Here is a 206,774-nt window from a genome sequence, read left to right on the forward strand (position 1 = left end):
CAGTGGTTTGTGGACTGCTATAGAGTTTTGCTGGGGCTTAATGAGCAAACTGTCTGCTACAACAGCATCTGTAACTGAACCATGCTTTGTTTTATGTTCTCTTGTATATATATTGTTTTCCTTGCTTTCTGTGCTTTGCTAGATGTACAGTATTGCTGTTCCGTTTCAATGCAACTTATGTGTCTACCATCACTGTTATTTCAACTACCCAGGGACTGCAGTTGAAAATTAGTCAGGCTGGCTAAACTGGCACATTTACAGAGATGTTATCACTAGGCGTTGTCCCTGTAACTTTAAACTGTATAAATAAAAATAAAAACAACCCTCTCTCATTGCTGTGGACTGCTCTTGCTACAAGCCAATGCTGAACTACCAACTTGGTTATTGTCCTGGTGGTTTTCTTGCAATGTGTCACATATTAACCTCTGAGGAAGTCTAACAAGTGTTGTAAGGTTGTAATTAGCAACAAATTCCCCTGTAATAAAGTGAAAGTATGGGAGAAAAAAAAAACGCATTGTCCTCTGAGCTCTGTGTTTTGTCTGACCATTATCAATAAGGCATTACTTTTGTCAAATTACAGCCTATGTTGTCTAACTAAGCCACTCTAGGATCATGGCATTCAGTGAGTCTAATGTATTAGTTGGTAGAAAGGGTAAAATAGCATCTAATTCATATAAATCATCATTGCATTTAATTTATTATGGTGTGATCTTTTAAAATAGTACATGATAGTGTATTTGGATCTCCTATTTGGTTTGTAATGTGAGTGTAGTTCAGTATAACGGTGTCTATGTGTGGTACATTTTAGGTCTAATAAGGCAACATGTGTGTTTTTTAATTACAGCATGATTTAGGTGTCTTACAGTTTATAATGAGGGTATAACTGTTTACTCTTATGTATAGTTTTTGTCTAATTTGACATATAATTTGGCTTGTTACATCTTATAAGTTAGGATGTAACTTTAAAAAAAAAAAAAAACTAATAGAGAACATTTTATTTCTAGTTTTTGCCTTCTTTGACAAAACGTAGGCCTCACTACGCCTTCTCAGTGTAACTCTGAAATAAAATTCAAATTCATAAATGTGTAAATGTGACGTGACATGTTGTCCTCGCGGGGTAATGACTCACACGGTGCTGCAGTGACGCAGAGTTTATGAGTTGTAACCTGCGCTGCTCTCAGTTGACTCTGCTGCTGCTCATCACCATCACGCATTTTTACCCCTGACGGCTCCTACGAGCTGCTGCTCACACTGTGGATCCTACAAACTTTACTGACACTTCTTCGGACCTGTGGAGGAAAGCTTCAGAGCCCGTTGCTGCTTTCTATTTGATCTTATTTTTTATTGGTTGGATCTGGATTGAAATTCCTGGACAGGTAAGGCTCCTCTTTCAAACCGTAATTCTGTGTTATTATGATTGTTTTTGTGCATGAAGTCACTGTTTGTGTCCCCACAGACAGCACCATGAATGTGATGACTGGTGTCATGGTGTGCCTCGGTGTGTTTGGGGCGGTAGGGCTGCTCTCCCTCCCCTGGCTCGGCAGCCTGTTGGCAGGGCTGGTGGTCTGCGTGGTCTGGGGGGGATCCTGGAAGTTCATACATGTCGCTTTACGCACCATCAAAAGAGACCTGATGTGAGTAGTTTGTGTGCACGTGCGTCATGTTTGACACGAACTCATCATCCATGCTGTCTTCTCCATTCCTGTTTTTTATTTTTTTTTATTTTACTTGATTCCACCCTTTTCTATGGAAGCCGAGATCGGCCTGCTTGCAATACATTTTTAAATACTGTTATCTCGAGATCACCTGTGTTCAATTTATCATTAGAAAACTTAATATAATGACTTATTATAATTATCAATTACAATGTCAAAGATACAGAAATATTTATATTTATTTTTTATAGAGATGGTTCAATTAACATATTTCCAATAGAGAGTATGAAACTGATATGTTACAGCTTTTGCTTATTTTTCAATCTTACATTCACAGTGTGGTTAAGTGTACAGCTTCCAGTGGTCAGTATCATTAAACCTCAACACACAACAGATATGGAAAAACAATACAGTTAAGGCCATCCACTTTGCTGTGAGACTTGCAAGCCTGTCCCACTGTGCTCCCACTTCATCTCCACATACAGTAGCCTACAGACACATGTTGACTAACCCTCAGCTTGGATTTTTACCAACAAATTTATGGTGTAGTTATTTCAGCAGGTTGTCATGAGTACTCAGATAAATGTTTCACGCCCACGCCCGCTGAAGACAGGGAAGATTTATTTCCAAGCAGCTGAAAGTTACTAAAGATTGATGATGCAAGCCGTCATGGAAATGGCTACGTTTTGCTGTGGGAAACATACTTCGGTAAAGGGGCGGTGGGGGTATTTAAGATTTTCTGTATCCCATTTTGAGTAACATATCTGAGTTTCCCTTGTCTTATGTCCATTGCCATTTTCAGTTTCATCTCTACAATTTAAGCTTTCAGTTTGAGCATTTCAATTTAAGCTTTTGCGTTCTAAATGTAACTTTTTTTTTAACATACTCACTTTACATTTTCAATGTATCATTTTACATTTTAAATTTGCTTTTTAAATTTTCTTTTTCTAAGTGTAATTAAATAATCGTATAAGAAGAAATGAACTATTGTTTTCTTGTGATAATGGGTTTATCATCTCATTATGTTTTCTCCAGATAACAAGATAATTCATTCTTGGCTCTCGTACTTTTTCTGCTCCTCTCTGTCTAAAAGGTGTCTGGTTGTTATCCTGCGAGTGAGGGTTTCCATGTACCGTAATCTGCGAAATAGAAGCACCATCCCTGCCCTGTTTGCCCAGATGGTGACAAAGCACCCAGACAAACCTGCTTTGATCTATGAGGCTACAGGAGAGGTGAGGACTCACTGGAGATTACAAATAAATCACTAGTAGTGTTGTCAAAACTCACCGCCTTTCCATTTTCATTTGATTCCAGGTTTGGAGTTTCGGGGAGCTGCAGGAGCGATGCCATGCTGTGGCTCACTGGGCGCTGGCACAGGGGTGGGCTGAGGGAGACGTGGTGGCCTTGTACATGGAGAGCGAGCCTTTAGTGGTGGCTCTGTGGCTGGGTCTGGCTACGATCGGCGTAGAGGCTGCGCTCATCAACTACAACCTCCGACAGCAATCCCTGCTGCACTGTGTCAGTGTGTCTGGTGCACGGGCAATGGTGTTCGGGACAGAGATGAGAGAAGGTAGGAGCACATTGCAGAATATAGAGATATTGTGGATAGATAATTAAAGGGTAACTCCAACAATTTTACACATTGAAGTACTTTATACTACTTTTTTCACATATGCAGCACAGTCCGCAAGACCTGCAAACACACTTTTATGTGTAAAATTGGTGGAGTTACCCTTTAAATCAGGCTGCAAGTTTAAAGCTCTGCTATTGCAAAAATGCGTTTGCTTCTTCTGCATTTCTAACACTTTTGAGTTTGTCCCAGCGTTGTCAGAGGTGAGCAGCTCTCTGCAGCCCGACATGGTTTTGTTCAGCAGTGGAGAGCGGGACGATGACGAGAAGCTCGACGGCCTCCGAGTTCAGAACCTGGACGTCCTGCTGGACCGTTCACCCAAACACCCACCAGACTACACAACCAGGAAGGAATTCAATGGTGAGGCCCTGTAGACTGTTTGTGGATGGGGGTTTTGGGTATGACTCTGTTGTCATATCATGCGCTTATGTTACATATCACAAAGTTTGGATTGCAACACCGTCTTTTCCTCAGCAAGTCTTTGCCTGCCAGAGCGAACAGCTCGCTGCCTTGATTCACTCTCTTTGGTCTACTTATAAAATTTTATCCACTTGATAGTGCATGCACATGACCACACACACCACTGTCGAACAAATCATCAACTCATTGTGAAAGATACAAAGATTTGTTTTTATTTGATATTATACATTTGAGTTTCACTGTAAACTTCTAAACTGAGTTATTAGCGGATATATTTGTGCGTTAACTGTTCTCTTACTGATTTGCTTCCCTGTATTATTTTATTTTTATCTTTGTTATCACATGGCATACCTAAGTTATTACCCTTCAAGTCTTTGCTTGCACAGCCTGTCAGACATCCAGAGGGTTTGGGGGCAGAGACAGAAACCTGTAAAGGAATGGTGGAGGTGTCGGGGTGCATATCACACGTGAAACATTGGCAGATAAACAAAAGACAAAGCCTGACGGTGAAAAAGAATACCGTACATTCCCTTCAAAAATTCTGCTCCTAATTCCCATCTTCTCCTGTCTCACCATGCAGACAGACTTTTCTACATCTACACTTCTGGAACAACAGGAATGCCAAAGGCAGCTGTAGTTGTGCACAGCCGGTGAGAACAATGTCTTGTTCAGTCAATAGAGGGAACATAATATCTTGACAGAAACTATTTTTGCAACCCTGTATCTAATTTTTCATTGTCAGATGATCGCTGTGAGTGCTACAAATGTTGTAAATTAATTAACGATTTTATCAACCTATGGAGGATTTTGTGCTGAGATCTGGTGTTGATGGGTCTTTCTTGTCAGGTATTATCGCATCGCCTCTTTTGGTTTCCACTCCTTTGGGCTGTGTAATGATGACATCCTCTACAACTGCCTTCCCCTGTATCACTCAGCAGGTAGGCCTCACTCCATTTGCACGTCTTTTCCCCCCCTTTCTTTAACAAGACATATAGTTGTATATTCAGTGACAGATTTACGTCACTACATCAGAGGTCGACCAGTTAATCAGTTTGACCAATCAACTGGCATGATAGAAAGTTGTACAACCTATCAGTATTGGTACTGATACAGTTATCAGCTGCTATTGATGCCGACTGTTACCAATAGTGGCTAACGCAACCCCCTTCATTGTTTCAAGGGAGCAAATGTTAAGAAAGCGGAGGAGGAGCCTTTCTGGAGAGGATGCAGACAATAATAATAGGTCAACAAATAAAATACCTCTCATCTAAATGTTTGATGTTTAGTTTGATGTCCTGTTCCAGACTGATATATGTAATAAGCTATATATATTTTTTAACTTTGACTTAAATGTATACTTCCAATTTATCAATTTTTGGCTGTTTGCTGCTCCAAACTATTGTTTTTATATTGGCCTTTAAAACAACACCATCGGTTGACTGCCACACTACACATATCATGTCAACACTGTCTTAAAAACACATTTCTTTGTATACCAAATTGTTCATATAATGATCATAATAACATTACAGCAACAGTTTTAAACAGAACATGTAATGCTGTTGCTGTTATTACTGAAAATATCATCACACTCATCCCATTAACACATCCTCATTGCTGTAGTGATGTAGTTGTATAGTAGTTGTCTGCATGTACATACTGAAGATATGAATGTTTGCAGGTACCGTCATGGGTGTAGGCCAGTGTTTGCTCTTTGGTTTGACCGTTGTCATCAGGAGGAAGTTCTCAGCTACTCGATTTTGGGATGACTGTGTCAAACACAAGTGCACCGTGAGTACACACTGCCACCAAACAGTGACGAGTGTCCGGCTGCAGACAGTTGTCCCACTGCTTCTTTTCAACCAATACTGAAAAACACTTCTGTCTGTGTGTCCAGGTGATTCTATACATAGGTGAGGTCTGTCGTTACCTGTTGGCCCAGCCGGTCCGCTCGTCTGAAGCACATCACCAGGTGCGTGTTGCTTTGGGTAACGGCCTCCGTTCCTCAGTGTGGGAAGAGTTTGTCCGGAGATTCAGAATACGACGAGTCGGGGAATTTTATGGCGCCACCGAGTGCAACTGCAGCCTGATCAACATAGATGGAAAGGTGCGTGTTGCTTTTAATGACTTCAAGGTAGAGTGAAGCATTTTCCAAAGTGTATCCTGCCTCATGTACTTGTCTTTCATGTCCAGGTGGGGGCGTGTGGCTTCAACAGTCGCATCCTGCCCAGCTTTTACCCCATCAGACTGGTCAGGATGCAGGAGGAGAACGGAGAGCTGCTCAGGGATTCAAAGGGACTTTGTATACCCTGTCAGCCTGGTGAGAACACACACTCACACACAAAGTCACTACAGGATATTCACTAACAAAGATGGTGGTCTTTCTTATTGAATATTCAGTTGTAAGCATAAAAGTAGTTTTATTTGGAGTGGCTCAAGGATTGGGGATAGGCAGGATGAAGGTCATGTTCAGTTGGATGATTGGTGGTCGAGCAGAGGGATGAACAGAGTTGCGGTGTCGCTGGAGCATCTAGCAACAAGGAGGTCGAGACTACGGGTGAGGATAAATCTTCTGAAGGGAATGAGAAGAAGTGTTAGTCCCTGATCCGAATTGGAGGCTCAGTTTGTTCTAGGTATGGGCAAAAATGAAACCCATTCTGATTCTGATTATCAAAAAAATGCTGAATATCGGATTTGATAATCGGTCGACCTCTGGGATACATACATGTAAATATGTAAAGCCATTTTATTAACAAGGTACAAGGTATTATATTCATCATTATACAACACAGGGTTGCATGATAAATGAAAGTTTGTAAAATCCTTCATGCACTGTTAGTCAACTTTGTGTGTGAGCACCAAGCATCGATGTTATAAACACAGAGTCCCACAGTGTTGTGTTATAAGCACAAAATGCTCTGATTTCACGTTGTTTTGCCAGTCTGAGTCCCATTTCTTTCCATTTCCTTTTCCTGTGACTGGACATTAACCAGGAGCAGCCTTAAACTAAGCTGGATTAGCATGGCTCTTATTCAAACTCTCTTCTACCCTGGGGCGGTCCAGCTGGTCAGATTGGATGGTGGAAAGACACTGTGGGCCGTGATGATCTCAATGTCCGCTGCTTTTAATCCAAAATACCTGCTTTCTTCTCCAATGACGATGACAGTATTTCTGCTATAGGCAGTATGTGTTTCATTTCACATTTAATATCAGGTGCTCTAAGACTTTAACTAAAATATTATTTGTATGGGGGACTTTCATCTTTACCAAAGTAAAATTTTAATACTTTACTTTTACTCAAGTATGACTTTTGGGTACTGGGGAAAGGACCTGGGATGAATGGGGTTCAAATCAGCTGTGAGGCTGAAGTGTTCACTGCTGAGTCACCAGAGGGGAGAGAGTGGATTAACAGGGGTTTGTGGGGGAGAGTTGTGAGAACAAGTTGAGAGAAAGGGGTGAGACTCACCTTTATAGGTCTGTGAAGGAGAGTGGTGTGGTCTTTTCCCTTAACTTCAGGTATAATCAAATGTTGTAAATGAATCGAAATAATTTATATTCTCTTCTCTCATCTCTCTCTCTCTGCAGGTGAGCCAGGTATGTTAGTGGGTCGCATAAATCACACCGATCCTCTCAGGAGATTCGACGGCTACGTCGATCAGGATTCCACCAACAAGAAAATAGTTCACAATGTCTTTAAGATGGGAGACTCTGCTTATGTCTCAGGTATGTTTCACTCAGTCACAGTCACAATAATGAGGTTTGACTGTCTGGGTTCATACATGTTTCCTCCCGCAGTCTGAAGACAAACAGTATAAGACAGCTGGACTGGGGACTTTAAATTGCAATTAAATGATTCACTGTCTGTGGTGACGTGCTGGGAACCTGTTCATAGTGTTTCACACCTTACATTCAGTGCATTCTGGGATAGGTTCCAGCTCCCTATGAGTGATAAAAAAAAACCCCAAAAAAACCCATTAATGATGATTAATAGAGATGAGTTTATTTTTCCCTTGAAGTGAACTGCCTAACTCACAGAGACACTTCAGAAACACAGAAGACAGTAGTACCCACAGACATACTGAGGACATTGCACAGGAGATGTTATGTTTCCTAAGTCCACAATTGCGACATTTACACAAAGATTCTTTAACTGTTATGAATCACCATCATATCATATCAAAGTCAAAAATGTACTGGTGACTCATCATTACTACTTCTAATCTATGATCCCCTCCAGGGATGATGATGATGATGATTTTTATTATTATTTCCCTCTCTGTCTGTCCCTGTCTGTCTCTCAGGTGACGTGTTGGTGATGGATGAATATGGCTACATTTATTTCAGGGACCGCAGCGGCGACACGTTTCGATGGCGAGGGGAGAACGTTTCCACCACAGAGGTGGAGGGAGTCCTCAGCGGCCTGCTGGGACACACCGATGTAGCTGTCTATGGAGTATCAGTACCAGGTAGAAATCAGACGAGACGGGATGGGAAAAAAAAGATTAAGGGCTTAATGAGGGTGTTACATCATAGTATAGTCTGTTCATTACCTCACCTGTCTGTGTGTGTGCAGGTGTGGAGGGAAAGGCCGGTATGGCAGCAGTCGCTCATGCAGGAGGCCAGTTTGACCTCGATGCGGTCTTGACTGCTGTACAGAAAGCCCTGCCTTCCTACGCGCAGCCCGTCTTCCTCCGGCTCATGCCATCTGTCGACACTACAGGTGAGACACTGATGCAAGGACGTGCAAACCCATACACATGAAAAAAGTCACACATGAACTTCATTTTCCACTTTTGTCCTCAGGCACCTTCAAAATCCAGAAGACACGACTGCAGAGGGAAGGATACAAGCCACAAGACTCGAGTGAAAAGATTTATTTTCTGAACAGTCGAGCCGGGCGTTACGAGGCTGTTACTGATGAACTATCTAGTGCCATCATGGAGGGGAGAGCATGTCTATGAGACAGGAGGAGGCTGAGAAGATACAGACTGTTGTAGAGGGTAGTGTGTGTGTTTCGAAGGGGAAAGAAAGATAAAAGAAAACAGACTTCGTAACAACTACATCTCTCTGAATACTGATGTGGACATTTTTTATATTGCTGTTTTTTGCAATAATAAACTTTTTGTATTTTTTTAAATCAAATGTACCTTACATTTTTTCAGTGTTATTCCATATCCAACAAAAATCTTTTAAAGGAGACTGTCCACCTTGTGAAAAGCTCTGTTTTAGCTTCTGTCTCTTTAAGGCCCCACTTCCTGAATACGCAGTCTACTCTGATTGGTTAGCTCACACATGCCTGAGCCAGCATCACTAATAACAACAGAGCAGCTGTGCTAAATAAATTCTTACATGCCAAACTAGCCAGGAGGGATAAATTATGCGAATGTCTGACATGGTGACATAGTGTGATGTCACGAAGTCACAGAATTAAAGGCCGGACTACTGACGAGTGTTTTCTGTGGGAGAGAGGAGCTTCTGTTGGTGTGGATGCACAAGAGCCTTTAAAACACACTGAAAAAAAAAAAGGAAATCAAAAAAGCATAATATGTCTACTTTAATCAAAGAAAGGCCCATGGCAGTTGCTGACATTTAAACAGTAGACCACAATAATAATCTTCACTTTAAAAAAACAAAAACAGGACAAATGGAGCTGAAACTATGCCAAACACGAGCTCTTAGCCTCTGTTGTTGGGCTATAGTACAATTTCAGAGGATGTATCTGTACCTTTTAAATATCTTTTTAAAAACACACAGCAAATATATATTTTCATCTTACTCCTTAGAAACAAAATGCAGTAAATTCAAATCTAAAATATATCAACAAAACAAAGAGTACATCTATTTTGGCAACTGTACTTAGACAGCAATGTTTTGAGCTAAATGCTAACCTCAGTATGCTAACATGCTCACAATGACAATTTTAGCATGTTGATGTTTACAATATTAACTATGTTCACCTATTTGGTTTAGTGTGTGAGAATGCTGACATTTGCTAATTGGCATTAAACATGAAGCGTTGGACAAATTTAAAGCAACATTATATAGAAATTGACATGTTGTGCGATTTGGCGCCCCCCACAGTTTCTGAGTGTAACGCCACTGTCGTAAATGCAAATCCCAGGTCTGTAACAGTTTGTGAGATGTAATGTAAGTGCTAACTACAAACAAAACTGATTACATCGTAACAATGTTATGTGTTGAAAACTTGTATGTTGAAGTAAACATGTATGTAACGCTGTGACCCTAACCTCTCACTGAAGTTAGATAGTGCAGAAACAAGTGATAGAGACACCATTCACCCTGTTACAAGACACTGTACCTTCGAAATGACTTTATAGCTGTTATTTTAAGGTCAAAAAGTTACATAATGCTGCTTTAAATATCGACCTGATGATGCTAAATGTAAAGTCAAGGGATCACCAAAATAATTACAGTTCTTCCTGAAAACATGAATATCTCAAATAACATGGCAAATTATCCAATAGGCTAGTTGAGACATTTCATTCTAAACCCAACACACCTCAGGACTAGAGGAAAAGTCATCAGGATTCATCCTCTGGGGACCATGAACGTCTGTGAAAATCTTCATGACAATTTATCCAATAGTTGTTGAGATATTTCAGTGGCTAGCCTGCCACTAGCATGACTTAAAACTAAAAACAGGTTGTATAAATGTAAAAGATGGCCTTTTAAGTTATTATGACTTTAAGGTTCGTGTTATTTAGGCCTATCACAAGTATAACAAACCAGATGATTAAAATCATTCATTTGGATTGTTTGTGATTGATTGCCAGATTGATTATTGCTGTTGTTTAGAGTAATGACGCACAATATATATTGGCCATATAAATTATCAAGCAATGGATATTAAATCATCCATCTTTGCTCACTACACTTTAGCCTTTCTTACCCTCAGGTGCGAATAAACTACAGGTTATGAACTTCTTTTAAATAATCATACTGACTGAAAAAAAACCATATGGTGCATCCCTAGTTTAGAGCTCTGTTCAGTGAGACATGGTAGTTGGTGTTGAACTTGCTGCTCTGTTTTTTGGCAGCAGGTCTGTTGTCTTTTGTCTTTTGACTTCCAGTGGGTTTTGTTTTAATGAGCTGATCCTTCATGGCTCGTCTCTGATGTTTGGTTGCCTTGTCCTCTCTCACAGAACAAATTGTTGAGTTTTTGTTTTCAGTCAGATGTCTGCGCTCGGACATCTTGCTGTTGCTGTTAGTCGATGCAGTGTTAATGTCTCCCTCAGTGCAAGATTCACTTTTTATCGTCTGATCCTCTTCAGTGATATCAGTGTCTCCCACAGAGATGCAATCTGACCCCACACTGACATTCACTTTCTGTGCCGACACAGAAAGGCCCCCACAGAACGCTAGACTCTCAAAGTATGGGTACATTTTCTCAGTAAAGTTATGTCTAAAAGTAAAAAGATGTGTTTCAGTATCAATGTCGATGAATTCCAGCGTCCCTACATCCCAGTCCAGCCTCACACGGACTCTGCTAAGTCGGTGTGAGTTGTCGAGATCTATGGCTTTAGCGGGAGTGGTCAGAGCTCGGTACTCGCCATCTTGCAGGCTGATACACCAGAGTCCTGCCTCTGGACAGGCCTCAAACAATGTCCCTCTGGACACTGACTGAGCAGCCACACCAACTGTCCAGTTATTGGTGTCACCAACCTGTTGAAATCAATAGGGACAAAGATTAGACAATTTATATGCTTCCATTTGATGCTGGATAAATGAGGCTGTCCATCAGATAAGCAGTTTTGATGCAGTATTCTGGCCCCTTAATGGAGCAATTGACCATAGTCACCCAGCGGCCATTTTCCTCTGACATTGCGCTCAGGACGGGAAGCTCCCCATTGTGAGCACAACATCAGAGGATACTGGCCGCCGTGTGAATAGGGTCAATAGAGCTAGATCGATGTGTTGTCCGATATTAGCTTGCAGATACATTAGCATCCAAGTGTACGTAGGCCAATAAGTAACAAGAAGTTGCAGTATAGAAATGACAAACTAGGTTTGAGGTCATCGTCATCGTCATCGTCATCGTCATCGTCATCACCATTAATTAGTTTGTCCAGCAGATGGAGATAGTTAGTTAATCTTATTTGTTATGTCTCATAGGCTATATTCAACACACCAGATATTAACTAAGTGTTTTCTGCCCCTAGGGGTCTCTCTAAGTAGACATAAGTTACGTGGGATCATGGGAGTTGTTGTCTTCATTGTCAAAGAAGAGATTAAGTATTAAAGTTTTACTTCCTTCCTTCTCTGTGTTTTCAACATTTTAATAAAGAAATTTGACACATTTTATCTTTAAACTGCAATTAATTCGAAGCCAATATTACCCAATAATTATAGCTCGTTGTTATGCTAGTATGTGAATACCTCAATATCCCAACAGTGCACTCCTGAGTCAAAGCCCTCCCTCGCCAGGATGCAGGAATAAGGGAAACGTTCAGGGTTTGCTGGAAGTGCAACGTCCTGTGAGGCTCCACGGTTGATATGGACAGTGTTTAACTCAGAGGATACTCTCAGAGACTGGCCAGCTGTCCTGGGATCCAGGGTCACTGGAGCTGGAAGATACAAAAAGTAGGTCAGAGGGACTGAAAGAGGGAGCAGGGAGGAAGAGAACAGGAAGTGTAGGAGACTGACTGTACGGGGCGATGTGTTTCATCTTCTCCCACACGGCATACTGGAGGTTACCCAGGTGTTTGGCTACATCTATTAGAGGACTGCAAACCGTCTGTGGCTCCCTGCTATCTGTCCACGTACTGCAGCAGACAAATATAAACATGCAGACAGTTAGACAGTTGTATTTGCACATATATGTGTTTATATGTGAATAATATCCAGACATACCTGTTCATCGTGTCCTGGTAGCGCTGTAAATAAAGAATTTCTATGGTTAGTGTTTTAAACACAGACACCTATTCCCATTCATTGACTCATTGATGTTACCTCTAAGTATTTAACTCCATCTCCTCCTGCATCGAGCTCCTCTTCAGTCAGCTGGATCTTCTCTTCCAGAGACTTTATCACCTGATTCATTCTGTCTATCCTCTCCTCTGCCCCTCTCTTCTTCTCCTCCTGTTTCACCCTGAGAGCAAGAAGCCTGGCCGCTTCCTCCTCCCTCAAAAACTGGTGAAGACTCTCAAATTCCCTTCTCATGTGCTCCTCTGTGAGTCTGGCCTCAGTCTGGGAAGAGAAGAGGAAAGAGTGGGCAAAGCAGTTGGAGTGAACCAGTCGAACATTTAGGAATGCACCTGAACTTTTCAGACAGATTTTTCGTTTTGCAGTCGCAACCTGAACCTGGTTATGTCTGGATGCATGTTCACAGGTCTGTGTGACTTTCTCAAACTGAACCATCTTCTTCTTCAGCACATTTAGTGAAGGTCTGAGCTCCTCCTAGTGGCCAAAAGGAGAATTACATCAAATCAACGCTCCCTTTGTATCTGTTGGAACCATCACAGGTGAGCCAAAAGCCAGTTATTAGTTGATTTGCAGATCATCATTCATCATGATAAAGTCATTTTGTTATGGTCAGTCAAGTTTTCTGTACACTTGGAGGTCGGAGGGTGGTAGTTTCAACAAGGAAATTTCAACCTGTGTGTATGTGGGTGTGCGTGTGTGTCTCATCCTATGAGAACTAAACATGCATTTGTGACATGATGATAGCAGCAGTAATTAGTTTAGTTTTCAGCTCGGTGCCTCTTAAAAAGTCGCTCTAAATTCCGCCTGCATAAACTAATCTTGGATTAACACAAGGCGGCATCTGTTTGGGCAGGAAAATGAATATTTACAGGGCATGAAAAAATGCCTGACTGCCTCCTTGTTTAAATCTCTGCCTGCTGTGGTTGCAGGATGCATGTTAATGAAAAAGTACGCAACAGTCTTGAGATGCCCCCTCTAGCAAAAAAATAGGGTTCAAATCTTGGAAGAGCCTGTGTTGTTGAGCGCTCTGCTATTACTTCATGTCTGTGTGCTCCGTGTGTGTCTTGTGGCAGCGGGACAGCTCTGAATGGAAAACCAGCATTCAAGCACTTTTGTTGGCAATCATCTGCCCTGCTGAAGTGTCCTTGAGGGAAACTGTGAATTCCTGCCAGCTGCTCTGTCTGTGTCCAATCCTTCAGCATGATGCTGGATTGATTTCAGTGGAGGAATAAATAAGCCTGTTTCTGCGCTTTTACTTTAGTGGTCCTCTCAAAGCCATAGCAAGATGAATGTTCGGGGCTCACAAGGTGATTCATGTGATATGAAAGAATACATAAATCTACACAGAAATACGTTATTTTGTCCTGACTTCTCTCTAATGATTAATTTTATTGTAAAATACAAGATATTTTTAGTTGTTGAGCCAACATAAAGGCGCATGTAAGGATTTAAGTTGAAAAAACGTAATAAATGATCTAAAATAATCAACAGAATGTGAAAAAATAACAGTTTTGATGTTATATATTGTCGATATATTGTGTTGCACAGACACTTACTGAAGTTAGCATGATAACCAGCTAGCCCTGCCCGGTCTTGGTAAACACCAACAGTCCCCTGGTGCTCTGAGCTCCCAGTCTGGACCCCTCGCTGCAGGCTTAACCAGCTAAATAGCTACTGGCAGTTACAATTAGTGGCAGTTGGCTCTTACTCTGGTTATATCCTGCCCGCAATTGTGTTCAATAATTGAATTCAACAGGTGGCCAACTCTCACATATCGCACTTTAGACATATTTAAATGAGACCAATTGATAAGAAAATTGTTTTTGTTTTACTCCAACTGGACAAACAAACATGTAATAGGAGGTCTTATGACTACAAATAATCAAAAGAGAAATGGTAAAAAAAACATTCAGAATGTGATTTGTAGATGGAAAACAATTGCATTGATTCAATATCACAATAATACTTTCTCAAGGGCTCAATTAACTATGTTAAAGGTGCAATATGTAAGAATTGGCTACCTGTTGAATTCATACTGCCAACAAACAGGGGCAGCATATCACCAGAGTAACTGCTAACTGCAGCTAACTATATTCTTTCCATGACTGTAGTTACTTTTAGCTAGTTAGCTCAGTTAGCAGTGCAGCTAGCTAAACTGCCAGGGTAGTGTTGGTCTACCCAGTTAGCATTATACTTTAGTAGATATCTCTGCAACACAATAAATTAATGTCTTCATCCAAATTCAACACTGCTATGTCCTAACATTCTGTTGATCATTTTAGTTATTTTCTTTGAATGTTTAAAACTACAATACTTACATATTGCTCTTTAAATTGTAGAAGTTTTCAATACAGTCCAGATGTTTTGGAGTCGGAGTTGCGGCGCTTGATTCCTACCTTGCAGTCAGTTGCAGCCTCAGTCAGGAGGTACACTCTGTGTCCTCCATGGCTCACAGCTGCACATTGTTTACATAAAGGCTCCAGGTCATCCAAACAGAACAGAGACAGACTCTCTCCATGTTCCTCACACCGCTCCGGAGATTCGACTGACCAGGGAGGCAAGGCGAGGCCTTCTGCCTCTGCTCCAGTGAGGCTCACAGGGAGAAAGGACTGGCAGCTCATGGTGGGGGTCGGAGCCTCCAGATTTGAAGCCAGTGTGGTCAGAGTGAAGCAGCCAGTCTGTATGAAACAGATGAAGAGAGGGAACACGGGAGAACAGAAGAACAGGGGAGGAGCAGTGTGTTCATGTGTGTTGGTATCAGTGCTGTATGTGCAGTTGCCATACAGCCGTCTGGATGTATCTGTGGACAGATCTGCTTACTCGCTCCTTCTCAAACTTGAAACTCGGCCAACATGCCTTCACCAGATGAAGCCGTACATCACTCTGTAGTGTCAGTTTGACTTTCATGACCCTGTGATTTGCGGTAGATTCTCAGATCCCAAGGCTAAAGTCGTGCCATTGCTTGTTATTTTTGTGCTTCACCTCTTTCCTCCCCCTAGAGCTGAAACACTTCTTTGAATCAGAGGCTTATTTTTCTATTTTTCAGGAGGAAATAAGGATTAATTTGGGTCCTGATGACATTTTGTAGTTTAGATGTTTGAAGCATATGTAATGTGCCAAGTTCACGATTTCACTTTTCACATCAAGTTTTAAATGACGGTATGCTTTAATAGCAAGGCTGAGAATGTCTGCAAGTGGGTCAGTTTGGAGACACACAGTAGTACTCCATGTACCGTATGTCAGGCCTGAGTTATGTTAAATGTATCGAGTTTCGTCGGCCTTTAACATTTTGAGCTGCTTAGATCCAGAGCCCATACAGGGCAGATCACCTTTGACAGATGAATCACATTTCATTGAATCGCAGCTCTAAGTGAAATGAATGACATTTAATCTGTTTAGTCTCAATTTGCAACAGGTCAGGTGATACATGGTTAATATGTGACCTAACAGACTAACAAAAGCTGTTAACTTCCTTACAAAGGAAGCACGTCTGGTATTATGCAACCAAAACAGGAAGAGGCATTGTTTGACCAGGTCACTATCCCCAGGTAACAGTGTAACAACTGGAATAACTATGGAAACTCTGCACTGCAAAAGGATCGCAACCCTGCTGATGGAGGACGCAAAGAAGATGAAGAGGGAGAGTGATAGAAACCGAGGTGAAACAAGAGCGAACAGACGGGCATTCACTTGATGGACAGTGCACCGATGTTGTGTCAAAGTCCGTTCCCTCGCTGATATGTGTTTCCCCTTACTACCACCAGGACTTGAGATGCTTCTAAACTGGTATTCTTTCTACTAGACCAGTAAGTAACAAAACTTGCCTAAAACAATCTGGTGTTTGCCATTTCACACCACTGAGATCCAGGTTTCTTGGTCATATTGGGAGTCTTGCAGTTGTTATTTGTTTGGACAGTAGCCATATTGCTAGCTTTTCTTTCTTTCTTTCTTTCTTTGACAAAAAATATAAATAAACATTCTTTATTTTATTTAAACAATGTTTTATATTATTTATATGCCAGATGTTTTGGTTTGGTAGTTTTCATATTACTCTTGTCCATAAAAAGAGACTTGTAATGACTCAATGTCAGACTAATTCATGTAGATAGTTACTTTAAATGATGCTCATAATTTAAGAAGCGTGTGGTTACTTGCACAAAAGCAACTCAGTCTTGTTGTTAATGATTAAAGAAGCTCAGAAATATTCGTTCCATTGATTGTTTATTTTGTTTGTTTTTGTTGTTTTTTTTAAAATGAAATGTATGAAAGGGTTTTAATCAAAGATAATCATAACTAGATGTATACTGATAATGAAACCTGTGTGCATGGCCAAGTGGCTTCAAAGCTTCCTTCACTCATGCAGGTTGTCATAAGTAGGCTTCTCTATGTCTGCACTGTTTATACAGGTGTTTATAAACATGCATGATTGTGTGCATGTGCATGTGCAAACTTCCATTATCAGACACGATATCTGCCGCTGAGCAGCAGGTACTCACACACTGCCTGAGACAAGATGAAACACATCACAGTATTACAGACTTGTTTCATGAGAAGAGCTTTTGTTCCCTTCTTTCCCTGCTCCAGTTATCCTGACAGTGTGTCTCTCCCCTGACGTGAAGACTTTTAAAGACTTTGATGGGGATGACAATGGTGGTGTTTGGAGAAGTTTAAGGCTTCACTGCATCGCTCTTAGAAGCGGTTCACCAGTGGCAGCGCACAATTTTCCCTCTCGACTGTGCAGCTCTGTCATCAGTTTGCTCAATTACAACAGCTGATTCTGGCTTGTGCCACTTGACATTTAAGTCACATCCTTCCCAGAACATTGATTTTGTGGCCTGAGTTCAGAGTAGAGAAATGGTGAAGTGCTAGAACTAAACATCCTTCCATTTGTCTTTTTTATATTTTGAAAATCAGCAGATACAAAGCATCTTGATTGTACTTGATTGCCACGTTTGTCTTGAGTATTGACTGCCAGCATAAATCTGTGCCACGGTGAAGTGACGTGAGAAACAGGTGGAGAAAGAGTGATAAAAACTGATGACAGGGAAACAACAGAGAATTGGAGGGAAGCTCACCTGTCACCTTAACTCCAAAGAACACAGGTACTTCTCAGGAAAGCCTGCAGAGATGGTGTTTGAGATTCAGTCATGTGAAGCAGGGTGCTCTGTTTATCTTTTCGTGATTATCTGAATATCTGAAAGCTCATCTAAAGTTACATAAGCCTCCCATGTTCAAGAAAATGCTGGTTTGGGAAATGTCTGTTAGTTTCTTGTAACTTGATTATTATATTAATGTCTTATTTGATACATTAAAGGTACAATATGTAAGAAATTTGGTTGAAAACATAAACTAAAAATTAACTAAAACCAGCAACATAATGTGAAGATATAAGAGTCTTGACATTATATCAAAGACATCTATGTGCTGTGTTACAGAGATATCTACTGAAGTTAGCATGCTAACCTGCTAGCCCTGGCTCATTCTTTTTCATAATACCACTTGTAGCTCGCAGTCTGGATCACTCCTTCACCAGCAGCGATGACAGCTTATCCATCATCCTGCTCTCTCCCACCACAGGATGTTCACCTGTGTGCAGGGTTGTCTGTGCCTGCGGAAATCCACCACTAGCTCTTTGGTCTTCCCAGTGTTGAGCTGGAGGTGTTCCGCTGGCACCAGTCCACAAAGTCCTTAATAAGTTCTCTGTAGGCTCTGTCGTCCCCGTCCCTGATGAGGCCGATGATAGCAGAGTTGTCAGAGAACTTTTGTAGATGGCGGTGGGGTGATTGGTGGGAGAAGTCTGCAGTGTACAGGGTGAACAGGAAAGGGGCCAGGACTGTTCCCTGTGGGGCCCCCGTACTGCAGACAACTGTGTCCGACACACAGTCCCGAATCCTCACATACTGTGGCCGGTTGGTGAGGTGATCGAGGATCCATGACGTGAGGTGTTGGTCCACCCCAGTGAGCTCCAGCTTGTCCCCCAAAAGTGCAGGCTGTATGGTGATGAAAGCACTGGAGAAATCAAAGAACATGATCCTCACAGTGCTTCCAGGCTTCCAGGTGAGACAGTGATCTGTCCAGGAGGAAGATGATGACGTCGTCCACTCCAGTGCCAGGCTGGTAGGCAAACTGGAGTGGGTCCATAAAAGGACCCACCAGAGGGTGGAGATGGACAAGGACCAGCTGCTCCAGGGTCTTCATCAGGTGTGAAGTGTGAGCAACTGGTCTGTAGCTGTTGAAGTCCTTTGGGTGAGGGGTCTTTGGTACTGAAGAGGTACTCCACAATCCTGCACAGCTGGTCTGCACAGGACTTGAGGAGCCTGGAGCTGACCCTGTCGATGTCGTCCCCATGAGAAATGCACAGTTTTTCCCACACAGTTGAGTCAAAACAGTCCCTCAGAGCCTCTTCAGACTCCTCAGTCCAGCCTTACCTGGTTTCCACTGGTTGCCTGTTAACAAGGGGCATGTAAACAGGCAGGAGATGCACCAGGTTGTGGTCAGATCTTCCCAGGGGAGGTAGGGAGGATGAATTGTATGCCCCCTTGCTGTTGGCATAAAATAAGTCCAGTGTTTTATTATCTCTGGTGTGGCAGGTGACATATTGTGTGAATGTGGGCAGGGTGGAGGACAGAGAGGCATGATTGAAGTCCCCAGAGATGAGGAAGAGGGCCTGTGGGTGCTGTGTCTGCAGTGAGCTTGTGACTGAGTGGAGAACGTCACAAGCTGCATCAGCGTTAGCAGAGGGGGGGATATACACTGCGAATACTATCACCTGTGTAAACTCCCTCGGGAGGTAGTATGGCCTCATGCTAACTGCTAAAAGTTCAATGTCCTTACTGCAGACTTGTTCTTTAACAGTGATGTGCCCAGAGTTACACCATCTGTCATTAACAAACACAGCCCTCCTCCTTTCCTCTTACCGCTCTCTGCCGTCCTGTCTGCCACCCACAAGTGACTGCACACACACACACATTTTAATTCATACAATATCTGTTATTTAGGCATTTCAACATCAACCCAAGTGACAAATTAAAGGAAAAAGCCACTTTCATCTTTTGATGGTCGGTGAATTGGAAGGTGCGCCATGTGGAAGCATCATTTCTGCACTTCAGTTCTTTCCTTTAATGTTTCAGATACTGCTGCTAGTTTGCTGAAGGCTCTCCTTCTGTGAACGGACATAGCAAATCGCTGACATCAAGGAGCAGTTTGCTCCTCTCTATCAACGTCACCTCAGCACAAATCTACTGACCCACATCAGGAACACATGGAGACCACCGAACCCCAACCTCTAATTCAGCATCCTGTAAGAAGATAAAACAATATTGGATATTTGATGATGAAGCCAAATGCAATAACTACGTATAAAATCAATGTGAATGTAACCAGTACAGTCAGAACCAGACAGATGCCAGTTTGAAAAGGTGTAAAGGTCGAGAGAGAGCCAGTATTGCAAATTAATATCTATCTTTGCACATTTTTATAGATTAAAGGATAAATTCACCAAAAAAAGTCACTCATTCCCATGCCGATGGAAAGTCAGCTAAACTTTTGTAGTCCACGAAACATTTCTGGAGCTTCACAGAAAAACAGCGTTGCATCATTCTCCTAAGCAACTGAAGTAGATGGGGTCTTGTTTTAAAATGTTAAAAACTACTGAAAAAAAAAACAATAAATCAAAACTGAAATAAAACATAAAATGGCTCCACACAGCTCATCTGGTGTAATCCAAGTCTTTAGAGATCCCACATTTATTTGAAAAGACAATATTTACACCCTCCACGCTTTTAGCTTTGCAACTTAGCACCAACAACTTGGGACCTCAGGGGTTCAGGAGATTTAGATTACACCGAATGAGCTGTATGGAGCCATTTTCTGCTTTATTTCAGTTGTTGTTTCACTTTTTAATACAAGTCCCCATCTACTTCAGTTGTTTAAGAGAATGCTACAACTCTGTTTTGCTGTGAATCTCCAGAAATGTTTTGTGGACTACGAAACCTTTTTTTGGGTGAACTTCTCCTTTAAACTATGCATTGTGTGTATTGACGGTGCTACAAGTGAACAGCAGCTTTATTTAACAAACCTTCTCCCTACCCAGTGCTCCAGGATGTTGCTGCGCATGCTGTGATGGAGGTTACCTTGCCTCAATACGTGGATGGGATCTGGACACATCGCCACCCACAGGTCACCGACAGTTTTACAGTGGAGAGTCGTGAGTCCAAACAGGTACAAACAGAAATCCAGCAGCCATCTGTTCCCTGACCTACATCTGGTTTCCCACTGCAGCCTGATCGGCACATTGTGTGCCCGTGTGTGTTTGTGTGTGTGTGTGTGTGTGTGTGTGTGTGGATGTGATTGCTGTAAATGCTGCAGGTATTAATAGGTGGTTGGGGGTATAAGACCGAGTCGATGCATTGCAGCTTTCATATCTGCACATACACATTGTTGCAAACACATTTTAATGCGTGTGCTTGTCTGTGCATGCACACTTCAGGTAGATCAAGTGGTAAACTGGCATGTTGGGATTGCCCTACAGCATTTCCTGTCTTCATACAGCACCCTTACAGTGCCCCAGTGTGTCTGGCCACTGGATCACACCAGGAACAGACTGTGGTTCAGCACACTGTAAGCTGCAACACAACATCAGAGCTCTGGTATACTTCTTTTATCTCTGTTATCACTCGAGCCAGACAACATTTCTGCATGCTTCAATGCCTCTTGAAGTTATTCTTTCCTCCATCCATTCTCTTGAATATGTATTGTCTGCCATCACTCTGGTGTGAAGATTCACCAGAATCCAGGGCCTTCTGTCAAACAAAAGCTCATCCAGTGGGTGATCCAATCAAACTCTTCTTCTTCTTCTTCTTCACACCATCACAGGTGTGTGTTTGTGTCTGTGAAGTCAGAAGAAGTAAAATTAGACTGTTTTCTTCATCTTGATCGGTTTCTTCTCACCCTAGACTCTGAACACATGTGTGAGCAGATGTTTTAGTTTCTTCTGCACAACATCACCCAAGGCTCGACTTCACTCTGCAGGAAGCGGCCAAACCCACCTGTGATAGATTTGCTTCTACTGTAGCTGGCAATACTTTGTGGAGATGTGTATTGCCATCATAGACCTTGGGTCAAAAAGCACATCAGTGAAAGATAGCAAATCAGAGGAGCACTGAGCAGTTATATGATTTAAAATCATTTTCCCTATTTTCTACTTTTACATTTCAACAATTAAATGTTCTTAACCAGTTGTTGCCAACCTGGATATTAAGAGCCATCAGTGAGCTTAAATTAAGATCTGAGGGGTCTCAAGATGATTAATGAAACAAACCAACAAATAAACAAACAAACAAAAAAAAGACAAAAAAAAGGTTACAAAAGATTATGCCTTATTTTTGCTCTTATCTTTATACTTACAGCAAGGCCCCTTAAATACTACAAATAAATTGTGTGAAAAGGTAAAATCACTCTTTGGTTGAACTGCTGTCAATTCACATTCTGTTAAAGCCATAATATGTGATTATATATCTCAGATAGCGTTGCTTTATTTTAAATGGTCACACGACAGAAATGTGCGAATCACCGTTCTGGATTTAAATGTGATAACTGAAGATTTTGTTTGTCTGGTGCAGAGTAACAGCAGGAGGGGGGATCTTTGATAAAAATGCCCCTCAGGCGACAGGAGAGGTGTTTCTGTCGCTCCTTTAGACTACTTTATTATTTGACTGGCAGCTATACAATAGTATAATTATGTGATGGAATGTGAAGTGCGTACCAGGCCCGAGGCAGCAAATACCTTAATGGAAGCTCATGTCAGAGTTATAGGAGTGCATGTGGATACCTTATTAACCATCTTCTATTAAACCTGTATGGGATATATCATCTGTTTAGCAATTTAACACTTGTCCAAAGCTACACTCTAATGTATATACTTTAATCAGGACATCACATTGAGTTGAGATTTTTTTTCTTGCAATTGAGACCTGAGTAAAAAATAAAATGGAACAAAATAAAAATGATCATGATAATGACAGAAATATAATAATGAGAAATAACTGGAAATGATTTAAAAATTCATAAAGATTTACAACAGCAATACAAAATGCATTCTAAAATATCTTCGTGCGAGTATGATGGAATAAAATATGTCTAAAAATACATTCATATATACAACAGCCTGCAGAACAATGTATATAAGGTGTTCTTTAATCTCAGATGCTGTCACCTCTGAGTGCTCTCGGACCAGATGTTGCCAGGATGTGGCAGTGCCTGGACAGGCAACAGGACTTTAGCTAAGAGGGGCGCACGTGGCTCCAGGAGAGTCCACGGTGGAACCTGGAGACCTTTGATGGTCAAAAGTCAGAATCTACAAATTAAGTTAACAAATTTCTTTGTGTGTCCAACACATTGAGGTGTAGGATCTAGTGGCATCTAGCGGTGGGATTGCACATTGCAAGCAACTGAATACCCCTCACCTTCAAAACATGTGGCAGCTAAAAATGCAGAAAATGTGAAAGGCCCTATAGAGCCAGTGTTTGTTTGTCCCTTCTGAACTACTGTAGAAACATGGTGATGCAACATGGTGGACTCCATGGAAGAGGACCCTGTCACCACCCGATCTGCGCTGTCATATCCGGCTGTCCAAGAAGGTGGATGCTCTGCTCAGAACCAGTAATGACAGGCGGGTCTGTCATTACCAGATCTGAGCGATATCAAAAGCAAGCCCAGTCACCTGGAGTTAATGTTTCTCCATATCACAGGTACAGGTTTGCAGAAACCTACTTAAACCCTTACTTAACATTTATTCTGGCACTAATTTTAAGGTAATGAAAACACAATGTTGTTAGTCCTGGGTGATTATACACAAGCAAAAATATAATACAAATGTAATCCCCTGAATCCTACACTCATACCCTTTAAGGTAGATAATAGAATTTTCTAAAATGTACCGTACTGTCTCTCATGTCCCTTGACTCTTCTTTCTCCTACATGTGGTTGTGGTGTGCTGCAATGTTCTGGAGATTGGCCTCTCAATATCCATCCTTCTCTTTTGACTCTGCAGCTCACAGCAATGCTGTGTGGGGTCAAAGACAGAGTGGTGAAGGTATGTAACAGGGTGGGCTTAGAAAAACCCTGTTAACTGTTGGCACTTCGATCTCAGTTAAGAAGTTGAGCAGTAACCCATTAGTGCTGTAACAGTGGGCCTTTTCTAATCCTAACATGTGTCTGCTACATTTTCAAGAGTGTAGTGTCCTATAAATCTGTTGCCTGCTGTGTATGTTTTTGTGTTTTCTTTCCTGCTGTGATGAGGTCTTCCTTTCCACAGCAGTCCATGCTTCTCCCTGTCAGTCACAGACACTCCTGCAGCTCCAGCTCCACTTTCTCTGAGCCAGTGTACCACAATATGATAACTCCTGCTGACTGGGGTTGCCAGCAGAACTTCTGCCAAACCTGCAAAGACTCTACCTCAGGATCTGAAACACTCACACCAGGCACATTGTCTTACCAGGATGACACTTTGGCCAACTCAGAAAACTCTGAAAACCACACATCCCCACTGCTTGATGCAGGAGAATATGTCTATCTCACTGAGTCATGAAGGAGTGAACCAGAGTTTAGCTGAGTGCAGGTCATAACCTCCAAGATCAAGTCATTTTCAAGAGAACAAACTGAGAGCTATATAGTGATATAGGCAGGCATTTAGAGGTGCATTATAGTTTTGGGGTAGACATTTTAATCAGAAGAGAAAGAATTTCCATTGACTGATTTGTACGCTTTAACAAAGAGAGAGAAGGCAGACATTTTCTAGATGGTATGGGGAAAATATGTATTTTTGGTTTCTGGAATGAACTGTCCCTATAAAAGGGACATTAAATTCCCTCAGCTTTTAACAGTATGTCCCACGCCTTATCAAATCACGGCAACAGGGAGGAGGACCAAACAATGTTGGTCACACTCGGTCAATGTCGTCTCTCATTCAATGTTATCAGGGGAGTCGGGAACATCTCCAAGGCTCCATATTATCTTTAACTCCAGGCTCCAGAGTCTCCCAGCATAAAGCACAGCAAGCATGAAGGACTCTGAAGAGGCCTCTCATGTTGATGCATAAACCAAACATTCCTTTATGTGTCCAATACATTTTAAACAGAGTGTGAGAAATAGCAGTTTCGACATTGTGATGTCTATGTGTTGTGTTGCAGAGATATCTACTGAAGTCAGTCCCTGAGCTCCCAGTCCCAACTGCTAGCTGCATGGCTAACTGAGCCGACTAGCAAAGGGCAGCTACAGTCAGCAGCAGTTAGTGGTTACTCTGGTGTTTTGAGTATGAATTTGACAGGTGGCCATCTCTTACATTTTGCAATGAAAAATATCTATTTATCTGTTTATTAGTTTTTGCTGTTTTCTTGCAAAACACTGCATGCTTGTAGCTCCTCGGGCCTCTTAACCTTGCATATGAAACAATGTGAGAGTAGTATTATTTGACTGAAACGCCCTCAGTGACTCTCGTGCGGTTGATAAGTGATCCTCCAGGCCCGCAGTTTATTGAACTTGGACACGCCCATCGCTTCAGTGCTTCCTACAGCTGGATCTGCTCTTAAAGGGGAGGACAGCGCAACAACAGGAGGGCGCCTAATAGTCTATGTGGTGTGGCGAGATATGAAGTTTAATTTATCAAATAGAATTAATCATGAACCCAAACCTGATGGGATATGATTTTACACATGTTCACTATGTACACAAGGCACACAAATGTGGGCCGATGGCTGCCTTTCGAGAACATTCCCTTTAACCCGGACCTCCCCTTTAATGAAGCCAGCTCCCGCAGGCTCCTGCGCCATGTATCCACTGTCGGCAAAACACAACAGCGGGACCCTCAGCCCTCTACATCCTCCGTGCCCTTCTCTGTCCGCCGCGTCACCACCGAGTTTCTCTCCCCTGCCATGCCCCGGGTCACCTCGCTGCTGCCTGCCCTGCTGTTCGTTCTCCTGCCGGACCCGAGCCGGGGATATTTCCCCGAGGAGCGCTGGAGCCCCGAGTCTCCGCTCCTCGCTCCTCGGGTCGTCATCGCGCTGGTCTGCCGCAACTCGGCGCACTCTCTGCCGCTGTTCCTCGGAACCATCGAGCGCCTCGACTACCCGAAGGACCGGATAGCGCTGTGGTGAGTAAAACTTAGAGGAGTGAAACTTTTAGAGTAGTTTAACTACGACAAGTACGACAAAGTGTGATTCAACGTCAGTGTGAGCCCATTGACGGTCACCAGAGACACGTCGAGCCAGTGTAGACATATGAGAGATGAACTGTTGGCTAGGTGGGGCTGCTGTGTTATTGTTAAGATGTGGGTAAAGGCACAAGGGTTTTATCTCCACACCTAACAACTCAAATCAGCGGGGAAGTGAGTGTAAATGGCTCCACACGCACCGGGGTGCTGTATGGTTTTGACCCCGGCGGCGGGGCGCGTAGGGCGGGTTGCAGCAGCAGAGTCGTGGCCATTAAAAGTTCCATTCAGTCACAGATCTTCTCTCTCATCGCCCCTCCGGTTTCCCCTCTACCCCTCCTCCCTCCCTTCCTTTTTCTTTCCCCTCCCTCTTCTCATCCACATCTCGACTGGAAACAAACCCAGTCTTGTACAAAATGTCTTAAACCACGCACACCAAACTGTGTCCCTGAAGCTGTTTAATAACCACTGCAGGCTTCCTTCTTTGACCTCAGGCTACCTTCCTTTTCTGTCACAACCCCCACTTTGCCTTGCACATTATTATGGTCTCCAGCACTGCTCACTTCCTCTTCTCAGTTTGATCCACTGCCAGCAAATCTGGTTTTAAAGATTAAGTTTAATCTTTCATCAGCATTCACAGCTGACAGGTCAGATTACAGTCTTTTCAAACCCAGTGATAAATAAAGGCAGTTGCCTCAATCAGAGTGGTGTTATATGTGACTGTGTGAGTTTGGATTCAGATTAAACATCATTCACCCCTATGAGTTGGGTGTTTGATCCAAGAAAGGGTGCTGTGCCTGATGAGAGAGTGAATGTTGAATTGAACTTTTTCAGTAGAAGGAGCCAGAGCGAGGGATTCAAATGTCCGTGTGTCTCTTTATTAAACCAGCCTTGATGTTGCTGAGTTTTCCCCTTGTGTCCGAGCCAGAACTTCAGCCAGAAGCTTCTCTGTGCCTGAGTCTAACTGTGCCCATGTGGCAGCCAGAGCTCAGTTTTCTGCATGGTTGCTTTGATCTACAGCGTATCTCTTCTCTCAGCGGAACAACGGATATAAAAAGTTTTGAAATGCATCATGAAAGACATAAACTGAGCTGCTAGCCGGTCACCTGTCGCTACCTGCAGTTGGAAGCCTGACAGGTTAAGATGGAGTACTTGGCAAGCAGCAGCATGGACACGCGCATGCAGACTGCCTTATGTGTGTGTGTGTGTGTGTGTCTTCTGCAAGATGAATATGATAAGTCATCCATTTTCAGCCTCTTTCTCAACGCTCTTATCCTTTAGGCATGGTTCTATTGCTGGCATGCAAGCAATCTCAAATATTTACCCTCCATAAACCCTTTCATATCGCTACCTCTGCTCATTCAAAACTCCACAGCAGTCAGAGAGAGAGGAGGGAAGGAGAAGATGGATCGGTGGGTCGGTCACATGTAGGTGCTGGGACAGCACTGTGGTGTTAAAACGCCACAGACGGATGGCAAACTAACACCTGCAGCACGCCGACTGTCACTCAGTTCACTACAGGGCTGGGAGAAAATCCATTTCTCTCATATTTACACATTCTCTCTCCCCCCCTCTCTCTCACCCCTCGCTGACACACTGAGATTTGTTATGATAACACAGACAGCAGACAAATGCCACTCCTCCCCTTCTTAGCCCCTATTGTCTGTCTTTGTTCTTCTTTGTCCACTATGACATTAGTGATGTGCAGCTCAGCTTGATAAAGATCCTCAAGGATGAAAAGACAAAAGTAGAGATGGATATTAATATATCAATACTCAATATCATCTGATGTTGAGATTTAGTATTCATCTTCCAGGTTGCTTAAAGCTGCAGTAATCAGTTTTTTATAGAAGCAGAAATGGTTGAAATGACTGTGTGTATTGTTTTGATTTCAGCTTATTCTGTTGCCCTCAAATATATAAAAAACAACGTTAAACTGCAGCTTTAAGGCGGTGATACAGTTAAGTGATATTTGACTGTTCATCATGTTCACATTCCACATTATTTTGAAAGTTTTGTCAAGCATTGATAAAGATCCCTGCAGTATATCTTCATGCAATGATAATATATCAACTAATTGTTTTGAATTGTGCTGCATACAATATTTTCATTATTGACTAATCTCAATCATGTTTTTGATTCAGTGAATGATTGTTTCATCTACAAAATATCAGAGGGAAGTGAATCATGTCCATTACAGTTTTTTAGAGCCCAAGATGACATTTTAAAATTTTTTTGCTGTAGCAATGCTCCAAACTGGATTTACCCTTAAAATAAAACAGAAAAACAGCAAATTCTCACATTTGAGAAGCTGTAAGATTAAAATGTTTTGTGTATTTGCTTGATAAACTACTTAAAATATTGATTTCTTCTTACTTCTGCTAAGGAGGTTGCGTTTTTGCCCTTGTCTATTTGTTGGTTGGTTGGTTTGTCAGCAGGATTACACAAAAACTGCTGAACAGATTTCCACAAAACTTGGATGGAGGATGTGTCTCGGCCCAGAATAGATCCCATTAACCTTTGGTGCAGATCCGGATAAAGGGTCGGATCCAGGAAATTTTTCCCTCTTTCTTTAACATTGCTAGATAGGGCGATATTCAACAATTCCGCTAACTTCCCAGGGAATAATGCAGAGATGTTGATGCAAAACATCTGCAAATAATAATCATCCAAATAAAAGTCTGGATCCAGCAAATAAAATGTGTTTTAATTAAAATTGAATAAGGCGTGATTGAATTAAATAATTAATTCAAGTAAACTCTTGTTTAGTTGCTACTCTGAGGAAAACAGAAAGCAATTTGGGTGCCATTTCAACTGTGGCACAGCCAATAGTACCACATGGAAAATCTTGGGTTGTATCTTTATCCGCTTTAATTTTGTTTTTCTTTATAAACCGTTTCTCTGTTAAATTTTCAGAAAAATATACTGTATACAGACTTATTCAGAAGCCCAATACCTAAACTTGGGTTAATGTTCAGTCCTGACATAATACCAGTGGAAGCATTAATTATGAAGAGACATGAGCTCAATGAAATAAATGAATGGGGCGGGCCAGGACCAGAAAATAATGGGGTTCCTCCTGCTATTGTAAGTGACAGAGTAATAACAGCTGGTAAATATTAATAAATAAGACGTTAACATTATGAAGGCATGTAGCCTATAATCTACCTTTGAGCCAAAGTCACACTGTATCATTGAGAAGAATATCTTACATGAGCTCTTTCCATCTCTCTGTCATGACCTCTCTGTCTGTCTTTCCTTCTCTGTCTCTCTCTGTCTCTCTCTCTGCTGTCCTTCATCCTCCCACAGGGTGGCGACAGATCACAACATAGATAACACTACAGCTATCCTGAGAGATTGGCTTATCAAGGTGCAGAATGACTATCACTATGTGGAGTGGAGACCCGATGATGAAAGCAGGTAATTTGTATATGTGTGTGTGAGTTAGTGTGTGTGTGATATAAGCAGATTACCTAATGGGTCTGTCTGTGCATGTGTCAGTGCTTTTGCAGACGAGGTGGGGCCTAAGCACTGGAATAATCTCCGTTATGAACATGTAATGAAGCTCCGCCAGGCAGCGCTGGACACCGCCCGTGAGATCTGGGCCGACTACCTCCTGGTAGGTTATCATCCACTCAACAGCTTCATGAGCCTTTTCTTATTATGTACTCGCAGCGATGTCTCTGACTCTGGGTCAGATGTGTGGGGCGATGTGTGGTAAGGAAGCTGATTCATCCATCATCTTCACCGGTTTAGACCTGTTGAGGGTAACAGGGTGAAAATAAAAAAATGTGGATGAGAAAGCAAAGCTCAATTATTTATATAAAAAAGAAAAAACTACATTAAACTGCATATTTATCAAGTGTTTTTGTATTTGAGAGCTGTGACACACTCCCAGAGATGATCTTTGTGTTATTATTGATTGCCATTTTGTTGCAGCAGTTTTAAAGTAGTACAAAACAATGCAGAAAGATCTTTGCTGCTTTAAGAAAGTAATAGAGAAGGTGGAGGCAATGAACTCCACGATGTTCATGAGGTGGAGCTCAAATATTTGTTTATTGTTAGGTTAACCCATGATCAGACCATTTTTGTACCAGTGAATGAAGCCCAAGTACTGTTGCTATGGTTACCTGCATTTTAATATAACATGTTCACTGATTCAGAGATCATTAAAATGTTTTCCTTAAGCTTTAAAGCCCCGGAAAAAGCCAGTGAGAAGACCTTGAGGTGGGATTTTACTCTTTCTTAGATCAACTTTGATGTGTAGCTAAAGTGTTGATTCAAACGGTGTTGAGGTGTCTTGATTTTTTTGAACACCTGCCGGCCAGTCAGAAGTGATTCTTTTTTCCCATGGCCTTTATCAGCAAAGAGGATATTTATGTCTGATGCTGACATAGACTTTTAAGAGTTTTTTACAATCATAACTAGCTTAAATGAAATGTTTCATAAATATTCCTTAATTTTGGTTATTACAGAATATTTTTGTCACACACACACACACACTAACACACACACACACACACACACACACACACACACACACACACACACACAACACAGACTTAGGAACTGAGTAGCCTTTATCAGAGGAAAATAAGGTCCCAGAACACTGAAGCTAGAAAGGTGGCAGGGTCCGCCAAATATAAACAAAGTAAAACAGTATTTGTCCTTCAAGGTCAATTTGTTTATTCAGTCATGAAAACAAAGAGAGTTTGTTTATTTGGTTTGTTAGGGCTTAAAATTCAGCCGATGAAGATCTTTCTCTTCTGACTAAAATTTCTTCCCCAAAATTAACATTTTTCAAGAAAAGTCAAAATTCTCTGATGCCAGCTTTTAAATGTATATTTCCTGATTTCTTTACTCCTCTATGACAGTAAATGAAATGTATTTGGGTTGTGGGTAAGACAAAACAATTGAGGACATCAATTTGGCCGTTGAGAGACACTGACAACATTTTACACCATTTTCTGACATTTTACAGACCAAAGAAATAAACGATGAAATGAGAAAATAATCAACAGATTAATCAACAATGAAAAAAATTGTTAGTTGCAGCCCGACAAGGATGAAATGTTTTGGCTTCAAAGAATCCCTGTTTTCTGGACATGGAACAATGTTTGTTGTAAACACGCCAGCCTCCTGCAGTCTGTTGGATGGGACATGAAACAGTTCAGGAAGGAGCTGCTTATGCTCACAGTGCTCTGTGATCGCACCACGTTGCTGTGGCCCAATCAATCATTTAGTGGCAGCGGGTGACATTTTGTGTGTGCTTGCATGTGCACGTTTTGTGCGTGATTGTTGTCAATATCGTGCCCTTCTATTCCGTCTGCAGGTGGCTGACTGTGACAACCTGCTCACCAATCCGGATGTGTTGAAGAAGCTGATGAGCGAGAACAAGACCATTGTGGCGCCCATGCTGGAGTCCAGAGCTGCCTACTCCAACTTCTGGTGTGGCATGACTTCACAGGTAGTACTGCATAAATCAGATTAAATATTTAAAATAGTTACCACACCCAGTCAGAAGCACCTGTGAGGCTATTATACAAATATTATGCAGGGGTATGAAATGATGAGCTGCATGTTAGTACAGCTCTAGAAATATAAACCACATGACCACCAGCAGTTTCACTCCAATACATAAACTAAACCTACAGACTGTGAAGGTTATTTATCATGAGTAGCTACTTCATAATGTCTAAGGTTTTTTTTTTTTTTTTTTACATCTTTGACAAATAATGCAGTCCAGATAATCGTTTGCTGTTGACTCTGTGGGTTACTGACGGTGAGTAAAATGTCACTTTTCATGCAGTCCTGCTGAATCATAGCGAACATCTTCCCCCATCGTCATAACACAGAAATACAGAATACAGAATTTTGTACACTTTTTTTTTTTTTTTACACACAATTTTTTTCTAACGCACAAGGAATTGAAATTTGTGCAATTAGCTCACTTAAGAAACACTTTAAATGAGTGAATGTGAAGGTGTAGGAGAGAGTGTTTCCCTCAGATTACTCTGCTAACGTGTAAATGATTTGTCTCGCAGGTAACTGAATGTAATGACACAATATTTAGCTTTAATGAAGGTTTGTGATATGAGTGGAATGTGTGGCTGGTGCGCAGACAACCCACACAGCTCATTATGTTTTATTTGCTCAATCTTCTCAGTCGGGCTCTGCGATATGACTTATACTTTAATCATATATTTGTTTTACACAGTATTTATCTTGATATTTTGAAATCACAATACTTTTGAGAAAATACCTCAATATCAATATTGCTGTTGACTTTGTTCTCTCACAAAATATTAGTACGAAGAGATCTTTAGAAAATAATCATCAGTAATGTGGATATAATGACTAAAGCCCTATTTGCACGGGACTACTTTTACCAGGGGACCTCATGGGATTTATAAATTACCACCCCATGTTTGTGTTTCATGTGGCAGCGTCACAGTGACAGAATGTTTGAGCGGCAGGGGCGGACAAAAAAAATGCACCGGCTGTATGCGGTGGACAAAGTATAGTGTGTGTGTATGTATATGTATGTATGTATGTATGTATGTATATATATATATAGTGAAATGGAAGGGTACCCAAGAGGGCACTTTATCATGTTTTATCTACCATTGGGGCGTCCAAGAAGCGCAGCGTTTTTTCGAACATAGGGGCACAAGGGGGTCCACCAGTGATGTGGCATTTGCATAGAATAAGTGAAGTCTGTATTTTACTGACATTTTCTCCCGGTATGATAGCTCTGTGTAACATCAACTAACAGAAGTGAACTGTCTGTTCTTCAGCAGCCACATCACTTATATAGCTTTTCCCACTTACTGCATGCGTTTGAAGCATAAATACACATTTTGCAGCTCATTTAGATAAAGTAAAATACGCCTTATGGCTGTACTTGAATGTGACAACCTTTCATTGCTCCTAACCTTCTCTGTTATCACTTTTAAATGTCAGTACCGCCGATCTCACAGCTCAGCTGTTGACTGCTGTTAAACATATGAGACGCGATCAAATTTAATATTTTAGTACTTGTTCAGTTGTCTGACAACAGAAACATGCATATTCACACTAGACTAATATTATCACATGACCTCACAGTCACATGACTGTGTTTGGCAGAATATGGTCAGTGATATGCTTAATTATTAGAGGTAACCAGGTAATAGTCCCATGTGAATAGGGCTGTAGTGGGTAAAGGCTAGTATTAGAACAAGTAAAACATACTTCTCAGTCTGTTATTCCTGCTTTATCAGATACTTCTGCTGTCTGTGCTGCTGATAAGAAATATTCTAACTTAAGGCCTCTTTAAATTGATGTGTCACCTCATTATTTTTTATCATTCAGCAGCAGTGTGAAAATGAAGGAGGTTTACTTGATATGCAGACTCTCATTTTCTTAAACTTGCACATCTGATGTATCATGCGGCATTATGTATTTGCATGTCTTGGATACAGTTCTGTCTGATCTATTTCTGTCTAGACAGGATGCCTCTAAGTACTCATCGTTGCTTCTTTTCAAATTCGAGTAGACATATGGACATTGTCTATCCTCAAGCGCAAAATCAACCAACTCAAACCAAGAGTCTGTCTCTCTGATTCCTTCAAAGAACCTCTTCCTCTATGACAGTGAATGGGCCTGTAGCCAAAAGGCGATAAGCATGTCAGTTAATGTCTTTTCTCTTAGTCAATATTTCTCAGTCTCAGACACTTAATATTTTTTTCACAATCAGGTTTTCATATTTCTTAGTAAATTTGTAATAAAATATAGAGTTTCAGAAATGTTCATTTGAGTGTTTAAAAATGGACACATGGACGTACCTCACAGACTGGGCAGCCAATTATCTCAATCAACTCAGATATCTCAGATCAAGCTTCCCCTGACATTTTGAGTCTTCCTCCAAGCTTTTTTTTCATTAGGAAACAAATTGGACTCGATAAAATCGTGTGTAACGGTACAGTGTGTGTGTGTGTGTGTGTGTGTACACGCGCTCACTCCCTGCAGGGTTACTACAAGCGTACACCAGCTTACATGCCTATCCGTAAGCGGGAGCGTCATGGCTGTTTCGCTGTACCGATGGTCCACTCTACCTACCTAGTGGACCTACAGAAGGAGGCCTCCCGTCAGCTGGCTTTCTATCCACCACACCCGGAGTACAGCTGGGCCCTGGATGACGTCATCGTCTTTGCCTACTCAGCTCGCATGGCAGGTGAGACAAATACAGCAAGACTTGTTATGTGACAGCTGGTTAAATGTCTTTCTAAGCATGTTTTGTTCACATTCGTAAACATGTTTTTCCTGTCTTTTATCTTCTCAGATGTTCAGATGTACCTGTGCAACAAAGAAACTTACGGGTATTTCCCCGTCCCAATGCCCTCTCACGCCAACTTGCAGGATGAGGCGGAGAGCTTCTTGCATACTCAGCTCGAGGTCATGGGTGAGTCAACGACCAAATGATTTCTTAGTGTTCTACTGTTAATGCAAAAGGCAGTGAGTTTGCTCATGATGAAGCATTCAAACAGACACTAGGCTGTGATTAGACCTGATTATGTCTTTATGATGGATTATTGCTGGTTTCAAATGGACTTTATCTTTCACTTGCAATGACATGTTGTGCTGATCTGCAGATTTTGCATTTGATGGATTTCTCCAGCCTACGTTTATCTAACTGGGTGTTTTTTTTCTGCTGTACCCATTATGAAAAGGTTTTCTTAGAGTTAACATATTGTGTGCCTCTGCCTTAAAACCAATCAGTTCTAATACTTGCCTTTTCCCACTTAGTCATTATATCCACATTATTGATCGACTATTTATCAAAAATCTCATTGTGTTAATATTTTGTGAAAGTACAGATAGTCGTCCCTACAGGATTGCCATAATTTCCATTTTTAAATTCCAATTTTTGAAGTGCTTTTGTGAAGTATCAGGATATTTATTGAGTATTGCAATATAGCCTAAAAATATTGTGATGATATTTAAATCTACTGTACTATAAAATAGTAATCACTATACATGTACTCATCTTGCTAAACTCTAGAGTGTAAAATCAAAGCAAAAGTTAAATTATCTTTCATTTTGGGAGCTCCGTGGAAATCTCCTGAGGACCCCTGGGCCACAGTTTGGGAACCCCTGTTTCAACACATTACTCATTCTCTTTGTAACCGTCTCCCCCTGTTTTTTTTTTTTTCTTTGAAAGTGAGAAATCCTCCATTGGAGCCCTCCAGCTTCCTGTCTCTTCCTCCCAAGCAGCCTAACAAGATGGGCTTTGATGAGGTACACACACTCAACCACAAGCACACACACGCAAAAAACACACACAATAACGCACGCATGTGTGTGAGGTTGTGCATTTGTGTGCTCCCAGGTGTTTATGATCAATCTGGTGCGGAGAGCTGACCGTCGTGAGCGAATGCTAAGAGCTTTGTACGAGCAGGAGCTCAGCTGTAAGGTTGTTGCCGCTGTGGATGGCAAGTACGTTTCTCATCTCCTTCCTCCCCCACTGCCTGTGTCTTCCTGATTTGTGCCTCTGCAACATGCCGTTTAGATTGATGTAGGGAGGTTGAGCTGAGATAAACAACCAGGTGTAGAGTAGCGGCTGCATGCTGCCATTTAAGGAGTACCATAGTTTTAGCTCCTCTGTGAGGAAAATGTAGCTCTAATCTTTATCTCATTAGATTGCGTCATGTTTTACACATTTGTTTCTAATATTACCTGATTTTAAAAGACTGTCATAACACCTGCACGGCTTTTGTTACATTTGTATTGTACATTTTCATTCAAGGCACACATCATCCATGTGATTTATTGTTTCCAGGTCTAATCTCTTTGTTTATCCCTTCCCTTTGTCTCAGAGCTCTGAACAAGACCGATATAGAGTCTATGGAGATTAAGATGCTGCCGGGATACAAGGACCCTTATCATGGTCGACCTCTCACTAAGGGTGAACTGGGTTGTTTCCTCTCTCATTACAACATCTGGAAGGAGGTGAGACGCTTGGACAGGCCTCAGGCCTCTGGGTCTGTCTGTACCTGGTACTAGGCCTGTCACGATAATTACGATATTGACTTAACGTAAATATCTTATCGACTTACTGATGTACAGTATGTACTGCATATGACCTTGATCATTTTTGCTGACCTCAGCACTGACTGTGTTTACATGAGAATGTAAACAACATTTTCGCTGACATAATGCCAGATGCACATTTAATTATTGTTTTGTTTGTGTGGTTTTATTTTATTTGTTGTATTTATTAAGGAGATCTAATTTGTTTTTCACATTTCAATAGACCTGGAATGATTAGTATATTCCAATAAATGTCTGATAACTAAGAATTAAGTTTATTGCTCGTAGAAAAGTTGTACCTGCATTATTAAGCTCTTTTATTATCATCACATCGGTGGCATAAAATAATCTCTAAAGGACAGGAATATCATTTAGCGTTGTTATTTCTGGGATGATATATCTTCCAACAGCTTGTTTTCTCTTCATAGTTTAGCTGCACTATTATTTTCCAGGAAAAAGCGTCCCTCATGAGCACAACACCATAAGTAGAAGGATTTAAATCAGCTCCATTCAACCACCTCAATGAAGTTAATGCAACAATAGCACCATGAAAGGACTGGAAAGTGATTTTTCACAAAGGTTACATACAGTATATGCCTTTTTAATCTAAGAGCATGTGTGTGGATGTTTCTGTACTTTTTTAAAATTTGAAACAAAGGACTATTATCAGTAAAGGATTTAAGAAACCTTTCCATCATAGTAATGCTTATACCAGCTCACCATCACCTCAGCAACACTGTAATGCACTAAATTTATCTGAATGTGTTTCTGTGTGGAGATTGTAGATCGTGGTCTGAAGACCTCCCTGGTCATTGAGGACGACCTCCGCTTCGAGGTGTTCTTCAAACGACGCCTGCAGACTCTGCTGCAGGAGGTGACGATACAGAAGCTGGACTGGGATCTAATGTGAGTGATGCTTCAGAGACTGAACAAAAACATGATGCAGTAAACAGAGAGGATTATTATCCCCTTACAGTCAAATCCGTCCATCTGTCACACGGGATATGTCAGACAACACTAATCAGATTCAGGAAGCACTTGTGGGAATAATGCAACACTGAGCTGCTCTGGCATTTTCAGAATCAGAGATTGATTGGTTTCATTCAAAAGCAAACTGTTCTCTCAGACGGTAAAATTTTTCATTTTCAGTACCTCCAAACTTGATTGGGCATGAAAGTCTCCAATCATCAGTACAAAAATGAGCGTCTGCAGTAGAAAATCTCTCTTTTTTCCAAAGTCGTGTGTGTGTGTGTGTGGCTCTGTGTGTGACACAGACCTGCAGCTCCTTATTAGAGCAGAGGAGAGAGACAGAGTCGTGTAACCTAGTCGCTATGTTTTTGTAGAGTCACAACCTCACACCCTGAGTGCTGTTACTGGCTGTGGCAAACCCTGCATGTATTACCTTTAAATAGACTCAGTTCAGGGTTTTGACTAAGTTTGGATGAATTCAGCAACGGTGGAAAGTGTTTTGTTTGCGACTGAAGTGTTTTGAATTAGTTACAACTCTGATTTTCCTCTTTGTCCGGCATCTTTTCTTTAGCAACAGTGGTAGAGGCTCATGGATATTTTATTATTTCGAGCAATCCACTATAGCAAACTGAATAAAAAATAAGTCCAAACTGAAGGCTATGATCTTAACATTTCTTTCAATTCATTTGTGGTGCCGCTGGAAGCTTGGTAATGTAGCAACCTTGGCTATATTGTAACATACTAAACAACTGACAGGAAGCTACACTTCCTCTCCTTTGCGGGAACTCAGATGCTGCCACAACGCTAATAAAATAACGTCCACCAATTTACACTCTCTGGGTCTAGGTCTGTTCTATTTTTTTAATTCTATAAATGCTGGTGTAACTAGGCTCCAATTTAAGTACTTGGGATATTTATTATCGCGTTTATCTTGAATACAGTTACATCGGGCGGAAGCGAATGCAGGTGGACCACCCTGAGACGTCTGTACCGAACATCCACAATCTGGTTGAGGCAGACTACTCCTACTGGACACTAGGCTACATGTTGTCATTACAAGGAGCCCGGAAGCTCCTCAGGGCCGACCCGATGAGCAAACTGCTTCCTGTCGATGAGTTCCTCCCTGTCATGTACAACAAACATCCAGTGTGAGTATAACCCATCCGTCCCTTCATCCCTTTTTCTGCTCCTCTTATCTGTCTCTCTCATTAATCTAATCACGTCCCCGCTGCTCTCACTCATCAGTTCAGAGTACATGGACCACTTTGAGAGACGGGACCTGCGTGCGTTCTCTGCCGAGCCGCTTCTGGTGTATCCGACCCATTACACAGGAGACGCGGGCTACATCAGCGACACGGAAACCTCAGTGGTGTGGGACAACGAGACGGTCAAAACCGACTGGGACCGCGCCAAGTCAAGGAAAACACAGGAGCAGGGGGAGTTGAGCTTTGAGGCCCAGAACTCTGACGTGCTGCAGTCTGAACTGGAGGACTGGAGCACACGGGACGAGCTGTGATGAAGAGGAGAGGACGTGAGGAAGAGGGACGGGAGAGAACTCCTGCGTACAGAGAAAAGGATGAGGGAGATAGAACAAAGCTGTGAGAGAGAGGGGGGATGGATAAGATGGAGGGAATGTGAAATAGAAGAGGGAGGAAAGGCAGAGCAGATGAGGGACGGAAGCTTTTCCTCAAACATTTCTCTCTCCGATATTTGATCTTTCTCTTAAGAGAGGAGGTTAGATGCCGAGTTAACTCTTGAAGAGTCAGCTAGCAGCTTTTGTTTTATTTATTGCATCCAACGCACATCCCTTGACCACAGCCTGGTCCAAAAATAGTTTTTTTTTTTTTTTAAATAAAATTTTGCCCCCACCACATTATACATAATTCCTACTTTGTGTAATGAATTGGAAGACGATTCAGCATTTGGCCCAAATCTAAAATGACTTCTTGTTACGTTTCAACAACTACGTTACCAAAACTTCACCTGATTACACGTTAAAGCTGCAGTATGTTTTGTGTTTTAAACGGAAACCTCTAAGATATAAACAAAGATTATGTTAAGATTATGTTTTTTTCTATACTCTCAGTGGTTCCCAGCCTGTTTGGCTGGTGACCCCTTAAAAAGAAGCAACATCTAGTTGTAACTAGAGCTGCAACAATTAGTTAATTAACCAATGAGTCGACGGAGCGATTGATCGTTTTAGTCTTTTAAGCAAAAATGTCAAAACATTTGCTGGTTCCAGCTTCTTAAATGTGAAGATTTACTGAAGAGTCTTTGAGTTCTGGGAAAATCTAAAAAGAGCATTTTTTTTACCTTATTTTTTTGTATTTCTTTTTTACATTTTATTGACTGAATGATTAATTGTGAAAATAATCGGCAGATAAATGGATAATGAAAGTAATAGTTACATTGTAATTGTTAATTGTAACCCTTAATCGGGAGTCGCATGTGTCTACTGGTCTACCAAAGAGCGAGTTTCTAAACAAAAGCAAATACTATGTGTAGAAGAAATCATCATCAGCCAGGTTGGGAACCACTGCTCTCTTCTTCTCCTGTGTGTTATTCAGGTAAAGTTGTTACTTAATAACATGGCATATTTTTTTCAATCATGACTACCAGTGTTTTCTTTTATTTTCTGTCAAACCTTGTAACAGTTTGACATCTTTAATGTTTCGGTTTAGCGTGTCAGTGTCTTCCCCTCACTACATATTGCAGTTTTAACCCAAACTCGCAGCTTTTGTTGCATTTTGTTTGTTGACAATCATAAAGAAGAAATGACTAGATTTTTAGTAACGTTTCATGTTTTGTCTCCTTTGTGTTTAAAATGTTTCTTTTTTTTTAACCAAAGAATGAATAAAGACTTTTGTAATGAAAGGCTGGTTGTGTTGTACTGAATTTCGCTCGGACTACGAGGGGATAAACCCCAGCATCAGTCCCTCAAAATACATGGTAGTGCTGACAAATTGTTGGTTCATTTCTAGTCAGAGCTACAGTGGCTACAACATCAAAATACACTCTGCACTGACTTTTTTTTTGGCACACAGCAGTTTTATTTCAGCACAGACATGACTGTACCACAACCCAGTTAAGACCTGTCTTTTAATTAGTGCCTGCTGGTGTTTGCTTGCCCTGCCAGTGTATAATGGTCAGTTTGGGCTGCAGCAGGCTGCCATTACTCCTCCTTCCTCACTGTGTTTACACAGGCGATCCCTCATTTACTGTTAGTCCGTGAAGCAGGGTCATGCCTCACTGGTTGTTATACAGTTACACGATACAGACGACAGATTTCATTGAGTTAGAAACAATATTGCAGTCGAAATTATACTCAAGACTTGCAATGAGTTCATTAAAAACACGTCTGGTGGGTATTTATTCTTCGTACCAGATGAACTATTTGTACAACAGTTGCTTTTATTTGTCTCCACTGTTGCACAGAACGAGAGTTAAGTTTGTGTTCTTACCTTAAGAATAACTTCATTATTACCTTTCTGAGATTTAGAATTTCTTTTCCAAAACTTCACAGTGCACCTTTAAAAACCACTCTCACTCTTTGAGCTGTTCAGGCACATCAGTGCTTCAAGATAATTGCTAACATCAGCATGCTAACATGCTTACAACTGTAAGCAGTTAAGCTGGTGACATTTGCCATTAAGAGTGTTAGCATGCTAACATTAGCACTACCACACAGTGCAGCTGAGGCCAATGGGAATGCCAATAGTTTTGCAGGGATAAGAGGAGATAGAAATGTGCATCTTGTGCCAGTGATAGCTCAAAATGAAGTAACATAAGAATAAAGAAGAAAAATAGGTACATTTTTACACCTGTGCCGGACAGAACAACAATAAAAAATGTATACCAACTACTATATGATAAGGAGAAGTAAAAATAGAGAAGAGTAACATTGCATGTGACACCAGAAGTTTAATATTGTGTCTGATATTGAAATAGTAGAATTGCAAATGATATTGAAAAGTGAGAAGTAATATTGCACATGATATTTGGTCATGTTGGACAAATTGAAATCTCAACCTGATGCTAGCACAAGACAATAAAAAAGTTAACACACCACCAAAGTTATTACATTTCATCCTGAGGAGACGCTGAAAGACGTTTCAGTCTTGTACAGACAGACAGTACATGCGACTGGCATTAAGTTGTGTGTGTTTGCTCACATGTCCACAGTATGTTTATCATGCCACTGTGTGTGTGTGTGCGCGCGTGCTCACGTGCATTGGCAGACGTCTGTGTGACTCAGACTAATCCCATTAGACCTCTCTCTGCTCACCTCTATATTTACCTCACCCCTCTCTGAGATTAAGCCAGGTATTTTCTGCAAGTGCCTCTGCAGATCAATAGCCACTTTTCTACAGTAGCACCTGCTGGGGTTTTACTAGAACCAGGCTGGACTCAAACTATCGACTGCCTCAGTTCATTTCCTCGATGCTCCGCGCGCAAATCACCTCGATAACAGGATGCAGAAGAATCATTAAAAAGCTCTGAGGGGTAAATGAGTGACTTCAGTAATTAGCATGGCCGCAACTTAGTGTAGCACCGTTTGGCTGTGGAGGAGAGGCTGAGGCATGTTGGGAGGAGACCGACATAAAACATGTCTGTCGCTTATTGTTTGTGTCCTGTCTGTCTTACTTTCAACCGTTTAACCTGCATGTCAGTCCTCTCCTTGCAATCCAATTTGCCCTGTTCCTTCATCCTTCCTTTCCTTCCTCCCTTCTTCTCCTTAAGTAATAAGATTGCTACTGTTGAGCTGGAGTTTAAGGACCACACACACACACACACACACACACACAGGAGCAACCTCTGACTCTGAATTACAGCTCTGACACACCTCCAGCTATCTGTAATCTCCCTCGGCAGAACACAGAGTGCAGGGTGAAGAAATTACAGAGAGAGGGGTGAAGAGGCAGTGAAAGGTGTCACTAAAATAACAAACTTCAAAGGATTTAAAGGTAGAAAGAAAGCAAATCAAAGAAAGAATACAATGGCTTGAAAGCGAGGAGAAACTGGATATATTTCTTTTCTTGCAGGAGTCCAGGAGTTTCAAGGTGAGGTAAATTACTTGTGGTATATGCAGCTGCCACAGTACGTACAAAGATTGATGGCCTATTAAATTTGCTACTAACAAAACAAGGCAGTTTGGCTCGTATATATCAGTTGCGATCGATCAGCTTCAAAAAGGGAACTGGATGATTGTGAAATACCTTTTCCAAATGTAGGATTTAAGCTCTGACCTTTCTGAGTCTTCCAGTAAATCCTCTTTTTTTTTCTTCAGGTAAGGTGCAACGCTGCTCAATTTCAAACATATTTCTTCTACATCAGCCTTGGAAGTTTCAGACCAGAGTTGTAGTCTCAAATGGATCTGGCACAGCTCAGAGCCAGAGAGCCAAATCTAATTTGTGAGGTTATCGCTGTCAATTCACAGCCTGCAGCGACTGCTGCGACAGTGAAATACAGGCTGGCTGAGACAGATAAAGAACATTTCTGAGCTGTTAGGGCTGAACTTTATTTCTATATCTGAAATTTATTTCTTATGTGGTGTTTTGTTCTGAGCCATAAGTCTGCTCTTGAAAAACACCGTCCCATAAATGGCTGATTCGTCCTGGTCAGCTGATCCTGGCTCGGCTGCTGTGTTGTATTTAGATAATGGTGACTTTTGTCCTCAAAACTGTCGTAGCTTATAGACTGGATGTCCTTTAGTGGGCTGCAAAAATGAAATGAACAGTCAGTCAACGAGCAGGATCACTTTCAGATGCAAGAAGCAATTCTGGTGAAAGATAGTTGATTGTTGAGTCTCTTTACCAGGTCACTGGTAGGTCAGGCTGGCCAAAACTTCAATATTTGGCAATATGTGGCGACTATCTTACCAATTGTAGCTTTAAAGGGAACATCCACCCAAACTGTTGTTACCTTTTTTAATATAGAGGTGGTTACATTTCTCACTTGGCTCAGTGTTCCTCCTCTTGCTTCAGATGACTCAACCAATCAAACAGTTTCCTTATTTCACCAAAGTATTCTTTGTGTGCTTAGTGTTTTTGTTATCATAGAATGATCCTTTAAATCTACAGAGGCCGCAGGTCCTCTTCCACAGTCCGCCATGTTGCACAACTATGTTTCTACAGTAGCCCAGAATGGACAAAACCACTGTCTCTAGAGAGGAACTTTCACATTTCCTATGTTTTTAACAGCCACTGTACGGGAGGTTGAGATGAAGGCTGTTACGATGGTTGATATCTGCAACCTCACCAGCAGATGCCGTCAAATCCTTCACACTGGACCTTTAAAAACAAACCATCAGACAGTTCAAACATATCAAATGCTAACAACAGTCTGTATTGAGTGTTCCAGTGCCCAGATCTCAGTTTGTAAAACCAGTTAACTGGAAGGGCACCCTGAAGGACACTTCATCTTCATCATCTTCATCATGTTTTATCTACCACATGGGGCATCCAAGGGGGCAGTTTCACTGAGTTTTTTCAATCATGCATTCACCCCCCCAGTGCCTCCCTAAGTCCACCAGTGTATTGTATATAAATCACTAGATTGCTTTAAGCGTCTCAACTCACACCAAGTTTATGAAAGCTACATCTGTTACTTTTGAAGAGATTCCAGTTCTGCACAAGAAATGATGCGTTTCATGTAAACAGAAGTGCTTTGTTCAGGATAAACACGGAGGAAAAATAAGCAGGCTTTTATTCTGAGTGATGGACTCCTACGTGAGAATCTGCCAAAGTCAGAACCGTTTTTGTTTCTGCAACATTTGAACAGAAATCATGACAGTTGTGGTGTTATGTTTACTTGTGCTGCCACTGTGGATCTGATTCAACCACTCCCACACAGTCCTGATGAGGCAGAGCTCTTGTGTGCTAAAGCTCTTGATAAGTAACGGCTGCAGATGTCTTTTCAGTGTTGATTCTTGCCTTTTTAATTCGAGAAGAAACACCAAAGATTTGAGGCCAAGTCTGACTTACTTACTAATGTAATGCAGCCTCAATGTTTTCTCTTCCTCCTACTGTGCAGTCGTTATCCCTCTTCCCAAATACAGGCATAGATCAAAGCTGTATGCAGCAACTTCACACTCGTTCTCCTTGAGATGTTGAAAGTCATTGTGGGAAAAACAGGAAATCACTAGTTACCCTTCGGCTAAACACCGGAGGCTGCACCAATAATTTCAGATGATCACTTAATGGTATCCAACAGTGTGAGAGAGCTTTTCCTTTAGGGTAGAGCCTGAATGGATGCAGGCAATGAACTGCACTATGATTGGATAATGATCCAACATGTATATCTGTATTTCACAATCTCTGCCCGACAGAGGACCTTTCCCATCCCTCTCCCATCATGGTGGACCTGTTCCTGAACCGAGTTCTGGTGGAGAACAACTGGGACCAGGATGAACTCAACACGGAGCGCGAGATCACCGGGATCCTCGAAAACCGCATCGTGTTGCTGTTCTTTGCGTCTGCTAAGTGTGACAAGTGCCAGGAGTTTTTGCCTCCTCTCAATGACTTTTTTAAGAGACTGAAAGATCCAGCGTACATCGAGTACCCCAAACTGCTCGCCCTCATCTACATCAGGTCTGTGGTTTTCCTTTTATCTCTTCGACGCACACATGTGGTCGCATAAACTCACATTGGCACCGTCTTATCGTTCATGAGATTTCCATTTCCACCTCCTCTCTCCAGCTTGGACCAATCAGAGGAGCAGCAGGAGAGATTCCTCAGAGAGATGCACAAAAAGGTTCTGTTTTTGGCCTTTGAGGACCCATACAGGAAGTAGGTGGATGAAGAAAAGAAAGTCTTTGTATTTTGTGACTATATTTGTATGTTAAACCTTTTTGAATGTATGTTTCTAAAGCCGTATGAGAAAAAAAACACAGAAAGGTCAAGTTCCAACATTTCATTCCAACTGATTATACATGAATGGTTTGTGTGTGTGTTTTTCTGCTTTTCAGAGAGTTGCAGGCCATGTTTAAGGTGAAGGACGTCCCCACAGTAGTGGTCCTGCGTCCCGACGGCTCAATCATCTCTCCGAACGCTGTGCAGGACATCTGTCGTTTCGGTGCCGACTGTTTCCGAGACTGGCAGGAAGCAGCAGAGCTCATTGAGAGGACCTTCATGCTCAACGAGGAGTTCGACAACCTAAATATGCGGACCGCCACCGACCCTGTGAGGAGACTCAAGTACAAGACAGAGGACGACAAGAGGAAAAAGAGATGGTGGAAGCCATGGGGGAAGGGCAAAGATAGAGATGAAGAGGAGGAAGACAAAGATGGGTCGTGGGATACAAAGAGAAAGGAGGGAGATAAAGGAACATGGAGGAGAATTATATAAACCTTCTGTGTTCATTGTCTTAGATCACATATTCAAGCCCAACACCTAATTCTTGGCTGCTGCACTGCAGCCTCTTTACAGGCTCCGTAAAAAACACTCATCTTGTCTGGATGCAATTTTATGTGCAGTAGAATTGTAAAGAATCCACATCGGAAAGAGCTCAATTGTTCCAGCCAGTGGTAGCCAAGTTTCTTGGTATGTAGAAGCATACCTGTGCCTCCCTGCAGAGGTCACACAAAACATTTAAAAGGATACTAAATATATGTGCATTAACAATGGATTAAATGAGGAAGTGTAGAGAGAAAAGGTTTTCGCTTTGTGAATCAGGCGGCTGTTCTCAAGCTGCCCAGCAACAAATGGCAAACAGACTAGATTAGCGACTACAGTGTAAAGAGAGTCATATATCTGTGTGTCCCCTGTGCGTCTACATTACATACAAAGCCAGCACCTATTCAAGCCGGGCGGCGCAAGTAATGTGGTGGGGATGACGCAAATACGTGGAATTTGCGTCATTCGTGTATAAAGGCCAGTTGGAAATATTCAACCTTTAGCAAAAAAGGGCTTTGCTGAATGTTGAGCGGGGAGAGCCGGGTGGGACGGGGAGGGGCAGCTGATGCTCAGGTGCTCACATCCAGCCAGCTCTGGAGGAGAGTCAGGTGCAGAGCCAGATCTTCTGGAGGAATTAACACCCGGAGTCACATCGGATTCTGCTCTGATTCAGAGCCGCTCACCGACAGGAAGAGAGCTCAGAGATGACTTTTTTAACTAAACACAAATAAACACAAATGATCCCACGACCAAACTTACGCAAGCAGTGCCAGGTGAAAATTCAAATTGCATGTGGTGTGAACACACCGTTATCCTGAACCGAGCTAAAGAATCACATATGTTTCTCTGGAGAACCCAGAAACCAAACCAGAGCTTAAGAGAGTTAATCTGTGTCTGCTGTGTGTGTAAAAAATAGAAACGTGTAACCAAATCTTTCCTGGCATATTATGGCTGTGTTGTGTTTTTCTTTTTAAGCTATCTATGCCCCCAAGTGGCAAAAAAATACTGCAGACTTTAAGCTAAACTTAGGCGCTGGCGCCTGCTGGTGTCTTAAACTTCAAGCTCTCTATATTTAATGGATTTTAGCATTATTTTTCAATTTCCTGTCATGTCTCTTGAGATCCTTTATATTTTGTTGATAAATAGTTAAACATAAGTTGTATTGATCTCCAAAAAGGAATAAAATCTCTCTCCTGCCAACATGAATTGTGTCTGTACGTCTCTGATGAGGTTTCGTGGGCCACATTGTGCTGTTCCCAGCAGACAGAATCCGACTATCACTAACCAGATATTCCCTGTGGTTCTGCTCCTCCATTAGTTACTGAATAATAAAGGTCTCACTGTGGCTCACTTCATTAAGGCCTTTTTATTTTTTTTAAACACGTCTCTCAGTCTGCTCCTCTATGTTCTTCTGTGCTTTTTCTCGCTCAGTCACTGCCTTCACACAATCACCGAGCACTTCAGGTCCCTTGTCCCTCTGTCACCTTGTCTTTCAATCCCTCCCTCTCAGACAGAGGAAGGGAGGTGGAGCGCCGAGGCACAAAGGGAGAAGGAGCGAGTGGCATTCACTCATCAAGGTGAAGGAGACTCAGTCAATGAGTGAACGTGATATGAACTGACAGGCTGGGAGCAGGTTCAAGTACGACCCAGGAAGAGTTGAGGAGAAAAAAAATATTTTGAAGGCTGTTTTCTTTTTGGATTTGTGGTCTCAAGGGGAGATAATATTTGTGTGAGGTAAGCAACTGTGAGGATTATCCGATTTAACAGCAAGCAAGACGGGCTCATATGATTAATGAGAGCTCTGTGAGACTGACTGAGTGGAATACACAGTCTAATTTACAGGGCAGGGTCATCAAATAACACAGTATGCAGTTATAGACATTTGCAAATGTTGTCATGTGTGTTGTGGTTGCCAGTCTGTGCTCTCCTAATGCATGTGAAAACCCTCATAAGTTATCTATACGAAAGTGTCTTCCTATACGCCTCAGCCCTGCACCAACTTCATCATGGTGGACCTGTTCATTGACCGGGTCCTGGTGAAGAACAACAAGGACCAGGATGAGCTGGACACAGAACGTGAGATCGTCATGCGCCTGCAGAACCGCATCCTGATGCTCTTCTTTGCGTCTGCTGCGTGTGAGAGCTGCCAGCAGTTTGCTCCCACGCTCACCGACTTCTTCAAACGGTTGACAGATGAATCCTACGTGGATCGCTCTGCTCAGCTGGTTCTCCTGTACATTAGGTACAACACACACACACACACACACACACACACACACACACACACACACACACACACACACACACACACACACACACACTCTTTACATCTCTTTCTCAGTCACTGCCTCGTCACCACATAAGAGTAGGAACACACACACACAAACAAACATTTGGAGAGATATTCTGGAGTTTATCTGCCCATCCCATATCTCCCAGCAGCACGATCTACCTTTTTCTTTCATCTGTCAGTTTGGACCAGTCGGAGGAGCAGCAAGAAAGCTTCCTCAAAGAGCTGCCCAAGAGGTGCCTGTTCCTGGCCTATGAGGACCCCTACAGGAGGTGTGTGGCACTCTCCAGTCACTTGTGTGCACAACCTGCTGGTGGATGATTGCAATGTAAATACACCTAGCTGAGTAAATACATTAGTGTGTGTGTGTGTCCACAGGGAGCTGGAGGCCATGTTTAATGTGGAGGAGCTGCCCACGGTGGTGGTGCTGCGGCCCGACTGCTCCATCCTCATAGAGAATGCAGTGGAGGAGATCCTCGACCTGGGTCCGGGCTGCTACCGCAACTGGCAGGAAGCAGCCGAGCTCATCGACAGGAGCTTCATGATCAGCGATGACTATGAGCAGAAGTCCATGCGCAGCTTCACCGACCCTGTGAGGAGACTGAAGTACAAGGTGGAGGATGAGAGGAAGATGAAGAAGAAGAAGAAGAAGCACAGAGGCTGGGGAGGAGGTGGAGATGATGATGCAGAGGTGGAGAAAGAAGGAGGAGGGGCACCGTTTTGATGGAGACCGAGGCTCAATCCCTTTTCGAGTTCCCCCCTTGCCCCTCAGAACAGTTACAAGGGGTAGTGGTTGAAATCTCCCCACATGACGACCCTCTTATGTCATCAGTTGTCATCGATGGCGATTATGTTAAGAGACGTGACCGGACATTTTTAATATGCCGTCGTCAGTTGTGGTGATTTCTCTTGTGTTACTGTAGCAATCCTGGTGTTATCACAATGCTGTTATCTGACGGAGATAGAAAAGCATGGACGCTCGTTCACAACTTATCAATCAAGTCATCAAATAAAAGAACACGGCTTCATTACCTGGCTTCTAGGGCTGTTCTGTAGGCTAACGTTAGCAACATTGAAGGCCCAATCCCACTCAAGTCATGTCAAAGAACACATTACCGGCCGCTAGCATTAGCGTTGCTTTATGGCCTAACATTAGCAACCCGTGCTCCTACTCGTCTACACTGATATAAGAGGAGTAGTATCAAGTGCAGCGTCTTCACTGCTGGGCTGAAATACGTGAAAATGTGGGCCTGTCACGCACAAATCAGTAACAGCAATGTCACGTTTGCGAGCTAGCTAGTCAGTCACCAGGACATCAGCAAACTAGTGGCAATTGTTTCATGCTTGAAGAAAGAAAAGTGCCATAATACACTGAACGGACAGTTGTCATAACCCCCATTTTGACTGTCATGCATAAATCAGCAATAACAATGTATCGTTAGCGAGCTAGCTTGCTACTGACCGAGACATCAGCAAAGCAGTCGGGGTAGGAGTGCACACGAGCACTCCTCTGGATTGATCTTTGGAATCAAGTTGCCACGATTAGTCATGAAAGACACAAAGTTTTGTAGTCGTATTTAGCCAAACAAACCTTTTTCACAGCTGAATGTCAGGAAATAATCTCTCACCATATTCAAGAGCCAGGAAGGCCCACCCCATGTGACTCGCTTTGCTTTTCTCTCTCAGCGCTGTGGTCTTCCTGTAGCTCCAGGATAAGTGAGTGTGGATATGCCAACAACCAATAAAAAGTTATGTAAAACACTATCTAAAGGAACTCTGAATACTGCTAACCAATGCTTAGGATTGGCTGTCTTTTAATGTCTCTGAGTGCTGCCAAGTACACAGTCAAGCCAAGCTCAGCTCAGAGCCAAGTCTTGCCATTATGGCTTGTTTTATGACACCCGGGAGATTATTCAAACTGCTCCTCCATTTCTTCAGCGACACGGCTCCGTAATGCAATACACTTTTTTCCCTCTTCTCTTACACGATCATTTGTGCCATCCAATCAAAACATGGCGTGCATAATCCGAAATCAATGAATTATTCAGCACCATTGAAATAATAATATTGGGGACTGTTGTGCTTTGAGTGTTTATGAAGTCTATAACTCCACGTTAAAGACTACACAAGAAGCAATCAGAGGCATTCAAAGGGAGTTGAGTCAAATTATGGAGAAAATGGCTTCTTTAAATGATCAGTGATTTCATCGGGGTCGTCTTCTTTCACACTGTTTTGCCTCTGCACATGTAAACCGCATCCGATCAGTCCGGATCTTCATTTGATCTCTCGGCAGACGAGGAGGCTTTCTTCCCTCCTTCTATCCTCTGAGTGACCTGAGCTTTAACTACGCCATATCCTGCCATTACCTCCTAAAATGAAGATATGAAAAGCAGCTGCTAGAGTGGCCCTTTCCTTTTAGGCATTATAGGGAGTAAAGGCAGGAACAGGGATGGTCAAAAGTGCATGATGATGAAACCGGAGTGTCATCAGGTGTCATGGAGGTGCTACTGTGTGAGAGGGAGGTCTGATGTGCCAGGCAGCGGTTTCCTCTCAGAGCTGCTCTGAACAAAGCTCCTCCAAAAGGTTGATGGAAGTCCTGCAAAATGCCTGTGCATGCTGGATGTGCAGGCAAACACAATAGCTCCCCTCTCTCCTGTCACTGGAGGAATGCATGTGCTAAAACCTCAACCCGAGCTGGTCAGACCTGCATAAAGGCACGGAGGCCTACATAAACATGAGCCGCGGTTTATTCCATATTGCTTCCCTTTTGCCTACACAGCAGCTTATTGTTGCTCACTCAGACAAACCTTCATAATATAGTCGAAGCCCCCACACTCCCTCTCTCTCTCTCCCTCTCTCTCTCTGCACACGCGCACGCACAATTGCGCGCACACGCACACACGCGTTGCGCGCTCTCGAGTGCAGAGCGCGCAACAAGCGGACCAGAGAGAGAGAGAGAGAGAGAGAGCCAGAAGAAGAGGAGAGAAGGACGGATGCAAGGCGAGGCCAGGAGCGGAAAACCTTATCTCTCCTGGTTGTCCAGCTCTTCTCCTTTTGTTTTTTTATTATCATTATTATTATAATTAGCACTACTGCATCATTTTATAAAACGATTCCTGCCTCTTTTTTTTTTGTTTTTAAATATATATATATATATATAGAAAATCGCCTGATACATCCCCATGTCCGTCCTGATGTGCTGCTGCGCCTCATCACGATTCTTCAAGGATATGCAAAGCGGCTGCTCTCACGTCGACGCTATTCTCCGTTAAATGCAAGGATGTAACATGACCAACAATGACAAACGACGACCGGGCTTGATGAGCTGTAGAAATCGACGGACGGACACGGAGCAGCGCGGGTCTGTGCGTTAATTTGCGCCTAATTATTGTTTCCGCCGCGTCTTTTCCTCCATCCATCCATCCATCCACCCGTCCCTCCATCCATCCGCTGGAGCTACAAAGGCCTATAAGCCCGCACCATCTCCGGGCATGAAACCCGTGGGAATTATGATACCAACGTGACGCACAGTCACACAGCGCAGCGGGGAAGACATCGAGCCTCGACAGGACGGAGGGAGGGTGTGAGGTCCAGCAGAGCAGAGCCCCGCACAGTACACTGCTCATAAAAGGGGGGAAGAAGAGGAGGAGGAGGAGGAGGAGGAGGACGCCCAGTTGTTGTTGGACACATCGCGCTAATGACTGCCATATAGCCCAGCAGCAGGTATCGCCCACCACATTTTTTCCCCCCATTGAATATTTTATTTGTTTCATGCATCGGGCGGAGCGGAGCGGGAGAAAGGAAGGAGAGTGCAGTGGGTGCGCGAGGGCGCGGAGAGACGGGATGCGGGAGACGCAGTGAGCGAGGAGGACGAGGAGGAGGGAAAGCGGAGGATTGACGGTAAGATATGGATATAGGCTATGAGGATGCACCCCGCCCCTCCTCTTCTCTTTCTCTCTCCCTCTTTCACTCTGCCTCTCTCAGAGGTGCCCTGCTCCTCTGCTGCTGCCGCCGCTGCTGCTGCTGCTGCTGCTGTCAGGGGCCATTTGATCAGTGAGAGACAGGGATCTGATGTGGCCTCATACTCCTGGATGCCATTAAAAGCTGGGTCAGTAGTAGTGTAGGAGCGTGAGTGCATGTGAAATATTCATGGGCACGTGATTAGCCTCCTGTGGGCCCTCAGAGGAGCGCTGGGAGAAAGTGGCGTAATGACTCAGGGTGTCCCACGCTGGCCTCCCCAGAGGGGTCTGTCTGAATTATGTTCACTGTCACACGCCGTCAATGCAGGGTCTGGTGTGCTGCAGTGAAAAGTGGTGTAAACACACACACACGCACGCACGCACGCACGCACACACACACAGAGGTACAAATGCAGGTTTTGGCTCTAGTGTTTGCTGGTTGGTTTGCTTTGCTGATTCACCACAGATGGGAACATGAGGCGAAAAGAGACTGCGAGGAAGAGAGTGAGAGTCCATTATCAATATTTCAGAGAGAGGATGAGAGGACTGGGTCAGTGGAGGAGGCCAGGCAGGCAGGAGTGACCGTGAGGAGGAGAAACAGGGAGAGAGATGCAGAGGAGAAAGCAGATGAATGAGGGAGAGGAGAGAGAGGGATGAAGAAACAGGAATCCTGCTCTTCTGCTAGGATGGATTTCTACATCTGTAACCTTGTGTGTGTGTGTGTGTGTGTGTGTCAAGGTATTGTTTGTGGCGTGTAATGTCATGTGTGTGTCATACTAATAGCACGCCGTAGATTTTGTGTGGGAGGGATGAAAAGAGTGACTTGAACTGATTTATTTGTAGAAATGTGAGTGAGCGCACATTTTAATAAGGTGACTCACCTAGCTGTGTGTGTGTGTGTGTGTGTGTGTTTGTGTGTGTGGGCCTGCTCCGTGCATGTTAGATTGAAGGAGCAAACAAAGGTACAGAGGTTTGTTTCCATGTAGGGATCATTTACATTTACCACTGAGGAGAAAAAAAAGCAAATTCATTTGATTAAGCCACACACACACACACACACACACACACACACACACACACACACACTCACAGAGTTTGGATGGATTTTCTACCATTTGACTTGTAAAACGCACCATATTTGTGTCTCTGCTGTGCCGACCACCTCACACAGGTTCCTATCATGTCTCTTTGCATCAGTCGGACGCACTGAGTCAGTCGCTCTGCTTGTGCTGTGAGCGTTCATGCAGGCCTGTTCAGAGCTGGGGGGACATCAACTGGGAATTTAACAACACTGTAAGGCTGGAGCTAATTGATTATTTTCATTCTCGGTGACAAAAAATGATTAGCTGATAAGTCGCCAATGACATGAAGAAAAAATAAAGTGGAAAAATGTTTCGCAGAGCTCAAAGTGACATCAAGCTGCTTGTTAAGTATCGAAATCCTTGATATTATATGAAGAGGTCATGAGACAAAACAGATGAAAAACATTCTTTAAATGAATAAACCGACATCAGTTAGACTGATGGTTCCTCAGGTGCACAAAAAATGATTTAGAAAATAAAAAAGAGATATCTGTTTCTGCAAATGAATGTCACCAATGTGACTAGAAATCACAGAAATGCTGCAAATTCTCACATTTGAAAAGCTGTTGCCAATAAATGTTGGCTCTAGAAATGATTTCACTGAGTAATCAGTTATTAAATAAGCTGCAAATGAATGTTCTGGTAATCAACTAATTGCTGTGATATTTCTTTATACTTTATTGCTGTGTTGTCCTGGGATTGATGGCAGGGTTAGTTGTCGAGTTCGGGTATATCTAATGTGTTTGAGTCACATGCCGACAACCTTACCTCCCTTATAAATGCTGTGATGATTCAACTCAATATGCCAAGTTAGCGAGATAATGTCCCTGTGTACAAACTGGAACTTGCAGCTTTTCGGCCCCTGCTGAAGGCTGCTGGAAGCAGAACAACAGGAAGCTGTGGTTATCTGTATCTGGCTGAGCTCTGCTCTTTGCTATTTTCAATGTAAACATCTAAAGCTGAAACTGTCCACTAAGACCTGGAAACTCTTTTTTATGTGTTGTTTTCTAAATTCTACGAATCGTGATGTGAGACGGAAACAGGAGATATGAATTAGGCTGATGTTCGAACTGGTGAACCAAATACAGACGTGGAGACGAGAGAAACTTCCAGACTGAGGATATAAAAGCAAGGACGAGACATTCTGATCAGAAACCTCGTCGGTGTCCTTTTTCTTTCTTGTAACTTGCTAATCCGATTTTCTATCTTACTTTTTACAATCTTAAATCTGAGCATATCTTTGTTCAAGCTTGAATAAAAACTGCTTTGTATTTTATATACTCCATACTTGCCAAACTGATATCTAATTCTTGTAAGGGACTTGACGCTGCCCTTTTAACGTCCAGGCGAGTATCCTCGACAGACAGAGAATCTCCTTCAGAACGAACCCTTAAAAGCGTTGTTCTGACAGCAATGTCAATCCCACACCAACTATACTGCACACACTCCATTGTTAAGCAGGCTCGTTAGATATACTAACATAAAATAAAAATACCCGTCTCCCTTACAGGGTCATTGCTGGCATGAGTGTCGATTTTGGGAGGCCTCCGTTCTCCAGCTGTCTCCTGTGGTGTCTTTTCATATCAGGAAAACTTTCCTGAGTACATGGTTTGTTCAAGGTCCGTCGGAAATACAAAAAATCTGACAATAGTTTCTTTTTTGATTTACAGCTTCTGGCTGTAATAAATAGTGTCCTTTTGGTAATTTGTTTAAAGAAAGCATGGGGTTGTCAGGGTTAAATATAGATCATTATTTGGTCACAAAGTATATTGTCCAGTAGGTGTTGGGCGATATAGATAACTTTTTACTATCACAGGATATTATACTGATACTGTGGTGTAGCAAATGTTCTGAAAACCAATTTTATAAAACTGCTTGGATGAAATAACCAAGAGATCAGTGTGCAAAACACACATTATTGTACAGGTGCTGAATCCAAAAAGCTGCGCTGTTATTTCCGTAGAACCTCCCTTTCAATTTCTTTGTTCTTCATGACATTTAGAAAAAGTACAGCGTGTGGAGCCCAGATGGGCTCTTCAACATGTACAGAGTAAAACACTCAGACAGACCAGAAATGTCTACCTTTGGCAAATCCAGACAAATATATAAATCCTGCATTGACATTAAGCAATGGTGGTTTAAAACTACGAGAGATATTCATGGGATGGCTTCCATTTTATACAAGTTATGGCAAGATCTCTGTCTGTCATCTCATCATGTAAGTCGTCGTACTGTCACACCTATTGTTGCCCAGCTCCTGCCTCTTCTGCCTTCCTGCGAACAAATGCTGCTGGATGCACTCGGCTCTGCTCTGTCACTCCTCTGGCAATGATTTCAGACGAAGAACAAGCAGTTTTTGTAGCCGTGACGTTTTGTCACACCTCAGGATCAAAGTCGCGTTCTGCGTGCAGGAGTTCAGACTCGATGACGTGTGAAACAGGCTCAGATTGTAGTAACAGCTTCTGCTGACATACAAATGATATTTAGCACAAACAGGCAGGACGAACAGACAGCTGACTACACGTCATCTCAATGTCTGAATGCCTAATGCACAAGGTTGTTCTTGCTCTAAATACATAACCTCAGTAAAATCATAAAGGTTTCTCATGTTATTCTTCCACAAAATACATTAAAGTCATGAAAACATGGCCAGTGTGTAAAATATGCAGACGTTCAAAATGCTGTAAGAGCAGGGAAAGCTTGCATACACACTCCTTTTGTGCTAATTTCTAAAACTCTCCATGACAACACACATTCAGACACTATCACACTGCTCATACATTAATACAACTGTGGATGTGTCATGTGTTTAACATTAGCAATCCATTATAAAAAATTAACCATCCCCTGAGACATTCTGTTCCCGGTCACTTCACATATTGGAATTTACATTTTCCACGAGCTGCCACATCTTTTTGACCTTTCCTTTATTGTGAAAACTTTGAGCTGACAGCTAAATACAGGAACGGTGCACTACAGTGAAAAGATTCCTTTTTTTTCAAATCTCTCTCACAGTATGCTAATACGAACACGCCCATGTGTACATTAAAAGAGTTATTAGCAGCTGTAATTGTTCCAGCTGTGTAGAGATGGGCCATATGGACAAAATCCTAAGTAAAAGTAAATGTAATTTTATACTGCGAAATTGATACGGTATTTGAAGTGACATCGGCAAGTGACATTCAAAAGGATATCTTACGGATAAGGTTAATAGTCATATTTATCCAAAAATGACATAGACATCCAATAAAATAGTTCTGCTCTCACAGTGTTGTCAACAATAGCCTGGTAAACTCAGAGATACAACCCAATGCCTGTCCACGACCAGATCCGTCCTTAATGAGATGGGAAACAAAATCTACAGTCCTCAAACTGTGCATAAAAACATTAAAGTGAGTCCTCAGCAGTCAACACAAAGTGGTCATTTTGTACTAAAAAGGACAAACTTTTGGAGGACAGTGACTTGATTGGTCTAATTCAGACTGCGAGGAAGTGGGTTTTCTAGTGGCTGGTCCTAGTTAATGAGCCTCTGTAGCAGCAGACCAGTTAAACACAAGGACTAAAGAGACATTCAGCCATTCATTATATTCCTCAAGGATTTGCACTCCTCTGTCTCCTCTTGGTGACCATTGCAGATGAATTTAAAGCTTCAAGGCAACTGAAAATTAGAGTCTGATCGTTACTGCACTTCTGGTTGTTTGTATAATATATATATATATATATATATATATATATATATATATATATATATATATATATATATATATATATATATATATATATATTATACAATATGATTGTGGATTGTGCTTCACTACTGCTAGCTACAAAAGCTAGATAGTTCATCCAAAGCTAAAAATTCAATGAACTTAAATGAATCAATACATTTTTACTGGTAAACCATCCATCCATTTTCTGATGCCTTTTTACGCCCAGGCAATATTATTTTAATTATTAGTATTTTAATTCATTATATTATTAAAAATTGTTAAAATGAATGTTAAGTCCTGCTGTGAAGTACTGAAAAAAGATGTATTCACCAATCAGCCACGACATTAAAAGGAGTAAGAAATAACACTGATCATCTTGTTACAATACATTGTTCTTCTGGGAGTACTTCCTCAGTCCTGGCCACTCGACACACACCACCCACCCAAACACCATTGCAGGAAGATAACAGTGGCCTCTCAGCAGCACAATGTGCCCTGCCACACTGCAAAAACTACTCAGGAACGGCCTGAGGAACATGACAAAGAGCTCAAGGCGTCGACCTGGGCTGGATCCCGATCCGTGGAGGCCCCATCTTGCAACTCACAGGACTCAAATGATCTGCTGCCAGTGTCCTAGTGCCAGACACGACGGGACACCCCGAGAGCTCCTGTGTCCATGCCTCGAAGGGTCAGAGCCAAGTCTGATGCTCAGTGGGGCCTCCGTGAATCAGACTTGTTCCGGCACATGCTGTGGATGCTCTTACAGTGGAGTCACGCTAAGATGGGTTTGCTTAATGGTCAGTATGGCAGAGGAGGCACAAATACAGCAACAAATAACTCCGTCATTATACAAATCAGAGTGTAAGACAGACGTGAACCTATCCCTCTTGTTTTTCCCTGTGTGCATGTGCATCTTTGGATTGACAGTGACAGATTTGATCTACTTTGCTTCATAATGTGCAGTGATCAGGTAAAAACAAAACAAAACAAAACAGTGATAAATGACCACACACGCTCCAGAAATTCTGGAGATTTTCCCATGCCGAGAAAGTGCTTATAGGGCACTAAGGCATGGTGTGCTTTTAACTCGGAGAGCGTGTGCTGAGAGCAGGATTACGATCTTGATAAATATGTGAGGAAACCTATCAATGTTTAATCAACCTTCCTGCAGTCTTTAGAAGAGGCTCAACTCTTTTGGTGGATGGAAATCAAATTACTTCTCACGCAAAGCCTTCACAGAAACCATCTCTGTCTGCCACACATACTGCGTTTACAATAATACAGAAATCAAGGGAGGGTTTTTGGCAACATTATCCATGTTTAAATCTGCTCGTATTAGAGGTTTTTACATATATTATTTATATATATATATATTTATACAGTTTGATCTTATAGCAGAGGGATATCTGTGAAACTGATGGATAACATCATAGATGACAATGAAAATGACTTGATCTGGATATATCTGCAAGCAATTTCCTTCATTCAGTATAACCCCTAATGCTCTCAGGAGCCTCCATCATGCAGTGCAGGTCCTAATGCTCTGAACTTGGCCCTGAGCATCGCCTCTGTTTCCTGCCTGCAACAAGCGAATGATTGACAGAGGGCGACACCTCCGTTCCCCAGAGTCTCGCATCGACCAGACAAACATACAGGCTCTAAAACCCTGTAAGTGGCTTTGACTGCGGCATGTAGGCCTCGGCCCTCTGGGAGCCATAGAGGTCAATGGTCTGAAACGGGCTCGCAGTCACAGAGGACACTGTAGTGTGTTTTAAAATCCTTTCTTAAGCCTAAAATACTATTGACAGCGACAAGAAAATTCTCAACACTGTTGTTATTAAAAAACTATTCCAGCCAATAAAGCTTTTGCGCTGGCTGTGCTGTCAGAAGTCTAATCTCTACATCTCTCCCTCATCTCTTGATTGCTCTCTCTCTCTTTCCATCACTCTCTCACACACACACAAACACACACAATCACTCCTCCATTAGGAACATAACACTACAAGGCTGTTTTGTCACTTTGTGCTTCACAGTGATCTAGCCTCAGGCACTGATAGCTCTCTGACCAAAAGAGGGGGAGGTTACTCTCTTTCTCTCTCTGTTGATTTTATGGCCTCCACCTCCAACAGCATGAATCTTTGTACCTGGCTTGATTCAACATCAGTTTGAATGATTTCCAACAGGCTGACTTTAATGGCTTTCAGGTATCATTTGCTTCCAGCAGCAGTGAGTCAGTCAATTTTCAGTTGTATTTATTGCTCAAAATTTTGAGGAGCCAAAACCGCACAGGAGTTGTTTGGCAGACTAAATGTTTATTCTGTGTCAGAAAATAGTGAAGACGCCTATTACAATTTACCACAGCCTGAGGTGAAATTGCTTGTTTTGTCTGACAAAACAGTTTAAACCTCAGAAGATATTGAATTCACACGGAAAGCAACGCATTCTCACATTTGAGAAGCTGGAACCAGCAAATATTTGTCAATTTTGCTTCATAACCCTCTAAAGCCCTCTGGTGTCTGTCATTACTAGCTCGTGTTGTGAAGCCAGACATGGATGAGACCCAAATAACTTCAATTTAAAGGTGCACTATGTAGTTTTGGGAAAGAAAGAGAAAGATCTGCATTGACTGATTTTTTATGCCTAAATAAACTAAATAAACAAACTCTCTTTGTTTCATGACTGAATAAACAAACTGACCTTAAAGGACAAGACAGTCTCATACTGTTTTACTTTGTTTATATGTGGCGGACCCTGCCACCTTTCTAGCTCCAAACAGTGTTACTTAGCTGTACACAGCTTGTTTATCCAGTTATGGAAAAAAAAAATTGTGAGTTTGTATTATTACCTCATTTATATTGTAAATATTGAAATTCTGAGTTTGAATTTCTTCTCCAAAACTACATAGTGCCCCTTTAAGTTTCTGGTGGTGATCTAGTCTTGTGTTTGAATATCACACTGAGTGAACATATATAATGCTCGAGCAAGAATAATTTGATTTTAACAACCTTAAAACTACTTAATGGGTCTCATAGGGTAAAATGCTGTTAAATACATACAGATAAATGCAGTTTATACTGTATGTGCGCATGTTTGTGTCTATGTATGTGCACGCGTGTAATTTATTTCACTCCAGGCCCACTACTCACACACTCTCACTTAAAGACTGCTGCTCCTCCAAGTAGGCCGGCCGGTGGCCTGGGGCTGGATTTTGGTTGCAGGCAGGGCGCATGGTGCCGCGAACAGGGGGAGTGGGTGTGTGGCTTTGTCAGGGCCCATCAGTGTCCTTGCTCTACTTACTCTGCATCAACACTTAAGGGTGCATGCATGGGTGTGTGTGTGTGTGTGTGTGTCTGAGAGAGAGAGCATGGGGGTTGCAAGCAAAAGAACATGCTGCCATAAGGGTTTTGGATGAGATGAGACGTATTGTGTGTGTGTGCGCTCATCACTGTGTGTTGTGAAAAATGTATATGGATAAATAAATGTAATGCTATAGGTTAAGGGTTAACTGTCTGTGTGTAATCAATGTGTACCCACACAAAGGAAATATGTGCTTAGAATATGAATGTACTCAGCAGTTAACAATACAGCAAAGGTCATTTTTTCTGAAGCAGCTGTTGAGAAAAACAAGTCTGGTGGTTTTGTAAGAATGTTCAATAACATGAAGATATTATGAACTGTTGTGAACTGAGTGTTGTGCGGAAAAAACTTCACTTATGGTAACTAATACCCCAGGGGACGGGACAGCCGGTAAAGATCACATCCCGGGAGCCTGTGTAGGTGGCTAAAGCTCTAAAACAGCCTCCATCTGGACAAAACTTTATCTAGAAATGCAGAAAACAAGATCATGAAGTTGCTGGGAACTGTCAAATAACAGGAAATGATAGTGACTTGGGAGAAGGTCCGTTGAAGACGATGGAAAAAATGTGAGGGTGTGGAGATAATCAGTAACACACATGGACAGTTTACAGTATGAACATTGTTAAAATTGTCCACAGGAAGTAAGGTTTTTTTTACTTTCATGAGTGCAATAAACCCTTAATTCCTGTAGCCTCTGAGTTCTTAGAGAGAACGGAGTTATCCTAACAGTACAGTTGATAGAAAGGGAAAAAGCCTCCACAGTGTACATGATGAAAAATACTCATTCTGTTGAGCCTTTTATGTCCTGTGTCTCGTGTGTGTGTGTACATGTGTGTGTCACGGTGGTCCTGGGGCTTTTGTTACAGTCTTGTTGGTTCAGTGGACTTAAAGAAGGCAGAGGTCTCTCTTCTCTTTCTAATGTGTGCGCATGTGTGTGTGTGTGTGGGTCCTGCACGGGCACAAGACTTTGAATGCATGTTGGACATTTGTTGAAGAGTGACCTAAATCTGTCTGCCATCATTACCTAACAAGAAGACGGAGAGAAAAAGGAAGTCGCAAATAAACACACGCTAGCACACATATGTATGTGTACACCAGATCCACGTGCACACACTGCAGCAGCAGCAGATTGCTAAGCAGGGGGAAAAAAATAAATAAATGTGATGCCGTGCATGATGCAGTTGAGCCTCCATCCTCCCTTCTGTCCGGGGCCAAGAGTTCAGTCTATATTAAGGAGTCATATTACTGTTGTTCTCTTGTGGCTCGCCCGCCTGCGTCCCGTATGTTCCCTCGTAAAATCTCCACAGTGCAGCGTCGCCCTCTGATCACCTGCGCCTCCAGTCGGCTGTTTACCTCGTTACCCCTGCTGGGGAAGAGATCTTCTCCACGACATCATTTATTCAGGATTACTGAAAAGTGGCCTAAGCTCCCTGCCTGACTCTGTTTGTGTGTGTGTGTTTGTGTTAATATATATGTGGGTGTGTGTGTGTGTGTGAGGATCGAAAGATTAAGACTCTTTTATGGGTCAGTAGCCACTGTTGCTCCTAGCTAATTACGGACTTAAAACACGTACTCACACGCACACGCACAGATACACACTCGCCGTATCTCCTTGCTCACTCTCTCTCTCTCTCTCTCTCTCTCTCTCTCTCTCTCTCTCTCGCTCTCTCAGGCTGCACTGGGCTATCACCATGGTAACAGCAGATTGAGGGACTTTTCGCTGCAACGATTGCTCAATTGTTATCTCTTTTTCTCTCTCTTTCTTCTCGGCCTGTCTCTCTATTATTCTGTCCTTCTCCCACCCTGCTGCGTTTTCTCACTCGTTCATTGTCAGTGTGTGTCGCCGACCATCCAACACACACACAGATCTGCACACAAGGAGAGGCCGCAGCTCTTCACTCTCAATCTCACACTTCCCCTCCTTCCTCCCACAGGCTCTCCTAACGTGGCTGCTGGTGTGACGTCCTAACTCTTCCTGCCCAGCATGGCTGTGTCACTGTGGTTCCTGGGGGTGTGTGCGCTCACTCTGGCTCACGTCGCCCCCTCCGGCCAAGGTAAGAGCCCAGGCGCCAAGGTGGTGTCATAACGGGTGTTGATCCTGACACAGCAATCAGCAGTTTGGATCACAAATAAGGGAAGCAAAAGAATGAGCAATGTCATCAAACAAAAGCTTAGCAAAACATGTGGAGGGTGCAGCTCTCGGCCAAAGGGAGTGTTTCAGGAGAAGCGCCTGTAGCATCTAGTTAATAAACAATCAGTCATTCAGCACCACGGACAGTTACAGTACACCGGTAGCATACTGATCACACTGACGTGTTTGGTTTTAATGTGGCTTTAATCCGGACACAACAAAAGCACCTTTTCACGTGTTCAGGATGCTCAAGCTGATGTGAACAACCGGATTAAGGTAATGGTAATGTGATTTTCTCCAATAACCCTGCTTTACACGGATTAATATGGCAGTCAGGAGAGATGTGACAGCCTTCGAAGGACAGAAAATAAAATCTTACACTTGTCAGGTTGTGTTTACCAAACGTCACATAGCCAGCAGCATAAGCCTTATCCTCCCCACTGACTTGAGACACAAGATACTGCAATGTACCTACGCATCAGATCACATGTAGGTGTCACAGTGGAGGTGCTATGTGATTTATGTCAACAGTCGCACTCTGTTTTCATCTGGGAACCCTTCCAGCGTCAGCTTTCACACATGTCTGCATTAGAATTAAATTAAAATGAAATTAAATCACACCTGAGGTGTTAACAGTGCAAGAATATGTGATAGCTATATGCTAACATTAAATGCTGATATGGGCTTGATTAGATAGAGATAATCACAGCATGGTGTTTGCATCACATTTATTGTGAGTGCAGCATCTTTGTAACATACCTGCCCATGATTGCGCAGGCTGATTGTATCCTTGTTACATGTATTCAAAGGGGAACACATCGTTTTTACATATAAAGGTTGGTGTAACTGCCCTTGGGAGTACTATGATGCCATCAGGTTTCTCTCATTTTAAGGATTTTAGACCACAAATTCATGACATGCACATAGAAGGGACCATTATTATAAAAACAAAAGTCATACTGGAATAAAACTAAAGTTATCGTTTTGAAATATTACTTTGAGGAAAAGTCACACCCACCTATTGTACTTTATTTGAATTTACATCTGTTACATCTCAAGGGTGGCCCCTCGAGATGTAGCATCTCATTTCAAGGGGGTCCTTTCGACACAAATATAAACAGAAATAGTATAACATGACAAACACTGCAAATACACAAACACAGACAATTTGCTCACCCTCTCTCACCCACTCCCCAGCCCTTAACCCTTGTAGTACAAGAAACAATGAAATGCAATTTAAAAATGTAAGTACAGAAATAAAAATAAAATAAATAAATACAATGACCCAGGTAATCTCCAGTGATGTCACTCAGTGGCTAAGATGCATTGTGGGTAATGTAGCTGACCATTTGTTTTTAAACTGTCCATAATGAGTCCAACAGAGTTATAGGAGTGCAATGCTTGACTAGTGGACTGCTTTTTTAGACCCTGCTGTCTACATGTAACTTCCTCTGGAGCAACAAAAGGCTTTATACTACTTTTGAACCTAAATGAACCTAATTACATTCCATCACTGCAAGAGAAAAAAGTCAGGATATTTCAGCCTCTCTGCTGCTTTTGACCACTTTTTAGCCGTGCTAGCAGTGTGGCTTGATGGATGGCATGTTGCCTTTAATCACTTTGCTCCACAGTGAAGTGACTCAGCAACTAACAGATGGATTGCCATGAAATTTTTATGCAGGCTTTCATGGTCCCCAGAGGACAAATATTAAAGACCCCCTCCATTGAAAATGTTTAGTTTTTAACCTTGTTAACCTGTCCATGTTTTTTTTATATTATACAAGACATATCATGAGCAAAATATCCAGTCAACGCCATGGCTGAGCATTTCTGCTTTAGAAATGCAGTCAGACAGCCAGGGTTTCATATGTCACAAACCTAAGGAACCAATCCCGTGGTCCGTCTCATTAACACGCCGTTGCTGGGAAACAAGCTGTATTCAGAAGAAGTCACTGCTGATTATTTTCACGATTAATTGTTAAGTCTATAAAATGTCAAAAAATAGTGACAAATGTTCATCACAATTTCTCACAGCCCAAAGTGACCTCTTTTAACTGCTTCTTTTGGTTGTCGAATAGTCCAAATCACAAAGACTCTTCATTTACTGTCATTAATGACAAAGAAAAGCAACAAATCCTCACATTTAAGAGGCTGGAAAACAGCAAATGTTTTTGCTTGAAAAATGACTTAAACGATTAATTGATTATCAAAATACTTAATAGGTGATTAATTTTCTTTAGATCGACTGATTGTTACAGCTCTAGGCCTTAGATTCTACCTCTCCTGAGTCCTCCGACATTATGGAAGTGCAGTATTAAATAGTTAGATTACCCCTTTGGCTTATCATACAGGCTGCTACAAATCACATTATCCACTCTTCCTACGAAGAGATAAAAGCAACTTTGACAGAACATAACGATTTCTGTCAACTGGATTCTCCAGCTCATTGCAGTCTGAAGACATATTAAATGCTAATTGTCCTTAAATTGCTCTTTTCTCTCCAACCCTCGACCTCATCTTACTTCCCCCCCATCTCCTCCAACTCCATGAGCAGCTATGTCCCGGGCCGCCATGCCGTTTGGTCTCCTGCGCAGGGAGCTGGCGTGCGAGGGTTACCCCATAGAGCTACGCTGCCCAGGTAGTGACGTGGTTATGGTGGAGACCGCCAACTATGGACGCACCGATGACAAGATCTGTGACGCAGACCCCTTCCAAATGGAGAACACACAGTGTTACCTCCCCGATGCACTAAAGATTATGGCCCAGAGGTGTGTATGCGCTTGGTTTGTATTCTGTGTTTGTACAAGAGCTTAAACTTAAATTATACAGCAAAGATGCGAATTGTAATGTCATTTGTGTACGTGCAAACATCTTGGAAGCAGTGTAACCAATCAATAAGAGCATCTACTGTTTCGTACATACAGCGTGTGTGCACTGCTGCAAAACATACATGTGGATTCATGTCAGAGGAAACGTTAGACGAAGCCAATGCTTGTGTTGTAAGTCGTGTGCGCGTGCAGTAATCTCTCCAGCTGGGTCTGAGTGCCTGGCTGCACCATTAGCTGTGTACTCAGCAGTGTTTTCCTAGAAGAACTGATCAATATTTAGCGAGTGGGAGAGGGAGAGCAGACAAATGGAGTGTCCTTTGCTTCCCCTTTCCTGTCCGTTAATCACTCTCCTTCCCTCCTTTGTTTTCTCATTCTATCATCCATCCATCCATCCATCCATCCATCCATCCATCCATCCTCTGTCCTCCAGGTGTAACAACAGGACTCAGTGTGTGGTGGTCGCCGGGGTCGACGTCTTCCCAGACCCCTGTCCTGGAACATACAAGTACCTGGAGATCCAGTACGAGTGTGTCCCTTACAGTGAGTATGCATTCATATAAATACATAAATAAACACACAACATACAGTACACACACACACAGACATGATTACATGAAATTATGTGCATGTGCATGCAAAACCACAGCAATTTAACCTATTTTTGTCGAGCTACATTTTAGGTTGAAGGTGTTTTTTATGTTCTAATAACCTCTGATGTCGACTGTATCCCTGAGAGATTGATGGATAGAAAGGTGTTTTTTTTCTCAGGGAGTGCGTGCGTGCGTGCGTGCGTGCGTGCATGCGTGCGTGCGTGTGTGTGTGTGTGTGTGTATGTGTGAAATACGAAAAGAAAGTTGGATGGAGAAAGTGCAGAGAGGGAAACTGTAGTGCATTTGCATACTGTGTGTCGTCTGTGTGTGCGCGAGTATGCGAGAGTGCGCGGATGCACTCGCGCGTGCATGCGTGTGTGTTTTCTTTTTCAGATTCACGCCACAGGAGTTGCTCTCTTTTCTCCACAGGAGCCTGATTGAGGGAAGGAGAGATCAGGGGGGAAGAGGTGGAGGGAGGGATAAGGGGGAGGATGGGGCGGGGAGGGGAGGGCAGGGGGGAGGAGAAGAGAGGAGAGGAGAGGAGGGGAGGGGAGTATGCTGGGACTCCTTTCGTGCTTCTTCTTTCTTTTATGTGAACTATAATGTTTGTGGTGAGAATGAGATCCAAAGTCTTTATCTGTGCAATTCTTTCTTTCTTTCTTTCTTTCTTTCTTTCTTTCTTTCTTTCTTTCTTTCCTTCTTGCCTTCTTTCCTTCTTTCTTTCTTTCTTTTTCTCTTGCTTGCTTTCTTGCTTCTCTTTACTTCCCTTCTTTCACCCTCTGACTTCTCTTTCTTTCTCTCCCTCTTTTTTTTCCTATGCTTGAGTAGAAGTGGACCAAAAAGGTAAAGACAATACATTGTAGCATCTTGATCTCTCCTTACCCCGACCCCCCTCTTTTTCTCTCCTTCTCTTCCTCTCTCCTACCATTTCTCTCTTCCTCCTACCCTAGGACGTTGTTTCGTAGTCATGCTGGATGTTGCCCCCCTTTATTCATTTCCTCCTCGGTTATTATTTTCTTTTCCCCCCATATTATCCATCTCTTGTTGTATGGAAACCCGTCCTTTTATCCAGTTTTATGCAGGTTCTGCACATCTCTTTCTCTTTCTTCCTTTCTGTCTCTCTCTCTCTGCAGTTTCCTCCCTTCTTCTTCTCCTCTTGCACCTGGTCGATCTCTCTGTCTCTTATTTCTCTCCCTCGGTCTCTCTGTGCACACACAAACATAAACACAACTGCTCACGCAAACATAAACATAATCTTCTATGCTCTCTCTGCTCTATTTCCTTTACACACACAAGCACCCTTTCTTTCTTTCTTTCTTTCTTTCTTTCTTTCTTTCTTTCTTTCTTTCTTTCTTTCTTTCTTTCTTTCTTTCCTTCAAATCCTTCCTTCAAATCCTTCCTTCTTGTCCGATCATCCTCATCATGCTTATTTTCCCTTTTCTTCCCTTATAGGAAGAGCCCCTTATTTATCTTCATAGGAAAAATAAGACCAAATGTGTGTGATTATTTATCCGTCTGGATGTGTGCTTACCAAGCACTGCTTATGTGTGTGAGTGTGTGTGCATGCCTTCTTGCATGCCAGTGTGAGACTGTACAGTATACATATGTGTCCATACAGTTATTGACATGTGGGGTGGACCAATCGTTGTGCCCGGCGTAAACTAACCTGCCCTCTCATTCACTTCAAGGCAAAATTTAGCCCCGCCTTCTGCGTCCCTGATTCTACCTCACACTCTTTTTCACTCTTTTTGCACTAACCCACAAACACACACACACACATATGCACACATGCATACACACACAAAGCACATAAATCCTCTCACACACCTTTCATTGCAGTGTCCCTGTTGTATTACTCACCACACACACACGAACAGTGTGTGATTTCAACACTTAAACGTCTCTTCTGTTGCTTGTCTCTCGGGTTCAGCACAGGTGTTTTAAACCCCTCTCTCTTTTTCTCTTCATTCCTTTTTCTTCTTGCTGCATCAAATGCATCTAATTCAATCCATTTTTCATGCATCGATCCATTTTCTCTCTGCACCTGCCTCCACTATATTTCCACTCTTTTCTCCCCCTGCTCTTCTTCTTCTTGCTCCTTCTCTCTTCTTTTCTCTCTCACATCCTGCTGTCTACCCCTCCTAACTCCCATCTTCCAGTTTTCGTGTGTCCCGGCTCGCTGCTCAGCATCCAGCCGGCCTCCTCTCTCCTGGAGGCGGAGCATCAGTCGGGGGCGTGGTGTAAGGACCCCCTGCAGGCTGGTGACAGGCTGTACGTCATGCCGTGGACGCCATATAGGACAGAGGTGCTGTACGAGTACGCCTCGTGGGACGACTACCGACAGAACAGAGTCACCACCACATATAAGTGAGTAATGTCCACGGTGTGTAGATGTGTTAATTAATTTATGAGGCTCTTTTGAATTTTTGACTTTCTGAAACAGAAATTTGAAGATGTGACCTCGGGCTGTGGAATCTTGAAATAAAATAAAAAATAGTTGTTAGTTGCAGGCTTTGGGGGCTGATTTCATATTCGGTAACGTTAAAGTGCAATGTGTAAAAATTTTGGTTGAAAACATTCAAAACGTCACTGGAATTATCAATAGAATGTGTGAGGTAATAACAGCTTTAACATTACGACAACTACGTATTATGTTGAAAAGCATGTTTAGCATGCTAACCAGCTAGCCCTGGCTTTAAACAGTGTGCACATGCAGGAGGAATTCACAGGAAACTACACATGTAAATGAGTAGCTGTCAATTTAAGGTCATTTCTAATGAAACTGTTGGACTCATGCTATTAAAACATTAAAGGTGTTGCCACATCAACCAGGACAGAAATCTAAAGGATTTCAACTTTAAACGTCTGAAAAAACATCCGTAGATAATATTTATGAGTATTACTAAACCAGTGGGCTGACGTGAGCAAACAAAAAAAGCACAAATTCAAAAATCTTTCATGTCACTTAACCAAAACTGTTGTCACTTGAGAAAATCGTTTTTTTTTTTACCTTTAATTTGCTTTTAATAATATGTATTACATTCTAATATAAATAGCATAAATTTGCATGTGCAGTTCATATTTTTTTTCTCATTCTGTGTCATAGGTTGCCGAGCCGCGTGGACGGTACTGGTTTTGTGGTGTACGACGGCGCCGTGTTTTACAACAAGGAGCGAACGCGTAACCTGGTCAAGTACGACCTGCGGACACGCATCAAGAGCGGCGAAGCAGTGGTGGTCAATGCCAACTACCACGACACCTCTCCGTACCGCTGGGGAGGGAAGTCAGACATTGATCTGGCGGTGGACGAGAACGGCCTTTGGGTGATCTACTCTACTGAAGCCAATAATGGACGCATCGTAGTCAGCCAGGTGCAGTGGAAGCAATGAAAGCAGATAATGATTAAAAAGACACAAGAAGGAATGTTTTAATTAGAGTCCTCTCATCTTCTCACGTCTTTTCTGTCTTCCAGGTGAATCCGTACACCCTGCGCTTCGAGGGTACGTGGGCCACCGGCTTTGACAAGCGCGGGGCGAGCAACGCCTTCATGGCCTGTGGCGTGCTCTACGCTGTGCGCTCCGTCTTCCAGGATGATGAGGGGCAGGCGGAGGGCCGAGTTGGCAGCGACATGGTGGTTTATGCCTACGACACCAGCCGTGGACAGGAGCTGCCCGTTCAAATACCATTCCCCAACCCTTACCAGTACATCTCCTCCATAGACTACAACCCCAGAGACAACCAGCTGTACGTGTGGAATAACTACTACGTGCTGAGATACCCGCTACAGTTTACGCCGCCACCGCCCACTAAAGGTATGTGGAACAAGTGCACTTCTGTATTTGGACATATGTGATGTAACAAGGGAATCAGCAGTGTTTCCTTCCCTCCAGGTCCCCTCTCCTCTCTGATGACGACCGTACGCTCCTACACGGCCACCGTCGCGCTGACCCCAGTGCGACCATCGGCCTCTCACCCAATAGGCGTCATCAACCGAGGGCCCTTTGATCAGCGGCCGATCACAGCCATGGTCCCTCTGACCCCACGTCCACCTCTGCGTGTCCCCTTGGCTCCAGGGAGCCCCGGTCAGGTGGGCGGATGTGAGGGCCGGGTGGCACGAGGGGTGCAGTGGCCACCCACGCTGAAGGGAGAGACAGTGGAGAGGCCCTGCCCTAAAGGGTCACTGGGTAGGTGGTGCCCATGTGTGTGTGTGCAGCATGCCAGTTTCTGTGTTGTGTTGTGTGTGTGTGTGGTATTTGCATGTGTGTGTCTATATCTTGTTTCCCTTTGAAATGTAGTCGAATGTCCTCTCTTTGAACTCGCCTTCAGATGAGAGAGAAGAAGAAAGTAGTGTTGGGAGAAGCTGGGTTCGTCCACTCTTCCTCTCGCTGTGCAGCTGTCTTCAGCCCAGCGCTCCCTCGGAGGAAAAGCTGTTATGCTGATTATGTAGATAAGCCTGTGGAGCATTTTGCCTCGTCCTAATCATGTTGAATGGCTTGGACATGGTTTCAGCACAGAGATGATAATTACACTGGGAATAATCTTATGTTAAATCTGGTTTAGAACTGAAGACGGGTGTCCTATGTTTACACTTACACTGGCAGAACTGGTGTATAACAGACACTCTAGTATTATATGTATTATTATATATATATAAACACAATAAGTTTCTTTTTCTTTTTTTTTTCTTTCTTGCACTATATAAGAATTGGCCATCTGTTGACTTCACACGGCCAACAAATAAGGGCAGCATATCACCAGTGACTATTGTGTTCATACATCCATGACTGAAGCTACTGTTAGCTTGGTTAGCCATACATTCTTTACAATTTATAAAATTCTTACATGAAACAATTAAACGGATCAGATAAAGCACAACACTTAACTAGCTTTGAATTATCACCTGACTGTTGCTGTGCGGTGCTTTTTAGCCTCGTGTAGCTTATAATTTTTTTTTTTAGGGAAATGCAAGGTTCAGTCTCAGCGCTCTAAGCATCATCATTTCCAGCAGCAGCTCTGCCCCGCCCTCGGCCAAACAGACATGCTGCTCTTTTTGATAGACTGAGAGCAGAGATCAAACAGCGATGTAATTTTGTGAAGTCACTTCACACTGTTATTGGCAGGGGGCAACTCACCCACTGCCCGAAGGCTGACACCCAGAAACATCCTGAACGCAGCAAAATACTGAGATCAGTTAAAACAATCCTGCATAGTATACCCTTCATGAAGTGACAGTTCATCTAAAAGACACATTTAATTGTTGGTTTTTGTTATTAACTGGTAAAAAAAATGTAGTAGCTATATTTGGTCGTCCTGTAAGGGTAAAAGACACATGGAAAAACATGTGCAGGGAGAAAATACAAAGTGACAGACGACTTCAGGACCTTTTAACACAAACTGTTCTTTCTCTCTCTGTCTGTCTGCACCACCCTGTCTGTCTCTGCAGGTATAGCCTCCTATCAGTGCATGCAGTCTCCAGTGGGTTGGAGCTCCAGAGGGCCTGACCTTTCCAACTGCACCTCTCCCTGGGTCAGCCAAATTGCACAGAAGGTTAGTCACACATTCACACAAACACATTTACACACATTTACACACACACGCACGCACGCACGCACGCACGCACACACACACACACACACACACACTGTGCAAATGCCCCAAAGCCAGTCAGCAAGCAGTTCTCTCTTAAATGTCAAAATATTTGACATTACAAACACCCCCGCCTCACTCCAGATCAAGAGCGGAGAGAACGCAGCCAACATCGCCGGGGAGCTGGTCAACCTGACGCGTGGGCGGATCTATGCCGGTGATGTCAGCATGTCCGTCAGGCTAATTGAACAGCTATTGGACATCCTGGACTCCCAGCTCCAGGCATTGAGACCAGCCAATAAAGAGTCAGCGGCACGCAATTACAACAAGGTAAATTGTGCCTGTTGTCAGAGCAGATGTGTGCTTGACCTTTCTTGGAAATGAAAGCAGAAATGTCAGTGATGATGGCTTTAACAATAGATGTTTTTTTTTTCCTTTTCAGCTGCAAAAGAGGGAGCGCACATGCAGAGCTTATGTTCAGGTAAGACAGACAGACAGACAGACAGACAGACAGACAGACAGGTAAATTGATCATTTTCAGGAGCAAGAATAAAACACTTTTTCCTGCCTTTCTCTCCGTCAGGCGGTCGTTCAGACAGTTGATAATCTGTTGGGTCCTGAGGCTCTTGTGTCCTGGGCAGATATGAGCGGTGCTGACCAGTCCCGCTCAGCATCACTACTGTTAGACGCAGTAGAAAAAGGGGCATTTCTATTGGCTAACAATCTCTATGAAGGTCGTTTCAGTGACAGGGCACCAAATGTCGGTACGTGGACGTTCTCTTTCTTATCAGTTATGCTCTAAACATTGTGTAAATTATCAGTTCAGTTAAGATTTTGTGTTCTTGTGTGTGCACAGATCTGGAGGTATATGTACTCAACACAGAGGCAGACATACAGGACCTGAGGTTCCCTCACTCCTACGACAGTGACAGCATCTTGCAGATATCAGCACTGGCTCTGCAGCAGTACAGCAACAATGGTCTGTGGCACACACCAAACAAATCAACATTTTGTACTTCACATATTAAAAATCTGAATTATAAAATATAAGATGTCTCATCTTGAGTGTGATAAATGAAAGTAGAGTAAAAACAGTAGAAATAAATCTATGTTGTGTCTCTCTCTTTCCTCTGCAGGCCAGGTGAAGCTGGTCCTCACTCTCTATAAGAACCTGGGCTCCTTCCTGACCACCCAGAACTCCACTCTGCGGCTCGGTCTGGGGCTGGGCCAGGGGTCCGATGCCAGGCGTAGGAGCCTGGTGGTCAACTCCCATGTCATCTCTGCGTCTGTGCACAGAGGATCCAACAGAGTGTACCTTTCCGAGCCGGTGATCTTCACTCTAAGGCACCTGCAGGTCTGAGTTTACCTCAAAATGAATGTTTAGACTGTGCAGAATCCGGTTCCTGAGTATCTTTTATAGGCACTAATATGTGTTTGCCTCCGCAGCTGGAGAACCACTTTGGCCCCAACTGCTCTTTCTGGAACGCATCAGGGGTTTCTGGGAGCGGCAGGTGGTCCACACAGGGCTGCCGCCTGTTACACACCAACAACACACACACTACCTGCGCCTGCAACCACCTGTCCAGCTATGCTGTGCTCATGACGTATCAGCAACCGGCTGTGAGTAACACACACCACAAAAACAGCACGTGACAGTGTTTAGTTCACATTCGCAGCCGATAGAAAGCAGATTTAGGGCTTAAGTGTGATTTTTTTGCTTGATATGTGTGAAACTTGTCTCGACCAGAACAGAAAGACAATAGACCATATTCACACGGCAGCCATTTTCCAACTGTAAAGCAACTGTAAAGAAGATAGTTAGTTTCATCCAGATGGACACCGGACCATATTTCTAGGTAAAACAACAGGTTTGATAACCAATTAGCTTCCAGTAAGCAACAGCTAACGTTAGCATTCAACCACATCCTGGCTAACGACACTGGTTTGAAGCAATACGATTAGGAAAGGCAAAAATTAACTCAGAAATATCAACACACATCTTGGAGACATTTGTCTAAACCTGGAAGTGAAACACACAGGATGTAAACAAACGGTAATGTTAGTTAGGAAGTTGTTGAATGCTAACATCAGCTAACGGGCTATCGAATATGTTGTTTTACCATGAATTATGGCCGAATGTGCCTCCAAATTTTCACTGTCCATCATCTTTCCGGTTGCTGATCAGTTGGGAAGCTGTAAAATGACAACAGTTTGTCATATAACCCTGGAACACAGCAGCATCACATTATCCAGCATTCAAGCTTCCCACCCTGAGCGTGACGATGGAGGAAAATGTTGTGAAGCAAAATTTAGCTTTATCTGAACCACCTTTGATTTGTCAGTGTGTTTAATTTGTACAAATATTGAGCCAATAGCCACGGCATGTGCTACACATTATTACTGCCAACGTTTTTTTTTTTGAGATGATCAGGTGCCAAACGTGAATCTCATAAATCCAGCTCCATCTTCGACCACCAATTGCGCCCCGGCTCCACCCTTGTGCACTCATTTGCTGTAGCACGGTTGGACTCCACCACCATGGAGCTCTCCAAAATGTTGTTTAAAAATCAAGCTCAGAGGGGGTGATAATTGTGGGTTGTAGCTGCATGAGGGAGAGAGAGTGATGAATGCTGCAGGGTATTTTGTCCTGCCATGAAACTGAATTCAGTATTTCTCTGCAAGATGTTCTCTTTGTTAGGTGTGATTTTATTCATCTGAATGGATGTTATGTAACACGCAGGGTTACGCAACCAGAGGCAAAGACACACGATGATCCACATATGCTCTACATTCATACACTCTTTATGATCTGATGTAAAAAGAAAAATGGTCTCTGCTCTCTCCTGCTCCTCCTCATCAGTTCGGGGTCGGTGTCGAGGAGCTTCTCGTCTATGTGGTTTCCTGGGTTGGCATCTCTGTAGCACTGGTGTGTCTGGCCACCTGCCTTACCACCCTGTGCTGCCAGGGGGCGCCCTGGCACACGGACCACAGCACCATCCACTGCAACCTGTGGGCCAACCTGCTCATCACTGAACTGCTCTTCCTGGTCGGTGCCAACAAGACTCAATACACAGTGAGTGCTTTGACTGAACACATACAGAATAGAAGAGTACGATATTCTGGATCTTTCTTGTATGTTAAAGGATTTTGTGAAATAATCCTCCTGCTCTGTCCAAATTTCCAGGTTGTGTGCTCCATCATTGCTGGCCTGCTGCACTTCTCACTGCTCTCAGTGTTTTGCTGGTTGTGTCTGGAGGGGGTGGAGCTGTACCTGCTGCAGCGGGAGGTGTTTGAGGGACGTAACTCCAGGAGGAAGTATTTCTACCTGTGTGGCTACTCTATTCCTGGGCTGGTGGTGGCCGTGTCCGCAGCCATAGACTTCAGAGGCTACGGCTCAAAAACTGCGTAAGTTCTCTGTTCTGTTCACTTTTTGTTTCGGCTCAGAATGACTTTGTTATTTTAGGGGTTCTTAAATGTATTGTCAATTGCTTGTGTGTTTCTATGTGTGTGTGTGTGTAGATGCTGGCTGCGAACAGATAATTACTTCATCTCAAGTTTCCTTGGACCCGTTGCTGTCATCATTACGGTGAGATAGAATGCTCTCATGAAGATACATCATTTCAGATGTTTACATTTATTTTTATGTAAGTCATCAGAGTGTAAAAACATCATGTTGAGTCATTATGAGGATTTAACGGTCTTGCTGTTTGTTCTTTTTTGGGCCTCAGTTGAACCTGGTTATCTTGGTGATGACCTTACATAAGATGCACAGCACTGCTGCTTTGAAGCCCGACTCCAGTCGCCATGACAGCCTGAGGTATGTACAGTGTGTCATGCTGATGTGTTGTGGTTTTATAATGTGTAGAGCTCTATTTTTGGTAGCTTTTGCATAAGAAAAAGAAAAAAAAGTTGAATTTCTGAACTGAAAAAGGGCCTGCGTTGGTAAAAACTTGTTGCATGCTCATTTGTAATATCAGATAGTATTTTAATAGCTCTCTGGGCTTTTGTTCATTGCTGTGCCCCAAAACCTGATTAAACCAAAAAAAATGAAAGAAAACTTCAAAAATGAGTTTGAAAATGAATGTCTCCTGAGCTGGAGGCAGTCTGTTATGTATGAAAAACCTAATCTCTATTTAGAGATATTAGTTCATTAAAATATTTAAGACTTATCCTAGCTGAGACAGGGAGCCGGTGTAAAATAGATCAAACAGATGTAATTTGTTCTTTCTTTTGTCTTAGTAAAGCTCCAGCAGTTTGTTAATGAGCAGCATTTTGAATAGTTTCAATTCTGGCATTCAGAGCTTTTAGAAGAGCAGAATAAAACACGCTGTAGCAGGCTTAATAGTCTGATACTTTGAGTGAGTAAAGGTCAAAATTGAGCAATGCTAAAATAGAGGGGCAAAAGTGCACTCAACAAAGGACAAAGAGAGCTTGGGTGTGTGTTAGTAAAGTCAGGGAATTTTGTCAGAATGCTCCTTTAGTTGTAGTTTTTCAGTGTCTTTTTAACCTCAGGGGAGCTTGACAACAGTGGCACTGATAGATGTGTGCAAGTCCTTTACTTGAAATGTGTTGCACGCACCCCAGCTCTTTTTTTTTTTTTTATCCTTGTTTTCAGCTCATCAGTGCTTTTTAAAGGGGCACTATGTAGTTTTGGAGAAGAAATTCAAACTCTGAATTTTCATATTTACAATATTAATGAGGTAATAATACAAACTCAGACTTATTTATTTTTTCCATAACTGAATAAACAAGCTGTTCTCAGAGGAAAATAAGGTCCCAGAACACTGTTTGAAGCTAGAAAGGTGGCAGGGCCCGCCACATATAAACAAAGTATAACAGTATGAAAAGTGTTGTCCTTTAAGGTCAGTTTGTGTATTCAGTTTATTCATGAAAACAAAGAGAGTTTGTTTATTTAGTTTCTTCAGTCAATGAAGAATTTCTCTTCTGAATCAAAGTTCTACCCCCAAACTACATAGTGCCCCTTTAAAGCAAGAAATCTAATGAGAAAAGCATTCTGACAGATTAAAGGTGAGTGAACTGTCGTTAAAATTGCTCATCAGAATGAAAGTACAGCGTGTTTTATCTCGTGTCCTGTTGTCTTCAGGGCGTGGGCGGTGGGCTCCCTGACGTTGCTCTTCCTGCAGAGCGTCACCTGGTCCTCGGGCCTGATGTTCCTCTCTGCTCCGTCTCTCCTCCTGGCTTACCTCTTCTCCTCCCTCAACACGGCCCAGGCCCTCCTCATCACCATACTGCACTGCACCCTTGCCAGGAAGGTGTGTCTCTGTGTTCATATGTCATTATGCAGGAATCCTTGTGTTACGTCATCATTTGTGACTAAACAGATATGTTTAAACGTTGCCTGCAGGGTCAGAAGGACTATGGCAGATGCCTGCGTCTCTCGCAGTGCTGTGTCACTTCTTCTTCCAGCTCTCCAGACTCAGTGAAGGGCGCTGCCCTGCGCTCCAACAGCCGCTACACCAGCAGCCAGAGTCGGCGAGCTACAGCTAACAGACAGGTGCATTATAATACACTGTACCTCTGTGTTTCTTTCTCTCTGTGTGTCTGAATCAGTTCTGACCTTATGTGGGATAATCCTTTTCCAGAGTCGTATCAGGAGGATGTGGAATGACACTGTTCGCAGACAGACTGAATCGTCTTTCATAGCTGCAGACGTGAACAACACCCCGACTCTTAACAGAGGTAAAGATTACTGCCTTTTTCTTTCTTTTTAAATCTCAGCGTTGCCTCCTCTACTGTTCAAGGTTGCTACATTTATTTTTCTTCCTCTCTCGCTCTCCATCCTCAGCGGCTTTGGGGAACCATTTCCTTACTAATCCAGTTTTGCAGACTCATGCTGGAGCCTCTCCTTATGACACAATGCTGGCCCAGGGATACAATCAACCCTTCACCTCCACAGGTATGTTTCACTATAACTTTCCCTTGATGCATCTGTGTTTCTACACAGCTAACTGACTCTCTCACTTTATGTTTGTTTCTTTGACTGTCCTTTGTTTATGTGTGCTCACAGTACTTTGCAAAACCCTTATGCCACATTGAAAAATGTCTTTGTTAAGTAACTTACATACGTAGTAACTATTTAGAAGGAAAAAAAAGTTGGTGACTTAAAGGTCAAATATTGTAGAAAGCAAAATTTCCCTTTAGGTGCTACATAAATACTGTGACACTGTCAAAACGCCCAAATCCACGGAGACATGCACACAGCCTATATTCACAAACTGCACCTTCAAATGAGTTGCCAAGACGTCTGTAAGGTTGTGATGTCACAACTATACTTTCAACAGCCCGCAGCACAGCTGTGATTGCAAAAACACAGACAGACCTGATGCAGAAACACGATAGGTGGTGCTTGCTCAGGCCAGTGAGAGCTGACCAATCAGAGCAGACTGGCACTAAATCCTTCAAACAGGGGGTGAATGGAGGTAGTGCAGGAATGGACAGTATGAGAAAATAATGTATTTTTTGAACATTAAAGCATGTAAGCATTTTCTAATACACACAGTGAAGCTGGTAATGGGCATAATACGGGGCAGCACATCATCAAAGAAACCACCAACTGCCAGCATCTTTCCACATCTGCGGGGCCCGGTCACCTTTGGTCATGAGTCCAGATTTTGGAACCATTAGTAAGGTCCTGCCAGAAGATTTCAAGCAGCCATCAGCCTCATAAGGAGTTAGCAACTCACAGATTCAGACAGGAGCCAGGCCATTCAAGGTTTCAAAATATATACCTGTATATCTGTGATGAGATCATCTTGGCCAGTAGTATCAGGTGGTTGTTTTCGTTCAGGCTCTACTGCCTGAATTTCTTCTTTGTGGCCTAAGACTTCTGCTCAGTACAGTTTGTTATTTTTTTGTCTCTGATCAGTATGCATATTTATAATTTAGAGGTCCTAAAATGTTTTTGCTTTATACCAGTGTGGTGTTCTGTTTTTAAGTTTTTGACCTTGAATCGTTGTCTTTTAAATGTTTTTTGACACTCTCCCTCTCTGTCTCTCTGTCTTAACGTGGACCAGTAGGAACCTTCAGAAACAAGCAGAGTATGAGCTCTTTTATTGTGCTCTCTCAAATCATTGAGCGCCACTTCCTCGTACACTGTCCTTCAATTCATAGACTATCTGTGCAATATTTGCACACAGTAATTATTCATAGACCATGAAGACATAGCATACATAACATCTCCTTCATGTGGCAACATTACCATACTTTTCATCAAAGAAATTTGTTAATATCTAAATATTTTTGGTAAAGCCACGCCCTCAGTAGGCACATGTACCCTGAACTCTCTCATTCATACATTCACTCATGTAAATCTCTTTGTGTAAAAATTTCATCCATGTTTGATAATTGGTATCTTCCTGTTTCTTCCAACAGAGGGTGTTGTGTCCCAGAGCCAGGAGTCCTGTGGACTGGACAGTGTGTGTCTCAATGGAGGCTACACCCCTAACACCTTCACCCTGCACGGTCTTGGAACCACACCCGGCTCCCGAGCTGGAGTGGTGGGCAGCACCGACCTTCTGAGGGAGGGAGGAGTTGGGATGGGAGGGGATGACATCTCCCCAGCCCTCCTCACCCCCCACGGGGCCACGGATCTGAGCGGTGGTGCTGGTATGCGTCGTAACCTGTCTGATGCGGCAGCGCTGGAGAAGATGATCATCTCTGAGCTGGTGCAGAGCAACCTGAGGCCCTCGGTCCCCATGCCAGTTCCTCCTGAACGCTACGGAAGCCTGGCGAGGCCTCACCACCACGACAGGGCAGCTCTCACTCACACTGCCACTTTAACCCGACATGCACAGCCGCCCCAAGAGGGCTGGGCTGCCACCATGCAGCCGAACACACGCCCAAACGCACAAGAGGGCTGGCCGCATACGAGACATCACACACAAGACGCTGAGACACATTCCACGACACGTGGACAGGATCAGGCTACTACGCCGCGATTACAAGATGGCTGGTCACACACACGTGTTTCTGGAGAATCTGAGTCCCGTGAGCTCCTTAAAGACGGGGACAGGGTGATGCAAGGCACTCTGGGTCGCCGTGGGCTCCAAGACAGGCAGCAAGCGCGTCCCCCTGATGTTCAGGCTAGGCCCTACTCCACCCTCAGCCGCACCCCTGGAACTCTGTCCCGCCATCGTAACACAGTGGAGTCGAGTGGAGGGACGGACAGAGACAGAGAGAGAGACAGGGAGAGAGAAAGGGACCGGTACCGAGACAGGCCCCTCCCACCTCCTCCTCCGCCTCCCCCACAGGAGTCAGAGCCCCTGTACAAGGCCCTGGAGGAGCCGCTGCTGATGAAACAGAGGGAGGCAGGCGTAGAGACATGGAGGGGCGGCCAGGACAGAGAGAAGGACGAGACGTTTCTCTTGAAAAGAGACGGGGTGATAGACGAATGGAGGGGAGGAACCGAGAGAGTGAGGGACGAGTCTTTTACCTCTCAGAAGAGAGATGGAGAGATGGACGAATGGAGGGGTGGAGTAGAGAGAGGGAGGGAGGAAACTCATCTGCTGGAGAAGAGAGGAGGACGGATGGAGGTGTGGCGGGGAGGATCAGACACAGAGCAGGAAGAGACTTTTATAACGCAGAAGAAAGATTTTGCGATTGAAGGATGGCGAGGCGGGGTGGAGAGAGAGAAGGACGAATCCTTGTTTTTAAAGGACAGAGATGGATGGAGGGCAGGGATCGAACGAGAGAATGACAAACACAAGGACAGAGTGCTGGATGTGTGGAGAGGAGGGTTGGATGTAGACAGAGAGGAGCCTTTCCTCTTTGAGAGCAAAGATGGAGGTCTCGACGCGAGGAAAAGAGGATCTCTTCGTTACCATGGCGAACGAGAGGATTCTGACAGCTTTGCTCTGCCTTTGACCCCTGACCTTGACCTCGACCCTGACTCCTCACCTATCTACGCCCGAGATTCAAACCCCTCCCCGCTCTACCCCGGAGACCGCCGCTCGCCGCCACTCAGCATCTTCCCCCGAAGCTCTCCCCCGACGAATATATTCGCTCCTCGAGACACCAACTCGCCTCCGAACAATCTCTACTCCCGCCACTCCCCCCAGGTGTACAGCCGAAGCAGCTCCCCTCCTCGCTTCTACACCCGCACCTCCCCTCCGACCCTCTCGTACCCCGACAGCAGCCCTGAAGGTCCAGAAGAGGTCAGCCCCACTGGCCAGCCCCAACGACCCGCTCTGGAACTTCCCTACAGCCTGGGGCGACCCCCGCTGGGTCCTCGGCCCAATCACCTGCAGACCTTCTACCAGCCGCCGCCGCTGGCATCCAATGGAGAAGCAGTGTACACAGCAGAGCCCGCCTCTGAGGGAGAGGACGGACAGATGCAGCGGGTGACGAGCCTGTGACTAGGGCGGTGGTGATCGGGGCATAGAAACCAGGCAGGAGGAAGAAGATGGTGATAACAACAAATAAGGATGATCAAACTGATGGAAAATGATGATGATGATGATGATGGTGATGATGATGACAATGTTGAGGATAGTGACAATTGATGATGAAGGTAACGATGATGACAGTGACGGCTCCTTCCTGCTTCTATCTCCCGATCACCACGAGACTTCCCCCTTTTCATGTTTTGTTACTTTTCTATGACTGTGATCCATTTATAACTCTTCCTCCTCCTCTTCCCCTTCCACTTTCTCTCTTTCCTGAAACCCTGATGTGTCTTCCCATCTCATCGGTGCTTATCCTTATTTGCCCATCGTCCATAAGTTTCTATTGGTTCATCGGCTGGGTGTTTTTCCCTCCCTGTAGCAAGCAAACAGTGTGTCAAAGAAGCACTTGTGTGTTGCCAAAAAATCCTTTCAAAGAACATGTGCATGACTTTATAGTGGCTTTACAAGGCTACATACTGTAGGAGGAAAGTGCTGAAGTGTGTGTGCGAGCGAGCGAGCGTACGTGCGAGTGTGTGTGTAGCTTGATGAGCATGCGTGTGTGCCAGGATGTGTGTGTGTGAGTGCGTGCCTGTATATACATCATTCTTGTATAATTAATGTATCACAGTGAAGCATTTTATCAATATCAACTGGGGGGCCTCTTACACACATTCCCTCTGACTGATTTTGAACTCTTGACCAATCCCATTTTCACATCAAGACCAAACCTCCGCCCCTCCGCCCTCCTCCACCTGCCACTGACTGTTGGTGATGGAACTCATAGCGACAGAACTCTTGACTCCAGAGCCAGAGATCATATGAAACCTCAGAACTTTTCTGCAACCCCCTGAGATCCTTGTACATATCGACCTCGAGTGTTCCGATTCTGTCTTGTATTGCTATTGAAGTTCAAGTAAACATGTGAAATAAATGTTCCCGTCTTTCTCTCTGTGTGGATGTAGCGGCAGTGGGAGGGTTTCGGGAGAGGGAGAAAGATATATGCAGAGGAAGCGGAGAGACTGATGAGGTGTATACTGACGAGAAAAACTCAAAGTCAAATAAAAAGATCAAAAAATACTGGTAACTAAGTACATTTACTCAATTATGCACTTGTAGTTTAGTTGAGTTCTTCCATTTCCAACATTGTTCTTGTACGGGAAATATTGTACTTTTTTACTAACAACTAAAGTTATTTTCAGATTAAGGTTTTACACACTAATCATACACTGATTTCATCAGCTACAACACTGACATGCTTCTTACACATCTATGCACCAGTGCTAATGCTCAAATATATTAGTTATAGTTATATAACTCTCACAGAAGCCAGTCGGCTGCATAATGAGTACTTTGACTTCTAATTATGTATACAAAACTCTTAATACTTTACTATAACTTAAAGATAAAATATGTAACATTTCAGCATTAAAGGTGCACTATGTAGTGCGAAAGACATTTTAATCAGAAGAGCAAAATCTTCATTGATTTTTTTTATTCCTAAACTAAAAAAACAAACTCTCTGAAACAAGCCATCTGAAATGTGATTTATCAGAAGAGAAAGATCTTCATTGACTGATTTTGTATGCCGAAACAAACTTAATAAACAAACTCATGACTGAATAAACTGAATAAAAGGACAATACAGTTTCATACTGTTTTACCTTTCTAGCTTCAAACAGTGCTCTGGAGACCTTATTTTCCTCTAAACGGTTTGTTTGTTCAGTTATGGAAAAAATAAATCTTTCTGAGTTTGTATTATTACCTCATTAGTATTGTGAATATTAGGGAGGGATGTGGAAGGTCTCATTTCTCACGTCACGTTACAATCTGCTCATATATAGCCAATATAAAAGTGATTAATACATTTAAATTGCTGCAAATTGTTTCAGTGAGCCCCTTTAATGCAAGTTAACGTTTGGACCGTGAAATTGAAAGATGCACAATAAACATAAAATAAGTCTTCTTCTTAAAATGTGTATGAAGTGTTGATAGTTTACAAGAAAGAGACAATAAGTTTAAAAAAAATCACATTTTCTTTAATGATCTGTGTGCTCTTGGACTGGTAAGTAGTCTAGCAACATAGATTAGCATTATGAAAAAAAATATTAAAAAACTAGTAGTGGCTGTTCCTTCAGGGATTATATCTATTGTGTAAACATTCTCATAGTCATTCTCTTGTTAATAAGCTACATACACAACACACTTGCACATAGAAGGACGGACGGACTCATCCCACTACATCTAAATGCTACAACACATCAGGAAAATGAGTTGCTTTCTCGCTATTTGTGCTTTCCTTCAACACCATTACATTCACTGGGTTTATGTAAAAAAGAAAAGAATAAAAAAAAGCTACAAGATATATTAAATACATGTATAAAATATATTACATCCTACGTACCAAATCATCACAAAGGGGTAATTAATAGTACTAACATGGAAATCAACAAGTGCTTTAACAGGATCATTCAAGTTGTACAAAAGCTGTATATATTTACAGGTGATGTATAAAGTGGTAGTGGTTGTGTTCAGGATTCAGTCGTCTCATCTCACAGGTAAGAATCGCATGTGAAGCGAAGGTCAGTCACAAGGACAACGGCTCCAGTGCTCAGGCTGATCACGCAGCACTCCAGCCGGGCAGCGGGGATAGTTTTCAGGACCCTCCCTCTTCGTTTCTCACAGTTTATATGTTTTCTCTTTTAAGCCACATACAGGATCTCACAAGCTCTGCTCTCTCTCTCACACACACTCTGTCTGAATACTGAGGTATGTGGTTTGACTTCACAGGAAATGGTCTGACATTCTTCAAATCTTCTGTCTATCCAAAACCAGGCTACAGGCAGGGGTTGGTGGGGTGAGGTTTAGCAGACAGTATGGTGGGGTGACAAGGGGCTCTCCAGGGTCTCGGTCGGAGACAGATCTGACCTCGAGCTTTTAAACATGGACGAGATGTGGAAGGCCTGGGAAACACGCACACACACATGTCCAGTCGTGAGATTTTAACAACAGTGACATGTGGACGCACAAAAAACAAGCAGGCAATGTATGTAATGTACTCACCACCCAGTAAGCAGTGAGGGCTCCTTGTATGTAACCCGTCAGCACGTCGGACGGGTGGTGCCTGTAGTCTGAGATGCGGGTCAGGCCTGTGTAGACTGCCAGCAGAACCAGGAAGAACTGCAGCGCCGGCCTCAGCAGCCGAGCCCCACGCCATGTCAACCTCGCCTGCAGGTAAAACTACATGACAGAAATGAGCATGATGTTACTTGGTGCAAAGAACAATATGAACATCATCTGCTATTGTAAATAATGACCAAGATGATTGCAGTTAACTTTATTCAATGAAGGGAAACAATCCTTCAGACTGGTAGAATTTAACATAGACTCCCTCAAACAATAGCTGAAATCTTAAGTTCGATTTCACAACTATATTACTTACTTTATTTGCCTAAACTCCATAAAGAAACAGGTATTTACTTGAAAGCCTTTAAAGGATGAGTTCACCCAAAAATGAAAATTTAGTCATTATCTACTCACCTCCATGCGAATGGAAAGTCTGGGGAAGTCCACAAAACTTTCCTGAAACTGCAGCATTCTCCTAAACTACTGAAGAAGATGGGGAATTGTTTTAAAATGTTAAAAAAATAACCAAATAAAACCATAAAATGTCTCCATACAGCTTAATACAAGTCTGTTAAAGCCCTGAGTTCCAAAACTGATTTGAAAAGACGTTATGTACACCCTTGATGTGCCGTCGAGCTAGTGCACCCACTTCAGGCAGGTTACACGCTATCACCCTTAGCTTAGCAACTACAGCGAAGATTTCAACTTTGAAAGGGTGTAAATAATGTCTTTTCAAATAATTTTACTATCCCTGGGCTCCTGGAGACTTGGATTACGTTGGACGAGCTGTATAGAGCTATTTTGTGTTTTGTTTTTGGTTGTTTTTTTTACATTTTAAAACAAGTATTCATCTACGTCAGCTGCTCTGAGAATGCTGCAAAGCTGTTTTGCTGTGAAGCCCCAGAAATGTTTGGTAGATGACAAAACTTCATCCAGTGTTCCATCCACAAGGGGTGTGAGTAGATGATGAATGAATTTTCATTTTTCGGTGAACTGTTAACCCTTAACCCTAATTTCTTAAAACAGATCTTTATTGACTGTTTTTTTTTTTTTTTAATGCCTAAACAAAGACAACAAAATCTCTGACTGAATAAACTGAATAAACAAACTGACCTTAAAGGACAACACAGTTTCATACTGTTTTACTTTGTTTATATGTGGCGGACCCTGCCACCTTTCTAGCTTCAAACAGTGTTCTGGGACTTTATTTTCCTCTGACAACAGTTTGTTTATTCAGTTATAGAAAAAATAAATATTTGTGTTTGTATTATTACCTAATTAGTATTGTAAATATTAAAATTCTAAAAAAACTACATAGTGCCCCTTTAATCGTCACATGGTGAATCTTGAGTCTCTTTTAAGCAAAAATACTGTCCATCATTTATTCACTGCAGTAGGTTTGGTAATTATTTAAACACAGGCTTTTATCTGGAAATTAAAACGTGAATATAGACACAGAATATCCTTCAGATTCATCATACGCAGTGCATCAGATATGTTAAGGTACTCAGTGCACTTTATGGACTTTCCAAGATCTCATGATGTGGCGAAAACAAAGATAAACACACAAACGCTAAATATAATGCAGCAGTATTGTAATAAAAAGTTGGAGAAAGTGGTCATGAACAGGCACACAGACAAGATGGCACTCGCATTAATATGCTGCTTGTACATATGCAGGCCCTGGCATGGACGCACACAAGCTGCCATAAACACATATAAATGCAGAGAGCTTGCACACACACACTCACACACACACAATGGAGGAGAGCAGTGAGGCGGTGAGGCGAGGTCACACTCCTCCCACAGCAGAACAAAGCTGTCTCTGTTTGTCCCATTTCTCCTTTCAGCCCTTCTCTTTCTCCCTCTCCTCTTTCATTCTCTCGCTTTCTGCTGCTAACTGGACTCATGATGGCTCCCCATTTCATTCATTCATTCGCTTGCTGCATTTTGTAGAGATGTGGTAATTGGAAATTGGAGAGACAGTAAATTCTGTTCTGCCAATGTTTGAGTGTGTGTGTGTGTGTGAGAGGAAAAATGGGTGAACGAGAACGCGATGGATAGATAGATAGAAATACTCACTGCTAAATACAGCATTGTGTACATCGCGAAGGAAGCGTGGCCAGAGTAGAAGGACTTCCTAAAAAAATTGAGAAGTATTTAGATTAACAGAACAAAAGCCTGATACATAACACGCAATGCATAAACACACACACGCACCTGGCCTCCTCCTCCAACCTGTGGTCAGGCTGGCGGCAGTTCACTGTTGCAACGTAGGTTCCAGGTGTGCAGTTAAGCGACGCGTAGGTGACACCGCACACATTCAGGAAGTGCGGTCGCAGCCGCCCGACACTCAGCTTGGCCATGTTGGTCAGTGATTGGCCGACACAGCAGCCGAACAGGAAGCAGCCCAGCTCCTTGTACAGACAGGACACGTACAGGTTCCTGACAAAGGCCTTGGAGCTGACGCCTCTGAAACGTACCCGGTAACACTCCCCGAGGGCGATCTGGAGGTAGTCAGACACGTCACGTGACTCCACATGGTATGAATTGAACAATGGATTGAATTCTAAGACAGGGATGATAAGGTCGTTGAGTACTCACAGTGAGGCCGGTGATAATGATGCCACCAGCGATGAGCAGTTCGTCTGATATGGCCTCCTGGTGCAGATAAGGATAGGTGATGCTGGGGTCCCCGCACATGAAGCCCCTTCTGTAAGGACTCACTGCCTTCAGCTCACACGCAAAGAAAGGGATGGAGGCTGCACAGGAGGAGGAGAAGGGAGATTTGATATCACAAACAATCCCCAGTGGGAGTACAGATTTGTCTTTGTGATGAGAAACTGGACATGACGCGTGGGAGGAGAAAAGAGGAGCAAAACTAGAGGAATCGCAACCTGAAACATCAACGTTTAAAGCTCTTAGCATGTGACATTCAGTGTCAGCCATACATACGTGTGGAAAAGGGCTGGATATCATTTCTTGAGCCACCTTAAAACCTGTGACTCTGTACCAAAACCAAAACCAAAACAATTTTTTTAGTTTTTCTACACTGTGCTTTTTAGCCAAACTCCGGCCAGGATGAAGATATTCAGAAACGCCGTTTTCAGTGTTTTCGTCTGAATGGGCAGAAAGCAGAGATTTTTGGAAACGATGATGCGGACACACACGCTTATCAGTGTTTGTAGCATCAGCTGCAAATGTGAACTTGGAGTAGGTATTATGATAGAGTAATTGAATTTGTATTTTGATTTTTTTTTCTAAACTAATGCCATTCCCATCACCAATTAGCATGGGTGACAAAGGGTGGTTGAGTTGGTGACAAAGGAGTCACTAGGAGCAGTGTAATCATTTAGCTCAAGGCACCAAAATGCCAAATTACAGTGCTGCTAACTTGGCTGTAGAATTTTTTATTCATAAAAATATAAATAGTGTAATTTCAAAGGTCCAGTTTGTAGGATTCAGTGGCATCTAGTGGTGACGTTTCAGACTGCAACCAACTGAATACCCCTCACCTCAGCCCCAGACTACACAGGGTATGTCTGTGTTGTGTTATGGATGCTTCACGGCCGCTGGAGCCAAATGTAGGTGTTTGAGACAATGCTCATGGTCCTACCAGCTGCGCCACGGCACGTTTTAGCAACGTCCCAGATACAGTCCCAGAAACACTCTCAAGCGTGTGTTTGGTTGGTCTGTTCTGGGCTACCGTAGAAACATGGCGCTGCAACACGGCGGACTCTGTGGAAGAGGACCCGCTCCCGAAATGAAAACACAATTCTTAGTTTCAGATGATTGTACACTAAAGAAAACATAACTTTGAATATTATACTCCATTTCTGCTGATAGATCCCCCTAAATCTGACACACCGGACCTTTAAATGTTGTCTTCAGATAAGCAGTCGTGCACAAACTAGCTTTAAGAATAATTTTAAAGCTACAGAACCTTTTTTTGTCAGTACCCGAAAAGCATCGATGTTCAAACCAAGAACCAGCCCTTCATGCATTCAGCCTCTTCATCCTGGTAACACACCAGGAGACAGGCATTAAGTATCTCCTTAATCGCAGATGAAAGTAATAAGTTCGACAGAGGTAGTAGATGGTCGAGGATATTAGAAACTGAGAGGGAGTATGACAGGCGGAGACTGGGGAAAGGAGAGAAGGTCAAACGAGGAATAGTTTCACAGGAAAACAAGGGTGGGAACCCTGAGCTTTTCTCTGGAGAACCCAACTAGTTCGACAACCATTAGGAATGTGAGGGTCAGGAAATAGAAGAGTCAAGTAGGCAGAGCTCAACAGAGACCCAGCTTGAACTGCGCATGTGTGCATTTGTGTGTGTGTGAGCATTTGTGTGTGTGTGCGTGTGTGGGTGGGTGTGTGTTTCTGTTGATGAGGAGAGAAAGGAGGGTTGTTTGTGACTTCAGTTCAACTCTTCCCTACAAAACAAAGAGCAAATGCTGCAGCAGACCAGAGCCAGAACCAGCCTCACACTGTCTCTGTTTGTCTCTGGATGTCCTTACCTCCCTCCCTCTCTCTCTCTCTCTCTCTCTCTCGCTCACCCTCTCTCTGTCTTGCATGCCTGCACTCACACATAAGAGTAGAGAGAGAGAGAGAGAGAGAGAGAGAGAGAGAGAGACTTGTAGCATTGCTCCCTCCCTCCTGCACATGTCCAATCTGTTGTTAATACAGACTACTTCTCCATCCAGCTTTTTCCAATTAGCCAACATTACATAAGGGGCCACATATAGGGACCATGTGAGGGATGGTCAACAATTACAGTCATGCGCGCGCACACACACACACAGACACACACGCACGCAGTGGATCGTGCATTTATTTATTTATACCAAATACAATTCCCCGCGGCCCGGCTCTACCCTGAGAACTGGAGGTTGTCATGGAAACTGTAGAATTCCCTGGGCAATGCACAAGCCAGCTGGCACGGAGCGCTCGGGAGCGCGCACGAGAGGGAAAAAAAAAAGAGTCAGTAAGAGACATGTAGCTGCAGAGAGAACTTTATTTCTGTTTTACTTTTCTTTCTCTGTTTTTTTTTCTTATCAAGCTGTTGTCGATTTGCTGCTCATATCCTGCACGCCCACATGCCTGAACGCAGCAACTAAACTGTCTTTAATGGGATGGGAACAAAGCAGAACAGAGCTCAACAGGGCTGATGTCAAATGATTCACCTGTAGTCCTCAAAGCTAACAAATAAATGTATATGGTATGAAAAAATATGCCACTAATGACTGCTTTCGTTGTTGATCCATCAATCATTTTCTCAATTTTTTGTTCAAAGGGGCATTGTGTAGATTTTGGGGAGGAATTTAAACTCAGAGTTTGAATATTTACAATATTAATGAGGTAATAATACAAACTCAGAAATATTAATCTTTTCCATAACTGAATAAACAAGCTGTTCTCAGAGGAAAATAAGGTCTCCAGAACAGGAGAAAGGTGGCAGGGTCCGCCACATATAAACAAAGTAAAACAGTATGAAATTGTGTTGTCCTTTAAGATCAGTTTGTTCAGCCCTGAAAAATTAAGACAATTTGTTTGTTTAGTTTTTTTAGGCATAAAAGGTCAGTTAATGAAGACCTTTCTCTTCTGATTAAAATGTCTTCCCCAAAACTACACAGTGCACCTTTAATTATTTGTTCCACAAAATGTAAGCATGTACTGAAAATCACAATTTTTAAACAGTGTCTGATTGCTTATTTAATTTCGGAACAAAATATCTAGATTTATTATCACATAAGAGACCGTACCGCTCTAAATCCTCACATCTGGGACACTCAGAAAGTTTTTGGTATGTTCGCTTAAAAAATGACCTGAATCGTTGATTGATTTCTCCGAATCCATTGATTGATTATTCATATACTGCTTTCAGCTCAAAAATGCATACAGATATACTTACATCAGTAAAAAAATACTTATCTACTGTCTAAAATTAAATCAGTTTTCATTTTTTTAAAATACCTTCAGCACATCAGTGTATGCTAATCTGAGTATTTGTCCAGTCCAGCACATGGACCTCTGAGTTGTATCAGCCCCTCTTTGGGACACACTTAACTATTATAAACTTACACATACAGTTTGTTGTAATGAAATTACACAGGAGCTTTTTATACATCAACAGAGCTAACAAGTGAAATAAGAGATGTGATGTATGTGTCTGTGTATTTACCGAGGAAGAGGCAGAGGAGGTCTAAGCCGACCAGGAGTTTTCTCTTGGATAAAGCCGGTCCAGTTATCTCTATGAGTTTCTTCCCACTGCCGTGCTCCATCCCCATCCCTGCTGTCTTGTTGTCCGTAAGTTTGAGCTGGAGGTCGGCGCTGGAGACGGCCACACCGGCGCTCTGCGACCCGAATTTGTCCAACATGACGACTGGCTGCGGGTGAAAGTGTGAAAGTTGTGGGCATCAGAAAGTTGGGTGCGCCCTTGAACTACTCATGTGCAGAGCTGCAGGGACTGTCAGTGAATCCACAAGTTGTCACACTGTTTAATACGCTGCCCGCGGCACGCGCTGCTTGGCTGTCAGAGGAAATTGTCTTTTTTTACGCATTTTTAATGTCATCACATCGTCTGCAGGGCTCGCCCTGACTCGTCCCAGGGCATCCGTCACCTTGAAGAAATGTATCACGGTGGAGCGGAAAACTCCAGACTGGTTGCGAAACACACAGTGAGGGATAAGACCTCTCTCTTTCTCTTTCTCTCTCTCTCTCTCTCTCTCTCTCTCTCTCTCTGTCTCTCTCTCTCTCTCTCCTACAGGGTGGAGGCAGAGGCTTTCAATTCCAGTGATTTGTAATTTAGCTGAGAAACACATGCATCATGCACATGTCACGGTGACGGTGGCTGATGGAAGCAAAACAGCTTATTTCTCCATCACAGTGAATCACTTTCACCTCTATTCTTCTTTAGATAGCTAAATACGCAAAATCCCACATTTACCAAGGAACCGCTATTGCACAAAAGAAAACTAAACAAACAAACAAACAAAAAAAACCCTTACAATCATTGAATAACTCAAGGATCAGACATTTAACAGCATTTGCAACAAACTAGATCTGCATTCTCATGTCTTTTCTTATTACCGTCACTCAGCAGCATGGCACATAACTGTTGCTTATCAAACTGGTTAGCACCTGGTGTAAAAAATAGGCTAAATGTGAACTTATTATTATTATTATTATTATTATCGTTATAAAAGCTGGTACAAGAGCTTTAATTTTTGTGTTGATTCTGGCACTCCCTGTGGACACCATTCACCCTGTTACAAGACACTGTACCATCAACATGATTTTGAAGCTGTTATTTTAAGGTAAAAAAGTTACATAATGTTGCTTTAAAGGAACAGTTCGACATTTTGGGGAAGTTTACTTCTCCACTCTCGTTACGAGAGTTAGATGAAAAGATCGATACTCCTCTCAATCTTTCACAGTAAATATGAAGCTACAGGCAGCAGCCAGTTAGCCTAGCTTAGCACAAAGACTGGAATCAGGGGAAAACAGCTAGCCTGTTTTCATCTAAAGCTAAACAATCTGCATAGAAGCACCCCAAAAGTTCACTTGTTAACCTGTTATATACTTTGTGTGTTTGAGCGTGTATTAAATCGGAACACAGAAACGACAGGTTGTGGATTTTACCCTGTGTTAAGACTATGAGCTGGACTACTTCTCTGCTGGATGCTTGGAAACTTCACTGCAATTGTGCCCAGAATAGAAATAAGAGATTAATTACAAGTCGTACTTAGTAGTATGTAGTTTTGGGGAATGTACACAAGCTAACTAACTGTAATATGACCCTGTCAGATACTCCTTTCTGTTCTGTTATTTTTCTTATTGCTCTGCTTTCATTTTTCTTCTTTCCTTGTTTCATTTCTTTTCTCTGGGAGTGCTTCATAGGGAGTTTCTAAGTTTGAATTTCTCCTCCAAAATGACATAGTGCCCCTTTAACAAAGCAGGAAATGAGAAACAAGAGTTTCCTTAAAGTAAAAGAAAAATGCCATGTCCTATTCTCCTTTCTCTACCCGAGTAGTGTATAAGAAATTAATGAGTTTATGCAAAGGCTTTGTAATTTAACTATAGTAAGAGTGAGGAGGTTTTTTATGAAATTGCAGTGGCAGCAGAGCTATCAGGACAGATGGGTTCTCTGCTGTAGGGGGCAGCAGAAGCACTGCCAGGGGAGGTTTCATTTGTCTCCTCTAGATGGTCAGCAGTTTCAGTAGTAGAGGAACATAGAAAGAGAGCATAAGAGAGAGCACGCGCGCGCGAGAGAGAGCAAGCTTCGGGGTGGGGGGTGGAGTGGATACTTGTACTTTTCTGAATGTGAAGTGAAAACAGAGCCAGTGACTTCCCTGTGAGAAAACCCAGCACATCACGATGGATGTTGTTGTTTTTGTCAAAAACACCCATACGTAATCCTGACCACAGAAAATCCAACAATAGATATGAGAACTGTGTGCGTGCGCTTTATTATGTGTTGCCTTAAAAGTGCAGTAATTGGCCGTTCAAAAATGACGTCACCCTCAAAACCTCTGCATGATATTTCATCACTGACTGTAAAGGAAAACTGGTATCAATTATAAAGCTATTTTCCTCCACATGACACATTACAGCACTCGCTGAGTAATGCTTCTTGTCACTTCCTGTGATGAAAGGTGGAAAGCGTAAGTCTGGGAACTCATGATTTCTTCTACCGACAGGCTACACCAGCAGTCCACTGCATACATTCACAAGAGTTATCTAAATAGACAAACTTAAACACAGTTATAACACACACAATCACACACACACACACACACACACACACACACACAAACACACACACACACACACACACACACACACACACACACACACACACACACACACACACACACACACACACAGAGGATATTCTAAAAACTCCCCAAACACACCTACACTCAGGATTTAACATTATAAAGTAAGAGCACATCCAGTCAGGTGCTGTTGTTTTTTTTTTTTTATTGGCAAAATTAAGCTTTCTTTAACAAATCTGGAAACTTCTGAGGGATCTTTATGTGTGGGTGTGTGTGTGTGTGATGGTGCTCATGTAGCTAAAGTGTGGTTGGTTTCATTAGGGAACAGAAGACTTGGGTTTTTGGCCAGTAGGAGCATTTGACCTTCTATGAACTGTATGTCATTTACTTACATTTCAGTTTTTCTCTGTTTCATGACTTCCCCGACAGTCCCCACATTTTTTCCCCATCATACCACCCAGCCTTTTCTCACTTGTTGTCACTCTTCATGATATTTGGACTACCAAAGCCTGTTCTTTTTTTTCTCTTTTGGTGTGCACAGCATTATGCCAGTGGTTCTTAAATTCTTCTCATGCCTTCAAAAAGGATCCAAGTTGAATTATAAGTAATATTTTAAGAGATAATGGACAGCACAATAGCACCAGCTAGCTCTTCCACATCCCCCCTTTAGTGGCTCTATGCCCCCCAGGGTGGTACCCCCTGAGTCTGACAGCTACTGGATTATGTTATTTAGGAAAACATAAAGGGGCACTCTACTTTTGGAGAAGAAATTCAAACTCAGAATTTTTATATTTGCAATATTGATGAGGTAATAATACAAACTCAGAAATATTTACTTTTCAACAAGCTGTTCTCAGAGGAAAATAAGGTCCCCGAACACTGTTTGAAGCTAGAAAGGTGGCAGGGTCCGCCACATATAAACAAAGTAAAACAGTATGAAAGTGTGTTGTCCTTCAAGGTCAGTTTGTTTACTCAGTTTATTCAGTCACAAAAAGCAAACAGAGTTTGTTTATTTAGTTTGTCTAGGCATACAAAATCAGTAAATGGAGATTTTTCTCATCTGATTTAAATTTCTTCCCCAAAACTACATAGTGCACCTTCAATGTAGTGGAAGAACTTCCTCAATTCATGTCATGTATATTGTAATATCGCACACAATGTCTCACTGTGCTTTGTAGACCTGAAACAGCAAAGGACCCTGACCTAGGCAAAACTCTCTAAGAAGATGGAGAAAATAGTCCTTAATCCTCAGCACAGGAAGGAAAAACACAGAGGAAACCTCAAAAGAGATCATTACAAAATCAATAGAAAGTTGTAACAGAGGATGAATATGAAATCCATAATGGTTTGGAGGATGTGCAGTTTGATTGACAGTGTCAGGGCATGCAGGACAGGGAGCCTGGTGGAGATAGAGCAACCTAACCTGATGCCAAACTGCTCAAAATGTACCCTTTCGTTGGATTGGAGATTAAAGTCAGAGTTGATCAAAATATTATGGACTATAGTTGCCAAAGAAGTATTCAGATAAATGAGGTGAATTAAAAGCTACACGTGATGTAGTAAATGTACTGTAATTCTAATACTATACAATGTTAGTACCAGGCACTTAAGCAGAGTACATGAGTAAATGTACTTTCCATCTTTTGATATTGCTTGACAGACTCAAATATAAATGTTAATAAACTTTGTAGCATTTCTCATTCGTAGTTTACATGCAGCCAAACAAGCATTATTATTTCGCAAGGACAAAAAGAATATACATATGAAACATTTACACAAGCACAAATATAGTATATTTTATACATTTCTAAAAAAAAAACATACAAAAAAACAGGACATAGACTTTCTGAAAAAAATCCCTCTCAACCATCACGTATGACCCACAGAATGTGTGTGGTGTCGTCTGTATCTGAGACCCTGCCTCCTATCTGCATTTTCTTATTTTTCTAGTATTTTGCTATGTTCTGGATGTTTTCGGGTGTCGGCCTTTGGGCAGTGGGTGTGTAACCCCCAGGAAATAACAGCGCAAGGTCCACACTCTAAAAAAACGTAGCAACCAGGTTACATTGCTATCTCATTCCTGTCTTCAACTCTACCCTGTGTCTGTTTGACTGCAGGCGGGGTGAGCTACACACACAAACACACACACACACATGCAGGGTAGAGAGGCTAACAAAGAACAGGATGAAGCGTGCACTGCAGCTGCTTTCGAAATCAACATCTGAAGAGCTGTCAGAGGTGTGGGCCTGTTTATTTGTGCTTTTGAACATAACGGCTGTGAAAATAAGTCAGAAAATAATGTTTAATTACTCTGATTTCACTGCCATGTTCTCGCTAACGCCGCTCCTTCTCTTCATTCTCTCTCTAGAATGACCACGACCACTGCTGCTCTCTTTGTCTGACTGTTGAGCTGGGGAGGGGATGGTCAACTTTGAATGATGTGTTTACCAACAGCAACTCACAAATCCTGCATAAAGAATTGTTTTTGTTTATCTATTGTTCTGCATTGGGCAAAAATGGCACATGGTCATGGTCCCGTTCGGTCTGATTACTCACACGCGGATGACTTTCAAGGATTGATGCTTCATTCTGTATTTTGTTGTTACATGCTTTGTTTATTTGCAAATTAAACAATTATAATACATTAATCCTTTATTTCCTTTATAGTTAAATTTCATTGCAATAATTACTTCCCAAAGAATTAAACAAAATCATAATAACATTTACTTGTGCAAGGGTGGGGAAGGACATTTATTTTTATAGTTATTGCCATTTTTCTCCAAATTGTTGTAACTGAATGTTTTATGGGATCTACTTATTACTTGCTGGTTTATTTTGTTTGAACACTGTAACAAATTAGGTTAAACAACCTGAGGATTAAAGTTTTAAGCTCATTGTTTGGAAGTATCTTGTTTCAGGTGTTCATAAAAACAAACTTACTTTTTATTTACATATGGAAAAATATGGAACATTTATTTCTAAGTGATATAATATAATTATTTTCCCAGGGTCTTTTAGTGCCATATTAAAAGCCAATAAAATGTTATTTACTGGGAGAGGACTTTTGCAATTTCAAGAGCCACTGACTAAACCACAGAAAAAAAATGTTGCAATTAATGCAAGTTGCTCAATGATTTCCTGCTTTACAGCAGCATTGGTTTCTGAAAGCGATGTATATACCGTACATATACAGCAGGCTATGCAACAATGACAAAGATGTGGAAACTGAAGAAAGACAAATAAACATGAACAATCTACAGAGACTGTCGTATTCACATTTAGAGGTCAACGTACGCAGAATTGAGCTGACTTGGTCAGCTGATTCTTAATCCTCCACCTCAGTCCACACATACAGATTGCTAAAATGTACGGTAGGCAATATGATATGCAAATACTGCTTTGTGAATTTTCCATAAAAAGACTATGTGAACATTTTAATCAAAAATGGTTACGTTGATTTCCATAGTAAAGCTAAAGACATGGTTAAGGCAACAATATGTAGAAATGCAAAGCTAACATGGACCTGGAAACAACACCACCTTGCTATGACATGCTAATGGATAAGCCTCTGTCAAAACAGGCTAACTTGGATTATGATCAGAAACTAGCGAGTTGACAGCTTCACCAACATAGCCAAACATCAAGCAACTGCAACAACGCATGACATAAGAGCTTTTCACACCGACTCTGCATTATCGCCGCAGTGAAGGCTCGCCTTTTCTCTGCCTTTGTTTGTTCATACTGACCAAACAAAGGCGCTGCGAAACGAAAAGAGGTGCGACGGTACACATCATGGCGGTGAGATCTGTGTGTTTTTTTTCCCTCCGGTTTCCACCTGTTAATCTAAACATGTATCTGCCGACTGTTTATAATCATACGGATGCTGTTATAATGTGTTGTGATTGAGATCCTGACCCACATGCATCCTGGAAAGTGTCAAAGTTATGTTTTTGCTCTATATTACATAATCACATAATCACCATCAGTAAACAGTGGACTCTGTCTGGCTCTCACTCGCGGGGAGGGATACTGTTTTTCCAGGGGGAGAGTTCACTGAAGTCTCGGTCAGGAGGGCTGACCGTCGTGGTGACTTTTTTTCAATACAAGTTTTGCCAGCGACAGTATCTACAACAACACAATAGTGGAAGGAGACAAATACATGATGAGTTAAAGTTTTTTGCTCAATATCACGTCACGTAATAACCGCCATTCAACTGCGGGAGCCGCCTGGCTCTGCTGCTGGGGACAGACGCTGTTTTTCAGGCAGAAATGTGATGAAGATTCAGTAGGACAGACATGATGACAGAGGCTTCATCGTGTATAACTGCAGTAGTTTTTTCCTCATATCAGTTGCCAAAGACACTACCAGTTACCACGTTACTGTTTGGTCATGTTACGTTGCTTTGTGGGTTGAAGTGTGGGACATTCTTTTTTATTTGATGAGTAAAGTATGCGTGTAGCTGCCAGACAGTGAAAACCATCAGATCGACACACCCCTGATCTGCACTTCTGGCTTTTTGTGTCAGCTTCACTACATCAAGCTTCCTCTGTAGCCCAGTTAACAGTTAGCCTAAACATAGCTCTGAACCTTTGCCAGTGACAGTCACTTCCAGTCTTTCGTCTATCTTTAAATAACAAAGCACTTCCCTTTCAGTAACAACCACAAACATTCCCGTGACAGTTCCATCTTTGCAAACTGTGCGGATCTGATCAGCTGATTGTTTTGATCATCAGTAAGCATCTGAGAGCAGTTACCATAAATCCCAGTGTAAACTCTCCTGTGGGAGGTCAGGGCTATATGGACCAGGAGGGAAAGCCCTCGCCAGTAGTCACACCCATTGTACTGTAACACTGCTGATCAATTCATGACTTACTGTCTCTCACAGTAAAAATCACCAATCACGCTCGCCTGGAAGACACTTTTAGACTCAAGATGCATTGATTTATCTTTGCATTTACAGCTTAAATCTTATCTCACTTCTTATCTCAAACTATCTCCCACTTACCTCGAATTTTCTCAAATCTTAACCTCATTCACTGCACGCTGTCTGCACGGATCCAAACACTGATTAACAAGACAGTCTACAGCCACACTGTGCACCAGACACCAGATGAAGATGAGAATCATTCTGCTACTTCAACCATGACTGCCTATACCTTCACTATGACTTCCATAGCAGCCATTCAGCCGGAAGAGCATCAGTGAGGTCCAACGCTGACGTTGTGATAGAGCCTTGTGTTACCAGTCAAGTTGAAAAAACATTTCTTTATGTTTTAAACTTTGTGCACATGAGCAGTATCACAAAGGACATTCCTAAACAATGAATGCTGTATTGTCAAGAATTCTCTTGACTGATGTGGACAATCTGATAACGCCTTGTTGGGGTTGTTCCTGGAACATCGTAATTAAAAAAAATTTCATGGTCAAGGTCACAGCTTTGCCCCTGAAAAATAAGCACATGGGAGAAGTTAGCTTTTCTAACATGTGGTTCACGGTTTGAACCCAAACCGTGAACTTTTCCTAACCCCAACCATGTATTTTGTTGTCTAAAGCTAATCAAACTGCAACAGAAAACTGATTTCTTTTTTCTTTCTAAAAACATGAAAATAATAAGTCAGCTAAGTCAGTGGTCTTCAACCCCTGGTCCTTAAATGATCAGCTTGTCATCAAGCTCTGCTGAAGCCTGATAATGACCAAATTCATTTGAATCAGTCGTGTTGGGGCAGGGAAACATCCTAAAACATGCACGGCAGGGGGGACGCCGAGGACCCCGAGGACCTAACTCTGGCCATATTGACAATGGCAGCTATGGAAAGGAAAGTTCATCAGTTCTGCGACCAAACTAGTATACAGGACCAGCTCTACAAGGTTTAAGTGACTTAAGGTTTTGGTGACCGCTCAACGAGACGACGTCACTAAGGCGACTGTTGGCTGTGTAGTCTTTACAATTAAGTTTTTTCACTGTCTTATATTTCATTAGTTTTATGACAAACTGCAACTTTCTCAAGTTGAAAAATGATCTTTTTTGTCTCTCTCCATTCACTACCATACATATTTTTTCCAAAATAAGGTCAAATGAGGAAAACTGGAAGGGACATGACTTTGGCTCTCTACACCTACACACTCCGATCCCCCACCTCCAAGACAAAACCCACTTCCTGCCACCCTAAAATAGCTCAAACATCTGTACCATGACACCACTTGAACAAACACAACACAGAACAGTACAATACAGGATGGCAGTGGGTTGACTTTGTCAGCATTTGGTAAACACTGGGGGCGATGTCTCCCCCTCAAGAGATAGGCCTATTACAGTTTAATTACTTTTCTGGCATCTATAAAGTTAGTGGGACTTGTGCAACACCGGATGCTTATTTTCCATGATGCAGCACATAAAAGTCTTATGATCTAACAAAAAAAAAGTACAATGGATGAAGAATAGACTCCCTCCCTCCCTTTCCCTCTCCAGCCCCACCCCTCTCTCTCCCACACACACGTTGAAGGCAACATCATCCATCATTGTTACCATTAAGTTTGCAATCTTTTCAGTGTTTGAGCAATACCTGAAACATGTTTCCTCAAGGAAGTCTGGCTATTTTGATACCTGTGGGCATTCCCATCTAAGGTGAGAGCAGACTCACTTTCTGATTGGATTGAACCTGCTCGATGACGCTGTGGCCTTTATTTTTGGGTGATGATGAAATACTGTACACGCTCCCAACAAACGCCACACCCAGCCCTACTTTTACTTGCCAAAGGATGCTTTTCAAATGGGACAGGCAGGTCCACATTCACCTAGAGTTTCTTCAGCCTATCATTATCTCCACTGTGCCACTTTTGCCAGCCCTGTGAGTGGGAAGGTGCGCTCTCTGTCAGACAGTGTCTCGGAATGTAGTGAGGATGGAGGCAGCGCGCCGCCGTCTGTCCCTTTCGATTTCCACCCGCACTCGCTGTCTTCTCGGGCGCACTTGCGCAACAGCAGGCAGAGCCGCGGAAAGTCTCATTTTCTCACCTCGTGAACACGCGGCGAAGGAGGGGGGCGTGTGTGAGGAGGCGAGAGGGAAATCCATGACTTCCGCGTTTTTCCTCCCTGTGTGAAACTATGTGCATAGTAGGGTATAAAAAGCCACCATGGTCCTCAGAGTCGCGACATTCACCTGAAGCCGCGGACCGGGCTGTGTGACAATAAGAGGACTATCTCGTGGAGGTCAAACACCTGGAGCTGTACGACTCCCACAACTTGCATTTGCACTTGAAGCCTTTAACAAGTGGACGGCGAGGCACCCTTCGGACGTCAAGAGTAAAGAAATGGACGTTGAGTCTCTCCAGAAGAGCGGTCGCCGGCGGAGAGGCTGCCTGGACGCTTTTCTCGTCGCGTCCATCACCTTTCTGTTCGTGGCGGTGACAGCTGTGGCTCTCGGCGGGGCGATGGTTGTGATGGAGCTCAGGTCCAAACTGAACTCCCCGAGTCGCTCCCTACAGGTTGGGACGTCACATCAGACAGGAGACGCACCAAGTTCAGGATACAAGGTAAACAAAATGACTGTTGCTCATGAAAAAAGTCTCTGGCTCTCCTTTTCAAGTTGGACCCATGTTCTGTGCACATTTTAATCCACTTCATCTTTTTCTGTTTTGTGAACAGATGCAGAACTTTGCCTACCTACAAGCCACCTCAAGTATGTCTATTTTTATTTGTTATAGCAGGCATTTAACACAAATGTTTAGGGACAGAGTCACAAAAATATGCCATTTTTTTATTTATTTATTAATAAATAAATAAGAGTAGTTAGATGATGTTTTTTATTAATAAATAAATAAGAGTAGTTAGATGATGTTTTTTATTAATAAATAAATAAGAGTAGTTAGATGATGGTGTTTTTTATTAATAAATAAATAAGAGTAGTTAGATGATGTTTTCTTCTATTAAGTGGAGTCTTTTTCCCTCCTCATGGACAAACTTTAAAGATGTGGCCTAAAGGTCCTTCTTCTGTATCGCTTTGATGACTTTAAAAATAGAGTTGCTTGTAGCTCTGCCATTTTCAGACTGAAAGCCAGACAACATCAGACAGAAATGTATCAGACAAGCTTGCCCTGTGTAAACACCGTCTAAATTACACGTGTTTTGTCTCCTCCTGCAGGCGATGTAAACAACTTCACCATGCGCTGGGCTCCAGTAGAGTACGGTCCTGGCAACTCTGTGGGAAGCAGCTTTGTGTTTGACGAAGATCAGCACTCTCTGAAGCCCCAACAGACGGGGATTTACTTCATATACATTGATCTCAACCTCACCTGCACCTTCAGGTGTCAGGCAGGTGTCCTCAGAGTAAAGGTGGGCGATAAGCTCACCTGTGAAGTGGAGCTTCCTGAGAAGGCAGATACAATACCTGTGAGCAAGAAGTGCTGGACGGTGAGCCTGATAAACGAGCAGGGACTGGTTACTAAGATGATTGCACCAAAGGAACTGCAGTACTGGAAAGTGGAGATGAACAGCTCAGGGTTGGGGATGTTTCTTGTGGACTAATGTGGACACTGTCGTGTTGCTGCTTCCATGAAGAGGCAGATCAGCCCTTGAACTTGTGGGTCGTCACCAAAAAGCAACACCGGTTTGTGTTTTCTTCAAGGCCGAGTGGGGGGAAATGGGCGCTGGAGACATTTTAAAGCTATTATGAAAGTTCTTGCAAACTGAAGATGGAAGACAATGAAGCTCAGCAGGATTTTAAAGTGGAGTCTGAGGAGAAGTTGCATTTATGACAATGCAAACAGCATACGGAAAAGACAAGACACTCACCTCCTTCTGTATAAATACGTATATACTGTATGTTACTCTGTGTATGATATATTTATTTACTGAAATTGAACTATTTATATTCTATTTATAATAATGTGTATTTTGATGTAGCTATCACTACATTAGTGTTGATGTGCAATATACGGCAAGTTCAATCAGCCTGCATTGTGTTAAATACGATTTTATTATAGCTCTGTCTTCATTTTATAAATGGCTCAGGGCCTAAAGTCATGGCTTACAAATGTATGTGATCCTCCTCCAAAACTGCAACAAGCTCAACAAGGATCTCATTAAGTCCTCTCGACTAAACAAGTGTATGTAAGTTGAGTCATTCAATCTTGTCTGGCAAATTATGAAAAACAGTTATGAGTAACACTTACAGAAACAAGGTCCCATGACAATGATCCTTCTGTAATCAAAAACATGACGAGAATGACTGAATATCTTTAATATGTGGACTCATATGTAAGTCCTATGGACGAACTACATACTGTTGAATGTATTTCATTGTTATCCATATTAAACATGGATTCTGTGAACACTGAGATGACAAGTGTGAGAGTGATTGTGACAAAGTTTCATGTGGAATATGAAGAGTTGGTAGGTAGAGGAAAGTTCTCTGCTGTTGCGCAGCCAATACCGGGAACTGTGTGTACATCACTTCCTGTTTATTTACCATAAAGTGTGGTTTAGAAAAAAAAAACTGTGGGCCAGCAAACAAACACAATTACAACTCATGTGATATATAAACCAAAGGTGCTGATGTCGGGTGAAAACAAGTCTTACCTCCTCTTATGATATACGAGTTACGGCTTTCATTTTGTCAGCGCAAAATGAAAGCCGTAACAGAGGGCAAATATTGGAGCCTGAAAGGAAATGCTGAGTGCGATTTTTAAACATTATTCTGTTGTTTTTTTATGGCCACTCTTTCTTCATAATCAGTGATTCCCCAAATGAACAACACATAAGCAAAGTACAATTCATTATTTATGTCTAAAACTACACAGCAGTCCTAACAGATGGGTTTAGATCCTTTACTGAAAGTGGCAAAAATAAATATTTTAACAATAACAATTTATCAAATGACAATGTCAAAGTAACCTACAGAGAATTGTCAGTCAAATCTGCATCTTCCTTTGGTTTTAACTGAGCTCACAGCAGCTCATCTTTTAGCCGACCGCCCCATGGCTTCACTGGTTTGGTGCACTCGGTTCCCTCATAGTGTCGTTTTCAGCCACAGCAGGCAGCTGTTGTCAGAGAAAAAGCCCCACTACCTGCTCAGCACCCAACAGCAGACAGACTCACTTAATGACTATAGTCACCACTGAATTGTGCAATTCCCATCACCTAGTTAAAAGTTAAGTAAAATTAGTAATAAATGACAGATATGGGATATTTTAAGGTTTGTTGAAAGCTCACACTAAACTGCATTGCTGTCTAAATTTTGTATGAAGAACCAGTTTCAGGAGCATGAAAAGTTGGGGGGAAAATTCTAATACATTTTGTTAATGTAGCCATTAAAGGTTTCTTCAGGAACCCTGCAAGCGAGCAAGGTTCCTTGAATATTCCCAGGGCTCCTTGAGGCTCTATGATTCCAAGAGTGTAGCTGGTGAACAATGTGCAGCATTCAGAAGCTAAAGAGGCTGAAATGTCCCTCTGTCAACTGATAGATACCAAAATCAGAGCTAAAAGAGAGTGAATATCAGACTTAAAAGTGTTACTGATAACTAAATATGATACTTCATCTCCCCCCTTCCAATACAAGGAGCTTTTGAAACGTTAGCTTGTGAAACAAGCTGCCAACCACTTGAGGAGGCAGATAATTTGAACAACAGCAGTGTTGTGACGTGAATGCAACGATTAATTCACAATGGAAACACTAAGTAGCTTACTTTGCTAAGCTAGCAAATGTTAGGGCAGTAACATTTGCTAGCGCTCAGCGCTGTAGAAATCAGCCATTTTTACTTTTCTTTTTTTTCTCCCACAAACTGGCAACTACTTATGGCGTTATACTATTGGCTCACACACCTTCTCAGAAGTTGGGACCAACCAGTAATTCTTACACATAAAAATATTATCAATATGACCTTTAAATTTAACTGGTAGACACAACTCCAAGTAAATGATAGTGTTGCTATGTAACCTCTGGATGTGTAAATAAATAACTGTTTGTGGAAAAGTTCACCATACCAACTCAGAAGTTGATATACCACATTATTGTGTTAACTGCTGCCCCAGGGTGTTCAAGAAACGAGTTGTTGCAGGTTTAAAACTGCAAACCAGCAAACATTGATGCAAACTATCTTATACTTAAAAATGAGTGGCGAAATTGATTCAATCTGTGTTCTTGACCTCAAGTGCTAAGTCACATATCTCTTAAGCAACATTATGTAGAAATTGGCATTTTATGCGATTTGGCGCCCCCCACAGTTTCTGAGTGCAATATCACTGTTGTAAATACAAATCCCAGCTCTGTAACAGTTTGTCAGATGTAATGTAGGTGCTACCTCCAAACAAAACTCATTACGTCATGACAATGTTTTGTGTTGAAAACTTGTATGTTGAAGTAAACATGTATGTAACGCTGTGATCCTCCCCTCTCACTGAAGTGACAGTGCAGAAACAAGTTATTGGGGGGCAGAGTGGCTGAGACAGAGACACCATTCATCCTGGTACAAGACACTGTACTATAACGTGATTTTAAAGTCGTTATTTTAAGGTAAAAACGTTACATAATGTTGCTTTAATTTGTTAACAAGATAACAGCACAAGGCAAATTTAAAGGTGCATAAAATATTTGCAATCTGCATTGTTTAAATTCATTCTTCTTACATGTCTTTGCCAACACATTGCCACCTGTAGATCAGTGGTTTGTGTGTGTGTCAAATGAGACGGGCACGTATTGTACTAGAGCTCAGAAGTAGACGTATTTATTTTGCAGAACGGCCCCTTTCAGACTGCATTTGTTGTGTAAATGATGTTGTTTATTTATGCTGATGCATTAATGTGTAAGCAGCCTTTTAATGTTGCAGCTTGGTCGAGTTTATACTGTTGGGTAGTTTAATTAAGAACGATGCATCATATTTTAAAGGCTGAATATGCGTAATGTTGTAAAATCTTAATCTTAAGCATAGTTGTCAAATGAATATAATGGAGTAAAAACACAATGTGCTTGAGCAAATATACGCAATACACTAATCTAACGGTGCAATTACATGAAGTGTTTTTCTGCACAAAGCATTCATGCTCAAGCCGCAAGTCTATTATAATATGTTTGTATCAGATACACAGATGTTTATCTGTGTCTTCAGGAAATGACCCAAATATTTCAGCTTCATCTGAGGTCAGTCTTTCCACTCCCCTGTTCCATCTCAGTGGGGATTTGGCCACCTGTCTGTCTACCTGTCTACAAGGTTTCCTGTTTTCACACTGTTCTCATGCACCCGTTGCTTCTTGTTTCGCCTCTTTTTCCACCGTAATTCCCTGGCAGAATTCCCTCGTTGGTTGCCGAACTCGCCTTACTTGTTTCTACTTAACACTCTTTGTCTTTTTTTTTTTCCATTTAACACATTGCACTTTTTGCAAAACTTTCCCCTGTACACAGTGAGAAGAGCTGAGTCAGCCACAGCAACCTCAGTAGTCTTCCCCTCCATCCTCTCCTCGGTGCATCCTCACTCAACCACATCCTGCTATTCACACACACACAAACACACACACAGCTTTGCAGGTGTTTGTGTTTGTTGTGAACTGATAAACCTGCAGCTTATGCAATGCAACTTACTAAGCTATGCATGTTGCATTCTGTGGTTTGTCTCAGTGTGCTGATGGTATCCAAGCTGGTTCCAAACAGTCTTATGTGTGTATACATGGTGTATTTTGTGAGCAAGTTACAATCTTATCAGGAACTGATGCTACTTCATATTTTTGTTTGATAAGAAACAGCATTTTATTCACACAACAAAATACATAACAATCATCAAGTAGGATTATATAACCTGAATATCAGGTACTTTTTATGATATCACAACCATTTGTTGTTTTTTCATAAGTGATTCAAATACATTCATCGAGTACGGTATAATTTAGATCATATATATATCACATATATTAGAAATATACAATTCACCACAATATATGGTGTCAATTAACACAGAGACATAGAATCTGATCACAATGTGGAACAGAGGTGTTTGCCTCTAAGGAGATATCATAAAGGCACCCATCAAGTTTTCAGTAGTTCCTGGGCGGATCTTCTGTATATCCTCCAATGTGACAAAAATTTGATCTCCGCTCTGCAGCTGGAAGATCCCAGAGAGGAAACTGTTCCACAGATCCTCCCCTACCTCTGTAGTCATTTCACTTGAAGATTTCGGGCAGCGGAAACTAGAGGAAACATGTACAAGATGTCACAAAGCGAACTCACCACAACGTAACAAAGACAGCACTTGCATTTAAACACACAGAAGCGAAGATACAAACAGGTTGCGCTCAGAAAAACACTGCGACAGAGGAAGGAAGTAAGGCGTGGCACATTGACTAACCTTTTTGATTTCATAAGTTCTATAGGCTTGCCATAGGCCTGGGTCTCTTTCATCACCTTGTGCTGGATAAGCAAACAATTCTCTGCAGCATTTATTGTCACTTTTGAGTAGAGGTAGTAGTAACCGTCCTTATTGACCAACAACCGACCATTGTTGTAGCCCATGTTGTAGGTGACAGCTTCGCCACCTCTATGTATCCACTGCACCACGTTGTTTTCTCCTGCAGGATTCTTGGAGCCTGGGAAAAAGATGAGAAAGAAGAGGGGAAGTGAATAAAAAAAACACAAAACATGAGTTCAGATGAAACACTGAGATATAGAATATTTAGGTTTGAGTATTATGGGGGCTCCAACCTATCAGCTGAGCGAAAGGCCTCTTTTGGTCTTGCTCTGTATATGGTCGCACTGAGGGAATATCATTGGACTCTGTTCAAGAAAGCAGGATTAGATCAATCAATCAATCAGTAGTTAGAATAAATATATTCTCATGTGTGAGTTCACATTTGAGTTCACATTTGAACTCACACATGAGGTTTTCCATGTGTTTTGAGCTCTGAAGTTCTCAGTAAAAAGGTCCTTATAAAGCTGTCATTTTATTTTCAACATTGTATCTTGTAGTCAAATCATCTTAGCTGTTGACAGCGGCTAAATATTGCACATATGTGGTTGATCTTCACAGACAACATGGTAAAAGAGAGTAACTCAATACCTTTAGGTTGTTCTTGACTCAATATGGTCCCACCCTGAACAGAAAAAAAAAGTTAAACCTCAAAGCTCCAACATACAACCAGCCATAACCTGTATAAGACATGGGTATTGTACACCCACAATTACCTTCTGCCAGGATGTTTGGGGATTGGACACGTTCTGGCAGAGAGACTTACAGAGGGCATGCAGGGAGAGGAAGAAAAAAAGAGAATGAGAAATAAATATTGAGCTCATTGGTGAAAAATCTGTGGGTGTTTTTAGGCAAGATGTCAAAAGTTCAAGAACGTGTAAGAACAGGAAGTGATGTGCTTTGGGGAAACCAATCGTAATGTCCATGTAGAGGAGTGGACGTGTGAAAATATTCATACATCTAGCACACATACATACAAACAGCTTAACACTTTTATCTAACAATACATACAAAGAAAAAAAGTTTGGCCAGATTTTAAAACCAGAAAATGTTGATGGGTTAGACATTGTATGTATGCTGGACAACTATAGGCCTGGCATATTGTGATTTCGTATAACCAGAGGTGGAAGTAACTAATAACAGCTACCAACATACCTACCTACCTACCTACCTACCTGCCTACCTACCTATTTAATGGCAGCTACAGTTAGCAGCAGTTACTCACGTCATATTCTGTTTCCGAATTGTTTTGTTATGAATGAGTGGTGACCAATTCTTACATTGCACCTTATTGCACCTTGCAAGTATTAGTTTTATACAGGAGGTTCTACTTGTAATTGAGTGATATTTCAGTAATGTAACTGTGCTCATACTTGAGTACAGATTTTCAGTAATCTTTCCACCACTGGGCATAACAACAAACATCGAGGCCCTTAATTTCAAACCTTAAACAGAAAAAACCTTTTAAATTTGTTTTTAAATCAAGATATTTTATTGGTTTCACTTGACCACTGTTATTTGGTTTTGTGGTATTTAATTGGCTATAATAAAGGTATTTGAATGCCTCAGATTTCATTAGTGAAAAATTAAACAAAATTTGAAAAAGAAAGTTGTTTTGTATGCTACATGCCAACTCTCTCTCTCTGTAGCTGGTAAAGGTCTATTACTCTCTTTGTTATTGTCAATAAAACATGGCATTGCATAGTCTCTCAGGTTTGATTTTTAAATTACATATTACATAACATGCAGAGTGTAAAGCACAGAGAGGCTGGTGTGTGTTTACATCATAATGAAACTGTCTTAGAAAAGTGAAGTTATACTGTGGGTTTGCATTTGAGAGCAAAAGGAAAGGGAAGTAGAACTAGAGAAAGAGTCCATTTGTTACAGACCTGTCATTTAAACAGCAAATGATGACCCGAATACAAATGTGTTTAACTCTCCGCTTGTATGGAGTCTGGTTATGACGTAGAGAAAGTAGGGAAATTCTAGAGAAAAGGAATTTCCACGTGCTCCAAGCCCTGCGACCTAGCCCTACACACACACACACACACACACACACACACACACACACACACACACACACACACACACACACACACACACACACACACAGACATCAGTCTCACCTCTGTTTTTTTATACAGATTGTAGATTAAACATCCTTCGACAACAAGTCCCAACATGGTGAGTCCTATCAGCAGGAGAAGAAACTTTTGGCCGACTCTCGACCACCTCGGTTTCTTTCCGCCGGTCACAGAGTCGTAGTTGGCCTGGCTGTCAACCACAAACACCTGGGGACACGTACCCACGCCACCCTCAGCCATCACACCAGATTGCATTCCACCTGGGGCCTGAAGGCTAAAGGACAAAGGGCCTGATGTGGCGAGGGAGGGAAAGAGACAGGGTTTAGGGTTAGGTAAATCAAAAAAACACAGTGCCATGGCAATCAACAGGATTCGTGGACATGGACACAGATTTTATATTGTTTTCTTGACTCTCAGCACGTGCCAGCACCACGCTATTTTTGAGTGAATGAAACACAACATTTTTAACCAAGATGGAGTCACAGTGAGAAGGTTGGGGGACATAGTCCATGACCGTCACGCCAGAATCCAATCAAATCAAGCCTTTGGTTAGGTCGAGGCAACAAATACAGTTTGGTGCACTATGTAGTTTTAATCAGAAGAGAGAGATCTTCATTGACTGATTTTTTATGCCTAAACAAACTTAATAAACAAAAAATCTCTTGTATTCATGACTTAATACACTGAATAAACAAACTAACTAACCTTAAAATACAACACAATTTCAGACTGTTTTACTTTGTTTACATGCCACCTTTCTAGTTGCAGGTAAAGACAATGATTTTCATTATGTGTCAATAAAAATCAATTCATGAAATGTTGATGAAGAATAATCCATAGGATTTATGTACATAGGCACACATTTTCCATTTGAAACTCAACATTCAACACTCAACAATTTGAATCATGTACATAATCCATCACCATTTGAGGAAGTGCTGTGATGCTGGGTTGATTGGAGAGATTAGAAAAAGCAAATAAACAGGCAGCAGAAGCAGACATGAGACACACAGTCAGCAGAAGTACAGATGTGACCTCATTGTATCATCTGCTCACAGTGGGCAGATGCGACGCAACCAGCTTCTGGGAAACAAAAGGGATTTCAACATACCCTGACTACTGCAAGCGCACAAGGAGAGAATGCTTCAACCGGTCCAATGAATCAAAGCCAAATGTCCTATTCTTACTGTTCAAAGCAGTTCAGAGAGGCAGTGATTACCTTGGATTTAAATGTGCACAAGATGTTTAGTGCTAGAGCTCAGTCAACCATTCAGCAGCACAGGGCACTTCTCACACCTCTGACGCTCCTCTGGGACATTGAATGACAAAAAAACATGATTAAAAATAATAAGAAGAAGAACATTAATAGCATTCTCTGAGATACCACTGTCCATTACGACTTCTCCTCCAGATGTCTCACCTTCTGAGAGAAGAAAATCCTCTGCCTGCACCGAGTTACAGATCTCTTTACACCCACACCTCTTGCGTCTGCTCGCCTGCTGTCAACTATCACTAATATTGCTTTTTTTTTGAGCCAGCCCATGTAAGGAGGAAATGAAGATGACATGGGGAAGAGGGTTAGAGAGAGAGATAGATACAGAGCGAAAGAGAGTGAGTAGTGTGCGTGTGAGTGTGTGTGGGACACTCCCTACAACTACTGAATATAGTTATCGTCCCTCAGCTGACACTTCCTCTCTCTTCAATTTGTTCACTCTGCGTGTCTCGTGTTCTGCTGAACACTTTTCGTTTGTTTTGTCAGTGTCTGTTGCTGTTGCTGTAGCTGTAGCTGCTTTGGCCGTGCAGTTTCTGAGAAATTTACACAATTTTTTTGTCAAGTTGAGCCACACTCTTAATTGTGTGGAACAGTGCACTGTGACGTTAATAACAGCAGAGATGGTTTTAGAGAATGAGTTTGGGCGGAACAGGCTATTAAATTCACCAAAATTCATCTGTACTTTTGATCGCTACCCTCGGCTGCAGCTATCACCACAGTCTGATTCAACTGCACTTTATTGCATATTTAGTATTCGCTTCGTCTACCATGTGGCCGCCTCTTGCTCATTCATTTGCACATGTTGCTTCAATTATAATTGGTCAAACTCATCACCTAATCAGAACAACTTTCAGTAACTGGCGATGAAGGTGTACTTTAAGGTCTTTGTTTTACGCAAACCCTGCTTTGTTCAAGAGTTGCTTCACTTTAAAGGGAGTGATCAAAAACACATATTTTCCCCCTTACTTGTAGTGCAATTTATCCCTTGAGACTGTTTTGGTGTACGCTGATGAGTTTTGGAGATATTGATGGAAGTCAGCCTTCTCTAGCTAGTCACCTACCTCTCGTCCATGAGCAGATACACGTTTCCGTCTCTGTGTTGATTTGTGTGCTGTGTAGAAAACAGTTCTGCCATCTGGATGATCGTGAGTAACCAGGTTGTGATTTCTGGGAAAGAGAAATCACTTTTGAGTTTGTCCAATGTCTTTCTTCTGAGCTTTGAACACCACAAGCCGAGTCCCGTCTGGTTCCATTATATTGGAGATAAGGCAGACATCTCTTCAGCAGAAAACTCCAAAGCTCGGCAACTCACACCACAATAATCTAGACAGATAATAGCACGACAGAACATAAAATATTTTCATTTTTATTTTGTGGCTAACTGTCCCTTTAAGTCCTAATGACCTCTTCCCTTTTTACAACATAGTTTCTATTATGGGTGATTCATCAATACATTTATGAGTTCTCTTTTTTGGTACAATATGCTTTTGCCTGATTTGTTTTGCTTACAACATCCCACCAAGGTAATTCCACCTTACAAAAGTGTGCACAGCTCAGATTTAGTCACATTATGGTTCTTCTTTTATCTTCACATGACTCTAACCCAAATATTCTGAGAAATACTTTCATTTTCCTCTCTTTATCTAAGAAATCTATGTCTTTCTCTTCCAATAAAATGTTTGAGTTAGAAAAAGAGATGATTGCACTTTATTCAAAGCAAAACTCGAACTCGAAGCTCAGAGCAATTTGAAACCAATCTAGGGTTTTTTCTTTGTTGTGGGAGGGGGCAGTTTGTCGTGACAGACTCCATATGGTGAAACTACACTGCATACACTTTTACTGACACACACACACACACACACCCACCCACACACAGAGTGGTGTTTAGACGAGATAAAGACTCAGGGAGGACAGACGGAAGTCTATGGTCTTGGTGGGCCACTGTGGTTGTTGCTTGTTAAATGCACTTCTTGAGAGAGACAGAGAGGTAGACCTGCACATGTATGGAAGCCCAGAAGTGACTGTTACTGTGTGAATAATACATGAAATAGTTTACATGGTCCTCCATTTTACTGGCTCTTTTAATTTTTTCATTTGCATTCATACATTTTCATCTCACCTTCCTGTTGAACAATTATCTATATCTATATATTTCTTTTTGCCAGACAACATCGCTCTGTATTCTTTGATGATTTCACACACACATATGGCTGCTCTGGTCTCTGTGTTTCATATTTTCTTAATAGTTCCCTTTTTCATTGTTGCCTATTTATAATATAATATAATCTAAATCTAAATCTAAATCATGAGTCTAATGTATCTGTATGTCTTCAGCAAATATTGATAAGGCTCCTGATTTCTAATATTAGTACGAACACACAAAAAGAAGGGGGAATCAGTCATGTTGTTGATTTATTGCTTTATTTTATTATTGCTTTATTTTAATTTTTTGCTATTTTGGAAGTAAACTGTAGGCACACTGTCACACTGTCATGACTTGTTGAGTCACGTGAACAGAACCGAGCCATCGTTAATGTTACTAGAGACAGCTGTGGTTTTCCCCACTATGACACATCAATAGATCTCCTGTGGAAAAAGGCTGCGGGGTGATACAAGCAGGTTAAACCAACAACCGACAGCCTTGCAGCCTTGTGGTTACTGATGCGTATTATTTATGTAGTTAACCACATATTTCAGTCTGAGGTTACTCATGCAACAAACATGAGTAACAAAGCAAACATGCCGATCACTTCACATTGACTAACAAATTAAAAGCTTTAGGTTAAAAATGTTAAACTAAAAAGCTAGCTATGAAAAATGAGAGATATGTTTTAGGTTAACTATTTGGCAAGCATTGGTTATATTTACTGTTACTGTCAATGCTTGCCAGCTGACGCCTGAATAAACCCTACTCGTCCTTAAGTTTTTTACTTGCAGCCGTGTCTGTCCTGCTGTGACATGTTGCAATGATTTAATGGATCTACACTAAACAGAGTGTGATACTAACAGTGTAGCTACAAGACAGTACACAGCAATTTAGAGTGTCAAATGAACTCTTATGACTATTAATATCCTTTGGTGTTTGATTACTAAGTATATTATTTCATCAGCTGCTGTTTTCAACTGTTAAGCTTGAAGGTAGGAGTAACATTTTAACCTGAGTGTGATGTGAAAAGGACAAGGGGCATTTTAGAAATACTAAAGTCATGGGCTCCCCCAGTAACAACCTGCAGACCCTAAACTGTCTGGAAGTTTTTCTTTGAAGTTGGATTTTCATTCATACGACTGTTAAAATATTTTTTTTTGGTAAAAGACAATTACATGTGACTTTAATGCGAAATGCTCCTTCCTCGTGTTTCTAAATTTGATAAATTCACAGAACAGGTCAAGATTGTAATGTCATCATTGGTAACTATGCCCCCAGAACTCATGGTCTAAACCAAGTTATTGTTAGAAATTAACATTCATTTTATTTAACACAATTTAATTAGAATCATGACTGATGCTGTTGTTGTTGATAATTTTGACCATATTATTATTGATATCATTATTGATGAACATAATCTTGGGTGAAACCTGTCACCCACAACCAACCATAAATACTTATTATTCTACTTGCTTCCTGTATCTGCTCGGGACGCTTTTCTGCTTGCTCTCGCTTCTGCTTCCATTTTTTCCACTGTTATTCTTTTTCCTCACTAAGAGATTACAAGCAGTGACTCCTGGATATTTAAAAAACACTGGCATTATAATTAATTGAAGATAAAGTAAGCTGCTGCCTTATTTCAACATTTTTTCTGAACTCTGAACGTGGCCTACCATTTAGCACAAGCCTGTTAGCAGCTAAAGCTAACTAGCATCAAAGTGCCTCCCTTTACCGTGGACGATTTTCAGAAGATCATTCAAATTGCTGTACTGGAAAACAAGGTCCACCGGATAGAAGCAAATGTGGAAGTGAACGGACTATGTGGGAACGACACCGCTCTTCGACAGAATCAGAACAGCAGACAAGAGCCTACTAATACACGGCTAATTAGCCCCAACAATGGTACGACGAAACAGGAGGACTGTGCATCAGGTAATAAATCAAGGAATATTATTTATTGCTGGAACACTCTTGGCACAAGGCCTAAAGATAAATCGTTTCCCTCAGATATGTGAGAATGAGTAACAGGCAGAGCCCAGCGCCCTGAGATTTGTGATGCGACTGTTTGGCCTGCTCTGTCGATATAGTCTCTGACATCTCAGAAGGAATTCTGGACATCGTTGCTGAACCACCAATGGTGAAATCTCTCATTTTACACACAGTCGATGACTGTCGTGAAGCAACAGTCTGAGGTATTGAAACAAGACTGTTTTGATCTGTTGCACAAAGTCAGATCACTCGATACTGTGGTGTTTGTCAGTGGCCCTCTATCGACTGTCCGATGAGGTAATGACAATTTTAACATTTTCTGGGAAGCAGACATCTCTTCGAGGCAGATGGATCTTGCCTTAACAAGTCAGAGGTACGATTGTCCACCTCCAACATATTTTACTCTGTGCATCACACATCAGTTGCCTGTCAACGACAAGAGACGAGACAAACCAAAACAAACAATAACACGGCACTCTGGAGATAAGTTTCGAACATAGAAGACCTCTAAGCCAGGAGGATTTTTGGCCACCCAAGGGGAGTGCCCTCCAGTCTCGACAGGAAGGTACCTCCACTTTTCGTCAGAATCATCCTCTGTCTCAATGTCACAATCTGATGACGGCACAGCCAAATCCTGTCTGAGTAGAAAATACAACTAACTCAAACTGATATGTGCCGGGTCCAGGCCACAAAGCTGATATCATTAATGTCCCCCCCCCCAAGAAAAGCAGGGGGCCCTGTGGAGTTCAGGTAGCCTCCTCAATTCTGTGTTTACAGGTAATAGAAAAATGATGAATCTTTTACATCTTTTGAATATGTGGCTCTTCAGTTTAACTCTAAATCTTATCAGGCTATATTTCTAAATATATACAGGTGATAAACCTGAGGACAGAAGGACTAAAGAACTGTGTTGTGTCCTTGATAAATTTGGACTATCTCCAAGGGTCTGAACATTTCTAAGGTTCTTGTGGATCTGGTTTTGCTCTCTCTGATCATTACTGTGTTTTCTTTGAGAGTTATATGTCTGTGTACACAAATGTTCAAACTGAGGTCGTCTCAAAACGCTACATCACTGAAAACACCAGTGACATATTCATTGAGGCTTTCTCTTCCACACCTCCCCTCTCCAGGTTCTCTGTCAATGACCTTGTAGACCATTTCAGTTCTATAATTACAGATGTTATTGATGCCATTGCACCCACTAAAGTAAAGGTGGTTTCCAAGTAAGAAAAAATCTCCTTGGAGAAACGCCACACTGATCAAAATGGGGGAAAAAAAGGAATGTCCAAAAGCAGAGACTTTACATCTTTAATTTAGAAGTGAAAAAGTCAAGGCTGTCCTTCTTCTCAGACATTATCACCAAAAAAAATATAATGCACGTGTCCTGTTTGCTACTGTCGACAGGCTTACAAACCCTCCAGTGCCATTAGCCTCTGAACATCTATCTACCAGGGCATGTAATGCTTTTGTATCCTTCTTCACTGCCAAAATTCAGAAAATTAGACAAGCAGTCAGTACCACCGTGCCAGGTACAGGAGGTGTGTTGTCCATGTGTCCACCTAAAACCAACTCAAATACCATGACACAATTTGATCCAATCAATGACAAAAACCTGCAGGACATAATAAAGCATTTGAAATCTTCCTCCTGCTGCCTTGATATTTTACCAGCAGGGTTCCTCAAAAAAGTTTCAGACTGCATGACTCCAGATCGTCAACATGTGTCTTCTCTCAGGCTTCTTTCCACAAGCCATGACAACGGAAATATTTGTTTTTGGAGCCCATCAAGAATGACTAACAGTTTCTGCTCAGCTTCAATCTGTAATGCTGAAAACTACAAACCAAGCGAAAAATCTCAGTGTAGTCATGGACTTTCAGGAGCCACACTATGACAATTACAAAGTAATTACTTAGTAATTACTAAGAATATATCAAGGATTAAAGGATTTATGTCTCAGCTGTAGTTGTAAAAACTTGTACATGCATGTATCTTCAGCAGACTAGACTACTGTAATGGTGTTTTTACGGGACACTCTAAAAAATCCATCAGACAGCTGCAGCTGATTCAGAACGCTGCTGACTGAGTCCTAACAAGGACTAAAAAGTAGATCACATCACTCCAGTTTTCAGATCTTTACGCTGGCTTCCTGTCTGTCATTGAATACATTTCAAAATCCCACTGTTGGTTTCTAAGGCACTTAGTGGTTTAGGGCCAAAATACATTTGCTGCTACGTTATGAACCATCCAGACCTCTGAGGTCGTCAGGTACAGGTCTGCTTTCAGTCCCTACAGTCAAAACTAAACATGGAGAAGCAGCATTCAATTATTATACACCACATATCTGGAACAAACTCCCAGAAAACTGCAGGTACGCTCCAACTCTCACCTCTTTTAAATCAAGGCTGAAGACCTTTCTGTTTGCCGCTGCCTTTCACTGAAGCAATTTTAAGGCTTTGAAATACACTGTGACTTTTATTCTTTAGTCTTGTCTCTTTTAAACCTATTCTACTTTAACTTAATTTCCTATTTCTTAGCTTATTTTAATGTTTTGTTTCTTGATTTCTTCCTACTTGTTTTAAATGTATTTTAAATGCAATTTTTTATGTATTTGAATGTAATTTTATGGCCCTGTAAAGCACTTTGAGTTGCCTTGTGTCTGTATTGTGCTATACAAATAAACTTGCCTTGCCTTCTATTCCTGTATATTTTTTATGTACTGTAGTTGATCTTGAAAACAGCAAATGGCAAAGTTTAACACCTTAAACTGTTTCTGCCCAGATGCTCTGTAACTACAAAAGATCTAGCTGCACAGTTAAAGGGTAACTCCACCAATTTTACACATAAAAGTGTGCTTACAGGTCTTGGGGAGTACTACTGCATCTGTGGAAAAAGTAGTATAAACCTTCTGTGGCTCCAGAGAAAGCTGCATGCCACCTGATAGCTATCCCCCAGTGATTAACACTCAGTGACTAAGTTGCACTGTGGGTGATGTAGGCACCAGGTTTTGAAAAGGAAGAAGAATGCATATTAAAAAAAGGTGACCTTTTTTTGGGTCTAGTGGACCTTTTCAAAATCCGGTGCCTACAATACCCACAATGCAACTTAGCGACTGAGTGACATCACTGGAGGATAATTATCAGATTACATGCAGCTTCTTCTAACACCACAAAAGGCCTTTTTTTCACATATGCAGTAGTACTCGCAAAGACCAATGAGCACACTTTAATCTCTAAATCTGCCAGCAAGCAGCAAGATTTTTCACAAACTGGCAACCCAAAAGTTATTAGTATTAAGGAGTCTACTTTTTAAAAAAAGACTATGAGTAAATGATTTAAAGAAGAAACGTGAAGAAAAGTGCTTTATAAACAAAGTTTATCATTATTATGACATTATTACTACCAGGACATGGAGCAGGGTCACACAGTAGCTGCAGCGGTTTGGATGGTCCTGAGTGAAAACCTCAGACCTGCAGTGATTGGACAAACATTGCTACTCTTCCTCCTCTGATTGGTCCGCGGCTTTGCCCTCGTTCGGGTGCCTCCATCCAATCACAGCGTCGCAAAGTTCTGCTGCGGAAGAGGGATGCGAAGGAGATGGCTGAACTTAGATAGCCCTGTGTTTGGGAATATCTTCACCATGGAGCTACTTTGGAGGAATGAGGGGGGCAGAGGACGGCTGTTCGTCCTCGCTGTGGTGTTCGGCTGGTGTTTAGGCTCTGTGAGCTGTTTCGGACAGAGCCTGGACAGCGAGTTCACGTTTCTGCTGCCAGCCGGAAGATCCGAGTGTTTCTTCCAAACTGCAGCGAAGAATGGTACGATGGAGGTCGAATATCAGGTAACCGTGTGTGTAGTCGGCAGACACAAGCACTTACTGTGTTCACACGTGCATACTACCTGTTAAAGGCTTACAGCGGCGGTACAGGAGCACGATATTGTTGGCTAGCAGTCACCACCACCGTTACTCCATTAGCTAGCTGACATGCTGGGAGTCCTCTGCGCAATGCACGCTTTTACATTTCAACATTAAAACTACAGCTGTAAGATCACATCAGCGCTCCTCTGTTAACTTCATGTCGTGGGAGCTACCGTGACCAAGCTCACACTGAAGCTCACATTTTCCTCAAACGGCGATACACTGGTAAAAAAATCCACAACGTCAAGTCAAACTTTATCTAGCAAGTTTTGCGTAAGATTGCACTAAATGAGATGCTTCCCGAAATAGAAGAAAAGCTACTCACTTAGAAAGATCAGCGATAACACAATTACCACAGAAAGTGAGATAATACGCCACACGTTCCTCATAGTGCATGAGTCACCGTAAATGATCGGGTGTACAGTAATTGATGTGTGAAAGGCTCAGATCCTGGCAGCCTCGGGCCATCCGGCGGGATGTTCCTGAACAGGTCCTGGTCCCGGCACACAGAAGGACCGAGCGGGGACAGAACCTCATATGACATGTCTGTTGTCTGACAATGATTCAAGTACCAGATTTAACCATTCACAGGTCAGGCGACTGGCAAAAACCGTAGCGGAGCCGTTCCGCAACGTAAATGCAGCCAGTGGAATCCCCGGGTTACTGTTGCATCAGTCATCAGTCACAGTGTTGATCTGCACACTCATCAGGGTTACACGCACACTTTCAGTGAACAGCTGCCTCAGAGCCACAGGAGCTCTGACTGCAGAGTGAAGCATCGCCTGGGGCTGCAACTAATAAAAATGATTGCCAATATGCAATCAGCAGAAGGACTGAACAGTTAATCCATATCTTCTATATATATCTTCTATATATATATATATATATATATATATATATATATATATATATATATATATATATATATATATATATATATATATATGTGTGTGTGTGTGTGTGTGTGTGTGTGTACATTGAGAGTGAAATGGAAAAAATACATCTCCCATTAAAATTGTGACCCACATTGCAATCACAATATCTGTCAAAAGAAAAGCTAAATGATATTTTTTGCAATATCATTCAGTCCTAAATACATTTAAAATTGCACTACTTTAGCTCTGATGCAGACTGCAATCTGTAAAGTAACTAGTAACGAAAGTTATAAAATAAATGTAGAGAAGTAAAAGTACAATATTTGCCTCCAAAATGAAGTGGAGTGGAAGTGTATATAAAGTAGCAGAAAATAGAAATACTCAAGTAAAGCACATGTACCTCAAAATTGTACTTAAGTACAGTAATTGAGTAAATATACTTAATTACATTTCATCACTGGGGAACACCAGCTGGAGACGTAAGCTGCTCTGCGAATCAGAGGGGCAGTTATAATATATTGGTTTAGCACAAAATTAATATTTACACAGAAAACACATCTGCTAAATTCTGCTCTGATGGGTATTTTGTGTCAGGCAGAACAATAATGCCCAACAGAGGATGTGTTGAAGGGGAATCCCAGTACTTTCAAACCTGGGCCCTGCTTTACATATCTTGTGTGCAGATGACTAAAAAGTACAAACACTTTTGGAATTGGTCCAATAGATCGTCTCAGTGGACAGCTGCAACAGTGCATTGTAACTCTTGAGGAAGTACATCCACTAAACGTGCTTGTTTTTGCCACTCGCAGGCTGAGGCTGATATTCTTATTGTCCATCTACATTACGATACAAATTAAAAATTACCATCACAATGTCCCAGAGCTCAAGGGGTGCCTTCAGATTGCTTGTTCCGTCCAAAACCCGAAGAGATTAAATGGACTATCACAGAGGTCTAACAGAAGATGAGCTTATACTCAAATTAGATACGCTGGAGTTAGTAAAATTTGGACATTCTGGCAAAAAAAATAAAAATTTCAATGATTAATCACTTATCAAAATTGTTGCTGATTAATTATTTGACTAATAATTTCAGCTCTACTAATCTCTAAACTGTGCAACACCATGTAAATGATCTATGTAAAGCCATGTTAAGTTCTGCCATCAGCAGTTTGTTTGTTTAGTGGGAGAGTCTCGTTCCAGGCGATGACAGCAGGCTCTCTCATGAAAGGCCCATGTAATCTCTCTGAAAATGTCCTCGTCGCCTGGTTGAGACTCACACCATATAAGTGTCTCTCTTCACATACAGTGCTTCCCGTCTGTCACTATCTAAAAAAGCAAATTGCAGAAAATGGTTGACTTTATCATTTGTTAGCTTGTTGCTCAGTGTGTGTGTGTGTATGTATCTGTGTGTGCACATCCAGGTGATAGCGGGCGCTGGTATGGATGTGGACTTCACCATCCTCTCTCCAGAGGGCATCCGAGTCATCATCGAGACTCGGCGCTCTGATGGAGTCCATGTGTAAGTGCTACGTCACGCTTCATGCTTCTGCCCCAGTAGTGTTGGACCTGTTCTTTTATCTTTGACTTCACTTCCTGTTTTTCAAGGGTGGAGCCGACGCAGGAGGGAGACTATCAAATCTGCTTTGACAACAGCTTCAGCCGCTTCTCAGAGAAGATGGTGTTCTTTGAGATTATCATCGAGGGCCAAGGAGGAGATGTGGGCGGAGATGAAGAGTGGGCGGGATTAGAGGAGCCTGACGGGAGCCTTCTGGAGTACAAGCTGGAGGACATCCGGGTGAGATGCTTGTTTTTGGGGTGAGGTTGTGATAAACCTCTGGTGTTGGCACAAATAAGCTCAACTAATGTCTACACAACATCCAGGCGTGAAGAGGAGAGATAGATGTAGCAGGTTGGTTGTGTGGGTGCAACCCAGATCAGATTTTGATGTTTTAATCAAACAGGAATATAATGAAGACAACTTTTCCTTTGGATTATATTTGTCTTTGCCTCCGCCTCCGGAGCAAACACTATTAATTATATCTTCAAAACAGTCTGCTAGATGATTATTTTCTGCCTTCATTCTTGATCTTTTTACCTTTTATTTAACTAGGATCAATCCCATTGAGATGAAAAATCTCTTTTTCAAGGGAGTCCTGGCCAAGACAGGCAGCAGCACAAGATAAAAACAAGTAATTATAAACAGATTAAAAAACAAAACATAGAAAGTGTTACAAATATGTGTCATCCCAGTTAACAAAGTGCAGTACAAGCCATGCATCCAAAGATACCAGTTTTAAGCACCAACACCCCAGTGATTCTCTTTCCAAGTCTTTCGCAATGGTTTTAAAGAAATCAGATTTTGGAGTATTAGAACATCCTGCAGTATATTAAGCCTTCTGAGAAACCGTTCAACGGATAAGGAAGTGGGAATGTTTTGAAAGACGGACCAACGCACTTGTGGTTTTTGTGGTTTTGGTCTTTTCATTGGATCTGCTGACAATATGGAAAATGGAGAATAACGGTGGCCTTAACCTTTAACTAGTACGTGACTTCTTTCAATGCTGCTAACACCAGTGTAGTAAGAAGTACTCAAAAGTCATACTTGAGTCAAAGTAAAGATATGGTGTTAAAATATTACTTTGTTAAGGTGAAAGTCACACATATAAATAGTACTTTATTAAAAATCTTAAAGTATCTGATATCGACTATACTTAAGTGTTGAAGATAAAAGTAAATTATACATATATTTACATGAACACTGTATACTATGGGTCGACTGATTATTGACCTGGCCAGTTATTGTATCTGATATTTTTCTAATCCGATTGCTGATAAAATAGAAAACTACAAAAATGTTTGCTGTGCCTCTGCTCTGATGCAGACTGCAATCTGCAAAGTAACTAGTAACTAAAGTTATCAAATTAATGTATTGAAGTAAAAGTACAATATTTGCCTCCAAAATGAAGTGGAGTGGAAGTATAAAGTAGCAGAAAATGGAAATCCTCAAGTAAAGTACAAGTACCTCAAAATTGTACTTAGGTACAGTACTTAAGTAAATATACCTAATCACATTTCATCACTGGCTAACACCAGCTGGAGACGTAAGCTGCTCTGCAAATCAGAGGGGCAGTTATAATATATTGGTTTAGCAAAAATTAATATTTACACAGAAAACACATCTGCTAAATTCTGCTCTGACGGGTATTTTGTGTCAGGCAGAACAATAATGCCCAACAGAGGATGTGTTGAAGGGGAATCCCAGTACTTTCAAACCTGGGCCCTGCTTTACATATCTTATGTGCAGATGACTAAAAAGTACAAACACTTTTGGAATTGGTCCGATAGATCGTCTCAGTGGACAGCTGCAACAGTGGCTGCATTGTCACTCTTGAGGAAGTACATCTACTAAGCGTGCTTGTTTTTTTTAAGAGTAAAATCCAGAAAAAAGCCACTTTCGCTATCGCCAAATCCACCAGACTCCATTTACAGTAATTTCATCATGGTAAATCGCACTTCATTTAAACATGACAGAGAGAAAATACACGGATGAAGTTGCAGGACATTACAGTCCATATGGCAGGCTGCCAGCTGAGGAAACCCACAGGACCATTTCCAAAACCTTTCGTACTTATTAGTCAAGCCTGACCAATACTCAGTTTTTGGGGTAGATGCCTATACCGATAAATAAAAAATTCTATATTGATCAGTGGGCTGAGAGACACACATGGTTCATCAAATGTGTTAATCAAACACATTTACAGTTGAGCAATACATTTCATTGTTATTTACCTCTGTGACATCGGACAACATATACGCAGATATATCTTTGATAGGCCAAAATCGGCCAATAAATCAGTCGGGCTCTGCCTACTGCTCATTTATACACCAAAATATATGACACTGGGTCCAACAACAATTTAAAACTCTGTGTACGCCATCACTTATTTTAAATCCCTCATCTGTCATCACTCTGTCCTCAGGAGTCCATGGACTCGCTGCACAAACGCCTGGAGCGCAGCCGGCAGATGCAGACGGTGTTGCGGGCGTTTGAGGCGCGGGACCGAAACCTTCTGGAAGACAACCTGTGGAGGGTCTCGTTCTGGTCCTGTGCCAGCGTGCTGGTGATGCTGTGTGTGGCCCTAACACAGGTAAATGGAGCACTGACACAGCACAATATGGGGATTCAACGGGCAAACATTTGAGGAATGAGTGTTAATATTGTTAATCTGTCACACAGTTTGATGTCGGTCTTTATTTCTCCCGCAGGTCTACACTGTCCGTAAGCTGTTCGAAGATAAGCGGAGGGTCTGCACATAGAGGCAGCCTGGGAAACAGAATAATCAAGATGTTGAGCTGGCTACCCATTCAGATTATGATCCATTATTTTTAATTTTGTCTGCATCCACTCTGGCGTTCAAATTCAATTTAATGGATCTTTTTCTTTTTAGTCCTAAAATTTTACATCAGTTTGTGAGCAATAATTAAATCTAAGTGGACCTCGAAGGGTAAACAGATGAGGAACAGATTGAGGAAGTTGAAGTCGTTTCATTTCATTTAGTGCCTTTAATGACAAATCTTCCCACAAACCAGTGAGGAAATATCTTTTGAAAGGCACTGCCTACGTAGACAGAACAATAAATGTCGTGGTATAACTGACGTGCTACATTTCTGAAACCGTCGAGAGGTGTTTGGAATACTTTGTTAAAATTGAGAATGACCTCACTAAAGTTTAAAGGTGGGTAATATGACACGACTCAGTAGCCGATCCACAGAACTCCTAGTTGCCAGTTTACAATGGATGACAATGTGCAATAGTGTTGTTGGCGTATGTGTCCTTCCTGACAGTTAACAGTCTTTTCATGATATCTGTGATTTGATCCATCAGAGCAGGTGTTTCCTCAGTTACAGTCGTGACATTACTGATTTATTTTATTGTGCCAGTTCAAGTCCAAGCTGACATGTTGACAAATAAGAATGTAGAGTAGGACAGAGGGATGATTTTCCAGTATGATTGCCAATAATGTTCATGTGTCAGTACTCAGACAAATATGTAAGTACAAATATTCAGTGTGAACATACTGACTGTTAAATGTGTTTGTATGTTTCTGGTTTTAGTTCTGTCTTATACACGAACAAACTTGCTTTTTTTTTTCATCCAGATGTATGTTTGTGTTAACAGAATGTGACATTTTGATTCTGCTCAGTCAGCCGCTGAGTGTTTGGTTTGTTTTTGTTTTTTTATAAGGACAGGTTTGCATTACATGTGCTATAGAATAATACAAAATCAGGTTTTCATGGGAGTTATTGATATTAATAAATGCTTTTTTTTTTTACACACGAGATTCTTGGTTTGAGGTGATTTTTCTTTGTAAAATAAAAACTGGTAAAAAAAAAAGAGAATCATCGTTTTAAATGTGTTCTGTGCACATATGACGCTCATAGTCACTGGACTTCTATCAAAAACACGCAGTGACTAATTCCAGTGAAATCAGAATCGAACAGACGCAACGGTTTGTCTCTCAAATGCAGCTTTCTGTTACTTGTGAGTTATGACAAACCTCGGTGCTGTTAACTCATATATGCTGTCATTTGGCACAACTTTAAACCAAAACCAACCATGTTTTAGTGCCCTATTTATTGTTGTATCTTTTAGATTACTTTTTTTAGAGCCATAATCAGGAGACCAAACATGGATAGACACTTTATTTCTGCTGATGTAGCTCCCCCTAATGTCTGACCTTAACAAAAACAACTCTGACATTGTCAGACATGGAGCTGGTACCAGCTAAAATCTGGTCAGATCCATAAAGAATCAGCATGAATTAACTGCACTTGTTGGTATGTAGTAATCTGACAAATACTGAATTAGTTAAAATGACCAAGTTACAACATTGAGGTTTTTGTGCTTGATCAAACCGTGTAACATGACAAGGTGCCAGAGAGGAGACTGACCTAAATTTAATAGTTTGTGGTATGTGCACAGTTTATGTTCTGCACATTATACAGTATTAAGCAGTATATGAAAAAAGATGCAGCACTAGTGTAAAAGAGGTTCCTCAATCTTAAAGGTGCAATATGTAAGAGTTTCCACTGAAAACATAAAAAACCCACTTGAATCATCAACAGAATGTGAAGAAAGAACAGTTTTGACTTTTACATATTGCATTGGTGGGATATCTACAGAAGTTAGCATGCTAACAGGCTAGCCCTTAGCTACATAGTACCTCAAGAGTCTAATTTTAACAACACCAACAATCCCGTGTTCCGAGTCTCCCGGTCGGCTGATCCTGCCTCACTCGAGTTTGACAAACATTTTAAGGGAGGTATTGTATCAGTAGTTCTTATAATACGAGGGAGTGATCTTTGATCTACAGTCTTTATTAAACATGGTTAAGGTTAACAACATACCTGTATGTAGTAATAATAATAATAATAACAATAATAATAATACATTTAATACACATAGTGCCTTTCATGGAACCCAAGGTCGCTTTACAGATGGAATAACGTGTATGTACAGAGGTTATCAGTACTTTTGTCTTATTTCATTTATTTGCAGTAAGATCATACAGGCTATCAGCTTTAGTCCAGCCATAACCATATGTCAGAATTGATCCCAATTATTTCTGAATCTTGTAATTCCTTAAATGTCTGATAAAAACAAAGCATCGACAGTTTCAGGAAACAGCTATGGAAACTCTGTGGCACATTTGAACCTCTTAAACCAAGTGCAAGTGAGTCCAAGTCGGAGTGCTCGATTCCTGAGTTTCCTTCACCAGTGGTTGGGACGAGAGGGGACTTGTGGAGGTCGCCTGTGTGAGAAGACCATGAAAAGAAGACCGTGAAAAGATTTTTCCAGCCAGTTTCTGATCATAATGCATCAGTAACTCCCACAGCTGACAGACACAACAGAGAAAGGAAAGATCTCCAGAACAGAGGAGTGGGACTGCATACCTTTATTCATTCCTGCCGAGCAGCGCCAAAGCAGTGAGCAACACTATCTGTACTGTGCTGTTGCCACTGGCAACCACGGTTACCATGGTAACTGACAGCTCCATCATACAGTAAGGTAGGACGGACGTGCCAGGCTGCACACAGAAAAGTGAGACGTTCCTGTTCTGCATGGCCGTCTCCTTTTGACTATCCTGCAAGTCAAGGGGTCTCGACCTGGATTCACTGAACTGTACGCTCACAGCGTCATACAGTGACAGGAAGTACGTGTAGCACATGTTTGGTGTCTGTGCGTGGAAACGGCAGATTGAACAACAGATGCGACAAGAGAGGAGGTCAAAAAAACAAAACAAAGGAAGGCTTGGTGGTGCATGAGAATGTGAGAGAAGAAATGGAGCAAAGAATGAATGAGCAAGAACAAACAGCGGCCACCACACCTTCTTCTTCTACTCTTTTATTCAGTCCATCACTGTATACACCTTCTGAAAGAGAGGCCATTTTATTAAAAGATCACTGTTTCTAGTTATGGCTTTTTTAGATGATAATGAGTACTTAGAAGATAATGTTTGCTCAAGGCACTTGGATGCGAATTTCATCATGTGCAATGGTGGGAGGTCAGTCTTACATCAACTGCGCTACACTTGATAAAACTTAATTAGCCAAAATACTGAAGCGTACAGATTGCATTGATCAGTCTAATTTCAATAAGCTCATTTGAAGGCTGACTTTGAGAATGTGAAAATACCAACAATGAAGGGAAAAAGGACTCTACTCAAAAGTGCTGCTTACTTAATGAGGTGCTTAGTGTGTGAGATTACTGACAAAACGTTAGCAAGCATCCAACTCACAGAACAATTACTCCTAAAAGTGTTTTCTTCCATTATATAAAAGTTAAGAATCATATATTGTTTTTGAGACACATTTCATTTCAAATGAAACAAGCAAAATTCAAAGACGACCTGCTGGTTCATAACCTTTAAGTCAATTAAATCATCAAATGTATCCCTTTTTATAATACTGAATGCAGAATATTTCATCATATACTTTGTTAAAAAAAGCTACCTACACTTAGAGTCAAAATTACATACATAATGCTTCTGAAACGCACAGACTGAAACAGCATCAGATTACCAATTACAGTAGGACAAAGTTTGTAGTTATAGGAATATACATGAAATAAAAGGAATAAGAGAAATACAAAAGTGTAAACAAAAAGAAGAGTGTTTTCATGTGTGTGTGTGTTTCTAGTCAAGCAGGGAGGGCTCTGAAGGACGTATGATAGTGGGTCGGTTGGGAGCAGCCGGTGGTCTTCTGCTGCAGGAAGAGAGGGGGGGAGGATTTGGGGGAGGGGGAGGGAGAGAAGAAACATGCAAGGCAAAACATCATCAGATAATCATGCGCCAATGATTCCCAAACCACCAAAAGCCAGAATTTACAGTACAACCCGTCACCAGCAGTCTTCCACCAGTACCAAAGCCATAAATGAAGGCGTCAGAATGTTTATGTGTGTGTGTGTGTGTGTGTCTGTGTGGGGGACATTACCTGGGGATCCCTGGCGGAAGCGCAGGAGGCACGCGGGCCGGCCTCGAGGGGACGAGAGGCACAGCACCAGAGTTGGGATCGCCTGGGTAGGCCGCTTGGCCGGGGCCGGGTCGAGATGGCACCGGCGGTGCTCCGAAAGCCGGCGATGGGTTGAGGGGGGGTGGAGGGCCCGCGGTGGGACCCCTCACTGCTGGGGGTCGGCCAGGAGGAGGTGCTGCCGCTACGGCAGCACGGGACGCCGGTGGAGGACTGACACAGAGAAAGAGGAGGGTAATGACATCATACCTGATCAATGTGGACAAACTAGTATTGATATCATTCAAAATAAAGCCAATTAAATGTTATTTTTTATATTTGTTAAATTGTTTGTGTTGCTGTCATATGTTTAGACTTTCTGATCATAATAAATAGTTAATTTATAAGAAGAACATGGCATACTGGGGAAAATCAATCTTTAGAGGTTTCAAGAGGTTTTATCTTTATTTTAAGTGGATTATGCAAAAAAAAAGATTATAATTGGGATTAAATTCTTAAAAACAATTAAATAATATTTCATTTGGTTGCATCAGGTGGCAGAACACTCAAACTGTTGTGTGAACAAGGACATGGGAAGCCAGTCACAGTTGAGCTGAGGGGTCAGTCTATGATGACGTCATTGTAAATGGTGCACAACATTTATTTTTTGCGCACCATTTGCCAACAATGTTTTTTGTATTAATTTGAAAGGCTTTGAGAGGTTTTGCACTACAGCAGTCTACAAACGTTCACCAACATATTATAGCTCAAAGCAACCACACTAACCACAGGCAACAACAGCACAGAGATGAAGGGAGAAAGAGAAATTCCCCCAGACTCCCTTATAAAATTGCTCAATTTTGTGAGTTGCTGAGATAGGAGAAGCCTTTTAGCCTTTGTGAAATGCCATCAATGACAAATTCTTAATTATTTGGGTCTTCTTGTTAATTCGGCAAATTTTATGCATATCTCTCTCATCTGCCGGACTCAATCACTTTTTTATCAGCTGGTTATAATGCCTCGTTGTAGGGGGTGATGCAGCGCTGATGCAGTCTTAGACGTAACTTTGGTCTGGATAAGATGCACCCTCTCTGATACCCTGATCTGCAGGATTCAATTTTTTTTTACGTCAGTAAGAACAAAGGAGAACACTACTGCCAGGGACCATGACACCTATATTACAATCATCATGGTAAGAACATTTGTTTTCACAACTCGTCAGTGCTCTCTGGTGGGCAAACTATGTAATGGTGACACTGTTTCTAAATTACCTTTGTTGTCGGCCCACATACAGTACACACAGATAAGCAGATACCAGGTTATCTGTGTTTACATGTGCTTTAGTATCCTGTTTTTTAAATTATATTCAGGATATGGTGTTCAAATAGAACTTGAGAAACCTGGTTATTCATCTCCCTGCATATATGATCATAATAGTATCCATGTTCCTGATCATCTGCCTGCAGGTGTCTCTTGATTTATCACCATATCAGCCACTATGAGATAGTTCAGAGACCTAGATAAGGTGTTTACATGCCACAGCATCCTGGTTTCTATATCCAGGTTCACATGTGCAAAACATAACTTGGATGCTCCAAAAACCTGATCATAACCAGGTTACAAGTGTGCATGTAAACGCACTCACTCATATCCGTGTTTGTTACCTTTGCTCCTTGGCGATCCAGCTGTCATCTACAGGTGGAGGCAGTGGGACAGAAACAGTGGTGGTGCTGATGTCTCCGATGAGGACCAGGGCCTCTTTCAGAGCGTGATACATCCTCAGCATCTCATCTCTCCTCTGGGCCTGCTCTGCCGACTCCTCCATCAGACTGCCCTGGTCCGCGGCTGAGTACAGGTAGGCCAGGAGCTCAGAGTGGATGAAGTCCTTCGCCTGGAGACAGCAGAGGATAAAGGAAAGGACGAATGACTTTCTGACTCAGTTCTCATTAAGCATACTTCTCCAGATCTCAGTAAACTTAAAGTTGAGTATGACTAATGGTAAAAAAGAGACGTACACTGTTGATCATGAGGTGCATGATGGTCTTGGGCATGAGGTCTCTGATGGACTTGTTGACGATGCCGATGTACGAGTCCACCAGGTTGCGGATGGTCTCCACCTGCCGTTCCAGCTGCGGGTCCATGGACACGGTGTCGCTCGGATTCATCGCATCTTCACTCTCAGGCTGGAGAAGACCAAGACAGGAACAGACGTTCGTTAAAGGCCCACCAATTTTTTTCCCCCCCATAGATTGTTTTCTGCCAGTGTCTGACCTTTTCTGGTTATTTAGCAAGTGAGAAATCAGTTTCTGTGTTTTTGTTTGTGTGCTTCGTACTGCTTTGAAGTGGGCGGGGCTGTGATGGACAACTGTGATGTCACATACTTCGTAGCACCAATCACGATGAAGCAATATCTAAATTAGAATTTAATGAAAGTTGGTGGGTTGTTTGGCCGCTGTCAATCAAATCTGATTAGCTGAGTTCTTGAGTATAAAACTCTTTTAACTGGCTATGAAACAGTGTCAATGTAATACCACTGCCTCTATATGACCTTCAGTGAGAAGATGGTGTATTTCTGTATACGTATTATAGTTATTCTTAACTCCTGTCAGATTCCTACTTATCTGTGTCCAATAAGTCATAAAATACTATTTTTTACAGCGGAGTGCTAAGGATGAATTGAGGGATCTAACAGCTTGAGGAAAGAAGCTGCTCTGTAGTCTGGTGCTACGGCATGGCATTAAAACAAAGTCAACCTTGTTTATTTATTTTGTTTCGGCATAAAAAAAATCAGTCAGTGAAGATATTTCTCTTCTGCTTCAAATTTCTTCCCCAAAACTACACCGTGCACCGCAAAGACACATCAACACTACACCAGTATTTCCACCATTAATATCAGATCTTTCTGGATACACTCTCCAGTGTGAATACATGTGAGAACACCAGTCTTTTTTAAAAATGCTGGGTGTAAATTTTTTAGTACATGACCTGAATACACTAGTGTGGAACGTAAACAGTGGATAGCTTTGGCCTGGATATTGGATTCCCACTTTGCATCCTGGACCAGCAGGGCTGTGAGCTGAGCGAGCTGTTGCACACAATGTGGTTGTGTAACTGGGTAAAAATGTAGAATGGAGGTTAAAAATGTGTCCACAAACTAATCTTACCCTGATAAATATATGAACAGGTGACCACACTCTCTGGTCAACAAACCGGCATTGGCAACTTTATTTTGTACACCTGTAAAATCTAATGCAACACAACTGTTCTGACATCTTTCCACTTTCCACATATTTTTGTTACTGAGGTTGTAGTTGAGCTGGACTATATTATACTGAGAAGTGCTTCTTTGTTTTATCCACCCCATTTACAAACATTTTTAATACAAACTTGCCATTGATCTAGAGCTGTTGCACCAGACTGCATTAAATTGTACAGGTGTACCTAATAATAAAAACACATTGTGTATCTTTAAATATCCCTCGGCCATATTTAAAAAGAAAAGCTGGAATCCTAAAAAGCATTCAACGTGTGAGAACGCTCTCGTGCACCTGGTCTTTCTCTGGGTAAACACCAGCTCTGAGGAACGAAGCCTTCCAGCTGTCGACGTCCTCCTGAGTGTCACATGCCAGCTCAATCTGACGCAGGTCTTTATACACATTCCTGTAAGACACACAAGTATATACACACACACATTAACACTTAAAATTGCTTTTTTTTGTGTAGTGTTCATAAACATTTGAACTACTAATCCTGACCATACGCTTTAAAAACTTGTGTCACACGTGTCTTGTTTGGGCATTCAGGGGTTCTGTAATGAACGTGATCGCACCAGTGGATCAAACATTTCTCAGGAAAAAAAGTCCCTTTTGCTTCAGTGTCCTCTGTTATGAACTGATAACCTTTCTTTTAACTCTCTGAGCTTTTTCGGACACATCTACACGGTCAGCAAATGGAATGCAGGATTACACATTTTTCACTGGGATAATATTTTAATATATGGCTGTAACTTGCTAAGGAAAGGTCAGATATAGGAAAAAAAATGCATACGGAAGCCTAAAACACCCAAGTACATCTTTTTAAATAATAATTTAAAAAAAAAACTAAACTTCCTGAGGTTCTGTCTGAGTTCACAGTAAAAACAGAACAACACTTTTCTGGTAAATTCATCTTTTCTCAGACAAAGCTAATGTAAAATTTGGACTTTTAAATGAGCCAGACTGAAACATAAGGTGCAATATGTAAGAACTGGCCACCTGTCAAACTCATACTCAAAACAAATCAGGGGCAGCATATCACCAGAGAAACAGCTAACTACCTCTAATTGTAGATGTTAGCTCAGTTAGCTGTGCAGTTAGCAGTTTGAGGTAGCTTTGGGCTGGGCCAGGGCTAGCTGGTGCTAACATGCTAATCTCAGTAGATATCTGTCAAAACTGTTATTTATTCTCATTCTGTTGATCTCCTGCATCAAATGATGTATGGCGCTTGATGCTGACCACTAGAATAGGATCGGAAAAACTAAATGAACACAGGAGAGTCTGGCGCCCCAAAACCTGTCATACGTCTTTGAGGGTTCACCAAAGACTAATGAACAGATGAACATAACATCATTGCATCCACACCTCTGTTCTGTGTTGAAGATGGCAAAGACGTGTTTGCTGGACATGAAGCCCTTCTCCACGTCTCTCAGCTTCAGGTTGTCCAGGGGCAGCATGTACTTCTTCTCTTTCTCCTAACACCCAGTGATGAAATGACCAATATAAAAGCAGGAAGACTACAACAATTAAAGCATCAACTCAACAGAGCAACACAGTGATTACTCTACAGGGCGTTAGCAGGAACTTTCATCCACATCCTCTCCATCGCATAAATAAAGAGTAAACTCTACATTTTCATGCATTTAGTGTCCAATAAGCAGAATTACCTCCTCGTCTTTGTACCAGGAGAGAGACTCAGCAGTCAGGACAAACCAGTAGTCCTTGGATCCTCCCTTCATGATACTGATGTTGATGGTGAGCCAGCCTCTGCGGATCACCTGCACACGAGAGTCCAACAGTTGACTCAACTACACACCCCGCAAGAGGGGTAACATGTATCTAGGGCAAGCAAGTACAACACTAGAAACAAATGAAAGACAGAAATACAGACATATAGCAGAGAATTGGCTTCAACAATCATGCAAGTACAATAGTGATCTTCATAAAGAAAGAGCACACTGCAGTAAGATCAACCCACACAGCATGAGCTGAAAACAAACCACAAACAAAGAGACTGAAAACAAATGATGACAGACAGGCTCTGATGAAAGGTCACCTTCTCTGCATCCCTCTCTCTGTCAGACTGACGGACAAGAAGACACACAGGGATAATAAGCAGACATATGCAATACCCTAGTCTGGGTGGTGTAACCACGAATGTATTATGGAGCTGGAGAGTCAGCCGTGCAGCCAGTTTGTCCCAGTTTGAGGCTGTGGTGCTGCAACTAAAGTTTCCCCTGGGGCCTGAAAAGCATTTTCTCCATAGACCAGTATTTTAATCAGGGCTGGTTTCAGTTGGGTTGCACTGTGAGATTATCGGCCGGGGATGTTATTTTGTTGCTGTTTATTTTGTTTTGGTTGTTAATTATTCCCCTGTAGTGCCAGGGAATTATACAATTATAAATAACAGTTTTCAAGTCATTCAGCCCTTTATTACACTATCTTTAAAGACCACACATTTTTTTTATTTTTTGGTAACTTCAAAAGCCTTTTAGCCCGCTATACAACCACCTACTTTACCTACCTACTACTCCTACTACTACCTACTTGAGCCACAGAATAAAAAAGCTGCAGCTGGTAGTTTAAATTATTGAGGAGACAGCGAGTAATAAAAACAAACAGATGAATCGCATCGTGAAACTGCTGCTGCCAGTGGAAAATGCCAGTATATTTTATTCACGCTGAGGCTGAAGAGAGTTTATTGAAACAGTCAGTGGGACACAGATGTGTAGCGGGTCGAGCAGTACAGAATCAAAACAGGACGAGAAAAAGCTTGTTTGGGCCTTTCGCTGGGTGAGAAATTCTCATGAGTCATCCATGAGTGTAACTCTTTCACTTCCCTCTTCTTCATCAAGGAGCACAAATCTTGTCTCTCGACATGGTCTGAATGACTGTTGACTCCCCCACCCACCCAAAGAGGAAGTGACCAGTGGAGGTGCAGGGGGGGTACGGTACTTACAAGAATCTCTCCCTAGACCGTAAAGAGGAGGAACACAGGAGAAGGAAGAGGAAGAGGAAATAAAGAGAAAGGACAAGAGGGGCACAGACAAGAGTATGTAAACAGGCGAGACGGGCTGAGACAATGACAGACAGAACAAGAAATAAAGAAATAAACAGCAGGAGAAAGCAGCTGCTATGATGCTACAGTGGTGTGAGGGCTGTATATGGGGGGATACAGTGTATGTGTTTAAACGGGTGAGTTACCTGATTGGGCATGACTCTCTTCTTGGTGGCGTTAGCAGCAGTCCTCTGCTGAGCGCTGCAGGAGAGAGATTCAATAATATAAACTCCGGTCGAAGACACAGTACAAATTCAAAACAGGCTGCAGAGGAGGAATTTCCATCTGTTGTTTTCTTACGTAGTCTGCAGAGGTCCAGACTGACTCTTTACACTGGTAGCAGTGGTGCTATTTACTGAAAATTGAGGAACACCACTTAAATTGACATGCAACACAATATATTCATATTTCCTCCATCATTTATTAATCCTTTAGTATTAAATAGACAATTTAGAGAAACAACAATGTTCTGTTTTTACATGTTTGCAATAACCAACATATATATTCAGGAAGTGGATCAGATAATTGATGGAGCAACATTTTGTTGTCTTTTGTGATTTTTTTTTCATAGCAGCAGAAATGCTGCTCCTGTTGTTTCACATGATATACGATGACGATGAGTATTTTTTAAAAACTAAATCATGGGGGACTATTTGCAAGTTGCACAGGTGCTCCTAGTTATAAAACTTAGTTGCACTGTCTATAAAAATGGTTCATAAAATGCAACCATCAACTATGCAACGGTCACAGTCTGGAGCCGTGGTTTGGTCTATAAAGTTTCAGAGAACAGTGAATCTGTCACAATTTCTTAAAGACTTCATATCACTTATTTTGTCGATCAGCAGTATAAAACCCAGACATTCAATCTTATTGTCACAAATGATAAAGTAAAGCAGCAAATAAACACTAAACAGAGACTGGAACACGGGTGTGTTTGGCATTTTTGCTTAAAGGTGCACTATGAAGTTTTGGAGAAGAAATTTTAATCAAAGAGAGAAGAGAAACCTTCAAGGGCTGATTTTTTATGCCTAAACAAACTTAATGAACAAACTCTGTTTGTTTTCATGACTGAATAAACAAACTGACCTTAAAGGACAACACTGTTTTACTTTGTTTATATGTGGCGGACCCTGCCTCCTCTCAAATAGATGTCCTTGGGACCTTATTTTCCTCTGAGAACAGCTTGTTTATTCAGTTAAGGAAAATAAAAAGTAAAAAAATAAAACAATACTTTGTGTTATTACCTCATTAATATTGTAAATATTGAAATTCTGAGTATGAATTTCTTCTCCAAAACTACATCGTGCCCCTTACAATATCAAGAGTTGCGTCTTATTTTCCAGAGTACGTGAATTTAAGTCTTACTTGGCAAATCCAATGAAGTCCTCATGGTTAGTGTTGATGTAGGACAGCTCAATGTCAATCAACAGCAGCACCTGAGAGGCAAAACATCACTCATGTTATGTATGCAAAGAAGTGATCGTACAAATGTACAGGTAGGCTGCGTGTGCACACACACACACACACACACACACACACACACACACACACCTGGTCTTTGGTCTTGCTGTCTCTCTCTCTGACGTAGGTGGTGACGATTCTCTCGGTCTCTTCTCTCAGTCGAGGGTACGATCCCAGCTGTAGGCACGAACACACACACGAGACACACACACTGCTGCAGGCACCGTGATTAGAGGACACACACGCCAGTGTAGGCTCACATCCTCATAAGCAACATAATCATAAAGAATATAAACACAAATATGAGGGAAGACATTTGACACAATATGACTGAGGAGGCATGCAACGACTTCCATATCAGCTCGAGATTTCTTTACTTGTAACATGATGTGAATTAAATATCATCATTAGCATAATATCATCTCAAGCTGATAGCAAGTCCCAACAAATCAGCCAGGGAATGAGGAGAAAAGATGAGGTTAAAGTCGGGAACAATGACTGAATATAAAGATGGACGACACGACTTCTCTTCTCAAAAAACCCTTGATATCACAGCACCATCCCCCAATCACTACTGCACAGAAAATGACATCATCAGTGCATGATGGCAGCACTCTGTCGTTTTTGGCTCCTTTGTTTTACAGTGGGAGGAAGTGGAGATGCCGTCGTCCATTTTTCATTACAGTCATTGGTCCAGAAAGAGAAGAAGATTGGGTAGGGTCTAATGGGTCTTATGGGGGGACGGTGTGGGTGAATTATTGTTGTCAGTGGTGCAAAAAAAGGTTGTATCACAGAAAAAAACCCATGAAAATCTCCCTCGACAAGACAGGGTGGAAAACAGCCAGGCAAATTTCTTAGTGTCAGTGGGGATCTGATTTGATAAGTGAGGCAGGATGAGGGGTTGTTACTTAAATCACCACTCGCAGTGCTGATGGGGTGAGTGGGCTGGGCGAGGATCAGTATGGACTCATTTAGATTTGTCATTAAGGAGGGAACCGCAGGGTGAGGTGAGGTGGGGAGGACGTGTGCCGAGTGAAGCCTTCAAGCAGCGGTGAGGGGAAACGATCAACAACGCTAGACAGCGACACGTTAGTTCATTATATGCTTGTGATCGGTGTGATTTTTGTCATTTCTTTGATTGCTCTCTATCACTCTTTGCTTTCATTTCCCCTTCACTCCTCTCTCTCCATCCATCTATTTTCTAAGCTGTCTCTCTCCGCTCTTTACCTTTTCAGCGCACTTCCTGATCAGGGTGACAAGCTCGGTGACGACCAGGTCGACACATTTCAGACATGGATCTTTCAGCTTAATGACCTGCTTTTTCACTATGGCCTCAAACGCCATGTCTGGGGTGAACAGGCCTGTCCTGTGGTGAGGCATCATGGGAGTTGGAGGTTTAATGTCAGGTGAAGGAGGAGGTGGTGTACCGTAGGTCGTGATGAGGGAAAAAGGGAACGGTGGTAGGAAAATAAAAGTTGGAGGGAATAGTTTGGGGGAAAGATAAAGTTTTTAAAAGGAAAAGAGAATGATGAAGATTGAGGAATATGACAAAGGAAAAAAAACAGGTGTTTAGTTAGTTCTTCTTCATGTACACAACAGAAACAAGCTGCAGGTTCTCAAAAGAGTTCATTGCAATTTAATCTTACTGTTTATTTTAAAGGTCCCATATTGTAGAAGGTGAGATTCCCATTTCTTCTCTTTTTAAAGCACGTCAATAGAGAAAAATGCACACAGCCTGTATTCAGAAACTGCACCTTTAAAACAAGCTGTCAGGACTTCTGTAAGGTTGTGATGTCACAACTGTACAGTCACCGCCGCCAGCCACGCCCCCAACACGGGCGTTATTTCAAAAACACCAGCAGAGCTGATGTGGAAACAGATTGGTCAGTGCCTGCTCAGGCCTGTGAGAGCTGACCAATCAGAGAAGACTGGGCTTTTCTGAAGGGGGGGCTTAAAGAGTCAGACAGAGGTTGAAAAGAGGTGGTAAAGCACGGGACAGTATGAGAAAGTAATGTGTTTTTTGAGCATTAAAGCATGTAACATTTTCTTGTAGACACCTAAAAATGGGCATAATATGGGACCTTTAAGAGTTCACTGACAGCTTTCTAGCCATGCTAGTGGTATCGCTCTATGGATGCTAGTGCAAGTCTGTCCACCGCTTTGCTCCACACCAACATATCTCAATGACTACTGGCTGGATTGCCATGAATCTTGTACATTGGGACTCTTGTATTTGCCAGATGATGATCACTTATTGGTGATCATCGGTACAGCCAGGTCAAAATTTTAATTTGTAATATACTTTTGTTCGTGACCAAATATCTGCAGAACTAATGACAGTCATCATCACAGTCTGAGCCTATGCACTATATGCAAAAGCCCCTTAACACAGAGGGATAAAACCAGCTTAGCGTGCTAACACACTAAAGTAAGCTGGTGAACAGAGGTAACTTTCTCCCTGCTAAATTTCAGCATGTTAGCTTTTAACCCAAAGCTCCACTTTGCCTCAGTACAGCCTCACAGAGGTGCTCGCATGGCTGTAGACTCTTTGTCCTGTTTATAGCTGTCGCATGAAAGTGAGCCCTGCAGCTTGTTTTGTAATGAACCTGCACAGGAACATGTCACAGCCCGTCTGTTTCTGACAACACGACACCACTCCGGTGCACTGTAGTACAGCCGCAACATTCAAATGATATATTCTCTGTTTTTTACACAACTATAAAAAATGTAACCCTTCAGTTGAATTCACCCACTTTATTTTAAAAAAACGACTGCTTTATCAAACAGTTGGCACAAAAATGGCCCCTGCCCTAAAGCTGGCTGGTCTCTGCGGTGTGTATGTACAGGTGTGGCAGCCGGGCCGGAGACCATGCAGTGATACCTTATTAGTGCACTGCCTGACTGTGTTGATGAGCTCCTGGATGACCAGGTCGATGCATTTCAGACAGGGCTCTTTCAGCTTAATGATCTGCTTTTTCACTATGGCCTCAAACGCCAGATCTGGAGTGAACAGGCCTGTCCTGAAGGACATACACACAAGACAGACATGGAGACATGGAGTAGGAGAGGGGAGGGGGTAGATAGACACACAGGAAGAGTGTGAGACGGGCACGCAGATGAAGTAAGACATGAGCCGACAGACACTGACTATGTTTACATGCACACTAATATTTCACTATTATACCAGATATATCTCTTATGCAGGCCTTATTCCAAACACAGCTTTTTCAGATTAAGACATACGCTGACATTAATCCGGTTGACTTTTTCAAGAAGGTAGTCGAAGGACTGAAAGAGGGAGGTAAACTTGAGCGTTATCCAAAAAAAACCAATTATCGCGATAGACATTATCGTCTTACGGCGAAAACTACATTTTGTCTCATTCAAATCCCTTGGCTCACCTTTTTCTCCCACTTTAAACCCCAAATATTGTCAAACTGGCGAGCTGGCTTTCTTCTCAGGAAAGAAGTCATCCATGGTTGTATGTTAAATGTTACGGTCTCATTCCCATCTAGTCAAATAGACGCACGTTGCCTCCGCTGCCATGACACATCAGCTTGCATTTGCTTTTCAAAGTAAAAGCCCAAAGATGCCATAACAGTTGTTCAATATTCGATATTGTGAAAAATATTACATATGATGGGAAATATTTGGACATTCGATAATATGTAATATCAGCCCAAGCTTAGAGGGGGGCTGTGTTGTCACCGTCAAACAAGTCCGACACCGGTGGAAAACTTAAAAAAGATCTTATTTTAACAGCAAGAAGCAAAATTGCTGAAGCGGCTCCAGCTGTCACGTGATAAACAACATATTCATTGGAGTATGCACGGCTGCATGTAAACACAAACATTAGTGTAATATTCATTTCCATTAGCCATGTCAACAGCTTGATAGGAATAAAAACTGTGATATTTTGTGCATGTAAACGCCAGTAAGGAAGACCAAATGAGGAGTGGAAGTGGAAGAAAAAACTGGAAGAAGTGGAGTGGAAGAGGAACATAAGGCTTACAAGGAGCCAAGGAGCCAAAATAAGATAGAAGATAGGTAGAAGAAAACAGAGGCAGACAGAAGAGACATAAAACAGGACAGACATTGACCGCAGGTCTTTATAAGGTTGAATGAACACAAACAGAGAAAGAGGTGGCTCGCTGCTACATGTGAAGCACTGTCTCAACTTGCCTGACTCCGTGGATGTTCTTGATGGCGTAACTGATCTCTTTCCTCAGCTCCTTCTCATCAAACTCCATCTGAGACAAAGTGAGAAATAAAGCTTAGATTTTATTTGTACCGAAACAGAAAAACAAACATGAGTCGAGGCAAGAGGAGGAGTCTGTGGGTTTGGATTTATGAGAGCTTATGCAACACAGCTACAGTGTGATAAAGGATTTATAGAGATTAAAACATCAGTGGTGTAAACACATCATTAACTTAGGGGTGACAACTTGAGCCATCTGACAGGAAAATAACAGAGAGCAACTCCTTATCCACTTAATGATAATTATCATGATGAAAACAAACGTCAGTCACCTTCACCAGCTCAAAGGGAAAACGCTCGTGAAAGATGCGGTTGATCTTCGCTCCGCCAGACAAGTTGGAGGTGTCCACCTGATCTCCAGACCCTTCGATGCACTTCTCAAAGTCCACGCCAAACTGCTGCACCATCCTGCAGATTGCACACAGTATATCGAACTACTGTACTGAAATGAGTATCCATGTGTGTCTGCATCTGTGTGTGTGTATGCACTGACTGGAGTAAGGCCTTGGTCTTGCGTGTAGGGTCGTCAGGACGGAAGTTCTTGTACTCCTCCACCTCCTTCTCCAGTGACAGCAGCTGGCTCTGCAGCTTACTGCGTAACCCTGGCAACGTGTCACGGATGTGGTTGGTAAGTTGCTGGAGAAAAGTAAAGGTAAAAAAAGATTTACCATGAAAAATGAAAAAAACACATACATAAAAACACGTTTGGTCAGGTGTGTGTCTCACCTGATTGAGCGTCTTCTGCAGGTGTGGTGTGCCCATGCGCTCTGCGATGTGTCTGTATGCAGGGTGAGACAGGAAGAACTTCCTCTCAGCAGCCAAAGCAGCACGGATGTCTTTCTTCCCATCGATGTCCTTTTGACTGCGGTTCACCACCCCGATGTACCCTAAAGACAAATACACACAAGGCACCCAAAGATTTGTTTATGATGATAGTAACAGTCGAATGCTTTTGAGCCCGAAATCTAATCCAAGAGTGTTTCACCAGACTGAACACAAGAAGCAGAGCATCACCTCAGAATGTATTAAGACGACGGGCTGCGTAGGATTTGTAACCACATATTCATATATTCATCAATCTCACAGGCATTCTTTCATTTCCGATGCAATGCACAGAAGCAACCAACACAAGTCATTTAATATGAGCTGCAACTATTATATTCATTATCTATTAATGTGCAGAATGTTTTAACCATTTAAAGAGTAACCTTTAAGACATTCTGTAATATGTCAAAAAATGTATGAAAATAAGCAAAAATAGTCAAAGTGAAATTGTGTCTTTTGTCCCACCAGCAGTCCAAAAACCAAAGTCTCTTCATTCAATGTCATAAATGACAAAACAAAATCAAACAAACCATATTTAAGAAGCTGGAACCAGCAAATGTTTGACATTTTTGCTTGGAAAAATTATTTGATTAATTGATTATCAAAACATTTGTCATTTATTTTCTTTCAACCGATGATCCGTGTGGTCTTACCTCTGCGGAGTGGCAGTAGTTTGTTTTCCAGGATGTCTCGTGCATCTGTCCCCTCGTCCATCAGGTCCAGCTTTGTGATCACACCGATAGTCCGCAGCCCTGAAAACAAAGTGATTATGTTCCAATACTCACACATGGAAGAGCATTTTCAGCATTTAGAGAGAGAATTTTATTACATTACTTAGCCAGTGAAAGTTCAATAACCCCCAGTGTGTTGTAGCACACTTGTAGCTTCTGTTACAAACGTACACACAAAAGAAACGGCTTAAAAGACATCAACAAGACTAAGAGTCTGCAGCCTTGCCAGCGGCTCTGTGGGGTTGTATATAGGCACAGCTTTGCTTTGAGCTAAATGCTAACATCGACATGCTAACATGCTCACAATGAAAATGCTAACATGCCGATGTAAAGCAGCTATAATGTTTGGTATGTTCACCACCTTCCCTCAGCATCTTGTTCTTGTTCAACATGTTAACAGCACAATACAGCTGAGGCTGATGGGAATGTCATTAGTTTTACATGTATTTGTCTCTAAACAAAAGTGTTGGACAGATTCAAATTTGATTGGATGATGTCACTAGATGGAAAGTGATCACCAAAGACATTACAATTAATCTTGAGACAAGAAGACTGCAAAACAAGGCTGCTATATGCTAGCAATTACGGGAATTATCAGGAATGCAAGCAAACTTAACCTTAAAGGTGCAATATGTAAGAACTGGCCACATGTCAAATTCATCCTAAAAACAAATAGGGGGCAGCAAATCACCAGAGTAACTACTAACTGCTGCTAACTGTAACTGCTGTTAGCTAGTTAGCTGAATTAGCCGTGCAGCTAGCTGTCCTGACTATGAGTTCAGAGCACTGGGGAAGTGTTGGTGTTTACTAGCACAGGGGCTTTGGACCAGGATGGGCCAAGGCTAGCTGATTAGCAGGCTAACATAAGTAGATATCACTGCAATGCAATACATGAAAAAATAATTCTCTCTCTACATTCATTGCTAACTTTGTTAACTTTTTAATATTTTCAACTATTTCCAACTTTCCATATTGCACCTTTAAGGTATGCCTAATGTGAACATTTGTTTAAAGTACTAAACTGTCTGCACACAGTAGGTAGAGTAGTTAATAAATGGTTAATAACATTTGAATGAAAGAAGGCCAGAGGTGGAGATAATTACATTCATATATAACTTGTGACTAATCTTCAGTCAGTACATGTACGCTGCCAGGAAGTCTTTTAATAATGTAACTGTTAATTATTCTGACGACCGGGCCGGCTCCTGCACTGAGGCAAAGATTAATAGAAAGAGTAAGAGTGATAATGGCTGCAAGATACAGCAAAGAGTAATTAGCCTTGTTTAAATTTAGACCAAAAGATGGTTACATTTAGAGAAATACCCAGACAGGATGTAGCAAAAGACAAAAAGATCTCACAACGTCCCCTTACCCTGAGGGTCCACCTCCTTGGCGATCTTGAGGGCGTCGGAGTTGGCCAGGTCCATGTTGGCCGGGGTGACGGCCAGGACCAGACAGCTCTCCTTGGTGATGAACTGCATCAGCATGTCTCTAATCTGGTGCTCGATGTCATGGGGCTGGTCTCCCACAGCCACTTTGGTCATCCCGGGCAGGTCGATCAGGGTCAGGTTCAGCACTGAGACGGCAAAATAAGGAAGTCAGACAGAGGCTGAAACCTGCACCGAGGAGGCTGAGTTTGTATTTGTCTGTGAGTGTTACCATTAGGGGAGTAGACACGGAGGTTGATGGGAATGGGTGAGATGCCCTTGTTGGATCCGGTGAGACGGTCAGTCTCCGCTTCAATCTCCAGACGGACCTCATCAAAGTCCACAAACTTGCGTCCCTTACAGTGCAGGAACTCTGCATACTCTACATGGAGACAATAAGAGCATTAAGTACACGGGAGAAGATGGCACAAAGAGGAGCAATGCAGGAACTTTAAGGAATAAATTAGTTGCATAAAACATGTAATAAGCTTTTAAAGGTGTAATTTGTAAAATATGGCCAGAATTCAAAGGTGGCTCCAAAAAAATAGGGAGCAACATATCACCAGAGTAAGTGACAACTGCTGCTGCAGCTCTTTGCTAGCTATCCTTGGCTGTGGCTAGCTACTGTTAGCTAATTAGCTCATGGCTCAGTCAGTCATGGTGCCAGTTTGATGACAAAGGATGCAGTACAGAGGTGATTTACAGCTACTCCAATCTGGACTATGACCTTTTTTAAAAAAATTATTATCAGACTATCAGACTATCACCTCTTGCCGGTACAAAGGTGTACTATGAGACAGGACAGAATGGGGCTAGCTGGTTAGCATGCTAACTTCAATAGACATCTATGCAACACAATAAATAGATGTCTTCAACATAACGTCAACACTGTTGTTTCTTCACACCCTGTTAATGATCTAAGAGCGTAAACCCTTTTCCCGACTCGTGTGGAACTCACCTGCTTTACTGTTGACCAGCTGGAGGATGAGAGGACGACGGGTGACGATGCCATTTCCTCTGGGCAAGAAGTCCCTGAGTGAGAAAGATGAAGGTGAAGTTAGAAACAAATATGAGGATAACAACAAATGTAAAAAACAAGAACAGAAGAAAAACCTTTTCCAGATTAATAATTAAGCCACGTGATGTTTTTACTTCGCAAAAAATTTTTTTTGAAAAAGGCGCAAAAGTGCCCTCTTGGTTGCCTCTATGGTAGATAAAACATGATGTCTCCTCTGAGGTGCCCATCCAGTACACAACACATGGTGAAGTGCCCTCTCTTTTGCCCCACCGCATACAGCTGGTGCCCTTTTCTATTTTTTTCACCCTGCCCCTAAATCAGTCCACCACTGGCCCGTGCACGTACATGTGTGCATTATTGATGCCGGACAAGGATTAACTTACAACCCTATTTATTATAAATAGTGCAAAGAGAAAGAAACATGTCTCTCTGTTTCCCCGTCTCATTACAGGCATGTTCATCTAAATGGAAACTCCTGTTCAATAGAGCTGTGATCATGTCCAGGTCACTGACTACACATCTCTCCAGGCTACGGGCATACTATATGTCTGTGTCTGTCTGTCTGTCTGTGTGTTTACCAGGTCAGCGGCAAAGACTGAGCTGAGTTCCAGTGTAAGGTAACCGTCCACACACACATTTGAACACATACATACACCCTGTCGTCCACTGCTGACAGAGCAGTCAGGATGTTACACAACAGTGATTCCCATCCTCTTTCCTCATCTCTTCCTGTCACTTATGAAAGCACAGCGCTACTAATACGATCACCAACCAGACAGTTAATCAATTATATCATTAACCAGCAAATATCGCACCCAAACATTTGTTCATAACAGCTCTCCATGTGAGGGTTTTTTGTGTTTTACATCTTCATAGGTTAAATACTGCTGGGCTTCTGGCTGTTGGTCAGACTAGTTAGACTCTGATGGGCTCTTTTGGTTATTTTTTTTCACATTTTATAGTCAAAATCAGTGGATCCCAACTAGAAACTACTGGCTGATTGATTGTTTGCTGAATATGTTCTAGTTTCAGCTTCTTAAATGTGAGAACTTGGCACTTTTCTCTATTTTCTATCATTTTAAAGTGAATCTTATTTTTATTTGTGTGTGTAAATCAGACAAAACAGGACATTTGAAGTTGTCATGTTGATTCTGACCTTTTTTACAGTTCTTCTTTACTTTTCATACACAAAACAGTTAATCAATACATTAAGTCATTAAATGTCATTAGGATCAACCCTATTCCAATCCCCTCTGGCTTTTGACCCTGTCGTCACAGCTAACATGCAGCATGTACAAGAAGAATGACTGAACCATCCAAATGTGCACCATTTAAAGAATAACATTTTGAGTTTAGATCAAGTTTCATGTCTGTCAGGACACGATATTCTGTTAAATTATAAGCTCCTGTTTTCATTCTGTAAAGGGTCATTCTAAGTGGCAGGGGTCCCCGAGGACCAGAAGAGAAGGACACTAGTTGACTGAATCAATTCATCCTTTCAGTCAAACATTTGCTGGTTCCAGCTTCTTTGTCTTTTGGGGTTTGGACAGTTCTCGGACAAATTAAGGACTTTGGAGCATTTTTCACTGTTTGTTGACATTTTCAAGACTAAAGCGATTAATCATTTGATTGTGAAAATAATTAGCAGAGTAACCGATCATGAAAATAATCTTTAGTCGCAGCCCTGACTGACTCAAACCTACTCCATTTACCTAAAAACAAGCCACCATTACACCTCGGGTTAACAAACATGAAAACAGCTAAGTAGCCTTCTGTGGGTATCTGGTACCCAGTGTGTCATATACACATGACAGTGCAGCTGGTGACATCACTGATGACCCCAGCACAAACACATCAATGCCCCTACTGTCTCCCACAGCCACTGCTTGGGACTCGGAGACAAAAGGCAACAGGAAAGAAAGGAGACGTGGCTGCCTAATCGACATTCCCTATCTCTTGGACAACAAGTGAAATCATTCTGACGTGTACAAGAGTAAAGCGGTCGCTTCTCCGGGCACCTTCACTCGGAGATAAAGACACAAAGCTGCCACAGAAATCTTCAGCAGCAACACGGCCATGTTGTCTCCCCCTTTTCCTTTTCCTCTGAATGGATTTTCTCCCAATTGCTTGAGAGAAAAACCTGAGCCGACTCATCCTGACATGTGGCATTAATGTAACTGTTGGTTTGATGCTATTTGTCATCAAAGAGGCTCCACAATTCAAATTCCTTCAGACTCATTCATCAACCTCACAGAGGCATTCAGCAGCGCAGGCGGTGCTGGCAGAGCTGACTCAAGTCATTTGTACATTTGCCTGCATGAATTCATCCATCTGACGGTGACATCAACCTGTTCATGCCTCACCCAAGTCAAACATTGACCTGACCTATGTAACATAAGGCCTGTAAAGATGGATTTACAACCCTGGGGCAACAAGTCTCAAGGAAACACAGCCTTTGTAAATGTTTGACAGAATTATGAAGCAGTGACTGTTCGTGTTCCTGCTCAGGGATTTTGACTGTATGGATTTAAGATGTGGAGCTCCCAAACTAAACTCTCTTTTCTTTTCTTTTTTTAACAATCCCCCCTCAGCTTTTAGCCTCTCAGTTAACAGATGTTTACTTGCGTGAAATGCGTAATAATCGATCGGGAATAGCTCAGCTCCAAAATGGAAAGAGCCCGTTAGGGGAGAAACTGGGAGGCGCCGACACACAGCGCGTAACCAAGTGCTTAGTTGGCGACTTTTACGCAAAAGCTCGGCGCAGTTTGTCTTAAAAGAAACAGCAACAGCCACAAACCACTTCCGACAAAGTAGACATGATGTTCACAGAATCAAAGACTACATATAAACCGTATGGCTACAACCTTCCGACGAAATTCTCCAACACGGAGCTCTTCCCTGCGCTCTGGCCACCGACGACCGCTATCTGCGGCAGATCCAAGTTGCAGCTCTGTCCGATGGAGCTGAAGGCGTCCTGGAGCTTGTTGATGAGGGGAATGAGGTCTTCCATTCCCCGGTTACCCATTGCGGCAGCTCGGTCAGCCCAGCGGGCTCTGTGCCGCTCTCCTGGCCGGTTGAATAAGACCCAGAGGGTCGCTCTTCCAGCAAGCCAAAAGTTCCCAGACGGCGCCGCAGTCTGTCACAGTGTCTGTGAGTTTAATTCAGCGCAGTTCAGAGCCAAGAGTCCCCACTGAGGTCAGAGCACTGGCTGGATTATGAACTGGTTGACTGCATGATAAAAGTAGCCACATTAGACCAAAAAACTTCTGTCATCATCCGGTCAGGCGACACCCAGCCTCCGCCGGAGATTGTGGCTCCGCCTCCAGCGGGACTCTCCTCGGTCATTGGTCAGCTGGGACGTCCGTCATCGTGTACAGACATGTCATCAGTTTTATACAGCTTTGGGACCTGCACTTTGGAACAGGGGGAATGGAAGTCTATTTGTCTTCATTATTAAAAAGAGAAAGAGAAATAAAACACTTAAAGGGGCACTTTGTAGTTTCGGAAAATAAATAAAAACTCAAAAATATGTTTTTTTCCTCCATAACTGAATAAACAAGCTGTTCTCAGAGGAAAATAAGGTCCAAGATCACTGTTTGAAGCTAGAAAGGTGGCAGGGTCCGCCACATATAAACAAAGTAAAACTGTGTTGTCCTAACCCTAAACCCTTCCCTAAAAATACATTGGGCACTTTTTAATTTGGTTTTTAAAAAAGTATAAAAGTTTCAGTTTCAGTTTGCGTGTCACTGCCACTATACATTCTTCAGCAGCGGGCAGGACGAGAGAAGCAGGCCTCTCACAGAGTTATATTAGTATTTTGCATGTCCTGTCACTATTTAGTAACAATCCTCCTGTTTTCAGAACTGATCTGCTTGTTTCTTCTTGATACTTTGCTGTGATATGTTCACCTTGGCTGGCTCTGGGAAAACTTTATTATCGCAATTTCTTTGACATTTCATAGACCAAACAATTAATCGGTTAATCAAGAAAATATTCACAAGTTTGATCGCATAATACGCAGCTCAATCAAACCAAAGGCATACTGTGATGATGCTGTGAAGGGATCATGGGAGTTGCTGTCTTCAATGTTGAACATCCAACATTTGCTGACGAAAGTCTATCTGAAGTGAGGTCACTACCTTCAGTCTCATTAGCTCACTCTCTGACTCTTTCATGGAAGTCATAGTGACAGGCGACCACATGAAACGCACCGTTACCTTGAATAAAACAATAGATTGGATCTGGGTTTGAACATTGTTGGAAACATCTGTGATAATGTAAGAACACAACTCAACGAAATGTTTACCAACAGTCTGGTCGTTTTTAGACATTTAAATGCATAAATTTAGCATAGTATACCTTTAACTGATCGTGAAAACAATCTGTTAGTTTGGTTTTAACTTGATAGGACATTTTTTGTGCATGAGCTCTTTAACTTTTGTATTTTCCATTCACTTGTTAAAACCACACATGCACCTGTAAAAACATACATTTCATTCAATATGTGTAACTTGTATTATTTTAATTTTACTCTCATTTTAAAGATGCACTATGTAGTTTTGGAGGAGAAATTTTAATCAGAAGAGAAAAGTCTTCATTGACTGTGTGGTATGGTAGATTTTCATAATTCTACATAAAAATAACCTGCAGGTAATGTGCTGTCAGCTGTACACCATCTTCAAACCTCATCTATGACTCTGACTGCTCCTGTAACCTGTTATACTAAAGTTTTCTTCTGATACAGTGATGCTTTGACAGAGCCACAAACATTAACATTATCTTCAACCATCTCACAACCTTCCACTTGTATTATCTTTTTCATACATTCATGAACTGTCAGCCAGACACAGAGAGTTTGTCTATCTGTACTTGTCAGGTTGCTTCTACCAGGATTTAACAGATAAAACGATGCCTGACATTCACTGACAAACTGATCAGCGGGATTAGTTTACCCCATATAATATCAGTGTCATGACACATGAAAATATAACTATTGACTTAAAACAATCACCAGGTGCTCATATGAACACTGAAGCAGACTTTCATTGCTGTAATCATTCCTCCTGTTCACACTGGAGGTTAAAAGATGCCTTCTTAATGTGGGCTAAGTGCTGGGGCACAAAATCTGAAGTCCTTTTCTTGTGCAACAATATATTCAGGTGTTTATCTGAAACTCATATGATATAAATAAAGTGAAGCCTCAGAGAGAAAAATATAAAAAGACAAGCTCTGTTTTTGTCCATCTCAGGTGGAGGTATTCCGGGATGTTGAACATGTTTGTGAGCTGGTCAGAGGTCACTCCAGCTGATCTCCACTTCAGCCAGAAGAGGGCGCTGCAGAGCTTAACAAAGTCAATGCCAAATGTCCTGTTGTCAATACAAACACCCTGTGAGCTTCAATAGAACATGTCATGATCCACTGAAAGTGCTGACATAAGTAACACTGAACATTTTCTGTCGTGATAAGATGAGGGCACTCGATTATGTTCATTTGCAGGAGAGCTCAAATCTCCACAACGGTTTTAAAATAACAGAATATCATAAAAAATGTGTTTGCATGCCGGTGAAGACACACTGAGTGTATTGTGATCCTGAAGCTAGTATGAGCTATCAGTTTCTGCCTGGTTCACTATATTTAGCTATTTAAAGGTGCAATATGTAATAACTGGCCACCAAACAAAAAGGGGTTGGCATATCACCAGAGTAACCGCTAACTGCTGCTACCATTAGCTTGTAAGCTCAGTTAAGCATGCAGCTAGCAGGTGCCTTAGCTGACTGAGAGCTCAGAGCATCGGGGGAGTGTTGGTGTTGTTTACTATTGGACTTTCACCTCTAAAGAGGAAAAGTGGCCAGGGGCTACGTGGTTAGCATGCTATCTTAAAATAACTGTCTATGCAACACAATACATCGACGTGTTCTACATAGATTTCTTCAATTTCTCCATTGTTGATGGTTTTACACAAAAATTGTATCCAAATAGTGATATCAAATCCTCTCCCCTGGTTATAAATGATCTAGTAGCTACAGATCATCTGTGAATCAGGGATTATATAGTTTTATGAGAACAAGCTGCCAAACTGTTAATAAACCAGTCTATCATGTACATTTTGTATCAGAGCACTTGTTTGGATATTCGTCTTCTTTACTACGTGTTTTTTATGGGAAATGTATAATTTCCAATGACTGTGTTACCAGAACTTTATATTATTTTATGGTAAGCTGCAGTGAAGTATAGCATCGTCCACCCGTACTAATATACACTCAGTGGCCACTTTATTAGGTACTCCTGCATAATTCGAATACAACAGCTCCACCATAAACTCTACCTTATAAAGTGTATAATGTTCAGAAATGTGCAATGAATATAAGTGTGAGTTGAGTTTGTTGCTGAGGTTATAGTTAAAGGTGGTGTGCATCATATAGAGAGGCGTTTTTATTATATGTCCTCTCTATTTAATACATCAGTGGGGCAAGGATATTAGAAACACATCACTTACTATGACTTCAGTGCTGAATCATATTATTTTATTAACATTTCTATGACAGTGTAAAACAAATTGAAAGTTACAGGCATCATAAAAATATTCTCACACATTATTTTTATCATCATACTCAGAGCACATTTACATTCATTTCATATACGTCACAACATTAGCTACACAGCCGTTATATATACGCTAACTAGCAAACTCATAGACCATATTCACATGGCAGCCATTTTCCTCTGACGTCGGGGTAGGAAGCCCAATTGTCATACTGCTGTGCTCTAGGGTGCAAGTCATATAAATGTTGGTAATCTGACAAATGATGTCCCTCTGGATTTTCACTATCCCTCGCCTTTTCAGTTGGTGACTAATCTGTAAGCGGGTAAATGACAAAAATATGCCAGATTTTTATATTACTATATTTATAAGATCTGCAACCTGGAACACAGCAGCATAACATTATCCCAAGCCTCCTGCCCTGAGTGTGACATCAGAGGAAAATGGCTGCCATGTGAATATGGTCTATTGTGCCAAATTATAGGGTCCATCACTCACAAGTTTTGCTATATTACTTTTCTATATTCTGGGTGAATGGACAGTATGTATATACTGCACAGTTAACACCTACTATCTATCTCATGGCTCCCGAGGCTTTGTGACTGTAGTATAGATAGTCTGCTCTGCTGCTGGAGGATGGACGGCCCCCTGAGCCCTAATGATGGAGGAGTAGTCACAGGCCGAGGAGCCGTTTCTATCCGCGCCAGGAAGCCCGTTCCCATCTGCGGAGACCTTGACAGATTCACTCGGGAAGTTGACGCTGGCATAGAGGAGCTGATCAGCGGGACGGTTGACGGTGGCATAAACAGTCGGCAGTGCGGTTCTTGAGCTCGCCTGCTTGTTCTGCATCTGGATCTCGTCATAGTGGTGAACTCCATGATTTCCCTGCAGAGGACGAAAGGGAGCGGTGTGACAGATGAAGCTGCTCATATGCAAACTCATGAAGACAGAAACACGCACACAAACACACCTCTGTGTTATGTTGAGTGTTTGTCCTTGGCTCTGATGACCCTCCTGCAGCACAGCACACTGACAGAAACAATATTTGAATAGATGGAATCAACAAGATATTTTTATCTGCATTCAAAGTTACTCCTCCGGGCAAAATATTTGTGCATGTAAAGCTGTGCAAGCTGTTCATTTTGTTTAGGAAAATGTCCTTAATATTCAGCGTTGAAACCACAGGATCTGTTTTGTGAGTAAATATGAAGTTTCAGAAATATGTTGATCAACTACAAACTAGTGCTGCACGATTAATCTAATCGCAATCGCGATGTCATGCTGTGCAATTATGTAATCGCATAAAAGACTGCGATTTGCGATTTAATGTAAACAAATGTGCGTGTGTGCCTGTGAACAGGACTCTCTCTCTCTCTCTTTTTTAATGAAAATCTTTATCTAACATTTTGAAAAATACAGACATTCAACATGTAGCCTACATGAAAATAGAGTCATATCAGTACAAATATTACAATGAACGGGACTGTCTCCCGTGCGGTGTGGAGCACGGTGACACCACATCCACACTGTGTGCAGCTGCAGGTATAGTCACGTGACTACCCGGCTTTCAGCAGAGCAGAGCAGCCGACAAGGACGCCGAAGAGGAACTCGAGGAGGGACAAGCTCAGTTGGTGGCGAAAAAAAATGCAACTTCTAATATATGGCGATACTTTGGATTCAGGTACGACGACACTGAACAGCAAGATGTGCTGTGTAAAACATGCAAAGCTAAAGTCGCTACGTCCCGCGGCAATACGACCAATCTATATCAACACTTGAAACACCACAAAGAAAAATACGAAGAATGCATTCAAATGAAAGCCCAACAAAGTAACGTGAAAGATACAACTGAAAAACGCCTGAAACGACCACAACAACGCACAATTACGGATACATTTGCAAGTGTCACACCATACGAAAATACCTCGAAAAGACACAAGGAAATCACTGACTCCATAAGTTATTTGGGGAAAAAATACAGTACTGTAAACTTCAGGTTTTGTATTTTTTGTGTCATATTTGTATGTTTTGAGTTGAGAAATATACAATCTATTGTAATTCTCTGTGTTGTCCTTGATATTCAAGCAAGTAGACTCATGACACCATTCATTTATAATATCGTAATCGCAATCGCAAATCGCAATATAGTCCACAATAATCGCAATCGCATATTTTCATCAAATCGTGCAGCACTACTACAAACCAGTCAAAGGGGACTTCAAGACAAGAAATCTACATAAACAACAGTATGTGTGTTGTATGTGGGGTTTTTGCATCCCTCACCTTGTGTCCCTGGGAATTTGTGTCTGACCACTAGGACTACAACCACGAGTATCAGTACGAATGCCAAACTACCCACCACACCGCCGATTATAGCTGCAATCAAGAGACAACAGAAGAAACTGTTAAAGTACACTGTCAGCAGAGGTTCACTGTCTTCAGCATTCATGCTTCAATGAGGTGTGTGTGTGTTTGTGCAGCAGAGGTGTGTGTATATTAAAGGGAGGTATGAAAAGGAGCTGTTTGTAGCATTAATCATCAAAGTGATGTGGTTACCTTGAGTATTGTCTGGAGGTGGTTCACTTCGTTTTCTGTTTGATGATTGGGTTGTGATGTGGCTTTCAGCTGTGCAGGTGCAGTAAACCAGAAGATTAGAGATGTGGTGAAAGGTGAAAGTGAAATGCTAAAACCATAGGCGCACACATGTTTAAGTAAAGTAAATACAATTAAGTAAATATAAAAAAATATTTCATGTATCGGCAACAAAATTGACTTAAGGCATCAAAAGTAAAAGTACTTAGTCTGTGGCAGAATGGCTCCTGTCAAGGTTATATTAATACATTATTACATTATCCTATTTTATTTTGATCACTTATACATTAACATGTGAGCAGCATTTTATAGATACAATTCTTAAAGTGGAAACAGACAACTCCCGCACCCAACCAAATGATTATTCTTGGCACCTGAAGGCATCTGAATTGTTTTCCGTATTCCACAGAGATGCAACCTCTAACACCACAGGACAAAACATGAGTTTATTCATTCATTTAGTCTATAATGAGGACGTGAACGCAGATAGAAATGGTGCCAGGCTGGATCTTCAGTCTGCCTTCATTTTGTTGGTTTTGGTGCCTGGTGATGCATAGCGAGGTTTATAGGAACCAATCTAAACTCCAATGGTGTCATCATTTTATAGCCGTTACATTGTGATTTCAACAGTTACTTCATAATGACAAGTTAAAGCAAAGAAACTTGTCCATTGCCAGGTTTTGATTTTCAGGAAATCAAACTCCTTTTTTGATTTGCTGTTTAGTTTTCTGTTTTTGCAATAGCCTTTCAATTTATTTATATCCTGTAATTACCTCAGTGGCGGAGTCTGCCACTCCCACCCTTGATTCCAACACGTACCTTCAACATGAGTTTGTCTGGCTGCACTGGAAACAGATACACAGTTGCTCTTCTGTTGTATTTCTGACAAAATCAGGGTTGGCTGTGGTATTAAACAGTGTTTCCTGTTATCATGGTAACCATGGTTGTCGCTAAATCACCAGGGCTGAAATCTTAAGGATTTAACCTTTAATGATGCTGCAAGTAGTTTTACACATAATCATATGGAAAAACTGTATAAACTGATTGTTTTGTAGCTTTAATCTCAGAAAATGGAAAAATTCAAGTGACGTACAAGTATTTTCAAAATTGTACTTAAGTACAATACTTGAGTAAATGCATTTTCTAATTGCAGCCGTGCTCCTGGATGGATGTCTGTTCATCCTTTTTAATTTTGTCACAGTTATGCAGCTGTTAGAGACAAAAACTACTTGAACGTACCTTTTTTCTTGGTGAATAATAATAAGTAACTGTACGTCTATTCATCGAGAGCAGCACAGACTTTCTTTTGCTTAAATAGTTGTTTTGCTTTTGCTGCATATTTACAGAGTGAATAAGTTATATTTGTGTCAGTATAACAGTAAAGCGCTCAATTTACTCACCTACACTAAGGAGGATTTTCCTGCTTGGCTGACTTGTCCTGTCAGAGCCACACCAGTAGGTTCCAGAGTCGGCTGTGTTCATATTCTTGATTGTTACATAGAAGTACTTCAGTCTTTGATTATCCCTTATAACAAACCTGCCTTCAGCCACATATCTGTCCTGTCCTGTTGTCTGTATTAGGTTCTCGCAGTCCAAAGGATTCTCCCCTTTGCACAGGTATTTCTCATTGCTCTCATGGCTGTCTGGATAGTGACAGTCGATTTGTACAGTGTCCCCAGTGCGAAAAGTTTCTGTAATGTCTTCCCAGTCTGAAAAAATAGAGATAAATGCTACCACCTTTTTGTTGAAATGTGCTTTTTGCCATATATTAGCTCGTGCTATGTTGGTTATTTTGACACCCAACAAGCTATCAAGTCTCGGAGCAAAAATATTTTGCATGACGCTTTACATCTTAATTGTACTTACAGTCAGGTCCTTCTTTGTTTCCTGTCACAGACAATAAACTCACGCTTGCTGTCGAAAAGAAAGAAAAAAGTTATTTCATCATAACAAAGTCAAAAAGTTTTTGCCAAAATATGTTTCACACTCACAGAAAAACACAAAGAGAAGAACTCCATTACCTGTCATCAGGTAGATGAAGATCTTAAATGATACTGCCATCGTCTCAATTCAGCTTTTTCCAGTTTAAATCCTGTCTGATCAAATATTAAATAAAATGTCTCTACTGTCATTCATCATGACATGAACTCTACTCTGATCTCTCTGTTTTACTACCGCTGTCACACCTTCTGTCTTTCTGCACAAACAAGATCGTGTCAGCTTCTCCTTTCTAGCACACAACTTGAATAATTTGCATCCAGGATGAGGATGTGCTTTTATTATGCAGTGAGAGTGAAACAGGTGGGCAAAAGCAGATGAGAAAGAAACAGAGATAGAGAGATATCATATTCAGAGTAATTATTCACCTGCTGCATCTCATGATCTCTTCCTCGGTGTATACGTAAAGCCAAATGCTATGGCTGTACTTCACAGAACAATGACCGCAATGTCCCTCTTATCTTCGGATCAAAATAATTACAGCACCAGCTATTTATATCAAGACTTTCAGTATTGTAGTTATGCAACTGATACAGTATGTGGCCGGATACTGATCAATTCCCTGAAGACAGAGAGATGGAAATGCAATGGAATATTCAAAACTTGTTTTAATGGACAAATAGAGACCTGTATGAATATATCATCCTCATATTGTGAGTTAACCTTGTAGAAATAACTAAAAAATAAATAAAAAAATAAAAAAATTCTTGCAATAATGAGCCTTCCTTCTCTATGCCCCGCTCTTTCACTTCCAGTAAAATATGCATCTATTATTGTAAAAACTCACAAAGAGGAAATTAAGACTGAACCCATTGAGGCTTAACTGTAATGGCCAGCCTAGTAGACTGTAACTAACTAATAATTATGTTATGACGTTGCCAGGTGACAGAATGAGACTGAAAAACCTCTTAACATCCTGACAGCAATCAACAAGTGAAATGAAGACTTGAACGAAGAATTAATATGATTACAACTAAAGTAGAGTAAGTTTAATCATCAGGTTGACAAAAATCCATACAATTACACTTCACTTCCCTTTATTAATTGTTTTGTTTTGTTTTATCTTTTAAGTCTGTATGTTTAAACCATCAGAAGTATGCCAAATTTGCGGTTTATAATATATCCATGTTCTGGAGTTATAAGGAGCACATTTCTTCTATGGTTTCAAAGTGGATTTATGGATGTTTATTCTGAATGGACATCTGATATCCTCAGAATGTGTGAGTCACACTGAATCTACATGTAACATGTGATTGTTGAGTTATGACTCCAAGACAGAGAACACATTTTGACACACCTGTTCCTCACCTTACAGTGTCGTATGAGCGGCAAAAAGCTAAAGGTAGAGGATGAATTAGACCTGCTGTAATCCTAACAGAGTGTAAAGCCACAGACTATATTAAAAAGCCAAATGAGACACTAGGTGGCAGAAACTCCATTCTTGTACAGCAAATTCTCCTCCTAAGAGATACCAACACTGTACAGTATTTAGCCGTGTATTTTATTTAGTTTACTGTGGGTGAGTCCAGTTAAAATAATCTGGAGTGCTTTGAGACAAGTTCATTTTGAAGTGGGATCCATATTGTGGCTTTCACCTCTCCTAGATAAGCCTCCGGTTTTCTCACATTGGCTGTTTTAACTCTTCAGATCTTTTAAGTAACAAAAAATTTACAATTAAATATAAATTAACTGAAAGTATTATACATTAACTATTAGCACTGGCCTCACTTGTCAGATCAGGAGGCTATGTCTACTTCTTTTATACAGTCCATGTGTGAAGCTTGGTAAAGGTTATTCAGTGTATTTAGATAAAGATTGTGTTAAAGCGACATGTAACACAAATTTCAAATGCTGCACACTTTAATTTAAGAAATCCACACATAAAAGCAAATGAATGTAAAGTAATAAAATACAGTAAATTGATAAAAGTACAAACTGTCACCATTTTGATTAAATTCACTAACAAACAATAATAAATGAGTATATAAAACAACAATAACACCAGCAGGGACTATTTTTGTGGCCGTTGGACGGTGGCGTACAGCTCAGAGGGTCCGGCAGCCGACCTGATCTGTCCCCCGGGCTGGAGGGCGTCTCCCCCTCTGTTGAAGCAGACAGTGGAGTAGAGCAGATGGACGTCCTCACTGCTGGGATCAGCAACCTGAGTTTGGATTGTGACTGGATGATGAATCGATGTGTGGGCGCCTGGACCTCTGCGACTGATCACTGTAGCATACGTGGTGTCCGATGAACTGACGTTGACTGATGGGTCCAATTCTCTGAGCTGATCCGGGCTGTGAGTCTCCACTTGTGTAAGGTGCTGGAGGGCACACACAGTGAGGGTTAAAGGCTTTGTAAAGTCAAACACAATCATGCACACAACACATAGAAAGACTTCTCACCGTGCTGCATGTGTCGATGCTTGGGGCCACTTCACATCCAACTGTTGCTAAGACCAACACACAGTGAGCATTAGATCATTCAAACTGTAACCAGGAGGACACAATAATAAATAATATGGGTCCAATTCTCATCATTTGCAGTCGGAGAATCATTGGGTTAAAATAATGTTGCAGAGATACTTAAGTGAAATTAGGTTCACTCACCTCTTCCTGTACCACGTCTGTGCTTCCTCAATTTGAAGTACAAAACCACCATCAGACTCAGCAGCAGGACTGCAACAGCAGCCACAGCCACAACCACAGCCAAGGGCAGCTCCTTTTGCACCAGTGCTAGTGACACTACATCTGAGGATATAAAACAAACAATCCAAAACACTCTTTAATTTATCATGACTGCTCATCCCTACTTAAATTCAGTACAAATATACACTTGTCCAACATTTTTTAGTATTTTTATAACAATTTCTGCCCTGAATATACATTTCCCCTTTTCAAAACCAACCCCCTAGAAAGGAAACAGGCGATATGACAGCTGAAAATGCATTAAGCCACTATGCTGCACACAGATGGAACCAAATTCCTGATAATATGAAACTTACTTTAAAGCTGCTACAAGAAACTTTCATTTTGTGTTGATTCTGGCGGCCCCTGTAGACAAAAGCAGTATGGGCACCAGCGTCTGCTGTGGTAAAGATCTTGATCGTGCATTTATTTGAAAGCGAGTGAAAGATTTTTGTCCTAAACGACAGAAATCAGTTAGCATTTTTGTGCTTCCGGTTCCCTCGTCTTGAAGGCACAGGGATTATTTTGCTGAACAAAACATGTAAGTATCACAAACTAGTGTTTGCCACGGAGCTAATAATCCACAATCCAATCGAAAAATCTGGTAGGGTGTATGTCGAGGGAACCAGGGCGATGCTGACTTCCAGGTCAGCCCACAAAAATACATCGTCCTTACATGCATACTTCCTTCACACCTTTGCTTGAAGGATGCATGATTATGAGGTAATGTATCTATTTGATTAATAACTGTAATGTAGGCACATGGAAAAAATAAAGTTTGTTTCAGTGCCGTACCACCAGACTACAGAGCAGCTTCTTTCCTTAGGCTTTAAGAACCAATTAATCTCTGCCAGTCCGCCATAAAAAATATGTTTTAATTTTACGATTTATCCAACCCAGTGACAGACCATTTTCTTACTGATGGTCTTGTTTTCTTGTGTGGCTCATATAGATGCATCAGTATTGAAAAAGTTTTCTGTAGTACCTTAAGCTTAATTGATATATTAAGATCTTTTGATTAACACATTTTGCATATTTTGATTTTAGGTTATGTAAAAAAAAATGTTTTTAGTTGATACTTTTCCTGCCCTGTGCAGAGCACTTTAAACGTACTACAAGTGTTTTTTATTGAACATCATGAAACTGTGCCTTTGTTTGAACTATGAGACCGTCAGCAAGAGGATTGGCTATTTCTGTATAGTTATTATCGTTATTCTCAATGCCTAAAATTAAAACTACTTTTTGTGGCTGAGGATGAATTGAGGGGTCTCACAGCCTGAGGAATGAGGCGGCTCTGTAGTCTGGTGGTGCGGCACTACTGTTGTTGGTCTTACATAGCCACAAATACATACATTACCTCATCATCCTTACATCATGCATCCCGCAAACAGCTGTGTTTAAAAAAGGAAAATGTGCTTATGAAATATGCATCTTTCTTTCACTCACTTTTAAAACAAATCCACAAGTTAGCCAGATCAAGAACTATACGACAGGAGGCAGAGGTGCTTTTGTCCACAGGGGCCGCCAGAATCAACAAAAAATAGTTCCTTGCAGGTGCTTTAATAGCCAGAAGGTGATGTACACATCATTATGCTAGTGTCTCCTTGCTTCCCTCACTTCTTGCTTCTTAGCTCTAATGCTGCAGTTTGTTGAACTTGGAAAAAAACAAAATCCAACATTTAAAAAAGTTCGATGTAACGGTCATTTAAGTCAGAAATAGGCTTGAAACTTTACGTAGCTAAGATTTGTATAATCCCCAACAAAGAGGACACATTCTTATCACACACCTCAGATTACTCCTGAATAGCTTGTTGTGTGATGTGTTACCTGTATGCATATCTCCAGGTGATGTGGACCTCAGTGTTGTACCACTGGCACCTTTTGACACAAAGAAGCCACCAGAAAACAGACTGAAAATCAACATACAGTACATTTGTTCACATTAATAGCTCTAAAAGATGGGCCTTCCTGAACACATTGTATCACACAGTTAAAATAACCTGTAGTGCTTGTCAATTGTTGCAGGTTTCCAGTGATGGTTTGAACTGTGGTTAAAACAGGAGGATGTGAGGTCACCAGTGTGTGTTTAGGAGGTGCAGGAGCTGTCAGACCAACAAAAGGTGTTCAGGGAGGAAGAAACAATACAAGTGCAGTAATAGGGAAATAGCTAGAGATTGAAAGAGAAAAACCGACTTGGACATACCTTTGTAGACTTTGAGCTCAATTTCTGTTTTAGGATCAAACCCATATGCATCTATCAGACACCAATATGTCTCGGCATCTTTCAGGTTGACGTTATGGATGGTCACATGCAGCATTCTTCGTTTGGTATCATCACAAATATAATATTTCTCTCTTTGTGCGCTCCCTTTTTTCCCAGCAGCAGTTTCAATGACAATCTTCTTATTACCAAAAATACCTTTATAGAAATATTTAGGATATGTTTCATATCCAGAGTCATATGGGCAGGAGATCTCAGCCAGTCCTCCCTCCTGGGCTGAAACATGAATCTTTGATGGTTGGCATCTGACTGCTTCCAGAGAAAAATAAACACAGGAGATTCTTATTATTATTTAGTTTTTTGCTTAAATTATCTGCAAAATGGCTCCAAAATCAGTATTCCCAAAAGTGTAATAAAAAATATCAACAGTGTAATTTTAAACTTGCCACTGGAAGGTAGTCAGTACTCACCAGAAGACAGCCAGATGACAAGAAGGAGCGTTTTCCTCATCGTGATCTTTGTTAAATGATCTCTCCCCTTTAGTTTCCTTAGCGTCTAATAGTTTCTATGCCCAACTGACAGTGAGTCTGAAAACAATCTAGGCTTTTCATCCTTGTCAAGAGACACTGGCAGAGTAACACGATGGTCCAAGAAGTCTTGAGGTTTGTCACAAAGCGTGAGAAAGTTAAGTTGGACCAACGACTGTGAAGTTTGCCCTTGTAGCTTCTTCCTCTGATCATATCACTTTTTTCAGTTTCCATCTCATTCGTGTGTGTGCGTGTGTTGGTTTCCACCTATTTATTGTGGGTGGAGGGTGTGACACATTCAGCTTCTTCAACATAGTCAAGAATAAACAAAAGCACAGACAAAATAATGATTGATTTTCCAAAGTAATTTTATTCAGTTAAAAGTTCAAATCTCCTGAACATAATGTATAACTTTTATCTTAATAATTGTAAAAAAATATATATATATTCAGAATTATTCAATTATTGATCCACATCAACCTGTGAATTTAGCCTCCCAACAGGAATAACAACACAAACTCGTAGAGCAGAGGAAGATACTGCACCAAACAGTGAAGATGATCAGCACTGTCCTTAGACATTGCAGTACACTGTTGATTCATCTGTTGATATGTTATTAATGGTGGAGTACGTAACCACAGCCGGGCGGGGTGTGACACTGCTGCAGTGTTTGTTGAAGCTAACAGTGGAGTAGACGAGGCCGTCTGGTTGCATCTGAGACTCCAATGACACGTTGACGTTGGAGTAAATATTGTCGTCGTGACCTTTGCTGGTAAGTTGATGCCGAACGGACGACGAGCTCAAGATGCTGTTAGTCCTGCCACCTGTCTCTTGATCCTCAGTGGCAGTTGAGGAGGAAGTAGTGATGTGGTTTGCATCTTGTTTCTGACAGAGTGGTGTTGCATAGACTGTGTCTTGGACTTTTCCTATATGGAGAGTGATGACAGGTTGACACAGTTAAAGCCTGAGAAGAGCAACAGAGGGAGAACTCTCTCAGGACACACAGACATTCAATAGTGGTCTGAGTACACAACCGACTGAAATAACAATAGTGAAAATGACAAAATGGTAAATCAGGTCCTCTTGGTGCTGGTTGAGTACACATTAGCTACCACATTGTACTTTTAAAGGTGTTATAAATACCATTCAGTCATTAAATGTGGCAAATCTCCCTGTCACTACTTGATGTGAGCGGCACATAGTACGTCCACCATCTTGGACAGTTACACCGCTGTTGTTCTCATCAGCTGCCCACTCAAATGGTTGCCAGTTGTAGCTAACATTGCTAAATGTTAACGTCGCTAACACTAACGTCGCTAACACTAACGTCGCTAACACTAACGTCGCTAACGTTAGTTTATGTTGCTAACACTAGCTATCTTACATTAGGACAGTACAGTTTGCGCATACTGCAGAAATCAACCATTTTAAGTTTTGTTTTGCTTTTTTTCCCCACAAACTGCCAACTACCCAAGACACTTGATGGCTGACGAAACACACATACCACGTGATACCAACGGTGTTATACTGCTGGCTCACAAACCAACCATCAGAATTGTTACACAGAGATAAACAAAACAATCATTTTGGACCCGACAAACATTTTAAAACTAGTGATTAACCTGAAAAACAATCATAATATTGTTTTTAAGGAAAAGAGATTCTTTTGATTTGGTTGCTAACTGACTGGAAATATGCACGCTATGGTTTCAAGCTAGGTGCCAGTGTTTCTAGGCAGTTGCATGGATGTACTAAGAGAGCTGGATACAGTGCCACCACCCAGCCCTGCTGTCATTTGTCCTTTGTCACGGCAGGTATTCTTCTGGTATAAATCTTCTGTTGATAGTTTAAGTTGTGTTTAGTTGTAATGTTGTCAACCTAAATTCTTACATATTGCACCTTTAAGATAAATCAGGGTGTTTTCTACTATAAGAGTTTCAAACTGCTGTCAGATTCTTAAAAAATATAACTGTTGTTTTCATACCAGAAGATGCGCTGACGTTTCTGCTTCGATGTCTGAAGAATATTACAAGGACGATCACCAGAGCCAGCAGAACCACCCCGAGACCTGCTCCGATGTACACCAGCTTCTCTGAAAAGTGGACAATATGTCTCAGTGATGAGGTATCACTCAGGACTTTGTCTCTCACATACACTGTATGTATCTACACACATGCTTACTAGAGGATGATGCTTTTGGATTAACTTCCTCATTTGAATTTGATTGTGGTGTATCACTGAGGTCATTTTCAGGCTCCTTTTTGTTTCCTGACAGAAACAAGAGAGAGAATAGATAGATATATGTTAATTCAGTTCCTTGTTTCTCACTCACAGTGTTTCTGCTGTGTTGGTGTCTCTTTTCTTTCCTGTGATGTCTGACTGTTGTGAAAAAGAGAAGACCAGTTTGAGACAAAAAGTGTTGTGAAATATTGGTGGAAATGGAACAAAGGTCTGTATTTTGTATATGATGATGAATAAAAGTTAATCATACAGAATCATCTCACCTTCTCTGACTGTGAGGATGACTTCCTGGTATGTGTCCAAACCAAATCTGTCTATTCCACACCAGTACCTTCCTGAGTCCGCCTCTGTCAGGTGAGAGATGGTCACGTCGAATGTGTTTCCTTCATCGCTAATTTTGTATCTCCCATTTGAGTCTTTCTTCTCTTTTCTGCTACTTATCAGGATGTCTTCATTTCTACACTTTCCCTTGCAGAAATATTTGACGTTGGAAAATGCGTTGGCGTGTGTGCATTTTATTTTGACCGTCTCTCCCAGCACTCCTGTTACTGACAGAGCTTCAGTCTCTCTTAACCCTGCACAAGACACAGACAGCAACAAAGGTCAGATCTTTATCTGGTCGGTAGTTCCTCTTTATGACTTATTAGACTTTTGCTTTCTTGCCTCAGACATACTGTAGGTTGCATTAGTGTAGGCAGTTCATATTGATTTTCAGTGTTTCATTTAAATAACTTTAAGTCTAAAGAGGGAAAACTCTGCAGTATTTCACAAGGAATAAAAACAGATATTAGAAAAGTCTGAAAAAATAACCCAGCTCACTCAAACTGTTTCAGAAATCAACAAGTTTACGGTCAACGCTCAAAAACAATGGCAAGACAGCAGGAAATACAGGAGTCAGGAGGAGCTGTTGGGCCCTCTGACAAAATCAGGAAGGGCAAATAAAAAAAATAAAAAAAACACATCCACCTGAGAAAACTCAAAACCACAAAGAGACAGAGGGACAAAATAATTCATTTCAATAAACTTACCTCCCAGAAGACCGAGCAACATGAGGAAAATGGTCTCCATGCTGCTCAAACGATTTGTACGTCTTTGTCCTTTTCAGTCGCTTTTTCTTTCCTCACCCTGATTTTGAGTCTTTGTAATTCTCTCCAAATGAACAAAATTGTGCACTTGTCATAGGTTCCTCTTTGTTGTTGCACTTCCTATTTTTAGCCAGCTTCCTCTGTCAGAAATCTCCTTTTACAAAACCACTTAAGGCCAGACATCACAGGCAAAAACACCTTCTTTTTGAGATTTTGGGCTATTTGGCTTCCATAACATGTCTTCTTTCAAACGTGTGGATAGAAAACATCCAAAATATAAAATAGGCTGTTTGTTTTATTTCAGATTGCTGTTATAGAAATGCGCAAATTATCACATTTTTTATTTCATAATGCCTAATTTGCATATTTAAACATAAAATATCAGAAAAGTTGAAATTCTGAATATAACTGCCTAATGTAAGTAATCTGTTGAAGTTTTATTGTGTGATGTTCACCCTATTCATCTGTATTGTCTCATTATTTTCTAACAACAACAGCACCTTACAATACATATCTTTAAAGGCAGTTTCCTCAATTTTTTTTTTCAAGAAATCTCCACTTCATTAGCACTTATACACCAAACTGTCCAGTTTCACTGCTGTCGATGTTCCAAAGGGGTTTGCTCATATATCATTCAAAGATTCATATAACATTTTCTTTTTGTATTACTGTTGACAGTATTTTCTGATTTATGGGTTAATAAAAAGAGATATCAGGTAGAAATCTGAAAAAAACCTTCAACTCTGATATGTCAACAAAATAAAACATCTGCATATATAAAGGCCCAATTTGTAAGATAGATGATTGTTGATTGTTGTTGGTGCTAACTACAACAAAACTCATGACATCATAACAATGTTGTATGTTGAAGCAAGCATGTAAGTAAAGCTGTGATCCTACCCTCTCACTGAAGTTACATAGTGCAGAAACAAGTGATGGGAGGGCGGAGTGGCTGAGACAGAGACACCATTCACCCTGTTACAAGACACTGTACCATCAACATGTGCAGAATGAGTGTTTATGATCAGCAAGTCCAGGACACACTCTGATATTACCACTTGGTTTATTTTCATGAGAAACATGATTCTTGGTGGATACTTCTTCTGTACCTCTTTGGACAACACAAACAAAACACAGTAAAAAGTAACACTATAGCTACTTGACCGACTGAAGATCTTGGATCGTTTACTTTTACACTGACAAACATCCTTTCACCTCTTTCTTTAATTATTACATAGTAAAGTTTATTTAACACTGGGTCTTATTGCTGCAGTTATATTCATCATTCCTGTCAATAATAAACAGGTTTATTGATGAGATGTGGGAAAACGGCAAAAAGTTCTGACTCTCCGTCAGGCTCTGTTGATTAGAATAAGTAAAAGAATTAATGGTCAAAGCTTCAAAAATAAGATCCAAGCTAACCTTTAACAGTATGAACACCTAATCTGCTCTTTGACCCCCAGAGGTCCATCTTTAGGCCGGCCGTCTCCATGCAGGCTGTGATAGACGTGATCCTCTGTCCGGCTGAGATCCAACTGTTGGTACTGGCACAAGTGCCCCGATACATCCACATCAACGTAATCACTGAGGCCGAGGGAGACAGCGGACTCCCGATTCTTTAATGTGAAGTGGGAGCAGAGGTCAGGTGGTGGAGGCGGTGAACCTGACAGATAAGGGCAGTCTGGAGCCGAGCAGCTGCAGCACAGCTCAGGTTCAGTTGTTACACCAGGCACCATCGTCTCGTAGTCAGAGGACATCTGTGGGATGAACACAAACCTGCTGACTTTCAACTGCCTCTTGAATGAGAGTTCATATTATTCTCTGTGTATATACTGAATGGGTCTCATTCATGAAACGTTAGTAAATTTGTGCGTAGATTTGCACATAAAAGCCTACGCTACTAAAAACCTACTCCGGATTCATGACAGGGACAGGCAAAGCGAAGGCCTGGAGGGAGGTGACAGATGCCGTCAATATTGTCTCTGTAGTCCAAAGAACCATGTCCGAGGTGAAGCGTAAATGGGTTGACATGAAACTGGAGGCAAAGAAACGCATAACCTCACACAAAAGAAATATATCAGCCACAGGAGGAGGAGGCTCACAGTCGCAGCTATCACCTGCAGACGAGCGCATCGCGGGGATAACTGGGGAGACGTCTCTGTCAGGAATTATACCTGGCGGAGACAGCGACATGCCTCCACTGGAGCCTATATTTTTATTATCATCATTCAACATGTAGAAAGAACGTGTAATCTATTGAGTCGATTTACATAGATAATTCACAATCATGAACCTAATCTGGATCTTAAACCTGCCAATTGCCAACTACTTTAACTAAATGTGTTATATTTTTATCATATGTTTAGGCTATATCACGTGTTTCAAAGGCATCTGCGTATTGTGTACATAACAGAGCGCAATATGAATTTAAATTGTAATTTCCAATAGTGACAAGCATTATTTATGTGCATTCTTAAATTTACACAAGCACTACGCGTGGTCAGCAGCATGTGTAGATTTTGTTAGTAGCTACGAAAAGATCGGAGCTACTAAAATATTGATGAATGCGAGATGCACGTAAATTTCCGTCTGCGAACAGTTTACACACAAATTCGTTCTGCTCACGTTTCATGAATGAGACCCAATGTTACTATACTGTGTACTGTACTATGTTATACTGCGGTGCTTACTGGACAAGGTGCTTTATTTCCAGTAGGCAAACAACAGCCATGCTAGCAGCTCAGTGAGGCTGCATTTACAGACACAGTGCTGCTTTGAGCCAAATGCAAACATGCTGAGGCTCAAAAAGTATAATGTTTACCATGTTGTTGACCATCTTACTTTGGTGTGTTAGCATGTGAAAATCTGGATTTATAGGTTGGTTCTGCGTTAAAGGAAAAGTTCACCCAAAAATTTTAATTCAGTCAGTATCTACTCACCCCGATGCCAATGCAAAGTCAGGTGAAGTTTTGTAGTCCACAAAACATTTCTGGGGAGTTGAAGCAAAACAGTGTAGCAGCATTCTCCTAAACAATAGCCATAGATGGGGACTAAAGCTTACCCTTTGTAATCCAAGTCTCTGGAAGCCCGAGATCCCGAATTGATTTGAAAAGACGTTATTTATACCATTTTTAAGCAAAAAATCATCACTGTAGCTGCTGAGCTAAAAGCAATAGCATGCCCAAGCTTGACTGCACATTTTCAAATCAGTTTTGGATTCTTTGGATTCTATTTTAAAACAAGTCCCCATCTACTTCAGTTGTTTGGGACAATGCAGCGATGCAGTTTTTATGTTTTCTTTGCGTCAGTAATGTTTTGTAGACTACAAAACCTCACGTGCCTTTCCATTGACATGAGGGTGACTGGATGATGACTGAATTTTCATTTTGGGGTGAAGTTTTTTGCTTTAAGGAGCTGCCGGATACCTACAGGGGCTATGTACAGGCTCCAAAGTTACTCCGTAGGTTACAATGAAGATGACATGCACGTCTTTAACAATGTACACTTCCATTGACGCCTTACATTTAGACAATGACAATTTTACAATTAGCACCAAACACCAAGTACAGCTGAGGCTAGCTGATGATCAACACACTTATTAAGGCTAATTCCAATACATCCACTACTTGCTGAGATATTTCAGTCTGGACAAAAGTGGCAGACCGACCTGTACTGCTAAATGTGTCTGACATGGACCAACCTCTCTATTCTGGCGTGGTGGGCCTGATCTTTGGTGTTTAATAGCCATCAGAAGACAAAGCGTGAACAGTAACACACCCAGTATCGCTGCCACACACATTACTGCGGTCAGGTACAGCGGCAGGTGGAGCTCTGCAGAACAGAAAAACAACTGAAGTTTACAGGTAGAAGATCCACTCACACACATACAATTATGAACTTTATGGGTACAGATGGACACACACACATATCACTCACTGTCCATTATAAGGTCCGTTGGAGAGATGGGTGATTCAGTTGCTGGAAAGTGTGAATACAACAAAATGTTTATACACAAAAATGAAATAAACAAATACACAGCTGCCCAATGATTAGTTAGATCTTGCTCACTGTAACGTGCAAGGTTTTCTGACGGGCTTGCTGTTGTCAAAGGACAGGAAAAAGAATAGTAGTTACACAGATTGTTTATAGAGAATAGAAACTTCAGAAAAGAGGAACATGAATGAGAAAGGTAACTCTACCTAGTTCTCATTTAGAGTTTCAGCAGCCTGACATTTTTGGATCGAAATCTCCAGGTGGACACAAACTGTACGCTCTATCTTGTACTACCCAGGGTTGTAGGACTGCAGGGAACTGGGCCTTCATGTGAGGAGGGCCCACAAAGTTAAAAGAATGAATGTGAGGAGGATCAGGATACAGGGTCCAGAATTTTGTGCCTCACCCCTGAAGCTACCTATTTAACTTAAGCTGTGAGCCAACTAGAAACCAGATTTTACTGTATGCATATGTATGAAATGTGCATAACGAACAGTTAAATAGTGATCCTGGCGTACTGTACCTGGGACAACATTCAGTTCTATGGCACTGATATCATCGGACTGGTTGATGATGTCCACCCCGCACCAGTACTTCCCGCGGTCCTCTAAGCTGAGTTTCTTCACCCTGACAATGAAGTACGCTCCGGTGGTGTTGTCGTAAAGTGAGAACCGTCCGTCTTCCACCCACTTGTCATGTAGATTTGTCCGTATCAGTTGATGGGAGGACACATTGTCATCATCGTGGCAGAAGTTCTTAGCATTCGTCTGAAGGCCGTCTGAATATTCACACCTGAAATCAAATCTCTGACCTTCCACTCCGGTAACTCTGGTTGTTTTGATACTGATCAGAGCTGCCAGTCAGAATAAGCTGTGTTAGTCGTGTTATCATGTAATCATGTGTGTTAAAGGTGCACTATGTAGTTTTGGGGAAGACATTTTAAATCAGAAGAGAAAGATCTTCAGTGACTGATTTCTTATGTCTGACTAAATAAACAAACTCTTAATTCTCATGACTGAACAAAATGAATAAACAAAAAAGGACAAAAGGATAACTAGATTTTTATACTGTTTTACTTTGTTTATATCTGGCAGACCCTGCCACCTTTCTAGCTTCAAACAGTGTTCTGGGACCTTATTTTCCTCTGAGAATAGCTTGTTTATTCAGTTATGGAAAAGATAAATATTTCTGAGTTTGAATTATTACCTCATTAATATTGTCAATATAAAAATTCTGAGTATACATTTTTTTCTCCAAAACTACTTTGTGCCCTTTTAACACAAACAGATTTTTAACTCAGCTTAAGTCTTTAACATCAGCTTTAAAAGTCTTAATGCATAGCACGCAGCCCACCTTGGATTTGTAGTATCGTAATAATGAAGGTTATAGTTGTTCTCCATGAGATCGATGACGCTTCCATCACTCCCAGTTACTATCAGTCCACACAACGCAAAGTGAAGCAGAAACCTGGACTAAAGGATTAAAGTGCCTGTGCGTTCAGTCACACGTTTTCACGTCCGTGTGTTTGTACCTCTTCCTCTTTCATGTAAAAAACCATCCACACATTACACTAAACCTCTGAAAGTGAAATCAGGGCGCCTCAAAAAGTGACCTTTGTGTGACCAGATTTGAAACCAGCAAATGACAGATCCATCCTCTACTGTAATTGACTTAAATCATCACAGACTGCTAGGAATTGGGGTAAAACTTTTTTTTTTTTAATTGTCCAGATGAGCATTTTAGCACTGTGTCGGAAATAATCTCTGTCCATTCTAACACATACCGCTAGCTATAGAAAATACAATGATTCATATACAAAATACAATGATGCTTCAAAATCTGATAAACGTGTGCATCCTTGTTTCTAAAAGCCCGTTTCTTTTAGAGTTTTCTAAAAGCTCAATTTTCAGTGACTTGTAAGGCTGTTAATGTGTGTACAGAAGGCCAAAACGCAGGCAAAAAGTTTTGTTTTAAGAACTATCCGTATACGTATGGACAGGGCCTCAGTCTCTTTATAAATGACCTGCCTACAAGTGTCCCAGCTTCCAGCTTTACGCAGATGACACGGTCATATTTACATCAGCTAAGTCACTGATGTCCAACAGTGGCTGAAACACCATCACTGTCAGATACTCAAAAGATATATTCTAATTAGTATTGATAATTTCTGTTTTGTTTTTTTTCAAAATAATTTTCAAATGTATCAACAGTCTAGCCCCAGAGCCTCTTTCCAGAAATATCCAAAGACAAGAGAGAAAATAGAAGTATGGTTAATGGTAACTGTCAAATAAAAACAGCGTAGATCTTAATCAGCTTTCTCCATAAAAAGCTTTCAACTGTGCAACACGACTGAAATCAAACTACTTCCAGATATAAAATCTTTTAATTGCTGGCTAAAAGTCAACTAAAGCTCTACCCAGAGCTTTAGTTTATTGTACTTTGATGTCAGTTATATGTGTATTGATGTGTTGCAATGTGTGGTTTCATGATACTGACCATTGAAAGCTGTATGTTTTAATTATGTTGTGCATGTAAAAGAGTTGAAAACTAAAGCTATAAACTCTCTGTGCAGCACATCATTTGCATATGTTAAACTGCATTGTCACTATCAAATAAAATTCCAAATAAATACAAATATATATAATGTGAATGGTATCACTTGTAGTGACGAACCCACAGAGAATTATCACCAGACTCTGCAGTGTTTTAGCATCTTTTAGCTGATTGTTTTGGTTTAACTGCCAAAAACGTTACTGTTTTCACTCTCACCAGAGAATAAACCTACTGTATAACTGCCCAGCACTAATCAACAAACAGACACAATCAGGCGCTTGTTGTGGAAGTAGAGTCTTGAGCAGCCAAAGAGCCAGATATTTTTCTTACTAGTTGATCGTGATAATATTAAAACTTACATTCAACAGATGGACAGAGACACGAATCCAGCTGAATGCTAAAGTTGCTGTGTGATTGCTGGATGTACAAATATGTTGAATCTGTTGCCCTCAAGTGACCAAAAAGCAAAAATAAAAACAATGTTTACAAACCTTTCATGAATTATGATTTAGTAAAAATTAGCACTGTTATCCTTTGCCATCATCTATATCTTAACATACATTGTTAATAACATCTGATCTGTGTAACAACAACAGGCTGCAATATTTGCTTGTAATGGAAAATTATTTTCGAGACTGTGTTGCAGAGGTTTCTTTCTTTTGTGCATACAGGTAGACAAAATGACATTAATAATAGAAATAATAATAAACGGTATTAGCATCTTTAATGCATGAAATGTAGCTCAAAGTGCCATACCTTACATTACCAATGCAAGAACAGTGTGATGTTTGAAAGGGGCAACGTGTAAGAATTTTAGTTGAAAACATTACAATCAACAAAAACTGTCAACAGAATTAGAATAAATAACAATTTTGAAATTATGGTGTCAAAAATGATATTAATACAGCAGAAATGATACATTTTAAAATCTGCCTCTAGTCAAAAGAAAGTGTTTCTTCTTGTTTCTACAGCTGAACGTTTGAGCTGCACTGTGTAGAATGATGTATGTGCAGAGTTTGACACTAGAAGGCTGTTATCACATTCATCTGCTGAAAGTGTTATTTTCTCATCTGATTTCAGGAGGCGGGGCTACGAGCATGATTTGTGACACCACAAAAAGTTTGGTAGCCAATCCTGGTCCAATATTTTGCAAACACTAGTGTTCTGTGGAAACCTGAAGCCTCCAGTACACATGAGAATGGACTGGAGGACTGGAAGTAGGAGAGATCTTGTGTCCAGCACTTGTGTTCTTTGTACTTTTTCTGCAAAAACCATGTCAGACACACAGAAGGGATTTTTTATGTATGCCTGACTGCATGAGTGGAGGGGTCATTTTCAATATATGATCAACTCTTATTATATTGTAATGTATACATCAAGCAAAACAAATATTCAGAACTATGTCAAATAACTCAGTGAAGCTAGCTTCTCTTTCACAGGCCTGTACCTGCTACACCCAGCAGTCTGTAAAGGAAGTACTTCACAGACAAATGTTGCTTATAATTGGAGAAGCAGAATAGGACATACAGTCCACAAAAACCCCATGAATCACAGCTTTGAGAGTAGCTCAGACGGTTCCGGATAAATCCAAACCAAACCAAAGTGATCTTGGTCTCACTTCTTTGGAATCACTGCGAGACCTGGAGTGACAAGCTGATCTATTGTTTGCACAGCTCTCTGTAGGTTTTCCTGTCGCATTTTTAGTTGCTGTAGGTTTATTTGTGTCTTTTCCAAGAGAGCCATCACCAGCTCTTTCAGATACTGTAGGCGGCAAAGGTTCGATGTACAGCCTAGAGCTGATGTCATGCTTGTGTTGGTCGTGTGCAGCTGAATGTCTTGAATCTGCAGGGACTTTGGAGCAGCAGATGTTTTCATAGATAACAAGGGGAGCTCCACGTTCAGCTGCTGTAGACGCTGATATTGATGGGTCCTGTTTTGGGCGGTGAGTACAAGAGAACTTCTCTTTTTTTGTCGACTGTAGTTCTTCGCCAATCTCATCGTATTCACAGTCGACCTGTTTGAAAAGACAAAGGAAAAAATTAGCAAGTAGTGGTAGTAGTAATCCATACATAAACCAAAGTGTCAATACAAAAACTTGAGGTTTAATGATATCATTTGTTAATTAGTGAGCTTTAGAGGTGTTGCTAGGTGGATTCTTTTTTACCTTGGGATATAGGCAGCCTAGCTTGTTCTCCCTGTTCCCAGTATTTATCCAGAATGTAGCCTATAGACCTTATTCACACGGCAGACATTTTCATTTTCATCACACTCAGGGTGAATGCTGGGTAATTCAATACCGCTCTGTTCCAGGTTACAAGTTACATAAATGTGGTAATCTGAAAAATTGTTGTCATTTCACAGTTTCCCAATCATTCAGCAACTGAAAAGATGGTGGACTGAAAATTTGGAGACACATTCGGCCATGTTTCAAGGTGAAACAACATATTTGATAACTCATTAGCTGATGTTAGCATTTAACAACTTCTTAGCTAACATCACTGTTTAATTACATCCTGTCTGTTTCACTTCCAGGTTTAGACAAATGTCTCCAAGACGTGTGTTGATATTTCAGAATTAATTCATGCCTTTCCTAATCGTATCACATCAAAACAGTATTGTATCAAAAAGTAACATAAGCAAGAATGTCGCTGAATGCTAACGTCAACTGTTGCCTAACGGAAGCTTATCAGCTGTCAAACCTGTTGTTGAAATATGGTACGATGTCCCTCAGACTCTTTACAGTTGGTGATCAATCAGAAAGCATTGAAATGATAACAATTTGTCAGATTACGTATGTTTATATAACACAGCAGTATGACGTTTGAGAGTGATGTCAGAGGAAAATGGCTGCTGTGTCAATATGGTCTATTTGGCTCAAAGACATGAGACTGTCGTCTTCTTATCTAACTCTCAGCATCATTTCAGATTTCAAACTATTCGTTCAATGCGACACCGCTGTATCGATGACAGTTATCTTTAATTGTGGTTTTAAAACACCCCTTGATTCAAAAATAAAGAGAAATGTGTACTGATTTTTGGAAAACCCCTGTTCATACATTGAGTTCTGAAACCAGGAAAAGAAACTTGATCGTCATTAGCTTCATTTTATTGTCTGTTAAGACGATGGTCATGTGTCTCTAGGAAGACAGTTGTGCTATTAAAAAACACTCTGACATGCTGAGCCTCAGTTTCTGTCTCGTACCTCTCTTTCATCTGCACTGACGAGGTCTGTGTTGTTGAAGCAAACTTGTGGTCGAGGTTCGGAGTTTTTTCTGTGCTTTCTGAAGCAGATCACCAACACCCAGATAGTGAGCATGACAACAGCCCCGATGGTAGCGTACAACACAGTGCCTGACCAAAAACAAAGATGAGAAAGATGAGTCAACAATTTTACATATCCACAAATAGCCAGCTGATTTTCACATAATAACTGTGCACGTCAGATTATAAGATAGAAACTCACCTGTGCTGATGTTTTGATCTACTCTGTCAGTGTAGTTTGACGCTGTAAGGTTGGATAGAAAATCACTTTCTGTGAGTTTATGTTTATCTATGATCCGTATTTGTAAGGACTAAACTATAACAAAGTTGTCTTCCTACCTGTTGAAAGATTTGTTGCAGGTGTTAATAGTGTTGAGTTGGAAATATTCTGATACGTCCATGTGGGAGAGAGTTCAGAAATGATAGTTGTCTCGCTTGCAACAGCTGTATGGGGAAAAGTGGAAGAGGAAGTATTCAGAATCTTTACTAAGGTAAAAGTATCAACAACAACAACTTAAAAACACCATGTTACAAATAAAAGCCCTTCATTCAAAGTCCTACATGTGTAAGTTAACAAAAATGTAAAATGTCCCCTGTGAATGATGTATTATTATATATATCAGACTGTTGATTAATAGGGTGGTAGAAGGAAAAAAGTTCTGGGTCTGGAATCCTGCCTTATCTCAGTTCAGGATGATATTTATGATTTCTGGTATTGAAGACAATCAAGTGCACAGTTTTAGTTCTTAATGGAGAAGTCCACCCATAAAAGAAAATTTTGTCATATCTAATCAACCCCCAATCCAATGGAAAATCAGGAAAAAAGAAAAAAATATATTTTAAAAAAATGAAAAATAATAATTTCATACAGCTTGTCCGGTGTAAACCGGCAGGGTCTGCCACCAAAGTAAAGCAGTATTGTAAAATTGTGTTGTCCTTTGTTTATCTAGTTTTTTCAGTTATTAAACCAAAGAGGTTTTGTTTATAAATATGTCAATGAAGATCTTTCTCTTCTGATTAAAAAAATTCCAAAACTACATAGTGCACCTTTAACATTTCAAAACAAGTCCCCATCTACTTCAATTTTAAGGAGAATGCTGCAACGCTGTTTTGCAGTGAAGCTCCAGAAATGTTTTGTGGACTATGAAACTTCACCCCCATCAGCACGGGGATGAGCAGATAATTAGTACATTTCATTTTTGGGTTAACTAATCTTGGAAATGGTTGCTTCTGAATTCTTAGGAATTGCTCCTATAACAGGAAGCTTTTTCATAACTTTGAAACTCAAGATAAGGCAAGAAAATATAATATATAATACTACTTTCTAAGATGTCACAAGCCAAAAAGATTGAGAGATGCATTGCATTATATAAACGTATTAATATTAATAACATTAATCTGAGTAACAACTGTGAGAGATAAATGCAGTGGAGTAAAAAATATGTTTACCTTTGAAATGCAGTGGACTTGAAGTACAACATAAAATGTATGTATTCAAGTTTACAAACACAAATACCTCAAATTTGTACTGACAGCAAGCCCAGTACTTAAGTAAATGCATTCAGTTACATTCACCACTGTTGTGGAAATTGCAGAGACAAATATAAAAGTAATCAGTGTGTCAGTGTGAGGATAAATCTTATTCAAGGTGAGAGTGATGAGATCTTGCACGTACCCTCCTTAACAGTAAGTTGTACTCTGGTGTATGAATCAAATCCAGGCCTGTCCACCCCACACCAGTATCTCCCCGAGTCTGACAGCTGGAGCTGACTGAAGGTCACAGTGAAGGCTCCGTCCCCAGAGTCCACCAGAATTATATTTCCCGACTCCGCTCTTCTACCAGACTCTACGGTAACCAGTATATCTTCAGGCACTTCACATGGATCCTTGCAGAGGTATTTATGGTTTTTCCAAGCTAATCTGTGTCGACACTGGAACGAGACTTCACCCCGCTCGAATCCCTCTACATTGATGCTTGCTCCCACTGTCCACAATTAAATCATGTGAGAAAAAGTTCAACAATCTCAGAGTTACATTTATGTATGTGTATTATTGGCACACTTACCATATAGAAGGCAACAGAAGACATAAATGGTCTTCATTCTGATGAATAAAAAGCCAGTTCTTCCTTATTCTGTGTTTTCCCTCCACGTTTTGTACATTAATTTAATATTTATACCTGTTTAAAAAAAAAAGAAAGAAATGTCACTTAAGACCTGAACAGTGGTGAAATGGTTCATCACGCTCTCCCCTCTGCACACCGTGTGCACTTGACATGGCTTCTAGATAAGCTCTCAATTCTTTTGCTGTCTTCCTGTGGTTTTGACTGTACAGGCACGGAAGACGGGGGCTGTCATCAGACATCAACCCCCTTGATGTGTCAGGCAGTCCCACGCTTTGTTTCATAGCTGCCACTTTCTTGTATCCTCATTTTGAAATTCAGGTGAATGTTAAAGCAAAGCAGGAATTGAAATTGTTGAAAATGTACATCACTACAATAACATATCAAATTACACTTCTCTTCACATCTACCACTGATATGTAGATAAACAATTCAAATTAAGCATATGAAAACAAAATGAAGTTCACTTTGGTACTGAGAATGAAAAGTTGCACAGGTGCTTCATCATCAGCGTTTTTATAATAATGTATTATAAAATGTATCCCCTGATTTGCTGTATAGCAGTTCCAGCATATGTCTAACCTGCATTTTTACTGTTTTGGTTCACTCTCACCGCTCTCATGGGACTATTGTTGTTGTTGTTGTTGTTGTTGTTGTTGTTGTTGTTGTACTAGCTTAGCACAAAACAGCTGACAGACATGGTTAGTAACTAGCTGGTGAACATAGTGACACATTGAAAAGCTAAAGCGCCACATACTGTATGTCCATCAGGAGTTGGTGGAGACCAAAACAGAGCTAAAAGAGAGCGAATATTGAACTCACATTCATTAGGTGGACAGAAACGCAACTCCAAGTGATTGATAATGTTGCTCTGTGACTGCTGGATGTCTAAATAATCTGTTTCCTCACAAATTCTCCATATCAGCTTAAAAGGTGATGTCAATGTTGTGTCCATTGTTTCTGCCCAAACAAATGTTTCATTGTGCTTAAAGCAACATTATGTAGAAATTGCATGCGATTTGGCACCCCCTACAGTTTCTGAGTGCAACACCACTGTCGTAAATTCAAATCCCAACTTTGTAACAATTTGTTAGATGTAATGTAGGTGATAACTACAAATAAAACTCATTACATCAGAACACTGATACACTACGTGTTGAAAATGTGTATCTTGAAGTAAACATGTCTGTAACGCTGTGATCCTGCCCTCTCACTGTGTGCAGGAACAAGCAACAGAGACACCATTCACCCTATTACGGGACACTGTACCATCAAAATTGTTTTTAAGCTGTAATTTCTAAGAAAAAAGTTGCATAATGTTGCTTCAGAGGAGTAGTTTGACATTTTTGAGAGAAACACAATTGCTTTCGAATGGACAGCTAAACAAGGAGGTTGATACTACGATTTCCATTACATATGAAGCTACAGTCAACAGCTGGTTAGCTTAGCTTAGCATAAAGCTTGTAATAGCTATGTCCATACCCCACCAGGAATTGTGGTTTTTATACTTATTGAACTGTTTTGTATGGATTAAACATATGTAATATTAAGAATTATTGAGCTTTAGAGGTTCTGGTAGGTGGATTTTACAGGTTACAGGTGGACTATTCTAACACAACCTGACTTTTCTCCACTGTCAGCGCTGTGGAGAAAGCTCGGAGGTTGTGGTCGTTGTTTCCTGTTGAAAAAGCTAACATGCAGATAGCAAAAGGCTTTGTACCCATAGTCTACATCCGGTCAGACTACGGTTGGACACATTCAGGTAGCTCCCTGTTTCCAGTATTTATGTTATTATTGTTATTATTACCCAAAATGTATAACTATTGCTTTAACAGTAGTTAATTAACAGACACCCACCGACAATCATAAGCACTTCTTGATCTATATGTAAGCTATATAAGCTAAACAAAATAAGAAAACACTGCAATGTTGTTTTTTAGTGCAAACATTATGGAATATCTCAAAGTGAGTCATGAATGTTTTCTGATAGCTAGTGTCTAAAAATATAATGGCAAAACACGTTCCGACTGGGCCTTTAGTTGCACTATATGTCAGTGTAAAAGGCAGAAAATGACTCTATTGTTATTTAAAGAACAAGTGGCAGACATAGAGGCAGCTGCACACATATCAGTCATTGTGTTTGAGTCACCCTTCACACAGTTTGTAGTAAAACAGCATGAGGAGAAGTGGCTCGAGAGGTTTTCTCCACCCATGTGGGCAGAGGTGTTAGAAAAGGCCTTTTCTATGCAGCCTCCTCACATCCTTCCTGGAAAGTTCATGACTCACAGTGATGTTAAGTAATAAGCACGGTTCAGCAGACTTGTGCATGTGTGCCGTAATAACATATATACCACATCAAAGTTGTCATATTTTCAAACACAAATTAAAGGTGCAATATGTGTCAGATGACAGAAATGACAGATATGACATATTTATACTTGATACTGGACTGCTAGCTGCGCAGCTAACCAAGCTTTCTAGCTAAAGGCAGCTGAAGTTAGCAGTAGTCACTCCGGTGAAACACTGCCCCCCATTCTTTTTCGATTTACCTTTGCCAGAGGCCAATTTTTACATATTGCACCTTTAATTCTTTTCATGTTTGCTTTTGACTGATTAATAATGGGTCAAATCCAAAAATGAGTTAAACGTATTCTTTTGGAAAAAATGAATACAATTAATCATGCTAAGCAACAACAAAAACACCCACAGCACCATTTTATATGGTAAATGGTGTTGGTGCTGTTTTGTTTCTTATGCCAGTGCATGCAGATGTCTGCAAACAACAATATACAGTATGTTTAAAGACCATTCTGCCCTCTATTGCATTTGATTTCTTCATGACAATACAGGAACAAGACAGAGACAAGTAGGGACTAAATAAATGGCAACAAGTCTCGTGAGTGTTTGCAATGTTATCTTTATGAACATATTGCACATTTTCTTCAGGAATCATGGCCATTAAGCTACCAGGGTTAGTTGTGAGAGGGAGTAATGGTCATGTTGAATTTTAACTTGTGTGTACAGTAGCACCCTCTGCAGGTCTGACTACAACACTACTGTGAATTATATAAAGAGAAACTCGGCATCTGAAACTCTTTACAGCCCTAATACAGTGTCTAATGTATCAGCAACCTGTTTGTATGGAAGATTTAAAAATGCCTAAAGTAAAAAAAAAATTAAATAAAAGAAAATAAAAAAATAAAATCAAACTAAAGGAATAAACAATAAACAATACAAACCATTGTATGCATTTCTTATGCTTTTACTGTGTCACAATGACATGAAAAAGATTGCATTTACATGTCAGCCATTTTTGAGGCACTAAAACCAGGTATTTTAAGTCCAAACATGATCTTTTATCATATGATCCAGACCCTAACTATGCTGTTTATATGCCTAAACCTACGCAGAACTCAAGCACAGCGTCAACATAAAATTGAAAATTGAAAGGTAATTGTTACATAAAGTTTTAACATATCCATAGGAAATGAAATGTACAAATTTAACATATCTGTGGTTTGCAGAAACGTCACAATGAAAAACAATTCATTTAGTTTTTAAAGGCGAATTTTTTATGCCTAAACAAACCAAATAAACAAACTCCCTTTGTTTCCATGACTGAATAAACTGAATAAACAAACTGACTTTAAAGGACAACACAATTTCATACTGTTTTACTTTGTTTGTATTTGGCAGACCCCGCCACCTTTCTAGCTTCAAACTATGTTCTGGGACCTTATTTTCCTCTGAGAACAGCTTGTTTATTCAGTTATGGAAAAGATAAATATTTCTGAGTTTGTGTTATTACCTCACTGATATTAAGAGTTTGAATTTCTTCTCCAAAATTATTTAAACTTTTTATAGACAAAGGCAAACAAAAATATCATTAAAGGTAAAAGGTTGATTATGACATATTGAATTCATACATAAAAAGAAAGTACAAATTACAATGTGAGTTTTATTTCATTTATCATTCATAATTTAATTTTCTTGCATACCTGTATGACCATATATTATTGTAGTTAAATCCTGCAAATCTACCTGCCCACACCTTTCATCTTTTCATCATGTGTCTAGCTGAGGCTTCTTCAACATGTTAAAATCTCACTGATCTTATTCCCATTCTGAAGAATGTCCAGGACAGCAAGGATATCACTGATAATTATCATTGCAAAAGCCTGTATTATACTGCAAAGAATTTAGTCTTGTACAAACATACACATTGTAAAGGAATAATATATATTTGAGCCAAAATATAGTCATATGGTCAATACAATGAAGAGGCTCAGGTCAGATTTGAGCTTAGAAACAGAAGAAACCCTGTTCAGTCCAGACTCTTGTGATCGAGTGCCTGGTAGGCGTCAGCATACTGGGAGTCATCCTGAGCACTGGACTCTGGATCAGCATCCTGCTGTAAAGACTGCAGCCCTACTGCAGCCTGAGTGGAGGCAACATCTGCATTTCCCTCACAGCAATCAGCCTGTAAATAATGAAAAATGTAATTTATCTGAGCAGTAATTCTTTTAAAAGTCATTCAAGAAAGACATTTTAATCAAAATATAAAAAGGTTATGGTAAAGGTAACTCACCTCGCCCTTGTTTGCGTCAGGTTTGTTCTGATGTTCTGAAACAGATAAGCAACAGGAAATATTTAAGATCACACTGTGGAGTAGAACTAGTGTGTGCACTTTTATATCTTTATGCACCGGTCACCTCACCAGGGTTACTCCGGAAGTGTCTGTAGAATATCAGAGGTATAATAGCACAAACCAGAAGAGCCAGGCTCACCGAGACAATGATGACGACTGTGGTGTCTGCCAACAACAGAAACAGACATACATGTGTGCTGGTGACCAAACAGTTTACACTACTATAACAAAATGACAAAATAGTCCTGTGCTATGGTGGCCCTGTGGTCCAAATCACAATATAAAATAAAAAAAATAAAATAAATAAAATAAAATAAAATAAAATAAAAAATAAAAAAACACAACCACAACAGTTTTGACCCATTTTCAGTTGATTTTCTACATATAAATACTAATTATGATACTACAGTTTTTTTCGATTGCTAAGACGCATTGGTCGAAACTGAAGCGACATGTTCAAAACTCTTAACACAGTCTGCAAAACAGAAATGCATGTGGGCTAAACTGTGTCTCACTTTTCATTGCTTTCAGACGAAGTGCATTCAGTGACCACAGTTACCAGAATGGATGAAGTCTTTTCTCATTCACTAGTTCACACCTGCAAAACACTATGCTTTAACAGCACATTTTTCAAATGCTAACACACTCTGTTCAAAACAGTTAAAAACACACTCAAAACAGAATGATAGGGGAAAAAACACGGGGAATTTCTGCTGCAGCCACATTGAAATCTATTGAAAATTATATCAAAATATTGACAATAAAAATAAATAAAACCAAGGGCGTAGGTTTGGTCTCAGCTTTGGTAGTGACATTACCAGGGGTGGACTGGGACAAAAATTCAGCTCTGGCATTTTCTGTCCAGACCAGCCCACTATATTATCAGCGGACACCACGAAGAAGTCCACAAATCTCGTGGCGTCCTTTCTCACACATACTACAAAGGAGAGTCATATTCCTTGATAGCAGTTAACAAATAAAGCACGTAGCTATGAACTCAAGGACTAAAACTGACAGCTATAGCAATCAACCAATCAATCTTTGTTCATTATAGTGTCAAATCACAACAGAAGTTATGTTATGACCAGGGGTGGGACGAGACTAACGGGAAGAACCCAAAACCAGAGACGGGGTGGAGTTTTTCTCACATCATTACTTACATTTGCACAACAGTTGGTGCATTTCTCAAAACAATTAGTACAAACTGCAAAACCTTGTTGATAACCTGCAAAAGCATGTCACATGCTCAAAATAGAGGTCATTCCTCAAAACCAAGTATTCCTATCAATGAAAGTGTGTGTGTCATAAAAAAAAGTCCTGACACCATCATTTATGAACAAGGTAGTCAAATGGCTTTGTCGTGTTTTCATTAGGACACTTTACTAGTGTTTCCCAATGCAAAAAAGCCAGATCTTTGTGACCTGAAAATGCTCAAGACTATACACTAACACTATACACAGCCATTTGAAAACTACAGCAAAAGTAACACATTTACACACAAATTATACCTATTAGATAGTTATCACCTCAGTAAACAATAAATGAATTGAAAGATTACAATAAATTCAATGGTAAATATTGCAAATTAAATTTATTATTTGCTATAGGTTTACTTGTGTTTTGTATGTCTGTTTACAGCTCATCAGGCCACGTGAATGTTTACTGTTGCTATGGCAACAAGAGACCGCTGACGTTAGCATCTGTTAGCTAGCTTAGCTAAATCATCTGAACAATAATAACCCATAATATCACAATTCGGCGTATTTGAACAAAATCAACCACAACTACCAACAGTCACAGCCCTTTAACTCTGGGCTGATGTGCTGCCACATGTTAGATTGTCAAAGTTAGAAAATAACGGCTTCAGTCCCTGAGGAGCTACGTTAGCATTAGCATTAGCTGCGTTCATCAGTATGTTAGTGAGGTCGCATCACATTCAATGTAAAAGCGTCTTTTACTTTGTTTTGGACGTGTCTCAAACATTCAGCCGAGCCAGCCCCAGGCTGACGTTACTGACCCTGTCTGCCTCCACTCGCTCATCATCGTCAGGTCCTCCTCCCTCGTCTCCCGGCGCAGCAGCACCTGTGGCTGCTGGCGGGTCGGTGTCACTGGTCCCGGCACCAAAAAGCTCCGTCAACTTCGCACATTTAGCAGCCTCCACCTCCAGAGACTTCAACTTTTTAATCGCTGTTTCTCAGCTGTTTCTTCCTCTTATCCATTTCAAGTAGCGGACACAGTTTGGAAGATGCTCACTACTACCACTCACTAACGTTACTACTGGCTCAGCAGCAGACAAATATTGGTAGTGACTATTTTGCAATCCTCGAACATTGGTTGTGACATGTCACGACCATCTATATAGAAACCTACGCCCATGAATAAAACGAAGATGCAATTCCAAACAGCTGATGGTAGTTTTCACTGAAAACTGATTCAGGTGATCTGCGTTTGGCCTCATTAGAAAGCATATACAAAAAGAGTGGCTTCTGATTCTTTTTCCTGTGCAAGTATGGATCAAAGAGCAGCGGGTGAAGTTGGTAGAGAGAGAAGAGCAGCCAGGAGAGGAAGGAGAGGAAGACCAAGAGCTGTGGTCTCTGATGAAATCAGGGCCACAGTAATTGACCATGTGATAAATCATGGACTCTCTTATAGAGAGGCTGGTTTAAGGGTGCAGCCAAACTTGCAGCGTTCAACAGTCAGATCAATTATGAGACTTTTCCTGCAAACTAACAACTTTGTATGGTCCTGAAGTACTTATGCAAAAGCACAAATGTTCTTGAATAAATCTCTGCATTCCTGATTCAGTGTTGCTGCAATATAATACAGCATATACAATATTCAAACTTGAAATATAAGATGTATTTGATGTAATGTTCTTTGTTGTTAGTATTTTGTCATTCCGTTTGTTAAGAGTGATTGTGTGTGTTTCCAAAGTGAGACAATGTGCTAGTGTTTTGTTGAATGAGCTTCTTTTGAGACAAGTATGAAGTGTTTTGTTGGTGAGACACACTTTTGGGCATGAGATTAACTGTTGAGCTGAGCTGCATGATGGAAATGCAGACTGTGTTAAGAGTTTTGAACATGTCGCTTCAGTTTCGACCAATGCGTCTTAGCAATTTAAAAAAAACCTGTAATGTGTATCCAGTGTTACCGCAGTCTCGTTTTCTGTCTTGGAAGTAGCAACACTTAATTTCAATCAATAATATGCTCTGCATGCAGAGTGCAATGAAAAGTTTTAATTTACTTTCTGGTGTACCCACGGTCCCCCAACATGCCTAACACAGTGCTTTAGTTTAGCGATTTCCTTCGCATTCAGCTGTGGGTTGGCGTAAGAGAAACACAACAACATATGTTTTCCAGTTGTGGAAAAAACACTTGTCTTGCCCCTGACTCAAAACCCAACACCTCTCACCAGTTATTACAGAAACTGCAGTCTGTGGAAACTCTGCCTCTTCAACATGTGGAAACAATCCATATTTTGATGACATTTACACTTTAAACACTGTGTGTTTTCATGACTTCACTTTTTTCAAGCAGCACATTTTAATAATACATGCCTTTTTAATCCGTTTCAATACTAAGCATTGCATACGTCTAACTACCTGGAAAATATAGTAGTTGTTATAGTATAGTCAGCCACCTCCTGACAGAAAGGTGATATATCTTTGTTCTGGTGTCTCATTAAATTTTTGTTGGGCTTTGCACAATGATTTAAGATCTATTAGCATGTGTAGCTGTAACAAAGTCTCAAATTGTTGGCCAATAACTCCTGAAACCACAAAGGCTATGGGGTCTCTTTGGTCCTGAATTCCTTGACTCAGACTCAGGCCTCTGCATACAGGACAGGTTTGCTAAATTGAAGAGGAAAATACGTACGCGAGAAAATTATATAAATATATGCCAACAAAATAATCCAGATGATATCCTGAGAAGAGTTTAGCCTTTTTAATGAGGATTGCCTTTAAATTAAACAACACAACTAGTAAGCATGTTTAAACCTGTTTAAACATATCCAAGTGCAAAAAAAATAAATTAAATGGTTAAAGCACATCTACTCCTCTTTTATTAAAAAGAAAGAAAAATCCAGGATCTATGAATATAGAAATATTTTTCATTTTAAAAGTTGAACTACTGGACACAAGATTCCTCCTGCTTCACGAGTTGTCTCAGTGTATGTATGTACATGACCTGGAGGCTTCCACATGACACTGGACCACCAGACTACCAGACTAATTATGATGCCACAAATCATCTTGTACATGTATCATAATATCATAATTGTATTTATGTTTTCATTAGCTTACGTATAATTAACCTTATAGTATATCTACAGAGTGAGTGGGTCCTCTTCCACAGAGCCCCCCTTGTTGCTGCACAGTCCAGTCACCAGGATAAAATTTAAGCAGTTAACGTTTCTGCAAACCACAGATACATTCAAGTTTGTACACATCATAGGCTATGTACCATATTGCCATGTTTGTGTTCATGTTCACAATATATGTTTTTTAATAAACTTTTCATGGCGGAGTTAGAGGGGCTGCCAGGCCAGGGACCACAGTTTCAGTCTGCATTTTATCATTTGTGAGTGAGAAACCACTGGATATGTTTGACGAGACCACGGCATTTCAACATTTGTAAGAGGTACACCCTCGATATTTTTAAGGAGACCTCATGACAAGTGTCCGGTGCCCCCGTTAAAAAAAATGCTGCAAAAATGCCCTTTTGGATGCTCCTATGGTAGATAAAACATGATAAAATGTCCCTCTTGGGTGTCTTGGGTTCTGCTCGCTGGTGCCCCTTTTTATTTTTTTTGCTCCCGCCCCTCAAACATCCTGAGTCTGCCACTGAAGAGGAATAACTAAAACAAAACCTATTTTCAAGCAGAGAAGAACATCATCATCATTATAACATGTAAAAAATGTTTTTCTTTTTTTTTTTCTTTTACCTTGCTATAAGAGAACCACTGCTAAACTGTGAAATACCTTTGAGTTTGGTTGCTGCTCGCTGGTTTGTCTTGTCCTGTGCAGCGGGCAGGGTTAATGCTGCTGGGGATGGTTCAGTTCTGGGTTGAAAGCTGCTCTGGGGCAGAGATTCTGCTTCAGTCCGCAGCGTGGTGGTGGTGGTGGAGGGAGGAGATCCAGGAGGAACAGTGGAAGCTTTGAGAGGACAGGGTGGTTGATGAGGAATTCATGTGTGTGTGTGTGTGTGTGTGTGTGTGCGTGGTCATGTGATATTGATGCTTAATGTAGGACGCATCACAAGACAATGTACATAACTTTTAACAGCTGAACAAAAAATTTATAATATCTATTAAAGGAGCACTATGTAGTTCTGGGGAGGAAATTTTAATCAGAAGAGAAAGAGTTTCATTGACTGATTTTTTTATGCCTGAACAAACTAAATAAACAAACGCTCTTTGTTTTCACGTCTGAATAAACTGAATAAACAAACTCAAACTGACCTTAAAGGACAACACAAATTTTATACTGTTTTACTTTGTTTATATGTGGCGGACCCTGCCACCTTTCAAACAGTGTTCTGGGGGAGCTTATTTTCCTCTGAGAACAGCTTGTTTATTCACTTATGGAAAAGAGAAATATTTGTATTATTGCCTCATTAAAATTAAGAGTTTGAATTTCTGCTTCAAAGCTACATAGTGCCCCTGGTGTAGTGTAGTGCAGTTATCTACACATTGATCATCTTTAAGTGATTTGTTGTAGCCTGTGGGCAGAATCAGTGGTATTTACAAGACAATGAGTTTTCAGTCTTACAGTCCAGACAACATGACCTAATCATCATCTAACAGTAACCCACAGTTAACATTTTAAGCTTCATTTCATACCAAATTTGCAATCCTCTTTAGAGCATAGTTTATCGTTATCCCACAACGTCCCATAAACTGCTGAAATATTGATGCATCTAACCAAGAACTTACCGTTTAGCACTATGAGAATGACCTCCTGGTACAACACATTAAAGCTTTTCCCCACACCACAGTGATATGTCCCTGCATCCGCCCTCCTCAGCCTCTTTATGGTCACATTGAAGGCTCCAGCTCCTCTGTTGACCTCCATGCTGTACCTCCCTCTTCTTGTGATGGCCGAGGCCTTCCTCTCAGTCTGAATGAGAGTGTTTTCTCTGGAGCAGTCTCCTTTGCAGAAGTACATGTTGAAGTGTTCGGAGTCGTTGTCTGTGGTCCAGCTGCCAGAGCAGTGGATAGAGACCTCTCCTCCAACATGGCCTCTCACCTCCAGCACTGCCGAGGCCTCCGCACACACAGCTGCAGGATAAAACACAAATGCAAAAACATCCAGTCACAACTTTTAGTATATGACATTTTTTTATTCATTCTGTTGAGTTACCATCATAACCACCCACCCACAGCTTGCCCTATAAAACACACAAGCGGTATTTTCATTAGAACAAAAATCTGTATGCTTGAGACATTACAGGATTATTCATTTAGCTTTTTGACATCCTGGGAATGTGTGTAGCCTACTTTTCTCTCTCTCTCCATCCTTATGCGCGTGTGTCTAAACACTTACACAGGTTATTGCAGTTAATCTAGTTAGATAAAACCTATCACTGTTGTTGTTTGAGCAGTCCCTTTAGTTTTACAGCAGAGGGCAGAAATAGAAACATTTTTTTTTTAAATAACAGAAGAACAAAAGCATCTCTTTTCATTTAATATATTAGTATGATTGTGAATCAATCATTTTAAAATGTTTGTCAGGTCCACAAAACAACATTTGCTCCCATTCACATATAAATTAGTGGTGAAATACAGTGCAAATAAAACATTCTAATATTAATGTTTTCTGAAGGAAAATATGTCAAAACTCACCTGAGAAGCAGCAAAAAGTGAGAACATGAAGAATCCTCATTCTTTCGCCAGGATAAAAACAAACCAAGTAAAAGAAAACTTAGTCCAGTGGCATAACACTGGAGTACCTTAAAGATCCAGAGAAGCTACAAAGATGTGATTGAGGGAAAATGATTGCAGCAGCAGTTTTGTCTTCAGCTCACGTCACCAATAAATGAGCATAATTCTGTTTTACAAAGTCACTTTTTTTACTGTGCCATTAGATTTCTTTTTAAAGTAGAGAATATACAGTATAGCCTACTATAGTTTCTTCAGCCCCTTCCTCTCCGTCACTCTGGTCTGAAGAAGCAGCTCATGACTGTGAAACTCCTTATTGTTTAAATTTATTGTTCAGGCTCCTGCAGCTGGATCTGTGTGTCTGTGTGCATCTGCAGTACAGGAAGCTGGAGGGCATCAAACTCAACAAGCTGTCTGCTGACTGTGTCACGGGGATCAGAGAGCAGTCTGAGGACTGTTTCATAAACCCCACCTCCATCACCAAATCAGGCTAATTTTCAGCTAATTTAATTTTATGAATAGGAGGGCTTATCTTTAATTTCTTTATTTTAAAAAAAGCAACACCCTCCTCCACAATAGCAGTATTTTATTTGGACAGTCCACTTGACCTAGAAAAAAACCTCTGCAATATTCTCCCCTATATGTCATTATAATACTGTAGATCATATTCACACAGAAGCCATTTTCCTCTGACGTCATGCTCAGGATTGGAAGCTTGAAGGCTGGGGTAATGTAATGCTGTTGTGCTCAAGGTTGCAAATCGTATAAACATATGGAAACTGACAAATTTTTATCATTTCACCACTTCCCCATTGATCAGCAACTGATAAGATGATGGATAGTGAAAATCCACTGTCATTTCCCTGGATCAAACGTGTCAAAGATTTGCAAACATATTTTGGAAATGACTCACTCCTCTCCAATCATATCCTGTAACACTATCGAACAGTTATGTTAGCTTGGAATCGGTTGAATGCTAACGTTAGCGGAAGCTAATGGTTACCAATATGTTGTTTTATCTTGAAATACGTCGATGTCCAGATTGTCACCTTTGATTATCTTTTAAGTTGCTAATAAATAGTACCATATGTCAAGGTAAAACAAAATATTTGATAGTTATCCCCTTAGCTAATGTTAGCATTCAACGATTACCTAGCAAATGTTACTGTTTGAATACATTCAATGTGTTTCAATTCCAGGCCTATAAATGTGTCCAAGAGGTGTGTTGATATTTTAGAATCCATTGGGATCCATTGGGCATGAGGAAGTTGTTCAATGCTAATGTTAGCTCTCTCTAACATATGCTAACAGGATTTATCAATTATGTTGTTTTACCTTGAAATATGGCCCGTGTCCCTTTGGATTTTCACTATCCATTGTCTTTTAAGTTGTGATCAATCAGGAAGCCGTCAAGTGGCAACAATTTGTCAGATTTCCTATGGTTATACAAAACTGCTATAAGTATGGTTAGCCAGATTAGCTGTTTCCCTCTGTTTCCAGTCTTTGTGCTATAATTTACCCACAAGTTTCCTGGGGAGGTCACAAGAGAGGTCATTGGGGAAATGATTTTGGGTGATCCTTCCAGAGCTCGGCGGAAGTAGCTTCCGTACAAAAGTATGACCACGACTTCATGGCTTTTGAAGCATTAGCTCAGTGTGTTAAACAATGTAAGTAGTATTCACTCGATAAAGGCGCTAACCTAGATCTTGATGAATGAATAGTACACTGTACCAATCGCTCTAAGAAAGAGGGCTAGCGTCCTGTTGCCATGGAAAACTGGTTCTGGTTAAGCAACAGGTCGCCCTGGAAGTCACGCCCATAATTCGCACAAGGCGGATAATAACAGCGGGATCCAGATTTGTAATGAATGGACAGATTTAGGAGAGGTACTTATCTTCTTATCTAGCTCATGGCAAGCAAGGGATGAAGTGTATTTCCAAAATTTCAAACCATTCCTTTAAAATATGTACCTGTGAGCATGATTTTGTGACATCACAGGAGCCAATCACGGCTCAATATGCAATTTATGCAGAAGTGTGATGTGGAAATATGAAACCTGCAGTGTTTCCACAATTTTGCAGCCAAACTACAGTTCACTACAGAGAGACTGCTTGGAAGTGTATAACAGTGTTTATTGGGTTTAACAACAGAAAAAGACTTTGGCAAGCAAACCCCGTCATTGTTCAGACACAGTGACATCAAGATATGTGAATGTGAAGGAAACTGATAACAGTGGATATGATGGAGAAAGTTAGTGTGGGGAAAATAGCACCAACAGAGGCAAAACATGACAGGAAAGAAATATGCCAAAGCTTTATGCATACTTAAAACATTGGGTTAAAAATGTGCCCAGTGTGGGTCAACATAGCACTGACTGGATGAACTTGACCCAGTATGAACAGGGTGTTTGTGAGTGTCAGTGATAATTTTATATTACTTTTGGATTACTGGATTAAAACAACACTTCTGTGGAGTTGTTTCTACCCATTAATGAGGTAAAAATTAAACAGTATTGCATCAATGCTACATTGACCCCATGCTGAGTTAATTTTAACTCATTTTTATGTAGCATGTGTGCATCTAAATACACTAAAATCATACTAATATATGATTAAAACAAGGTCACTTTGAAAAGCCCTTTAGGCTTTGTTTTCAGAGCCTTACTGACTATCTGCAGGGGGAACACACTGACTGTAAGGCCACCCTGTTTAATGTGCACAGCACCAGTTTCCATTTCTTTGTTATTCTTTCCAAAACAATGACGATGGTCGGTTAGCAGAGTTACCCAACAACTTTTCATTTGGATGTGAAGTTGTCATTTTTCTCTGCATGAGCTGCAAAACAAGTCATTCAAATATGAAATCTTTCACAACATCTTACAAGTATAGGTTTCTCCATCCAAAAATATTTTTCTCCATCAGTATACACTTTAAAAACATTCCTATCCTAGCTACATTAAGCTTTCTATGCACAGCTGAGTGCATGTTGCAATTTCATACAAAAAAGAAAACATCTTTCTTAGAGAAAACCTTTATTACCAGCAAAACAGTTCCTATAGAATAATATATATATTTTATATACTACATTTATTTTTATCCAAAATATACTTGTATTCAGTAACCCAAACACCAAACAATGTTGGTCATATTTACATTTTAGCCTGTGAAATACTGTCATTCATGGTGAGCATTTTCGCAAGGTTGTTTTTACATGAATGCCCATGTGATGGAAACAATACTTGGCAGCGTAGTGCAATAGTTGTAAAGTCCTGGAGGTCCGTTGGTCTTGTTTAAGATCGTGGGAGGACCTGAGCGATGGTGTCCCGTGCACTCTGGCTGAGTCTTTCTGGGAACTTGACCTCATACTCCACTAGTAGGTCACCTCGACGATCGGGGCGTTTGGGGTAAGGCAGCCCCTCGCCGCTGATGCGTCGCTTCATACCTGGCTGCACGATTTCTGTTGTTGACACGGTCACTGTTTTGCCTTCCAGGGTGGGCACGTTGACTGTGCAGCCACACAAGGCCTGATGGGACAGAAGGGAATATAAAAGGGGAACAAAAATCATAAATAAAGATCATGACAAGACACTAATAGGAACAAAATTCCACCTTTTTTCAGCAGATAACAATTGTTTGGGTTTGTTTTCAAGCACTTTTGTGAGGAAAAAAAGTGACAAAAAAGTTTTAAGTAATCTTAACTTACATCTCTGAGTGAGATCCTAGCCGGGTAAACGATGTCTGAGCCGTCACGCTTGAATACTGAATGAGGCTTGTCCTTCAACACAAAAACCACGTCAGCTGGAATGTTTGTGGGAGTCTGGTCCCCCTCTTTGGGAAACGTGATTTTTGTGCCCTCTTTCCACCCCTTCTTTATCTGCACCTCCAGGATTTTGTCTTCTGCCCGTATCGATCGCCCATCGGGGTTCAGTCGTTTACGAGAGATCTTCATTCTCTTTGTACAACCTGACAGAACTTCCTCCAGGGTCACCTGAAGATCGTGAACCACAGGAGGGTCCTGCTGCTTCTTTACAACGCTACTGTGACTGCCCAGTCCACCCATACCAGAGCTGAATGAGCGAGGGAACCCACCCATTCCGGGGCCCCCCATCCCAAAGCGAGTGAAAGGGTCATTAGTGTCCATTTCCTCATCCATGCCGCATCCATTGCGGGCACCAAAGAACTGTCCAAAGGGGTTACGTCCACCGAAGAACTCTTCAAAGATGGCATGAGGGTCACCCTGGAAGGTATAGCTGAAGGTGCCAGGTCCACCACCACCACCACCACCTGAGGGGCCTCCGCCTTTCAGACCTGAGTGACAGAAACATTTAGTTAGCTAATAGATTTATCACTAAAAAAGGATATGTGTGGTATATTCCTTTTCTGTGCTGTTTTGAGAGATAAGTGTCATTGATAAGGGAGAAACATGGTGCCATTACAGGCATGAGCCAACTAAATTTAGCTTAGAAGGGCAACAGCAAAACCGTTCATATAACAACTGACGACACAAGCAGCAGAGTTTACTGTAAGTTGCTCTTTAAATTAATCTACATAGTAAAATATAAATGCCAAAAAAGTCCCTCCGTGTTATTATCATATTGTAGATCTATTACAAATTCAGTATGGGGTCAATCTAAGGCTGGGTAATGGCCTGAAAAATAATATTGCAATATTTTTTAGGCGTTATTGCGATACACAACATATAGCTTAATATTTGCTGCACCTGGGGAGAGCTAAACATGTCGTCGCCGGTGTGGACATCTTTAACAGTTTCAGAGGAAGACAACGCGACTGACCGCAATTTGCAATACATGTTCGGCAAAGGTTCAGAGAGGAGGGAAAAAGTCCAATAGTTTTAACACTACAAATCTTATCAGCTAAAGCAATATTAAATCGCCTATTTTTGCTCGCTACATCTTATCCTTCCTTACCCTCAGGTGTGTATGAACTACAGGTTAGGAAACTTCTTTAAACAATACAAAAATTGTAAAATGACCCGTTAAGTTATCTGTTATCTGTATCGGCTGGGGAAAAAAAATCCATATTGTGCATCCCTGTAGAAAAGTATTGTCATGTGCAAAATGAACTGCAGCAAAATTACCTATTTTAAAAAGGGAAACAGGCCCCGAGACCTTCAACTCCACTGTGTACAGACACCACCATAAAAAATGTGGCACAAACCTACAAAATTCTCCAGCAGCAACTCTTGCGGTTTCTATTAAGCTGTCTAGCTGTGTAGAAATGTTCTCAGCCAAGACACAAACACGATTATTGTACTGAAAGGACACATGCTTTGCTCTTTTCTGTATTACCACATCTGGCACCATATTGGAGAGCGTTAAAATCTCATGTGTAGTAACACTTCTTACATTCTTCACATGAAGTCATGAAGTGAGCTTTGACTTTAGTTACCATGCTTACCAAACATCTGAGAATAGTAAGTATAAATTGTGTGAGTACATGTCTGTGTCCCTGCCCAGCTGTCAGGTTGCCATGCGCCAGAGTCAACAGTGACTTCAGTGACGACACCCCTCAAACATCCGCACGCTGTACGCTCAGCCCCGCCCCCTGCTGACGTCACACGGAGTCTTCACACTCCCCCTCCTGAACTCAGGTGAACACGTTTTCACGTTGGGGATTGTCTGTGACTTCTTGTAGAAACATGTCATGTGAGTTTCCCTGTCAGCAAAGCCTCGCCTGTCGTGGCCCAGCAAAGGAGCCGCGAGTAAAGGGCAGAGCCGAGGGGAGCTGGGAGCGCCATGACACCCGGGATAACATTAACGTCCTCTTCGGTGTAGCGCATGTTGACATGTCACCTCCACACAGTCATGTCGTGAAGCCACACTGGCAGCTCTCTCCTAATTACCTGCACTGTTGAACGATTCATGTGACAACCTTACCTTCTTCGCCGTAACGGTCGTATATATCCTTTTTCTTTGGGTCGCTCAAAACGTCGTAAGCTTCAGCGATTTCTTTAAATTTCTCTTCGGCGTCCGGTGCTTTGTTTTTGTCGGGGTGATAGCGCAGCGCCTGCTTCCGATAAGCTTTCTTTATATCGTCCTCCGACGCTCCTCTCTTAATTCCCAAAATGTCGTAGTAGTCTTTGCCCATTTTGACCAAACGCCTGTTAATAAACTTCGCTAGCAGCTCCTCCGTCCGACTTCTGCCTCAACTCAGAGCGCCTCGTCCCGGAGATTTTCTTTATAAGCGGCGCAGAAACTTCCAGAGTTTTCCATAACCAGCCTGAACAATCTCCACTGCCCGTTCAGACCAGACACGCCCAGCGGGACGGCACGTCATGCTGCCTTCAACTGCTGTCGGAAATATCCCGGCACAGTAACATACCATACCTTATCAGTCGCCCAGACCTCAGTATGACTATAAACACCACAACAGGAAGGAGTGGGCTATATTTTTAAACAAGCACGGGATACTTTCAGTTATATTTATAAAGAACAATACGGTTCCATCCCAAATGCCCATGTCCCAGTGGACATTACTGACATGTCAGGCTAATGCCATGAACAATGAATAAACCGCAATAAAATACAGCCCAGAAATACTTGTTTTGCAAGTCTTGTGCAAACTGGAAAAAGTCTGCCTCGCCTTATTGAAGCCTATCATACCTAAATTAAATGTTTATAAGCCTAGATTGCTGGCAGACTGTTATGCTCACTACCAAATCACCTGTGCACTTGCTGGTAATGCGCTCCTCATAAGAGATATGTAAGGCATAATACTGTGGCACTTTACCTTTAGGTGGCAAGGTCTTCCAAAATAAACATCTCCAGTCTGATTTCCTTTTCTTTCTGTTATTTGAGGTTAGATATGTAACTTGCAATAGTATAATAGAAGGATAAACATTTTGGTCAATACATATTCAAAGCTTCAACAAGCTCAGCTGCTGCTGACGCGGCCACAAACTGAAAAGAAATAACATTAAATCTTAAACGTACAGACTTAACATACATGAGCTTATCCTTTGTGATGTTTTATCAACAATAACAATAAGAAATTGTGAGATTTACAGGGAAAAAGCTAAAATACAACTGTGCATGTACAGAGAAATGCAGCCTCACACTGACCACTGGAGCTGTATCCCATTTTTCCATTTAGCCTATGTTTTAGTTAGTATTGAACTATAAAATGTCAAATGAAATTATATTATAAAATTTTCCCATTTTGTTTCATATTCTGTAACACTGCTCTGCATGGCTTTTCAAGTACAAAAACGGTGTGAGAGTGTACGAGTGGCACTTGAAGGCAGCATTTCAGATTTAATTTACACACATGGAGGCCTACGTGCTTTCACACTTAGACACAAATGTCTATCAGACATTTGTTGGGACAGGTTTACACTATATTTATAAAAAGTACCCTTACTGAAAGCAAACATAATAATGAATCAATCACACAACTTCGTACACCTTTTGGGTACTGTCAAGTGAAGCAAAACCTGTTTTTCACTGCAGGTGTTAACAGCTCTACAGACACACCCAAATCACAGTAGGAGGTTTTAAAGGTCAGAACTGTAGTCCTGTGTATTTAAGTACATTGAAGTGACACGTAGGCTATTGCTCCTTTGCAGGCCAGACTTATCTATATAATCTGCATATTTTTACATCATTTTGTTTGGATGTGTCGTTATTATTATTCCTTAAAACGTGTTTGCACATTTCACATGTGTCCGAATTTTGTCCTCACTGTGGTGTGTTACTGTACAAGCTAATTATTTTGGGGGTAAATGTGCCTAACTAACACAAGCAATTCATGACCTGATATTTTCCATCAGTACTGACTTTGGTTTGAGATTATAAAGTGACAGCATACAAGGTTAATGACAAACTTTATTTATGTTAGACATTTTACACACAAAGAAAACAAAGAAATGCATGTAAACAAGAGAAGGCAAACATTGAATATTCACATAAAGTGCAACTGTGAGAAAGAGACGACGTTGCAGCATATAACTGAGAATGAGTGTGCAAAAAGAAATTGGCAAATTAATGGCATTGTGCCTGGATATAAAGAGGGGAAAAGTCACCAGACAGATGAACACACACTGGACCAGTGAGCATGCGCACACACGGACAGAGATGCTATTCAAAGAGCAATATAACTGAAGGGATAATCCAATTATGTTAGCATAGCAGCGACCTCTCCGTCTGCTCAAACGCCATTGGCTAGGTCGCTGATAGTGTGGGCTGGATCGCCTGAATGCCGCCCGTTGTGATTGGCTGCGGCGTGGCCTTAGTGCCCGCCCACCGTGGCCTCAGCACTCCCATATTAGTCCGCTGATTGGAGGCGGCTCTGTCACTCATCTGGGATATTAAGGGAAGGGGTGCTAACTACCAAGATGAAGCACTACGAGGTAAGTAGTGTCTAGGAAACTCTACACCGTCAATGAGGCGCGTTACGGGACTAGAATACAATTAATGAATCCAGTGTGGATTTTTTCTGTGATTTCTACAAGAGTAAACTCCACCAGAACAGTCACATTTAAAGCTTTAAACGTTAGCATTGAGGTACGCATGCTGCTGCAACATCGCCTGCCATGGGCTGGTTTCTGTGACCGGGGATTTGTGGCCTCTCATGCACGGATATGAACGCTAGTACCGGCTAATGTCGTACCTTAAAGTCAGGCTACACCTACATTTATGACGAGTTATACCTGCGTTGTGCATTTGTTAGGTCTTGAGGAAAAGCTACACGTCTCCAAGCTAAACACAAAGCCCTCTGTGTAGGATAATAGCGGGTATCATCGCCATCTCTGGCTGGAAAGAGTCATGGCGCTTCTTATCTTGTTATTACCCAATAATGCAGGTGAACAGCCAAGTGAGCAATCTATGGCAGGCGTTTTAACATTGAACAGAACCACAGTCCAATCTGTAATTACGTGTCAGATATCCATAATACAATGTCTCCTAGGTAATGTTGTATTCCCACTAGTCAGAATGGTAATAAAAGATATCCATAATAATATTCTTGCTGGTAGAAATGTGAATTCAAGATGTAGGAAATGTAAAAATCCTTCAAAAGTATACGTGGCCACTTTAACATTTTAAAGCTAGACTGGATATATTCTGCAGATATCTATAATTCAATACTTCCTAGTCATAAAGAACATTTCAGTGATCCAGAATCACAATCAAAGTCATAAAATAAGTCAGACTCTAAGTTGTCAGGAGAGACTTGCTTAGATTTAGGATGGAAAATGTGATTACTGTCTCAGAAACATCCAGGCTTGACTTAACGCAGACGCCTGTTTTATCATTAATGTGAAACATATCCTACGCTGCAGCCATTGAACTCCTGTGAGTACTGACAGCCTCGAAAACTTAACAGAGTTCCTTGAGCGCCAAAACTCATCAGACAGGATTTGAAGCAGTCTGACAGAAACTGATCCAGCCAGTGGCTGCTCCGGTTCCCCTTCATTCACTTGACAGATGCGGCTTTTGCAACCTACAAGGGGCAAAACAACATTTATATAATGAAAAATGCATTAATGAAAACACAGCTAAGTTGATCATTATTCTCATAGATCTAAAGATTTTTGAAGTGGTGAATATGTGCTAAACTGTTAAGGTATGCATGCAATTTATCATTCGGTGGTTGCACTGGTGTCAGCATTCATTTGCACTGGCCAATGTGTCAGTCATACGCCACTCCTGCGACCCCTAATCTATCTGCTCACCTTTTCATGGCCATCTTCGGTTATCAACTTTTGAACTCAGTTACTCATGGCCATGCCCTTGACTGCATTTGAATACCAAAAGCCTACACATTGGTAGTGTGTATGAATTAGGCATGGGACGATATGAAAATTTCATATCACGATTATGCTGTTCAACATAATTGTGATTCACAGTATTATTTTTGATAATCATCAGCATTTTCTTAAAACTTTAAAATAAAAGCTAAATTTGCACTAAGACAAACTGGAATCACTTTACCTTACATTTTGTTAAGAAACAAATATTTTTACTGCATCACAGATTGGATGCATCTTTTTTTTGTGAAAAACAATTAAAGAATCTTAAATAAGTTATAAATCTTCGGCACAAATGAAGGATAAATAAATGGTATTTACCTCATCTGCCTAATGTCTTTTAGTTTAGTATCCATAGTATCCGATTTAACTTGTTTTTGTGAGGGATACAATGTTCAAGTCATGCCTTTAGCCATGGTGACAGACCTTTGAGTGTTTTTAATTGTGATTCGCGATAAAATCTTTTATCGCACCATCCCTAGTATGAAGCTACAGTGTGATAATCACGGCTATGATTTGTCCACATGTCACTAGTGTACCCAGTATTACACCACGACTCCTAAGAGTCTGTGAAAGTCCAAAAAATCAAAGGTTATCCACATATTGGTTGATTGTATGGTCTCTACAGACAGACCAACACCAATGGCTGCTATTCTCTCTGCTATTACAACTTTAATTAAACAATCATAATTTGCAAACATTACTCAGTAATGATAAAGTTTATTTATATAGCACTTTTCTGAACACAAAACAGAAAATAGAGCCAGACAAGGCAGATAATATGAGAATTACTGACATGAACTGTAAAGTCAATACAACATGTGGGCGTGGTACAAACTGGTTGCAACACACCCAGGTTAGAGGTTTTTGCGTATGTGGCCAGAAAAACTGAATAAACAGCAAATAAACCAGCATTGTTAAAGCTTTAGCTGTAACAGGTATGCCGACTGTAGTCACTGCTGGGTGTGGACTATGACTGACATGGTCACCAGAGCACATGTTTAAAGATGAACGCTCACACCAGTGCTCTTTGAAGAATGCATCAAAAATTAACTCAGTGTTTTTATTTTATCAAATCAAGTGTAAAATTTAGGTTCATGGATTCAATAATAATGATTTATATTCTTCCTTTATGTAAATTGCCTCCATTATAGAGACAACAAACACATCTAAGGCTAAACTGTAAAGAGAAATATTTAAATAAAGTATTTAAATATTACACTGTTCACAATATCTTGTATCATTAATGAAAGATTAAATGTTTCCCCACTAGACCAGTTTAATCATAGTTTCATTGTATTTACACCAGGTAGCACCAGAGAGCTGCAACACTTTCACAGTGATCTGTCTTGCTTACACACCAACCAGTAGCTCGCACTTTGTTTTAAAATACTTACGGAGAAAAGACACTTCCAGATTGTCTGTTAATCTGTCTAAACAATTAATCCTACCAGATTTAAAAAAACAGCTTCTTACCTTGGGATAGGAGGTCCAGGCAACACCAGCAAAACAGGCAAAGTCTCCACATGAGCAGTTAAAGCGTATTTCTCTCTGCTTCACCCTCACCCTCAGAGTGCATTACCAGCACAGACTGTCACTGCCAGCCAGAGGCTTTATATAGATGAGATGGGGGAGGTACAGTGGCAGTGGGTATGCCTGGCACACGGAAAACTGAGATGGGGTTATTTCTCCGAAGTCTCAACTGCAGTGTCAGGTGTCATGCTTCATTTAGGCATACTTGAATGTTTCATTTGTACTGTAATGAGGTAGCTACGTGGATGGATTCAAAAAAGCACTGATTGAAGTCTTAGAAAGACAAGCTGCCTTTTTCTTCAGTTTTCATGCCACAGTCTGAGGAACAATCTCGGTTTCTTTTAAAATTAAATAATTTATTTCAAAACACTACTGATGTAAAGAACACATGAGCATTTTTATTTAAAGGTGTTATGTTCTTTTGTCCCCACAACATTTCTTTGTTGGCTTTTATCAAACAGTTGCTGCCTTTCCAAACAGAAATAATCCAGAAACCAAATAATCAAAGTACAGTAAAGTACACAAAAAGTCCGGTCAAGATGCAGTTTTTGTAAGGACAAATGGAATACATTGAAAAATGGTGCAAGGCTCATTTTCCTGCTTTGTTGCCATTGTCCTGAAAGCCCAACTCTTAAATGTGCTCTGTGGAGATTCTCTGTTGTTTTATAAGATGGTCGTTAATTTATTTCAGTGGACTTCATCTCTAAACTAAAGTTAGCTACTGTTGCTTTCTGTTAGCAGAGCAGTAAATCTGACCCAAGTCCTTCACAAAGATATCCACAATCCAGCAGCATTAAACAACTTAAACAAATTGTCCACAAGCAACCAAGAGAGACAGGGAAGCTATCATTTCACGTCATGTTACAATCCTCTCATGTATGGGCAATGAAAAATGATGTATACATGTTTTGCTACAAACTGTTACATAGAGCCCCTTTAACTCACTCTATTTATAAAAATAATGTACCATAATGTCCCTTTTTTTGAAAGTGAGAAGAAGCTGGGCCTTCAAGGTTACGAAACCATGACATTTTAAACCACAGTTAATAATGAAATCAGTTCATTATGAGCGCCACTATTGCCGTTTTTCCACTAGCACTGGCCGTGCTGAATCAAACTAAGCTGCGCTGATTTGCTTTGGAATCAAGGGTAACCTGTTACACAACCGAAAATGTTTCATACCAATTAGGGCTGGGCATTATATCTGTATTGTATTGTTATAGTGGTATGAGACTGTATTGTCTTAGATTTTGGATATTGTTATATCTTGTATGACATAATTGTTGTCTTTTCCTGGTTTGAAAGGCTGCATTACTGAACCTACTAGACTGCTCTACTTCTTCTAATTCTTGCCTTTACCCACTCAGTCATTATATCCACATTACTGCTGATTATTTATCAAATATTGCGTTGTGTTAATATTTTGTGAAAGTATCAACGGTCATCCCTACAATATATTTCGCAACATGGATATTGACGTATTTGGCAAAAATATCATGATATTTGATTTTAAACTTTTGAGGAAATTTCAAAATATGGAAATATAGCCTAAAAAAATCACAATATTATTTATTGTCTTATTAAGACCATTTTGCCTTTCACCCCTGATACCAATACTGTGTTCATTATATTCATGCACTGAAGTACATAAATAGAATACATCTCCATCCTAAACTTCCATGTTACCACTTGTGACTGTATGTCTTTCATTCATTGCGGAAACTGTATCTCGTCTGTTGGTCATTAGAGTCTGGAGGGGTGGGGGTTGGCTTCAGCAAAGGGAATGCCCCAACTAATCCCTCACAGTCTGGAGTATTATCACCCCTTGGAGGCAGGAGAGGGAGTCTCCCAATGTGAGTGACTGGGAGATCAGGCTGTTGAGTTTGGTTTGGAGTGGGCTGGTTACAGAGTTAGAAGTAGACGTTTATATTTAGCTGGTGAGAGGAAGAAAGGGCGTTAAACAAGGAAAGGGGCGGTGCCGTTTGTCAGAATACCTCTCGTCCATCTTGCCACTTACCCAGGGGATGAGAGGGGGTCATCAGGTGTCCATTTTTTGGGAGGGGGAGTTATGTTTCAAAACCAAGTTGGCGCAGCTCTGAAATACAGCTTCGGCCTTCTGCTCTAGAAGGTTCCCTCATGAGATCTACACCGATGATATACTGTAGACGGTCTGCCAGGGGGATACCAGGCATTCCTGTGTATGCAACTGTGCACACACATGTGGCACAAATGTCGGCGCTCCAGGGGTCGACTGGCAGTTAAATAAAGCAGCGCACCACCAGTGAACGAATGAGAATGAGAGGGGCAAAGAGGGAGGGAGAGTGAGAGAATGACAGAGAGGAAGAAGAGGGAGGAGCAGGGGAGAGACAGATTTATTTCCACAGCTGAGTGCTGCCCCTCTCTATGGTTTGGTGTGGATCTTGGATAGGCAGTTGAGAAGAGTGACAAGAAGAGGGCAATAAAGTGAGTGCAGGAGGAGGACTGTGGACATGGACACTCTAGCGCTAGAGGCCACTGGCAGTAAAAAGGCGGCTAATGGGGCGGTGGCAGCGGCCCCGTTAGTGCCAGCTCAAGTGCCGGTCAAACGCAAACCTGCTAAAAAAGCTAAAAAGGCTGTTGTTTTCTTTGAGGTGGAGATACTGGATGCCAAGACCAAGGACAAGCTCTGCTTCCTGGACAAGGTAAGAACTTATTCAATCAGTATTTAAATATGCTTTTCTAACCTCAGCTTTGCAAAAAAGTCTTCTCCAATACTGTTTATGTATGTTTGATTTCCTTGTGCCTTTGTTGTTTGTCTGCCTGTTTACTAAATGCAGGTGCTAAGCGCAGCATGTCTGGTCCTGTGGTGTTTGTGTATGTGAGTCAGACGTTTTCTAGAACATTGTTGAGCTGCTGTAGCCCTCGCTGTCAGTCAGTGGCTGTGTGACAGCCAGTCTAAATGCACACTGGAGCCCCTTTTATACATGCAGGGGAAAAAAGGCTGTAATGTTGGAGTTGTTTGGGTCAAATGCTTATACTGGACATCCTCCTCACATCATGAACAGTTGGGGAGACAATAACAGAGTAACTCACGATACGATTCACGGTATGTTGCTGACAATCACGACAGCATCACGGTAGAGCGATTTTGCGATAATTGGTACGTTGCAAGAGGAAAAGTGCGGGAATTATGTTTGTTTTTATTCACTGCATTGTGGTGTCAGTTTCAGAGTTTGACATGAACTGAAATGTATTCAAAAGTGCATACAGTCTTAGCTTTGTGCCTCTTTATCACACACTGACTGCAGCTTTTCCATGTTCATGTGTGCCATCATTTCAATGTAAAACAGCCAAAATCAAATTACTGAACTGCCAGAAAGCAGAACAGTTCTGTAGGTAAAAAGTCTGAAGGAAGGGTACAACTATGGCTGACTGAAGTCTGTTAAATCAGTGTAAGTTAAGTTTACAGAAAATTTACACCGCAAGGAGTTATGTGGAAGTGACTCTGGTAAATGAAATTGTCAGAGGAGTCTTTTTAGAACATCTGCATGTATTAATAAAATTGTCAATATTTGATGCCAGTATCGAAAATCGGATAACAACAAGTGATATGATATACTGCCGTACTTTGTCCCACCCCTAATGAACAGATTTAGTATTCTTGTCGAAGCAAGAACACAGCTGGGTGCACGACAAAAGCAGCACATGTAGGAAAAAGAAATTTGCACACAAAACAAGCTCTGTCGCTTTTACAGAAGTAATATAACAACGAGTTTTGTGGTACAGTCACATTTGGCCAAAGTGATATTGACCGATAGACTCAAGTTGTGTTTACAGCCAGGATTAAAGTGTTTCATTGTTGTATTAGCCACATTTATTTTGGTAGGACGTTTAAGCCTGTTGTTTTACAAGGTATATTTACAGGCGTTTGTACTTGGCTCGTACTTTGTTATTGCTGTGTTAGACAGCTTTAGTTTGTCAGTGCCAGGCCTGTAAGTCAGTGCCGTTGCATTAGAAGGGTTTAGTGCGATGTTGGTGGGAGGTCTGTCAGTGTACAGAGTTGCATCGGCCAAGTTTACAGTGGTGTTAGTCTGTCAGCCGGGGCAGACTCAGCTTATCAAAGACTGCTCCTCAGGACCACCAAGTATAAAGCGCTATCCTTGCCGGATTATACCCTGTTGTCGGATTAGCGAGTTTCCATGGTGATAGCAGGTTTAATCTTAACACCTTTTGGAGAGGAAGTTTAACAGAAGTGACCGATATAGATCTGGATGTGGACAGGGGGGCCTTTGGGGGACTGGGCTAAACTAACAGACCGAGTTAGATATAAAACTGTATTCCTGTATCATGTCTGGGTCAGGGTTTATACAACAGACTCTGAGTGAAGCCTCAAAGAGCGGGGGGGCTGCTGGGGTTACAGAGAGGTGGCTTCTCAGTGATGTCATCCTGCTGAAAATGGCCCGTGGTGCTCAGGTCGACATCAGCAGAAGCCAAGTCACTTACAGCAGCAGACCTTCACACTTCAAACATTATGAAAGTCTAAAACATAAATTGTTTTTTTTTTTAAAGTAATGTGGTGCAACCAGAATTGATCTTAAAATTAATTCATGTCCTTTGTGCAATATGAAGTTTTTAGAAAACAAAGTAATTGCGTTTATTTTGAGTTTTTGTAAATAACGATCTCTTATTTTTGCTCTTTGGTGTCACAGTCACCTTCTTAAAATGTAGTAAACAGACTTCATTTTCCTGTATATCATATACAACTGATAAAAATGGTTTTAAAAATAGTGTTCACATAAAGGGGGCGCTGTGAAACTTCTGTGTTGTGCTGGAAGTCGCTTGTTAGTTTATGTAAGCTGACATTTCTAAACTTGCGTTAGCTGCTGTTGCGCTTTGTTAGCGGAGCAGAGAGAGGCACTGAGACAAGCCACTCGAGAATGTGCATTAAGTCACATCCTTCACAAAGAAATCCACACTCCGGCAGCATCAAACAACTCAAACAAACCGTCCACGCCAAGAGAGACGTGGAAGGTCACATTTTTCACTTCACGTTACAATCTGTTCACATATGGGCAATAAATAAATCACTAATACATTTCAATTAATCCATAAAGCCCATTTAAGCATACTGTAGCACTTATTGATATTTCAACCACAGAAACTTTTTTTTTTTGTGAACAACTTTTTTATTGCTTTTCGAGGAAAACAAGTACAAGTAAAAGGTACATTGCAATCTAATAGAAATTAAGATAAGGAAAATAATGGATAAAAAAAAATAAAATAAAATAAAAAATAAAAAAGGACCAGGCGACGACCCCCCACCCCCCCAAATTTGGATCTATATAAAACTCTTACAGGATAAGACAGACCATGTTTTAACAAGAGATGCAAATAGACATAGAAATTACAGCAATTCCTTGATCTTATCTGCCATTGTTTGCCATGCTAGAATAGTATCAGCTCCAGCACCGTGCATTCTTGCCACTGAAAGCTCCATATTTATTATGTCAATGTATGTGTTAATCCACAGAAACTTTATATTTTATTTTTAATTTAAAACAGTTGACACACGATGACTAGTAGCCGCAAATGACATGAAGACCTCATATCGTTATTTTAAGAGATCTATAAACAATAAATATATAAAAACATAGATTTTATTAATATTTTAAATAATTTACATGAACGCAAACATTTAATTAACATTTTTTAAATAAGAATCTGGATGCAACACATATAATATTGTTATGTAGTTAATTATTTTTTTCAGTGCTCTTTGGCCTTTCACACAGTTGCGTGCAGACTGATAACCTTAGCTCGAAGGCATGTCACAGAGCACAGACAGAAAAATCAGCCTTTCTTGCTTTAGTCTCCTCCTGTGTCACACCTTTGCTTGGACAGGGTGATTGCTTGTTGGAACACATCACAGAAAAAGAATCTTAGCTCTTCTAGTTCAGCCCAGCAGGGAAGCATCAGCTTACTGCTAAAATGTTTTGAGAAACCTGTCACTGAAGTCATTAATGTCAAAGGCTTGAGAGAAATTTGATATTGATGTCTGAGCTGCTGTAATGATGTAATGTGTAGATAGTATTGCTGGGTTTGTTTTTTGCATTAATGAGGAATTTCCTGATGCATTTCCATTCATTTCAGTGTAGTATCTTGCAGTGACTTGAAACCTGTCTAAAACAGACAATCTATCTCTATAGATAATGAAGGAAGGGATGCTATTCACCACTCTAAAGCAAGAGTGAAATCTCAGAGTTTAATTTCATCACCTTCTGAAATGAATGGTTGGATCAATGGTTGCATAATAAATTGGTTAAAGGCATTTACAGATCCAAATATATTGTAAATGTTTGGGAAACTGGCCAGTAATGGATGACATGTAATCAGGATTATATAATCAGATTATAAAATTAGTAATCGGGTCAGATTACATTTTGAAAAAATGTGCAATTAGATTTTAGTTATACTGCCATGGATTACTTTGATGATTTTGTCTTTAAAATATGCATTTTTTTAGTTTTTAGTTTAAAACTACTCAAACTTTTAAATAATCAACAGAGTTTTAAGAAATAAGTGTTGATTTCTACTGACGTTAGCATGCTAACACACTAGCCTCTGCCCATCCTGTCTCGCAATAAATGGTAAAGGACTGACAACACAAGTCAGCATTCACCCATTCACACACCCATTCATACACTGGTGACAAATGCTACCATGCAAGGTGCCACCTGGTCATCAGGAGTGATATACATCCATGGAATAGCCACCAGCAGCAATTATGGGTTCAGTATCTTGTCCAAGGATATTTCGACGACTGCAGGGGCCTGAAATCAAACCACCGACCTTCCGATTGGTGGGCCGCCCCAGTACAGCGGTACTGTATGAATTTGACTGACAGCACTAACACTGAATTTTATAATGAGACCTCGACCCAATCTTAGTCACTGAATGAGTCACTGAGCTGAATCCTAAACTAAAAGCCATTTCATCTCACAGTGGCTGGCAGCCAGTGGGCAAATGAAATGTAGTACATTTAATTAAGTATTGTACTTGAGTACAGATTTGAGGTACTTGTACTTCATTTGAGTACTTTTTTCCAACTTTACACTTCTACTACATATTAGAGGCAGACATTGTACATCAACACTACATTTGTCTGTCAGCTTTTGTTACCAGTTACTGTTTAGATTTTGTATAGCTTCCTTCCCAGTGAAAACCATGTATCTCCAAATGTGGTGATTTTCAATTTGAATGTTATTGATTCTGAAATTGATTCTCCTACTTATTAAGCTAACTAAACTGTTCAAAAAACCTATTGGATTCATGGAAAACACTTGGTCACAAAGCTGAAAACAGGCTGTTTTTCTGAAACCATGAAAAGTTGAGTTCTTAGAGATTCGTGGTACTCACAGGACAGTGATGCTCAAATCACATGATGAGCTTACACACTATGGTGCAAGGCTGTGGATTAAACTAGCCAGCAGTTTATAAAGGGGTTAAATTAAGCACAGCCTTAAACTTATACAAGAGGGTGGGTGGTATCTCAGCCACTCCACCCTCCTATCACTTGTTTCTGCACTATGTAACTTCAGTGAGAGGGTAGGATCACAGCGTTACATACATGTTTTCAACACGAAACATTGTTATGACGTAATGAGTTTTGTTTGTAGTCAGCACCTACATTACGTCTGACAAACTGTTACCGACCTGGGAGTTGTATTTATGACAGTGGTGTTGCACTCAGAAACTGTGGGGGGCGCCAAATCACACAAAATGCTGATTTCTACATTATGTTGCTTTAATACAAAACACAGTAGTAAAACACTGTTAGGGATCATGTTACTGCAGGATGAGTACTTTTATTTTTGATACTTTAAAGCGACATTATGTAGAAATTGTCTTTTTTTCTGCACACCAATCTCAGTTTTCAGGACAAATCTCAGAGCCTGGATGTACAAAATGTTAAATAAATCAGATAGAGATCTTCTATTTATAAATGGAGGCTTTGTAAGTCTACAAGAGAAGGGTCTTGGAGAGTTCTGTAAGTGGCTTCAAGTCAAACCGATTAATTTTTTTTATGAGATAATGGGATTTTGTGGTGATGTCCCGGAGGTTTCACTGGTCTGGTATCCCGCCTGTAACAACTGTGTGTGTCCAGACGTGCCTGTGTGCTCTTCATGTTTCTGGTTTGTTGTCATTGTGTTTATATTGGGGCAGTTGGGCCATAGCTGGCAGCCTGGCACAAGGTCGTGTATTTTGGCTGTGGTTATGTGTATATGTGTGTGTATGTGTGTATGAGTGTGCGTGTGCCAAGGCTCTTTGAAACCCTAATACCAGCTGTTGAATACCCCACATCCACTGGGTGTGTGGGGCAGAGCCAGAGCTAAATTTAACATTTATCGCCATCATGAATGGAAAACAGGGTTATTATCTGTTCCTGTGTGTGTGTGTGTGTGTGTGTGTGTGTGTGTGTGTGTGTGTGTGTGTGTGTGTGTGTGTGTGTGTATACATGTCCCTCCACTTTATTTATTGTGCTGTTATTTGTAGGTCGAGCCAAATGCCACCATCGGGGAGATCAAGTCTATGTTCCACAAGAGCCGTGAGTGCCACCTCTCTACAGGCGACTATAGCCTCATAAACCTGATTTAAGATTGAGCAAATCTTCAAGCCACACACAGAAATGCTCACTTTACACCCCGTCTTTAGATGTGTATGAAGCATTTATCTGTGTGTTTCAGATCCTCAGTGGTACCCAGCAAGACAGTCCATTCGTCTCGACCCCAGTAAGTCAGCCAAAGTGTGATCTATCGGTATACTTAAAAGGGGCACTATGTAGTTTTGGAGAAGAAATTCAAACTCATAATTTTAATATTTCCAATATTAATGAGGTAATAATACAAACTATATAAGTTTGTATCCATAAGTGAATAAACAAGCTGTTCTCAGAGGAAAACAAGGTCCCCAGAACACTTTTTGAAGCTAGAAACAAAGTAAAACAGTATGAAACTGTGTTGTCCTTTAAGGTCAGTTTGTTTATTCAGTCATGAAAACAAAGAGTTTGTTTATTTAGTTTGTTTAGGCATAAAGAATCAGTCAATGAAGATCTTTCTCCTCTGATTAACATTTCTTCCCCAAAACTACATAGGGCACCTTTAAAGTAAATGTCGTACTACTTCTCTTTGCAATTATAATTTACTCATTAAGTAAACGATGTGTGTGTCTCAGAGGGGAAGTCTCTGAAGGACGAGGATGTTCTGCAGCATCTGCCTGTGGGAACCACAGCAACCTTCTACTTCAGAGACCTGGGAGCCCAGATCAGCTGGGTCACAGTGAGTACAACAGAAAGCAGAGCAAACACGGGAACACTTTGTGCTGTCGCAGTCAGGTCCAACAGTCCTGACAAGCCCATATTCATCTGAATGCGAGTGGGTTTAAGCAGAACTATATTGAGATTTCCCGCTGGGTAAAAAGGGAGTGTGTGTGTCAGAAGTTTCCCTGTGACCCTGAGGTTAATTTGCTCTGGTGGAGTTCACTGTTAATGTTAAGGTTGTGTTGGCTCTGCTGGGATTTGGAAGAGGGGCAGGTAGACGAAAGACAGAGCAAGCATAGAGGAGATTGTGTATTTTTTCTTTCTAACACATCTCCAAGCCAATATATCAATAATACCACTATATGGATTAACTGAGTCTCCAAGGCTCTGACTTATCATGTCTTTTCTTTCTTTTCTTTCAGGTGTTTCTGACAGAGTACACTGGCC

At 41.2% G+C, this 206,774-nt stretch overlaps 18 protein-coding genes across 24 annotated transcripts in view; 8 read left to right on the plus strand and 10 right to left on the minus strand.

Annotated features, from left to right (window-relative positions):
- Positions 1-1,179: 1,179 nt before the first annotated feature.
- Positions 1,180-8,900, plus strand: LOC140997579 (long-chain fatty acid transport protein 1-like). Its single transcript, XM_073467529.1, has 14 exons — positions 1,180-1,376; positions 1,457-1,634; positions 2,749-2,887; positions 2,970-3,225; positions 3,478-3,645; positions 4,286-4,355; positions 4,552-4,643; positions 5,387-5,496; positions 5,603-5,812; positions 5,899-6,025; positions 7,291-7,428; positions 8,007-8,171; positions 8,279-8,425; positions 8,509-8,900. The coding sequence occupies exons 2-14, from the start codon at positions 1,465-1,467 to the stop codon at positions 8,664-8,666; spliced, it is 1,950 nt and encodes a 649-aa protein (XP_073323630.1). The 5' UTR covers positions 1,180-1,376; positions 1,457-1,464; the 3' UTR covers positions 8,667-8,900.
- Positions 8,901-10,695: 1,795 nt separating this feature from the next.
- On the minus strand, positions 10,696-20,814 carry LOC140998748 (E3 ubiquitin-protein ligase TRIM7-like). Its single transcript, XM_073469153.1, has 8 exons — positions 20,737-20,814; positions 15,045-15,326; positions 13,027-13,122; positions 12,676-12,912; positions 12,577-12,599; positions 12,370-12,488; positions 12,103-12,290; positions 10,696-11,388 (listed from the first exon to the last, which is right to left on the minus strand). Exons 1-8 carry the CDS (start codon positions 20,812-20,814, stop codon positions 10,696-10,698), a joined length of 1,716 nt encoding a protein of 571 aa, XP_073325254.1.
- A 4,673-nt stretch (positions 20,815-25,487) lies between these two features.
- LOC141006481 (procollagen galactosyltransferase 1-like) lies at positions 25,488-39,766 on the plus strand. Its single transcript, XM_073478702.1, has 12 exons — positions 25,488-25,795; positions 29,162-29,272; positions 29,354-29,471; positions 31,185-31,319; positions 33,863-34,067; positions 34,176-34,295; positions 35,055-35,131; positions 35,223-35,329; positions 35,710-35,842; positions 36,702-36,829; positions 37,834-38,040; positions 38,138-39,766. The coding sequence occupies exons 1-12, from the start codon at positions 25,578-25,580 to the stop codon at positions 38,406-38,408; spliced, it is 1,830 nt and encodes a 609-aa protein (XP_073334803.1). The 5' UTR covers positions 25,488-25,577; the 3' UTR covers positions 38,409-39,766.
- A 4,479-nt stretch (positions 39,767-44,245) lies between these two features.
- LOC140998838 (nucleoredoxin-like protein 1) lies at positions 44,246-45,237 on the plus strand. The gene is made up of 3 exons (XM_073469269.1): positions 44,246-44,481; positions 44,590-44,679; positions 44,859-45,237. The coding sequence occupies exons 1-3, from the start codon at positions 44,246-44,248 to the stop codon at positions 45,235-45,237; spliced, it is 705 nt and encodes a 234-aa protein (XP_073325370.1).
- A 2,054-nt stretch (positions 45,238-47,291) lies between these two features.
- Positions 47,292-48,299, plus strand: LOC141006687 (nucleoredoxin-like protein 1). The gene is made up of 3 exons (XM_073478915.1): positions 47,292-47,527; positions 47,758-47,847; positions 47,954-48,299. Exons 1-3 carry the CDS (start codon positions 47,292-47,294, stop codon positions 48,297-48,299), a joined length of 672 nt encoding a protein of 223 aa, XP_073335016.1.
- A 13,359-nt stretch (positions 48,300-61,658) lies between these two features.
- Positions 61,659-81,255, plus strand: LOC141000748 (adhesion G protein-coupled receptor L1-like). The gene is made up of 24 exons (XM_073471568.1): positions 61,659-61,737; positions 64,369-64,582; positions 65,073-65,182; positions 66,061-66,075; positions 67,392-67,599; positions 68,339-68,603; positions 68,705-69,044; positions 69,123-69,416; positions 70,676-70,779; positions 70,963-71,148; positions 71,261-71,299; positions 71,402-71,582; positions 71,675-71,797; positions 71,955-72,172; positions 72,265-72,438; positions 73,679-73,891; positions 74,003-74,223; positions 74,338-74,404; positions 74,547-74,635; positions 75,923-76,091; positions 76,184-76,333; positions 76,422-76,518; positions 76,625-76,735; positions 78,211-81,255. The coding sequence occupies exons 1-24, from the start codon at positions 61,668-61,670 to the stop codon at positions 80,190-80,192; spliced, it is 5,640 nt and encodes a 1,879-aa protein (XP_073327669.1). The 5' UTR covers positions 61,659-61,667; the 3' UTR covers positions 80,193-81,255.
- A 1,781-nt stretch (positions 81,256-83,036) lies between these two features.
- Positions 83,037-89,736, minus strand: LOC141001695 (phospholipid phosphatase 3-like). Its single transcript, XM_073472854.1, has 6 exons — positions 89,527-89,736; positions 85,950-86,107; positions 85,566-85,852; positions 85,428-85,485; positions 83,283-83,459; positions 83,037-83,182 (listed from the first exon to the last, which is right to left on the minus strand). Exons 1-6 carry the CDS (start codon positions 89,720-89,722, stop codon positions 83,084-83,086), a joined length of 975 nt encoding a protein of 324 aa, XP_073328955.1. The 5' UTR covers positions 89,723-89,736; the 3' UTR covers positions 83,037-83,083.
- A 9,535-nt stretch (positions 89,737-99,271) lies between these two features.
- LOC141004051 (uncharacterized) lies at positions 99,272-101,456 on the plus strand. The gene is made up of 3 exons (XM_073475550.1): positions 99,272-99,653; positions 99,766-99,799; positions 100,262-101,456. Exons 1-3 carry the CDS (start codon positions 99,432-99,434, stop codon positions 100,642-100,644), a joined length of 639 nt encoding a protein of 212 aa, XP_073331651.1. The 5' UTR covers positions 99,272-99,431; the 3' UTR covers positions 100,645-101,456.
- A 3,376-nt stretch (positions 101,457-104,832) lies between these two features.
- Positions 104,833-109,192, minus strand: LOC140998313 (tumor necrosis factor ligand superfamily member 14). Of its 2 annotated transcripts, XM_073468582.1 has the most exons (8): positions 109,074-109,192; positions 108,873-108,962; positions 107,696-107,943; positions 106,286-106,330; positions 106,161-106,194; positions 105,806-105,877; positions 105,453-105,690; positions 104,833-105,294 (listed from the first exon to the last, which is right to left on the minus strand). In XM_073468582.1, exons 3-8 carry the CDS (start codon positions 107,906-107,908, stop codon positions 105,108-105,110), a joined length of 789 nt encoding a protein of 262 aa, XP_073324683.1. In that variant the 5' UTR covers positions 107,909-107,943; positions 108,873-108,962; positions 109,074-109,192; the 3' UTR covers positions 104,833-105,107. The 2 variants fall into 2 exon arrangements, with proteins under 2 accessions (XP_073324683.1, XP_073324675.1); XM_073468574.1 differs by lacking the exons at positions 107,696-107,943; positions 108,873-108,962; positions 109,074-109,192 and having other exon boundaries at positions 105,010-105,294; positions 106,286-106,714.
- Positions 109,193-116,632: 7,440 nt separating this feature from the next.
- Positions 116,633-123,190, plus strand: tmed1b (transmembrane p24 trafficking protein 1b). Its single transcript, XM_073463026.1, has 5 exons — positions 116,633-116,895; positions 119,270-119,367; positions 119,454-119,643; positions 121,829-121,996; positions 122,115-123,190. Exons 1-5 carry the CDS (start codon positions 116,644-116,646, stop codon positions 122,163-122,165), a joined length of 759 nt encoding a protein of 252 aa, XP_073319127.1. The 5' UTR covers positions 116,633-116,643; the 3' UTR covers positions 122,166-123,190.
- Positions 123,191-124,524: 1,334 nt separating this feature from the next.
- LOC141000796 (dynamin-2-like) lies at positions 124,525-145,658 on the minus strand. Of its 5 annotated transcripts, none has more exons than XM_073471671.1 (20): positions 145,253-145,502; positions 142,329-142,402; positions 141,603-141,752; positions 141,316-141,519; positions 139,866-139,964; positions 139,114-139,274; positions 138,881-139,023; positions 138,660-138,795; positions 138,312-138,379; positions 137,011-137,149; positions 134,220-134,306; positions 134,034-134,104; positions 132,815-132,869; positions 131,278-131,388; positions 130,976-131,085; positions 129,905-130,016; positions 128,372-128,539; positions 128,021-128,247; positions 126,342-126,590; positions 124,525-124,660 (listed from the first exon to the last, which is right to left on the minus strand). In XM_073471671.1, the coding sequence occupies exons 1-20, from the start codon at positions 145,411-145,413 to the stop codon at positions 124,621-124,623; spliced, it is 2,565 nt and encodes an 854-aa protein (XP_073327772.1). In that variant the 5' UTR covers positions 145,414-145,502; the 3' UTR covers positions 124,525-124,620. The 5 variants fall into 5 exon arrangements, with proteins under 5 accessions (XP_073327772.1, XP_073327762.1, XP_073327753.1 ...); XM_073471661.1 differs by lacking the exon at positions 124,525-124,660 and adding an exon at positions 125,238-126,110 and having other exon boundaries at positions 145,253-145,658; XM_073471652.1 differs by lacking the exons at positions 124,525-124,660; positions 137,011-137,149 and adding exons at positions 125,238-126,113; positions 135,357-135,495.
- Positions 145,659-155,530: 9,872 nt separating this feature from the next.
- On the minus strand, positions 155,531-158,433 carry LOC140998931 (uncharacterized). The gene is made up of 5 exons (XM_073469335.1): positions 158,407-158,433; positions 158,031-158,305; positions 156,126-156,266; positions 155,922-155,968; positions 155,531-155,839 (listed from the first exon to the last, which is right to left on the minus strand). The coding sequence occupies exons 2-5, from the start codon at positions 158,134-158,136 to the stop codon at positions 155,531-155,533; spliced, it is 603 nt and encodes a 200-aa protein (XP_073325436.1). The 5' UTR covers positions 158,137-158,305; positions 158,407-158,433.
- Positions 158,434-159,301: 868 nt separating this feature from the next.
- On the minus strand, positions 159,302-162,308 carry LOC141004362 (uncharacterized). The gene is made up of 5 exons (XM_073475812.1): positions 162,221-162,308; positions 161,456-161,767; positions 161,133-161,219; positions 160,936-161,043; positions 159,302-159,877 (listed from the first exon to the last, which is right to left on the minus strand). Exons 1-5 carry the CDS (start codon positions 162,258-162,260, stop codon positions 159,525-159,527), a joined length of 900 nt encoding a protein of 299 aa, XP_073331913.1. The 5' UTR covers positions 162,261-162,308; the 3' UTR covers positions 159,302-159,524.
- Positions 162,309-163,701: 1,393 nt separating this feature from the next.
- On the minus strand, positions 163,702-167,691 carry LOC140999088 (uncharacterized). The gene is made up of 5 exons (XM_073469377.1): positions 167,624-167,691; positions 166,794-167,123; positions 166,214-166,255; positions 165,978-166,108; positions 163,702-164,034 (listed from the first exon to the last, which is right to left on the minus strand). The coding sequence occupies exons 1-5, from the start codon at positions 167,688-167,690 to the stop codon at positions 163,702-163,704; spliced, it is 903 nt and encodes a 300-aa protein (XP_073325478.1). The 5' UTR covers position 167,691.
- A 1,417-nt stretch (positions 167,692-169,108) lies between these two features.
- LOC141002430 (uncharacterized) lies at positions 169,109-174,300 on the minus strand. Its single transcript, XM_073473764.1, has 6 exons — positions 174,150-174,300; positions 173,760-174,068; positions 172,424-172,528; positions 172,287-172,328; positions 172,026-172,174; positions 169,109-170,837 (listed from the first exon to the last, which is right to left on the minus strand). The coding sequence occupies exons 1-6, from the start codon at positions 174,184-174,186 to the stop codon at positions 170,391-170,393; spliced, it is 1,089 nt and encodes a 362-aa protein (XP_073329865.1). The 5' UTR covers positions 174,187-174,300; the 3' UTR covers positions 169,109-170,390.
- Positions 174,301-177,455: 3,155 nt separating this feature from the next.
- On the minus strand, positions 177,456-188,568 carry LOC141002448 (uncharacterized). Its single transcript, XM_073473788.1, has 7 exons — positions 188,520-188,568; positions 185,699-185,739; positions 184,790-185,134; positions 183,837-184,010; positions 178,924-179,019; positions 178,795-178,829; positions 177,456-178,686 (listed from the first exon to the last, which is right to left on the minus strand). The coding sequence occupies exons 2-7, from the start codon at positions 185,736-185,738 to the stop codon at positions 178,531-178,533; spliced, it is 846 nt and encodes a 281-aa protein (XP_073329889.1). The 5' UTR covers position 185,739; positions 188,520-188,568; the 3' UTR covers positions 177,456-178,530.
- dnajb1b (DnaJ heat shock protein family (Hsp40) member B1b) lies at positions 187,846-192,022 on the minus strand. The gene is made up of 3 exons (XM_073473776.1): positions 191,631-192,022; positions 189,437-190,041; positions 187,846-189,257 (listed from the first exon to the last, which is right to left on the minus strand). The coding sequence occupies exons 1-3, from the start codon at positions 191,839-191,841 to the stop codon at positions 189,024-189,026; spliced, it is 1,050 nt and encodes a 349-aa protein (XP_073329877.1). The 5' UTR covers positions 191,842-192,022; the 3' UTR covers positions 187,846-189,023.
- A 2,029-nt stretch (positions 192,023-194,051) lies between these two features.
- The window catches only part of tecrb (trans-2,3-enoyl-CoA reductase b), a 16,356-nt gene continuing 3,633 nt past the window's right edge, over positions 194,052-206,774 (plus strand). The window contains exons 1-6 of one of the 2 annotated variants that reach the window (XM_073471718.1): positions 194,052-194,101; positions 199,663-199,713; positions 205,565-205,616; positions 205,756-205,800; positions 206,243-206,346; positions 206,750-206,774. The exon at positions 206,750-206,774 is cut by the window's right edge and continues 91 nt beyond it. In XM_073471718.1, the coding sequence (XP_073327819.1) occupies positions 194,087-194,101; positions 199,663-199,713; positions 205,565-205,616; positions 205,756-205,800; positions 206,243-206,346; positions 206,750-206,774 (292 nt within the window). In that variant the 5' untranslated portion in view covers positions 194,052-194,086. Of the gene's footprint in view, positions 194,102-199,431; positions 199,714-205,564; positions 205,617-205,755; positions 205,801-206,242; positions 206,347-206,749 lie in introns of those variants that run through there. The other variant, XM_073471708.1, reaches the window with a different exon arrangement.

Source organism: Pagrus major, chromosome 1 (genome assembly GCF_040436345.1).
Source record: "Pagrus major chromosome 1, Pma_NU_1.0".
Taxonomy (NCBI): domain Eukaryota; kingdom Metazoa; phylum Chordata; class Actinopteri; order Spariformes; family Sparidae; genus Pagrus; species Pagrus major.

Coding starts and splice junctions, on each gene's coding strand:
- LOC141002448 (XM_073473788.1), bottom strand. CDS start 185,738: ATGAGGATTCTTCATGTTCTCACTTTTTGCTGCTTCTCAG. Junction 184,011..184,789: donor CATTCTCATAGTGCTAAACG/GTAAGTTCTTGG, acceptor GTCCTCTCAAAG/CTTCCACTGTTCCTCCTGGA. Junction 179,020..183,836: donor AGCAGCAACCAAACTCAAAG/GTATTTCACAGT, acceptor TGTTGTTGGCAG/ACACCACAGTCGTCATCATT.
- LOC141004362 (XM_073475812.1), bottom strand. CDS start 162,260: ATGGAGACCATTTTCCTCATGTTGCTCGGTCTTCTGGGAG. Junction 161,044..161,132: donor TCCAAAAGCATCATCCTCTA/GTAAGCATGTGT, acceptor TCCACTTTTCAG/AGAAGCTGGTGTACATCGGA. Junction 159,878..160,935: donor AAACGTCAGCGCATCTTCTG/GTATGAAAACAA, acceptor CTCTCCATATAG/GAAAAGTCCAAGACACAGTC.
- LOC140998931 (XM_073469335.1), bottom strand. CDS start 158,136: ATGTACTGTATGTTGATTTTCAGTCTGTTTTCTGGTGGCTTCTTTGTG. Junction 155,969..156,125: donor CAGACGTGGTACAGGAAGAG/GTGAGTGAACCT, acceptor TGTTGGTCTTAG/CAACAGTTGGATGTGAAGTG. Junction 155,840..155,921: donor GCATCGACACATGCAGCACG/GTGAGAAGTCTT, acceptor TGTGCCCTCCAG/CACCTTACACAAGTGGAGAC.
- LOC140998313 (XM_073468574.1), bottom strand. CDS start 106,636: ATGTCTAACCCATCAACATTTTCTGGTTTTAAAATCTGGCCAAACTTT. Junction 106,195..106,285: donor CCCAAACATCCTGGCAGAAG/GTAATTGTGGGT, acceptor TTTTCTGTTCAG/GGTGGGACCATATTGAGTCA. Junction 105,691..105,805: donor GCCTTTCGCTCAGCTGATAG/GTTGGAGCCCCC, acceptor TCTTTTTCCCAG/GCTCCAAGAATCCTGCAGGA.
- tmed1b (XM_073463026.1), top strand. CDS start 116,644: ATGCGAAGGAGATGGCTGAACTTAGATAGCCCTGTGTTTGGGAATATC. Junction 116,896..119,269: donor CGATGGAGGTCGAATATCAG/GTAACCGTGTGT, acceptor GTGCACATCCAG/GTGATAGCGGGCGCTGGTAT. Junction 119,644..121,828: donor ACAAGCTGGAGGACATCCGG/GTGAGATGCTTG, acceptor CTCTGTCCTCAG/GAGTCCATGGACTCGCTGCA.
- LOC141001695 (XM_073472854.1), bottom strand. CDS start 89,722: ATGTTGGACAAATTCGGGTCGCAGAGCGCCGGTGTGGCCGTCTCCAGC. Junction 85,486..85,565: donor AGGTTGGAGGAGGAGGCCAG/GTGCGTGTGTGT, acceptor CAATTTTTTTAG/GAAGTCCTTCTACTCTGGCC. Junction 83,183..83,282: donor CCCTCACTGCTTACTGGGTG/GTGAGTACATTA, acceptor CGTGTTTCCCAG/GCCTTCCACATCTCGTCCAT.
- LOC140998748 (XM_073469153.1), bottom strand. CDS start 20,814: ATGTGTCCAGATCCCATCCACGTATTGAGGCAAGGTAACCTCCATCAC. Junction 12,913..13,026: donor ATGCATCCAGACATAACCAG/GTTCAGGTTGCG, acceptor TTCTCTTCCCAG/ACTGAGGCCAGACTCACAGA. Junction 12,600..12,675: donor ATGGAGTTAAATACTTAGAG/GTAACATCAATG, acceptor CTTTATTTACAG/CGCTACCAGGACACGATGAA.
- LOC141000796 (XM_073471652.1), bottom strand. CDS start 145,413: ATGGGTAACCGGGGAATGGAAGACCTCATTCCCCTCATCAACAAGCTC. Junction 142,403..145,252: donor TTGGAGAATTTCGTCGGAAG/GTTGTAGCCATA, acceptor TTTCTCACTCAG/GGACTTCTTGCCCAGAGGAA. Junction 141,520..141,602: donor CCGTGTCTACTCCCCTAATG/GTAACACTCACA, acceptor TTGCCGTCTCAG/TGCTGAACCTGACCCTGATC.
- LOC140997579 (XM_073467529.1), top strand. CDS start 1,465: ATGAATGTGATGACTGGTGTCATGGTGTGCCTCGGTGTGTTTGGGGCG. Junction 3,226..3,477: donor CGGGACAGAGATGAGAGAAG/GTAGGAGCACAT, acceptor AGTTTGTCCCAG/CGTTGTCAGAGGTGAGCAGC. Junction 3,646..4,285: donor AACCAGGAAGGAATTCAATG/GTGAGGCCCTGT, acceptor CTCACCATGCAG/ACAGACTTTTCTACATCTAC.
- LOC141000748 (XM_073471568.1), top strand. CDS start 61,668: ATGGCTGTGTCACTGTGGTTCCTGGGGGTGTGTGCGCTCACTCTGGCT. Junction 67,600..68,338: donor AGAGTCACCACCACATATAA/GTGAGTAATGTC, acceptor TCTGTGTCATAG/GTTGCCGAGCCGCGTGGACG. Junction 71,583..71,674: donor TGACAGGGCACCAAATGTCG/GTACGTGGACGT, acceptor GTGTGTGCACAG/ATCTGGAGGTATATGTACTC.
- LOC140999088 (XM_073469377.1), bottom strand. CDS start 167,690: ATGGAAGCGTCATCGATCTCATGGAGAACAACTATAACCTTCATTATT. Junction 167,124..167,623: donor TACGATACTACAAATCCAAG/GTGGGCTGCGTG, acceptor TCTGACTGGCAG/CTCTGATCAGTATCAAAACA. Junction 166,256..166,793: donor AGAACTGAATGTTGTCCCAG/GTACAGTACGCC, acceptor CACACTTTCCAG/CAACTGAATCACCCATCTCT.
- LOC141006481 (XM_073478702.1), top strand. CDS start 25,578: ATGCCCCGGGTCACCTCGCTGCTGCCTGCCCTGCTGTTCGTTCTCCTG. Junction 31,320..33,862: donor GGTGTGGCATGACTTCACAG/GTAGTACTGCAT, acceptor CACTCCCTGCAG/GGTTACTACAAGCGTACACC. Junction 38,041..38,137: donor ATGTACAACAAACATCCAGT/GTGAGTATAACC, acceptor CTCACTCATCAG/TTCAGAGTACATGGACCACT.
- LOC141004051 (XM_073475550.1), top strand. CDS start 99,432: ATGGACGTTGAGTCTCTCCAGAAGAGCGGTCGCCGGCGGAGAGGCTGC. Junction 99,654..99,765: donor CACCAAGTTCAGGATACAAG/GTAAACAAAATG, acceptor TTTTGTGAACAG/ATGCAGAACTTTGCCTACCT. Junction 99,800..100,261: donor CTACCTACAAGCCACCTCAA/GTATGTCTATTT, acceptor CTCCTCCTGCAG/GCGATGTAAACAACTTCACC.
- LOC141002430 (XM_073473764.1), bottom strand. CDS start 174,186: ATGAAGACCATTTATGTCTTCTGTTGCCTTCTATATG. Junction 172,175..172,286: donor AGATCAAAACATCAGCACAG/GTGAGTTTCTAT, acceptor GTTTTTGGTCAG/GCACTGTGTTGTACGCTACC. Junction 170,838..172,025: donor TCAGTGCAGATGAAAGAGAG/GTACGAGACAGA, acceptor CTTTTCAAACAG/GTCGACTGTGAATACGATGA.
- dnajb1b (XM_073473776.1), bottom strand. CDS start 191,841: ATGGGCAAAGACTACTACGACATTTTGGGAATTAAGAGAGGAGCGTCG. Junction 190,042..191,630: donor CGACCGTTACGGCGAAGAAG/GTAAGGTTGTCA, acceptor TCTGTCACTCAG/GTCTGAAAGGCGGAGGCCCC. Junction 189,258..189,436: donor CTAGGATCTCACTCAGAGAT/GTAAGTTAAGAT, acceptor CTGTCCCATCAG/GCCTTGTGTGGCTGCACAGT.
- LOC141006687 (XM_073478915.1), top strand. CDS start 47,292: ATGGTGGACCTGTTCATTGACCGGGTCCTGGTGAAGAACAACAAGGAC. Junction 47,528..47,757: donor CTGGTTCTCCTGTACATTAG/GTACAACACACA, acceptor TTCATCTGTCAG/TTTGGACCAGTCGGAGGAGC. Junction 47,848..47,953: donor TATGAGGACCCCTACAGGAG/GTGTGTGGCACT, acceptor GTGTGTCCACAG/GGAGCTGGAGGCCATGTTTA.
- LOC140998838 (XM_073469269.1), top strand. CDS start 44,246: ATGGTGGACCTGTTCCTGAACCGAGTTCTGGTGGAGAACAACTGGGAC. Junction 44,482..44,589: donor CTCGCCCTCATCTACATCAG/GTCTGTGGTTTT, acceptor TCCTCTCTCCAG/CTTGGACCAATCAGAGGAGC. Junction 44,680..44,858: donor TTTGAGGACCCATACAGGAA/GTAGGTGGATGA, acceptor TCTGCTTTTCAG/AGAGTTGCAGGCCATGTTTA.